Source organism: Cavia porcellus, unplaced genomic scaffold (assembly GCF_034190915.1).
Source record: "Cavia porcellus strain 051 isolate PalLab524CR breed Dunkin Hartley unplaced genomic scaffold, mCavPor4.1 scaffold_5, whole genome shotgun sequence".
Lineage (NCBI taxonomy): Eukaryota > Metazoa > Chordata > Mammalia > Rodentia > Caviidae > Cavia > Cavia porcellus.
In genome coordinates, this window is record NW_026947488.1 from 97692096 (window position 1) to 97977688 (window position 285593).

A 285593-nucleotide genomic window follows, 5' to 3' on the forward strand; every position below is an offset into this window, starting at 1 on the left:
GTTCGCTTTGCCCGGGGGCCACACCGACCGTTTTTGTCTAAGGCACCATCAGTTAACCATCAGGTCACCATCCCGTAAGTCCAGCACCCGGGAGGCCGAGGCGGGAGGGTCGCGGGGAACTCGAAGTCCACTTGGACTACCTAGTGAGCACTTGTGTCAGAACCAAAGGGCCGCAGCCGGGAGGTCAGTGTCTGCCGTGGGATTCCCGCCCCCAATCCCGTCTGCCGCCAGGCAGCTCAGAGCTCAGGGCGCAGTGGGCAGGATGAAGGGCTGCAGGCCCCACCTCTCGGCGAAGCAGGATCTACGTCGGTGCCCAGCCGCTTGCACGGCATCGAGCGGGGCGGAGGGCACCGCACAGCTGCCCGCTCGTGGGGCAGAGTGCACCCAAGTCGGCACCCCAGGGCGTTGGCCCCCCAGCGCCAGCCCCTGGGTCTCCCCGCGGTCCCCTGGCAGCCCTCAGGAGGGGCGTGGCCTGCCCTGCCTGGGCGGGTGGGGTTCTCCCCTGGGGGCGTGGTCTCTGAGGTGGGCGGGGCGGGCGTACCGGGCAGCGTCCTCCGCAGAGGGCGTGGTCACAGGGCCTAGCGGGGGGAGGGGAGGAGATCGTCCCGGGGCGTGTCCTCCGCGACGGGGCGTGACCTAGGGCGTGACCTCAGCGGCGGGGCGTGGTCTTTGGGACTTATGGGCGTGTCCTCCGCGGCGGAGCGGGGCGGGCGTCCCGGGGCGTCCGGCGCTGAGCCCCGCGGCGCGGTCCTGCGCACTCGGCCCGCTGTGCTCCTGACGGAGCCGCTGTCGCCGCCGTCGCCGCTCGGAAGTGCCGGAGGACGGAGTCTCCCCGCCGGGCCGGTGCCAGTGCGTGCGGCCGGTCGACGAGCGCGGCTGAAGGTGAGGACACCGCGCCCGGACCCGGGCCGACCGGGCCGAGTACCGCGGAGCCGTGCGGCCCCTGCCCACCGCGTCTCCGGTCCCGGCCGCGTCACGGGGCCCCCAGAAGTTTCTGGAGGGTAGAAGCGGGGTGCCCGGCAGCGCCGACCCCGGGCGGGCACGGGCGAGGGAACCAGGACTTGGCGCGTTGGGGTCCCGGGTAGCCTTCCCCCCGGTTCAGCGGGACCCGGGACCCCGGCCTGGCCGGGCCCGCCCCCTCCGGGGCGGGCGGTTCCAGCAAGGTCATGCGGGGCGAGGGCCCGAGGCCGGGGCCGGGCTGCGCCGAGGACCCCGGCTCCGCTCGGCGCTCCGCCGCCCAGGCCCAGCCCCCGACTTCCTCGTCGCCCGCAGTTCCTCGGCTTCCCTGGCGGAGGAGGCCGCGCCGGCGATGCTGCGGTGAGCCGCGGTTCTGGATGGTTCTGGCGCTGGCGTCGAGCTGCTGGGTCCCGCCGGTGTCGGAGAGGGCTGTGTTCCACTTTAAACACGGCAGCGGGTTGGGAGGACACGGACTCGGGGTTAGGAGAGAACTCAGGAGCCGTGAGGGGTTAAAACTAGGAGAACTCACTTGTATTCAGCTGTTTTTAAGGAGCGAAAGAATCACGTAAGGTATGTGGGACAGATTTGGTCACTTTGAAGTAAAGAACAACTGAGAGAGGCAGAAAGTTAGTTTAGATATTGGGGACTATATTCATTTTTCAGATACAGTTCTCAGGGACAATAAGCCTGGGACAGGGCCGGCAAATGCGCTGTGAATTCTTTGCTCCCTACTTGCAGGAAGAAAATCAGGTCTTACATGTTAAAGTTGATGTGTCTTAGTGTGACAATTGGGTTTCTGCAGGGGTTATGGCACGCTGTTTGCTTAACTCTTCCACTTTGCAAAAATGGGATTTTGGTGCAAAAATGTGATTCTAATAACGTGCTCAATTAGAATAGAAAAGTCACTCAGGCAGAATAGATGACAGATAAAGTCCAGATTTCCAGTGCTACTCACTTCTGCAGTATGCTGAGTATGCACCCATGTTTTGCCACCAGAAGTCACTGTCACTACGGGTAATCAGGGCCTGTTAAGGTGTCCTAGTTCTTACCTGGTTTTACTGAATTTTGTAGAGAACTGGTTGAACTGGCAGCAGTCACTTTTTAAATAGACTAAGATACTTGTTTAATTGGGTTAGGGGTTACATATGGATGAAACTATTCAATTAAGAGACCTAGGAGTAGCGTTTTGTAGACAAGGGTCTCCCTTTGTAGTGCAGGCTCAGCTCTCTGTGTAGCCCAGGCTGGCCTCAAAATTTGATGGTTAACCTCCTGCCTCAGCCTCCCAAGAGCCAGAGAGTTGTTCAGAATCACTGTAGGAAAGTTGAAAAGATGAGTAAAAAAAAAAAAAAACAAACACAAGAGAAAATCATTTCAATCTTTTTTGAAAAGTGGAAAGTTTCATCCTCAGCTCTGTAATTTGTGCTTTCAAGTAAATTTGCATAATTCCTTAGTTGATTAAATCTTAGGTTTTAAGATTGCCGTATGCTTGTTCTTAGAAGGTAAAGGGAATTTCTGTGCAAATGTTTGGCAGGTGGAAGACCCTGTACCCTAAAGATGAGGAGTTGAAGGTGGCAGCAGACTAGGCTTTTGTCTTCTGCACTCCTGATGCCCTGCCCTGGAAGCGGTCTTCAGTGTATTTGTAACAGCCCAGAGTTCCCCATTTCAAGGCTGTAGACCGTTAGCTAACGTTTTAGATGTTGAGAAAGTGCAGCAGAGAGAGTGCGAATTAAGGAACTGCATTTATCATTATGTGCACAAAGTTGTGTAAACAAATTATATTTTGCTCATTAAATTACGAAGTCAACAGTGGTTTCTCCTCCCAAAGGATATTTAATTGGCAGTGGCTTTCTAGTAGTCTCAGCCAGCAGGAACTTAGTGAGTCTTGTGGGCTTGAATCTCAGATCCTATTAAAATAAATTACATTTAAAAATAAAAAAGAGTCTATAAGCCCTACAATCCATTTGTGAGCATTGTGCCACAGGCGGAAGTCAGTGTGAAACTCGAAATGTGTGTCTGGCGAGGGCGCCAGGTTTTATCACCTATCAGCTGTGCCCACAGATTGAGAGCTTCCGTCTTAGGCTTTAGGATGGGACTCCTTTGGGAGTATCTCGGAAAGAGAATCAGCTGACTTTCTTAAATTATCTGGCCCATTTTAAACATGACTAAGGATTTCTTGTTAGTGACTTTTTACTGTCGGTAGACTGAGATTGTTGGAGAAGGAGAGCCCGAAGGAAGCAATCACTTCATGAGAAAAATATCTCCTGTTCATGCCTGAGCACCTCCCCTGTGCCAGGCTGTGCCATGAGCATTACACTGAGGTGACACCGAGGTCAGGGGAGGCCAGGCCCCTGAGAACTTCAAGGTGTCAGGGGCTTTCTTGTGGCACCATTAAGCCTAATTACAATTCTGAAGTTGGAGCTCATTTTCCATTTTAAAATCAGGAAATTGTGTTGAAGTGCTGGTTCTGACTCAAAGCCTGGTGCCCCTTTCTGCTATGGTACGCTGTGTTGGCTCTGTTGATATGTGGTTTCCTGTTTTTCAAGAATTACAGCTTGACTTTAAAATATAAATAGTTCTTGAGCAAGTGATTCTTTCTGATCATTATGGGTATGAAAATGTAAGTTTTCTCACTTAGCATTCTGGGCGTATCTTTGTGCCTTCAAAAGAAAATGTAATACAAAGCCTATTTAGCATGGCATTTGTTTGCATGAAGAGCCTTATTTTTTCTGCTGGGATACAGTGGCACACATCTATCATCCTGGCTACTTAGGCAGATGCAGGAGGATCACAAGACTGAGACCTGCGTGGGCAACTTAGACCCTGTCTCGCAATAAAAGAAATGCCTGGGGTGCAGCTCAGTGTTAACACTTGCTTGGCTTGCCTATGGTCCTAGGTTCAAACCCCAATACTGAAAAAAAGGCTTTTGCCTTCCTAAAAATTAAATAAAGTCTTACAGATTAACTCTCTTAGCGCAGAAAATCTATTACTCCATTCATACTGCTTTGTAAAGTGGGATGTTCCCATCTCATCTAGTAAATATGCACAGCAGAGCAGTGGAATTCACACTCAGTGTGCACCAATCTCCCGCAAGGCTTCTCAGAACACAGCTGCTCCTCACCACCTGAGTTTCTGGTTCGGTAGGCAGGGTGATGACACGTTTGCAGGTGCTGTCGCTGGTATTTCTGGAGCCGCAAGCTTGTAGCACCATTGCAGTATCGCTGAGGGGTCGAAAGCCTGGCTTCTGAGCTGGGCAGTTTGGGCAGCTTGGGTTTAATCTTCAGTGCACCACCTGCCAGGTGTCAGATCTTAGGCAGGTGACTTACCTTTTGTTAAGGTGCAGAAAGATTGGGATTTCCCCTGCTTTCAAGCTGATGTTTCCCTCCCATATCTCGAGGATTTCTGGTCACCCTACCAGCTGCCGCCAGAATCTGGATGAAGGGGCTGAGGTGTGCACATACAGTTGCACTTGAGTTGAGGCCGGGTATCATGGTGATTTCTGTGCTGCAGGACCCTCCCCTGGGAGCTGGGGTGACTGCATGGCCCTGTGGTTCGGAGGCCTGGAGTACAGGCTGGCAGGAGTGTCTCACATGGACTTGGTCGGTTACTGGGACACTGCTCTTCCTGGAAGGTGTGTGTGACTGAAAGGGGTGGGGTGCTGGGATAACGGAGGCTGGCCAGCCCCAGCTCTCTGGACATAAATTTTCCTCCTGCTCTTCTTGGAGATAGTCACAGTCATGGGACTCCCCGGACCTTCCTAACACTGTCCTGCTGAAGCTTCCCTGTCACATGGTTTCCTGAACTTGGGGTTTTACTGGCCCAAAATAAATGGGAGAACCACCAGAACTGCACAGCGGGGGATTCAGCCTGAGCCAGGGGTGGTGCTGAGCTTCTGTTAGACCAGCAGCCACCCCAGGTGCCCTTAGAGAAGAGTGGTGTGCAAGGATCCTGGCACTGGGTGTAGAGCAGCTGTTACCATCCGACCAGATTCCCCAGGGTGATCCAGGGCTCTGGGAGCAGTTAGCATGGTGGACAGTGTCCTGAACCATTTTCCCAGTGCTCCCCTCTGTCCTCTTTGTGTAGGTGGAGTGTCTATTTCCTTGTTTTACCCCATTTGGGGGAGAAAACAGTTTGATACACCTGACTTTTTTTTTTTTTTTTTAATCTTTTTGAGACGGAGTCTTGCTATGCAGTTCAGGCTGGCCTTGAGCTCACTTTGTAGCCCAGGCTGGTCTCGAACTCGCAACGATCCTCCCACCTCAGCCTCCTGAGTGCTGGGATTACAGACATGAGCCACCATGCCCGGCTCAACACCTGACGTTTGATTTCTGAGTAAATTTGGATTGCAGCGAGGAGAGGACAAGAGAATGGTCACTGGCTTTCTAAATGAAATATAACCTGCATCATTAGATATGGTGAATATTGCTGATTTAAATAGTAAGAGCAGCCAAGGGCCATGGTGCATGATGACTTGAGTCTGAGGCAGCATTGCAACTTGAGTGCAGGCGGGTAGCTTAGCAGGGCCCTGTCTCAAAATAAATAAAAAAGGCTGGGGGTGCAGGAGTTCAGAGCCTTCCTGGGTCTGAGCCTGCAGGGGAGCAGGGGAAGCGGCTGTCCTGAGTGCTGAGTGCTGGTCTTCAGCTGCGTTGATGCGGTGCTGTCTCCTCAGGGGCCAGGCAGGCTGCTTGTCAGTAGATGAGTGCAGAGGCCCCGAGGCTGACTGTCCAGGGGAGCCGTGATCACTGGCTCATTTGAGCTTGGCTCTTCCTGTCATGCAGCACCACTGTCTGAAGAGAGCAGGCAGGGTGGTGGAGCAGCAGCCTAAAGAGCAAGGCAGTGTTTCCTTTTTATTCCCTCAGCCTCCTGCAGTTAGCAAGGGCGCCAGACCTCAAGCCAGGTCCCAGCCTCACTGTCCCTTTTCCCAATCAGGTTTGCAACTACTGTCCCTGAGGTACTCTTGCACGCTTTTGCCTGTGTATTCTAGTAAAATTAATGTAAAGATGTAGCCGAGAGTGGAGGTGCATGTCTGTCATCCCAGCAGTCTTCAGGGCCGAGGCAAGAAGATCGCAAGTTCTTACCCAACTGGGCCACTTAGTCCCTGTCTCAAAATAATCAAGACAAGGCCAGGGATGCAGCTCAGTATGGCAATATGGGTAGAAGGACCTTCTGACCAGTATTGATAGGCCGGCACTCCCCCTTAAAGAAACAGTTTAAGACCTTCTCAATAGATACGTAAGTTATGAGAGTTATAGTGAGTACCTTGCCCTATGTCTGCTCTGGTGTCCCCCAGAGCCACCCCAGAGGCACCCCTTCCTCTCCATGCTGTGCTGTGTTTCTGTGTACGGGGGTGGGGTATGTGGTGTTCTACATAAACACAGGGCATTTTCTGGGTGAACAAACCTTTTGAACAAACCGTTGTACACTGAGTTTACATCTTGCTGAGATCGGCCTGATGTTTTTGGGGTCCCCTTGATCTTGTTACACCATGCCATGTTAGCTGATGAGCTATTTCTGTTGTGTGTTAAACTAACAGTTTTTATGGCACCTACATCCGTATGCACATGACTGTTTTGATGCGTGGACCCTTGAAGGAACTGCTAACATCTCCTTTTTTGGTTTTCCTTGACCTTTCTGTGGTGCTGGGGACCGCCACGTTTCTCTCTTGGTGATGGACTCAAACTGTAACATGCTGACCTCTGTAGCCATCCACCTGCCCTAGCCCCATCTGCGCCCTGTGCGCTGCTCCCCAGGGTGGAGACTGCATCTGTCCATGCGCTGCTTCCAGAGCTTGCACAAGGTCTTGCCCATGAGGGATGACCGTATCCCCAGCCACATGGCGGACAGGTCCCTGGGCGCACAGTCTCCCTCCTTTGGAACCCCTCCTGTGCACCTGTGAGCTTTGGAGCTCCTGAGCAGTTTCCTGTCTGAGACTTCAGGATGGCATCTTCAGATCTGCGTGGTAGGCTGCTGATTCTGCCAGGCATTTGCTTACGTACTCCTTACTCCTTTCTCTCATCGAACGCCCTACATAAAAAGCAGCACCTGCCCCAGTTCCTCTGTCACATGTAGTGCTCCTACTTGGTCGTAGAGCACTTTTCTGCATCGACATCTGTGTGATTTGCTGTGATCTCTATTGCGCTCCCTGCCGTGGTGTATGTGTTGTTCTCAGTAGCAGTGAGTGTCTTGTCTTCACTCTTAGACCTGGCACCTGATTAGAGCAGATATGCAGGAAACGTTTGGTGCAAGAAGTGTTAGGACAAATAATGGTAACGCAGACACTGTACTCTTTTTTTTTTTGGTCTTTTTCATTTTTATCGGTACCGGGGATCGAACTCACGACTGCCTGCTTGCAAGGCAGGCGCTTATGCCGCTGAACTAAACCCCCAGCCCCAGACACTGTACTCTTACTGATCACTTACAGTTTGCCAGAAAGTGAGAGCAGCGTGGGAGGAAGAGGAGAGGAGAAGGAAGTTGTTGGTGAGCAGGGGAAAAGAGACAGGGCCAGGGTGTAAGTCAGTGGTGTAGGGCTGGGCTGGTAAGCACCAAGCCCTGAAGGAAGAGAGGGACAGACAGACAGAGACTGAGAGAGATTGGTGGAAGCTAGAGATGAGCTGAAGATGTGGGATAGTTGCAAGGGCACTGCAGCTGCTTGGATAAAGGACATTAAAACACATCTGACTCCGAAAAAGTTAGACCCTTGCTAGTGTGAGTCTAATGAGAATATTTGTTTTTATTATTTACTTATTTAAAATGTTTTTTGAGACAGGATCTCCTTCTGTAGTTCCAGCTGTCCTTGAACTCACTATGTAGCCCAGGCTGGCCTTGAACTGCTGGAGGTCTTTGCCTCAGCCTCCAGAGTGCTGGGATTACAGGCCTGCACCACCACGCCTGGCTCCAGGGCAAGTATTTGTAACAGCCCATTGCAGTCCTTAGGGAAAAGAGATAAAGTGACAAGAGGGCTGATAGTATGGGAACATTGTAGCTAGCAAGTAGGCAATTTAAGTTTCTTGGAGAGGGAGATAAAGGTCCTTATCAGGACTTAACACAATGTTTCGACCTTTGCCACAATTGCAACTTCTCTCCCTACCCACAGCAGGCAATTTAAAACTGTTAGGAGGGCATGCAGTGTTGGAGATCCTGTAGTGCAGCTATTAGTATCAAATAGTTTGTTACATATGCATTAAGATATTTAGCTATGGGGGGCTGGGGATTTAGCTCAGCGTCATAAGCAGGCAGTCGTGGTTTGATCCCCGGTACCGATAAAAAGGAAAAAGACAAAAAAAAAAAAAAAAAAAAAAAAGATATTTAGCTACGTGTCCTGCATTAAGCATGTTGGGGGAGGGGAAACAAACCCAGGTGAACCAGGCAAAGCAAGTTGAAATGAGACTCTGCTGTGAGCTGGGAACAGTGTGGCTCACTTCCCTCGCACGGATAGATGCACAGACAGCATAAGGACAAAACAGTTTCCTTTCTTCAGAATCTTGTCCCATATTGAGAGAACTGAAGAGTTTTGTGTTTGGTTTTTGTTTTGTTTCATTTTGTTTTGGTTTTGGTCTTTTTTTTTGAAACGAGATCCTATCACGCAATTCAAGGTAGCCTCAAGCTCACTTTGTAGCCTAGGCTGGTCTCAAATTTGCAATGATCCTCCTGCTTCAGCCTCCCAAGTGCAGGGATTATAGGCATGCACCGTCATGCCCGGCAAGAATTTTTTTTTTTTGGATCAAGCACATTTTAGGAAGAAGTAAGGTTTTAGGACTACTGCCTGGGCTGTGGCTGGCTTGTGGAGAGCTGCACTTGGGCTCCCGGTGCCTCTCCCTCTGTTAGGTCTTCTGGTGGCCCCACACGACCCTGGCCTCCTAGCATCGTGCTTATCTTCTGTGGTCTTCACCGTGAACCAGGCACAGTGAACACCAGGCAAGTGTATTGTGACATTCATAGAAATGAGACTTTTACAAGCTGGAGATTTAGCTCAGCAGCATAAGTGCCTGCCCCGTAAGCTTTAGGTAATGAGTTTGATCCCCGTACCAAAAAGAAAAAGAAAAGCCATTTTTAAAAGGCTTAACATGATCACTGGCACAAACTAGACTTTAAGAAAGTGTTCTTTTCTTTCCTTCTCCTGTGCACATTTTTTCTTTCTGAAATAGCTTCGAGAAGTAGCTTTGCTTGCAACAGTATGTCGCCTTGGCATTGGTCTTGGGTTAGTTTGGGGAGCCCTGCTTGTGTGGGCTGGTGTCACCGGTGTCACAGGCTGCCCTTTCTCTTGCAGATGAGCACACCCACAGCTCCGCATTGACTCGAGGCTATGGCTTTCCCTGGAAGACTCAGCGGCAGTGGGGGAGGCAGGTAAGCGGGGGTCTCCCATTCGATCCAGAGATACAGCGATGCTGATACCGAAGTTCAGAATCCGCTTCAGAGAGCAGAAATTTAGTCATCTTCGTCTTTGCAACTTCAGAACCGTGTGGTGCAGGCTTTTTTCCCTTAAGCCACCTGTAATCTCAGCACTTGGAGGCTGAGGCAGGAAAATCACTGAGTTAGATAGAGGCCAGTTGGAGTTTAGCCTGGCCTGTGGTAAATTCAAAGCCAGCCTGGGCTGCATAGCCTGTTTTTTTAAGACACCAAAATAGTATCATTGGTCAGATTTTTTTTTTTTTTTAAAGAGAGGGTCTTGCTAGTAGCCCAGGCTGGCCTCGAGCTCCTGGCAATCCTCCTGCCTCAGCCTCCTGAGTGCTGAGGTTACAGGTACACACCACCATGCCCAACCATTGGTTAGTTTTTATTTGAGAGAGTAGCATTTCAAAAACATTGAGGTATCAGACATGGAGATTCAAACTTGTGTTTTGTTTTGTTGAAGAGATGAAGATTTCATTGTGTTGCCCAGGCTGGCCTTGAACTCTGGGCTCAAGGCATCCTGCTTCAGCCTCCCAACTAAGGAAGCACAGACAGATGCCACTGCACCTAGCATCAGCTAGTGCTTGTGAGCTAGTAGGTGGTGATGCCTGGGATTCTGGAGTGTCCAGATGCCTTCCAACTTGTTTCTCTTTCTGGTGCCTGTAGGACCTCCTTGGGATTCTGGTGGCCCTGGCTGAACTGCTGTTACCACACTCGGTCCCCCGTGCCCCCACCAGGGAGGCGAGCCCAGTCTTCCAGAGGCGAGGCTCCATTTCCTTTGTTCAGTTTCAGGTAGCTTCACATTTTCGTGCATTTAAGTGTCCTGCACTTTCGGAATACCTGTATGGAGCGTCCGTAGAACGCTCTCTCCTCCTCCGAGGTTGTGAGATCATGGCATGAGTTCTTAGCTGGCACACACGTGATTGCGTCTGATACACTGACATCAGCACTTGTAAGCTGGTAGGCTGTGGGCTGGCGGCCTGGTCAGCACCTGGGCTTTGGTTGGATCCTCCCAGCCTTATAAAAGGCATCCTCTGCGGTGTGTTAATGTGACTGTCTGCACTTCAGGCCCTGTTGAAAAATGTTGAAAACCGCCCTGCAGGAGAGCTCAGCAGGACTCAGCAGCGCTGAGGCAGACTGCAGAGAAGAGGTTCATTGAGCGGGTTTCGAACCTGTCCCCTCGCTGCGTGCCCATCCTCCGTGCTGTGGTCCCGGGCTCCCACGGGGCTTTCCTCCTGACGCTGCAGCGCTTTGCCTAGAGACCTGATGGTAAAGCAAGCTAGGAGGCCACCGGCGCAGCCAGCTGGGGGCAGCTTCTGCTCACGGCCAAGAGCTGGGTCCCCCGGACTTGTTAGGGCCTCTCCATGCTGTCACCGCCTGTGATCTAGTCTGAAGTACATCTAAGCTTGCATGTTAAAGAAAAATTAAAATGGAGGCGAAACCAGGAGCTTGCTGTTTTAAAGGAAGAGGCTGGACAGTTGTTCCAATCTAGTATTTATTAAATTATCTGTCTTGTCTTCATTTACTTGGACGCTCATTCTCAGGCTGGTGTTGGAGTCTGACCTGATCCATCAGTTCTTTCTTCTGGCTTGCTTTATATGCCTTCTCAATCAGGCATTGCCTTGTATTCAGTGTTGGGCACCAGGACCCAGGGCTTCCTGGTAATGCTGTTCTGTTGTCTGTCGCTGGGACTCTTTCTCTTTTAGTTTGAGGCAGGATCATGGAAGTTCCTCAGGTGGGGCTCAAACTCACAATCTTCCTGCCTCAGCCTCGCAAGTACCTGTTGTTGAGATGTGCACGGACACACCTGGACTCACAGATTTTTATTAATGCGTTTCATAGCCATTCTTATCTTGTTATGTTTCCAGTAATTTCTGAAGTTCTTAGTCATTTTTTGGAAAATCTCTTTGGCTTGTGTGTGTATGTGTGTGGTGCTGGGCAAGCCCAGTACTCCTGAGCTTGCCGATACCCATTTTGGGTATTTTGATTAAGAAGCAAAGTAGTATTTTCAAGTTTCATTTCTGTGTGTATTGAGTCAACTCCACGACCAAGTGAAAGATAAGGTTTATTTTGGAAAGGGTGAATGGACTCTTGAGACATGTCCCATGCTCCATACTGCTGCGACTTAGAATAGTGTTCTTGCTTTTCCTGGGGTTCCTAATTCCTTTTCTTTTTCCTTTATCGAAAAATAACATGCCTTTTTGCATTTTGGTAACATTTAATTTTTTATTCTTTTGTGTAAATTGCTTGAAATCTCACATTTTTCCTTGGAATTTTAAAATTTAAAGTACTTTTTTTCAGAGCAGATGTTGAATTAGACTATTCTAACTCGGGCCCGGGTAACTGGAACACATTCTGGGAAGTGCTTACTTGGTGGCTTGGGGAAGAGCTTTGTTTTAGGAAGTGCCTCCACGTTGACAGGGCAGGGCTGGGAGTCCTGTGCCGTGAAGGCTGGGCGCTCACAAGTACTTCAGAGGTGCTGGTGGCTTTCTGCGTTTGAGGACTGGACTGGGGTTTGGAGTCCTGAAGCTGATCTTCCTGTGACACTCGAGCAACTCTCTTTGCTCAGAATCCGAAACTAGCTTTAATCTCCTAACTGAGAAGCGTCCACAGTTAGTGCAGGACATGAGTGGGAGGCAGAGGAATGAACACCGTTACCGTATGGATTCTTCCTGGAGGCTTACTGACCAGCTTGAGGGCTGCAGGCAGTGCCGTGAAGAGCAGGTGGCACCCTCCACTCTAGAACAGCAGCAGTGTAGCTGAGGTATAATTTGTGTGCTGCTTCGAGCCGATGACTTGAGTTTCTAGTGAATGCCCTGACTCTGGCAGCCTTTGCTGCAGCTGAGCTGGGAGCATCCCGTCTCCTCTGGCTGAGGAGGCTGTGTGCTCAGTCAGGTCTCCCTGTCCCATGTCCTTTTAGGTGTCAGCCAACTTGCTCCTGCATCTGTTCTGTGCACCTGGTCACAGAAAGTGTGGGGCATGACCAGCCCCTTCACTCAGTGTCCATCTGTGTAACACGGGCCAACGTTTCCTTTTTTTTTTTGTCTTTTTCGTTTTTTATCGGTACCAGAGATTGAACTCACAACTGCCTGCTTGCGAGGCAGGCGCTTATGCCGCTGAGCTAAATCCCCAGCCCCCGTTTCCTTCTTTTTATAATATGCCGATGTGTGACTGTATCTCCTTTTTTTTTTTTTTTTTTTTGGTCCTTTTGAGTCAGGGTCTCACTCTACAGTCCAGGCTGGCCTTGAGCTCACTTTGTAGCCTATGCTGGTCTTGAACTCGCAACAATCCTGCATCAACCTCCTCATTTTTTTGTTCACCAGCTGGTGGGGATTTTGATTGCCTCTGCTTTCTGTGATGACTGATGCTGGACCCCTGTTTTTCTTTGGTGTGTTGTTTTCGGAAGAGCTGTGTCTTAGTTACTTTTCTCTCATTACTGAGACAAAATACCCGACACCCAAAGTTAAAGTAGGAAAGGCTTATTTAGCTTACAGTTTTGGAGGTTTCAGTCCATAATCAGCTGGTTCCAAGGCAGGGTGGTGTGGCACAGGGCAACAGATCATAGAGGTGCAAGATAGCAAAAGGGACGAGAGAGAGAGAGAGAGAGAGAGAGAGAGAGAGAGAGAGAGAGACAGACAGACAGGCAGACAGACAGTCTTCTCGTTCCTTCTGTTGTTTCCAGTCTACTTAAGGCGATGCTGTTTCAGTCAGCAGGCTGGGCCAGCGGTCCCCCACCTTGCATCCCAGCACCCTTGGTCCCAGCAGTGCACTATAAATCAGTCACACTGTAGATTTAACCGTCTCCAGAAAAGCCCCATCTAAAGGTGCCAAAGCTTTGGGGGTACAGCTAGATGCAAACCGTAGTAGCTTGCCTTTGTGGAAGGCAGATTTGTTCAGGGTGGCCTAGATCACAACAAGCTCATCACAGTCACAGTGCCCATGGCCTGTTTCAGACCCGTCTGCCTGTGTTCTCTCTCCTTGCCCTGAGGCTGGCCGATGGGATCCTGAATCCCTATAGGGGTGCTGTTCTGGTTGGTGGCACTTTGTCTTCAAGGGTGCCTCGGTCCAGAGGCTGCAGTGGGTGAGACAGCACAAAGGTGAAGGAATGGTGCAGGGCTGCATCACCTTTGTAGAACTGTGATTGTCTGCCGTCGGCGGGGCAGGAACCTTTCCCCCTTCCAGAGGCTTACATCACGACAGTCCTTTCTCCTGAGCTGGCGTGGTTGGCCTTCTGTGGAGTTTGTGAGACAGGCTAGGAAGAAAGATATTTCTGCTCACATTCCCTGTTTTTCAGAAGTCTGAGAAATGCAGCTTCACACCTAAAAACGCGGCTTTTATTACTGGAGTTCCCATAACAGCTCTGTAAAGCAGTCAGGCAAGTAGCATCACGCAGTTAAAAGCCAAGGCCTGGGGAGCCTCATTGCTGAACCTGAGAACTGTACCTCGGGAGATGCCGTGCACTTAGTGTGGCTGCAGTGAACTTCGAACGCAGCTCTAAGGAAATGAATTAGGATATGATAAGGTTTGGGTGCCACTGGAAACTGAACCGAGGCCTCTGCACTGAGCTATACCTCAGTCTTTTAAATTTTTTCTTAATTTTTGAGAAAAGTTCTCATTAAATTGCTAAATTGTCCTGGCTGGGCTCCAACTTGCAACCCTCCTGCCTCAGCCTCCCAAAGATCTGGAATTACAGGAGTGCACCACTACATCCAGACAAGGTACATTTAAAAAAGTACACAGGACTGGGAAGTAGCTCAGTGATAAATCACCTATCTTAAACACACAGCCCTCAGTTTGCTCCCTCCCCCCCAGGACCACACACACACACACACACACACACACCAGAACAAAATATATCAAAACACAACTGTGTTTTCAAAGCGCCCTGTAACAGCACCCAGATCAGACCGAACACTCAGCACTACTGAGCTGTTTTAAGCAAAAGCACTTTCCCAGAGTGCAGGTGAGCCTCTCCTCAAGAGGCACAGAGAGGGAACTGGAGGGTCCCAGCTCAACACAGGAGGGGCTCCCTGTGGCCTCACACTTCACTCTTCTTCCTCAGGAGAATCACAGCCCCATCACAGTACTCATAGCGTTGGGAACATCGGTCCACCTCGTGACACCCAGCAGTGTCTCATCCAGACTAACAGATACCTGGTACCAACACTTTGCCATCTCTTTACAGAAACAAGGATGGTGTCCTCTGCACTACAGGTTACAGAGGTGACACCACCCGCTGCAGGCATTAGGACTCGATACGAAACTGCACTTTGCAGCATGACTTTCACGCTGTGTACCTTCTGTTTGGCTGCCTCCTCAGAGTTCTTGAGTACTTCAGGAAATCTTTAACTCATCCTCTCTTTTTAACTTCTCTGAGTACTGTGTTCCTGCTCCTGCTCCTGGTAAAGAAGACAAAGATGAGGTGGACTTGGGGGTCTGATGGCACCTCTTGGCCTCAGTGTTGTGATGGTTGAGGGTCTGCAGCGGCCAGTTTGAGGTGCTGCTACCTTGTACACCTGCAAAAGACTGAGGCATTGGTTGAAGGCAGGAATACTGACTATACCACTGGGTTTCTAAAGAGAGACAGAGACAGAGAGGGAGAGACAAGACAGACAGACTGAAGGAGAGGCCCCACGTGAGAGGGTCGGGGGCGGCCCGCAGCCCGCCTCCTGTGCCTGGTGGCTTGGGAAGGGTCGCTCCTAGCAGAAGGGCCAGTGAAGGTGGGGAATGCGCTGGGGCCATGCTGGGAAGCCTTTTTTGAGTGAAGTCTTAAAGCCAGCCTCTCTTCTGCCTGATAAATAATTGGAAGGAGAAGCAATGAATTTTTTCCTGACAGTTGTTGCTTACGAGGGCCAGGGCTTCATTTGCAAATGAAAGGGCTGCGGTTGGAGTAGTTGAAATCACAATGGACTCTGACTCCTTTCACAGAGTAGTGTGAAAGAATCTCCGGGTGATAAATGGGGGCTGCTGGACTGATTACTTGTAAACAAAGCTCCGGGATGACCTCTAAATTTTTTTTAATTAAAAGAAAACAGGGTTTCCTAGTGGCAGGCGTGGGTCTGCTCCTCATTTGAATTTTGACTATGCGCGGTGGAGCAGATCTTTGTTCCCTGGCAGGGAAGCGGTGCTGCCCCCTGGCTACCCTGATTCTCCAGCCTGGAAGAAAGGCTGTGCCCCGGTGCAGGAGCCGGCTGGCCTCAGCTGCAGCAAGGAGGCCTCATGTGTGCCAGGCAGGGGCTGTCTGTATCACCGACCACGCCCCAGCCCCAGGGAATCTGGGGTTGATTGGCACAGTGCCCGCTCTCATGCCAGTGTGGCAGCCCCAGGTGTGGGAAAGTGAACCCAGGCTGTCCCAGGCAGATTGCATGCCCGGCTTCCTCTGTCACTGGGCCCCAGGTCCTTGACCCTCTTCCACGTGGCCCACTTTGAAGCTCCTGGCAGAAGTCCTGTCCCAGCTCTTGCTTGTCCGTCTGCTGTGTGGTCCAGGGCTTCCGCCAGCACTGCTCTTCTCCAGCACTAAGGAAGGTTGTTCTCAGAGGATGCTTGAGCAGCCACAGTGGACAGAACAAGCTGGTCAGGAAGGGGTGGGTGATGAGCCACAGACAGGACAGGGATGCAAAGATTATTCATAAAATGAAGGGAGGAGAGCTGCCCAGGTCACCTCTGCCAGGGCGTTGTGCCCATGGTGCAGTGACAGGTGCCTGCCCCAGGCATGCCGTGGTCTCCGTGCCCTGCATAGCCAACTGGGGTGGCCCTGCTGATACCCCAGCCTCCTGACGGGTGGGAGCTATACGGTCTCCGCTTAGCTTTCAGCATCTGGCAGAACCTTATTGAAATAGTAAATCATTGTTCATTTAAGCATGGAGCTGCTGGTTTCAGATGGAACAGGCTATTTCGTGACTGAGAGTGGACAACATAGTTTTTTGTCTAAAACACATGTCTTATGCTGGGTGTGCGCAGTTTGCAGTAGTCGATCACCAGAAGCCACATCACAGAGGTGCAGTGGGAGAGATATAGAGGTGGCTCAGGTCTGCTGACCCTCCCCCTGCCCCCTGCCTCCTGCCCCCTGCCCTCTGCCCTCTGCCTGTAGGGTTCCTGGCACTCTGCTGGTTCTCCCCTGGGAGTAGCCTGAGTTCGGAAGCGTTGGCTTGGAGTCCTGCTCCCTGCGCTTAGCTGGTGCCCACGTGGGGTCCAGCTCCAAGCCTTCCTCTGAAGCAGAGCAGTGAGGACTTGCCATTTTGTCAGCCAGTAGCTGCACGTGGAGTGGATGTGTGAAGCATAACTTCTCTCCTTTGTTGGCCTGTCTTTTAATTTCATTGTTTAGGGCCTCGGAGGGTTTGGATTTTATGCTGTTCCTAAAATATCTAAGCTCTGCTGAGAAATGGGGGATACTCTGGGCTGTAGCACCCTGAGGTGAAGGGTGTGACCATGCCTTCCTGCAGCTGTGGGTTTAGCTGACCGTTCACTGATTCTTATTTGCTAATCCAGAACTGTGTTGGGGATTTTTCTGGGTCTTGGTCACATAGGCAAATGCTCTTCTGTTGAGCTATGCCACAGCCACCAAATTTGGGTAAATTCTCTTTCTGAGACAATGACTTTTTTTTTGGTACCAGGGATCAAACTCAAGACCTTGCAAGAGGCAGGTGCTTATGCTGCTAAGCTAAATCCCCAGCTTGAGACAATGTCTTGCCATGTAGTTCAGATCAGCCTTGAAGTATGCAGCCCAGACAGGCTTTGAATTCATGGCTATCCTCCTGCCTCAGTCTTTTTTTTTTTTTTTTTTTTTTTTTTAGAAAAACCTAATTTATTTGTTAAGCTGTTACAAAGACAAAACAATTATCATCAGGAATACTTTAAGAACCTCATCCCAGTTCACTTGTTCTGTTACAGAAAACTAACCTAAGATGGTAGAAATTAAAGGCTATAACCTAAGAGGCTATAACAAAACAGACTGGAAAAACAAGATGGAAGGGGCAGAAGCTACCCAGAAGCACTTGTATCAGTGGTAGGATTTGCAACTGGGATGTTTCTCAAGAGACCACTTTGAGAGGTCTGAATTAATCTCAGCCCCAAAATAGTGAGACTCTTGCCTCTGTGGAGAAAAACAGGAGACTGATCCTTCTGAGATCTCTGCCCTTTCTTTTAGGGATAAGGATTTCTTTAAGCCCCAAAGACCTGCAACCCCTCCCCCCCATCTTAAGTTTAGTCTATTTCCTGCCCAATTCCTGTACATTTTTACCACACTGGCCTGCTAGTGTATGAACAATGCATACAGTAAAGGCAGAAATTACAGGCATAGTCAGTGGGTAGCTAGACACAAAATTTGAGGGTAAATCATAAATTATAAATACCCCCTTGGTTAAGCTAATTCACCTTTGTTAATAAAGGTCCTAGTTTCTTCTGCTGGTGACAACTTGCTGTCTCAGTATAGTTTATCTTGAGGAAGAACTGGTTTAAGTGAGTTTTGGAGAAGGAAAAAGACTTTCATCAACCTCTTCAGAGGAAAGAGGCACCAAGTTCTCTCCTACAATTAAGAGCAGAATCTTAAAGCAACATAAATCATTTTCAGTGATCAACATCTGCGTCCTCAAACTGTCCTGCAACTGTTGGTGCAGTATCTACTTCCATGCCATCTTCATAATCTCTTACTGAATCTTCTGTCCGTACCCCAGCCATGTTATACTGGCTGCTCACAGACTGGGAAAGCATTCCTTCTAATCTCTCCAGTGTGGCCTGCCCTTCTGCTGTTAAATGGGATAATCCTTCTTCATAGGTGTAAAATGTGGGGATATCCCCCTGTCCTTGTTCATGAGCTTCCACATCGTACTCTTCTCCATCATAATCATCTGAGTCTTCATCCTCAGGATCTGGATGCAAGGCTTGGCATTCACACATTGCAGTGAACATTGCCTCCAACGCTGATTTATCAGTAGGCACAAATCTAAATTCAGTAATAGGTTCAACATCATCATCACTGTCTTCTTCTTCTTCATCAAGAGAGTCTTTTATTTCTTCTCCAAATTTAGAATTCACCATAACATACAAATGTTCTCGTGGATAGGCATTTAGGTCCCTGGACACAGCATGTAAACTAATGGTGGGGTATTCCAGTGAGAATCCTAATCCGGAACCATCTAACCAAGACAGGCGGCTTTCAGAGATGTAAAGGGTGGCAGTGCCGAGGCCGTTTCCGTTCAGCACAGCCTCGGTATCTGGCTGCTGGTGCCGGAGCCCCTCAGTCGACCCAGGTGGCGGAAAACTTTTGAGGAAGCTCATTGCAGCTGGCAACATCGGAACACAGGATCGGAAAAAGCCGGGCCACCGCAATCCCCTGCCTCAGTCTTTCATGTGCTGGGATTACCAGTGTGTGCCACCACACCCTGTGAATTATTATTTCAATAAAATCATCACTACGTGTTTCTTATTAAAGTTACAATAGGGTATAGTCACGCATGGTGGTGCACACCTGTACCACCAGCACGCGGGAGGCTGAGACAGTTTCACTGTGAGTTCACGGCCGGCCTGGAATGCATAGCAAGACCCTGGCTCAAAATCCTGAAGCATAATAATGGAGACACACATGAATAAAGGCAGAGAGAGTGAACTTTCACTTGATAAAGTGTTTTAGCCTTTTGTTTTAAGCAAGTGTTTCCCTCAGGTTGGTTTGATTTTTTACACGGAAGCTCCTTTTTGGTGGCTGCTGGTATTTTGTACTCAAGAGGATCTACTTAGACTGAACCAGGAGGACTGCAGGTTCAAGCCGAGCCCAGGCGACTTGGTGAGACACAGCCTCAAGACAGAAAATAGGATGGGCTGGGATGTCACTCTGTCACTCTGTGACGGAGTCCTTGGGTTCCATTCCCAGTGCCACAACAAGCAGAAAGAAGAAAAGAAAGAATGAGAGATCTCTCCACTCCATTCACTGGAGAATGCTATGGTGCCTTCTGCAGATGCCACGGGTCTCTGGGGCTTGGGCAGGGTTGAGGCAGAGTCGCTGTGATTCAGGAGCTGGGTGGCATGGGTTAGGTGTGGGCGCTCTCACCAGACCTTGCAGTAGTCAGGGTGCAGTGTTGGCATCGCGTGTCCTTCACCCGCCCTTTGCAGCTGCTCAAAGCTCTACCTAGGCCAGTGTTGCCCAGGAGTCCCCTGGAGCCCTCATAGGGTGGTTCAGATGCATGTTTCCAGCCAGCTCTGGATAGACTGGTAGCTTGCTGGTGGCCTGGGGTTAACAAGAAGACTGTTCTCCCAGCCCCCATCTCCCGACCAGTGCGACTCCATCCCTCCAGCTTTCTCACCCTGGATGGTCCTTGCTTTTGGTGTACTTCCTGCCTGTCTGCTCCAACCTGGCCTCTGTCCTGAGAAAGGTGCAGACAGCAGCAAGGGAGAGCACTGCAGGACAGGACCCAGGGTGCCACCCTCCTGGCTCTGGGTGCCTTGCTGTGTCAGGGCAAGTGTGCATGCTGTGTTTTCACACGCATGTGTTTACATTGGCATGCTCTGTGCTGCAGAGCTATCTGTCACCTGGCAACCTTCAGCACCCAGTGCCTCCTCACTGGGGACACAATGGGGACCATGGCACATTCTGTGGCACTTGCCAGCCAATGGGGATTTGTAAACACAGCACAGTGTTGGGGTGTTTTTGTGGTACTGTGGATTGAATTTAGAGCTCAGTCAAACCTTGTTACTTCCCCAGTCCCTTTTTGGTTTTTGTTTTGAGACTGAGTTGCCAAAGCTGGGCTGGAACTTGCAATCCTCCTACTTCAACCTCCCAGAGTGCTGGATTACAGGTGTGCACCACCACGCCTGGCCAGAACTTCCTGCGATCCTGCTAGATCACACTTGCCATCCCTCAGATCTTAACCCCAACTTCTTCCCTCTCCACTATGGGTTTTCTCTGTGACTGCTGAGTTGCTTCCTCACCCCCACTGCACAGGCCGCACCTCAGGGTCTGTAACCCAGGCTGCTGCCTCCTGCCCTCTGCCTGCAGCACAATCGTATTTCACCCCTCCCCTTCTCCTTTGGCGGGGTGGGGGTGGGGCACCTGGGTGATGTTGAGCCGAGCATTCGCCTTGGTCCTGTTTCCGGAGCTTCCAGCGTCCTCAGCCAGCCAGAGTTCAGTTTGACTCCCTACGAACGATGCTCAAGCCCTTCATTCATGGAGGGGACTGAATGCTCTGTGCAACCTCCAGAAATAGAGGGTGCGGGTTTGTTGGGAGTTGGGAGTTTAAAGGAAAAAGGCCACATTCTCTACTTTTTCTTAATCTGTGTCTGCAGTGCTTCGAGATCACACTCCTTGCGGGAGCTGGTACATGACATGACACGTCTGCGTTCTCTCTCCATCTTCCCCTCCAGCTGTCTGATTTGGTTCGCCCGGTACGGTTTCAGTGTGCTTCCAGACTCCCACAGATGACTCATGCCTGCCCTTCTTACACGGAGCAGTGCTTCACTGTGTGCAAACACCTTGTTTTCCTTGTCCCTCCATCTGCAGATGACACGCAGGCCGCTTCCGAGGTACAGTGTTGTGAGCCGTGCTCTGTGATGTGGATGTGCACGGGCTACTGTAACATGGCATCTTAACGCGTGCAGGGTGACCCCGGGAGGGGAATTCCTGAGTCTGATGGAAGGCCTCCTCTTAGTTTTGAGGAATCTCCTCCATAAGGATTGCCATGGTGGTTGTGCCAGTTTACATGAAAAGTAATTTACTTCTTAGCATTTGGCTGTGACATAGAGGAGTCTCTCACAAAGGTGGGGAAGACCCAGCCAGACGTGTGTGGTGGCACACACCTGTCTTGCTGGATACTCAGGAGGCTGAGGTGGAAGGAGCCAAGCTCAAGGCCAACTTGGGCGAGATGCTGTCCAAAAAATTAAATGGAAGGGGCAGGTGAAGTAGTAGTCTGGTACTCTTTCTTGTTTTCCTCAGTGCTGGGGCTGCAGCCTGCTGTGTTGTCCCCGCCAAGTGCTCTCCGAGCTGCAGTGCAGCCTGTGGTCTGAGTTTGGTGTGCTAGGCGGGCCTGCCGGGCCAGCAGTAGGTGTTAAGGCCCAGTAGACACAGGCATGGGGCGGTGGAGGCTTCCCGAGGGTAGCAGGCAGCAGGAGTGGCCAGGAAGTGTGATTTAGCGGCAACCAAGTAGCAAGAATATGCAAGGAGCAGCTGCCTGCGTGGGAGGCAGCTGAGGGGCTAAGGTAGCTCTGGAGCACCTGCCAGACATGCACGTGGCCCCAGGTCCGGTCCCCAGTCCTGTGCATGAGTGTGTACATGCACACACATGCATGCACACACCCCCAGGTTATTGCCTGTGTCTCTAATGGCTGGCTTTCTGCCTGCAAATGAAGAGATGCAGTACATTTAATAAATTAAACCATTGAAGATCCATGAGCATTGGCCTCTGCCATCAGGAACTGCTTTCCCTTTGTGATCTACCCGCCTGCCGCCCGCCTGCCGGTCCTCTCTTGGGTTTAGGAAGCGTCTTTTTACATGGTCCCGCCCTTGCAGCCACCCAGCTGTCAGCACTCAGCACTCGCCCAGCAGAAGGGTGCCACTTGACCAGGGCCCGCTTCCTGTGGAGGCTGGTGGCTGTGGGCCAGGGGCTGGCATTCTGCTGACCTCTCCTCTGGGCTTGTACCAAGGGAGCATGGGAAGCAGTGGCCCTTGTGAAAATACGCTGACCAGTGGATGGTAGGTGAGCAGAGGGGAGAGATTTATGAGCAACATCCTGTTCTCGAATCACTGCTGGGCCGGAAAAGGGGGAGCAGCTACAGGGTGAGGCAGGAAGGCAGCTTGGGAGCCAGGTCTGTGGCAGGGCTGGAGCCCAAAGCTTTCCTGGCCCTTGGTTTCATCGATGCTTGTGTAATTGTGATGAGAAGAGAGGGAGTGGATGCCTAGGGTAGAGTGCAAGGTGGTGCCCTTGTCCCAGTCTCACAGGCCCCCCAGCTGTGGGGCCTGTGCTCCCCTGGCATTCTGTGCCCAGGTCTATGCCAGAGCAGAGGGTGAGGGTAGATAGCTCATACGAGGACTGGGGACCAGCAGAGACTACTGGGCACCGCTGGACATGGCAGCCTCAGGTCTGTGGTGGTGGAGTGGCCCACCCTGCCCTGCCCTGCAGGGTTGGGGCCAAGGTGGGTGTAGAGGGGAGGATGCTTCCCTGAGCTTGGCTCAGGCAGAGCCATCAGGGTTTGGAGGAGAAACCTGGCGGTCACAGAGGGGTCTCGTGTTGCCGTACAGGGTGAAGACCATCACCTGGGGACACCGAGTCCACATGTTGTGGTGATAGGATGTTGCTCAAGTCAGATGCCACCTCTTCTTGGAGCGCGCCTTGGTGCCATGCAGGAATAGGGTGTTAGGGTTTCGACTTCCTCCGTCCATCTCCCGCTGAAGGTGGTGCTTCTGATCCGGGGTCATCGGGCTGGAGTTCGGGCTGGCCACCCCCCTCCCCCGTGATCACAGCAGAGATCACTCAGGTGCTGCCTGCTTATCATCAGTGTACCACACTCAAGGCACGCTCATTGGCTGAGCTCGGTGATGGCCTGGTCACCGCAGCAGGTGCCACCCCAGGTCTGCAGCTGCAGGGACTGAATCCAGGGACTTCATACTGAGCTATATTCCCAGCATTTTAAGAAAACTGAAAAAAATTTTGTGGGGTAGAGGTTCTCACAAAATTGTTTAGTAGCCTACACTGAGCTTGCGTTTATGAGTCTCCTGTCTCTGCCTTCCAGAATTCCAAAATTACAGGGTGTGCCACACGCCTGACTTCTGGTAGGTTGTTTGAAGAAGAAGAAAATGAGCAGTGTGCGGGCACAGTGGCTGTTGCCTGTAACCCCAGCTCAGGGGAGGCTTAGACAGGACTATCTGACCTGGCCATTGTGCAAGACCCAGTCTCAAATATGAAGGACTGGGGATGTGGCCCAGTGCTGCCTGAGTGCAATTCCCTGTATGGGAAGGATGGTTAGCAATACTGTGTTTCTGAGGTGTCTGCAGCCAGCAGGGGTTTGCCCAGGGTTGCTGAGTGATGCAGAGGAGCTCATTGGAAGTGGAGAGCCATGGTGGTGTCGGGAAAAGGCTTTGAGGCATTTGTGTTAGCAGTGCCCTGGTCGCGAAGTGTGCAGGGTCAGAAACATGGCCCTTCTGTGCCAGGAGGGAGTGGAGAGCACTGTGGCACTTCCTTCCATCCTAGGACCTGGGACAGTGGAGCCAGCTGAGGCACAGGCGTCTTCTGACGGAGGAGGCCAGACTGCAGGGCAGGGGGAGGGGAGCGTAGGGAAGAGAGCAGCAGGGCCTGGGGAACTGTGGCCCACAGGTTCCTGAGACCTCGTCTAGGGGAGATGCGAAGGCCTCCCTCATCCATGCTTTCCTGAAAGTTAGAGGGAAAGACCAGGTGGTGGTTTGTAAATGGAACCTGATTACCGTTCAGTGCACTGACTGCTTTGTTCACAGGGTCTGCTTGCAGGTTGGGGAGTAAGTGGCAGCACCATGGCATTTTGGTGGGTCACCAATGATGGGACAGGGTTGGAGCCCTAGATGAGGGAGTGCAGCAGGGAGAAGGGAGGCCTGAAGGGCAGGCAGAGGCTCTGGGCGCTCTGGTGTGTGGAAGGGGCGGTCAGGGAGGGGCAGGGTCTGGCCAGGCCAAGCAGGCACACGAGGTTCACACAGCCTGCCTGGGAGGGCCTGGGGTGCACTGGGGAAAGAGTCCGTGGATTGCTTTGAGTTGACTTCAACTCCAACCAGGATCGCACTGCGGTCTCCAGCCCCGCCTCACCCACTCACTGGTCTCCATGTAGAGTGCTGTGTTCCTTCTCGACACAGGGTGAGCGTGGATGTGGGTGGTGGGGTGAGACCAGCTATAGCCACCCTGGCCTGGTTTCAGGAAGCAGATGCTTTGTAAGGAGAATGGAGGCAGCTGGGGACCGGAAGGGCCGCACTCTCCTTGGCAGGTCATCCTTTCTGGGCGCTGGTGCCTTCCCTTTTCTTAAATCCGTGTTTATGGCCACAGTGTTAACTTTCTTGAGTGGAGTGGTACCTGTAACAACACATCTTTTTTTTTTTTTTTTTTTTTTGTCTTTTTCTTTTTTATCAGTACCGGGGATTGAACTCATGATTGCCTGCTTGCAAGGCAGGCGCTTATGCCGCTGAGCTAAATCCCCAGCCCCCACATCTTTTGTTTTTAAGCTCTATTTGCCCACTTATTCAGGGATCCCTCCAGCAGCCAGATCTGATCCTCCAAGGTGGGCAGAGTGGTCCCTGTTGCGTTTAACCTGGAAGAGGGGCTGCAGCCTGGGAGACGCTCCCATAGGAGAGAAGAGGCAGCCCTAGGTGCCTGGTGCCAGCTCTTCCTGGGGAGAGCCTCGGCGTTGGCTGAGTTCTAGAGAGCACTGGTGGCTAGTGCACATGGAGGATGTCATCACGTAGGGGTGTGCTGTGGCTCTCCTGTGCCCGGCCCTGCTTCCAGACCTTTGCCTTGGGGTGGTGTCCAGGGCACCGCCACCGTGGCTGGCTTTGTGCCCTGCACCTCCGGGTGACTGTGGCCTTGGCCTCCGCTTGGCTGGATCCTTGCTGCCCGGAGAAACACAGCATGCGCTGTCCCCCCACCCCAATCCAGGTCTTCCCATGCCTGTTTATGACTGTTTGGGTTCCTCCCCATACGCCTCAGTTTTCATGGGGGAATCATATTTATCCCCCTGAGCTTTAATTTCAGCTCAGCAGACATCTCCCGTGGTCTTTGCACTCTGTTGCGCTGGGAGCATGGAATTCGTGAGGGCAGAACTTTACTAATGGAGCCTGTGGGCCCGGACCAGGTGTTGGACACACAGTGACCAATAAAACGGGCTTCTGCTTCCTGCCCCAGCAGTGTGCATGGCGGCAGACAGGACAGGAATCAAACTTAAAACCGATGTGTGAAGCTTGGGTGTGTAGCTGGGTGAAAGAGCACTTTCTTCCCCTTGTGAGGCTCTAGGTTCCATATGCAGTCAGCGTCAGAGATTATTGGAGCTGGGCATGGTGAGGCAGGCCTGTGATCCTTGCATTTGGGAAGCTGAGGCAGGAGGGTTGGGAGTTCACAGCCAGTATGTGTCAACAAAATTAAACTACTGTAAACTAAAGTACAGTAAGGGAAAAAGTGCACTGAAGAGTAATTGTTAGAGGCATGTTGAGAAGACTCAGCAGGGTTGGACATGCAGAGTGGCCAGACAGGGTGCTGAGCTCAGTGCTGGAGGGGGATGAGGAGGGCAGTACCAGGGGCTTGTTGGTTTTGGTTTTATTTTGTGTTATAGTACTGGGGATGGAACCCAGGCCCTTGCCTGTGCTGGGCAAGCACTGGACCACTGAGCTACATGATGGTTTTTTTTTTTTTGTCTTTTTTTTATTAGTACCAGGGATCAAACTCACAACTGCCTGCTTGCAAGGCAGACGCTTATGCCGCTGAGCTAAATCCCCAGCCCCTACAATGCTGTTTTTTAAGACAGGGTCTCAATGAACTATCCAGGTTTGACTCAAGCTCAGGATCCCCCTGCTTCAGCCTCCCACAAAGCTAGGATTAAACCTGTGGGCAGCAGTGAGAAGTGGGCGGCATGAAGGGGCTCTGCAGCCTGCACCTTGTACACTGTGCTTGCTGTTGTTTTGAGTTGCACTGTGCTGTGTCCCCAGTGGCCATGCTGAAATCAGGAGCGCCAGGGCCTTGTCACGCGCGGTGGATTCTCATGTAAACCGATCTTGTGAAAGATATCAGGATATTTCATAACTTCCTTTTCTAATAAGTGGACTAGGTGTTCAAAAAAGGAGCACTGACTCTGTTAGGGTCAACAAGTCAGTTCATGGAGAGCTGAGCAGTGTCCCACCCACAGCTAGTGCCGGTGGTGAGAATCTGGGGTGGTGTGTCGTGGGAATGAGCCCTGGCTTCTTGTGGGCGCACGAAAGATTTACATGGGGGAGCTTGGTGCTGATTTTGTTATTGGCTTTTTTTGGGGAGGGGATCTTTTCGAGATGAGATATCCCTATGCAGTTCAGGCTGGCCTTGGGCTCACTTTGTAGCCCAGGCTGGTCCCAAACTTGCAAATGATTCTCCTGCCTCAGCCTCCCAAGAGCTGGGAGGACAGCAGTATACCACCATGTCCAGCTTTCAAAGACTTTTTTGTTTTGTTTTTTTGATTCCAGGGATCAAACTCAGGATCTTGGGCTTGTCGTAGGTGCTTAGGCCTCTGAGGTAAGCTTCCACCCAGGGCAGCCTTTTTTTTTAGGACAAGATCTGACTGTGTAGTTTAGGCTGTCCTTGAACTCACTGGGTGGCCCAGGCTGGCTTTGAACTCAAGAACCCTCCTTTGTCAGCTTCCCAGGGCTAGGATTGCAGGCGTGTGCCACCACACCTAGCTTGTTTTCTGAGTTTTGAGATGGGGTCTAGATAGGTTCAGTAGTTTAGGCTGGCCTTCGCCTCAGTGGCCTGTTTGCCTCAGCCTTCTGTGCTACCCAGCCTCTTGCTTTCGTTTTGCAAGTTGGATCTGGAGGAAGTATGCCTGTGCCCTGAGCACCTGAAGCCTCTGGCCTTCCCTTAGCCCACTGCCTTCTTCCCACCGTGCCTTCCCACCTCAGTGGCCAGTGCTGTGGGCTGCTGGCCTTAGACATCTCTCTACCCTGTGCCTGGAATAGCGGCTAGGGCCAGGGGCGGGGGCACTGGCCCTGGAGGGAGGGGCCCTGACTCACTGTCAGCAGCGTGGTGGGTGGGGTGTCTGAGTGTCACTGTGGGCGTGGCTCCCTTCTCCCTGTGGCCCAGGCTGGCACTTTCTGGATGCCTGCTCCCAGGAGGAGGCGAGCCCAGTGAGTCAGACACTCTGGGTGGCGTGGTCCGGGACCCCGGAGGCAGACGCTGCCATCTGTGTGAGGAGGAGCTGTGCAGATGTGGAATGCCTTGCACCAGAGACTGCACCCAGTGAGATGGCGCCCAAGTATCTCATCTTGCATCATTAATTTCGCTTCCACACCTGGGTGGGATCTGGGTTGTGGGTGCACAGTGTCATGTTTCCTGCTTCTCTGGGGCCACCCCTGAGTAGAAGGGCTCTGCTGGTGCTGGGCTCCGGCCTGCGGCTGCTCTTGGTGCAGTGCCCACTGGCATCTGTGCCAGGGCGCTGCTCTCAGCCCTGTGCATCTGTTCTCTGCTCTCACCTCACTTTTCTCCACCTGTCACCTCCCACTCTGCCCCTTTCAATGCTGGTTCTGCTTTGAACTTGCCTGGCTCTGCCCTGGCCAGTTTTAAAGCCAGCAAACTCCTTTCCTCCTCATCCACAGTGTCTTGTCCTTGGGGTTTGCATCAGGCCCTCCCTCCGGGGTCCCCACATTGGACCTGCCTTCCTGTCTTTCATGGCTAGTCTCAGTTCACAGCTGGTACCGGTTCACCAGGGCCTTAGTGAGGAGGCCTCATCCCAGGAGCTGCTAGAAGGCAGCCTGAGTGGGGAGGGAGGTTTCTAACATACCCACTTTTTCTTTGTGGGGCGTACTGGGCATAAACCTGGGCCCTCACATTGAGCTACATCTTCAGCCTTTCTGGAGGCAGGGTCTTGATAATTCTTAACTTGCCCAGTTTGGGGTTACACGTGTGATCCTTTTGCCTCAGCCCCCCAGAGTGCTGGGGTCGCAGGTGTGTCACACCTCCGCTGTTTAAAATTGCCCACATTTGAGGGGCTGGGGATTTAGCTCAGTGGCATAAGCACCTGCCTTGCAAGCAGGCAGTCGTGAGTTCGATCCCTGGTACCTATAAAAACGAAAAAGACAAAAAAAAAAAAATTGCCCACATTTTAAAGTAGTGTGTTCAGTGGCTCTTCTTATCTTTATGGAAATTTTATTTGAAAACTTTGATTCTGTAATATCAAACCAGTCCAAAGATACATTTTTAACATGTTCCTTTAATATAGAAAGTTATTCAGGTCAGTGCACTGTGGCATGTTGTGCTCCCACAAGGCTGAGATGGGAGGATACAGGTTTGAATCCAGCCAGAACATATCTTATCAAGACCCTCCCTGTCTCAAAACAGAAAAATAACAAAAAGACTGGAAGTAAAGCTCAGTGCGAAGGCATTGGGTTCAATCCCCATTACCTCAGAAAAAAATTAAATTAAAATAAAAGTTAGCCATGCTTAGTAAGAGGCAAGGTCTTACTAGGTGTGGCAAAATGATGCCACACCTAGCTCTCATGTCTTGTCTGCCAGATTGGCAAAAATCAAGAGTTTGACAGCATGTGTTTAAATTTTCTTTTAACCAAGACTGTAGAGGGAAAGGGCTATATGTAGCTATTGAGAATGCAAACTAACACAGCAATACAGTCATACAACACACTACTGTGAAATGTGCACTTAGCCTCTAGAATCCTGGTAACCCTCCTAGTGACATGTGTCTTTTCCTACGCTAAGAGACTCCTTTGGAAGGGGCCTGGGATTTTTCAGCCCCACCCAAAGAAAACTGCAAGTGATAAAAGAAAAGAACATAGATTATGAAGAAGCCCAGGAAACATACCTACCCTGTAATACAAGTTTCCTGAACACAACCATTAAATTAAAAAAACTAAAAAAAGTTTAAAAAACTGTTCATGGAAATTTTTATTAATAATAAATGATAAATATGAAAACATTTGAGATAATAAACTGTTGCTATGTCTTTTTTTTTGACATAGATAGTTCAGGCTGGCCTTGAACTCACTGTCCTCTGACTCCTGGTGATACTCCTGCCTCAGCCTTTCAAATGGTGGGATCACAGGGGTGCTCCTCCTCCTGGGCTGTTGCTGTGTTTTTTTTGTTTGTTTGTTTGTTTGTTTGTTTTCTTTTTCATTTTTATCAGTACCGGGGATCGAACTCACGCCCGCCTGCTTGCAAGGCAGGTACTTATGCCACTGAGCTAAATCCCCAGCCCCGCTGTGTTATTTTTAAAAGTCTCTTCCTTAAAGTCTATTTAAAGCTGGAAAGCGCTCATCCTGGAATTTTATCTTTAAAAACTCTCCGTGCTGTGCCCAGCTGCATCTCTACAGCGTCCCCTCCTCCCACTGGGAACCTCACGTTGCTGTGGCCAGCAGCGATGTGGCCAGTGGACAGAGCCGCCTGGCACCCATGTTTCCCAGGGCAGGAACGGGCTGCGGCTGTGTGGCCCCATGACCTGGCCAGCTGACCTTGCTCTTTCCTGGCCATTTCCCCGGCTGTTGCTGGGACCTTGGTATATACCATTCTAGGCCTGAGTCCAGGCCAGCCAGCAGCTGGGCTGTCCAACTCTGACTGGGAGAGGAGTTAGGTTTGGTCAGGGCCGCTCTGGGGAGCGGGTTGCCCTGGCTGTTGCTCTGCTGGCCAGGAACAAAGGTCTTGAGACAGTGGCTATCGGTGGACACTGAGAGGCCTGGAGACGCAGACAGTGCCTGCTACTCTGGGAGCTGTGTGTGGAGCTGAGGGGAGCAGCTCCACATGGTGCCTGAGGCCACGGGGTGGTAGGGCCTGCGGTGTGAACACACAGGGTAGCCACACCACTGAGCCCCCTAGAGCCCCGATGGACGCCATGGAGCTTCACTGTTGCCAGTTGTTGCCTGCCAGCAGAGATTTGCCCCAGCCGACTAGTGTGGGAACCTGTTCGGATGTGCAGGTCAGAGAGTGATCTTCTGCTTCTTCACTGCCTTAGCCAGCGCCGTGGCTGCAGCCCACTCCTCTAGGAACTGTGAAAAGGCAGCCTGTGTAGGTGGCTGCTGCGACTCTACATTGTTTTAAGGGGGTGGAGGAGCGAGAGGGCACCGTAGAGCAAAGAAAGAGTGGTCCTGGAGGTCCTCATGTCCCTAACACTGCTGTGGCTGTCCCGCAGCCCTGCAGGCTCTCTGCTGTAGGCTTCTTCTAAAGGACAGGCTGGCATGAAGGTGGACATGCAGACCTCATTTCACAGGATCGGGAGAGGAGTGCTGACCCCAGACAGCAGAAGGAAGGACTTCCAAGGAGTGTGGTCTAGCCTGGCAGGGTGCACATGTATCATTCCAGCTGCTAGGGAGGCTGAGGCAGGAGGAGCAGAAGTTCAAGGTCAGCGACACTAGCTTACTGGAACTTCGTTTCAAAATATAAAATAAGCAAGGGCTGGGACTCAGTGCAAGTCATAGGTTCTGTGACTGTTTCCTTGGGAGGTTGAAAGGGCTCCCCACACAGTGGAGAGGAGGTGTGGTACAGGGCCCTATCTCAGCCACAATGTTTAGCAGCTGCATGACTTGGGGAAAACTGCTGCTCCTGCCTCCTGTCGTTATCTGTAGATGGCAGGGTGTGTGGGGTGTGCTCAGGGCAGAGGCCTGGCTGGGAGCTCCCTCTGGATGGGTGGGTGCTGAGACCAGGGGCGGGGGTGGTGGTGGGGTAGGTGGTGGTGGGGTAGCTGGTGGTGCTCGCTAAGTTTGCATAATGCAGAAAGTTCTGGCAAGTGCCTGGCTCACCTCTGTGCTAGCCCTTGGTACTGATATGGTTACCAATTGTCCGAGTACCCTGGACCAGTCCCGAGGGAGCAGGCTCTCATGCAGGAGGTATCTGCACGAATTTCCAGGGAGCCAGGGCTGGCGCTGGGTGTGGACCTCCAGTCAGGACCCTCACTTTGGAACGGTGGGGAAGTCTCCTTCTTAGTGAGAACATGGGGGCCAGTGAACCCCAAAGCACTCTGTTAGCCAGGCATTGTGGTGCATACCCATAGACCCAGCAACTCAGGAAACTGAGGCAGGTGGCTCACAAGTTCAAGCTCCCCCTGGGCAATTTCACAAGACCCTGTCTCAAGAAAATAAAAAGGACTGGGGATGTAGCTTTACATTTCCTGAGCTCAGTCTCCAGCACTGCAAAGCAATCAGCAAAAGGTCTCTGAGAAAACAATACATATGTAATTCTTTCTCCTTTTTTGTGTGGTGCGGGGTTTGACCCGGCCAGACACACGCAGGACAGGTACTTTACCACTAAGCTTCTTAACCCTGGACCCAGTTCAGAGGCCTTGGCCACAAAAATGTTAAAGTGGTTGTTATCAACTTTTTGTCGATTAGATTTATTCTATTTTGGATTTAGAAAATGGAGTAGCTTTTGCTCTGAGTTAGTAAGTTCTTAGAGGACAAAGATTTAAAAAATCTCTCCTATAGGGTTTCTCAGGACTGCCTTTCTTTTCTTCCTTTTTTTCCTCCCTGTTGTTTGTTTTCTTTGCCCTCCCTTCTTTTCTTTTCTTCTTTCTTTCTTTCTTTCTCTTTCTTTCTTGGAAGATTCTCATTATGCAATTCAGGCTCCAACTGACCTTGAACTTACTATGTAGCTCAGGCTGGTCTTGAACTCACAGTGATCCTCCTGCCTCAGCCTACCCAGTGCTGGGATTACCATGCCCAGCCTATGGGACTTTAGACCTAATAGGTGCTTAATGAATGATGATTTGATTTTCTCTTATTTTGCATGTGATTCTGGTAGGAAGCAGGACCGTGACAAACCCCAAATAAAACACCTATGCCTTTGGAAGAGAGCCTTGGTCCTCAGACAGAATGTGAAACCTGGACCCCAAAGTGGGCTCCAAATTGTTTGGATTCAAACATTTCCTGGGGATGAAAACAGCACACTTGGGCTAGGCTAGCACCCTAGAAAAATGCCCATCAGCCAGATCATAGTATAATTTATAAGCTGTAATCTACTGATCATTGTGGCCTGCCTGCCTGTGTTTTTTTCCCCCACAAGAGGAAAAATCATCCTTTTAGAGACTAGGAAATCATCCTGTCTTACAATTTTTATATCTTTCCCCTTTTCATATTGTGTGTTCAGGAAAATTTGAGGATGAATTGAGATGGAAAAACCCCAAATGCATAGGTTATTGCACCAACATTTTGTTTAGAGATTGATGTGTTATCCCCACATGATGGTGCACACCTGTTATCCCTACCACCCAGGAAGCTGAGGCAGGAGGATTACAAATTCTAGGCCAGTTTGGGCAACTGTGTCCCCATCTCAATACACAAATAAATAAATGAAAACCAGAGGTGTCTCTCAGGGTTAGAGAGCTTGCCTAGTATTCGCAGAGTTCTGAATTCAGTCCCAGTACTGGAAGGAAAGAAGAGCTGGTGGTGGTAGAGAGGCTGTGAGAGTCTGTGAGAGATGCTGGAGCAATGCCTCTTAGCAGAGAACTTGCAGAACCCTCGGCTGTCACGTGTTTCACAGGGCTTTGCTTCTCAGAATGCGGGTGTGAATCCCTGGGAATTGTTCAAATGTGAGGGTGGAGCCCAGGGGTGGCTGCGCCCATGACTGCACTTGGTGGTGGCTCTGAGGCAGAGGCTGCCCCACTGCATGGCTGGAGCCTCAGCCCAGCAGGAATCTGCACGTCTGCACATGGCCTCTGGTGCAGGCAGGACTGTGACCCACTGCTTGGTTCAAGGGTCAAGGGTCAGAGTCGTGCCTGTGAGTTTATAAACCTGCATGGATGTCCCCATCTTCAAAGCGATATGCCTGTTTTCTCTTATTTTCCTGTCTATACTGTGTATTTTTAGAGTCTTTCTACTAAACAAACTGCATTTAAAGAATTCTTCAATTTCTTGTTGCTTGTTTTTAATTTGACTACAAGACTGGCCAGTCATACTTGGCAGGCAGGGTACACTTCAGGGTGTCAGCACCTGAAGTGGCCCCATGCTGGAAAAGGCCAGAGATAAGTCCTTCACCTGTGTGCCCAGAGCAGTATCTGTGGCTGCTGTTACAGTTTTTGGAACATAGAAATGTGTGCACCAGCCCTCACCCGCTGCAGTCATGGATCCTGTCAGAGCCCACTGATTGCATCTTGAGAGAAATCCTAGGGTGGTTGTAGGGGCGCCTCTCAGAGTGCATCTTAGCTCATCCCATGTTCCTCTTGTGGCCTCTGAGCTTAGACCCTGCACCAACCTCATGGGCATGCAGGCTGGGGAGGTGTCTGGGCAGAGCCGCCTGACTGTGTTTGGCCACAGGCCAGACTGCTGCTGAGGGAGAGAGGAGAATGTGCTGGGTGCCAGGGCTGGCTCGGCCCCTCTGCATGCAGAGGGCAGGAGTGGAGAGTGGAGGGTGGAGGGTGGTGAGGATACTCACCAGGTCCAGGGCAGTCTGAGAAGCCAGGGTGCTGTAGCCCCCGGGGAGTTTTGTTTGGGTTTTCCCTCTGGAGGCAGGAGAGAGTGCTTTGGGGGTGGTGACATCTGATGTATATTTTAGGAATTACATGTTCTGTGTTCTGGCCACAGTCTTGAAGACTTGGGGAATGCGTTGAGTTAGCAAGAAAAAATAGTTCTCACTGCGCTGTGTGAAGAGCTGAACTAAGAAAAGTGATGGAGGGCCTGGGAAGGCTGTAATTATTTTTTATTTCACAAAAGAATCAGAGGTCTCAGCCCATCGCTAACCTTAAGCAGTGGTTTGTAAACTTCAGTGCACATGGGTATCACCTGAGAGTGAAGTGAAACTGGCTCTTCCCACTGGGTTTCTAATTCTGCAGGCTTGGGTGGGGCCTGAGAGTTTGCCAAAGAACAGGGAGAGGAGCAGGAGAGAAAAACAAACAAACTTCCTGAAGGGCCGCCTGGAAGACAGAGCAGCAAGTACCGCTGAAGCCCAAGCATGTCAGTACATGTGGACAATAAGCCCTACATGTTCCAGCTCCAAGCCGGGGTCACCGCCTGTGCTTTGGTCCCGCACAGCCATCTGTGCAGTGTAACTAGGGGGAGGCTGCCTTGAGCAGGGCTCCAGAGATAGGCACACCCTGGCCCAGCAGAGAGAGTGCCTCCTGGAGAGGTAGAGACCCCATCTCATCCTGGAGCTTAAGATTTGAGTGGTTTTTTTTTTTTTTTTTTTTTTTTGGTTTTCTGTTTGCAGTAATTGTCATTTCGATTTTTTTTTTTTAAAGGATCACACAGCAGGAATGTGCTCATTGTATGATACTTTAAAAATTTAAAATGCCCAGAAGCAAATAAGTCACCAGATCCTTCTCTCTGGTGATGTCCATGGCTAGCAGTTTGCTAGAGACACCAGTCAGACCTTTTTTTTGAGAGAAGGTTTCCCTGGGTAGCCCAGGTTGGCTTTGAATTTGTGATCCTCATGCCTTGGCCTCCCAAACACTGGGGTGCAAGTATACGCTACAATGCCCGTTCCTAATAGAGCTTATTAACAAACATAGGTAGTTATTTTATGAAACTAGATACTGACAGACTTTATTATGAACATCTTTCTTCATAATTAACTATTTTTTGTAAAATGGGAGTGTGAGAGGATAGTCCTGGAAGTTGGGGGGGGGGTAGGGGAGATGCAGGATTTAGAGGCAGCGAGCCACAAACAGAGTAGTAATGGGTGCACTCCCTGAACCCAGCCCTGTACTCCCACATCCCAGGAGCTGCTCCCGGTGCTCAGTCCCAGCGCAGGAGACAGGAGAGCCATGCCTCCTTGTCAGGGGAGGTGACTGAGGCCTGGGCATCTGCAAGGGGTCAGGGGAGTCAAGTGTTGGGGTTGGGACAGTCATTTTAACTAAGTTGTGGTCTGGCAGAGGGCTTTGGGGTCACCCCCTGGGTTTGGGCCATATCCCCCCCTTTCCTTTGCTAGGTACATCCTCTACTGCTAAGCTACATCTGTGGTCTATTTCATTTATTTTGAGAGGAATCTCACTAAATTACCCAGGCTGCCTTGAATTTACAATCCTCCTGCCTCAGCCTCCCAGAACCTGGGATTACAGATGTTTACTGTGCCTGGTTTTCCTTAAGTGTTTGAGTGGTAGGAACTAGGGAGTGTGCATGGAGTGTGTGGGAGGGTAGTGCCTTTGTAAAGGTAAGGGAGGTGAGGCAGGGTTGGTTATGCCAGGAACCCTTCTATTTACAAGGCTGAAGCAGGTAGATTGCAGGTTTGAGGCCAGCCAGGTGGTTGTGGAAGACCTGGCCCCAGAAAACAAAAAGGCCTAGGGATAAAAGCTCGGTGGTAGAGTGGTTGTCTGGTGTGTGTTAGGTCCTGGGTTCAATCCCTAGTACTGGGGATAAAACAAAACAAACCTCTAAAGAGGCCAGTCTTTCCCTAAAGGGTATTGCTATAGTCTCAACAGTTAAAAAACACGTAAGATATGGATTTGCTAGTTTTGTGTTACCCAGATTGTTTCTGCTCTGGATGCAGGAGCCCCTCTCTGGGATGTTTTTTCTGCCTTCATCCCCATGATGGATGAGGTGCAGCCCTTTCTCCAGTCCGTCCATCTGTCCCAGTCCCTTCCTTGGAGAAGGCAATCCTGTCCTGCTCGGTGGGGAGATTGCCCTTCACAAGCCCAAGGACCCAGGATACTGACAGCTGCCTTATGCCACACCCATAGGGGTGACACTCTGCTGGTCACTTTGGATTACTCCAAGTGTCCACACCGAGGAGGTGTGTGTGCCATGGGGGAAGAAAGGTCTTGGCCTGCAGTGGAGCTGGAGAGCTGTGGGCAGGCATTGCATCTGGCGGGTCCAGTGGGGTCCAGGACCCTGGTTAGCCTGATAGAAGAGACACAGGGACTTGCAGAGTTCGATCCCAGATCCTAGTCTCTGAGGTGAGCAAGAGGAAGGCCCACTCACAGACAGCATGACTCTGAAAGACCCAGAGGGCACGTCTCAATGCAGGCCGCCATTGGCATCAAGGAGGAAGTCGACTTCTCTTGGCCTAGGAGCTGGGGACTGGACTGAGAAGCCTGAGTGCGGGGGAAGTGGCTGGTTGTTGAAGGCTTTCCAGCCTGGACTCTGGTAGACTGGAGAGAGTTGCTGAAAGATGTCAGGAACAGGGCCAACCTGGAAGAAAGTGGAGATCATGTGGTGTTGCTACACCCAGCTTCAAAGCAGATACCCACCAGACCATCACAACAGTGGACTGGAGAAGCACAGCAGTGGAGGAGAGCAAGTTCAGCTTACAGGGACATCCCAGGGAGGGGGGCAGCCACTACCACCCACAGAGTGGAGGCTGGCTTTCCCATGACCAGAGAGGGACATCCAGCCAGAGCGCCTGGCATGGCAGGGACAGAGGACACAAAGCAACACGTGATGCCCTGTTTTGGCTCTTGGAACAGAAAGAGAACATTGATGGAAAAACTGGTGAAGTAAAAATAAAGTCCGGAGTTGAGTTCATAGTAGCAAACCAAAGGCGTTTTCCCAGCTTTGACAAATGGTCACATAGGATGTCAGCAAGGGGGAGGCTGCCCTGGGGTTTTCTGGGAATCTAAGATTATTCTAAAATTAAGTTTAAGTCTCTTTCTCTCTCTCTCTCTCTCTCTCTCTCTCTCTTTCTCTCTCTGTCTCTGTGTGTGTGTGTGTGTGTGTGTGTGTGTGTGTGTGTGGTGGAGGGAGGCAGATAATGGGCAGATGATGTGGGATGTTTTACTGATCCACAAATAGGAGATATGAGGGGCTGGGAATTTAGCTCAGCGGCATAAGCACCTGCCTTCAAGCAGGCGTTCATGAGATCGATCCCTGGTACGGGGCGGGGGGGGGGGGGACAATAGGAGATATGGACAGGTGTAGCTGGAAGTAAACAGAAAGACATTTAGTGAAAACAGAGGTGGTTGAAATCCTTCTAAAAGTGCAAATTCCCATTTGAAAACTCACAAAAAAGTAAGTGTACTTTAAAATGTTTTAAATATATGTATGTATTAAATCTGTCCACATGTTCCATCAAACAGTGGAGCACTTGAGTGGTTATTCTTCTTTCATTCTTGGAATAACATGAGCAAGTGTACATTTGTGATTTTATCTAAGGTATATTGTTGATAGTACATTTCTGCAAGTGTTATACATGAAACTCACTAACTCGGTGAACTAATAAAAAGGTCCTCCTGGAATTCAGGAACCCATTTCAGAGAGCCAAAGTGATATGGGGGGTTGAAACTCCCTACCAACTATGTCCGTGAGTTCATGTTCTCTAAAATCGAAGAATGATTTTAGAGAATATATTGGGCTGGGGATTTGGCTCAACAGCCTAAGCACCTGCCTGGCAAGCACAAATCGCAAGTTTGATCCCTGGTACAAAGAAAAAAAAAGAGTAGAATATATTTATTGAGAGAAAGAAAGCTTCTGTCTGAGAGAGAGAGACAGAAGGATCCCGAGCAGGTTGCCAGGGACTTTTATATAGTAAAATCATGGGATGAGTTCAAGGTGGGGAAAACTGGGAACTCACAAGGCAGATGGGCATAAGGTGGGACAGAACTATGGTTAGCCAATAAGATTAGTAGTTCAGATAAAATTGATTACTGGACAAATGGGAAAGTGAGTCACATAGGAAATGGGCATCCTTAGAGCTGTGATTCTTTCCTTAGAGGGTTGGAATGGTGACTCCTGCCTTCCTCAGGGTGACAGGGAACTATTTAGAATACCAGTCCTTAGGATGTGGGTGCATTTGCTTGATCCTTTGTCTTGAGGCCTGGCCTACAGCAGGAGGTGTCTGTGTGTCCCTCACAGTTGCAAGGTATCTGGGCTTCTGCACTGGCTCCTTTGAGGACCCAGCCCTCTCCCACTGCCTATAGTATTTCTAACTCAGCTGCCTGCAACGAAAGGACCTGCCCACCTGCCACCTGTGGCATCTGCTATTGTGTACCTACCTCACTTACCTTTCTGGCTTCAGCACCTTGGTCCCTGGAGGAGGGGAAGTGAAGTCAGGTGTGCAGGACTCTGGCTCACCGAGGCCTGTGCTCACTGCCCAGGGAAACTTGCCCTTTGTCGTGAGCCTTACTGTTGTCCAGCACGTTTCCACTCCAGTCCTTGCACGAGAAACCCTTTCTCATTGTGGGCAGTCGCTAAGTCAGCTGTAAGTTTCTAATTGTGCAGTGGAGACTGACAAGTGATCTTACCCTCTTCTGCCAGGTGAGCTGGGTCTGCTGGCTGGACCAGGCCTTGCCCCTTGACCACAGAGCTGGGTGCTCCCTAGGTGGGCTGGGGGTGGAGCATCAGGAGCCCTGGAGATCATGGAGAATGTCCTTGCATTTCAGCAACAAGCCAAAGGTGTCTGAGCCCCCAGGAGGTTAAGGGTGCCTACCTGTTCAGCTTCTGAACAGGACTGAGATACCAAGGTAAGAGCGGCAGGGCCTCTGGAGGTACACACAGTGCCGCTTTGGCTACAGCTGCTTTGGCTGCAGCTGCTTGCTGTCCCCTCTCTTGAGGTGTAGGGAATCCTACTTCCCTTCAGGATTACCCTCATTTACATCGCAGATTAATGTGAGCGTTCAGGTGTCATTCTGACCTGGTGTTGACTCTGGGGGAGGTAGGGTTAAATATTTGCTGACTTTTCTTATATTTAAATGGTATCAGAACAGTTCAAGGCTCACTGAGAAAGGATGGAATTTTATTATTATTATTTTTTGGCAGTGGTGGGGATGGAACTCAGAAAGTCTGTACATGTTCAGTGAGAGGGACCCCTCAAATTTTATGTTTAAATGTTTCCTACCCCAAGCATTTTAAAATGGAGGAGCCCACAAATATGGGGGCTGACTGTATTTTAAATACTTATTTTTTTAAAAGCCTCATTATATGTCAACAAAAATCACATTTTTATTTTAAAAACTCATTTTCCAGAACTGGAAGTGAGCAGTGGCATTATTATTATTATTATTATTATTATTATTATTATTATTATTATTATTTTTGGTACTGGGGATTGAACTCACAACCTTGTGTTCACCAGGCAACCACTTGAGCCACTGAGCTAAATTCCCAGCCCAGAAGTGGCATTATTTTGCACTTAGGTAAACCTCCTTACTGGCTGCTACAAGACTGCTTGATTCTCGGTATGTGCTTCTCAGTTCTGTGGGGTGTTTTGAAGTCTGGAAGCAAATCTGTAGCTTAACAAAGAAAGAGGAAGTGTCACTGCAGCATGGCCTTTAATACCATGCCCCAGCCCCAGCCCCAGCCCCGCCGACGTGGTTTTGCAGTGTGTTATAGCACCTGAAGTGAGCTGCTGCATGTTTACTTTGCCCATAAAGCCTCTTGGCCTGCCTTGCACTGTGTGATTCTGTACGTGTGCACGGGTCCCGTGGGAACTGTCCAGCCTTGCAGGACTTCCTCCCTCCCCCAGGCTCTTCAGGAAGATCTTAGGTTTGGGGAAGACCTAACTCTTTTTTTTTTTTTTTGTCTTTTTCCTTTTTATCGGCACCGGGGATCGAACTCACGATTACCTGCTTGCAAGCCAGGCGCTTATGCCACTGAGCTAAATCCCCAGCCCCCCAGAAGACCTCTTACAACGAATGACAAATGTAAAGTTCTCCAGAATGCTTAAAGTCTCACATTTTATCATTAGCAGTAAATGTTAAATGTTTTCCCTGAAGAAACAGGTTCACTTTGTTCAGTTTTTAAAAACTGCCTAGCTGATACACAGGCCCAGTAGCCTTGGGTTTTAAATGCTCCTCACATGGCCCTGGTGGCTGCCAGTCTCCTGGCTCAGCCTGAGGCTCTGGAAACCTAACCTTTGCACTCAGCTGCGAGTGTGGGAGCTAAGGGCCTCACTGCCTAGAACTTCCAAACTGCGGGTGGGCAGGGATCAAGATCAGTGAAATACATAATATTTGGACTGCTACTTCGTTAAAGGCATTTGTACAGGAAACAGCCTTGAAAAAAAAGAGCTGCTCCCTGGTGGGGGTGACCAGTGGGTGACTGTGGGTTTCATTTTACTGTCACTGCCTTGCCTGGTTCTCAGGTGCCTGGAGTCCTCATGACTGCCGCCTCCAGCGTCTGGCACCCTCAGTATAATGTTAGCACAGTGCAAAGCAAATACAGCCCTGTGTCTGTCTAAACATAGTGCTGACCTCTGAAAAGGTCTTGGGGACTCCCGGGCAGCATCCAGCCAGATCGTGGTGCCACCCTCCAGTCCTGCAGCTTTCAGAGGCGGGCACTATCGGTGCGACCCAGCTGGACTGCAGGTTTCCAGCCACTGGGCCCCTCAGTCTACATCTCGCTCCGCTCGGCTGCTCATTCTCAGGCACAGCTTGGGTTCCTTGCCTGACCCTGGGGGGAGGGGAGCCTACTTCCGTTGAACTTCTTTGTGTGCTTGTATTTCGCTGATTTGCATCCTGCTTTTGTTTTTTGGTCAGCCCCCTCATTACTTAAGCACCCAAACCAGTTGTTCTGTCATTTGCATGGTGCCCCAAAAGGAAAAGGTCTTGAAAATGACTATCTACAAGTAGCAGAATTAAAACTGAAAGCGAAGTGGAACAGGCATGCGGGTGGCCGGGTTCCTAGCTACCAACTTTAGTGCGAGTGGGTTGCGCTGCGGTTTTGCTGGCGGCCTTGGGGCTGCAGCTGGTGGCTGCGCCCAGCCTGGCTGGGGAATGGTGCGGTACTCTTGGCTGAGTGGTTGGTGCTCCTTGCAAGCTGCGGGGACCTGGGAGCCCCGCCCCACCCCACACCGCCCTAAAGGGCCGGCTGTACCACCCACTTTCCTGAGGAGGAGCATGGGACTGACCGGACGTAGCCACTACACTGGCCCGGCCAGCTGCTGCAGTGGGGCCACCCCCGCCCTAATGTCCCGCGGGGCTGATGGATGCGGGTCCCTGGCTGCACAGGTGGGCGGCGCTGGATGAGCGCCTGCGGGGGCGTGGCGGGGAATGTGGGGGTCAGGGCGCACGCGGCCTTGGCGGGCGCTGACTCCTGGCGCACCGGCTCGGTCCTGAGCAGGACTCCAGGGGCGCGGTTAGTGCGAGCGCACGGAGGGAAAGGGTGGTGGCCCTGGCCCGGAGCCTGGACTTCCCGCTGCATCTGCCGGTGGGCAGGGGCCGCGGGCCGCTGGGAAGAGCCGCCGGGCTGCTGGCGACGAGCGCGGAGAGTGAGCCCGAGAGACTTGCTGTCCTGTGTGCCGCGACTTACCCGGTGTGACGGCAGCGTTCTAGGGGAACTGAGGAGCCTTGCGTGGACCTAGCCTTGCAACTCCCCTGCGCAAAGGGTGACCTCTCTTGCTGACGATGGGAGGGCGCTCAGGCTGGTGCGTGGTGGGGAGCCTTACTGTGGGGTGTTAGGTCGTGGGGTTAGGGTGTGGGGTGTTTGTGTCGTGGCTTCGTGTCGGAAGACTCCCGCCTAGAGAGAAAGGGATGCTAAAATGTTGAAGTTGGGCTGGGTATGGCTTTTGAATATATACCTGTTTCTTTAAGAAATAGAATTTCTGGGACACATTCTGGCTAGGAACTTCTTTGTACCACCTCCTTCTTATGTTTAATCTCAAATTGGTGGTCTATCCACCATCTCCATTTTATTGAGTGTTCTGAGAAGGGAATTCCTAACCTGGGTAGATGAGAAAAGAATGTGTCGATAATACTGGTATTTTTAAAAAATGAAATCTTCTGTTTCTTTTAGATGAGATATAGACAGAAAACTGTAGTACAAATCGTGATATCACAATTAGAAACCACTTATATTTTCATTACCCCTGTATAATTTATGTAGATGCCTTAAAATAGCTGGTTATATTTATCACTTTTATGAAATTAAGTAGCTGCTTTATCAGGAGCAATCCAGTAATAAAACATACAATATGATAAAAATACAGCAAGTATTTAAATTTTAAAAATTACAGTAAAAAACATTCTCAGTAATCCCCCCTTAAAATTGTCTGTGTGCTTTAAACACAGCTGTTGCATCGTTTTGCCACTTTCTGAAGCAGCTCTGGAGGTTTTTGTGTCTTCCGTTGCACCGTGGCGGCTGTCTTAGTCTCCTGAATTGGTTCCAAGCATTCTCCCTTTGTGATCATTTTGACCCTGGGGAAGAGCCAGATGTTGCCCAGTGTCAGATCCAATAAAGGAGGGGATGAGGACAGGGTCACAGCTCTGTGAGCTGCCTTTCTGTTGGATGGCGCTCAGCAGTGGCATTCACGTGTTTTTGATCATACCTGTAGACACTGAGGAAAGAGGACTCCTAGAACCGCTGCAGAAAGTGGCAAGAATGATGGGATAAGTGTGCTTGAAGCAAGGGGTATTCATGTGTTTTTTACTACAATAAAGTTTTCAAAACACTGTATTTTTTAAAATCAGCCCTTATGTCATTAATTTGTCTTTTAAATACCTTGATAGTTATAGTTCTGTGTAAATTGTTCTCCATATTATGTGTTTCATTTATGTATTTAAAAACATTTTGTTGCAAGTCCCTAACTCTGTGTTTAACCAAGGCACAGGGCACAAAAGCACAGATGAGGGTGGAGCTGCCTTGCTGTCTGAGGTCAGGTCAGACCCACTGCGCTCACTAGGACCAGTGTGGGGTTTTGAACCTGGATGGCAGCCAGTGCCTGCGCTCTCACTGACGATCAAAATCCAATGACATGGGCGGTAAATTGAACATTGTGTGTGCTGCTACCCCTCCCCCCCAACACACACTGAGCAGCTTCAGTTGGATTGCCTCCGGTTCTTCCCAGGCCCTTCAGCGGTATGGGCTGCTATTAAAGCCTGGTACTTGAGGAAACAGGTTGGGGTGGGGGTCTGGCCCAAGCCGCCCCTCCTTTTACGCTGCCTGTTTCTGGCCGAGGTGAGCCGACAGGAGAACCAGATATGGGTAATAGGCCAGAGCCCCCTGCTGCTGTGACACTGGGATGGAGTTACTGGCGTGGTGTGGTGGGCGGCCCTGTGCCAGCAGCGGCAAGCAGGGCTGTGAGTCTTCCCGAGAGGACGCTCTGTCCAGCTCCAGTAGGTCCCTGGGCTAGGGAAGGGCAAGAAGCCGAAGGCTACTGACTGTTACTTGCTTAGCTGCATGTTGAGAGTATATCTTATGAATTGCAAATATCCTTTTCTTTTTCTTTTCTTCCTGTTTCTGGTACCAGGAATGGAACTCACAACTTTGTGCTTGCCCAGCAGGTGCTGTGCCTCTGAGCTGTATCCCTGGCCTGAAAACACCCTTTTCTTAAGTTATACCTACAGTGTAGGCAGGGCTTGTTCCATTATTGTGCTTCATAGGACAGTAGATCTTTTCAATCCAAAGAGAATATATGGAAAAGAGTCAAGGTATTTCTGGGTTTGAGGGAACCCCAAAACTGTGCTAAGGGAAGTTGAGACATGATTTGGGATGTGTCATGCTGGGCAGAAAACCCTCACCGTGGAATAGAATACCTCTTTGCTCTGGACACTATTAGTTCAGACTTGCTGGTCTTAATTCATACTTCAGTATAAGTCACAGTAGCTTCACTGTAGACTGAAGCAGTTTATCCAGCTAGGCAGGACTTAGGGGTTCCGCAGTCATGTTAGTGAATGTGGACACCAACTGCGGCAGTTTCCTGTAGTAACTGGCCTTGCTGCAGGGAGGTGCCCGCGAGTGGCCCGTGGCTGATTTCCCTGCCAAGTGGCTCCTGAGGGTAAAATACTCTCTTTAAGCTAGAAGTACTTTGAGTGAGGGAGCAATTACTTAAGTATTTCTTGGCTTTTGAGCTTTTAGGAATTGAGCTTATATATTTATCCACCTCATCCCAAGACCTAGAAGCAAAACATTATTTTTGTTTTGTTCTTGTATTTGATTATGTTTACTGAATAATATGTGAGTTGTCTAGGTTTTGAAGATTAAAGGTTTTGGTCACTATTTTGGAACAGTTAACCTTTGGCATGTTGAGTTGTCTGTGTTGAGGGGAAAACAGTCACCTGGACAGCAATCTTTTTTTTTTTTTCTACCACTGCTGAGATGAGATGAACAGCAGTCTTGCAGCCCTAGGCATGCAGTTCCCTTGGGACCTTTAGGCCTAACAGACGTTGAGCACATTCCAGAAGGAACTGCTACAGGCTGGTTCTCTAAAGGGAAATAATTGCACATCATAGCTTGTGTCTAGATTCTTCTCCTACTTTTTTTTTTTTTTTTTTGAGACAGGATCTCCCCATGTTGTTCATGGTGGCCTTGAACACAATGTGTAGCTCAGGCTGACCTCAAACTTACAGTAATCCTCCTGCCTCAGCCTCCTGGGTACTGGGATTGCAGGTGTGTGCACCACAGTTAGCAGTTTCCAGATTCTGATCTAGAGTGAGAGGAGATTATTCTTTATGAAAGTATAAAAAAGCTGATCATGATGGCCCAAACAGTTGTGATCTCAGCACTCAGAGAGCTGGGAGGCAGAGGGTTACTGTGGTTTTGAGGCCAGCCTGAGCTACATAGGGAGTTCAAGGCCATCCTGAACGACACAGCAACACCCTGTCTCATTAAAAAAAAAAAAAAGAAAGGAAAGGAACAAGTATAAAAATAGCAGTCCCTCTTCAACCTAACCGATTGCAGATATCTTTTTGTCTGTGGATCAGTTTGCTTCATACCGAAGGGTGGTGGTGGTCTGTCTCCTGGGTTGCAGTGAAGCAGCCCCTGAACTCTAGGAAGGAATATATACATGGCTTCAGTCCTACCAGGGACTACCCTGAACTCTAGAAAGGAATTACTTGCATGCCTTCAGCCACTACCAGGGATTAGCCAGTCTTAAACAGTACCTGGTGCTACTGTGAAGCCCTGGCCCAGCCCCGCTGAGAAGTGGGGGTCCCTGTGGGGTACGGGGTGAGCTTGGGTCTTTGGGAGACTTGCACCTGCTGGCTGGCACAGAGCTTGTTAAAAGCAAGGCTGCAAGAGGAAATCAGGTTTCATCAACTCTCCCACGGGTTATTTTCTTTTGAATTTGACTCATGTTAAGGAAGCTAAAGAAAAAAAAATCAATAAAGTCAAGTCAGATCACTGGTGAGATTAGGTGAGCTAGTCTTTGGTGCATAGCTTTGATTCTGCTTTCAGACTGGTACAGCCCCAGCTTTGCCTTGCCCTGTGCACCCAGCTCTGGCTCAGGAGCCCCCCGATTACCTTGGATTTGGAAATCCTTAGTTGCAGAGCCATGGGCTCAGTGGGCACAATAGCAAAGCAGAATGTCACTGTATTCTGGAAAGTGCAGGTTGGAGAAGAGCTTTTGAGAGGAGATAACGTGTACAGTATTTGGACCGTGTGACTAGCCCGTCCCCTGTATGATGCCACCACACACACGCTGTTGACAGCAGGGAGACCCAGACAGACCTTGTGAGTGACTTGGTTTGGTTTACCCCACACCCAGCTGTGCTTCCTGACTCATGGTCTGGAGCTTCTTCCCGGACACTGTGGCGGGAGCAGTGAGTCACTGTTTCTGAAGGTCACCTGGGTTATGGGGACTTCGCTTGGCAGCAGTTCTGCAGGAGGCCTCAGGGCCAGGGCTTCCCTGCATCCGCATGCAGTATTGCGTCCTGGCTGGGCCTACAGGCTTCTGAAAATGAGGCTTAACGCATGGAGTGTTAACAAATTTTAAGTTTCAGATCTATTCAGGAATGAAATATGTTAACGTGAGTAAGAAGGACATGTCTTTCTTATTTTAGTTGTGTCATTTACATGTTTCGTGCATCCGCATACATGTGTTAACACACAGCTGTAAAACGGGATGTAAAGGTGAGCTTTACTACTGCTCCGAAATACAACAGTTTGACTGCTGAGTATATGAGCTTAGTTTTCCATTTGGCAGACTTCTTCATTTGTTTTAGCGCCTGGCAAATTATTGTAATTCCGTATGTGAGGTACACTGGAAATACAGTTTGTACCTTCAGGAAAGTTTCTTAGACATGTCTCTTGGCTTAGGAGTACAAACGACTCCTTGTTTTTGCTTTAGGTACATTTTATTGGTATATGGTGAGTGCAGAACTTTTAGTGGTGAAATGACTACCTGTCTTTACTTTATGTGGAAAAAGTTAGGGGACTGTCCTGATTCGTTCTGTAACGAATGAAATGCTTAAAATAATGCAGTAGTTAGAATGCACAGTGTCTGCCTCCAGTATCAATATAGCAGAAGTCGTTTAAATTTATACTGAAGAGAAAAAGGAGACTGATGACTTTTGGAGCTGGTGCTGCAGGAGCCAAAGTAAAGATTAACTTTAAAGCTGCCCAACTCAGGCTTTGTGGTTCTGGCAGCAGTGGTCAGTGCTGAGAATCCGCCCCTGCAGGCCTTCCTCTTCCTGTCTGTCCTCCAGGAGTTAAAGCTTAACCCGATGGCCATGGCCTCCCAAGAATTGTTCTCACTGAGGCTCTGTTTTCTCCTATTTGTGTATTGGCTGTTTTAAATTTAACCAGATGAAACTTTCAGATTCTTAAAGGCAGTAATTTGATGTTAGATTTTATTGAGATCCAGGGGAAATGTCAGTGCTGACGTTATTGTGCCCCAAAGTACTGAAGTAGAGTAATATTTATTGATATGCAAGGGGTCTTCCTTTTGGTGTTATGTTGTCAAGGGCACCTACCAGTGAGTGCAGCTGCCTGGTCCTGGGCAGAGTTTCCCTCCACCTCGTCTCCCTGGAGGACCCCTGGACCACAAGGCCCTCGGTAGGTGCTGGGAAGAGGAAAGGCTATGACCTGAGGTGCCCATCGGCCTTATTTTACGCAAAGGGTCTCCACATTTTTGTTCAGTATTATTTACTCACTAGCGTTTGGATTGAGGTCTGAGAGTATTTTAGGGGTAGTGTGCTTCCAGTAGGCCCAAGCTTCTCCAGCTGAAGTTCTGACCCAGGAAAAGCCCTGGAGCGTATTGGTACTCAGGTTCTACCTGCCCCCCTTTCTAACCCCAAGGCCAAGGTGGAGTGGAGTGGGTGGCGGCCTGCTGCGGGAGTGGGGTTGGGGTGTCTTGAACTCTGTCTCCGGGCGGTTACTTTTGATCTAATACATATTTGTATACACACATTCCCCTCTCCCTATTGAAATAGACCAGATGTTAGTGGAGAATGTAGGTACAACTCCCTCCATTAGTTCCATCAGCTCCTCTTCCTGTTACCAAGTGTTGAAATGCCTGGATGTGCCAGTGTAAAAGGGCCAGAAAAGACTCCCAGGGTCTGGCTCTGCACCCCATTCTGAGGACTTGCTTCTTCCCAAGGGCCTGGACCTTCTCCATGCCCCCAGGGTTCCCTTCTCAGACTGAAGAAGGTCACAGTCTGCCCCACACACCCCTCGGCCAGCCCCTGTCTTCACTGAGGGGAGACTTTCAGTTGGGGCCTGCTAGTGGCCAGAGTCCCTGCCTCGTGAAACTAACTAACGGAAGAGCTTTGTGTTGTTATGTAACAAGCACTTCCTTGGTGTACTGTTGTTGAGTACATAGTGTTTAATGAGAAGTTTTAAATGGGACTCCTGTTTGGAAGTAAATGTTAAGATCTTACCAGATGTACTTCCTGTAACAAAATTCAGGAAACACTCTGGTATGTGGGTGTTGTAACTTCAGTTCTTGGACCGTTCCTTCAGGAAACGGCCCTGTCAAAAGCGAAGCAGTCGGTGAAATATGAAGCAGGGCGCAGACTGTAGTGCACAGTGCGATTCAGTCTGGATTTGGTGCTTGCGTTTCTGTGGACCTGGACGACGTTGGGGGCTTTCCGCTTGGGTCTCGATAACCAGCTCGGTTGCCCCCTCCTCTTCCCGGCTCAGTTTCAAACACAGGTGAATCTGATTTACTCTGTAGCTGTGGAAAGTGGTGTAAAATTAACTGGTTCCTATTTCTGGTGCAAAACAAGACCTATTTCCTACCCAGCTTTGCAGAAATTACTTATTTTCGTCTCTCAACTGACCAGACGGTCCACTTGAGCTCTTTCTGAGTAACGAGTGTGGCCTTAGTTGGTAGCTTTGAACAATCAAAATGTTGGTTTAAAAAACTGATGCACAGTATTGTACTTAAAAGTCTTTTTCCTTAAAGGAAAGCACTCACTGAATAAATATGTTGGGTTTCAGAGAGTTCCCCAGCCTAGGGCCATCTATCTGTAAGGGAGTGTTTATTGGTGCAGAGTTAGCTGAAGCTGTCATTGTGTTTGTTCTGGTAACTTTGATTTAGCCATGGCCTTTCTAGGAGTCCCACCTTTCTGTCACTGTGTCTTCCTCTTGACTCTCTTTCATGGGGAGGCCATTCTACTGCTGTTTTTTTTTTTTTTATTTAAAGAATTGATTTTATTATGTGTGATGGTATGAACAGCTACTTTTTTTTTTTTTTTTACCGGTACCAGGGATCGAACTTACGACCACAGACTTGCAAGACAGGCACTTATGCCGCTGAGCTAAATCCCCCAGCCTCTGCTGCTGTTTTTAAAATGCTGTGTAAATATGAGCTTGAGACCACATGGGAAACTTTAGGTTGTAGCAGTAGTACAAGAAGAGTGAAAGGAAACCTAGGGTTTACATTAAATTTGAAATGGTGTTGTGCCGCTTACATATGATGAAAGGAGAGTTAGCTGGGGATACAGCTCAGTGGCACCGTGCCTGCCTGGCAAGTGTGGGGTCGTGAGTTCAATTCCCAGCGCAGAAAATAATAACAACAGTGTTCACATTAATAACAACAGTGTCGTCAGCTTAGATCGCCTGGTTTTGGTCAGAGTGTGCCAGTGACATTTTAGTATTTCTGTATCTGATTGTTTATTGGTGCTGCAGACTGAACTCAAGAGACTCACAGCGTGTACCAGGGAGAGCTCCCGACTCTCCGCTTTTGATTTAAGTGGGAATTACATCCAGAAGACAAAAGGCCTGGACTGGTTGTTGTAAAAGATTGAATTTTATAATTCTCCATGGCAGACAATGTGGACTTTGCTTTTTTGTGTGTGTGAGGTCAGGGGTTTTCTTTGGACGCTCCTGAAGTATTGGTGTTCACCCTTTCCTTAAAGGTGAAGTGGAATCTCCAACGGCCTTTTGGTGGTGATGAACGTGGTCTTTTTTAGGAAAGGCGGGATAATTAGTCCTCTTTTCTTCTTCTTCTTCTTTCTTCCTTTTTGGTACTAGGGCCCTGAACCCAAGTCCTGCACACTGAGCTGCATCCCCAACCCTTTTGAATTTTGAGGTAGAGTCTCATTGAGTCCCTCAGTTGCCCAGGTTGGGCTCAGACTTGCAGTTCCTGCCTCAGCCTCACAGAGTGCTGGGATTATAGGCTCATGGCAGTAGATTTTATGAAGCTACAGTCACTGTCCCCAGGTCTTATATCTCCTATTTTATATCTCATTGAGTGAGTTTCTTCCTTGCCCGAGTTTAGAATCACTCTGTTGAGTTGTATTTTATAAATTGTAAGCAGGGTTTACTAGAGAAAAGATTTAATACAGGACACATAAGTTATGGAACTGTCTTATAATATTCACCTAAAGAGTCAAATGCAAAAAGAGTGCAGAACATCTGTCCATACACTAGAGGCCCAAAGAGTCCAGCTGAGGGTCTTAAACCCACAACAACATCCCATGCAAGTCTGTATCAAAGATCTGCATGGGAAGGCCCAAAGGCCAGTGGTGGAAGCTGAAAACTCTGCACCAGCAGGCTGAGGATTCTGCCCTGGAGCCAGCATACAACCAGGGCTTCCCTGAGGGAGAACCACAGCTATCCTTGATGCAGAACTGACAGAAACCATAGGTCTGCTTTTTGAAGGGAAATATTCGGTGAAGCGCTGTGGAAGTATCGTCAGGTCTGAGTCTGTAGTAGAGAAAGCAGGTCTTTCTAGCCCTGGTAGCTCTGCTTTAGGGTCTGTTGCTACCTTTCTGAGCCTCACAGTTTGGTGCAGGACGTGGACAGAAACGAGTGAACACAGCAGCAAATGAAACAGGTACAGACTGCGCTGGATTGTGTGACACAAATAAACCGGGCCTGGGATGGATGAAGGACAAGGCCAAGCAGTGTACTGTCCCTCCATAGCCTCACGTAAGTGTGTGACGATGGTGGTGTTGGGAAGTGACTGTCAGGTAGCAGCTTGTTGGAATAAACCTTTGATGGTGTGTAGAGCCGGAGCTTTTACAGTAGAGGCTGTAGCTTTAAGAGTTTTAGGCCCATTGGTACACATGGGTTAATTAAATGTTTTCCTTAATTTGAGAGCTGCGGAACCAGGAATATGGTACAGAGAAGCCCTGGACCGCCGCCGTGCCCCTGGCTGGGGTGAGCGCAGTGTGGAGCAGAGGAGTGAGGCGCTCAGAGAGGTGGAGAGGTGGACGCCTCCAGATACCAGGCGGCCCCCGCTCTTCCTCAAGGGCTGGGTGGCTGTGACCATAGCAGCCTCAAGTCCTGCCGTCCTGGGCACTGCACTGCCTGCCCCTTTTTCACACCAGTGTGTGTGGTTGTAGATTTTTTGTGGTGTGATACACGATCATTTCTGTGAATGTCTCATCAGTATAAAAGGCAGATTCTTGCTTCAGGACCCAGACCGTGGGCACATTTATACATCAGACTTGTTAGTCCTGTATTTCGTCTGCCGAGCACTGAGAGCTGGGTGAGGTTCAATCCGTTAGTGGACTTCTCTCTCCTAGAATTCACCTAGTAGTTTTGCTTTACAAGCTTTGATGCAAGGCTTCTGATACGTAGATACTTACATTATTTCTCGTGTGTGTTTGTGCGTATTTTTTTTTTTTTTTTGAGGCAGTCTTACAGTATAGTTTACTCTGGCCTGCAGTTTATCACATGGATCAAGCTGACCTCAAGTTCATGATCCTCCTGTCTCAGCCTCCTGAGCCCTGGAATTACAGCTGTGCATAACAGCTATATGTATATTTTTAAAAATGCTGCTTTTGCTGGGCATGGTGTTTAATCCTAGCACGTGGGAGGCTGAGGCAGGAGAATCACTGCAAGTTGGGAGGCCAGCCTGGACTACTTAGTGAGTTCAAAGTCAGCCTGAACTACACAGCGAGACACTGTACCAAAATAAATAAATTAATTAATTAAAAGCTCTGCTATAGCTGGGCTTGGCAGGAGGATTAACTGAGCCTGAGGCCAGCCTGGGTCCCCTCCCCCTCCAGTTTTGTCAGTACTCATTTGTTATGTGTCTTCTGGAGGTTTCTTTGATCACAGGCTGTGGGGGATTGTGGGGTACTGACATCAACAGTCTTTTTTTTTTTTTTTTTTGGCACTTGGAATCGAACTCAGGACCTTGCACTTGCTAGGCAGGCGCTTATGTCACTGAGCTGTATCCCTGGCCCAATCCCTAGGCTTTTAGCTTTTCTTTTAAATTTTGAGACAGCTTCTTGCTGTGTTACTTAGACTGGTCTGAAATTTGTGATTCTCCTGCCTCATTCCCCTAGTAGCTTGTTTATAGGTGTGTACCTTCATGCCTGGGGTATAGTTTCTGTTTTGTTGTTTAAGATAATGTATCCTTCCAGGGCATGCTGGTACACCCTGTAATCCCTGTAATTCCAGCCTTTGGGAGGCCCAGACAGAAGATTAAGAGTTCAAGGCCAGCCTGGACTCCTTTAGGAGACTGTCTTTAAAAAAAAAAAAAAAAAAAAAGTGCCTTTAAATCTTAAATCTTTTACCCTTGGGGACTGTGTTTTGGGCACGGAGGTAGGAAACATTCTGGAGTGCTTTCTCTAACAGCCCGGGGCCCTCCCCTGCCCCTGTACTGCAGAAATGGCCTCTTCCCTGTCCCCTCCCTGCAGAGCACACAGGGCCCTGGGGGCTTTCACCAGGTTCTTCCAGAAGCCCAGTGTGTCCCACAGCTTCCTCACCAGCCTGTCAAACCTCATCCTGCTTTTCTGAGGAGAGTTGAAACGGGATGGCCGTGTCTTCTGCCAGGTTTCATGGGAGAGTTCCAGTTTCATCTGAGTCACCAGATGGGCTCCAGGCACGCACCACGAGGGCATCTGGGAAGTCCCCTTTGCCTTTGTTTCTCCCGAAAGAATTCAAGTCTCCCTCCAGATTTTTTTTTTTTTTTTGACCAATATATTTTGTGTTCTGTTGTTGTTGTTTTTGAGGTCAGGTATCACTGTGTAGCTCATTCAGGCCTTGAACCTGCATGGCGATTCCCCCGCCTCAGCCTCCCAAGGCTTTCAGTGACTCTGGCTGTGAGTTGGTGTTAACTGTGTCCTTGGAGTCATCCTTCCAGTTTATACCAGCTTCAGGCAGGTGTTCTGCAGTCTGTGGCTGTGGGCACTCTCTCTTCCTAGCAGCCCTTTATTCCAGCCTTTTATCTTGACAATGATAGAGACAGTATGGACTCTTCAGATTCTTTGTAGTTCAGCAACACTAAAGCAGTAATAACATTAATCACATTTTAAATAAAAGAAAAACATTTTCCTTACTCTGAATAATTTGTCCAGTAATTTTTGCTCCCCTTTGTAAGTTTTAGCCCAGTTTCTGCTTGTTTAATTAAATCATTGTATCAGAGGTTAAATTATTGTATCAAATTCAGATGTTCACATTGTTAACTTTTCTATAAAAATTGTGCTTCCAGAGCCAGGGATTTAGCTTGGTGGCATGAACACCTGCCTGGCAAGTTTGAGGTGGTGAATTGGATCCCTAGTATCCAAAAAAAAAAAAAAAAAAAAAAAAAAAAAAAATTATGCTTCCAACTCAAGGACAGAGAGACCCATTGAAATTATTCATTTTATTTAATGGTCCAATGTCTTATAATTAAAAGATTTTGACAATATTTTCAGGACCAGGTTAGCCAGAGTGGGTGATTATTGCAGAAATTATTAGCTGCTTATTTATATTTTTTAATTTTAATGGTAATTTTTCTTGGTATTTTGAGAGTCTCACTGTGTAGTCTAGACTGGTGATTCTTCTGTCTCAGTGTCCCAACTGCTGGGATTATAGGCCTGAGCCACCATGCCTGACTTGTTACTGGAAATTTAAAAGGGAAAAAATGTAGGTGGTTTCCAATATACTGCTAATCTCCCCACCCCCCCAGATGTGTTTGGGCACAGAAAATAGTTCTCAGAGGCAGCAGCAAAAACTCGTGACAGAGGCTGGCCTGGGGCTGGCATAGAGCGTGTCTTAATCTGTGCCCAAATGGCCAGCATTCAGGGCCATGGTGGGGAGTGGAGTTAGTGAAAGCACCTTACCCTAGAGTGTGCACCCTGCATTCCTGTGGTTGGAGGGTGGGAAGAGGTACACTGTATCTTTAGAGTTAATTGGAAGAGTTTGGAAATACAGATTTTGGGGGGCTGACACCCTGAAAACTGTAAGAGCTGGGGTGGTGATGCATTCCTGCAAACCCAGCTCTGAAGCCTGAAGCAGGAGGAGAGCCATAAGTTTGAGGCTGGCCTGGGCTGCATAGTGACACCAAGGCCAGCCTGGACCACACAGTGAAATCTTGTCTCTCAAAAGACAAAAAACCCTGGCATTCTGATCCATTGGTTTCTGTTGTTTGTTTTGAGGTACAGGATTAAACATGGATGTGCTAGGCAAGCGCTTTACCTCTGACTATGCTTCCAGCTCCTTTTATTTTGAGATAGGGTCTTGCTTGACACATTGCCCAGCCAGGCCTTGATCTTGTGAACCTCTTGCCTCAGCTGTTGAGTAGCTGAGATTGCAGGTGTGTGCCTGCCGTGGCTGTCACAGCTGTTTGTCAGGCACTCTTTTTTGGGGTATTCTGTTATGTCCCAAGGGAGACACTATACAGAGTTGGTGTTACTTAATGAACGAAGCAGATCCTAGCACCCCCATTGCACAGATAAACAGGCTCACTTCACTGATACCACATGGTCAGCAGGGAAAACTCATTACTGTTTGTGTCAATCATTTTCCTGTCACTGAGACAAAATGTCTGGCACTGGACACTTAGAGGAGAGGTTGATCCTAGGCTCAGTCTGTGGCTACCCAGCTGCAAGACAGAATCGTGAGTGAAAGGGCCAGGTGGAGAGTGGCTGCTCTGTCGTGAAGAGCAGGGAGAGGGCAGAGACTTGGCCTTCAGCTTGCCCACCACGCCTCTGGACAGCGCGCTTAGCTGCGGATCTAGCTGTGGATGAATCCCACGATGAGCACAGCACCGAGAGCTGCTCACCTTTCACACACGCCCGTGGCTTTGGGGTGTCCAGATCTAAGGCATGAGAGCCTCTGCTCATCTCCCCTGCACTGCATGTGACTGTTCCGTACTTGTGTGCTTGTGCACGTGGCCAGTGGTCCTTGGTCTACCCATGGCAGGGGATGCGGCGGGGATGTGGCTGTCTGTGAATTGGGCCACGCCAGGCCAAGGTGGAAGGTGGAGAGGCCTGGTGAGTGTGACCTTCCCGGGAGCAGCGAGGGTGAGTCTAGGCCAGCCACCCCTAGTGCTGTCCCCACACCGAGGTCCCTGCATAGGACCTTTGGGAAGACCGTGACCTGGTAGTTGGGAGAAGCCCAGAAATAACTCGAGGAGGGGATGTGCCTGGTGAGAGCCACTCCTCCTCCAGGACCCTGCTTCTTTAGGGTGACACTGTTGTCCCCTATCCCTTGCCTCCTTGGCTGAAGTGCACACACTAAAGTGCACATGGACTGGCAGTCCATGCCATCCCTCTGTGCTCCCGTTCCAGTTCCTGTCATCCTGCTCTGTGTGCTGGAGCTGTAGGCAACATTGTGTTGCTTGGTCTTTGGTCACCTTGTTTCCTCCAAGGGGACAGGAGGGCACAGACGGAAAAGGGAATTTGTGCAAGGATGGTGGGCATCCTCATGTGCCTGGTTAGCACTCTGGGAGGTTGGTGGGGGAGGGTATAAAGTTTGAACCTAGCCTGCTAGTTAGTGACTTAAACTCTGGCTCAAGAAATGAACAGGGGACTGGGGACATAGGTACCGTGAGGGAGAGGCCCTGCATTCAGGCTGCAGTATAGCAGACTGAGGTCCCTTTGCCCAGCAGTTGTTCTTCAGTGGTATGTCTCTCCTGATAGCCCAGCTACTGGACACATCGCTGTGTTGGAAAGGCGAGAGCTAAGGCCCCAACAGCCTGAGGCCTCACCGTTGACTGTACCTCGTACACGGAGGCTGGGTCTCGGTAGCTACTGGGCAAGGTCCCGAGCCTCTCTGTCCTGCACTGTGGTGGGGCTGCTGACCCAAGGATGAAAGCAGTGCTGTGACTTTGGGGAGTCCTCCTCTCAGTTGTGGCTCCTGCAGGGGAAGCAGTGATAGCTGCACACTTCAGTGTATGGGGCCACTTTGGTTGTTTCCATGGGGGTGGGGTGCTTGGGATAAAAGTGGCCTGCACAGAGCCACCCAACTGGGCAGTGCTGAGCTGGGGCAGAGAGAGATGTGGAGTGGGGTGACTTCTGACTGTCCCCTACTTGCTGTGTGGTCTGTGTGAGAGCCCTGTGCCTTGCTCCTGTTGTCATCTTCATTCCTCATCTGCCAGGGCAAATGACTTGTGTAAGGGGCCACAGCCAGGAGGTGGCAGAGTGTGACACCACTCTCTGAACCAGCTCGCATCAGTCACTACCTAGTCCTGTCCTGTGCTGAGTTATTCGGTCTCCTGTTGCCTTCGCCAGACCCTACAAAGTTGTGCCTGGTACCTGGAGGACAGTGTCTCCATTTTCGCAGGCTGTGTGTGAAGTTGGTGGCAGCAGCACCGTGACTGAACTCAAGGGAGAATACCCAGGAAGTGGGATTTGCACAGGGGAACCAGTGCCATCACAGTGTTATGTGTGCTTGTGTGATTGCTTTTTATTATAATCTGGGCCTTTTTACAGTGCTCTCAGATGCAGCTAGGTGGGCTGTCTGACTTGCAGGGAAAACATTGAAATAAGAAGAAATGGTGATTCTAGGGGTTCGTTTTTTTTGTGTGTGCTGGGGATTGAACTCACGACCTTGAGTTTGCCAAGTAAGCACTTACACTACTGAGCTAAACCCCTAGTCCTTGAGGGTTCCTTTACAGGCACCAAATCAGCACACGATAGAGGTGAACTAGAAAAGATTAATTTCCTGAAACCTTTCAACTAATCTACATCCCTGGTAGGAAAAGGTAGTGGTTTTGGGAAGGGTAGAAACTGCAGGAGCGTGGGGAAGGTGACTGGAATCTCCTCAGGGACTGCTGAGGAGATGCCCCAGCCGGGCTCTTGCGCTGCAGGGCGGGCCAAAGGACCCAGCTGTGCTTGCTGTGCGTAGGTGCACACGTACCCCCAGCATGCTTTCTGTGCTGCCCACAGACCACTGCAAGGCAGGGTCACTCTGCTGTCTTTCTTCTGCCCTCTGACAGAGCGTTTGCGCTTCCAGACAATTTCAAACTTGGGATTTAACCAGCAGCCCATTAGCCCAGAGAAAAGCCTGCGGAGGCTGTGGAGGTAGTGGGTGTGGTTTTACACACCCATCACGGATCTAGAAGGCTGGGATGGGGAAGATTGCAAGTTCAAGCCCCATCTGGGCAGTGTAGCAACTTGGTGTGTGACCTGGTTTCCAAATAAAAAGTAAGGAGGAGCTGGAGATACAGCTCAGTGTAGAGACCCTATGCTCAATCTCCAGTACTGTCAAACATAAAACACAAAATGAAAAAGCTGCGGAAAAACTGAGGTTGCAGCCTCTTGGCTCCTACCACAGTGTTGTGACCTTGTGGTCATTGTTGCTGCGAGAAACATCTCAAAGCACTTGGAGTCACTGAGCGACAAGCAGAGTGAAAAACTTTATCACAGGTTATAATTACCAGCAGTGTGTTTCTTTGGCCTTCCCCGCTATTTATTCATGTGAAGACAGAAGAGACCTCAGTCTGTTCTTTAAAGCTTTGTCTTTCCAGGTGACAGTAGCACTTGTGGGACAGATCATAGCTCTGCCAGCCCCACTGTCAGGTGAGTGCCGGTGGCTGGCTGTACTCTGCCAGGCTGCCAGAAGACGTGGCAGGAAGGTGGCCCCCAGAGAAGGTAGACTCGGGTTGGTGGGTTGGTCATCGTGTGTTCATGCGGCTGGGCTCTTGAGCTGCTTTTTTTGAGCCAAGATAGGAGAATCTGGTAGTGAGTGATTGGCCCTGCAGTGTGCAGTGGATCAGCAGATAACCTGACTGAGGCCCCAGGCTGAAGAGCTTGATTGCTGTTCCCTTTTCCTTCCAGTCTGCCGCCCTCCAGCTTGGAGCAGAAGGTAATGAAAGCAGGATGGCCCCACTGGTCTCCTCACCTGGTGTGGGGCTCACTAGTGAGGACCTGGCCCTTGGTCCCGGAGGGCAGGAAAGGGGAGGAAGCCCAGCAGAGGGGAGAGTGGGGAGAACACCCCAGCTCACCCGCCTACTCAGGACTGAGCTTTCCTTTCTGAAGGCTGCCAGCCTGTGTCCTCCCTGCGCAGGCAACCAACAGATGGCCTTGTCTTTCAGTCCAGCTGCCGCCGTCCCCACCGCACTCTTGGGAACCGCAGTTGAAGAGCAGTAGCTCCGACCTCTGTTCTCTGGAGCCACACCTCCCGGTGGTGTGGATGCCTGGGGAAGTCGAAGTTGGCTCCCAGGACTTCTAGTGCCTGCTCTGCTCAGCCCACACCTCCAAACCCGGCTCTAGTGTTTATCCATCCTAAATGGACAACACATTTCAGTGCAAGGCGCATCCTTACTTCACTAAGACACAGTGGGGCCGGGCCTGGAGAGGTCACACACCTCACATACCCGCGTTCCCGCACCGCTCCGCACACTTCGCTTTGCACTGATCTGGGCACCAGCCTGGCACGGAGGAGGGCATCTAGTCGTGATGATTTTTATCTTTTCCCCTCTGGTCTGGAAAGTAGATGGGGAAATCATGTAAGAAGAGAGATGGCGTATTCCAGAAGGAATTATTACCAAAGCAGGTCTACTTGTTTGGCATGAAAGCTCTCAAAATGAACTTCAGAAATCACCTTTGGATTTTCTTTTTTAATTTGATGTCAAGTCCAGGGTCCAGTTTCAGGAAAGGGCTGAACTGTGAATATTTTAGACTTTGGTGGTGCGGTGCTTAGCCCTGCTGGGCCTTGCAGCAGCTCCAAACCAGACGCCAGGAGACAGGCAGGACCTCCTAGCATCCAGCTCCCATGGAGCAGGCACGGGCCAGAGGCCCCTGCGGTAGTTCTTGTTTTTGTTTTCTGCTAGCTCTTCACTGTGTGTTTTGAGATTGAAATTTAAGCTTGAACAATGGTAACGTGATTTGTAAAAAGTTTTCTTCTGTGGTAATCCTGTTTCTTTCAGCCAAGTTGGCTTACAAATATGAACTTTCCAGTCTGAGCAGGCCTGGAAGTGAAGGAACAGTTTGAGATGGGAATATTCTACCAAACGTGCATGTAAACTTACTCCTGGGCTGTGTTCTTTCCCGGTCTACAGTTGTGAATGCTGGCTCAGCAAACAGATGAGCCTCGGAGGGAGGTGGGATATTGGGGTGTTGGAACAGCGGAGATCACTTGAGTCAGGAAGCCAGGCCAGAGGCGCGGCAGACTGTGGACTGTGCTCTGTTCTTCCTGAAAGTGAGGAGGAAGCAGCCGTGTAGGTTCCCGATCCTCTGAGACCTCTGTGAACTGCTGTCATTGTGTACTTCCTGACAGGGTTGGTTGCAAGCTCACTAGTGGGAGGTGGGAGAGTGTGGGGTGTATGGTGATGGGTAGGGTTAGGGTGACAGTGAGGATATTTAGAAACATGTAATTGTTGCTCGTGCCATATAAAATACCAGCACATTTCCAGCTATATCTACTATAATGATCTCCCTGTTCGTCCTACTTGGATGTCTGGAATGGCATGGAATAGAAATTGCTTCTAGTTTTTGTTGCATTAAACTTTCTGTGGAAACAAGTATGGCATATGTAATTACCACAAGGAGAGCTGAACAGAAGATGTAAAGAAGAGGCAGGCGATTGTTCTAAAAACCACTTATGAGGATAACTTCTTTGTTTTTGCTGTATGCTTTGTGTAACACAGAGAGGTTTAGTTGTCTCCTCTGTGTTACGCCCTTTTATTTGCTGGCATCCTGAAGAAAAATCCTAGGAAATTTTCCTCTAGGGCTGTGTAGATGGATGTGGTGGCACATATCTCTAATCCCAGCACTCAGGAGGCTGACACAGGATCATCTCAGTGAGTTTGAGGCCACCCTGGGCTGCATGAGACCCTGTCTGCAGAACAAGGGCAGTGTGTGCAGCAGTCTGGTCAGCGAGGTTTGAAATCCACTGGCAGTTGTTTCCAATACCAGAGGCTGCGTGTTGCCTGGAGATGGTGGAGCCTTTGAGATAGACTCTGAGAAGGAAAGAAGCTTCACTAAGTAGAAAGAGGAGGAACCTTATACTTTTTTTTTGTTTGTTGAACAATTGAAAATGTATTGCTGGATTTCTGAGTGCTGGTGTGAAGGATAGGTGTTTCTTAGTGTTTTATTCTTTAGAGAAATAAATTGGATCTTGCCCGTATCCTTCTTACCCACCGCTCCTTCCTGTTCTGTTCTTATCAGCACCCCACATTGCTTTTCCTGTCATTTTCCGTGGGGAAAGCCTTTCCACTGCTGAGCCCTTGTCCTGCCTGGTGCTGTGTCGGGTCCCTTTCTGCATGTAATGCTGGGACTTGGCCCTGATCCATGCTTCTCTGCAGACTTCTCAGCATCATGTGGCAGGGGGGCTTACCTGGTGTTTACACTGTCAAGTGGAAAACACACGCACATGCAGTTTGCTTGATCTCTTATGGACTTGAGAGTTACTTGTTTTTTCTTAAAACAGAAAGAAAACTTTGCCCTAAATTTCTTGAGAGAAGAGCTGCCTTTTCTTTTTAAAATTCTCTTGGGGGATACTGTGGTTTCCCTTTGGGTTGTATAACCTTTTGCCTTTTAAATTCTGTTGGACGTTTCAGCAGTCTCGTGATACACAGGTCAGTTTGGGAAGAATTCGGTGTTCTCTGGCTTTCTCTGTGGTACTGGAGGACTTAGTTCCCCTGGACACAGTGTGAGCGACAGATGATAATTGGGCAGGTAAGTGAGTGCACAGGATGATTTGCTGCAGTGATGGGAGGAGACAAAGCCAGGGGAGCACCACCAACTGCCTGCTGGTACGCCAGCAGGGTAGCCTTGCCTTGGAGTTCTGGCTCCTGGCCGAGGAGCTGGTGCTGGCCTGAAATGTGAGGACAGCCATGCCCTCAGCTCTGGCCCAGAGCAGCATCTAGAGGGGTCAGTGATGCAGAGCCCAGCCTGCTGCAGGCCCAGAAAGGAGGCCACACCTGGGGTCAGCTGGTAGGGAATCAGGCAGGCTTGCATTTTGAGTGCTGTGCTCTGTGAAGCCCAGGGAAGGCATGCAGTAGTGGAAGAGGCCACTTATTCAGGCTGCATTTAGAAACACTTCTCTGCATTGTTTGTTTTCTTGTATGTTTTCCCTGTGGCGTCCCAGGTAGACCTTGTGGGATAGTTCATTTCCACCTGTCTTTTTGGGGTGGACTCCCATGATGTAGTCCAGGCTGGCCTGAACTATGGTGATCCTCCTGCCTGTCTTTGTGGAACTTCGTTGTTAAAGTGTTTGCCTTCTCAGAAGTAACTTTTAAATATTTTGAATCTGTTGATTTTAAATTAAGCATGTGTTTTGCTGTATTTCCCCTTTCCCTCCTCTTGTGCAGTCCAGTGTTTTAGGACTAAGCAGGTTAAGCAGAAAAGGAGAATTGTCACTGTTTCTGTAAACACACGACACTAGCTGGGCTTTTCTCCTGGCTGTTTTGGGAAGGGATGATGTCAACTTTCTTCACAACCTGAATCATTTGAGGCAAACAGCACGGTCAAATTGAGTGTAGGCATCGGACAATGAATCACATTTTTTCCTCAAATAATAAATAGGATGACAGGATTCCACAGAGTCTGGGTCAGCTGAGTAATGCTTGAATAAAATCATTGCAGACAAGGTAGGTGTTAGTGAAGAGGACTCTTCCGTGCTCTAGTAAGGGAAATCAGGGGAACACAGATCCTCTGTTTGGGTGTCCATAAGCACAGACAGCATATGTAGCTCAGCAGTAAAGGGCTGTGGTACTTAGCGGGACCTTGGGAGACAGCTCAGCACTGATTCTGCAGGAGCCAGGGAGCTGGAGATCCAGAGTGGTGCCTCTCTGGGGCTGCCAGCTCCTTGCTGGATGGGGCATTGCTGCTGCCGGGCCCAAGGAGGTGGCAGGAGGGGAACAGCAAGCTCAGACTCGTGATTTTTAAGAAGATCAAGTGCAGCTGTTTAAGAGGAACTGGTTGAGAATAGTCCAAGGGAAAAGTAAGGAAGTCTACAGAACAGTTAATTTCTAATGCTCAAGAAATGCAGTTCCCGATAGGTTACACATTTTATTAGTGCAGCTAGGGAGAGGTATTAAGTAACAAAAAATAACTTCAGCTTGCCTGCCTGCAGTCTTCTTGGTTTGGGCCGGCAGGGTTGGCTCTTGCCAGACTCGGTCCTTCGCAGCTGGGGATATGGTCCTTCTTGGTCAGCTGAGTGCTGTGATGACGAGTCGAGCATGCTGGCCGATCCTGGTACAGACTGAAGAGCCAGCAGCTCCCCGGAGCCTTAGGGCTGCCAGCCACCAAACAAGCAGTGCCAACAGGCGTGCAGTCAGGGGGCTTTAACCAAGGACCTTTATAACTGAGGGGAGATGGAACACCTATCAGGTTGCAGACTTATCTGGGAGCCTGCTGTCTGGGGGCGTGTCGGTTCCTGGCTCACTTGACTGCAGGGAAGAACTCTTTGTATTTCAGGAGCTCTTTTCAGCAACTAAGCTTTCTGAAACTTGTCAGTAGCTTTGATCTCCTCACATTTCATGTCATCTTAAAAACACTTTATTACCCTGAGCTATAGATTGCCAGACCTGTGAGGTCAGCCGTGATATCTTGAGCTGGATGTCACGGTACTTACTTTGCATCCAGCACTCAAGGTTGAGGCAGGAGGATTGTTGGGAGTTCATGGCCATCCTGGGTTACAGAGTGAGCTCAAGGGCAGCCTGACCCTACAAATAGTGAGACTGTGTCTCAAAAAAAAAAAGAAATTATTTCTTGTTGCTGGTGTGGTTTGTGTGATTGCTCTTTTCTTTTCTCCCCTCCCCTCTCCTCTCCTCCCCTCCTCTCCCCTCTCCTCCCCTCCTCTCCCCTCCCTTCCCCTCCTCTCCCCTCCCTCCCCCTCCCCTCCCCTCCCCTCCCCTCCCTCTTTCTGCAGGCTGGCCTTGAACTATCTCATGTAGCCAGGCTGGCCTCACATTCACAGTAACCCTCCTGCCTCAGCCTCCTGAGTGCAGTAGTTCTATTTTTGTGGCAACCTGGTTCAACTGGTACTGTTTTACTTGTAAGTATGTTGGGATGGTAGGAGGCCTGGTGTACAGATAGCACCAGGAGAAAGAACTTCCACATGCATCTCCGGTACATCTGCCCACAGCTTCCTGTACCTTCTGAGTTCAGCGGGAGAGGACAGCTCTTGGCCTCGTCTATCTGTAGTCATTTGTATCATCTCTGAAGAAAAGCAGTGAGTTGCACTGAGGACCCCTGTTCGAAGCTCAGTGCTGGTTTCTAAACTTCGGGCTATATTTCCAAATACAATTTGTGTGGGTCTTTATTTTTCAGTACTGTACTGAACCCAGAGCTTCCCACACATTAGGCAAGCGCTCTACCATGGAGTAAGTACATCTGCAGCTTATTGTATTTTGTCTTATTTAGCTTATTTTGAGACAGGATCTCACTGTATGCAGTTCAGGTTGGCCTTGACCCCACTGTGGAGCCTAGGCTGGCCTTGCACTCAGAGTGGTGGTCCTGCCCCAGCCTGTCAAGGCCTGGGATTACAGGTGTGTACTGACACAGCTGGCTTTTTATTTTGAGACAAGGTCTCACTAATTAGCCTAGGCCATTCTCAACTTTGCAATCCCCCTGCCTCAGCCTCACAGAGTTGCAGGCATGCACCACCATGCCCAGCTCACCAGATCCTGGAGTTTTGTAATGTATCTATTTAGACCTTCAGTGTACATTAACATGCTTGCAGAAGGACCTGGTGGGGTCATTTAGCCAAGTAAATTAATGTGATGTCACTTTAGAATTGATGAGACTTACTTTTTATCCAGGTTTGTCCAGGTAGCTTCTGTCTTGGTTTTAAGTTCCACAGTGTGCATCTAAGATCTGCAGCATACTTTGTAGCTTTGGGTCCTAGAGGGTTTGTGCTGGGAAAGAATGGACGTTTCCCTGTCTCGTGGTCACCTTCTTTCAGAGGAGGAGGGAGGAGTGGAGCAGAGGTCATACGGGTAGGGTTTTCAAGGTTGATTTAATTTTGACAGTTGGGGTCACTCGGGAGCCCAGGAAGCCGACATAGCATGAGGGAGAATGCAGCCCTGTGAGCTGACTGCACTGTGTGGTCACTGCGTTTGGCTGCCGCTGTTACGTAAAATCAGATCATAAAGCCGGGTTGTGGTAAAGTCCCTGCTTTCCCTCTGCTGTTGATTGTGTGCTGGAGGCGAGGCAGTAGGAGGAATGCAGGCTTGGAGGAGACCGCTGCACAGGTCTTACTGTGAGAAGGCCTGCTACACATTCTTCCACACGCTTGATGCCGGAGGGAAAAGTTCCCCCTTGCGGAGGAAAGTTTATCTTGCCTGCAAACCTGGAAGCACTTTGATTTCTTAGGTTTAATCACATTTGGAGAGACACGGTCTAATGGCAAACTAAGACAGCACTTGAAGGACACGGGCAATTTTCCGTGAAGCTGGCATCTCCAACGGGGTAGGGAGTGGGAACATGGAAGGAGAGCCTGAGAGGTGGGCTTGGGTTAAATGGAGGGGTTTCCAGGGTGGCAGTCAGAATGCAGGCCCGTCCTTGGCCCTGTCTTCGCTGCTTGCCTGTACTAGGGTCCTGTGAGCCACCGGCTCTGTGTGGTGCCTTTTCCTTTCCGCCGTCAGATCAGGACAGCATAGCGTTTCTCAGGTGTCTGCAAGACCCAGGCTTCCCAGACTTTGCATACACTGTGGATCTCAGGGTTTCCTTCTAACTGTGTGTCCCTTCCATGCCTATGGAGATAAGTACCTTGGAGAGATTACCTTGAGTTCTCCAAAGGGGAGTTAGAGTTTCACTCGTGAATTCTGGGGAGACTGGGTGGCTTCTCTGAGGAAGGCCCATGTGAAGTGTTATCAGGGTGATGAGCGGGCTGTCAGCTGTGACAGCCAGCTCCAGGCTGGAGTTGCCATGGGAACCAAGCAGCACTCAGAGCCCTGGTGACTAACCCATTTAGCAGTAGGGCCCATGGACTCTGGCCTGGGGAAGGTGTCTCAGCCAAGCCACATCTGGCAAAGTGCTGCCACAGCTGCAGTCCAGCTGGGGCCATTCTGATTGTCTTTCCTCACCCCTACCCTGGGATGGAGGAGAGAGGAAGAGGAGCCACTCACACTGACCCTTGTGGAGCTGTGCCAGGCTGGAAGAGGCAGGATAGTGCCTGGCCCAGCACAGCACAGCTAACTGAGCAGCTGTACCACCTGGGCAGGTGGCTGTGGGTCCTCCCCAAGTGAGGGCATCCTGACCTGTTTCAGGTCTTCACACCTCCCTTTCTTAGGCCTCTGTGTGCATTCCTTCCAGTGTGTCGGTGACCAGGCCATCCAGCCAGCCTGTGCCTTCGGTCTGCAGGTGACCTGCCCTGCTCTGCCCAGGCCTTGGAGACTGGGCCTGTGATTTCCTCCAGGGTCCTTTTCATCGTTCCTTAATCTAACAGGAATGTGTAGTGGAGGGTGTGGTTTGCTGAGTTCTTGTAGAGTCTTTGGGCTGCATCATGGTGACCCCAGAAGACTGCAGGTGGGGGTGTTGATCTGAAGCCCAGACATGGCCACCAAGAGTTGTTTCCTGTCTTAGGGTACCTCAGAACACTTCTAGTAGAACGTCTGGCATCTACAGGAAGCTCAGGCTGTGCACCTCTGGCTTAGTTGCTTTTCTCTCATTGCGGAGACAAAATATCTCATGCCCAATGTTAAAGGGGGCTAGGTTTATTATCATTTAGCTCACAGTTTATAGAGGTTGCACCTCATACCTGGCTGGCTCCAAAGCAGGGTGGCATAGCAGAGAGGTGTTGGAGAGGAGAAAGGGTTCATGGTGGGCAGATGGCTGCAAAGTAAGCACAGGACAAGATATGCCTCTTCCTGTCCCTTCTGTTGTATCCAACGTGCTGGGGTTAGTGCTGTGCCAAACCAATCAGTGGACTGAACAGCAGCCACACACCCTCGATCCTAGCACCCTTCATGCTAGCTCTGTACCGTGAGTCAGTCTCACACTCTACTGAGCTGCTGAGGCACTGGGGGACACTCAGACAGTGCCGAAGCAGCCTTCCACAGGCACCCTGCGATTGGAGGCGGCAGCTTCCCACCCCACCAGGTATTTTCACGGTTTCCCTCCTCAGGGACTGAGCAGAGGCCTGGCATCATGGGTCCAGGCTCAGCCATGGGGGTAGGGGTGGAGGCGGGCATGGGCCCGCGTTAATGGCCTGTCATGGTCACTTTGGTGCAGATTTATTTCCAGCCTTTCTGTGAAGGAAATCCATGTAAAGAGGCTCTCAACACGACAGAGAAAGAGAGAGAGAGAGAGAGAGGTGGCTTCTGAGCCCAGAGGTTATTATGGGGCCAGTGTGCTCAATTCTATAAATTGAAACAAAATTTTAAAAAGCTCTACAGTAAGAACTGTGGCCCAGCGTTTGTGGACTGAGGAGCCCTGTGTGCTGCTGGCCACCCTCCACTCCGAGCATTGTCTGAGGGTCTCAGTCCAGTGAGGCCTGTGAGGGCCGGAGCCCAGCACAGCCAGCGAGCACTGCTCTGCTGTCCCCCCGGCCCTGAGCCTGTGGGTGCGAGTGGCTGTGAGCAAGCCCTCCCCTGCCCCTGCTCCGGGCCAGCAGACTTGCGCTGAGCTTCGCTGCCCCGCTCACCCCGGGGTCAGCCAGTACTGGCACTGTTTTTCCTTGGAGGGCAGGATCTGCCTTTCTGGGTCTGTGGGACGCACATGGAGGGACACATGAGGGGCTGCTGCTCTCCCCAGTGCTGGGCCCCCCGAGAGTACCTTCCTCTCAGCCCAAGCCCAGAGCTTGCTCCCCTGCGCATCCAGGCCTGCCTCATGCCTGTGGCTGGAGCTCTGTGGGCTCTGAGTCCTGTTAGTGACTGCAGCACTCCATGAGGCCCAAGCACTGTTCCCGCACGTGGAGTGCTTCACAGGACCTTGGTCCTCGTGGTCCCAGGAGCACCTCCACCAGGCTCTGCCTGGGTGTGGTGATTGGGTGTGCGAGGGTGAAAAGGGCCTTTTCTCCACGCAGTGAGGAACAATCCGCGTCCTTACAAGTAAGCTGTCATTCAGAGGCAGTTGCAGAGCTTGGGCGTCATGGGGGGCATTGGCCGTTTCTCAGAGCCCTGGGCGCCGGCACCCCGGAGTGAAACAGTGACAGCCCTGGAGGCTGAACAGAGGTCCAGTCATGGTGTAAACGGTGTGCGTGTGTGTTTCATTTACATTTCCCCAATTTCTAAATGAAACCAAGAAAAAGAAGATACTCTGGAAAAGTCTTGTCTGGGAACTTCTGTTAAACTGTCCCTGAGCCGGTGGTGGTGCACCCGTGGCTCTCGTGCGAGGTGGGCTATTTGTACCATTCCCTGCTGCCACCTTCAGCCGGTGCAGACTGGCACCGGACGTTTCCTTGGCACAGCTGGCCGGAGCCTGCTGGCTCCAAGGAGGCGAGCAGAGCCAGGCCTCGCAGGCTTCCCATGTGCTCCTGGCACACAGGAGGGTCTCCCTCTCCTGGGCCCTGCATGACAGGGCAGGTCCCTCAAAGGCTGGGCGTCACTGGCTTTCCCTGGCAGCCACCTTCACACTCATTGTGCCACTTGAAGGATGAGGATGAGGTAAAGAAGAAGAAATCAAAGTTCCTCTGAACGTTAGTAAAGTATTACGTCTTCTGATAGAATATTGGTGTGAGCTTTTAGTATTTTTAAACAAATCAAGCAAGCTGGGCATGGTGGCACTTGGAAGGGTGAGGCAGGAGGATCACTGCAAGTTTGAAACCAATCTGAGCTACAAAGTGAGGTAAAGTCCAGCCTGAACTGCGCAGGGAGACCCTATCTCAAAAAGACAAAAATAAAAACCCAAATTGAGTTAGCAATTAATTAACAAGAATCCTTACAGAGTAGAATTTTTTATGTGGGAGGCCTGGATTCTAGAGTTGCATAGTACTAAGCCACTGTTAGGACTCTTCCTGTGTGGTGTTTGTTGGTCCTTGTTGTGAGACAAGACCTTGCCGTGTAGCCCAGCCTGGCCTTGAACCTGCTGTGCAGCCTAAACTATCTGAAAGTCTCCCTACCTCAGCCTACGGTTAGGGATTTTTTTTTTTTCCCTTTTTATCGGTACTGGGGATTGAACTCACGACCACCTGCTTGCAAGGCAGGCGCTTATGCCGCTGAACTAAATCTCCAGCCCCCGGTTAGGGATTTTTGAACAAATGACTTAATTGCCCCCACTGTGTTATTCCCCTATTGGTTTTTATTATTTGAGAATAAAAATCCACGAGCATGGGAGAGCCTAAGGGAGAGCATGGGAGAGCTGAGGGAGGCTGATACAGGGCTGAGCTGGTCTGTTTAGAAACGTTTCAGTAATTTGCAGTCAGCGTGACTTTGTGTAAGGAAGTGGAGCATGGAATTGATGGAAGAATGCGTTGGTTGAACCCACTTTCCACACCCTGTGAGTCCTGCCTGCAGGAGATGCTTGCTCTTTGGTTTCCTTTTCAGGGACAGAGGCAAGGATTATTCAGAAGTGTCCAGAGTCCTGTTTTAGAACAGGGACCACAGACAGTGGCTGCCGGGAGCAGGGGACACTGTAGGGCCCATGGCTGTGGCTGCAGCGCTGGGGTGGAGAAAGAGCTCCCTGGCTGGGAGGCAGTGGAGCAGTTGCCCTTGGCCAGCCCTCCGCCTGTCCGGCTCCTGCCAGGTGTGCTCGCCTGAGCTCAGGTCAAGCTCAGGTCAACCTCGTGGGAGCTGCAGGCTACGCCCCTCCCTGCTTGCAGATTGCCCAGAAGTGACTAAAAACAAGCTTAAAGGAGAAGCGTCATTTCTTCATGGCTTCTGTGATTGCGTGCTAATAATGGCTTATGGCTTTTTGAATCAATAAGAGGAATAAGCAAAATCACTGGGTGACTGAAAAGAATTCCTGAGTGGTCATTACATACCTTGTGCTCCTGCCAACAGGAAGCTGAGGCCACCCATTAGCAGCACCCAGCACACAGACTCCGTTAGAGAGGACTCTAGCGAGGCTCTGGTCCAGTTCTGCTGTTATAGTATGTTCCCTAACAGAGCATGGTCACACATATGACTGTAATCCCAGCACTTGGGAGGCTGAGGCAGGAGAGTCTCAGTGAGTTCAAGGCCAGCCTGAACTGAACAGAGACACCTTTTCTCAAACCAAAAAGAAAAAAAATACGTTCACTAATATAAATGGCTATTTCTGTGGTTACAATTCTGACGTCTGATGTCTGAGAGGTGCTCTACGCAGATGGTCTTTGATAGAATCCTATCTAAAACTCCACCAGTACCCCTCACACAGCCTACCATTAAGCTGAAAGGCTGTGGAAGAAAAGTCATCTTAAAGATGGTTGTAATTCTTTTAATTTTTTTTTGGTGGGGGTAGACAGAACCTCACTTTGAAATTTAGACTGTCCTTGAACTTACTATATAACCTAGGCTGGCGTTGAACTCACTGAGACTCTCCTGCCTCAGCCTCCCAAGTGCTGGGATTACAGGCATGCATCCCCATGCCTGGCTAAGATGGCTGCATGTGTCTTTCAAAGGCAAATCTACGGTAAGAGTTACTACAACAACTAAGTTTATAAAATATATATTACAGGCATTGTGACTTTTTATTTTAAGGTATACAGAAAAAAAAACCAAAATTATCCAGACACAGCAGAGTACAGTGCCAGGAGAGAGCCCAGTGTGGAAGTGTCTGTGCTGATGGCATTCATACACTGGGGCACAGGGGAAGAGGAGGAGGAGGAAGAGGAGGAAGGTGGTCAGCTGGGTGTGAGGCTTGCACTTGGGCTTGGCTTGGAGGAAGCACTCAGATGGGTGGTGTTGGCTCCAGAGAGCTCTGATGATGGAGTATCCAGAGCTGTGGAGGCGGCAGACGTTTGTGTGACTGGCGTGAAGGCAGGGTTCAGTCCAGTGCAGGAGCGAGAGCAGCCTGAGTGAGCAGGACAGAGGCTTTCGTGGGGCTCCTCTGCCGGGTCAGCTGCATCGGGAGCATGGCTTAGCACTGGCCATGGGTCTGGGTCAGGGCTGGAGGTGCTGTGTCCCTTGCATGAGACCGGCCTGCACGGGCCTTGCAGGGCTATGGGGAGCAGATGTGTGCTGGGTTGGAGGATCTCACTGCCGCATCCACACTCGCTCACTAAGAGGTGTCTGGCGATGTTACAGAGGTGCCGTGCAGGAGGCAGCTTTTCATGGAAAGTCCTGGGGAGCCAGGAGAGGGACAGGGTGAGGGGAGCCGGGAGGGCTCCAGGCTCCCATTAGAGAGCGCCAGGCAGGGCCAGCAGGGACCAGGCCCAGCCTGGGACCGGCAGACATGGCAGTGTGTCTGCGTCACAGTGAAGGAACATCTTCCTGTTGATTCCAGCAGCACCTGTGATGGCAGCGCTGGTGTCCTTCCCACTCTCAGCCCCTGTGAGGGCCTGCAGGGTGCCCACGGGAGCCAGCCCAGCCTGTGTCTCCTCCAAACACATCTCCGTGGCTTTGATGCCATGTTGTCCAGCTCACGGCTGAGGGACGCTTTTCACTGTGTACGTAGGGCAGTTGGCTTGTCAGATACCTCAGCAGGCAGAGCTGCCATCTATCATTGGGTCTTCTCATCCTTGACATTTGAAATGCAAAATGAAAACCATCTTTCTGGTTTATATGCCAAGGCATTCTCAGTAGAGTAGGCTGGGAATGAAGTAAGTGCTGTTTTGGGTGCCTGGTAATCTTTTAATTATGAAATAAGCCTTTTGATACTAATCTTCCAAAATGTGTGATAGTGATCCAGGAAAACAGCCTCCCTAAAGTTCACATCCTGCCATCTTGTACAGGTGAAACCTTCCTTTTGTCTCAGCTCCATGCGGCCTGTAAAAGACAGTTAATTCATCTTGGGTTCAGTCCTAACCTTGTACGGGGCGGAACTGAAGCCCAGAGTGCAGGCCCAGGGCTCCAGGCTGGAAGTTCACAGCCAGGTGACCGAAACCTGGATCTGGTGTGGTCGGGAGCTTGGTCTGTCTGCCGTGTGTGTGTGTGTGTGTGTGTGTGTGTGTGTGTGTGTGTGTGTGTGCGCGCGCGCGCGTGCGCGTGCACGCGGGCACCTGTGTGGGCCTTCAGATGAGGCCCAGGGCCTTGCAGGTGTTAGGCAGTCCTTCCTCCAGGGAGCGATATGCCCAGCTGGGATTACAGGGTTTCGAGTGACATCCCTGCCACTGCTTCTTCCAAAGGTCTTTACCTCTCACTGCACGTGTGCACGCACTCAGCAAACTGGGGCAGTGGTAAATGGTGGTGTTTTGTTTTGTTTTGTGGCATCTGAAACAGCCTGTATAATGAAGACAGAAACCTGCTCCGCGTTAGAGAGAAGGAAAGACGCAACCAGGAGGCCCAGCAGGAGCACTCGGAGTTTCCTGAGGAGATGCCCCTCTTCGGAGAGCCCTACAAGGTGCGCACTGTGCAGTCTCCCTTGGTAGCCAGCTCTGAGGGTGCGAGGAGTACAGGTGGGCGCCCCAGCTGTGGAAAGAACTCACTCTTGGGAGTGCTGCTGAAAGAAATCGGAAAGGAAAGGTCTTTGCATATCAGTAGGGTTACTAACTTGGTGGTTCTTTGTGTCATCAGTCTGTAGTTAGTAAGGGGTCTGTGATAGGCTTCTCAGCAGGGAAGTGAGAAGTGCTGCTGGGCTCTGTAGGTTACTTGTGAAACCCAGCCTCTCCTTCTCAGTGGCATTGCATAACAGCTCGCTAAGTGGTTCTCCTTCTTAGCTGTTTCCTGTTTAGTGCCTGACTCTGTTGCCTGTTTGGTTTTCCAGACAGCAAAAGGCGACGAGCTGTCCAGCCGCTTACAGAGCATGCTGGGGAACTATGAAGATATGAAGGAGCTCCTGAGCATCGCGTCTGGCTCTCAATGCCCAGGCGCTTCGGACCATCGGCTGGGGAAGCCAAGATACCCTCTGCTTCCCGAGCGGGGGAGCAGCGTCCTACCCAGCCCCTTCCAGGCGGGAGTCCACCACCAGCCCCTGCACACTGCAGGCCCCAGGTCCCTGCCCGTGGGCAGTGACAGCCACAACCCAAAGATGGTGCCTCCACGAACAGACCCCCCGCCAGGCTCCCGTGCCAAGGGCTGCGGCCCACCAGACTTACAGCCCCTGACTCAGGACCGTCTTGGGCAGGAGGGCTCTGGCTCTAGCTCTGGCCAGCACAAAAAGGGGGACCACAGGGCGGACAGAGACCCCTGTGTACGTGGGACGGGTGCCGCGCCAGCCAGCGAGCTGTCTCCCTTCCTCTCATCTCTGCCCTCCCCGCTGCCGCCCTTGTCACCCATGCGTTCCTCCCAGATGGCTACTGCCAGGGCACAGGGAGGCAGCAAGGCCCAAAGTGGCAGCAGCAGTGGGAAAGGCTGCTGCCCAGTCAGGTCTCCCAGGGACCCACTGGTGAAGGCTCGCGACAAAGAGGCCGTCCTGGACAGCGTGGCACCAGTGGCTGGACTTGGGGTTGATCCCCCGCCGCCACCCCAGACATTTCCACCTCCCCCACTGCCCTCCAAAAGTGGGGCCCTGCAGCAGAAGCCCACGGCCTACGTGCGGCCCATGGACGGGCTGGATCAGGCCCCCAGCGAGTCTCCGGAGCTGAAGCCACAGAGCTTTGAAAGGGGCGACTCGAAGGTGCCCCCTGAGACCCGGCTTGCTAAGCTAAAGATGCCTCCCCTCCCTGCAGAGGTGAGTGGACTCTCACGGGGCAGCCCCAGTGTCAAGGGGGTGGAAGCTGCGGTCCCTGGAGTGGGGCAGGAGGTAAGTCTGGCTGTAGGGTGGGGTGTTCTTTTGGGTTTAGGAACTTTTGGGGTAGGTTGTTTTTTTTTATTTGTTTGGTTTTTGAAGGGGAGTTGTTTTTTGAGGCAGGGTCTCACTGTATAGTTCAGGCTGCCCTTGAACTCATGAAGAACCTCCTGCCTCAGTCTCCCTAGTGCTGGAATTACTGGCATGCACCACCATGCCGCTTTGGGAATTTGTTAACCCATAATAAACTCAGGCATTATGGGTTAACAAGTGGATTACTGATATTAGAAGTTGAAATGCAATTTGTAGAAAGGTTTAAAATTTTTTTATCAATCCATATTTAACACTTAGTAAAACATAGAGTACAGTTTGTGTGTATACCTTTTGACCATAACCAAATCAAGATAGAGAACATTTCCTAGAGCCACAAAGTTCCAGGAAGAGTTTGGCTTTTTTGTTTATTGGAAGGAACATGGGCTTCTTTATCAATGTGAAAAAAAGCAGTTTTGGTTAATACTTCCTTAGCTTCAGTGAGTCCTAAGCCATAAAAGGTAAAATTAAGATGTCAAAAGGTTGAAGAGAAAGCTTTTGTTTTTTGAAGCATTGTTCCTCATGAATTGTAAAGAACTTTGAAACTAAAGTTCTGTTCTAATATCTTTTTATTTACTACTTAAAAAAGAGTGGGTGTGTGGTGACATCTTGTTTGAGAGTGAGTCACAAGTACTATACAGAATGTTACTCAACTGTGGAGTTGTTTTTTTTAAACTGTGGGGTTTAACAGTAATAAAATACTGTATTTTTTAAACCAAGAAAGGATTCCTTTTCTGTTCTTAGGGGCAGTGTTGTGTTTGAAAGAAGAGAGGCAGAACTCACATTCTAGCAGTGTAATTTTAAAGTGGTCTCAGTTATTCTAAAATTGAGATTAGCAGTGCAAAATGAAATGTTTGAATTTAACTTAATTTAGTTTTTTGATTTTTGAGACAGGCTCACTGTGTAGCCCAGTCTGGTCTTAAACTCACAGCAGTCCTCCTGCCTCAGCCTGCTGAGTGTTGAGATTACAGGTGGATGCTACCAGGCTACCTAAAGTGAACTTTTCGTGTGTCTCTTCATATGAAGTCTGTGGTCTGGTTTGCACAGCCATTGCTCCAGCGTCTGCGTCACCTGGGTTTTACTGAACAGCAGAAGGGAGACCACCTGAAGGTAGAAGAGGTTTCGGAATCTTAGCTGGAAAAAGACCCCGTGTTCAGCAGGGAGCATCCCCCTCCCCTCAGTGTTTCAGTTTGCACCTGGGGGAGGGCTGTGAGCTTCGAGGGTCCCTGAGTGGCCTCACAGTGTGATGGGGCTGACCGTGATGGCAGAGCCAGGCACCCACCCCCGCCTGGTGGGTGACAACGAATGTGGGCCTGAGGGCAGGCGGCTGGCTGGCGTGCCTGGGCTTGGTGCTGGCACAGCGCTCTGCCAAAAAGGGGACTGGAGGGGCTGGGGATGTAGCTCAGCGGCATAAGCGCCTGCCTTGGAAGCAGGCAGTCGTGAGTTCGATCCCCGGTACCGATAAAAAGGAAAAAGACAAAAAAAAAAAAAAAAAAAAAGGGACTGGAAAGACACGGGTGTAACAGCCCACACTGAATTAGAGCATTGCTTTTAAAGGGAGGCACACAGCCCTTTCAACTGTACGTAAAAGGTCTACGAGGAGCACCCTGAATTTTGCCTGAAAGTGGCTTTGTACTTTGAATCCATGTGCCGTGGTGGCACTGGCTCCAGAGGTGGTGGGACCTGCATTTGTCACTGTCCTTGATTTTGCAGTACTTGGGGTCAAACCCTGGCCTGGTGCCAGCCAAGCGCCCTACCCGGAGCAGCACGTGGGCTCCAGCGTGTGCATTTTGGGCTGCAGAGTTGCAGTTTGCCTTCTGGGCTAACCTGAGGTAGAGCCTTGGCTGCGTAGAGTTAGTCTCTCAGTGCCACAGCTTTTCTCTTACGCTTATTACTTCTTTCCCACTGGGGTTAACCCCATGGTTTACCAGCCCCTCTGAAAGGTCTTGGCTGTATAGCTGAAGTCAGGGTAGACAAGGTCCATCTCAGACCTTGTGTTTTGATGAGGGGGTTGATAATTGATCTATAAACCAGTCATGGCTTTGGCGAGAGTGCTGCAGGAAGTAAGCAGAAAGGTGATGAATGGAGAAGCAGAGCAGCCACTTCCAGGGTGGCAGCTTGGTCTTCTCTGGGGTCACCCTCCCGGGGATGTGCACAAACAAGGCCCTCGAGTCAGCTGTGCAGGTAGAGGAGGCCTTCACTTCAGGCCGGGAAACGGAGTGCAAAGGCTGGGCCTGCAGAGGTGGGAACGGAGGAAGTGTGGCTGGACTGGAGCGGAGGGCGGGTGAGGTGAGAGCAGGCGGCAGGGGAGGCCACCAGGGCTCGCAGGTGGACCCAGGTGCAATGGAGGATCTGAGCATGGAAGCGACCTGTCTGTGATCTTTTTGGAAAGTGATCCCTGGCTCTTGGGTGGAGAATGGGTTGGCAGGGCAAGCCCAGAGTTAGGGAGACCAGCTAGGAGTGTGAGACAGGTGCCAGGGCACGGACAGGGCTTTGTGATTGATCAGGGGTGCTGTAGCTGGAGGGTGGCCCAGCGAGGCATCAGGAAGGCTGGCAGCTTGTATTTGAAAGGTAGCATTGGTACCGTGATGCCAGCTGCCAAGATAGAGACCAGCTCGGAAACACCCCAGCTGCTGAGGTAGAGACCAGCTAGGAAAACAGAGCTCTGATGAAGGAAGTTTAGAAGCTGCTGCAGCCGGGTAGTGACGACACTGGCAGTTGCAGACTGGAAACAATACATCTGGGGTTTGTTTTTATATTGTAGGTGTTACAGTGGCACCAGCAGGACCTCACGGTGGGCAGGGGCACTTGCCTCCTGGTACTGTGGTGGTGCCTGGCTGGGCGGTTATTTTGTGGTGGCTCCAGTCGAGCTGTCCACTTACAGTGGCTGCCTACCAGTACTGCATGAACCCCAGTGGGAACCATGTGACAGGGACTCACTTGGTGTCTGTGTGTGCAACACGTTCTCTGCTAGCTCCGGGTTCAACTCTCTTGTTAGTGGAAGCCTCAGGAGGAGGGACTTCCTGTTAAGAAGTGATCTGGTGCTCCCGCCAGAAGCTCTGTTTGGGGACATGGAGACAGTAGTGTCCTGCAATGCCTACTTAGAGTCAGGCCTCTCACCATCGCTGTCCCAGTGTCACTTTAGCAACCTCCAGCCCAGTGCAGCGGGGCCTGCTCCCATTGCGGCTGGTTAACGTGGTGGACCCAGACTCTTGCTGGGCACCAGCACTGTTCAAAGAGCTCCCATCCGTGTGTGCAGAGTCTGAGGAGTGCTCAGTGGGAGCTAGGAACTTTGGCCTGGCACTTAGCTCGGAGCCCAGGGACGGAGCGCGCTCTTTGGGCGGGATGGGTGAGTGGTGTGAAGCTGCTTCATAGCCCAGGTAGAGGAGTCACATGTGCCGGAGGTTGCTCAGAGATGGTGTGAGGTGTCCAGGACTGCAGATCCCAGGTGATTCTCATTCATTCTGAACCTTCCCTGTGCAACAGAATCGCCTGAGGAAGCTGTTAGGAATACATAACTGTTTCTGTTGGTGTTTGTTTTTTTACACAGGTTATTGAGGATTGAACACAGGGCTTTTGTACTGAGCTACAGTACACCCTACCCCAAAGTTCTTGCTAAATTGCTGGATTACCCCATTTGGACTGCAATTTGCAACCCTCCTGATTCAGCCTTCTAGAGTGATGGGATTGCAGGGTACTCCACTATACCTGGCTAGAAATATGTTTTATTAAAAATAACCCAAGGCCCTGTCCTAGGTGGATTGAAGGGTTTGTGCCTGTGATTCTCATGAAGTTTGTTCTCATGACCTAGCAATGCAGACTGTCCCAGGAGAGCAGAGTGGGGAGCAGAGGCTTCCCCACTACGCTCAGTGGGAAGCCTGATCTCTGAGGGTAACTGCGCTTGAGACCTGCAAGTCTCTTAAGTATAGAAGTCCCGAAATAGTAGCAAGTGTCTGGCAGGTGCCTTGGGCAGAGCCCCAGATAGACCACCTGAAGCTGGGTGGATCTGCTAGACCTTTTGTTTTACCTGTGTAATGTGTTTGCTTTTCCCCATTTGCCTTTGAGTTAGCATTTGCAAACTAGTGAATTTAGGTAAACATAAAACAAAACAAAGCAAAACAATCATTTTCCCAGAAACAGTTCATACTAAGTGGAGACTTCCACTTTCAGTTTTGGAACCAAGCAGCTTTCTGAAAAATACCTTAAATGCTGAAGGGAAGGTTTTAATACAAGCAGAAAGTACTTTTGCAGAGCTTTAAAATTGTTGGCAGTGAGTTAGTGTAAAGAGAAGCGCTTACAGCAGCTCAAGAGGAAAGCTTAAAACTCAAACTGAAAGATCTTTCTGGGTAGTATTAATTGGAATTGTTCTCTACTTTCTGTTCCTTCTCAAATATGCCAGAAGTACATTTGGTACTGGGATAAGAAATCCTGTTCCTCCCGTTGTTTTCACACCCGAATCTTTGTGGGTGAGTATCAGCTCCCCCGTGGTGCCGAGCCTGGGCTGTGTGTTCTCCCTGAGACCTGTTAGCTCTTCTCCAGATTAGCTGAGTTTTATACTGAGTGAATGACGGGTGAACTCCAGGGAGAGTCCTGTTGATGGCTGAGTTGGTGGTTTTGATTTTGGCTGTTTGGTGAGGTGACCAGTACTCTGGAGACATTTCAGTGAAGTTCCTCCTAAGAGAGGATCCTGGTTCATGTTATCATAACAAGCTTTGTTTTTTTGGCCTTGGATTTTTCCTTTGCAGTTGCCAGGAGCTACAGTATTTGAAAAATCATTATTTTCAAGGCTGTCATTTGCAGTATGTTCACATTTTCTAAGAACTCTGTAAGCAGCTATTTTTTAAAATGCATTTCTTTAAGAATTATTCTTTTTGATTTTTTGTTGTTTTTGTTTGAGACAGGGTCTCACTCTGTAGTCCAGGCTGGCCTTGAACTCACTTTTGTAGCCTAGGCTGGCCTCAAACTCGGGTGATCCTCTGGTGTCAGCCTCCCCAGTGCTGAGACATGGGTGTGCGCCACTGCGTCTGACTTCTAAGCACCTGTCTTTACACTGATTTTGTTCCCATTTTTAATTTTTAATTTTAAAGAGAATAAAACCAAAATAAAACAAAAAAGCCAATCAAAACAAAACATTGAAAGTGAAACTGGACTTTAAAACAGGATAATTGGAAATCAACCATGGATACCATAATACCTTTCATTGTCTTCAGAATTGCTGCCCATACCATCAGACATAATAAAATCAAAACAATAGAATAAATCCAATCAAAACAAAACATTGAATAAAACAAAACAGTTAAGTGGAGCAAAACAAAACAGTGTGAACATTATTTGATTTCAAAAACAAGGCGGAAGGAGATGCCCCATAGTTGCTGGATTGCTTATTGTTATTCTCTAAATAGATGCTCAGACTGCTGGCTTTAGGCCTGCAGAGTCAGTCAGTCAGGACAGTCTTTCAGTTGTTACCTCGGTTGTTATCAGCTCAGCCTGTGTTCCTCTGAATCAGCCAGTTGCTTTTGAGGGGAGTGGGCCCTGGCTCTTCTTGTCTCCCAGCACCCATGCTGGCTAGTTCAGGGAAGGGCAGGTTGGCTCCCTGTTGCTCCTCCCATCCCACAGTTACTGCTGGCACCTGAGAAGGGCGCATCTCGTTTCTCCTCCTGACCACAGTCCCGCTCTTGTTCTTTTCTTTAATGGTTAAAGGTGAGTTGTGCTTGGGAGGCAGAGGCAAAAGGATTGCCATGAGGGTCAGGCCAGCCTAGACTACATAGTGAGACTCTTGTCTCAAAAAAACCAAACCGAACCAACCGGGAAGCAGAAACACCAAATGTTGAAATCACTATATTGACAACGCCCCCTTTTGCCTTTCGGGTTTAGGGCCCACGCCATTTTCTTCCATGTTCAGCTTGGCCTACTTTCTCTCTGTTTCCCCATGCCCGTGGTAATTTGTCAAGCCACTCAGATCTTCTTAATCCCCAGGGTTGGAGGGCTTTGAGGGTTTCTGTTTTAATTTAGGGGCCTCCGTATTTAAGTAATTAGAGGTCCTGTTTCTAGCTCTATCCTTCAGATAAATCACCTTAGCTTTTTTGGTCTAGTTTACAAATAATAGAATTATGAGAATTCATATTAGGCAAGAATTTGAAGCTTTATTGAACTGCATTAATTAAGAAAAGAAAGCATTCTATATTTATCTTCCTTGTGGCATTCTTATAGCTTTAAGCTTTATGAACTTGCCTTTTCCTTGGAGACCTAGCTTTTAAAATTAGTTTTAGAAGTTATGACTTCACTCTGAGCGTAGTGGCACACACCTGTCAGCCCAGCACCTGGGAGGCTGAGGGAGGAGCATCATGGAGCTTGCCGCCAGCCTGGGCTGTGTGAGCAAGTCCAAGGTCACCTGCGCCACACAGTGAGATCCCATCTCAAAAGAGAACAAGAAAAGTTCCTGCTTCATTTGTGCGTGTTTATAGGGTACAGCGTGATCATTTAAAATGTGCAGAACGTGCAGGAGTGATAAGACCAGGCAGTCAGAATTCCCAGCTCCGTCAGTGTGGTTGTGACGGCTTTTGTTTTCTTCCTGAACTGGTTTCTAAAGTTTCTAAAATGTAAACACTGAATCAAAGCATTAAATTTTGATTAAATTACATGCATATACGTAACATTTCAGTACACGGGTGCAGTGTGAACTTATAAAATCAGAGTAGCTGGGGCTGGGGGTTTAGCTCCATGGCTTAAGTGCTTGCCTGGTAAGTGCAGGGTCGTGAGTTTGATCCTCGGCACCAAAAATAAACAAACCAGAGGAGTTAACCTTCCTGTTTGAAGTCAAGAGAAACCGTGGGATGATTGGATGCTGGATTGATTTCTCATAACACTGGGGCCTCAAGGTGCATCTGTCTTCCTGGTGACTCAGCATTGTCCTTCTTTGAGGCAGAATAGTGCTCCTTTGTGTAAATACGTTTTCTTTATCCGTTCACGTGTTTATGGACCTGTAGGCCGTTTCCAGATTTACATATGGAGAGTTGTGCTACTAGAGACATGGGTCTGCATGGGATACTGTAGTGTGGTGTTTGTCACTCTTTTGAAAAGAGAGCTAGTTTTAGTTTTTTTGAGGACTCCACCCCGATTTCCACAGGGATTGTACCACCAACAAATAAGAACCCCCGCCTCCAGCACTTGTTATTTGGTTTCTTGATGGTGGTCTTGCTTTCTGGTGTACAAGGGGTTTCAGTTTGTCTGATGGCTGGTGACAGGGGACACACTGTCCGTGTTTCTTGCCTTCTGCATGCCGTGGAGGAGTATCTGCTGCTGGCCGTGTGCTGCTGTGTGCAGTGCAGGCAGTGGGAAGGTGGCATAGGGTGAGTCGTGGTGCGTTGCTGGCTTCATTCCTGCCTGCTGCGTGATGGGAGCCGCACTGGTTTCCCATGGGTGCTGACTCCCTTTGTATGCACAGGGTCCCGTGTGGTGGGAGATGTCCTCATCTGTTGTGGGGGTCACTGAGCAACTGCAGGGGCTCCTTTGTCTGAGCTTCCTGCAGCCTCTTCTGTGGCCCTGGAGCTCAGGCTCCAGAGCTGGAACCATCATCTTAGCACCCACTCTGAGGCCTGCGAGTGGGAGAAAGCAGTGGTTTCCCTTTCTAAAGAGTTGCCTCTTGTACCATTTGGGGTACTGGAAAGGCCTTCCTGGGATAAAGTTGAGAGAGAGAAAAGACATAGCCTAGGACAAGGAGAGAAACGGAGCTGGGCAGAGCCCCGACGTGGGGCTCTGTTCTGGCTCACTGTGTGACTTAGGAACAAGTCATGCGTGGGAAGGAGGACTCACCTTGGCTTCTTGGCAGGCAGCGTGTGAGGGGCTGTAACTCAGTGAGACATTGGGCAAGGAGCACAACCTTGCTAGCAGTCTGTCTGGCCACGGTGGCTGTGACGCCACGGTGGCTGTGACGCCCTGCAGGCCCAGGCTGCAGGCTGCTTCCACTCAGGCGGGGCTCTGGAGGTGCTGGTGGAGGTGCTCTGGTTGAAAGTTTGAGGTGGGCTGTACATAGAGGTAGAACTGGGGCTGCGGTGTAAGCGATGTCAGGAGGTGGGAGGGTGGAAGGCACGTTGCCAACTGGGGGTCAGGGGGACCCTGAATTGCCAGTTAAGACATTCGAGATGAATAACTCCTCCAGTTTTCTTTTAAAGATTAAAACCAGTAACCAAATAGAAAGCCCAAGGAGAGCAAGGGTTTGTTTAGAGGCTGCAGGCGTCTGTGTACTGGGCAGCCGCTGGGCTAGTCCTCCCAACTCGGGCCCTTGCCCTGCCCTGCCCTGCCCTGCCCTGCCCTGCCATCCTGGAAGTTCTCTTCTGAGCAGCTGCTCCAGGGATCGCAGACCCTGGGGTAAATGTTTCACTTTATAAAAACATAACCGCTCTGAAATATGTTTCTGTCCCCACCCTTCAGTTTGCAGAGTGCTTGCTTGTCGCTTGACTGTCGGTGACCTTGCGGTGGCGTGGGGCCAGACAAGTCATGCCACACAGCTCAGGGCCTCCCTCTGAGGGTCTCCGCTGCATATGTGCACCCTGCCTCCAGCCCTGCCAGCCCGGCCCTTCTGGAGCGACCTCTGCATAGTGCACCAGGTGCTGTTCTGCATTGGCAGCTACAGAATGACACCACCCGGCTGGACAGAGACAAAGACCCAGAGACCTGGCTGGCTACCCAGGAGATAAGACAGTCTGGGCGTGGCAGCCCTATGGCTTGCGCCTAAGGCCTTTAGCTTCGATTTGTACCTCTCAGAGACAGTGGCCCCCCAAGTGTGCCTTCCCTGTCTCAGTGTCACCTCCCGTGACTCTGAGACAGCAGCCAGTCCCAACGCTTAACTTTGTCCTTCAGGCCACAGGAGGAGGCGTTCTTCTGTCTGGTCTGACCACCAGCCCACCGTGCCTTCCCGCAGCCCCTTGGGGACTTCAAAGCCTTGCCTGTACTCTGTTCTTCCTATACTGTAATCTCTCGCTACAGCAAGTCTTCCCTACTGTGGAGTGAGGCAGAGGCACCTCCTGCTCTGCAGCTCTAGGGACCAAAGCCCATGACCATGCTGCCTCGAGGCTCTTCAGCCCGTCTCTCTGACTGCCTGGCTCCCCCTCCGGGCCTCCTGAAGCTCTGTACTGCTCTTGGATCCCGAGCTGCTCCTGCTCTTGCAGCCCAGCCCTCGCCACGACCCTGTCCCCCCCAGCCTTTCACACTCTGGACCTGAAGCTTCCACTCCTGGGGTGGGATCCCGCTAGCTTGTGGCAGGTCTTGAGCTGTGGATTCCTGTAGCCCCGCCCTGCCTCGCCTTCCCAGCAGTTTGGTTGTTCCGGCTCCCTTTCCATTCTCCACTCCCCTTCCTGCCTCTCCTGCCATCTCCCACTGGATGCCCTGCAGCTTGGGCCTGTGGGTACCATTTTACAAATGCCCTCCCTGCCCGTGTCTAACGTGGACCTTCTGCCACCTACCCTTCTAATCTGTCTTCCTGCTTTTTCCCACCTTTTTCAAGCTACCTTATGCAAGACTGACTTTGTCTTTTTGACACAAATCTCAATATGCAGTTCAGGCTGGCCTTGAGCTCACTTCATAGCCCAGGTTGGTCTCCAACTTGCAACCATCCTCCTGCATGCCTCCTGAGTGCTGGAATTACAGGCGTGAGCCACCACACCCAGCAAGAGTGACTTTATTGAGTGAAAATTGAATAAATTATTCTTAATTTTATTTTATTGATAAATTTTATCTCTCTGTACCTTTCCCTGGCCTTCAGGATACAAACCCACAACCCCCAGCCAAGAGCAGGCGTCCCTCCCTGTTGCCCAGCTTGGCTTCAAAGTTCTGGGCTCAGAGGAGCCTTTTGCTTCAGCCTCCTCAGTTGTTGGAACTGTGAGTATGTGGCACTGTGTCCAGCTCTCCCATTTCCTGCATCTTCTTGCTGCTCGTTTTCCTCTTTTTTCCCTGCTGACGCTGAACCCAGGGACTGTATCACTGAGCTCTAGTCCCAGCCCTGTTTATTTTTTTCTTTTGGGTGAGGGTATTGCAAAGTCTCCCAAGTGGGGCTCCACTTGGACCCTCCTGCCTCAGCCTCCCTCAGTGATGGGATCACAGGTGGGAATCACAGTGTGTCTCTCTCAAGGCTTGTCCTTGTCGCTGAGGGTATGGCCCCTTCCCGAGGTGCCTCTTCTCCCTGCAGCCCATGGGCTGCTTAGAACTGAAGTTCTCCTGGGGCTCCTGCCTGTGTGTGTGCCCAGTGTCACGTTTTCTAGACTCTCCCAGGGGAATCATTTCTAGGGCCCAAATCGGTGGTGTCCCCTTCCTGTTTAGTACAAATGAGAATTGGGCCAAAACTGGAATTTCTGCCATGTGGTGCTTCGCTTAAAAGATAATCTCTGCTGAATAGAGAGGACCCACAGGGCCCGGGACTGAATCTTGTATTTGTGAGGTGCGGGGCACTGAAGCAAAGCCCAGCTAGGGTTTTGAGGAACGGTTGCCATCTTTAACTGTTTCTTAAAGGACTTAAGCTCTCACACTCCTGTGTGCCCTCCACTGGTAGCACTTCCTGGTAGCGCCCCCACTTTGGGGCTGCTGTTTCTCAACGGGGAGCCCAGGGAGCTCATGTATGGTAAAAATTCACAAATGGCAATCTTTGGATGCTTGTTTTCCTCTGTATCAGGGTTTCCTTTGGTGTATATCATATATATGAGGCAGGTAATGTGGAAGAGGATTCATTCTTAATACTTTACCACTGAGCTAGGTGTGGCAGCGCATGCCTGTAGTCTCAGAATTTGGGAGACTGTGAGTTCGAGGCAGCCTGAGGTACATAGTGAGCTCAAGGCCAGCCCGAAGTACACCGTGAGACCCTATCTCAAACAAAGTTTCGCCACTGAGTGACTCGCTGTTCTGTGGATGAGCTGACCACACTGGGTGAGGTACTTGGTCACCTTTGCCACCACCATGTCCATAGGTAGCGCAAGTCTTAGGGATTAGGGATTTCTAACCCTGAAAATGCCTGCCGGCGGCCGAGGCTTTGCTTCACAGTAAGATTAATGGTCTTGCAGTGAAGGACAGAACAGAGCCTGGGGGCCCTTCATCAGCCTTGCATTCTGTTGGAATCCTAGTGAGTGAGTTACAAGGCCTGGGTAAACACTGATGTGTTGTTCTGGACCCCAAGGAGCCCTTTACTGGGTTCCAAGTCAGCTTCAGTTTGCATATGTGCTGCTTGGGTGGGCGTCAGGGGAGTGCTGCACTGTGGCGTGCTGTGGGCGCTTGGCTCGTGGGTCTGGTGACCTGCGAGAGGGGCTTTGTCGTGTGCTCAGGAGGCCCAGGGGACCACAGCAGTGAAGTGAAGGGACTGCCTCCAACTTGGCTCTTCCCGGCGGTGAGGTCTGTGCAGGCTGTTCCAGGGGACTGGAGACACCCAAGTAAGTATGCATGCTGCATACTGTGGGAGGCTGGGGTTTCTCTGACAGAGGAGCCATCCCAGTCCCTTGGTCTCCACCCGCTGCGTGGCTAGTCCTGGAGGGTGGCAGTCCTAATCCCATCCCTGAAGGCAGAGTCCTGAGACCTAACTATGTGCTTTTTAACAGTGTCACCTTGGGATTTAAGCTCCAACACAAAAGTTTTGGAAGGACTCATACATTCAGATTATAACAGTAGTCAGTGATGCTCTTTTCAAATCTAAAACGTGGTTCTTTCAGAGAAGAACTTTTTTTTTTCCCCCCCAGGAAACACATTCTTCCAATGGAAAAGAACTTTTAATTCTAGCAATTGTTCTCCACTTCTGAGTTAGCAGATCCTTTCATATATTTAAGTTACTTGTTTAGACTTTGTAGTCAATAATGGAAAGTTTGTTTTCAGTACTCATTCAGCACACATGAGCTTCTCTTCCTCTTTAGTCTTAGCCACCTTGAGCTTTAGTTTAGATAACCCAGGTGTAAGCACCTGTAGATGACAAGCGGACATTGTTAACAGCAGTGTGACTGCATAATGCCTAAGCTGTCTTTCCTCCCAGGACAGCGCTTTCTTATAGAGTTGATTGCAAACAACTTTGATGTGTTAATATTTATAACTAGGAGTAAGTATGTTATAACATGTAACAAATAAACATGTAACCTATTGGGCACGATAGACCATTTAGATGTTACTGGAGAAAGGAAAGATACTTTTAAGTTGTTCCTGTGTTTTCCCTTGTTGTTTTGAGTAATTAGATGGGACATTGAGGAATTACACATAGGTAATGGTCAAGACCATGGATTTGGGGTTAAGGAAGGTATGGGTTTGAAGCTTTGTCTTTACTAGCTGTTACACGATGTCAGTTTCAGGTTCTTGTCTACAGAATGGAAATCATAGAATACCTTGCTGATAAGGAAGTTGTCAGGTGTGAGTAAGATGATGTATGTGAGCCCCTGGTCAATGTCTCAGTTTGTCACCCTGCTTGTTTTACACTGTCTGAATGTGTAAATATGTAAGTGCAGTGGGCTCAGCTTTTCTCATTAAAATTTGGAGACTTTATAGTTTTAAAAGTTAATATTTTAACAAAATACATGTGGGCAGCAGTGTTTCTGGTGAGTGGAGCCGTGGAGTCAGAAGAATGGGTTCATTTTCCTTCACACTTCGAACATGTAATACAGTACACTGGAGCTGCAGAGTGGCTGTAAAACTTAAACAGGAGACAATGGGAAGATGTCCTTACCTTCCTTTGATGCTCAGAGCATCCTTTACAGTGTGGGAAAAAAATGGTGTATTAATGATCTGCAGTGATCTTCATTGTATAACAGCTATGATCAGAAGTCACCAGAATTGAGGAAGGATTACCAGTTATTTTGGTGAAATAATGAAATTCTATGCCAATGGATTTAATTTTTCAGTCAAGTTTTAAAAGGGGACCCCTTTTTAGTAAAAAACAGATATGTTGTGTCACTAGGGCAGTATTGTGCACCTGCTGTGTGTTCAGGCTTCCAGGATTGTGTGAGTGACAGGGTCACATGGGGCTGGCTCTCACCTGTGAAGGTCTCTGGGCGTGGAGACAGACACGGGAGCAACACGGTCCTGAGCTGTGGGCATAGGGTGTAAGCCCCGGGTCTGCCCTGCAGAGTCACCAAGGGTGGCGTAAGAGCAACATCTGTTCCTGTAACTGCCGGGCCTCCTCAGTGCCATCAGGCTGATGGAGCAGAATGGCCCACAGGGTCAGCAGCTCACTGTAGCCTTACTGTGGAGGTCCACAGGGCCCTAAGTCAGCCACCTGCTTCTGGTACATGTCATACTGGTTACAGCAGGATCTCCCTTAGAGCAAATTGAGGACACCTATCTCTATGTATCTTGATAGGGTTAGGGATCTGTGTGTCTGCAAGCACATACACAGCATATCCACCCTCGCTATTCCCAAGTGGCCATTACCTGGGATGGGTCGGTGAAAAGGCAGGTTGGTCATAGGCAGACTGAGGCAGGAAGCCTTAGGACACAGTGTCACAGTCGACCTAGGCACACACAGACTGCTGCATGTCACAGCCTCACCACCCCCGTGTGGGTCATAAACCATTTGGGGCTGTCTTCCTGTAGCATGGAAGAAAGAAAGACACCCGGTTGGCGATGGGGCAGTGTTACAGAACAAAATAAGCCTGAACCCTGGAGGTGATTTAAAAACACTTCCTTGCCTTCTAAAATGCTGAGATTAGTTCAGAATTAAATTTTGCCTATTATTTTCTTCTTCCTTCCTCTTTTAACATGTTTAATATATGTTCATGGTGGCATTTGCTGCTACTAATACCCATACTGCAGAGATGTTTGAATGAGGAATAATTTTTAGGAAGGTTTTTGTGAAGCAACTGTTGGGTGTTTATTTCTGACGAGGCCAGCTGGTTGCCCTGAAGGTTGTTAGTTCTGCAGAATGCAGAGAAGAAAGAAGCTGTAGTGTGATTGAACACTCTGAAAGGTGAAGGCAATACGAGCCCATAAAGATTTCCTTCTGTATGTCAGGATGGGGTAGAGTTTCAGACACCACTGGTCGTAATGATACAGATGGTTTTGTGAAAGCCGGTTTCGTGTCCCTTGTTTGTAGACCTGGTGATTTTTATTTTTTGATTGGCACTGTGGGATACAGTAATGACATTTATCCTGGCGAGTGGGGTTCATGTCAGAAGTTTCACCGTGGAGAAGTATGTTTGCGTAATGCTCCAGGGGCTGGTACAGCACTTGCTTTCTAGTGGCCGCTGTAGTCCTCTGGAGGGACAGTGGGGGAGAAGGACAGTATTGACTGCTAGATCTTGCTTTCCCCTTCCAGCCCGGAACTCTGCGCAGAAGCTTTACTGTTCTGTAGGTGTCTGTTGTGGGAGGCAGTGGGGAGGGCTTCTCCACTAGACCCTCAGGCTTATCAGCACCTGTCTGCAGGACAGCGCCCCATCCTCTGCCTCCTCCCTCTACCCTCTCTCACCTGAGCCACCCAGGGTCCTGGCCTGCTCAGGGGTGATGTCTCCCTCCATTCGTGAACTCAGGAGGGATCAAGAACACATTGCAGAGTGTCGCATAGTGATGGCTTTTTCAGTGCTATGGGAAAGTAGGAAGATTACCAGAATGGAAAGACAGGAAGCAAAGACAGGCTTTCTCATGGTGGGAAAGTCATAATAAAAGTGATCACATCTCTGTGTGAGCAGGAATGTGCTCTGTGTACAAGTCCTGTGTTTAGGCTGTTTCCATGCAGTGAGCTTAACACCGGTCCATGGCAGAGCCATGGCTGGAGGCCACAGAGTCTGACTCACAGCGCTGGCCCGCACAGCCAGTGCTGCTGCAGATGACCTTGACAAGCACTGCAGAGTTCTAGGTGTCCCCTGATTCTCAAAGTCTGCTCATGTCCTTCCCATAAAGTTCAATAAACCCTTATTTCACACAATTTCTGTCTGCATCTGGTAAGGGGTGAATAATACGTAAGGTGAGAAGAGAATTCTGAAATGGTGAATTCACGTTTGTGTTTGACAGAGATTCTGTATGCATGCATGCTATGGAATTCAGGGACACTTAAATTCATGTGTCTAAGAGCTATGGAGTATGTGTTCAGTACATGAAGCATGGCCCAATCTTTCTGCTTCTGAGTGTTGAGGTAGAGACTCGGTGAGAACAAAAAGATCAGTCCACCCTTTGTATCCAGAACTTAGTTCCTGCAGGATTTCTGGAAAACATGTGTTTCTAATATGTCAAAACTGGTTTGGCTTAAGCTGAAAAGAAAATTGTAGCCTGATTTGTTTAAAGGAACAAAAAATTGTCCACATGCCAAAGTTTGAATGCACATCAAATAGTCAGTTCTTAGTGGATTTTTATGTTTTTTTTATTACTCTGATATTTATTTCTCCATCATTGTGCTAAAAACTAAAATTATATTCAGAACTACAATATTGCCCATACAAGTTTTATTTTTGTGGGTTTTTCCTTATGTATAAAATTATGGTGCTATGAACAGTTTCAGTGTTAATGAGTAACCTCAGTAAAACACTAGGATGACTGTGTGGCATATTATAAATAAAATAAAGCTTAGCAAATTCAGGTTCATTTGTTTTGAAAGCAGTAATATTGGAATCACCTAAATAACTTTTTCTCTCTGGCCTTTTAAAATTCTTGTGTCAGTGAAGTGTGGCCCTGAGCTTGCCTGTGCTACAAGTGTGTGGGCCAGCTGCAGGGGAGGCCAGCTGCGAGAGTGGGAAGGAGGGCAGGTAGGGTGCAAGGCCTGGCTGGGTCCTTGGTGTTGCAAGAAGAAAAAAAAAGACCACACACCTCCTGCACCCACTCCCAACCGCCTTTCATCTTATCTTACCCACAGCATGTGTATCCACATAAAGCCTTGTGCTGGAATCAGTTCTCGGGGATACTGTCAGCCAGCTGGGGCTTTTATTTCAGACCCACGCTCAGGAGTAACCTACAGATGCAGTCCTCGTAGATGCAGTGTAATAGGAACTCCCCGTTGGTGGCTTGGGTGTTTTGCTATAAGCTGCCTTAATCCATAGATTTTCCTACCAGCCTTGAAGTCAGAGCAAAGTGCGAGCCATTTTGGAGTCTCCTGCGCCCAGCTGGGGGAGGGCGGGAGGAGCGGAGGGCTGCTTGTTTCGTGAAGCCAGTGCATTCAAACTATGCACATGGTGCACTGTTCAAGTCAAAATCGCCATAGGGACAGATGTTGCCAATTTCAGGCGTACAGGGGGAAGGCCTATATTGCTAAGCAACGGTGTACTTGAGAGAGTGTTTTTAGGAGCGGAGCCAGGGGAGTTGTGCCTGGGCGCACTCACTGCTCCTTGTGGCTCAGTACCAGGAAAGGCAGGCAAAGTTCTTTCCTGCCAGGGCCGCCATTGCCGCCACCAGCAGACAGCAGTGACCTGGCGGCACCGTGAGCTGGCAAGAGGATGTGTGCAAACAGGAAAGTGTGGCTGCCATGTAGGAGGGCAGCAAGACATGCTCAGGGAGGTAAGTGCCCACCACCCCAGCGCTCTGAGTGGGCTCAGCCCGAGGTGCAGGTGGGGCAGAGGGCAGCGAGCTGACGCCAGGCCGGCAAAGCCCCAGGAGGGAATCTGTGCCTGCCTGTTGCCCTCTCCTTTTCTTGCGCCTCGGTCAGGACCTAACATTGAAGAGGGGAGCCCCAGGGGGCACCTCTGTGGCTGAAGTCTGCTGTGTGCACGGCTTCCCAATGTGGTAAATAAGCTCACAGCCATAGGCATCCTGCCCTCTCAGCCTCTCCCTGTGTGCACACTTGATAGGAGCCAAGTGTGCTGTGCAGCTGTGCTGCTGCCCCTGCCCAAGAGATCTGGAGATCTCTGGAGACCTGTGTGGTTGCTGGTGTGGATTATGTGGCATCTTCCCCTCCCCTCTGCCCTCCTGAACCCGTAATGGGAGGAACACAACAGAAAATACACTTGGTGTTTGTAGAAAAAAGACATGCTGGTGGTGGTGTATTTTACAGAATTGAAAACATAAGCATGTAATAATTTCATAAGACTAAAGATGTTTTTCTTCATCTTTCCAACTGTGGTCCTGAATTTCTGGGTAGCTTGGCAAATGCTGATAGCTGTTCTGAAGAAAAACTACAATTGAAGATACAGTTTAAAATCCCAGAGGTTCACATGCATGCATGCGCATTCACACACGTGCGTGCCTGTAAACCTGCGGGTACACATGCTTTTCCCAAGATTTAAGTGCTTCTTGTTCTCCAGCAGAAAAGTAGAATTTAAGTCTATCTTAAAAAAAGATTGAGAAACCTCCTACCAGTTGTAACAGGTAGGTTTTAAGTTTGTCCACAAATCTAGAAAGATTTCGAAACTATTACTTCACCAGATATGGCACATACCTGTGACCCGTCCCTCGGGAGGCTGAGTGAGGTAAAAGGGTCACAGTGAATTTGGGGCCAGCCTGGGTTACACATTGAGCTCAAGGCCAGTCTGAACTACAGTGTAAGGCTCTATTTCAAAGATTTTTTTAAAAAACCTTTTTTTGTTTTTGGAAGTAACTTTTGGGCTGGCAGGTGTGCTAGAGACGTTTAGTAAACCTTGAGTGCTGTGGGTCTCACTGGTTTACTGGTACAGTTTGTGGTCACATATTTTGGGTCTGAATGGGAGTCAATCGAAGTGCCAAGCGGAGCTGCCAGGGAAAGGTGACAGTGTTCTCATCTCTTCCCTTCAGAAGACAGTTTAAGGTGAAACCGTACTGAAAAGAGCCAAAAAGGTATTGGGAACAGAGCCTCCAAATTATGATGACTTGGATGCTTCCTTAACTGATTTGAAATGAACCCTTTTTGGGTTTGTTTTTGTTTCTGTTTTTTTTGGTAGGAACCCTGTCACAAAATGAGTTGGAAAACCCATGGCCAGCAGATTCAAGAGGCAATGAGAAGTTTAGGGTGTTACATTTCCTCCCCCAATCCCAGTAATTTCTCAAAAAAACCAAAAAAACCCAGAAAAAACCCATAAGGTTCTAGCTGAGTCCAGGGAGAAGTGTTGTTTCATGCCAAAAGCTAAGAATTTTTAAATGAAAGAAACTATTTGATCTTGAAATGTCTTTAAAGATCTACTAAAAGAGCCAATAGACAGGTAAGACCCCCTGCCCACATGCCCACATGAACCCTGAGGACCCATTTTCCCTGGGGCCCAGTTGTGCCGCCCCAGCTCCCTGGCAGCCAGAATCAAATGTTTTTAGGTAGCACATGTGTGTCCTTTGTATCCCTACAGCTGGTGAGTGTATCAAGAAGTGCAGCGGGTTCCACAGCAGTACACACACACACACAGACACACATACACACACACACACAGACACACACACAGACACACACCCCACCCCCCCACCCCCCCCACCCCCCACCCCACCCCCCACCCCCGCTCTGAGGTGTAGTCAGGACCCATAGCTGCTTTGAGTGTAAACAGATGGCTTTCACCTGCTGGCTCAGCCCCTACCTTTGAAAGCTGCTTTTGTTGTCACTGTTAGTGTGGGTGCCGACTTCCTCTTCTCTGCAACCTAGATTCCACATTCTAGAGAAGTGCCAGAGGAACAGGCGTGGAAGGTGGGAGGCAGTGAATTTCGGGAGTGGGACTGCTCTTTGGACCTCAGACGTGGGGTGGAGCTCATGGGAAGCCCAAAGCCACCAGGAAAGGAGAAGAGAAGGCTGGAGAAAGATTGGAGAGGGTCAGTGCTCAAGTTTCCAAGAAGGGGATAAAGTGGTGTTCCCTAGCTTTTAGAATTGTGGCAGTATGTATTAGAAATGTTCAAATGAGGGGCTGAGGATTTAGCTCAGCGGCATAAGCGCCTGCCTTGCAAACAGGCAGTCGTGAGTTCGATCCCCGGTACCGATAAAAAGGAAAAAGACCCCCCCCCCCCAATAAATGTTCAAATGCATTCTCTCCAGAAAGCTTTAGGGCACGTTTTCTCACAAGCAGTTTTTTTATGGTCACATTTTTTTAGGGTCACTTATTATATACCTGCTTAAAAGAAATACAAGAAAAACTCTTGACATGCATTTATCTATTTTCCCTTAAGTATTAAAAAGTTAAATTGTGATGTTGTTGAGTGACTGTTCAAAACTTTGTTGTTTATTACCAGTGCAATCAACTAATACATTAGATGACCTTCCTGGAAGTCTGGTGCGGTTTGTGTGTGCTTTGAGAACCAATTTATCTACAGAGGTCAGGTGGCAGAAGATAATAAACTCTACCTAAGATTCAGTGGAATTAGTTTTTTTTTTTTTATGTCTGACTCTGGTTTTTAATGGGAAAATAAGGTAGTCGTCCCCTACACTTAGCATTTAGGTGCTCTTTGATAGGACTACAGAAATATAACTGTTTGTAATATTCTGATAGTGAATGAGCTGTCTGTTCCCAGGATGGAGTTTTCCTGCGCCCTTGCAGTTAGCCCTGGTTGTCACACAGTGTCCAAGTGGGGACACCATAGGAAAGGAGGATGCGGAGGGCACCGTATTGGCCGCCGTCTCCTTGGTGTTTTGGTATCTGTGGTGATCCCAGGGGAGTTTGGAGTTCAGATTTTTTTCTCAGTATTTCTGCCTGCAGCCAACAGCTTCAGTATTTTTTTTCTCCCCAGTAGATTTGTTTTTTGTTCTCAAAATAATCGATGCCAGGAGACAGAGTGTAACACCTCACCCAGCGGAAATGGTTGTGATTACTGCCGGGCTAAGCCCGGGATAAAATCTTTGCGTCCTTTCAGACAAAGCATGGATTAAAAGGTTTATTTCATTCCTGTGACTTCAGGTTCTTTCAACCCCATCCAGAAACCGATGGAAAGTTTTCTTTTTTTCCTGGTGCTCTGTGGGGTTAGCTTAGACTCGGCAGTGAGGAACAGTGTCCAGGCACCCGTGAAAGGCAGGATGAGCCCGAGATCCAGTGCAGGGTGCTCTTCCCTGCATTGGGTGTGTGAGTTTACAGTGGGCAGCGGGCAGGTTTGTGTACCGCCGTTGTGTCCCATCATCAGTGTGGTTTGTGGGAGAAAGCACACGCTGCAGAGAAAGGCAGGGTGCCTGGGGGTGCAGGGGTGGGAGCCCCACACTTTCCCCGCAGGGACACAGTCCATCCAGCGGAACAGCTGCTCCTGCTGCGCAGAGTTAGTGTTCATAATCAAAAATAAATCCTTCCCCAGATACTCCAAGAGCTGTTTGCATCAGTAGAATTGGTTGTGCAAGGGAAAACAGATCATATAGTTTAGGCCACTTAAAAGAACGTGTTAGTTTATTATTGCTGGAATGGAATGTTATCTCCTCCTCCCTTTCCTCCTCTGGCCGCCTCCTCCTCTTCTTCCTCTCTCTTTAGCTGTTCTTTCAAAATCATTCAAGGTTGCTACGCCCGTCTCCAGTGGGCGGCATTCAGCAGAGGCGTGGTGCTGTAAGGCTTAGACGGCTGAAGACCGAGGATTAGGGTGTTGCATGGCGAGTGGCCGTGATTGGTGGTCCGTGGTGGGGAAGTTGGTAACTGTGATGGGAACTCAGTCTCACACTGGTGAGTTTCTAACCATTTGTTTGGTGCTTTGTTTGAAGTGACTTTAGCCCTGTCCCAAATAGACCCCAGCCTCTTAACTTACACATTAACAAGATAGTAGCCATATTATTACAGATGATACGTACTAGAAACATTATGTCACATGTCAACATTAAACTGGATTGTTCCGTGGGCATTGTTTCATTTGTACAGGAACCTTGTAAACACTTAGAAAATTACAGTTACATAGGATGGCAATAATATTAATGAAACCAGCATGTCTGTGGGGCCTCTCATTTTTTATCAGGTGAGTGTTTACAACAATTCTGTGTGAAGAGCACAGCTACTCCCTGTTTCATTTCTGTTTATTTACACCAAGTCTCAAGAACTATAATTCTAAGTTTCCTAATTATATAAGAAATACTGTCTTTAACTGGAGATCAATACAATGTCTGGCATTTTTCAAGCAATTCAGTTAATACAAAGTGAATTTTTACAAATTTTTTATGTGCTTTAGGACTCTTTATGACACCAGTTAAAGCAAATTAGTTCATTGGTATAATCACAGTGCTTGGAAAAAGAACAGCACATTCCCTAATTATTATTCATACTGAGCCCTAAGGAATCATTTTTCTGAAGACTTCCTTTTGTATAGGTGATGTTTTAGGCCAGTTTTTAGCCTATTTTTGCATCAGCTGATAACAGACAGACAAGGAGGTGGTAGTTTGCCTGTAAAAGAGCAGTTCACAGAAAGGTGTGCTCTCTGTGTGCTTTAAAACGTTAGGGACAGAGTCTCCCATTTATTACAGGAACCAGGTGCGGGACTCCTTCCAGGTGCCCAGGGTTTCCTCCAGTGTTTGTTTAGGAGTCACATCCTTCCTTCATCCCTCTGGAGCTGCTGCCTGAGCACCCCGTCCCTCCACCCGCCAAGAAGGGATGATACTGCTGCCTGTGAATCTGCTTTCTGGAAAAGGCACACCCTGGAATTGCGTTTAGTAAATAACTATGTGCAAACGTGATTGTGTCGAATGATAGGTTGTAGTTAAAACATGGATTACAGTACTTTTTTTTAAATTGAGAATTTTTGAATACTGTTGGAAAATTACATGGGGTTTTAAAATACCTATCAGCAAACAGAAGCCCAGGGGAAAAAATGGGGAATTCACTGTTATGTTCTGCTATGTCATGTTTCGGTAGTTCGTTTCAAGATACATGAGATGGTAAAATTGGGCCCCGTGACACTAACTGCACCTCTGTGTTAGTCCAAAATTGTGCTGAAACTTGGAGGATATGCAGGTGGATCAACCCTGGTTGCTGCACACCAGGGTTCGAAGTTCAGAGTTGAGCTGGTTGGAGAAACAGATGAGAAAGTGACTCCCAGAAAAGGGCCAGCAGTGGCTGTGGTGTCCCTGTGAACTGCTGCCTGCTCTGTCTTAGATTTCCCCTGTGGGAGAACTGCTTGGTCTCCTCACAGTGCATTTTGTTGGGAGGTAACAGTAGGTAACCTGTAAGTGCCTCCTCGTTGTGAGCAATCTTGTTATTGAACTTTTTCCTCTTAGAAGATTTATTTGGAGACTGGAGATTTCTGCAGTTAGCAAATTGTTAAATGTGTTACTCGGTCTGGCAGGTAGTTTGATGTGAGCCAGAGACAGTGGTGTTCAGGGGACAGATTAGCTTCGGCGTGTGTCCGGCAAGAGGGGAGGGATGGCATGTGTCAAGGAAGTGATCCCAGGCCCTGGGTTTGGTCCAAGAACAAAGTAACTACCTAAACCCTTTCTGTTACGTAAAGCTGTTTGGGGGCGAAAGATGAAGGGTGATTAGTAACCTTTAAAGGAAGAAATAGTTAAAGTTGATTTTGCAACTTAAATACTAGCACAATTTTTAAAATCCTGTTTTTGTTGCTGTTGGTTTTTTCCGTTTTTGTACCAGGAATCAAACTCGGGGTCCAGCATTTATTAGGTAGGCGCTGTGCTGCTGAGCTACCTTCGTGGCCCTGCTAGCACAATGTTAAAGAAAAATTCAGGTTGCCTTACTCCTTAGTTCCTAAGTTGTTGTTTTGTTGCCTTCTTGCTTTAATGTGTATCCTCCACATGCCATCCATCTGCCCAGGGCTCTCCAAAGCACTCCCCTGAAATGCTGGGTGTGGAGGTTGGGTTAAACATCACCAAGGGCGCCTAATTGTCCTTGGTACCTCTTCCAGCCGAAATAGGCGCACCCAGGCAGGTGGCGAGTGCCTGGAACAGGTTAGCTTTGTGTCCCCTGAGCAGTTTTACGTCAAAACCATGTTCAGCCTGTCTCCCACTCTAGTCTGTCTCTTACAAGTGACGGTCATGGTGCTGTTACAAGGACGCATGTGTTTACGTCTGTGCCACTAACTTTAACATGCATTATCTCATTTCTTCTTCCTTTGGGGGAAGCATTGGCCACTGAATGCAGAGAACCTTCTGCATCTCCCGTACTGTTTGTTGTTACTATTTCGAGGTAGGGTTGGGCTGGGTTGCTCACGCCGGCATTGGACTTGAGATTTCTCCTGTTCACCTCTTGATAACTAAACTACAGTCATGCACCACTGCACCTGGGTTTTTATCTCTTGTAAGAGTCATCTGAGGATTTGTACATCTCGTTGTGCGCAGTGTATTAACGGAATGGACTAAACAGAGGCAAATGCTCCTCTGTCAAGGTTGCTGCATTCCAGCTTGAAGGGAGCAAGAGTAAGTTATCCACCAGCTGGAGGCCTGGCTGTGCCACCATCCTTGTGGCTCCTGGCTCTGGGCCTCTTGCAGTGAGCAAGGCAAGTGCCTGTGGCGCGTCAGCATACTTCTGTGTGGAGATGTGCATGCCCAGAGCAGGGGCACAGCTGGCTGCTAGCGTGTGCTGGGAAGAAGGAAAGTTATACAAAGGAAGCCTTAGTAGTAGCCAAGGCTGTTCAGCTACACTTTGAGAAAAGGGTTTATTTCTGTAGGTCTCATAGTTGCATTTATGAACAGGTAATGTGTTTAATGGTTCAGAATTTAAAAGTGAAAAGGGACACACGATGGAGATCTTCTAGATTCATTCCCAGCCACCTAGTTCTTCCTATAAGAAATTACTGTTAGGAATTTCTTGTGCATTTTCTCGGTGTGGTGTGTGCACACTCAGCCCCGTATACATAGGCTCTGCTCAGGGACTTTTTCATGGATACCAGTGCTGTCATGCAGGTCACTGTATCGCTTCCCTTTGCACTAATAACAGGTCCTGGACGTCACCCTCAGCACTACCCGGGGCTCCCTTGGACACCTTGCTCCCCAGGGAGTAGAAGGGTTCTTTGCTGTGGTTTTCTCAGTGGGTTACCTGTAGAAAGCTGCGTGTCCTGGTGTTTGCAAGCTGAAAGGATAACCTGGCGCATGCTGTTTTTTTCAGGTAGTGTATAGAAGTCAAACAGCAGCCAGGGGTGGCGCACACCTGTGATTCCAGCACTTGGGAGGCTGAGACAGGAGGATTGATGCAAGTTTGAGGTCAGCCTGGGTTGCCTGGTCAGTTTGAGGCCAGCCTGAACTGTATAGTGAGACCCTGTTTCAAAAAGACAGTCAACAGCAAGTAAATGAGAATTTCATAGCTGTTGCCAAGAAGCTGTCTTTGATGGTAATGTCACATTGGCCTCCTGGTGGCCACTGTATTTGAATGTCTGTGTCACCACTTCTGTCCCATTGATACAGTACTGTCACTCTTTTGGTTGTTTGCCAATCAGACATGGGAAAAATAGCTTCTCACAGTAGTTTCAGTATTTGGAGAAGAAACAGTACAGACTAATTTTCTTTGGTCCCACATATGTTTATGTTCATTTGGTATGTTCTGGTATTGGTTTATAATTCAGAAGGCCTACAGTATCTACTAAATTTCTAAAGCCCTAGAGAAATGCTAGGTTCATTGGTGCACCCAGCTGCTTGGGAGGCTGAAGCAAGAGGATCCTGAGTCCAAGACCAGCCTAGACAACTTCGAGAGACCTCGACTCAAAAGACTAAGGGAAGCAGAAACGCACTTGCACATTCTGAGTCTGTTACTGAAAACCGGCAGACATTTTTTGGTGGCATCGGTGTAGCAGTTGAGTCAGCAAGGTGGAGCCGGCCCCACTTTCAGGGAGCACATACACTAGAAGGAGCAGCCTTGACACAGCACAGGTGCAGCCAGCCCAGGGCACCTGCCAGTTTGGGGTAGGGATGCCCAGGAGTTGTGCCCACAGATAGCCTTGTGTCTGCAGCCTGAAGGCTGAGCAGGAGTCGTCCTCAACATGTTGGCAGAGGAAAGAGGGCTCCTGTGGGGCACAAGCAGTTGCAACTCATCTAGCTTGTTGGGGGCAAGTGAGCATAAAGCAAATACTGATGCCAGGCGTGGCGGTGTATGCCTCTACTCCCAGCACTTGGAAGGCTGAAGCAGAGGGATTGTAAAGAGTTTGAGGCCATCCTGGGCTACAGAGTGGGACCCTGTCTTTAAAAAACAGAATGTCTGGATTGGGAATTTTGCTCAGCCGCATAAGCGCCTGCCTGGCAAGCAGGCAGTCGTGAGTTCAATCCCGGGTCCCGATAAAAAGGAAAAAGACAAAAAAAAAAAAAGTCTGGGTCATTAATGTGGGTGCAGCGTGTTACCGCGTGCATCGACGGCTCTTGGTCATCTTCCAGGTGCTCGTTTCCCATTTGCCCTTCACACCAGCCCTGTGGAGTCCAACCCTTTATCCCAGGGGTGAGTGTGCCCACTTTGTCTAGGACCAGAACCAGAACCGCGCTGTGCACTCGCTCCCTGGTTAGTGATAACTGAGCCTTTTGGAGACCAGCCCTATAGTGAAGATGATGCTCTGCAGACTGGAGAGCTGAGAGCGCAGTGTTGCAAAGCAGTGTTGCGTGGGCCTCCTGGCTCAGGCATGTCTCTTGCGTCTGGCTCCATTCATTTAGCTCAGGGAGGCATGCTTTGCTGTGCTTGCATGGAAGGCATTGCCAGCATCTTTCATTGCATATCTTCCCTTGTGATGAGGCTGTGTCCTCCCCAGAGCCTGGAGAAGTCAGAGCATCACTGCTGCCCTATCTTTTTTCTTTTTATCCGTACCGGGGATCGAACTCACGACTGCCTGCTTGCAAGGCAGGCGCTTATGCTGCTGAGCTAAATCCCGCTGTCCTATCTTTGACAGCTCTGGCAAAGATTTTTTGTGGGGGAAGAAGTGGGAAACTTCGCTCTGAGCTGATAGGTTAATCTCTTGCAGTCCTTTCCAGGGCTCCAGAAAGCCAGTTTGACAGGAATCTAAAACTAGCTGGGCCACCAGCAGAGCTTTTGTGTGGCTGTGGATATCCTGATTCCAGTCTCCTCTGGGTGTGTGTGTGTTTGTGTGTGTTGTTTCAGTTTTGTCTTTATTTTTTGGTAGTACTGGGGATTGAACCCAGGGCCTTCTAACTAACTTGTATCGCCAGCCTTTTTTTAATTTTTATTTTTATTTTGAGACAGTCTCTCACTAAGTTGCCAAGCTATGTTCACATAGCTTGAACACAGTTGAAATCCTCATGCCTCAGCCTCTCAAACTACTGGGGTCCTTCGCAAGTATCATCACACCTGGCTTCTTTGTCTTAAAAATGGGGCTAATGCCTGTTGCAAAGGTTGATACGAATATTAAATAGCCTTACATAGATTTCCCTGAGAAATTTTTATTTCATTTAACAGCCTTTTGTAACAAAGGTTATATGTTACGGTGGAAGGATAATTTAGTATAACTTTCCTCTCTTGTAACCAAATGATTGGCTTCACAGTGAGCGCCGTCACAGTGAGGAGATGCTGATACGCAGAGAGTTAAAGGGCTCGGCAAGTAACCGGGTACAGTTGTGGTCACTGTGAAGGCCCATAGGAGGACCTGGAAGTGTGGTGTGACTGCAGATGGGGGCACTCACCTGTTCCACGGACCAAGAGTGGGACCTTTGTCAGCGCTGAGTGAGAGCAAACTAGATCTCAAGCCATTCAAAAAGAAAGCAAGCAAACCTGGAGCCGCACGTCCATGCAGATGTTGGTTTTTGCTCTTGGTCATCTTCTGTTCTGTAAATGCCAAGTCTGCAGAAAAGCTGTACCAAGACCATGGTGTTAAGGGGGAGCCTGCTCAGGTAGCAGGAGTGGGGTGACAGCACCCAGCTGAGGACTCTGGGAGTGCAGGGCTAAGAAAGGGATTAGGGCTGAGAGTTTGCTCACTCACCTTCTTGCTGCATCCTGCTGCGCTCTGTTAGGTGTCTCCAGTCTGCCTTCTGGCTCTGGGAAGGGAGCAAAGTGGAGTGTGAGGTCAAGTGGGTAGGAGGCATGGGCTGTACTAGGCAGACTGTGTGGGAGCCCCCTTTGGGTATAGGGGCCCACACAATGTTGGTATTGGGGTGGGCTCTTGCTGCTTCATGAGGCAAGTGACTGTGAAGGCAAAGAGGAGAGGGGAAACCAAAGCAGGTACTAGCATTTGGGAATCTAGGTGAAGGATTCACTGAATTTCCTCTTAGGACTGTAGTGCTTCTCCTGTCAGTATGAGTTATTTCTGAGACATGGTGGAGGTCTATGTCTCAGGCATTCTTCTGTGCAGGTGCATAGGTTTATATGCTGACTCTGCATGCATACTGCTGTATGGTTGCCTGCCGTGAGCAGGTGCCTCCTGTCACTGGGCGTTTGGGCATCTCAGTCCTGCTGTGGTAAACTGTTGGTGGGATTCTTAACTATGATCTGTGCTCATGGAGTAAACAGAATCCTTGCTCTCCCCTCTGAAGCACCAGTGCTTCCATGAGGGGACCCAGGAAGATGCACAGTACATCGACCACCCAGCTGGATTCAGTGGTGACTGTAGTATAGCATAAAGTAAATGCTGCTAATCTAAAAGAAGTTCCAGAGAAATGTGTTCAGTTGTCATTCATCCAGTGGAGTAAAACTTTTCCAAAAAGAAAAATAAAGGAGTCCTGGTGATAGGGAAATCTTGGCTCACTTGACTGCATGCAGGTTAGGGAGCGCAGGATAAGAGAGGTCTGTGGGATCTGGGGAGTGCAGCTGCCTGCCCGCTTTCATTCTGTTGAAGCAGGGCTCAGTCTTTCCTGCTCTACCCCTCGGTCATCACTGTTTCCAGGGGTGGTGCATGTTTGCTTGAATTCTTGTTCATGGTCCAGCAGCGTGGAGCAGAGCGCACAGGGACCCTGCCTAGCCTCAGCACTGTTGTGAGCTCCCGTGCTCTGCTGATTCTCCTTCAGCCTCTCATGGGCTTTTTTTTTCTCTCTTTGCTAATGCATGAAAGAAACTGAAACCACAATACATATTTTATCCTTGTCTGTATCCGTTGTTTATGCAGACATAGAGTGCTGGTGTCTGATCCAGCTTTTAGGCACCCTTGGATGTTTTTGAAACATACGGAGTGATACCTCCGAACTTCTGGCCCCACCTCAACAGTGACAAACTGCAAAAAATGTCTGTAGAATCATTTCCAGGGAATTTATATGTTTTAAAAAACACACCTAGGGCTGGGGATTTTAGCTCAGCAGCTTAAGTGCCTGCTTTGCAAGTGGGCGGTCGTGAGTTTGATCCCTGGTACCGATAAAAAACAAAAACCGAAAAAAACCCACAGGTAGGCAGGTCAAGTTGTGTTTGAGGTGAGACGTGTTCATCCCATTCTGTAACAGGACAGGGTGTGTGTTACGTGCTTTTCCCTCCTCCTTAGTCCTTAGAGCTTGTCTTACTTTTCTCATTGCTGGAACAAAATACCTGACACCCCAAGTTAAAGGAGGAAAGTTGCATTTGGCCTATGGTTTGTAGAGGTTTCGGTCAGCAGTCAGCTGGCTCCAAGGCAGAATGGCATGGCAGAGGGGCATCACAGAGGAAAAACTGTCCAGGATGGGCAGAAGGCAGTGAAGCAGCGAAGAAGCAGGCATCCAGGGAGGCATCCTTTCTGTCCTTTATGTTCCGTCCAGGCTGTGCCCCTTGGGTTGGGTGGCACTCACACCAGGGAGGAGCCCATCATCCACACCCAGAACAGTGCAAACCATTGGTGGGCTGATGTAATTGTACACCCTTGACCCCAGAGTCACACACTTAGGCCCAGCCACATCCCAAGAGGCCTGTCTGTGGTTGCAGACTTTCATGGAAGGAAGAATCGTACATTAGTAAGTGCTGCTGTGTGAAGTCATATCCTCAGTGAGAGCCATGAGCAGGGAAGGTCCATATCCGCTGTGTCCCTGCCCTGCAGCGGGCACTGGACGACACGGAAGGACAGCAGCATGCCTTCTGCAGACGTGTGGCAGTGGGAAGGCTGCGTGGTGGGTGCTGGGGGCACTCACCATCCTGTGCCGCTCTGACTGAGTTCGCCCAGAACAGAAGTTGCCACTCTGTTGAGGACACAGACTTGGGGTTATGTTTCATGTCTCTAGGCAGAAAAGCTGTTTCAGATTCAACTTTCCTGTTTCTTTGCTCTTAAAAATGTGCAGACTGCAAATGGCAACTGCTGGGCTCTGTGTGTGGAGGGGGCAGCAGCATGTGTGTAGCTGGGGACAGGAGGGAGACGGACCGCGGGTTCTTCTCCAAGACACTGAGGAATCTCTTCACCCAGTGGGAAAACTGTGTGTGTGCATGCATGTATGCGTGCATGCATATGTATACACCTGTGTGCATGTGAGGTGGCGGATACTTTCAACTTGAAAGTAAATTTTGGAGCTTGGTGTGATAGCACATGCCTGCAGGCCCAGCAATGTGGGAGGCTGAGGCAGGAGGGTTGCAAGTCTGAGTCCAGGTTGGATCAGTTAGTGATTTACTAAGACCCTGAAGTCAACAGACTGAGGAGACAGTCTATGTTCAATCTCCAGTACCACAGAAAAAAAGTTTTGAATGCTGGAAGGTTAAGAACATGAAAGAATAATGAAGAACTGTCTCCCGTACTGGGCCTCTGCTCCGTGGGCCCATTCACACTTCCAGGTGGTCATCGTTGGCACTGTTTACCTGTCTCACCGGTGGGAGGTGGCCCCTGGTCCAATCTCTCTTCTGCTGTGTCTGTGTTCCCTGGGGTGCACCAATGTGCGCTTTATTTCACACGCTGATTTTTACCAGCGACTTCATCTGTGGGTCCCAGCAGGTCTGCCACCCTCTGCAGCTCCTGTTCCTTTGTGTTTCCCCCAAGAGCCAGCCAGGTGTGTTCCTCGTCCAGAATGCAGCGTCCCCGAGCTCAGCCGGAGAAAGGAGGCCAGGTCCTCCTGGAGAGGGAGTCCAGCGCACCGCCTGTGCTGCTCTACATCTGACCCCAGCCTGGCCTAATTCTCCTGTTCTTCCCTTTCAGCAGACCTACCCGAGTGACATCCACTGTGTTGAAGAGATCCTGAAGGTGAGTTGTCCTTACTGCCTGTGGTCTGAAGCACGTGCGAGCCCATGTGCGCCTCCCGATTAAGGCCAGCTGCCACCTCAGCTCTGGGAATGGGCTCCCCCCTCCTCCAGCAGCAGCATGCACCCTGACAGTAACAGAGGAGACTGAATCCTCTGACAGATTTTATTAATTAAAAGGAAGCCCAAAAGCAGCCTGGCAGCTATACCACAGTTTTAGTGTTTCTCTGTGGTTGGCTGTAAGGACCCAGAAGTCCCTTGCATCCTGGAGGAGGTGCCTCTGGCACTGCTGGAGTGGCCGGCGCCTGGATTAGACCTGCTATGTTTGCAGGGCGGGGGCAGCTGGTGTGTCAGCCTCTTCAGTGGCACTGTGCCGTTTTAAGGGGACAAAAAGAAAAAGAATGGAAAGTTACAGCACATCTTAGGCTTAGCCCTGCAGGCTGATTTCCCATGGCTGTTTACTGAGGCCGTTCGTGGCCGCTGGTGCCACTACTCCATGTTACCCACCCCTCCGTGTTTCTTGCACACCACAGATTCCTTCTAGGATTCAGTTCCGGGAGGACATACCCACAAAACCAGACTCTCCTCTTACACTGACGTGCTCTATTTTTATCAGAGAAGAGCCACATCAACTGTCATGTTTCCCATTTTGCCTTTAATTGCTTCAAAATCTGGAGTTTAATGCTCAGATATGGCAAGTGTACCATTGTGTGTTTATTTTTCCTCTTTCCTCTGTGGTTTATAAATTGCTTTCATATCAGTTTTATTGATTCTTCCCTGTAAAGTTTTTGAGTTTAAAGTGGAAGACAGGTATCTGGCCCTGGTCTGTTAATCTTAATGTATACTAATTTTCCCCTCAAAATACATTTTCACAGCCAGGCGTGGTGGCTCACGCCTGTAATCCCAGCACTGGGAGGCAGAGGCAAGAGGATTGTTGTGAGTTTGAGACTAGCCTGGGCTACAAAGTGAGCTCAAGGCCAGCCTGAACTTCATAGCCAGACCTTGTCTCAAAAAGACGGGGAAAAAAAAAAAAAAAAAAAAACATTTTCACAATTTTGTCTTTATTTCCCTCTTGTAAGGTTGTAAGTGATGGTGGTACTTACAGCCAGCAAAGAAGTATGTTGGTTTAGGTGAAATTTATTTTATTTTCTTTTAGTTATTTTTTGAGACAGGGTCTTGCTATGCAAACTCAGTATGTAGCCCAGGCTGGCCTCGAACTTACAGTGACCCTCCTGTCTCAGCCTCCTGAGTGCTGGGATTATAGGCGTGAGCCACTACACCTGACTTGATCTTTGCCTGCCTGCCATTCCCTGTGCTTGGCTTGCAAGAGCCCCACCCGCTCTTGGCTCTCAGTGCCATTATTTATATCCTGTGTGTTGTGTCTGCTACCTTCCTGTTTCTTCAAGCTGATTTGTTTTCTTTTTTGCAAGTTTGTGATCATTAGTTTTTGTAAAGTGACTGACATAAGTTTTCAGTTTTTTGTTTTTTGAGACAGGGTTTCACTATGCAGTTCAGGCTGGCCTTGAACTCATTTTGAGCCCAGGCAAGCCTTGAACTCACAGCAATCTTTTTACCTGCCTCCCAAATGCTGGGATTACAGGCGTATGCCACCACACCTGGCTTAAATTTTCAGATAGTACCTTTCACTTGCCATGAATGCACCTAATGCCCAGTTTAGAGAAATAGCCTAAGCAGCCCTGAGTCTGGTATTAATAATGTTGGTTTTCTGTCCAAATCTCTCTGCAGGAAATGACCCACTCCTGGCCACCGCCTCTGACAGCGATACACACGCCCAGCACAGCAGAACCCTCCAAGTTCCCTTTCCCCACCAAGGTAATCCCTGCAGAGCAGGCCTGGCACTTGGTGGTTCGGTGTGGGGTATTGCTGTGTGCCGGCTTTCTGGAGCACTGCCCGTGAGTCTCTAGCATACATAAACGAGGGCTCTTGGCTCTATGTGTGGAGCGTTACAGCTCATGGTAGCCTTTAGGCTGCACAGTGAAGTCTCTGCCACGGTGCCCCCTGTCGAGATGGGGAACAGGCCCAGGAGAACGGAGCAAGTTGGGTGGCCCATTTGCAGGTTTCACATGTGCCCATACATCTTGTGTGCCTCATATACTTCCTAAATTTTCAAAGGTTAACGTAGTCAGCCATTGCAGGACTGGTTTATATAGTGAGCAATGAATTGCTGAATCATGCCTTTCTGTAACAGCACTGGGGCACAGGAAAGCAGTGGAAAGCAGTGGAAGTGGAAAGCAGTCCTCTTTTCTTGCTGTGTACTTTTGAATGACCTTCAGGATGCAGCCATAGCCCCTAACAGACCCAGTCCTGGCCAGCTGGCCATGCAGGCCCATGTGTCTGTAGCTGCTCCTCTCCGTGATGCTATTTCCAAAAGAAATGATGTCAGTATAAACCCAGATTTACCATGTCACTGTTCTAGCTATCTCATAGTGAGACTTTTGTAAAAGAGCCATTATTACTAGTTTTAAAGTGAAGCCTTAAGCTCTGTAGAAATATCTGTACTCCACCCTAAAGTAAAAATAAGGTCTAGGAAAGCACAGTTGTGTAAAAATTAAGTTAGTGAGTGTTTTAAAACTATTGGTGAAGGTTAATTGAGATCGATGACTGAATAGAAAGATGGTATGAGGGTCTTAGAGTGAAATGCAGAATCTATGTGGTAGGTGATACAGGGATTCTGGTATTTCTTTTTTTCATTATCTTTCAGAGTTCTATAAGAGTATCTTAGTATTAAAATTACAGTTTTGCCTTTAAATTTTTTTTGGTGGGGGGTACTGGGGATTGAATTCATGACCGTGCACTTGCAAGGCAGGTGCTTATGCTGCTAAGCTAAATCCCCAGCCCTTGCCTTTTAATTTGTAAGCCTTAATGTTTTAATTATGGAATGTTTTTTCGCCCTCTAGGATTCTCAGCATATTAGTTCTGCACCCCAAAACCAAAGTAAGTAAAAGTCTGGAGCTGCTTATTGCACTGGAGAAGAAAACGTGCTTCCTATTGATTTATTGTAACAGCATTGGTAACAAAGGCCCCCCAGACATGAAGCTTCTCTAGGTGCAGAGAAGAGGAGGAACAGAAACACCAAGCTGTCTCCTAGAGGGGTTTGAGAGTATCCAGGCAGTTACTACACTGGAGATGCTTTGGTAACACCCTAAACAGCTATGCCCTGGGATTACCTGAGTTGCAATTGTTATCTTGAATGTGATTGGCAAAGTGTTGTGACCAGGAGGGGTGTGCAGTTGAGAGACACTGTTCGATTGGGCTGAGGTGTTCTGTGTGATTCTTGGGTTTTTTAAACAAAACTGAGAGATTGTTATAAGGAATACAGCACGTAGCTTCTCCAGCTCCTTTCTATCTGCTGCCTTGTAGCTCTTTATCAGTTCTTCTTTTTACGGATTGTGAGAACTTGAAAACTAACGAAAGGACATGAGGCTGCCTGGCCACAGGAGTTGTCTTCTCAGTAATTCCCCAGGCTGGTAAACCATTGGCATCTCGGTGGAACCTCTTAAAGAAGGCCGGGCTACTGGCAGCCCTGTGGTGGTCCGAATGCCACCCAAGAGGTGAACAGAATGCTTGCCCTGTGGAGCAGCTCGTAGCTGTTGCCAGGGCAAGGTGCAGGCCCCAGCGAGGTCTCAGGTGCTGTGTACGTGTTATTGGAGGAGGGACCCTCACTAATGTCACTGGTGGACAGGGCTCTTCCTTCTGATCTCTTTCACGTTCTTTTCCCTCACTTCCTTGGCTTTACTTGATGACTTTGTTGTAAGGATGTGAGGATGGGGCCAAAACAGCCAAACAAGGAACAAGAAAGACCTTCCTGCAGAGCAGGGCTGAGCAAGCTCCAGGTGAGAGCCAGCTCTGCCCTGCAGCTGTCGTCTGTATGCAAAGCTCTTCTGAACCCTGGCCAGGCCTGCTGAGTGATTCTGCAAGGCAGAGCATATAACCCAGATCCCATATTTACTCTCTGCCTTTGTAGAAGAGGTCTGCCATTCCATGTTCCAGAGATACTGAATAAAGTCTTGCCAGGAACTGGTAACTAAATCCTCCCCCCACCCCTGAGACTAGAACTAAGTCTGCCTGACCAGTGCTGCATAACCACCAAGGTGGGATGAGCCAAGCCCCACAGCTGCTTGTGGAGCAGGGAGTCTGGCACAGGTGCAGATGCCAGCGTGGGGGAGTTGCAGGGTGAAGACGAGACCAGGCTGGCATGGGCAGGGGGGCTTGCAGTCTCTTCTTAACACTTGCTGCCTCCTCCTCCATCTCCTGGGGCTGCCAGGCAGGCGGGTTTCGTGCCTTCCTCAGGGTGTTCATGCCTGGTGTGATGCTAACTCTCACTGCAGGAAGAATCTTCAGCCCCTCAGACGATTTTGAAGGTGCGCTCATCGGGGATGATCGCCTCCTTGGTCCCATGGGCCGATGCCTGCTTGCTTCCCTGAGGAGCACTTGCAGGTGCTGGCAGGAGCCTGCAGTCCTGGCCCACCTGCTGCTCACTCCAGGCCTCTGGCATCGCTGCCCTGTTAGTTCCTGGTGTTCTGGGAACTGTATCTCTGTGAGAACGTGGCCCTGTGGTCTGCAGAAGAGTTGGGGTGTCTGCTGCTGAAGTGGGGGGTGAGGTGTAAATGATGTGACGTTCAGTGGGGAGGAGAAGATTCGTGTGTGTGCCTTGAGTTTGCCCAGCAAGTAGCCTCTGGTTTCCACCATGGGTCTCTTGGTACAAGTGCCGTGGAGTCTGTGGAGAAGGGACCATGCATGGTGTCATACGTGTGTGCCCCATGCTCGTGTCGTGCTGGCAAAACACAGCTGCTGGGGACCCTGGAGCCCAGCCAAGGGGGCAACCATCAGAGGGTGACTTTGCCTGACATTTGTGGTCATGGCGCCCTGTCAGACAGATGGGAAAGCACTGTCACATACCATCTGAGAGCTGCTGCTGGCATGGAGGTGACACGATTAGCTGCAAGCATGAGAGGGTGTGCTTGTGCCATTTGTGGCAAGAGCACTCGCCTTACCTGTGAGGTGCCTTGTGCTTCATATGTCTGGTCCGTTTCTGTGGCCTCGTGTCTGTACAGCAGGCCTGCTTTAACTGATCGCGTGGCCACTGTGCTTCACACTCCCTGCTTCCTTTGGGCTGCAGCCAGCAGCAGCAGTGTGACTCCAGGCCTCTGTGCTGTGTCCCTGTGCCAGTGATGGGCGGCACCTCATTGCTAGAAGCCAGAGGGGACGTTCCCATCCTGGTGTCAGCCCTGCCCCTCAGTGCTGCCTCCCAGACCCTGCACCCAGCTCTGCCCTTCCCAGCTGCCACTTCTGTCCCTCCCACTTCGTGGGTGCTGTCCGCACTCCTGCCCATGGACCCTGCTGCATCCTTCTGGAAACCTCCTGTCCTTGGAGCATAGTCTGTTTTCTTTCTCTTGCTTGCCTTTGGTACCCGGATTCCTAGGACAGTCAGTGTGCAGTTGATTGCCGACTTTGCCCACACTGCTGGGGGCTGTTGCATGTCACGTGGCCCCTGCGCTCTTGGGCTTTGACGGTGTCTTGTCCCAGGCTCTGCCAGGCAGTCAGTGACAGCTGTTAGTGGGTGAATGGGGCTGTGGTGACAGGAGGGATAGAGAGGACAGTGGGCTAGACAGCCACAGAGAAACCTGGAGGGATGGAGAGGACAGCATGCTAGACAGCCACAGGGAAACCTGGGGCTGCCCAGGTGTGGGGCAAGGGTAGCCCCACCTCAGTCCTTCCTTGGGACCCCTCACCTGTGCCGGGAACAGAAGAGCCTTCCTGGGAGGAGAGCTCCTGGGAGGCCAGGCTGGAGAAGAGTCATTCTGTGTGCAGAGGGTGGGTGCCCTGAGAGGGGCAGGACTGCCCAGGACAGCGGGTGGCTCCAGGGTTGGCAGAGGTGAACTTGAGTGCTGGGCGGGGCGGGCAGGGAGTCACGCATGTCACCATGCAGTTCTGATGCTGTGTCCCTCCCCACAGGACAACATGACCCACCTCCAAAAGCCCAGTCCCGTTCGCAGCAAGGAACTTCGTAAGTAAAGTTCATTCAAAGCCAAGGCATGTGTTTCACGGCAGAGGTGCTACGGCCTTTGCTGAAAAGAGGTAGTTTTGAGCTGTTGTGTACATAGTAACTATGGAAAACAAGCCTTGATTTTTAGATTTTTAATCTTTAATAGCTTTGGCATTGAGGAATAAATTTGGGGGGAATGTGTACAATACGAGGTGTGGTTTCTGGCCTGCTTTTTCTAAGAAGGAATGGCCCAGTTGCCCAGCTGTTCTTTATTAAGGCCAAGCAAGTCCAGCTATATTTTTGTTTTTTGGGAACATTTTATGCTTTGTGGTATAGATTTCTAATTCAGCCCTGATCATTTCTTGAAGGTGTTGAACTGGTGTTTTCTCCTCCTTTCTGCCTGTACAGCGGCCCTGCTGGACTGAGCGGGGAGCGTGCCTCCCTCTCTTCAGCCCAGGCAGCTGCTGGCTGGAGGGGTGGTCGGTGCACCCACCAGGTACTCGGCCTCCAGCCTCCTGTGTCAGGCACAGTGTGTCCCGGGCATTTTGGAAGGTACACTGGGGCTCAGTTTTGAAACTAGTTGAGCCAAAGAGGTCATTTTATCTAAAGGCCACGGCAGAGTGCGGGGCCAGGTTAAATCACTGTTCCGTGCCCGGGTGCCAGCTCCTTCATGCAGTTCGTTTGAAAAGAACAGTGCAGGCGGCTGGTTCTTGTTTCGTTTCGTTTTGTTTGTGGTGCTGGTGATCTAACTCAGGATTTGTGTACACTAGGCAAGCGCTCTGCCAACAGAGCTACACCTCTAACCACCTTTTAATTAAAATGAGTTATTGCAGGCTGAAGGGTGTTCTTTCCTGGTGGTACTGGGACCCAACACAGGACCTTCCCCCTGGGCTGCATTTTTAGTCCTTTATTTTTATTTTGTGACCATAGCCTGTGCTTTGCAGAGAAGTTGCCTAGACTGGGCCTCCTCTTCTCCCCTCCCATGGGTCACAGCTATGCTGGGAAGACCCTGGGCATGGCCCAGGTGCAGGGCCACCTTCCTAAAGCTGCTTGTCAGTGTCACCCCAGACAGTCCAGGAGAGTATGGTGATGATCCCCGTGCTGTGAGGGAAGGGTCTCTGAGCACCCTGCGGCTGGGAAGACAGGAGGTGCCTGAGGAGAGGAATTAGTGTAATGAGCTCATTGTCAGAGCCTGGGTGACAGTGGTGTCCCACTTAATTTGTAAAGTGGTTGTTAAGTCTTCTATAGCCCTCAGGTTAATTTGCCCTAGGGTCTGTTCTGGTTTCTTGTGTAGCTCAGCTGCTTCAGGGACAGCTGCATGCCAGGGAGGTGCCTGGTGCAGTCAGGACTTCAGTTTATAGAATTAGTCTATGTCTTCATGGCTTTTTGTTCTATTATTTTGTTGGTTTGTGTTTTGAGATGAAGTCTCCCTCTGTGGTTCAGGAGAGCCTTGGACTTAGCTGACTTCAAACCTACAGCAGTCCTCTTGCCTCACCTGCATGTGTACCACTGTGCCAACTTACTTTCCATTATTAATACTGCGTAGAAATTCCTAGAACGTGAAATAATAGGCATCGAAAGAATAAAGAGGGGCCCAGCAGTAAGGAAAAAGCTGCAGAAGGTCTGTATTAACTCTGAATCTGTCCAAGCTGAGCAACGGGGACAGCAGCAGTGCAGGGTGCTGGTGTGGATGCCTACTGGGTCCACTGCTTTTCTCTCTGTGTTGTAAGTAAGTGGTAATTGTCCCCCAGGCTCCTGCTGCAGGTCTGACCAGCTGGGATGTCAGTGCTGCTGGCCACCAAGTCCAGGAGTGGTGTACCAAGAAGGGCAGGGCTCCTGGATTCGGAACCCCCTTCCTGCCAACGTGGGGCACTGTGACTCTCAGGGGCATGCAGTGTCCTTCCCATCCACACCATGACCCGTCTGTAATTGTGAGGTGCACCTTCTGTGTGTCGGGACCAGAGAGCAGTTTGTTAATACCTTACAAACAACAATGCAGCTTATCTGCACTGTCAGTGTCAGTAGTCTTCTGCCCCTCTCCTTCAAAGTCACTAAATCCTTGTGGAAAACTACTCATCTGTTTTTGGGGTTTGCCTCTGAAACTAGGTGCTTACTCAGAATAAGAAAGAGAAATGAGTTTTGATAGCAATCTGAAATCTTCCTAGTGTGGAAAGTTGCTTTGGGAATGCAATGTGTGGATGTGCAGGCTGGGCTGTTCCTAGAGTTGGAGGAGAAAGAACACAACATTAACAAAGCCCTTGGCATCCAGTGTAGAGTTCTTAATGACAGGATGAGTCTGGTACTTTTGAAAATGAACCTGGGTTTTCAGTGTTCTCGGAATGCCACGGGTTTGAGGTACGTTGGTGAAGAGGGAAGAGGGAAGGTCGACCCTCTTGTGCCACTGCTGTGGTGTGAAGACTCACATCGAGCGTAGTGTCAGCCGGGTTGTGCTAAACACTGGTTGGAATTCAGTCTGTAAACGAGGCTCACTCGTGCCAGTTAGTGTAAATCATGCTAAGCCCATGGAAATGATTTTCTTCCCTTATTTTTAAATGATAACTTACGCCAATTGAAGATGTTTTACCTTGAGTTTTAGAATTTCACTGACAGCTCTAATTGAAAGTGCTGTTTTCTGACTGATACTGTCAAAAAGAAATAGTAGGAAGTTAATACAGAAAAAAACCCTAAAAATTGATAGTGAAAATTGCTTTGCATGTAAGCTCACAGCCTGTCCCTGCGGTGTAAGCCTGTGCCTTGGCCCTAAGAGCAGCGCGTGTGCTGGGCACTTCCGCCCCTGCAGGTCCACACGCAGCCAGCCGTCAGAGCGCGCTTGACGATTCTCAGTGCTCGGTGCTTGGCTTTTCAGGAAGAGGATGCAGTTTGTGAGTGATTGAGACTCCAGGCTTATTGGGTGTGCTTAATTATATTGGTAGCCTGCATCTAGAAAGAGGACTTTCAATTATTTTTAAGAAGAAAAGTACAAAATGAAAGACAAAAAGTGATCTGCCTGCCTTCCCTCTTGCCTGCCTTTCTTGAGTTGATACTCAGGCTAAGGAGAACTGAAAATTTTTAAGATTGGACATGGAGAAATGTTTATTCTTTAACAAAAGTATGGAACCATTCTGTGAAGGGTTCAGAGATCCTGAGTTAGGATTCCAGTCGCCAGAGTCTGTGAGATTGGTGTTCACGGAGGTTGGAAGTCCCAGGCGGGCACAGAAGGGCTGCGTTTCCTTATTTGCACTGTGGGATCCGAGGCGGAGCCTGCTGACTCCAGGATTAGTGTTCTCCAGCTTCAGCAGACAGTGCGCTTAAGATCCCTGCACCCATACCCAAGGATATTCTGTGAGGCCTCTGCAGAGGCAGACTTCAGTTGCAGCGCAGTGCTGCAGGGGTGGAGGGAGAATCCTCTCAACGTGGCCTTGGGCACTCCCAGCTTGACTGGCAAGGCCCTGTGAGCTCCCTGTAGGGCAGTCATGCTTCTCTGTTTGACCTCAGGCCAGCTGGAGGCCAATTAAATGGAGAAGAAACATCTATCAAGTGCTTTTTACATAATAGTAAGTGATAAATAAGTTTTAGCTATGGTAGAAGAAAAAAAATAGTCTCCTTGTTCTTAAACACACTGTTTCCCGCATGGTGCAGATAAATGGTGTTCTCAGCCCTTACCCTGTCCTGAGGTTCCCTGCTCCTCCATGGAGGCATTCACCCTGGAGTTACTGAGTGGCTGGCTATGGGCCCCACGGTGCTTCTGCTGCTGCAGCCAAGCAGTGGCCCATCAGATAAAGCGCTCTGGAGAGCTGCATAAAAGGTGATGGCACTGATGGGGCGCAGTTGGGTTTGGTGATGCTCAAGGAGTAAGATCAGGGAGGCCTCAGGAGGTGACTTTTGATCTGAAGGACACCCTACTTGTCACAGCGCTGAAGGCATGCGGCCCTCAGGGAGGAGTTCCTTGGTCTGAGGACTTTCCAGTTGATTTGCTTAGGAAAATCTGATTGCAGGGATGAGTTGTCACCCTCTAAGACCAGTTAGCCTTCGGGCATTTTGCTGTCTGGGCAGTTGAGCTCACAGGGCGTGCTACTTTCCCAAAATATCCCTAGGTTAGCCACTGTTTTATCAGTGTGTCCTCCAGAGGAACACAGCTTCCTCTCCTGCCCGGATGAGGGACCCACCATTGTCTGGGGTGAGCCCTTAGCAGTGTGCCCCGCATAACCGCCTGCTGCTCAGCCTTCGATCCGCCCCGCCCGTAGGTTGGTGAGTGCCTCAGAACAGGAATCTTTCTGTGAAGACTTGACCCCTGCTCTGTGGGGGCTTCAGAGTCAGCACGGAAGGAGAGATTCTGCACACAGCCTTGGTGGAGCCTTGGTAGACCTTAGGATCAGACGTGGCTTTAATAATCTTTCTCGGTCCAGGGAAACGGCACAGTGGCACAGTGTCTGCCTGGCAAGCACAAGGTCATGAGTTTGATTCCTGAATTTTTTTCCTAGATTTTGTTTCTGGTGAAAGTGTGTCATTAGAATATTATTTTTTTAATGATTAACTTCAAGTTTTCCTTTATTCATAGTCTTGTGTTTTGTTTTATTTTCGCATTTTCTCATTTGACCCCAAGATCTTCTTTTCACTATGGGATTTAAATAATCTTTCACATCTCCAGCAGCAGCTCTGTCTTTGCTCTCCATCCAGCTCTCTGACTTCTTTGATTTTTTAATTTAATTTAATTTTTTTGTCTTTTCACTATTTTCTCTGTTTTTGTTTTTCTTTGGTACCGGGAATCGAACCCAGGACCTTCCACTTTCCAGAAAGCCTCTTTATGCTGCTGAGCTATCTTCCTGGCCTTATTTTTTGTCTTTCTGAGGCAGCATTTCCCTATGCAGTGCAGTCTGATATTGAGTTTACTTTGTGGCCCATGCTGGCCTCAAACTCGCAGGGATCCTCCTCTCTCAGCCTCCCTAGTGCTGGGATTATAGGCGTGCACCACCACGCCCGGCTTCCTGACCACCGCTGCTGCAGGCAGCGGCAACTGGTGTTGGATTTGCCTTCTTTCTGCTGCCCCGGTGAATGTTCGCACGGCCTCTGGCTTTCTTGTGCTCAGCACAGTCCTCTCCCCAGTGTGTAAATTTGTGTCGCTGCCCGTGAGGACTTGCTGTCCTTAGTGCTGCCCCACATCCAGGAGGAGTTGGAGCCTGGGAAGTACAGCACGCTCCCTGCTACCACCAGGTTGGTCCCAGCCCAGGGCTGCAGGTTTATTCACTGGCTTGTGCATGTTCAAGGTAGGGCTCTCCCGTGTGAGCACTGCTTTCCTTGCCGTTTAGTGCAGCTAACACAGCACGATGGCTGTGACTGACTGGCTGCTAGTGTCTCCTGGGACCTTGCCCTCTGCTCATCTCAAATAAAACAACTGTAAGCAGTGTGAAGCCGCAGAGTCAGTCCCCCTATCTCCTGGCCTGCGCATTGAGGTGTTGGGAACTCCCCAGTGTGCTAGGCAGTGTGCTCCCTGGGTGGGCCCAGCCTGGGAACAGGCGGCCGTAAGGGCTGGTCTCGATGCCTCTGCTGCAACCTGCGGGTCTGCCTGTGGAGACCTGCAACCGCTCTTGGCCACCTGGAGCAGGAATCTGGGTGAAGTGGGAGGGTTGTTTGGTGACTTCCACCAGCCAGCTATGTCAGCAACAGCCTGCCCTCCACGGTGGTTCACTTCCTTCCCCGAGCCACTTGGCTTTTCTGAGCAGGGCCAGTGTGGGCTGCATTGTGCCATATGTTTTGAAATGACTGTCTGGCTTAGGAAGTGGATTAGTTTCTTGACCAGTTATTGTATAAGCTTGAAAGTTAAGTCATTCTTACAAGGGAAAACATAATATTTACTTTATACCATCATGCACTGGTGCTGTGTTTCGAGTCAGCTCTTCTTCCAGGTGGATCCTGGAATCCGATGATCTGCGTGGGGCTGGTACAGATGGAATGGGCTCTGCCTCCCTGCCTGGCCTGTGCTGATGTCACCAGCTCAGACATACCAAGTGCTGTTCCCTGCGCTGGGTCAGGGATGCTCACAGCCTGAGGCATGTGAGTGTGGCAGGGTCCACATTGCAGGCTCCCCCCTCCTCCCAAGGAGACTGCCCCTGCACAGTGGCCCCCAGCGTGGACTGAGCCTCGATGAGAGGTATGCAGTCTCGTGACTGCACTGGCCTGATGTGCGTGCTGCCCTGCCAGGGTTAAGCCCGGGGACAGACAGGGCCTTCAGCAGCTGGTTTCAAGCCATTCCTGATCTCCAAGTCCTGCACCTGTGCTGGGGCTCCATTGTCCACGTCGGTGTCAACTCTTATCCAAAACTTGGAAGGCTTTCTGTCTCTTTCCCACTCCGTGGCAGGCCAGTTCATGTGGAGTGGCTGCCACTGGTGACATCACTAGAGCTGATTTCTGGGCGATTTTGTGGTTATTGTTGGCTGTGTCAGCAGCAACACAGCACCTGTGTTGATAATTGTCATACAAGATCTGTTTGTTCTTTATCAAGTGAGTAATGCAAATGGTGACTAAATGAAATGTTCAGTGTATACATCCTAGGTATGTCTTCGATAAGGACTAGATTTCATTTGACCATGTTGGTTTAACCGGTTTTGTTTTCTGTGAGGCAGGGTCTTGCTCTGTAGCCCAGACTGGCCTTGAATTTATGATGATCCTGTCTCAGTCTCCCCAGGGCTGGGATTATAGGTGTGCACCACCACACCTGGCCAGAATCCTTGGGGATAGCCATTCCTAAATTTGAGGAAGTCTTTTTTCATTGAAGCAGTAGCAATAAATTTAAAACATGCTCTCTCCACACCAAATACCGAGTTACCAAATACCCTTGCCAGTGATTAGTGTTCACGCAGGAAAAATAGAGAATAATTTTTTCCATTTGAAAACTGGATCTCAAACTGGGTGTGGTGGCACATGCCTAAAATCCCAGCCCTGGGGAGGCTGAGGCAGGAGGGTTTCGAAAGTCCAAGGCCAGCCTGGGCTACTTACTGAGTGAATTCAAGAACAGCCTGACCTACAAAGCAAGACCCTGGCTCTAAGAAAGAAAGACAGACAGAAAGATAGATCTCAGTATCAGTGATGTCCTTCGGTCAGAAATGGAACATGGCTGGTGAGAGTCGCACGGGTCCATGCGTCTTTCCCACCGTTCTGTTTCTGTGTGATGCTTTCCTGTGCCTGGTGCTGTTGCAAGTGGTTTGCTCGGTGACTGCAGTTCACTCAGAGGCGGTGGACAGCAGCAACCTGAGGCTGTGGGCTGCCGGGCTTTTCTCTGTCCTCCTGTAGTCCTCACTGCCCAGGGTTCTCTCTTCCTTTTCAAAACGTGTGGAGGGAGCGGGTTTAAGGTGGTGAGGGGCTGGGACTCGGCTGGCCTGTGATCAGAACTGCAAAGCGTCTCCAGGAAAGCAAGGCGTTCAGGGACGAGAATCAGCTTCCTGCCCATGTCCCCTCAGTTCCTATCCCAGCACGGCCTCTGACGTCCTCCCCCTGCCATTGCAGCATGCTGGAGCACGACCTGCAGCTCAGTGACAGTGAAGACAGCGACGGGGAGCAGGTGAGTCCACCTTTGGGGGGCCCAAGTCCTGCTGGAGCCACCTCGGGTCTGAGTTGTGTCCTAACCTGTCCTTTGTTCTTTCCTGGCCCTCCTGCCCTTACTGTGAACGGCTAGACCCCAGAGAAGCCTCCCTCCTCAGCGGCACCTCCCAGGTACGGTCTGGGGCTCTCCCTCTGCCACCTGGGGAAAAGCCTTCCTCTGGGAAGGAGGGGGAGATCCCAGTGCAGAGACAGCGCGCACGCCCAGGGCAGCTCAGGAGGCCAGGGCCATACCGCGCGCCCCTCGCCTCCACGGCGTGGTTTGAGGATTTAGATACTAAAACACAGTCTTTGGCGTTACTGCGAAACAGCATTTGAAAAATCAGGCTGAGGGGCCCAGTGCTGTTTTAAAACTGTGTTTTCAACATTTTATAGACCTGAACTTCTTGGTAGGACTGATTTCAGCTGTGCTGGTTTTCTTAGTTACATGAGTTTTCAAATTGTTCTAGCTGCTTTAAAATAGGACCTGCAGTTCATTTTAATGTACAGGAAAATTACACTGTTCTTTTTTTTTTTAAGAAACCAGCCATGTTTTAAAAACGTGATGCTTTTAAAAATTTTGAAAATGGGGATGATCTGACATTTCCTTGTAATAAACTTACTGATTTAAGATGACAAATACATGCCTTTCATGGCTAAAGGATCAAGTTATTCTGCTACTCTGAGATGTGTTCATCATCTCAGAATTTGGAGCTGAGACAGCAATAAAACTGGCCACCACAGGAGCGACATAGGGGAGGGCACCCGCAGTGCTATGGTCTGAACTGTTCTGTTTAGTCCTAATTTGTTAGACTTTCTAATAGGTCATGCCAGCTCATAAAATGACAAATTACTCTAATTTTTATTTATTTATTTTGTTGGTGTTTTTCTTTTCTTTTTTTGGTACCAGGGATTGAACTCATGACCTCAAGCTTGCCAGGCAGGCACTTACATGTTGTTATTTTTGAGACAGGGTCTCACTATGCGGTTCAGGCTGACCTTGAGCTTACTTTGTAGCTCAGGCTGGTTCTGAACTCAGAGCAGTCCTTCTGCCACAGCCTCCTAAGTGTTGGAATTACAGGCATGAACCACCACACCCGGCTAATTAGTCTAGTTTAAAAGTAAAGGAAAAGCTGGGTGTGGTGGTACAGGCTGTAATCTCAGCACTGAGGAGGATTGCTGAGAGTTCAAGGCCAGCCTGGACTACATAGTGAGACCCTGCCTCCCAACTAAGGGGAAAAAAACCAACAAACAAAACAGAAAGGAAAACAAACTAAGGACAGAGAGAAGTTGGAAGCAGGAAGCCAGTTGAAAGTGTCTGCCTCTTTTACCCTGACTTGGGCTGCAGTGTCCAGGTGGACAGGGCCACAGAATTGACACCACATGTTATATGTGAACCCTAGACATTGATTTTTATTCAAATGCTGCAAGCTAGTTAATAAGAATTTAATTTGAAATCGGTTTGGTTTCAGGACTGTAGTTAATGCCTGGAATGGTGGTGCATGCCTGTAATCGCAACAGTCACAGGCTGAGGCAGGAGGATTGCTGTGAGTTTCAAGGCCAGTGTAGGCCACAGTGCGTTCAAAGCTAGCCTGAATTACACAGCGAGTCCTTGTCTCAAAACAACAAACAAACACTCACAACTTGCTGTTTTAGCTGGCAGCACCCAAGGCAAGGTTTTAAGATTGTTTTGAAATGCTCTTTGTGCCTAGTGGTGACTTCCCTATGCTTTCTATGCTTTCCCTATGGACCTAGAGTTCCTGGCCTGTTCTTAAAACCTAGTACAGTCATAATTCCACTCAGTGAGGAGAGATGGGTTGATTTTTAGCTCACTTTCCAGAGGAACAGGGTCTGTTGGCGGTTTGCAGACAGAAAATACAGGAAGAATGATGTACTGTTGTCTCTTTGCTTATAGGTGTGGGGGCTGCAGATGTAAGGGCCCAGCCATAAATGCGCTGTCCTTTGAGGGCCACTGCAGCCTCCTGTGGCCATTCATCGCTGCTCCAGGACTGTGCGGGGCTGGGGATGGGTGCTATTCCAATAAAATTGTATTTAGAGAAACAGCCCAGGCCCTGGTTAGCAGGTCTCTCACATGCTCAGGAGCCACGTCCTGCAGGTGGCTCCCGTGAGCAGCTGGGGATTGGTCTAGGGTCTCACTGCTGTAGAGGCCGCAGTGGGCCCCTCTGCCCCGCTGATTAGGTGTTGCTGAGGCCCGCCCTTCTGGGAGCAGAAGGGGCAGGGAGCAGAGTGCAGAACTTGCCTTTGCTGGTCTTCTAACTTTATTCCCGCTTGTTTTGCAGCGCCCTGCCAGGGCCGGCAGCCTCAGCACATTCCAGCAGTGCGGAGTCCGAGAGCACCACTGACTCCGACAGCTCCTCCGACTCGGAGAGTGAGAGCAGCTCCAGTGACAGTGAGGACAACGAGCCCCGGGACGTGCCGGCTGCAGAGGTACCGAGTCCCGGAACAACCCAGGCCCAGGCACTGTCTGCCCTGGGCCCTCCATTTACCTCTCACCAGACTTCTCTGGCTGCTTAAAGTGAGAGCCCTTTGCCACCGCTGCTGCTGGTGCTGGTGCTCTTGGAAGAACAGCTCGAGAATGTGTGCATTCCCTTTCTTTCCCCTCTTTTGAAAAAGAAAACTTATTTTCCCTAGGCTGCCATTTGAATATTTATGAGAATGCACTTTGAAACTTCAGGGTTGTGTGAACTAAGGGCAGCAGAGGAGACAAGACACATGTCACCAGGAATCTAGCTGTGAATTCCTCCAAAGCCCAGCATGAGATAATGCACAGTGACGTTTTCCAGGGCACTCTCCTTGCTCCCTTCTGTGCATGTGAAACAGGTACTTTCCCGGCCCTTGGGAGGCTCTGCAGAGAGGGGCAGACAGCATGCTGGCTGAGCTCTGTGGGGTGACACCGAGGCAGACTGCAGGTCCTCAGCAATGAGTTCTCTGGACAGTTGTGCCACGTACACTACTGTGTTCTTCAGAACTCGAGTAGCAGTGTAAGGCTCTGCTGGGAGCGGCGCTGCAGAGGGCTGTCCGTGTGCAGAAGCAGCCCCGAGAAAAGCTAGCAGAGCAGGCAAGAGCAGGCAAGAGCAGGCAAGAGCAGGCAAGAGCAGGCCAGGCACTTAGGCTCCCGGATCAGGCGTGCAGCAAGTGTCCTGAGTTCCTCTGTGCTGCGCGGGAAGGAGACGGATTCCCTTCATCCTGTGCAGAGGAGGCCGGGAGAGGAGCTGCTGTCCCTCCGGGCTGGCTGTGCTCTGCTGTCCACAGGGGCCTAGATCAATGGGAGCCACACCCCAAGGCTGCCTCAGAGCTCACAGGCTGCCCCACTTTCTGGGACTCTCCTTGTGTGATGCTAACCGTGTTATGCTGACGAGCTGTAACGGTCACTGTGAGGGTTACAAGAGCTTTGCTCTGTTTTACCTTTCTCAGTAAGAAAAATGGGCATGCTTCTTATTAGTATCAATACAAAAAGATACCTCAGGTAAACAACACAGTTCAGCCAGGATTTAGCTCAGGGGCACAAGCGCCTGCAGATGTGAGTTTAGTCCCTGGGACTAAAACATAAATAAATAAAGACATAAAAGTTAAAAAACTTTAAACAATATGGCTCAAGTAAAATCAGAATAGTGCAAATTAGGCTGAATAATTGAAAATGGAAACCCAATCTGCTGCTTGTAGTAAAGAGACAGTTACGTCTCCTCCTTCAAGAAATCACTAGAATAGATTCAGACTTCTTAAGTATAAAATAAAGCTCTATCCTACTCCATTTTTTACACTCTTTTTTTCCGGGGATCAAACCCACAACTTCATGCTTTCCAGGCAGGTACTTATGCTGCTGAGCTAAAGCCTCGGCCCTTAAACTCTTACCTTTTCTAGAATAGCTGGGATTTGAGTAGATATGTTGATGTGGAAATCCAGGCTTATGGAGGAGGGGTCATCTGTTATATCGTTTACCTTCAAGATACCCTTTTAAAATACCTATCTGCATTTATAAAGGGTACTGTGAATTTCATAGGAAGCTCAGGTATTAAGTTCTCACCCATTTCTCTTTTCCACACTGGGAAATTTCTGTGACAGCACCCTGCCTGACTCATTGTGCAGGTGCAGTAGGCCTGGACTCCCAGAAACCCAAACGTGATACACCCTGGCCCCTGGGCTGCAGCTGAGCAGAGACAGCCCTGTGGATTTTGTTTCTATGTTTGTGCTATCCTGTCAATCAGAATGTCACTCAGCTTTTCAAAACTGGGACATGTAAGATTTCTGCTACCTAAAAGTTTAGGAGTATTCAGATCCATGATTCATTCTAAAATAAACTAACTTTTGCCAATTTAAATGGTTAGGAGGTAAAGGGACATGTGTCAGACACCTACTAAAACACTTAGCAGATGACAAAACCTATGTCCCCAAGTGGAAGCTGCAGGATCTGGATCCTAGCTACTCCAGGAGTGGGGAGGGGAGGAGAGGGAGAGCAGAGACTAAAGGAGGCAGTGACGCAGCAGCCTTCAGTCCTGTCCAGTCCCTCATGGCCAGTCCAGAGCTTAGCTACTTGAAGAGTATCCCTATCGTTTAACCCAGCCCTATGCAAACACTCTCCCCATCTCAGTACCCAATGAGTAATCTCTGGCCCTCCCTATGCATACCACCCACCTCACCCCGCCACCCAGCCCAGTCTTAGTCTGACCCTGAAATTGGGCTGCAGTCCCTCCTCGGCACATTTCACCCGCCCGCCGTGGAAGTGTTATTTCTGTAATCAGGACATTCCTTTAGGGACTGCTAAATGTGTTTCCTGTGTAGGCACCCTTCTCAAGGAAGGAGGAGCACCCTGACTCACTGAAAGGGCTTTGCCTTGGGACTCACCCTGGCTGCTCTTCTGAGGGCTGCAGCTCTGAGCTCGGTAGCAGCTGTAGCCGAGACCCCTGCCACCTTGCCTGAGGAAGGGTGGGACAAGTCTGGCTCCTGACAGAGGGATATGCCCTGTGTCCTCCTGTCGGCTCTGCAGGAGATGCTGAAACCCGAGGGTGCAGGGCTGGCCTTCTCCACCCTTAGTAATTCTGTCCTATAAGAATAGTGAATACATTTCAGACCAATGCATGACAAAATGCCTGGCACAGTAGAATGGTTTTCTTTCTGCTTCTCCTGCTCTGAATTCAAGAGGACATGGTAGAGGGTGGGGGAAGTACAGGAAGCCGTAAGGCAGATACATAATAAGCAACAGAATGGAGTAAGTCAGAAAAGGCCACTGGTGCAGTTTCCTGTCCAAAGGGTGATCCTACCTGGTTTCTTTAAATTCCTTTTAGTTCTGTTCCATTTTGAACACACTAAGATCAAACTCCCTACCTGGTCACTTTGTTACTTAATCTTTCACTGATCCCCAAAAACCCTTTTACATAATGTTTGCCTGTTTTGCGTAATTAGGTCAGCAAGGTTTTACAGATTGAAATTACTTGGTGTATTTCTCAGGAAAATTGTCAGCATTCTTTCCCTTAAAATCTGTACACCTTGGGGCTGCAGCTGTCATTCACTGATGGAGCGCCTGTTTAGCATCCTGGGTGCCCTGGGCTGAGCCACAGCCCAGCAAAACAACTCTGTATTGGGGCTGGGGATTTAGCTCAGCGGCACAAGCGCCTGTCTTGCAAGCAGGCAGTGGTGAGTTCGATCCCTGGTACCGATAAAAAGGAAAAAGACAAAAAAAAACAAAACAAAACCCAACTCCGTGTCTGTGGCTCCTTATCTGTAATCAGTAGTTAAATTCCACAGGAAAGTTTTTCAGTTGTCTTCCTTGTGCTTTGTGTAAGTTAGCCATTCATACAGACCTGGGTATTAGTTAGTCATTCATAAAAACCACCTGTCAGAGTGGGTCTGAGAAAAATGGGGCGAGCCATCACTCAGCTGTATCTTTCTACATGACACAGTGCCTGGGCACTGATGTGTCCAAATGTCCTGTCTCCGCTGCTGTGCACAAGCCCCACAGTGCATGGCTAGGAGACAGAGCAGCAGGTGATGGATATAATTACTGCTGTCCCCTGTGTGTTCTGGGGCCTGCTTTTGTGTCTTAGCAACAAAGTGCTGTTTCAGACCAGGATGCCTGGAGCAAGAAGCTTTTGTTTTGTTTTGTTTTTGAGAGTGTCTCACTTTGTGGTGCAGGCTGGCCTTGAGCTCACTCTGTAGCCAGGCTGTCTGTAATCCTCCTGCCTCAGCCTCCTTTACTGCTGGAATGACGGGTGGGCAGCCATACTGAGGGGGAAATTTAATGACTGACTTTATAGAATCCAAGTGAGACAAATGCTTGGCTGTGTGACTTGACTTCACTTGGGTGAAATGTGAAATCAGTACGCGCTTCTGGCACAGTGATAATCTTGTCACATATGAATGTTTGTTTTTAAGTCTTTTATTCCCCCTTCTCCTGCAGCCCTGAGATTGAACCCCGTACGTTGTGTGTGCCAGGCAGTTGTACACCACTGGGCCACACCCAGCCCCACCCCAGTTCCTTATTTTATTTAGAGACAATGTCTCCATATGTTGCCCAAACTGACCTTGAACTTGTGAGCCTCCTGTCCTAGTCTCACAAGTAGCTGAGCTTGTAGGAATGGGCTGCCAGCCCCAATGAATTCCCCTTACTTTCTGCCAGGGTCCTTTACAAGTCAGAATGTATCAGTTCTGTTAGTTTCGTACCGTAATTTCCATTGGAAGTGAGGATTCTCTTTTAGAATCTTTGTGGTCACGCGTTTTCCAGTATACAGTGCGGACTCTGATCAGCACTCTGATACAGTGCTCCTTCTGATTGAGGGAGCTGGTACATACATCTTCACCCTTTTTACTCCCGAGAGAATTTGTGCTATGAGACTTCCCAGCAGCTGTCCATGACTGATTAGTGCATCCCATGGCAAACCCGCAAGGCAGAAACGCAGACCACCGCGTTTGAAAAGCCAGTAGATACACTCAACTTGAGGAAGGTGGGCTGAAAGGAGCACTTCTCTGGGGACAGACCTGTGTCGCTGACCTGTGTCCCTCAGATAACACCCCTTCTGTTCCCTGCTTTCAGCCCGAGCCTCCAACCACCAACAAATGGCAGCTGGACAACTGGCTGAGCAAGGTGGGCCAGCCGGCCCTGGCGCCCGAGGGCCCAGACAGCACAGCAGAGTCTGCGCAGCGCAGGGCCCAGCAGGGGCAGGATGACGACGTTGACAGCGCCACCGGGCAGGCATCTGCCGAGCCCAAATCCCCACCCCCAAGGAGCTGCAGCAGGGTGCCCCGGGCCCCTGCCGAGGCCCCCCACATCAGCAGGAGAGGCGATCACAAGTCCCCAGCACAGCAGGAGCTGCCATCCCGGCAGACGGTGGGCACCAAGCACCCCAGGAGGCCTGCCAAGGCCTCAGCTCCAGCCCCAGCAGCAGATTCCACGGCCAGCTCACAGGGGGACAAGGAGCTGGGCTGTGGCCTGAAGGACCCAACCAGCAAAGACAAGCCCCGGGTAAAGACGAAAGGCAGGCTGCGTTCTGGGGGCAGTAGGGAGCCTGGGACCACACCTCCAGCCCCCAGGGAAAAACAGCAGCCAGGGAGCTGCGCTCTGGTGCCCACCAAGGACAGTGCGGGGCCCCCGAGCCCCGAGCCCTTTGCACTCTTCCCCCTGGCGCAGGTGCAGGCCCCCGCCCAGGGCAGTGGCAGGACTAGTGGCTGCCGGCAGGCTGTGGTTGTCCAGGAGGACGGCTGTAAGGACACGCTACCACTACCCCTGAGGAACAGCAGGGTGCTCTCGCCGCTGAGGGACACGCCTGCCCCCCAAAGCCTGGTGGTTAAGATAGCCCTCGACCTCATCGCCAGGGTACCCCGGCTGCCTGGGAAGGGGGGCCGCCCCAGGAAGCTAGAGGAGAAGCCACCGTCTGCAGGGAAAACGCAGGAGCCAGAGAAGAGGAGCTCAGACACCTCCGGCAAGGTGACCCGAAAGAGGAAGGTATGTTTGGTGGCCGGGGGTGGAGGTGAGGTGGGGTGGGGTGGGACCTCAGCTCAGAGGTAGCCGGGAACGGCTGGCGCCCTCTGTGCCCTCTCCTCAGTCACATGTCAGGTTTCTGTCCCAATGGAGCCCACTCTGAGAATTTCTCTGTGTGCTGGGGATGGAGCCCAGGGCCCCCCCATTCTGCCTGGGGCTGCTCCCGCTACCCCAAGGACACAGTGCTGTGTGGGAGATAACTGGTGTTTACCCTCTGATCATTAGGTTCGCCTGCAGCCTAAGATCTGCATGAGGTTCAGTGTGTTTGTATTCAAATTACTGAAAGGGCTGTTGTGTATGGTTTTATTCCTAGAGCATGTGCTACTTGCACTGTACCACCGAGCTCCAGCTGCTTTTCAAGGTTGATTTTGAGACAGGGCCTCTGTTTAACCCCCTGGCCTGAGCTTGGCAGTCCTCCTGCCAAGGGGCACTGCAGCCTCTCGCTGAGCCTGAGTCTTGTAAATTTTATCCAAGGATTGGTCATAGTTTTGTTTGTTTTTGCTTGTTTTGTTTTTAACTGAAAGGGGAAGTCCCTGCATTCTTTAAGACTTTCAGACTTAGATAAATCAGTTTTCTGTAGACTCTCCTCTCCTTTATTCTGACTCATTGGACTCTGAGTCTGCCCCCGCCTCTTTATGACGATGAAACATTGGTGTCTCAAGTGGCCTTCTTTCCCAAGCCTTCCTGCCCAGTTCCCAGTGAAGCCTTAAAAAGGCCAGGTCTTTCCTGTGTGGCCAGGGTGACGCTTCTGACGTTTCTGTGTATACATGAGAAGCACCATGCTCATCTGTGGAAGCTGGCACAGAGTTACAGGCAGAATCGTCACGGGGCCGCTGTCACGTCCAAGACCAGCCACTTGATCTGCTGGGTTAAAAATACCACACAGCCTCAGTATGTGGTCCTTGCAGAACCCTGCCACAGAGGCAGGCTGAGTAGGCTGAGTGGGAGCCACCAGTGGTGCAGTTCCATCTGGAAGAGTGCATGGTTCGCACCAGGAAACTTCTAAGGCGTTAGAACATGGAACATGTGTGTGTGTATGTGTGTGTGTAAACTATGGAAATTTCATGGAGGAAATTACGATGAACCTGCTTGTTGCTGACAGCCCTCTGTATTCTGTCCTGAGGGGCCCTTGAGGCCTCGTGTTTACCCATCCTTCCAGGAAGCCTCCTCTCACCCTGTGTGTGTTCGCCACACCATCCTGCACTCACTGGAGTCAGGCACAATCCCTTTCTGCACACAGACTTCCCAGCAGAAGCATCTCCAGGAGTGGGAAGAGCCTCAGGGCTCTGCCGGCCTGGCACAACACAAGGGGCTCAGCTCCTGTGGTTATAACGAGTGTGGTTTGCATTCTTCTGCTTTGAGTGAGGGGAGAGTATAATGGCCCCCTTGTCTTGAGCCATGTGGACCCCCACCCCCCGCACTGAGAGTTGAACCCAGGGCTTTCACACTAAGCTATATCCCCAGCCTTTTAAACAGTTTTTGATCTAGTGTCTCACTGAATTGCCTGGCTGGGCTAGTTTGGACCTGGCTGGAACTTTAATCCTCCTGCCTCAGCTTCCCTGAGTATTGGATTGTAGGCCTGCACCACTGTGCCTGGCTAAACACATGATTTGTTTGAAGCTGTGGCAAGCAGCCAAGAGATCTGGCTCAGAACAGGCTGCCTTCCAAAGCTGCAGTGTGGTGCAGTTTCCAGACCCTGGTCCCGAGGGAGGGGCGCACATCCAAGGGCAGTTTTGAAAGTCTTCAGTGATCCTGAATCCTCCAGGGCTGGGGACCCCGCCCCCAGGATGAGCCTTACTGCAGTACCCCAGGCCTTGCACCGCTGCTGCTCCAACTGGAGAGATGCTGGGACGCTTGCATCCTCACAGCTGGGCTCAGGCCGCCAGGCTTCTCACCTGGAGTTTGCCGTGCATGATGGTGCGGTGCTCCGCCACTCTGAGATGAGTGAGCTGGAACGGAGCCTGCGGCACACCTGGACACCAGCAGAGAACTCCAGGCCCCGTGGTTTCCTTCTTCCTGGTCCCCAGGCCGTGGCACTGAACACTGCCATCTGCAGGCCTGGTTCTCTTGTCAAGACCCTGAGCCCTGTTTCTGGGCAGGCTGAAGCCCTTTCCTCAAGACCCCAGCCAGTGTCCAATGGAGGGCCTGGCTGCAGTACTGAGGAAGGGCTGTCTTCTCCGAGCTTTTGGCCCTTGCCTGAATTTGGGCTGGGAATTTTTTTTTAAGTGTGAACACTGGACAAAGCACTCTGAAGGTGCTTTGCAAAATCCAAGCTGCTAGACGTCTGTCTGGCTGGTGTTACAGAAAGTCCCCTCCTGGCGTGAGGTTCAGCAGAGGTTTCCAGGGGTCACAGGCCCTTCGAGCCATTTCAGGCTCAACCGCATACACACATGAAGAACGATGGGGCTGGGTGCTGCCCCAGCACAGAACAGAAGGCAGGTTCGGAGGCCACCAAGTCCAGCGCTTGCAGAAAGAGTTCGGACTTTTCCCACTGGGTGAAGAGGGCTGGCAAGTTCACAAGGTACAGTGAGGAGAGTGTGAGGGCCCCAGGTGTGAGCTCACACCATGCTCCTTACCCAGACCACTGAAACGGATCACTCTGAGTGCAGTGTAGACTTTTAAATACCAATGGATATTTTCATATATAATATTTATTTTTTTCCTTATATATGTATGCCCGTGTTGGGTTTGAACCCTGAGCCTTTGCACTGAACTTCATTCTTAGCCATTTTTAGATTTACAGTGAACTGCTGAAATTTATGGGGGTTATGTTCTTAGAGCGCCTAAGGATTGTGAAAAACCACATATTTCACATTTGGTTAGCAAAATGCCTAGTTTTATAGTTAAAACCCTAAATTTGCAGTGTCTCCATAGTTGTGTAATTTAATTTAATAAAACACTGTATTGATAGAGCTCTGGAAAGTGCAGGGCATGTTGGTGGCATCCTGGGGCTTTAAGAACAAACCACAGGGCGCTGGTGCTAGCTACCTGTCAGGATGCCAGGGATGCTGCATCCACCTGTCCGGTTACAGGGCGGCAGCCAGGCAGCAGCAAGGCCAACTGCGTAACACTCTCGGACTGGCTACTTGCAACACCCCACCCCCACCACCTAAAAGACAATCGAGGATGTTTGCAGTTTCTAAGATTGCAGGGATTTTCAGGAACAATTACTCATAAGGTCCTGAGGAAAAATCCGTACATAACAGGGCAGCAAACTCTGAACCATAGTTTCCCAGGGGTATACTGCATGTTTTCATTTTGAGATAGGGTCTTACTAAGTTGTACCATGTGGGGTTTGTATTTGCTCAGCCCCCCAGAGTGCTGGGGTTATAGGAATGTCACCACAGGCATCTCTTTCTTTGTATTATTTTTAAAGTTGAGAGTCATGGTAAATAACACAGTCAGGCAGTGCTGCTGGAAGTGTGGCAAGATGCTCCCCGTGGAGACAAGCGCCCTCTGTGAACCCAGCGCTGTGTGAGACTCCTGGACTCCTCTCTCTAACACATGCCCTTTCAAATGGGTGATCTGTCCTAGTGGTCATGGCCCAGCAGCTGCAAGGGAAGACATCTGTGCATGGCTTTTTCGCCATGCTAGCTGTATTAACCAAGGTAGTTTTTGGAAGACACTTCTAGTGTGTGTGTGTGTGTCTGTGTGTGTATGCACGTGCACACGCGCTGTAATGTGGAAGTTGTATGTGGCAGAAAAGATACATTTTTATATCTGGGGGTGGTTGCTTCTCTCTACCCCTTCACTGTAGGATCCAGATCAGCACCCATAGATGGGTCACTGGAAGCACAGGCTGGAGCTTTTCTCTCTCCGGCCCACCCTTGGCTGTGGGGCAAGCACTCCTGCATGCAGCCGTGGTGCAGGCTGTTACCCCAGGCCTTGTGGACACCTTGGACCGCAGTGACCTTCCTTCTCCCTAGTGCTCTCTCTGGGCAGCATGACCTGGCTCAGCATGGCCCTGGCTCTGGCCTTGGCCCTGGCACAAGCTTAAGCTAGCTGTCCTGCATCTCTTTCTCTCTGAGCCTCCTTTAGGAATGGCCTGGACGTCCCCAAGTGTCCCGCACATCTCCACTTCCCTGGCACTGCACACCTGCTAGGCTCAGCTGCTGCTTGGTGGGAGGTTGTAGGGTCCTGACCCTGAGGAGCCTGGGTGTCCGTCTGCCTCCTGTGGTCAGGCCCCTGTGAGCAGCTGAGTGCAACAGGCTGTGTTGTGTCCAGCCTGGCTGGTGTTTGCTCCCCCTCTTCACACGTGTCACTGCACAAGTGTGTGCTGGGAGGTATAGCAGTCTGGATCAGGGTGTTGGCTGTTGGGTACAGCTACCTGGGTGGTCATTACCATGCTCCCTGTCTTGGCTCCTGATCTCCTGCCCCTTCCTGGGCTCCTTTTTACACCCTCCACGCTCCCCTGTGGCGGCTGTGCTCCCAGCAGGCCATGGCCCACATCCGTCCACCAGTTAGAAGTACTATCAGTTCTGGGCGGGGGCGCCACCCTCTCCTGCCGCCAGGAAGTGCCTACGTGCTGAGCCAGGTACAGGCAGGCAGGTGGGCAGGCGCTGGTGCCCGGTGGCATCCCTGCAGCTCTGGAGGTGGGGCAGCCCTTGGCAGATCAACAGGCTGCCTGTCCCGACAGGTCATGGAAAGCAAACAAGTGACCTAGAAGCCAGCCAGCAGCCTCCTCACTCCCAAGCAGAAGGAATTGTAAATCCCAGACCTTTGACCAGGTCCCCTGAAATGGGGTGATGTGGAGTAAGTGCCAAGCAGGGCATACCTTTGTTGCTCCCTAGGGGAGAGAGAGCCCTGTGCTGCGCTCCTCCAAGGAGGACGTGGACTCAGGTCTCAGTTTCCCGATGCCTACAGTGGCTGGGCCCTTCCTCGGTGCATCTTCCTGGGGGGTGGCAGAGTCCTGCTTCTGAGGATCTCTGAAGCTGTGAGCAACACTGAGCGATGCTGGGATGCCTCGGGCAGGGAGGGACCGAGCTCCACGTGCAGTGCAGATGTGCAGGGCTGTGCTGCCTGCAGTGAGCCCCGTCAGAGGGGCATCACTGTTGTGTAACTGGGTGGCTTCCTTTCTGCTCGCTTATTGGACATTACCACCAGCTTCTGCGTGGGATCAGTGGAAAGCGAGTTTTTGCATGGTTAACTGCTTGTGTGGGAGGCGGGGTCTGGTATCGACTGACTTGGCTCTTACTTTCATGTGTGCTTTGCACGGTCTGCTGCTTCGGGTTAAGGCATAGCCAGTGTGTTCTAAGCAACGTGAAAACACAAACAGCCATTACTCTCAGTCCACCTCCGGGCCAAGGTGTTCTTTTGAGGATGTCGTTTGGTGAGTGACATTTATTAATTAGTGACTTGGGGACCTTTGCATGTCCTTAACTGCTGGAAAGGCCTCCCATTTAAAAACCTGTTTTACTGCTGTGCGTAAGCGCATAGCTGCCTGAACATTTTAGCACATTCTCACTTTCCCAGGGATAAATGTCCATCTTCCTCACGGTTCACTGGGCCAGCCTTAGAATTTTTCAGACCCCACAGTTTCCTGGCTCCTTTCCGGACAGGGTGCCAGCACAGGTGGGTGCCTAACTGGCAAGGGGCACTCCATGCCTGGGGCAGGGTTGCTAGGCAGCCCCGTCCACCACGAGAGACTCTTTCCTGTTCCTCGGACGCATCACCACACAGACTCACAGCTGTGCAAGGCCCGCCATGAGGCCCTGGTGGCTTCTCCTGGCATGAGCCAGGCTTCTCACATCCTCAGCTGGCTGGTGGCATTTCAGGGGTGAGTTAGGATGTTGGAGGACCTCGGAGAGGGGCTGCCCCAGCCTCCCACAGTGACTGGTACAGCTCTAAGTCCCTGGTTGGTTTTCTGCTTGTCCGAGCTAGTGTGTAACTCTCTCTGTGCTGATGGACTGGCAAGATCCCAGTGTGTAGAGTGTCTTTGGCAGAGTGTGTAAAAGTGCTTCCTACAGACCTACAGGGTGAGCCACAAATTCCAGGAGCCACATGGAAAAGCCAGTGGCAGTCATGCTCATGACTTTTAATCTAGTGGCTCAAACACCACATAAACATTCAGTCAGTAAAAAAGCCATTACACTCTGTTTTTTCCCCTTACATTCTCTTCAAGTCTCTCCTCTGTAGGAGCTGCTTTCAGGACACAGTGCTCCCCGGATGCTGGCCTGGCCTGCACCCCTGTGGCCAGAGCTCTCTGCAGTCCAGCCCCTCTCAACATTCTCATGTCAGCACATATAATGCAAAAGCAGGCACTCCTGGGAGCCCCTGAACAAATCTGCTTTAAAGCAAACCACATATGTATAAACAAGTGTTCTGCTGTTTCCCATTCTTTTGAGTAGGGCCAGGTTGTTCATTAGAATCTGGGCAGGCCTTGAACCAACCTTTCTTCATTTTCCTGTGAGAGATTCTGGGGTAACACACCTTGGTGAAAACTCAGACCTCCTACGAACAGCCATTCAAAGACCACCTTTTCCCTGTGGCTTCAGAGGCTGGGGTTGATGGAGGGTTGTCCTGGGCTGATAGACTGGGGCCCAGATTCCTAACTGGGGAACACACAGAGGGGAGCCAGCTCATACCTCATTCTTCATTGCTCTCAGCTGGGGAGAAGGGGCTCCTTCCTGAGCTGGGCCGTACAAGCTGTCCCCAGCAGGCCTGGGCAGATTACTGGGGTCAAACCTCAGTGACGCGTGCAATGTGGAAGTGGTTTTTGTCACGAAGACCTCTTTGTTCTCTCAGTGATGAGAACTCAGTGGAGTTGGGTTCACAAACTTAATTCTTTCCACAGTTCTGGTCATGGAATTTGTTCCACGATTCTGGTGGCAGCCACAGTCATGGGGAGAATTAAGTTTGTGAAGTGGGTATTTGTATAACACTTTAGTTGTGTAACTGAGTTACTTAAATCTTAGATTCCCCTCTTCTCCTGACTCCCACTAATATCGTACTTTGAGAATGTGAGAGCACAGGTCCCTTTCTTTTGAATAACACCCTTGTTTTCATTAGGAGGGAGATGAGCTCTAAGTGTGCCAGTCTGGACTCTGCGTGCAGTAAAGTTAGTGGGTGCACATGGCGGGGTTGTTAGAAGTGGGCACAGTGAATGCTGTAGTGACTGCTGGGCGGGAGCCCTGCACCTGCGGGGTACTGATGCTTAGTATTCAGAAAGACACTGGCGGCTTCCCGTTCACTTCCTCTTGCTGGGAACTGTTGCCTTAGACCTTGTCCCTTTCTGGGGTTATGAGGATTCATCTTTTTTCACTAAAATTTGTCTCAGTCCCGGCAGCATGGACTTCAGATTGTCCTCTGAGAGCTCACGAGGCTGCTGTATGTGTGGATGTCACAGAAGTCAGGTCACCCCCTCGGCCTTTTCTGCGGACTCCGTTTCCTGTGTACAAGTGTTTGTAATGTTGTGCCTTGTAACACGATGACAGGGGGAAGCGGAGAAAGACTATGAAAATAAGAAAATCAGACTACAGAAAGAAGTCAAATCACAGCCCTCTTTGTCTTCATCCTCTCACAAAGAATCTTCTAGAACAAAGTGAGTATGGCCTAAGGGGATTCCGAGTCGTCTTGATTCCTGACAGGACAGAGTTGATGCGGCAGAGCTGACAGGTCCTGAGCACACTCCTGATGCCTCAGGCCAGTGTGTTAAGTTTGTCCTGTGTTCCTGTCACCCCTTAAGCACTCCCGGGGACTGACCGTTCATTTGGTGGCCAGTTTAGATTTTATCAGGCTTTTCAGACATTGGCAGTTATTTAAGAAAGGCACCGGCATTGTCCCTTCTGTGCAGAATGGGAAGTGCAAGCCCAGCCAGGAGCTGGCACCCACGCTGCCCCTCAGAGTAGGAGAGGCTGAGGCTTTGCAGCGCTGCCAGTGTTAGCAGAGGGCCACAGCAGGGAAAAGCTTCTGATTTATTCAAGAGGTGCCTTCACATGCAGCTCAGCCTAAGCTGTCCTCTCGTGGGAGCTATGGATGAGTCAGAGCCCAGTCAGGAGTGGTGGAGGTGGGGGAGAGGGCCAGCCCGAGAGTGTCAGCACCTTCAGCACACTGCTGCTGCTGATGGGGCTCGAGGCCGCGCAGGCCTCCAGCAGCCCTGGAATCTGGCCGCTCCGTAGCAGGAGAGCGCGCACCATGGCGGCATCGCGCTCTCCCCGCCAGCCTGCATTTTGTCCTGTAAAACTGAGTGGTTTGATTGTGTTCTGCCTCACTTGAACTTTGTCTAATGTTTCACTCCAGGACCCACAAGCCCTCCTCAGAGCCCTCGAAAAAAGAAATGCTTGCCCCTGCACCTGTGTCCTCCTCCTCTACATCCTCCTCCTCGTCCTCCCAGAAGCCAGCCAAGTTTGCACATAAGCGGTCACAGCGGGAAGCAGACCTCTGCCAGGACCCTCCCCACAGTGCCAGTGCTACCAAGAGCAGCCACAAAGAGCCCTCTGCTCCCAAGCACAGGAAAGGCCAGCGCAGGGGCTCTGGGAGCTCCTCGGAACACAGAGTAAGTGGCCCTTAGAGCCCTTGGTCTGAGTTAACTGGCGATAACAATGCTGTGTTTGAAGTTGTGCTTCCTGGAGGGAGAATCCAAGACACTACAATACAATACCCAACACTTAGGGTCAGCCCACTGCCCTAAATACGGATTCTGGTAGAAAAATCGGAATAATACTCTCAGTGAGATGTCTTGCAGAAAGAAAACTATTACTCCAGTGCATGCTCTGGATGTTTGAACGCAAATACTTCATTTGCTGTAATGGGAAATTACACCACTTTCTCCAGTGGACCAGATAGCCCCTCTTGCTGTTAGTGTAGGTGTGTGGGGACCAGTGGAAATACTGCGCTTGCCCGCTGTCTTGAGTGTTCTGCGTCCCCAGGAAGCCAGAAGCTGCAGGTACAGCTGCGCCCATGGTGGGAGGTCCACGACCTAGCAGGGTGTAGCTGCTGTTTGGGCACTGTTTGGGGTTTCTTGAGAGAGACTGCTTTTAAAACAGTGATCTTAGCTGGGGATGTAGCTCAGTGGTGCAGCACCTGCCTGGCAAGGTCAAGGGCCCGCGTTCAATTCCTCGTACAGAAGAGGGGCACTGACCCTGAGGGTTGAAGCATAATCTGTGTGTGATTTTTTTTTTTTAAACAGGGATCTGGAGATAGTACAAATCCTTTTCCGGTGCCTTCTTTGCCAAATGGTAACTCTAAACCAGGGAAGCCTCAAGTGAAGTTTGACAAGTAAGGGTCAGATGTTTGCTGCATGTTCTTCCTCCCTCCCCTCGCCTCCTCGCCCCTTTCTCATTTCCTTCTTTCTTCTGCCTGTACTTTCTCGGCCTCCTGGCCTCCTCCACTTGTCTCATCCCTAACAAGTACTCACTTCCGCTTCCTAGGACCCACTTTTCCACTTTTCTCTTTTTCAGACAGCAAGCTGATTTTCACATGAAGGAGGCCAAAAAGTTGAAGAGCAAAGCAGAGTCAATGGTCAGTTTTGGCTTTTTATTCCATTAATGGAATGTTTTCCGATTAAAAAAAGAAATAGTCACTCTTGATCTGCAGTATTCTGCATCAGCAGACATGTGTCCTGAGAGTCTTGGGCTGGAGGGAGAAGGAGGAGGAGCCAGGGCCGGGGCTGCTTGCCCTGCCGCTGGCTGCGAGTGAGCAGGATAATCAGGGCCAAAGGTGTTTTAGTTGGATTCTGTCCTTCAGTTCCAGTGATGCAGTCTGATCATGAACAGATTCCTACAGAGACTCTGTACAACTTCTAGTGGAAGTTGATGTACTTGTGGTGAGGTAGTAGGTGATGCTTCTTGTCTCACTGAATCAGCTCTTTGGATATGCAAAAGCCCTGCTAATGAAGGTCAGTTTGTGACCCCACAGGAAGGTCTGATAAAGAGAGAAGTCTGTTTGCACCCCAGTACCTAGAGTCCTGAAGGGAGAATTGGCTGAGCCTGCTAGAGGACATTTCAGACATAGGTGCTGATGATACTGTTGCAAACGTCGCTGCAGGCGTGGCCTCCCTGAGTTGCTGGCCTGTGGACTTACTGAAAGGTGGAGGCTTGTTATTAATTGACATGTAATTAAACAGACTTGTGTGTCACTGCTGCAGTGTGCCGTGATAATGTGTCTCTTTCACCGTGGGTGAGCATCTCCCCAGACCTAAATACCCACAGATGCGAGCCCTTTCCTGGAGAGGTGTGTGCTGCCCCAGGGGAGGGCAGGGCTGCCAGGGACCCAGGTCACAGCCTTTGTGGTCACAGGGACTTTGGCCTGACACACAGTGTTCCACATCTGTCCTCTGCCCCTCCAAGAGATATGCTACAGCCCCTGAGAAGCTCCCCATTCTTTAGGCAAACTATCCCTTGATTCCTTCCCATACCAGATAGATGTTCCTGGGGAGCTCAGGAGGTCCCTACCTCTGCCCCATGCCAGGGTCGCCTGAGTTGGGCCATAGCTGTGCCAAGTGGTGGTCCACCTTCCCACTTGCTAACAGCATCACAGCAGCTGGGTGACTCCTGAGTGTTAGGGAAGAGTGAACAGTTAGCACTGCCAGTCAGGGATGTGCAGCTGCCGTGGCGTGGGATGGTTCAGAGCTAGGTTCCCCGCTATTCACATAATTAAGATAAGTGCTCCAGAGAGGTGGTTTTTTTTGTTTTACTCTGTAGGAAGGCACATCTTCTCTCTCCACGTCTTCTTTCTGTGTACCTCCCAGCGTGCCAGGACAGGTCTGGTTATATCTGTTGGAGCCCAGTGTAATAAATAGTACATACCTACTTTGCTTGCAGGGCCTGCCGGTTTGGACAGTTGCATAATGACTCAGGCATGTGTTTGACATTGTGACTGAGTAGACAAGTGTGTCACTGCCTAGTGTAGGGATTGGGGTGCTACCATTTAAACCAGTCCCCACAGGGGTAATGCTTCCAAGCACTGCCATCCCTGCAAAATAATTAAGAAAGGGGATGTTAGCTAATGGCTCTATTACACTGTGGTTTTTTGCTCCCATGAAAGAAATGGTTTTGAATCAACAGATTTTGAGTACTAGAGTCCCATCAGCAAAGCAAACCAATCATGTCCTACACTGCTAAAGAATCAAGGGTTGCATATTTGAATTTATTCTTTTTGTCACTAATATTCTGAGCCTCTATTATCTAGGAGAAATCCTTTTTATTTTTATTTATTTATTTTTTTTTGTCTTTTTCCTTTTTATTGGTACTGGGGATCAAACTCACGACTGCCTGCTTGCAAGGCAGGCGCTTATGCCGCTGAGCTAAATCCCCAGCCCCGAGAAATCCTTTTTAAAGTCATGTTATGTCTAAGATGTGAAACCCTGGAGTAGTGGTGTTGAGGTTCTGGACTGTATGTACACACAGGTGTGTGCATGTGCCAGCCTGGCTTGCTCCCTTTCTGGGACAGCACAAGGACGGCGTGCACCTGGGTACCACTCAGCCTCGGAGTGGGTCCCTGTGAGCGCCCTGGCAGTAGCTGCAGCCTGCAGTGCTAACCTGTGGTGTTCGGGCCAGCTGCAGAGGAAGGATGTCCCTCCCGTAATCTGATTGGTCGGATTGGCTGTGTGCCACACTGTGAAAAGAGGATTAGTGCCAGCGTGAGTACTGAGGTGGCCACCGTAGTATCTGATTGCACAGTGTCGCTAAGGCACAGTGAAGTTTTGTCCCGGTTGCCTGAGGTCACACAGCCTTGTACACTAAACCAAGGCACCATAGGGGATTAATCGGTTGGGCTTCAAGGAGCATAAGAAGATGACTGTTAGATGAGAAACTAAAATGAGTGCTCTCTGCTCGCAAGATAAACCTCAGCGCCTGCAGAGGAGCCTGTGTCCGTGCTGGCCTACATGTGCCGCAGTCTGGTTCTTGGGGAAGTTACAACACAAGGGACCGTATATGGGCCTCCGAAGGGGCAAGCAGCTCCGTCCAGGGCTGCTGCTCCTGAGGGGTTTCTGCTCCCTCTTCCAGAAGGTGGTGGCTGTCGCTTTCACTTGTTCTGCGCGTCTTCCTTCCTGAGTGTGGTTGAGCACAGACAAGGGGGTGGAGCCCCCCCCCCCAAGGATGTGGGTGAGAAGCTGTGAGGAGCAGGCTGCGCTGGCCTCACAGTGACCGTTCCCTACAGACCGACAAGGTGGGCAAGGCCTTTAAGTACTTGGACGCTGTGCTGTCCCTTATCGAGTGTGGGATCGCGATGGAGTTGGAGGGTCCGGCAACCAGGTCGGTGTACTCTGTGTACTCGGAAGCGGTGGATCTTGTCAAGTAAGTTCCGAGTCCGGTGCCCTATTCCGGCCCACTGCGCCTCCCTTCCTGTTGCTTCATCTGCTTGATGAGTGGCGTAGGGACAGCTCTATATAGGGAGCGTTAAGAGGTCCGGCTGATGCAGCTCAGCGGCAAGGCGCATGCCTGGCATGCCAGCGGCCGAGGGCTCCACGTCCAGTAGCTCAAAAAAGCAATGGGCCCAAGCACGGTTTTTGCCCTAAGCTGAAATTACGTTCTAGCTTTAGCGCTGGCCTAAAGTAACCAGGCTGTCACTGTGCCACGTGCACTGAGCAGTCTGGGCCCCTGATTCACCCTTGCAGTGGCTCCCGTTTCCCTGACTGGGATGGGGGGCTCTTTGGGGGATGCAGCCACACCTGCGTGCACAGACCTGGGGCACCCCAGATCCTGGCTTTCCTCTGTGTCACTCTTGTATCTATACATCCAGGGCCACGGTAGGGCTGCCTGTGGCCAGGGCATCTGGTCCGCTCCCCCTTCCCCCCTTAACCTGCTGTTGGCTCCTGTCTCCGCAGGTTCACGATGTCACTGAAATCTCCTGATGGCACCACACAAGAGAAAATATTCGCTGTTCTATGGTGTGTACCCTTTAGGTAGTCTGAACTGCCTGAGTTTGTTTTTGTTCTTTTGATATTTTAAAATTCTTTGGAATTTCGTTTAATCTGAGAATTATAGTGAAAGCCACGTAGATGCCTTGGCAAGTGGAGGGTCCCACTGTTCATTACGAAAATGGCATCTCATGCTGGCGGCTTGCCAGTGGCTTCCGAGTGCTTCAGTCTTGCTATTTAAATTATATTCCTGTGTATTGGGGTTGGGGCCAGTATTTACTTTTGCTCACAGTCTGCGTGGTGTGGAAGCGTCTGAGGTGGGCCTCCAGGCACAGGCCGGTCTCCAGGCAGCAGGACAGGGCTCACGTGGCCCCTGTGTGTCCACAGCATGCGGTGCCAGTCCCTCCTGAACATGGCAATGTTTCGCTGTAAGAAGGACATAGCAGTGAAGTATTCCCGCACCCTGAATGAACACTTCAGGACCTCTTCCAGAGTGGCGCAGGCTCCTTCTCCGTGCATTGCCAGGTACACGTGGCCGAGTGACGTCCTTCACAGAGCGAAGCTGGTGTTTTCTTTGTGTCTTGCTCTGCAACTGTTTGTGTATGTAGTAGGGGGAGGACTTTGGCTTTTCAAAACTCGTGTGCATCTGTGTGCTGCTTTGCTCTTAAAAGTAAATAACTAGCACTTTCCTGCTTTTCTGAGAAGTAGTTATAAGCCAGGGTTCAGATTGAGTGGATAACACAACAGTACAGTGGTCCCACATTCAGCCTCCCAGTGGGCATCTGAACCCACTGCTCCCCAACCCATCTGAGGCTCCCTGTGTAGACCTGGAGAGGTTAATTTTTATGCTGCGTGCAGTCTGGGCTGACCACCTCTGGCTTCATTGACTGGAGGTGTGGCTCGCTGGTAGAACACGTGCCTGGCATGCATGAGGCCCTAGGGTCCACCTGGTCATTGGGGGAAAGCCCAGAACAAAAACACAGCACTGTCACACAGCTATATAAGCATGACCTCTGAGGCAAGACACATGCTGACATTCGTGGACAGTGCTGATGGTGAGGAGCCCACACCATGGGAGTGAAAGCAAGGATTGCAGGCCTCTCCTGGAATCCCCGGGAGATGCTGGGGGAAGTGCAACCTTGGGGCCCTGGGCTCCCTGAGAACAGAGTGCCTGGAGGCTGAGCCAGCATGTCCCACCCACGTCTTCTTGGCATTCAGTAACTGGGGACTTTGCAGAGCCTTCGCCATTCCCAGGACCTACACTGGGCAGTGGGAACAGCATGGTCACACCCTGCAGCTGTGTCCCCTGCTGTGCAGACAGAAGTGCCCACCTTGGTGCAGGAGGCAGGAGAGCAGGGTGCCCACACAGTGGCTTGTGTGAAGGGGCAGAGTGCTCCTCTGTGCTGTCTCTGCCTAGCAGTTGTTTGGAATTTTGGTCAGACTTTGTGGGAATTTCCAGTGCTGGTAGGAATTTCCAACATTCAACACAAGTGTACCTGAGTCCTCTTCAGCAAGGAAAGTCCTGACAGGGAGGTCACTTTTTCCTTCTGAAAATGTCACCACCCGTGTGCTGACTACTCTGACCTAAGCTCTGAGATACACCGGGTCCCATCACCAGGCACAGTTCCTTCAGCTGCTGCCCACTGGAGCAGCTAGAGCGCGGCAGGAAACAGGTGGAGAGGGAAACTTGGTCCTGCCAGACTGCTGCTGCTGCCCCCTCCTTCTTAGTCCAATAGGGTTTACTCTGATTGCATCCCACCCTTCTCATGGAGTCCACTCTGAGATGAGCAGGTCCTCAGCCAAGGAGGAGGGAAGCTCATGCCCGGTTTCCCGGTCCCATCCCTCCTGGGGTTGCCCTGCTCCCAGCCCCAGACCCCAGTGCCTCCCCATCTTGGGCTAAAGTGCACAGGTCGTCAAGATCTGCCTCTGCCCTCTTGGTGGTGGGACCCAGGAAAAGGGAGGCAAATGCACAGAAAGAGACTGAAGTGGTGACAGAAAGGAAGCTGTGCTGTGCCATGGTGTCCACACGAGTGCAGGGGCAGAGGGGGTAGGGGTCCTGTTAGTGAAAGCAGTCTTCCCAGCATGCCTTGGAGATGAGAAGGCAGTGCAGGAAGGGAAAGTGTGTCTAGGACATGGCTGAGCCCACCTGGTGTCCCTGACCATGTAGGAGTGACCGTAGCAGTTGACTGCTGCTTGGGATGGACACAGTAGCTGCCGAGCCAACAGGCTGATCCCCTTCTCACCCTGCAGGAGCACGGGCGCACCATCCCCGCTTTCCCCAGTGCCTTCTCCAGCCGGCTCTGCCGGGGCCCCGCCGAGCACTGGCAGTCTGGGGAGCAGTGGGACGCCTGCCATGGTCAGCACCCCCGTCACCATCCAGAACATGACCTCTTCCTACATCACCATCACATCCCACGTCCTCACTGCCTTTGATCTCTGGGAGCAGGCGGAAGCCCTCGCAAGGAAGAGCAAAGGTGTGGCCCTGGCGATGATGCCCGGGGTGTGGGGGGGGTAGCATTGCTTGGGTCTTGTGTGCAGTTCCTCACAGAACAGGGACGGCAGAGCTGGGGATTCCTTGGATTCCTCATCTCCATTCTGCCTGGAACCCAGCTGCAGCTCTTCCGTGAGCCTGGGCGTGGGGCCGGGTCCCCGTGGGTGGATCTTTGAGAAGCCAAGGTAGAAGTGGTGTTGGCAGCTCGGCCTTCATAGGCCCTCATCATCCTCTCAGCCTGCGCAGAAGTGCTACAAAGTGCTACAGCAGAGCAAGTGGGGAGGTTCACTGGCTGTCCCTAGGTTCCGGCGTCCGCGATAGGGGGTGACATGACCCAGGGCTGAGTGCGTGTATCCTCACTGTGTGCTTAGAGTCAGTTAGCTCAGATGCCAAGGGTGGCCTGGTAAGCACTGTTGTCGAGAGGAATGCCCCTGAGAACCCAAGGTGAAGAACAGCAGAGCGTGCCGTCAGAGACTGCTGAGCTCACTGCTGGTCCCCACTGAGCAGACACTGACATAGATGGCTGCCTGAGCTGCAGGAGCACGGCCGCCAGCTGGCTGTACCTTCCACATGTCCCCCAGCCACCTAGTGCTTTCTGTCTCTCTCAGCAAACTAGTGGTACCTGTAACACGACTGGGTTTTCTCATGGTTGTTGTCCATCCATCCGTCTGTGATGGATGTGTGTAAAAGTGCCAGGCACTGTGCTAGGCAGAGTTTTTGGATTCTACTATGAAGCAAACCTGGTCCCTGCCTGTCTAGCCTACTGAAGGGAAGTCGAATTAGTGTGTGGTCACCCTATTGTGCATGCGTGTGTGTTTGCATGTGGAGGGGGGTTGTTTGATTTTTGGCTTTGATAAATGAAATGCAGGATGTTGGGGGGTAGCTTCTAGAAACTTGACGTTTTCTGCTTCCATTCCAACATTTGTGTTCATGCACATTTACTTGGTTTGTTTTGCAGAATTCTTTGCTCAGCTCAGCACAAAGACGTGCACCTTGGCCCTCAACAGCAGCCTGGCAGACCTGGTGCAGTACGCACGGCAGGGTTTTCAGCGGCTAAAACAAGTAACCAAGACACCTTAACAGACTCCCAGCTGGACCCAACGCCTTGGGAACTGTCTTTGCACATTGGAAGCTCAGAACCAGTCTGAACATTTGTCTTAAAAGTTGCTTTGGGAGATGACCTGAAGCGTGTCCACTTACACTCTGGAGAGCTGCATGGCCACCGCTGAGCACTGTGGCTGTGCAGAAGTGGGGCTGGGGTCAGCCCAGACCCCAGCTTTTCCCAGCTGTGGGTAGAAGTGCGGCATCGCTTCCCCCAGCCGTGCAGCTAGTCTGGGATCCTGTCCCTGGGCTTTTGTTTTGTTCTGTTCTGAACCAATGGGGTGCAACTCTGAAAGCAAATGCACATCATCTCCGCAGTCACCCTGGCCCACCCCCAGAAGGAAATGTTGTAAAAATAATGTTTGGTGAAGGGTTTTGTGATTGATTTCTTTTCTAAGTTTTGGGGAGGATCTGTTTAATGGATTCTGATGGCCATCGTGAAAGACTGTACTGTAGCCTTTTGTCAGGAAGCAGTGGCTCTGATAATAGCAAGTATTATCCTAATTTATAAAATCAAAGCAAAGCCCGTTCCCTAAAGGACTGCACTCTCATCCTGGTGCAGAGGCCTCTGACTGTGCTGGAAGGCAGTGTGTAGAGCCCCTGGTCCTCAGGGGACTTAGCATCACCACCATCCCCACCCCACTTCCGGGAAGAGGACTTGGTGGCAGGCAATTGCCCTGGACCACCTTATGCATTTCCTGTCTCGGGGAAGCAGGGAATCAGCGTTTATGCCTGGCCAGGTGGCTGATGTGCTTTCTGAGTTTCATTCAAGCGCCCCTGGGATCTGAGGGGCTGGTGAGTGGCCTGCAGTTGTGGTGTGCCTTGTGTGTGACCCACTCTTGAGTTTCGTCAGTGAACAAAGGAAAATGAAATCTACTTCTTAGAGAGGCTCTATTTTTCTGCTACAAATTATTTTATATTTATAGCAAAACTAAACTTTCTGAGCTTTGATTGACTAGAGGAAGTTAACTCCTCAAGACGAGGTGGAGATTTGGGGGACTGATGAGACTTTTTAAGAATCGTCACCACATGCCTTCACTCCATCGTGTTCTGGCGAGGCTGAGGAGGAACAGTGGCCTTCCCAAGTTCTCGCCATGCTGAGCAGGCTGGACCGGTTCCTTCAGAATGACCGGGAGGAAGGGGCACATCAGGATTCCCACAGGCCTGTCACCCAGGTCCTCCGTCATGGAGGCTCATATTGGAAATACTCTTCTGAGTGCAGTGTTTTTTAAAGCCAACTCTTTTTTGCCCCTTTTAGAAAATACAATTTGCACATGAATTACACTTGAGGGGTGTTAGCTCTGATTAATTCCTCCCCCTCCACCCATTCTGCGCTGCTGCGCATTTCCTTCCACGCATGTTTCATGGGTCGGTATTTGTTACTCATGGAGAAAAGAGAAGCACCTTTGTAAACAAGGGCTCCCGTGCCCTCTGGTGACTTCGGAGGTCTCTGTCGTGTGCTGCCTGTGTACAGAGCCAGGTGGACGGCGGGAGGGGCGTGTTGGTTTCACACGGAGCTGTCCTGTGATGCTGTCTGTGAGCCTCGCTTCCACCTGTCCTGTCCCCTCGCCAGGTTACAGCAGTAGCTGTCTGAGCAGAGAACCTTGATGTGCAATCTTGACAAAGCAGCTTCTTCGCGGTTCCTCTGATGCAAACTCGTGGTCTTTCTAAGCTCCTAGTTGAGAGAGCTTTTGTTACTCAACAGTAACTGCTCCGCAGGTTGAGTGCTTGGTGCTGTGTGTCTTGTGTGGCGGGGACACGGCGCCCAGCTCCGGCCTGTGCAGTCTGCTGCCGCTCTGTCCCTGCCCCTTGGCTGTCCCCTCCCTGCTGCAGATGCAGCTGCCTGTCACTCATGCAGAGCATTTGCCCTCCTGGTGAGGCGCCTTTGTGCTGGACCCAGGTGTTTCTCAGCAGTTCTCAAAGAACTTCTTCCATGGCCTGATTCTTTGTAGGATTTTTTGCTAATCTCTATTAAATTTTATTTGTCCCTTGACAAACTCAGCAGGTTTGGATAAATCATTGTGTGCTGCTTCAGTCACCAGGTTTTTGATTCTGATGACAGCACTCACTGCACCTGAAAGGGGGAGGTGGGGGCTCCCCCGTGCTCTGCAGTGTCCGCTTACGGTGCAGGGATGTCCACGCAGAGTTCTCTAAACCATTTGCACTTTCCCACTGCAAGGTTCCGATCCCCAGTACCAGAATTTACACGGAAGGAAGGAGTTTGAGGCAACTGCATTATGAAATTAAGTCTTGGAATATGTGATGTTATCCTGACAGCAACAATCCCCACTTCACATCAAGACAAAGAAAAGCATCCCATGGAGTAAACACAGCGTGAATGCTGCCAGTGCTATGGGGGGTGTGCATACGCATTCACAGTAGAAGATGGAAAAGCTTTCACTTTAAAAAGTGTTGAATGACCCTGAATCAGTGAACTTAAGGACCCTGCTAAATAATGAAAAATGCTATGAAAGTCCACCAGATCGTACCCCAGGAAGGTTGTGAAGACACAGGCCCCTTGGTCCTCGGCTGCAGAGGGGAGGGCAGCGGGCAGTTGGCAGGACATCCGAATTGTCTGACTGTCTGATCTGTCCCGTGTTATGATTGGTCACAGTCCTGAACGGGAAGAGCACCTGATTTTTTAAACTGTTGTTTTATAGATCTGTTTTGGCCAAAACGTGTAGCTATTACCCCCAACAAACTGGACATTTACCTCTCCTGCTCTGCATCCTTTGCTTCCAGATCTCAGGGTGTTCAGAAGCTAAGAAAATGTGACCCCTTTCCGGGCGAAACCTTGCCTTCACTGGTCCTTATGCATTAATGTTGGTAGGCTTGGGAACTCCTGGGCTGTCCTCCACGCTGTTAGCTCTGCTGTACTGAAGAAGCCAGTTACACCAGAGCGCATGTTGTGCTTCGTTGACCAAACCTGGTTTTAAAACAATGTCACCCTCTGTTCAGCCACAGCGTCGGGGATGTTATAAGAGGCTTACATCTTTCACCCTTCTGCTCTGCAGGGTTTGAAGAATGATTGCACCCCTTGAGGTGAATGAGTTGGGCTTTTATAAATGTATTTCCAAGAATTTCCATGCCTCCTGCCCAATTTCTTTTTCGAATGATTTATAATCCCCAGTACAACAAAATGTTTCAAAAACTTTATCACTTCTTGATAACCAGTATTTCAACCTTGTGAGAATTTCCCAGGAGTGTCTGGGTGCGCAGGGGGAGGCCCCTCGCTGAGTGGAACATTGCCGCGGTGGACGCCACTGGGGCCCAGGCGGTGGCTCGTCCCCGTGGGTCTGGGCTTTCGTGTTTGGAAATGACAGAAGTAAGATGTGTTCCTGTGCCTGGGCTTTGTGTCTCCCCACTGCGGGGAGGGCAGCCGGGCGCTGGAGGCGCTCCTTCAGGCGAGCCCTGGCATTCCCCTAGGTTGTCTTCCCGAAGCATTGACAAGCACCGTTTACCACTTACCCTTGGGTGGCTGTCCGTTCCTTGCGGTCTCGGGGAACGCAGTGCGTCCTGTCCCGTTCCGTGGGACACCAGGTACTGCGTCCGGTAGCATGTGGCCACCCCGTCCACTCAGGGCGCACCGAGCAGGGAAGGACAGCTCGCTGGGCGACTCCGCAGCGCCGAGCTCCCTTTGCTCAGGCCGGGCGGTGCACTGTTAGGAGGCTGCCCTGCGGCCTGAATCTCCCCCTCCTGAATGTGATCACGTTTCGATAATACCTGCGCAGGGTTGCCTTTCTTATTTATTATCATTGTGTATTATATATTTTTTGCTTTCTTATACTGTAGAGGAAAATAAAATCCTGCTATTATTGAGACGATTTTAAGAGGAGTGGATCGTCTAGCTGATAAGTGAAAATCACTGGGCGTCTTTAAAAGGACGAGCTCTTCAGCAGCAGTGGGTCGGTGCGCGCCGCCGTCATGGTCATGGTCATGGTCACAGTCACAGTGTGCCTGCGCGAGCGGGCGGGCGGGGGCGCCGGTTACAGGCACACCTGCCACTCACACCTGCGGCAGCGCGACCTGCGGCTCTTGAGCCACACAGAGCTGCCTGGTGTCATCCTTGGAAAGAGTCGTGCGTGGTTTGTGAGAGGATCATAATTTTGTTTTTTGGAAGAAAATTTTGCAAAAGATCTTTCCAAAGAGAATGTGCCACAGATATTTTGTTCTCTATAATGAGGATTAAATGCTGGTTTTTTAAAAAATGTAATTGATTTGTTCATCTTCAAATTCTTTTCACGAGAGAATCGAGCTGTTACAATAAAATTAATAAAAATTCAGAAAAAACACCGGGGTCAAAGCTGTGCTTTTATTTATTTGCCTGCATAAATTAATTCTTGGGCCGCTGTGCAAATTGTTGTCCACGGTCAGCGAGGGCTTCAGGTGGAGCAAAGCACTTGTGCATTGAAGTGGGGCGGGGAACGTGCTGGGGACGTGCCCCTCCGCGGGGTTCCCCGAGGCCGATCCGCTGGGGCACATGTTGGTGTCTGCGGGTAGCTGCGACTGCGGGAAGTTTCACCCGCCACCTCTACCGGCAGAATGGCTCCGGAGTTCGTGAGATCAGGCGGGGCCTCGGCCCTGAAATTCAACGTCCTGCATTTGAATCTTGGCTCCTGAATATCTCTGGACCAGTGGCATAACCTCTGAGTTTGTCCCCTCATTTAGAACCCGTATATCTACCCTGACATCACACAACCAGGAGCTGGTGGCCACTTTCCTGAATAGCTCACTTCCTGATGGGCATGGTGTAATCGCAGCACAAGGGGAGGCTGATGCAGGAGGATCGCCATGAGTTCCTGGTCAGCCGAGGCTACAGTGCAGTCAAGGCCAGTCTGAATGACACAGCAAGACCTTATGTCCAAAAAAAAAAAAAAAAAAAAAAATCAATTCCTTCCCACCTGGTCTTATCCATGTCCATGTCCATGTCCTCAGGAATAAACATGAGTTTGCACTTGAGAAGCCTATAGGAGTCTACCGTAGGTTAGCACTAGGCATGCAGTGTGTGGATGTGTAAGGAGCGTGCCCCCACTGCATGAATCTGGAGGGACAGGGCTTCAGAGGTGCGCACTGTGCCTGTCTTTGAGAACTCGGAGGTCAGTGGGTGATGTCCAGCTATGGCTGTCCCAGGTGACCTAACCGACCACCTTGCTGCATGCTGAGATTCTTTCTAATCTGGGGGTGTGGAGACAGAAAGGAAGTTTCCATAACAATTCCTGAAAAGATTTGAGCAAATTTCAAACTATTTCCTGGGAATACATTTCTAGAAGTGTTTATAGGTTGAAAAGATACAAGTCCTACTTTTCTGTTCCTATTTTCTGAGACAGCGACTTGATATGTAGTCCACACTAGTCTCAAACTCTCGGTGATCCCCCTGCCTCAGCTTCCTGAGGGCTGGGACCACAGGCATACACCACCACATCCAGCTCCACATGCTTTTTTGGAAAATTTCAAACATATAGAAAATATGCACCAGTAGCACAGTGATCACGTACAAGTTGTGACTAAAACATGTGGTATTTAATTTTATTACACTCAAGGACATTGCTGTGCAGCCCCTTCATAACACCCTGGCTTCTGACACCCGTGGTTCCTGCCACCTTCCTGTCCTGAGTGTCCCCACTTGCTCCACTGGGCTGCCTTTGTGTCCTCTCAGGGCCATTCTGCTCGGAGGGAGAGCCAGAAGGCGCACGGCCAAGGAGTGAGGGCCGTGGGAGGCTCTGCTGCCCTCACACGCCTGTCCTTCTGCCGGGCGGTGCCTCGGACAGCAGGTTCCTCACTCGTATTCTGGTTTTTCTTAGTTTGGTTTTACTTGGTTTCATTATTTTTATTGGTTTTGTTTGGATACACAGTAATCACAGTCATTGTGGGGAGTTTGCACTTCTTTTACCTTTGCTGTGTTTTTATCATGGCCATAAAGACATGAAAAGAGACTTCAAAGAACATGCTTCAAATAGCGGCAAGAACAGGGGCTGGGACTTAGCTCCACAGCGTAAGCGCCTGTCTGGTAATCGTGAGGTCGTGAGTTAGATCCCCAGTACCAAAACAAAAGCAAAGTGGCAAGCACTAGGGTAAGCACTCAGGAGGCTGAGGCAGGAGGATGAACTACATAGTGAAACTGTCACAAGAAGACCAAAAAAAATCAGTTTGAAGGAAATTAATGAAGTTAATGGCAGTGTGTCTTTAGTAAATTTTAAAATTTAAATACACTTTTAATCAGTCTGTATATACCTACCACCTAGATTCCACAGCTGTACATACTTCCATTAAAATATGAAAGGTGTATATATCTCCCCTAAAAGTATCAGCACGTATCTCTCCAGACACAATAGTAGCCAGACAGCATTTTAGCATCTGAGAATATTCCTCAGGGGCCGGTCCTTGGTGACGTCCAACGTCCTGCATTTTCCCACAGACCACTGCAGCCGCTTTCTGAGCATGGGTTCAGCCAGGTTCCCGCACAGGACGTCCAGTCCTGGTGTCTTTCCTGAGCAAGACCCAGTCATTGCCTTCCGAACTCGTCCTCGTAATGCACTGTTCCCAGTGTCATCTCTCCTCCTGGGAATGGTGGCAGCACTGCCCTGGTCTGTGCAGATGGTGACAAGCCCTTCCCTGTCAGCAGCCCTACCTGTCAGCATGGTCAGAGGACCCAGTGGGTCCACAGCTGTCACCACCAGCTCCCTTTGCGATGCAGGCTTTACCTGCAACTTGGCGCTGACTTTCTAGCAGGTAGTTGAGGACCCTCGCCTGGATCATTTCCTTCACTGAGAGGTGAGACCTGAGTGGTATTTTACAGGCTTTTACGGTCATGCTGCCATGGGAAAACTTCCATGCTTTACAGACAACCCATTTTCCCACTGCCTCGCGTTTTGGGATACTGGGCCTGGAAAGTGGTGATCTCCATCTTCCCCTCATGTTGTCGGATGCCCACACTCAGAGCCCATCTCTGAGACGGGAGGGCGCTTCTGCCTGGATCTGCAGGCTGAGTCTCCCCCAGGAAGAGCTCTGTGAATGCAGGAGCACGTGTGCTGAACAGTGAAAAGGCACAGGCAGTCTTAAGGGCAGAGGCGACCTTGTCTTCTGGGTTTATATATTCGGGATGTGCCTCTTTTATTAGCTTATGTATTTCTCTCCAAATCAACTTCTGCATTTCAGCTTTTATCACGGTATTTGAGTTTGCTAAGTAAGCAGATTTCCACAACGCCCCTGGGTTTCTGCTGTCAGTCTTGGCGAGGTGAAGGACTTCCCAGCTTTGGGTCAGGCAGACTCTGCCACTGAATGCTGGCAGCAGGCTGTGTGGTAGGTGGCATCTCCTGTGTCCTCCTCCGCCTTTCATTAGCAAGAACTTAGGCACTCTGGGGCCTGGAGTCCTTGGCAGGGCTGCTGGGAAAGCGTATTGTCACATCTAGGCTACTTTTGAAAAGAATCATCAAGGAGGTCCTTAGAATCCTCAACCCATCCCCAGCAGCTCCGGAGCCCCATGCTCTTTACCAAAGTGTAACCGGGTCCATCTGCGCTCCCTGTGGCTGTGATTAGGTGATTGAGCTGTCTGGCCTGTCCCGTCTTAACAACAGGACTCTCTCAGCAGTTGGTTTCCAAGTAGACCACGCTCAGCCCAAAGTCAGACTTAAGTGAGACACTGGGGCTTAGATAATGGAGCCTTCGCCCCTCTAGCAGTCTGCAAGGCGTCCTTGAAACGCTTCCCACACACACGGTTCCACTTTAGCTTTCAAAACCTCCTTCCCACTCTGGGTAAGTGCTCCAACCCGCCCTGTTCTGATCTGGGCCCCATCCTGCCATCTCCGCCTTATTTCATGTGTACAGGGAACAAACAGTTTTGTCTTCCTGCTTCCCATCTTTGAACTGCAGGCCCAGAAGGAGCGGCAGCTGTGACCTGGGGCTGTGGGCTGCCCCTGAGCTCTTCTTGAGACCCTTTGCGGCTGATCTGCTGGAGTGGCCTTGCAGAGCTTCCCTAGATAGTGCTGTAGAGGACTCTGGCGTGTACCCAAAGCCGTGCTCGGCCAGCACTGCCTGCCGAGCTCCGTCCTGGCTCTGTGGTTGCCCCTTCCTGGTCTCGGCTCTTTTTCTACGAGATGCGCTGTTTTCCTTGCACTGTGTACATCATGAAGCTTGGACCGGGTTGGCTGGCTGTCGGCTGCTGCATGGTTCTCCACACGTTTGTCCTGCTGCCCGCACCCCAAAGTCACACACGCCTGTCACCGAGTCGGAGTCAGATCACAGTCAGCACAGCGCTGGGTGGCGCACGTCTCGGTTAGCCAGGCACGGCTGGTTAACTGCCAGCAGAGCAGCTGCTGCCTCGGCTTCCTGCCGGGCTGCTAACACTGGCTCGCTCCCGTGCTGTGGCGATCGGAGGCCGATTCTGCAGGACAGCCCTCCTCCCGGGGCCTCTGTGTCCACTGTCAACTCCCTGACCTGCAGTACACGGGTGTCCACAGCAAAGGGGTCAGGATTATGCTTTCTCCAGCTTCTGTTTTTAAAATCTTCTGCCCATTTCCGTGTTTCATAAGAGGATGAAATTTCAGCCCAAGACAAGCCATTTCTTTATTCAGTGTTTGATACGATTAGGCCCTGGACATTGTATCACAGACACTGCACAACCCGACTGGCACCTTTGCAGAGGTGACTGTCACATTCCTCGGGGAGGGGGACGCACGTGCAATGCATCTGGATTTTTTGCTGTTGTTTGGCCCCCTCCCCGCTCCCCCTCCATGCTTCTGTCTCTTGGTCCCGTTCCCAGCTGCAAAGGGCTGATCTCACCACTTCCTGTCCCTTCTCCACGGCTCTTCCGTTTCTTCATATAGGAGACACCGCAAGCTCCTTCAGCCGTGCGTCTGGTTTATTTCAGCGAACACCAGTCTCACAGTGCAACCATTTTCCCCAGACACACACAGCTCCTCCTCCCGGCACAGCAGTGCACCACTGTGTATAAACGCCACTGTGTCTTTTTTAAAATTTCCAAATCCATTTTAAGGAGAAAAAGCAAGAAATTTCAAAACATGGCAATCAGGATAACAATGGTGCATACAGTGCACATTGTCATGCCCGAATCATTCACCCAGAGCACAAGACATCTGTATTCAGTTGTCTGGACAATTCCAGCATGAATCTTTGTCTTCAGTGAACTCAGAAAAATCAGCACTATAACTACCTTAACTATTTTTATACGAATATACATGTTTCTTTCAGCGTCTCACACTAATGTTTACACCTCTTGGTTATTTCACTAATGAGTATAGCCTCAAGTTCACCCATTTACCTATCAAAGTGTCCAGTTTATCCTTCTTTATGGCTGAGAAGTACTCTATTATATAAAAAGGTCACAACTTTTTTTATCCATTCCTCAATCAATGGGCATTTTGGTTGTTCTTTCCTAGATCTGGTTGTTACAAAATATTCTGCTGTTATAAACATGGGTGCACACACATCACTGTTGCGTTTCTTTACCCTCCCGTCTGTTGAGGGACAGACAGGCGGCTTCCAAGGCTCAGCTATTGTGACTTGTGCTGCTATAAACAGGAGGAAGACAATGGAAATGAAGGAATGGAGTTTCAGTATCAGTGTGTTTAGAATCTCCGTACTGATTCCCACCGACAGTGAGCGTCCTCCTCCTCTGCAGCCTCGCAGCATTTGTAACTTCTCAGTGACAGCCGTTCTTTCTTAAGATGGGATCTGGGTTAATTTCATTTCTCCGCAGCCAGAGCATTGTTTATTGGCCGTTTACATTTCTTTTGCCGAGAAGCGTCTACTAGGTTGCCCGTTTTCGGATTGGGACTTTTGGGGGGGCTCTAATTTTTTTCCTTCATGTGCTCTGTCGGTGTTGGTTCTCTGAGGAGGGCGAAGCTGGCAAAATGTTTCCCACTCCATAGGCCGCCTCTTCACTCTTGGTTTCCTTCGTGTGCAGCACTTGTTAATTTATGATCCTTTGATTGACTTTTGGCGTTATGTCTCGTATAATCAGGGTTGTGTTCAGAAAATCCTTGCTTATGTCTGTGTCTTCAAGAGTTTTACCTTCTCTGCAGAGTAATATCTAAACCTCTGAGGCTGTGTGTAGTAGTGCATGCCTGTAATCCAAGCACTTTGAAGGCTGAGGCAGGAGGATCACCATGAATTCAAGGTCAGCCTGGGCTACATAATGAGTTTGAAACCGGCCTGAGACCCAGCATCAAAAAAACAAAAAAAGGGAGAAGGGAAATATGGAGACAAAACTTGAGTAAATAAGGAGGGCAAGAGGGGTTGAAGTGGGGACAGGGGAGTCATTACATTCGTTATGAATGTGATGGTTATATATACCTACCACATAGCAATAAACTTACACTTTAAACATCTTTGAGCCATTTTAATTTAGTACATGGTGAGAGGTGGTCTAGATTTAATCTTAAGTACAGAGAGAGCATCTTTAACAAAGGGTGCTAGGAAAAGTGGCTCTCTTTCCTCGGCATAAGTTTCAAAGGTCAGGTAGCTAAACGTGCTTGGGTCATTCCTGCATCTCTTTCTTCCCCACTGATCCTCGTCTATTCTGGTTTTTTAAACTTTGCTTTTTGTGCTAATACCTTGATGTTTTTAGCACTAGCTTCGTAGTACAACTCTAAGCCCAGAACTATGGTTCCTCCTCCACCTAGCTCTTGCCACCCAGGACTGTTCTCGCTATTCTAGGTCTCATTGATTCCATATAAATTACAGGATTGTTTCTCCAGCTCAGTGAACGCTGCTATTCTACTCTGGCTGGGACTGAGTTACGTCTGTGTGTCGGCTTGGGAAGTACAGGCGTTTTGATTGTTTTGGTCTGCCTATCCCGGACCACAGGAAGCCGTCCTGTGGTTCCCTCTTTGATCGTCTTTACGGAGTAATTCAGCTTTCACTGCAGAGGGCTTTCACATCCTTGGCTAGTTAATCCCTAGGTATTTTTCTTGATGCCATTGTGAATGGTATTGTTTCCCTAATTTCTTTTTGGTGAGTTTATTACTGGTGTGCAGGAATGCAACTGATTTTTGTGTTGCCCTTGTATCTTGCTAAAGTACTGAATTTAGTTATTAATTCTAAGTACCTTTTGGTCATTATTCTAATTGGCTATTGATTCTAAGTACTATGGAGTTTTGGGTCTTCAGTGTAGAGGACCATGTCATCTGTAAATGATAATTTAACTTTTTCCTTTCTATACGTATCCCTTTTCTCCTGCCTGATTGCTGTGGCTAGTGTTTCTAGAATTCTATTGAACAGTATTGGTGAGAGCAGACATCCTTGTAATTTTCCTTTTTTTTTTTTTTTTTTTGAGATAGGGTTTCACTAGGTAGCCCAGGCTGGTCTTGAACTCAAGATGATCTTCCTGCCTCAGGCTCCTGAGTGCTGGGTTTACAGGCGTGTGACACCACATCCAGTTTGTATTCCTGATTTTAGAGGGAAAGTTCTCCATTTTCCCCCATTTAATATGATGTTGACCGTTGGTTTGTCATAATTGGTTTCCATCACAATTAGATAAGGTCCTTCTGTATCTGTTTTCAGAGGTTTTATTTGTAAATGTTGGACTTTGTCAAAGGCTTTTTCAGTGTCAGTTAAGATGATCATGTGATTTTTGTTATTGCTTACTTACTGATCTGTGTGAGGCAAACCGTTCCCGCCTCCCTGGGATGAGCCCTGCGTGGTTTGATGTGGTCTTTGCGATGGTTTGCTGCACGATGTTTGCCAGTGTCTTGTTCAGGATATCTGTGTCCACATTTATTAAACAGACTGGACTGTACTTTCCTCTTAGTTGGCTCCTTTTCAGGTTTTGGAATCAAGATAATGCTAAGTTTCAGGGATGACTTTGGAAGTTCTCCCTCCTTTCATTAAAGAATTTGAGAAGTACTTGTGTTAGATCTTCCCCAAAGGTCTTGTAGAATTTAGCATTGAATCCATCAGGGCCCGTGGTTTTCTTCATTGGTAGTAGTTTGTTGTTGTTGCTGGTTTCTTATTATTTCTTCATTCTTGTTGTCTGATATCAATTACTCGGGGATTTTGTCTTTTTGGTCCAGTTTTGGTAGCTCATATGTACCGTATATGTGTACAATTCAGCTGAGATAAGTCTTGTGGAAAATATCAAGTTTATGAACTGAGGTACCACTGTATCTAGGAATCTACCCATGCCTTCTGAATTTTCCATTTAGTAGGGTATACGTTCCCAAAGTGTTTCAGCAGAATTATGATTCTGTTTCATTTCTCACTGCATGGATTTTTTTTGTGTCAGATTGGATAGTGGTGTGTCTAGTTTGCTTACTCTCTCAAAGAACCAGTTCCTCAATTCATTGATTCTTTGTTAATTTTTTCCTCTCGATTTCACTGATCTCTGCTCTGACCTTTGTAATTTCTGTGGTTGTGCTAGCTTGGACTGGTCCTGTCTTCCAGGTCCTTGAGATCCATCGCTTGGTTAGCTGGGCTGTTTCTCCGATGCAGCCGTTCACATCTACAGACTTTCCTCTCGGGACCGTCTCACTGTGTTCCGCAGGTTCTGCTGTGTTGTACTGGTGCTACCATTTAATTTTAGGAACTAATTTTTTTCATGACCCATTGATTATTCAAGAGGACAGTTTAATTTCCATGTGTTTGCACAATTCCTGTGGTTTCTTTTACCACTGACCTCTAGTTTCATTGTCCTGTAATCTGACAATACTATGGGATCACACTGCTTTCGTATTTGAGCATGCTTTATTAGACACCAGAAGGTCTGCTCAGAAAAAGTCCTGCATGTTTCCAAGAAGAACCTGTATTCTGTCATTGGGTGGCTATCTATTGTCTATCTGTTCAAAGGTTTGACTCAGGTTTTGTCCAACTGATTTACCCTGACAGAGGCTCCCCATTGTAACTGCGCTGATCCCTTATGTCCACTAGCGTCTTATTAAGCTGGGCACTCTGGTGTCTGGTATGTTTGTAACTCACCTCTTGACTTTTCCCTTAACTCAAATGTTCTTTGCCTCTTCTGACCTGTTTTGGCTTGAAATCCATTTTAAAATTAGGAAATTCCTTGAATCCTTTGAAATACTTTTTTTCTGGGTTCCTTTTAAGTGGAATATTATCTTCCAATTTTTAAATTTTAATCTGTGTATTTTTTTGAGGATTAAATGTTCCTTGTATGTTGCATAATGTTGGAGTTTTTCCTTGATCCATTCTGCCCATCTGTCTTTCGACTGGGGAATGGAAACCATTCACATTCAGCTCACTTGCTCACCCAGCCCAGCTTATTTATTCTATTAGATTTTTTGGTACTTGTTGGCTTGTCTTTTTCTAGGATAGCCTCAAAAATTTTTGTAGCACTGGTTTGGTGGTCATAAATCTCTTAAGTATTCTTTACCATAGAAATACCTTATTTCTCCATCAGATTTGAGAGACAGCTTTGCAGGATATATACATCTGGGCTGGGAGTTATTTTGGAACGCTTCACCCTAAGGTCTCCTGACTTCCACGGCTTGTGTTGAGAAGACTGTAATTTCAGGGCTGTACCTTTCTCACCGATTCACCGCCTCTAATGGCCCTTACGGTTTGTCCCTGTGTCGGACTTCTGGGATTCTGACTGGATGTGGAACGGTGAGATTCTCTTCTGATCACGGCTATTGGGTTTATGTGCCTTACATTTCTGTATGTCTAATCCTTTCCCAATGTTTGGGAAGTTTTCTGCTACTATTTCTGTAAACAGGTTTTCTACACCTGTTTGTCCACCTGATTTTCCCCGAATCCCAGTTACTCGTGGTCACGTATCACCAGCAGCTGCCGAATCCGTTTTTCCTGCTCTGGTTCTCATGGTATCTCTGAGTGTTCAGGCTCTGAAAGTGTCCCTGTCTTCTAACTCCGCTCTCTGGCTCTCACACCACTCACTAGTGCATTCCTTCACTGTAACCTTTGGTATCCTGGGTTTCTGTTTGGAACCTTTTCCTGGACTCAGTTTCTTTGCTAACCTGGTCATTCATGTTTGTATCACTGCATTTGTTAGTATCTTCTCTAAGTTCCCTGTTTTGTTACTTCCATTATCTAATATTTTATTTATCTCATCTAATACTTTCTTGAGCGCGCCAAGCATGTCCATGGTCTGTCTTCGGTCTGTCTTGAAACCTATCAGCCTTACAAGTAACAGCTGCCTGGCTGTGGTTTCCTTCCTGTCAGGGTTCACTGATCAGCTCTGGGGGAGCAGGGAGGCAGTCTGCGGCCTTGCCTTGGTTGGTTAACAGCAGCCACTAGGTGATCCTAGCAATAACTGGCAACAGTAACATTGTCAAAGACAAACTGGGTACTGACACACCTGTAAGAAACAATACTGTACCTTAGGGTAGAAAATAAACCCACCACTATAGTGTGAACCCTAAGACAAACCAGTAAGTATCTCCTAAGTGCAACAATTAGACCTCCACTAATGAAAGAAAAGAATCCAACAGCAGTAATATACTTAACTAACAAGATTACACTACATGGTTACACTACTGGCCTACGGGGGTTGGGACGGGAGAAGGCAGAAAGAAAACCGCGCAGGAGTGCTCGGTGGGGGATAAAGGGAGAGAGCAAAGTGAGAAAAATACCCTCTTACAGAGTAAAAGGATAATTATAAAATTAGGTGAAGGTAACAAGGAAAACCAGTATGAAATAAAAGATAGCATGTACAGTGGAAAGGAAAACATTTAAAGGAAAATAGGAAAAACAGAACGAATCCAAAAGCTGAGAAGAGCCTGCTGTGTCACACCAGTAGGCTCCTGGGAGCCAGTTCTGGAGTCCTGCAGTCTGGGTTTCTCCATCCAGCCTCGTGGCCTGGGGGCGTGTGAGGGTCCCCCTCACCTGCTCCCCAAGGTGACGGCATCCCCCATGCTGCCCTCGATCCTGCCTCACTGTGGCGAAGGACAGCAGGCAGGGAGGGCCACGCTGGACAAGGCAGCTGGGCAAGGCTTCAGGTCCCCCCAGGGGCAGCACTTTCAGACCCGGTTACTTCTGAGCACAGCTCAGACCAGCCCGGCTCCCCGGCACAGGTGGCCGAGGCCCGCCCTGCTGGGCCCGGGTTCACGCTGCTCTGGGGACCTCTAACCTGCACACGGTTACATGGGAGGGTGACACAGGGGACTCCCACACCGAGTTCTGAGTCCCCGATTTAAACACTTTAATCAACCCCTGCCCCAAATGGCACCTGACAGGAAACAGCGAGCACCCCCACTCAACTCCCTCCTTTCCTGTTTGCTGCCAGTTCCGTCTTAATGCCCGGGATCTGCTCCTGCTGTTCTTTGCCAGGGTGCTACTCTCCAGGGTCTAACTCCAGATCTCAGGGAGGCTCCATGTTGCTAATGATCAGCACTTAGCATTCTCCATTTCTGGAAGCCGGAGCATTATCAGCTGCTTTAAGGTCAGCTGCAGTCGGTGTTCTGTGGACCATACCAGACATCGGTAGGACCGGTTCGTAAAGGCGGATTGGAAGCTGGGGTTTGAGAAGCTGGAGTTTGGAATCCCTGAGGACCCAGTGACCCAAAATCCTCGAGGAAGCTGCAGACCCTCACAACCCCCCACCCCCACCGTGACCCTGAGTCATCAGGAGATGGTAAGGACAGCAGGCAGCACAGAAGCTCTTGCGTGCTTTTGGGTGTAAGGCAGGGGAACGGAGGGATACCCTGAGGCCTGCAGCTGGAGGCAGTGAATGTCTAGTCGCTGCACCACACGGTGTCCCACACCAAGCCAACAGCCTGAACCCCAGGTCAGCGAGCACCCGAGCCTTCTGCGGTTTAGCTAAAGGCGGGAACAGAAGTGCGTGGAGACTGAAATACATCCAGAGTCCATGCATGGAGGTGTTCACAACTGTTTCCCCAGTAGATACCGCACAGTAAAATCCAAAGAGAGCACAGAGCTTCCTACTGCCATTCAGAGTAACTGCTGGTATTTCCTACATTTGTCATGATGATGCAAGACACATGTAAATGACTTTACCCTTGGAACTAGAGGACAATCATACATCCCTTAGGGCCATTTTGCTGGGAAGTTAAGCAGTATTCCCTCAACTAAAAAAAGGCTGGGGGCAGAGTTCAGGGGGGCAGCACCCCAACCTCCATCCCCCGTACAAGGGCGGCACCAGGCACTATTGAGTGATTTCTGAGTCGGCTACTTACCTAAGCTACTCTGTTTCAAGGCAGAAACAGTTCAAAGATTCTAGCAAGCAACTTAACACTTTAACCCAAGGCCACTGGCATTTTTCTGCCTTCCAGCCAGCACCTCACCCGCGGCTGCAGGAATGCCCTCCGCCCAGCTCTGTCTCTGTGGTCCCTTCACCCACTGTCAGAGTGAGTGGAGTCAGGTACCTCGGGGTCACCCTCCCACCTCCACTGGACTGCAGCGGTAACCACGGCAGACCACGATCAGGCACTGCCCTCCTGTGCACACGTGGCTGGACCTCACAACACATCTGTGGACGACTTCAGAGATGCTCCAGGACAGTAAAACGCTGTTAGGGATTTAGAACTTGGAAAACTGTGCAGTAAGAGCTTACAAACTTCATATCTATCCTTTCTCCCCACTATTTTTTAAAACAGGTGATGTCACCTGCCATTCCATTGAGGCAGAGGCTTGTAGGGTCCTGCACTGACAGCCTCAAACCTCCAGGTCCCCTTCCCCTGTCGTTTAACAGGCAGCATGGCCTTCCAGACAGCGCCCAGGAGCCTGGGGACAGCTGAGACCCCTCTGCTGACCTTCCACAGCTCTCCACAGATGCATCTCCAAAGCCCACCGAAAACACCAAGCAGCTGCCTGACACGGCCCAGTGACTACATTCACTCCCTGGTAAAGGCCGCCCCTCCCTCCGGCTCTAGTAAGTCCGAGTTGGAGTCCGAGTCCACAGGACCATCTCCTCCCGGACCTCCTCACAGCCCAGGGCCACTCCACCGTGTGGCCCCAGACCTCAGCACACAGGTAGGCGGGGTGGAAGGTCCCTCTACCTCCTGGGAGTAAGTGAAAGCCACAACCAGCCGGCCAGCTGCGGAGGGTGAGCGACAGTGCCATGAAATAACTGTCTGAAAATGGCTCACGAGGAGCTCTGTGTGCTAACGAGGCGAGCACCCGCCAAATGAAAGTGAATCTGGACAAGCCAGCGTGGAGCTTCGGGCTTCTCATCAGCACCCCTTCCACAAGTGTACTGTACAGAACTGTCCACGAGAGGGCAACCGTCTCCCCTTCAATGAAAAGATGCTGCAGCTTGGAAGTCCTGCACACACGGATTAACCGCAGCGACACCACTGTTCACACACCAGCAGGACGACGTGAGTTCTACAAAGACAGTGCCAGATGTTGGAGGGAATGAAGAGAAACTGGCGAGCGTTTTACTGGTGGACAGATAAAGCAGTATAACCACTCTGCATAAGGTAGAACCAAGTCACCAGAAGCCAGCAACTCCACTCGCATGAACCAAAGTAACTGAAAATATGTTCACATTAAGAAACGTTCCCAAATACTGCAGCGTTACACACAGTGGCTACAAACAGCACCAATCTAAACGACCAGTGTTGATGAAAAGATAAATACAACATGGTATGAACTCCTGAAAGGGCACATTTACAGCCTGGTCACCCGGGAGGGAGGTCAGTGCTCAGAGCAGGAGCTCGCCACACAAGTGGGGGAGGGAAAGTGCTCCGAATCTGGATTATGTGAACGCTGGTGACTCCTGTACCACCCACATATGTTTATAGGGGTGAGCTTTATATAAATTACAATTCAGTAAAGCCAACCTCAAAACCACACTGACTGCATGTGGCTACAGACTGGGAAGCAGCGTGGTGAGTGTAGGGAGCAAATGGCTGCTGCGTCAGGCAGCCTGAGCTCCGCTTTCCAGAGGGGAGGAAAGGTCCCTGTTTGCAAACCAACCAGGGGAATCTTACGGTCAGGTAAGAATCTTCCTACTTTTGGCAAACAGCCATTCCATTTGTGACCTTAAGTAGAGATATTCGTTTTAAAAAGCAAAGCTGTAAAGTTTTAGGCTCTATGTAGTTATTTTCTGAATCTGCGTCAATATGTAAGAGCCATGTGTATGACAGATTTAAAACATCAGTGTACTATGGGACTGGTGTCACCTACTAGCCTTTAGGGACTTTTAACTATTTCAGCTTTCAGATGAAAAATAAATTTCAGCTATCCGAGATATTCAGGACAAAGACACAAAGTGACAGGCATATCTATCTATCCCAAGTAATCCCATTTGTTGAGTTACCCTTTTATAACTTGCCAGTTTAAATTCACACCAGCAATCTTAGATGTGATAATAAATGTACCAAAAAGCCCATCCACCTAACTTCACAGAGGGATTCAGTGGCACACACGTAATCATTAGTTAAAGCAGAAGTGCCTTTGACTTCTGTGGTGATGAGACAGCTTGAAGAGATCCACAATCTCGGTTCCTAACCTATAAACAACATACTTTTAAGTGCTTTTGGGGGTACCAGAAAAACAGGGCCATCTGTAAGTGCCCGTGTTTGAGCGGGCGCCCCAACAGAAGTGGAGGCTAACAGGAAAATCAAGGCACCCTAAAGGCACAGCCATGACCAACACAGCAAGAGCTTGGGAAGCCAAACTCTGAACTAGAGCACTGGGGCAGCCCCAAGTGAGCGGCCAGCCGTCCGCTCCCAGCACAGCAGTGAGAGCACAGCTCCTCTGATGGGGTCCCCACTCAGAACCTGCTGGGTGGGCTCACGCTCGGGCAGGCGCACAGCTGTGCACAGAAATCTCCAAACACACGAGAGTGACACGTACTACGTTTAGCAGAGACAGACTCAGACCCCCAAAGACTTGAGACACTGGAATTATCAACTATAGGATATAAAGATAACTATGTATGAAATGTCTAAAGAAAAAGGCAGAAACCAATAAAAATTCACCAGAAATGGCCAACCACACCTAAGAGAATAAAACAGGACTTTTATATAAGTGACAAATACGATAACTGAAATAGATGGTTAGCAGCAGACTGTACCTGGCTGAAAATACGATTAGTAAATAAAAGTTTCCATGGCTGAAATTTTCAGAAGATAAATTAGAAGCAGAATTGTAATGTATACTAGAACAAATACACAGAATGCCATACTTAGACACAGTGATACTACGGGTCAGAACAGAGGGAAGAGAGGCCCTAAAGGAAGGAGGCTGAGCAGGTGGGTCCGCAGGCTCCCGCCACAGTGCTGTACCCACAACTGGCCCAGCGGGCGGCCCACACCGCTCTCAGCACAGCTGCCACGGTAAGGGTGCCACTGCCCAGTACCCAGGAACAAATCGTGGTCCTGCTATGAACATGTTAACAAAGAGAACAAAATTTCTTAGGACACAAAAAGTTATTTTGAAATATTAAGTCATTTACAGAAAACCCAAGGTGAAAGGGCAGGCCAGAAACAGAAGGGGTGCGTGGGAACAGCAAAGCAATCAGCACCCAGAAAGCTGTCGACAAGTCCTCGGTGAATTAGGGGAAAACTGGCCAGAGCGTCTGCAGCGTGGGGCACACAGCTGAGCAGCGGTCACCTGGCTCACGTGCTCCAGGCCTCGGGCTCACGTCCAACGACTGCCCCCAAAACGTGTTTCACAGAGGTGGCAGGAACGATGAAACAACATGTATTCAATGGTCAGGAAAAATATAAAATAAAATCACCATATCATCTAATGTCTACTATATTGGCAAAAATCAGGTCTCACAATACCAAGGGAGAAGTCACGTTGTGAACTGGTGCAACCATTCTGGAAAACAGCTTCATTTTATCTCTAAAATTCATAAGCTGGGTGTGGCGACACATGTCTGTAATCCTAGCACTCAAGAGGCTGAGGCAGGGGGGCTCGCCACAAATTTGAGCTGGGCTACATAATTTTGTAGCTGGGCTACATAATTCAAGGCCAGTCTGAAGTACACAGCGAGACTGTCTCAAAATAAAAACTCATGAAGCTGATCAAACACATATCTTAAAAAGAAAAAAAAACCAAACTTTGTTTCTAGGTATATTTTGAAGAAAACTGTTGCATAGGCACAAAAGAAACTGTATATGAAATTCATTTCATCACTGAAAACTCAGAGTGAAAAACCACCCATTATAAACTGTAGCACTGAGCTGTGGATCTTGTTTTAGCTGCTGTTTTGAGACAGGGTCTTGCTATGTAATGTAGGCCAGCCTCAGAGCCGTGGATCTTGAACAAGGCAATCATCTCTGAACCTGTAACTGTAAAATGCAGAATCAAAGATCAGAACCTTTATAAAGCTATTGGTATTTAAATAATGAGTTAATACTCCCCACTACTTAGTACTGAAATTCAGAAATTCTTGGGTGTGGAGGTGTTGTTAGACCTGCAATGCCCTCCAAGTCTCCTGTCTAGTGGTGGGACTAGGGTGCGACACGGACACCGCCGTGTTCCAGTCCAGGATGGACAGCCTTTCTGAGCTTTCGTGGCTAATACACAGCCTGCTGCCGTCTGCCATAGCTGCCCACCACTGCACGCCGTCCCTAGCTCCTCCCTGCTGCTTCCTGGCAGTCCTGGGCTGACCTGCATCCCTCCATCAGGCTCTTCCCCACGCTCCTTCTGCCTGAGGGCCGGCAGACTGTGGAATGACTCCCCTGATCACTCCTCCTGTGGTACTCTGCTCCAGCAAAGGGGAAGCTGACACCAACGGTGGCAGAGCGTGGAGTTACAATCCGCCCCATCCCCAGGACCCCTCCCCACAAAAAACTAGAACTGGTCCACTCCCCAGGGGACTCAAGATACAATTTGGTAAGAAAAGCAGGTCCAAGCCCATGAGACTCCAGAGAACCCGAGGAGCTGTAAGAAGCTGTACCTGGAGTGGCACGAGCACTGACGTGAGCCAAGGCCATTGTCTTGCCACACAGAGCCGGAAATGCTACTCTGCCGGACAGCAGACGCGTTTCCCAGTTCTGTGCTCTGCAGTCCTGGGGTGGCTCGGTAACACAGCAGCTGCAGGAGAACAGCAAGACCCCAAAGCTCCACATGCAGACAAGGGGCCCCCAGAGAGGCTTCACACATTGGCCTGCTCGGGATGATTTTTACATCTCGTTTTGTTGTTTACTTTTGAAAACATTTTGCCATGGAGGAAAACTTCCATTCTTTGAGGGTGGATTTCATTCCCAGGCTACAAACACTTTCAGCCTCGTCTGATGAAGAGCACACAGATCCACAATGGAGAGACTCCGGTCGAAGGTAACGTGTGACTGCGGTAAGCCTGAGTCTTACTGGTGACTTAGTGGAGACAAGCGTCAGGGGGCTTTCGGCAACAACGACGCTGTGTTAGGAGAAAGCCACAGCCTCGGAAGGACAGCACTCACCCAGTGTGACCACGGACACCATCTCCAGACAGTGCAAATTCAACATTAACGAAGACACTACTGCTTAGGGGTAGGCAAACTACTTGGATCAGTTGCCTTTAACCTGTAATTTCTGTAACAGTAACTAAACACTTTATTTTTAGCTAAACATAAATATCTTTCTTTTTTTGGTTTTTTGAGATAGGGTCTTGCTGAATTCACTCTGTAACACAAATTGGTCTCAGGCTCACAGCCACCCTCCTGCCTCAGCCTCCCAGTGCTGGATCACAGGTGTGCACCTCCACAGCCAGCATAAACACTCTTTATACGAGGGAAAAAACGTTACATGCAAACTGCTAGATCACATTTGTATCTGAAGGACACACAATGATTACATCGTTTTGATAGGCTTCCAGGACAGCAATCAAGTGATGTGACCTTACACAGTCCCTGTTAGATCCGCAAGTGTACCCTGAGATACCTCATTATACATGTAGTACATGGATCCCACTTACTGGAAGTTAGTATTTGGTAGTATATATGATTATTCATTATTTTGATGTGCTGGAGTATTATGACACTACTTTATATATCGCTTTAAGAAAGTACTATACAGAATTTCATTGTCACTTCTGATCTCACATAGAGGGAACAAAGACATAGCCAAGGGGAGCCCAGTAATAACTTTCTAAAAGTCTGGTTTGAGAAACCACAGAAACACTCTTAACGGATAAAACATGATTTAGATTCCAATGTATTTTGTCTTACAAAAAACACCGAAGAAGAAAATTCTCCAGTTTACCATTTTAAAAAGTACTTTATACAATGTCAACAATCTCTTATCTAGGCCTCGGACAGCATAATACAAAGTTCACTTGGGAACTGATGGTCCTTAAAAGGAGCACAAAGTTTATTCAAATGTTTTAAATATAACCAAGGAGTTACATAGGAATACAGTGAAATCACTTTAAAGTGACAGTGCAATACAATAAAGCGGGAGCTTTTAGGACTAAACAAGAGAATCACACGAAGAATCTGGAAATATTTCTTGAAGAACAGAAGACACAAGGCCAGGTGCACTGGCCCAGAGGGTGAGGCAAGAGGATCACCTGAGTCCAGGAGTTTGGGGACTACCTGGTGACAGACCAGGACCCAGCTCAAAAAAGAAAAAAAACGAGACGGAAGATACAAATTTACACATCTCCCTTTCTTCCGAGTTTCTAATCTCAGTGCTTCAGCCCTCCCTTCCATGCGTTTCTGGTAGGTGCTGTCAGGACTCACTGCCCCGGCATCTCACAGCCTCCGCTCCGGAGCACCAGCCCGATCCTCACTTTCTGTCCCTGAGGAGGTCCTCCCGTCCAACCCAGACTGCACGAGAAACCCGGCTGTTACAGTCCAAACAGCTACGCCTTCCCTTGGGTTCATTTTATTTATCTATGTCACACTTTGTGGGTGGCGAGCACAGAGGTGCAGATGTCAGCTGACTCCTGTATCATAAGCCAGAGAGAGAAACATAATCACCCATCTGTACACACAAGCAGGGGACGAGGAAAACATTTTAAGTGATCACAGCAAACAATAAGGTCCTGACCCCTGAAGATGAAGATAAGACACTCCGGTAAGCACGGTTCGATACCCACTGTAACAGGGACACAGCAGGCATGGGAATCGATGGCGGAAGCCAGGACATGCAGCTCCCCTCCACCTGCAGCCAGTGGACACTTTGGCTAGTGCTCTGGGAGGACCTCAAACCCGGCTATTTATCCTAGTGAGCCCTGGCACAGACAGTACGGACTCAGGATCTGCCCACAGGCCAAGAGAAAAAAGCAGCTCGGTTCGCATGTGCTTCACGATGTGCATGTGTGTTTGAGCCCTCTTGAATTTTCCTCTCTTTCCAGGGGGCACGCCTGACGGCCGGCTTTGGGATACGGTGCTTTGTCCTCCTGCACTGACAAGTCTGGTCCCTGTGGAATCTGCCAAGGACTGTCAGGACTGGCCAGGTGGGGCTAATGGCCAGCACTGCACCGATCAGACCCACTATGTGAATGTGGCCTGGAAGAGGGAGGCCAAACTGCATTGCAAATATAAAATAAGATACTTTAATGTTCTCAACAGCATTTATAAAAGAATACACAAGTAATGAATAGGTCATCTTATAATGCTAGTTAAAACAATGAAAGGCTGTAACATCAGTTGGTTTATCAATACCTTGGAGTTCAAATTAATTTATACAAATATTTTCAATTACACTGCAATAAATACACTGAAGAGTATTAAACAAAGAGAGAGCGGTTTCCATCTTCCAATATACAAAGGTGTTTGTACCAACACCTTTCATTAACAATGGACTGGAACGAATCAGTATACTAGTCAACAAGGAGTTTTGGTAAAAATGCACTCATTTTCTAATAAATAAATCTAGATCGGTGTAAGACAAAAGTAACAAAAAGTCCTAGATTCACAAAAAACAAGTCAAAAAAAAGGGTGAGGACAGGGTCGGCCCTCCCTTGGCAGGCAGCAGGTAACTGTGCCCCCCGGGGCCTCCCACTTGGCGCTGGAGGCTGGCAGTTAAGTTTCTCTAGTATCCTCAGGGTTACTTTTTGCATGAGATAGGAAAAAAACCCCAAAATCAAAACTGTAGATCGGTTCAGGCTATTAGTGCTGCCAAGCTTTTTGGTGCCCTAGCAACTCAAACTGAAATCAAGGCCTGCACCAGCTTCCAAGGATGCAGCCAACTGGCGCTCCAGCAAAAACAGGTTTTCTGCTTCTGCAAATACCCAAGGAAGTGAAAATCAGCACTGAGCATACAAGCAAGACGTAACCTAAGCAGCACCAGTAGAACTGACTTCCAGGAGGAGCAAGTCTCGGTGTCAGACGCACACACCAAGTTCTATTTCTGCTCCGGAAAAATCTGCTACCCGAGGCTACTATTTTCAGGCAGAGGAAAAGGAAAACTCAACACATTTCATTTGGATTCATCCCAATAAACAGACTTCAAGGTTTGGGCGCTACAGAAACGTTTTTCCAGAGCAGTATGGTTTCCAGTTAAGCTCTCTTTCTCCCCACACCAGATCTAACAGCATAACTGAAAGTTCTTCAGCTGTTCAGAAAGCTGTACCCGGTCATAGTCCTACGGTAGCCTTTGAGTAAGTCTCTGGCTGTCATTAAAATTCAGAGTGGGTCTTATCGAGATCCTGGCCACCTGAGACCACTGCGGAGGCCGTGCTGCTGGGTGCTCGGTCACATGCAGTCCACCACGGTGCTGGACCCATGGCCCACATCCCGAATCTGGCTTGTCAGACAGGCACACACGGCCACACCGGCGCCAGCTCTGCAGTGAGACACAGAGCCCACGAGCTCCCACCTGGAAGACAGAGGACAGAGAGCGTCTATGCACAGCCAAGCATCATGTCCTCCCTATGAGTACCAACCACAGCTGGAGGCCCTCAGTGGGACTGCATAGGCTTCCAGAGGGAGACACACCAACTTCCGGGGTCTCTATCAGCACGAGGACTGCAAAGCAGTATCCCTGCCATCTGGGGTTCTGCTCCCCATGTCTCAGTTACCTGTAGTCGGCTCTAACGCCAAAATATGAAATGGAAAATCCCAGAAACAAACGATTTGGAAGCTTTAACTTGTATGCTGCTCTGGGTAGGGTGATGAAATCTCACATGTCCCCTGTGTCCTGCCCATCTGGCCAGTATACCCACACTGGGGGCATTGCTACCTCGTGCTCCTTGGTGACCACCTCAGCGACCACACTGGCCAGGGTGCTGTCGCACTGGTGTTCACGCGACCTTTATAGGGTAACATCCCGCAGTGCAGACGGTGATGCCAGTGACCCCACTGTAGAGCAGAGGGGCTGTAAGTGCTCTATTTTATTCCCAGGTGTGCCCAACTGAGGAGTGAAGCGTCTCGAGGAGAGATGAGGATTCAGGTCCCCAGTGAGGCGTCTGAACACAAACACACCCGCGCCCTCTCTGGAGTCTTCTATCACAGGAACCCACCACTGATAAGTGCAGATACCACATGCAAATCACCTGTTGAGCACCGGATCGAAGGCTTCCACTGTGTTCAAGTAGGTGTTGCCATTGTGACCTCCAACTGCGAAGATCTTGCCCATCACCGTGGCAATGCCCACCCCGCCCCTGGGCGTGGTGAGCGAGGCCACATAATCCCACTTGTTGCTTCGAGGGTCGTACCGCTCGACGGAGCTCAGGGGAGAGTTATCATCAAAACCTCCTGCAGAAGGAAAGTCCAGATACAGTGACGCTGCACAGAAACCCCCCTTTAAAACCATTGCAGAGTGGCTCAGAGAAAATTAGAAAGCAAAGGTTCACCCAGAAACCGTCCACAGCTCCCACCACCTGCTCTGAGAACTTTTCCACAACCTAACTTACCATCACTTAATTGCTAGTTTACCTGATACTAGGATTAAAGATCTGACAGTAAATCTCTGTATCTAAGCAGATGCTCTAGAGGAAAAGATAAAAGCAGCCATTCACAGGATTTGCCCTCAGCTCCCAGGAACAAGTAAGACTGATGTTTTCCTTCACGCGTTGTTTTTACACGGTAAGAGGCTTAGGAAGGTCGGTCTCCAGGTCTCCCTCTGACATTGCCCTTGCAGTGTAACCAGAGATGGTGGACCCCAGCTGAAATCCTGCAATGTTCGGCCCAGATCCCATTGCTCCCCTGCACTCTCCTCTCTTGCCTCCTAACAAGGGGGCTAATCCGCTCCCAGGTCCGGACCTGTGCCGCCGTTCCCTCAGGCCCCCTTCCCTGGGCTTCCCAGACACCAGGTGAAGGACGGCTGTCTCTGTGAACAGTTTGCCCTTGAGAGAAAGCACAGTGCTGGTGGGATGACCAGCTTCTTTAAACACAGGGCAGTAAAACAAAGATGTGGAAGTGTCTGATGGGCCTAACTGTATCTAATCAACTGAACTGAAAGAAAGTTTACCAGTTTCTACTGGGACCCTGGTGAGCTGTGACAAGTGTACACCGCAGCATCAGCATCATCTCAGCCACGCTTTCTCTTTAGCCGTGGTTTCCAAGACAGGGTCTTGCTAAATACACAGTTGAGGCCAGGCTTCAACTTGCTACGTAGCCTGGACTGGCCCTGAGAATGTGATCCTCCTGCCTCCAAAAGGTACAAACCGGGTACAAAGCAATGGGACTAAAGCAAGTCCAAACCCATAGGGTAAATATTAAGCCCTGTAGTTTCACGTGTAGTGTTCAATGAAAGCTGTGGCAGATGTGAGCTCTGAAGAGGGGCTCTGCCCCTGGCTGCATGTCCACGGCTTCTCTCTTGGGCTTGCTTTGCTCCCGCCTGGCAGTTTTTATCAGAGGATCCACAATTCCGGCTTCTCTAAACTTCTGGGGTCTCCACTGCACCTCTGGCTTCTCCTTCGCAGTTTCACACACTGCCCTCTCAGGGGCACACCGCCTGGCGCCCAGGCCTTCTTTTGAAATCTGGGTGGAAGCTTTTTTAACCTCAGAGCTCTCACATTCCGCATGCACTACGTGCACATGAATGATGTCAAGGCCTGCTGCCGGCTGGAGCAGAAGCCAGGCATCCTTCTCTCTTGGCTGTAGGAGTCAAGTGCCTGAGCACCCTGAATCTAAATTCAAGGAACAAATTCACCAGGCTGCCACCCATCTGGAGCCCAGTGCGGCAGCTGCTGCCATTCTGGAACATGGTGTAGCCACTGCCACCATCATTCTGGAACCTGGTGCTCTGGGACTTTCTTCTCAGGCAAAGTCTTTTACTTTTGCAATTCTGAGGTTGCAAAGGGTGGAGTTCTGCTGCTTCCTGTGATGCCCACAGGTTTTCTTTTCCACTCTCCTGTTTGTTCTTGGCAATCAAGTTTCCTTATTTTTGCAGTCCACATCTTTGCGGGAGCTTCCCTTGTGGTGAAATTCACAACATTTTAAATCATCCTACTGCGCTCTGTGCTCTCAATTCATAACATTAATCTGGCTAAAACTCCCCAACCATAGCCATGCCACCATCTCAACATTAGACTGTCTTGAAATTTCTTCTGCCAGTTTAATCAGTCCACTGCTCTTAATCTCAGCCTCAGGCAGTGTCTTTGGACAATAGCAAAATGCCGACAAACTTTCTGCTATAACACACATCATCTGGAACCCAGCAACCAATGCAGTCCTTCTTCTCAGCAGAAACCTGAATCTGGTCTTTACTGGCAGGGTTTCTATCAGCCTTGTGGTCGGTCTCCTGAGCTCTGACCAGAATCTCCCATACAGAACAGCCTACAGAACAGCATTCCAGCTCTGCTCTTTCAGGCAACATCTCTGACCCTTTCCAAACTCTTTCCACGAGCCATTCCCAAAGGTTCTTGAACCACATGGTCAGGTACAGTCACGGCAATGACTCTATTCCTGATACAAAATTCTGTCAGTTACTTTTCTATTGCTGCTGAGACAAAATACCCAATGCCCAAAGCTAAGAAAGAAAGGAAAGGCTTATTTAGCTTACAGTTTGTGGAAGTTTCAGTCTATAATCTGCTGGGTCCAATACAGGGTGGTTCATGGCAGAAGGCAACAGTTCATGGTGATGAAAAACAGCAAAAGCAACCATAGCAAAAGGGGTGGAAAGGCAGCGAGTCTCTTTTCCTCCCTTGTATTATATGCAAGCTACCAGGGCAGTCGAGCTCTCACCCATAATCCCAGGATTGGATCATGAATCAATCACAAACTCTAAGAGCCCATGACCATATGAGGCTTTGGGAGACATCTAGATACGAACCATAACATGAAGTGTCCCTTGGGTTCTGTGTCTGGTGTCTGGTCCTTTCCTCTGTGCACAGCTCCCATTGTCTGCTTCCTCACTGCTTTGCTCCACCAGGTCCTTTCACCAAATTCCCTCGTAGCCACTGACCAGGTACTGAATCCCCTCAAACCAGGAAGCAAACTAAACCTTTTTTCCTCTAAATTGCAGGTGTCAGATACTCTGTCTCAGCAATAATAAAGCCAACACTCTTCAACGTAATTTTCTTTGAAATGAGCAAGTTTTAGACCTTTAAAGAGCTATTTTAGCAAAGCACGTTTAGTTTTCCTTAAATACATTTCATTTAAATGCAATTCCATTTTAGATGTATTTGCTATTCTTAGAAAAACACAGGGGCAGCAATTCTGAATGTAAACTTTGAGAATGCAAAGTACCAGTTGGGCACAGTGCACACCTGTGATCCCAGCCGCTCACAGGAGGCTGATGAAGAGGACTGAATATTTTAAGCCAGCCTGGGAACCTTAGCAAGAGCCCATCTTAAAGTTTTTAAAAAGGCTACAAGTACAGGTCAGTGAAGCCTGGGTTTACTCTGTAGTACTGACAAAAGAAAACAGAAGAAAGAAGGTTTCACAAGCCTATCTCAGGACTGAACCCACTAAAGGTCACTACAGGTTAAGTGTAACACACTAACGTAATTTTTGGAGGTATGCTGTTTCATAACACTTGCCAGCCCGGATCCTGACACAGCAAACTAATCCCCGTCCACTCACCGACAACATACAGGCAGCCGTGGAGCTCACTGACCCCATTGCCTGCTCGCCGCTGACCCATTTCTTTGACTTCTATCCACTTGTCGAGATGGGGATCGTACCTCTCCACACTAGACAGAGAGGCCACTCCATCATTGCCCCCGACTGCATAAACATGGCTCTAACCGGAGAAAACAAACACGGAGTGTTAGGGTTTGAGTTGCTTCATACACGGGGCCAGTGATCTGCCTGCTTAGTGCAGTGGCTGCGTCTCCGGAGTAACACAACACCCAGGGTGCAGTGGACCACGCCCAACAGTGGACACGGCAGGTCGCCTGGCACTCACCACCAGGGCGACGGAGCCAACGCCCCCGCGGGGTGTGTTCATCGGGGCGACCGCGCTCCACTGGTCGGACCCAATGTCATATCTCTCCACGTCACTGAAGCAGGTGTTGTCGTCGAGCCCTCCAATGGCATATATAGGGCCTCCTAAGGAGGCCAAGGCGATCCCTCGCCTGCAAAGGCAGTGAGACACATGTTAGCATTGGGGTGCATTTCCAGGAGCAAGCACCGAAGAAAAGCCATCCATTGTGTTAACCTGCAGAAGGTGAAGCATTCGAATTATTCTTAGATTCACCGAGGTGTCTGAACACAGACTCGAGGGATGCCACACTGTGGAACTCCAAGTGAACAGAATTCCTTAAAGTTGCACAGTGCGCAGCCTTCACTGGCTACTTTCAGTTGAGATCAAACAATGAAGTAAAAATCCAACAAAGTAGCATGAAGAAATCTAAAATAATAAGCTGCAAATTTCGAGGTTAATGAGTTGACAAAGGGGAGATCACTTGAGGCCTAATCTGGTCCTCTACAAGCCCTTTGCAAGCAGAGAGCGCCCATCAGCTTGCAGTTGGGAGCACAAAACATAAGTGGCTTCAGCACGCTCGTGCCTGTCTGCAGAGGGCGGGCCAAGTGCACAAAAGACCTGGCGGTGCCCTCCCTGTAGCCCTGCACCACGAGGGGCTGGATTCCAAGTGAACCACCTGGAAGCAGCTCCATCCTCAGGACCTCCGGGCAGGGGCCCAGCACATCCAGTATGCAGAGGATCTCTGAACACAGATACCGATCCCCTTCTAATTAGAACATAGCCTGGACTACACAGTGAGACCCTTCTAGTAAATAAACAAATAAGGAATTAAGCCAACCAATACCAAATGTTGACAGGGCTGTGTGGCAAAAGGAGCCCTCCTCATTGGTGGGAGTATAGATTGGCGCAACCACTGTGGCAATCAGTGTGGACATTCCTCAAAAAAATAACATTGGAGGTCTCATCTGAGCCAGCTAAAAGCATCATATCACAGTGATATATGTGCACCCATGTTTGTAGCAGCACAGTTCATAACAGCCAGATCTTGGGAACAACTCAAATGCACATCAACCAATGAATAAATAAAAAAAGCTGTGTTTAAAAAAGTAATTTTTTTACAATGGACTACTATTCAGCCATAAAGAAGGATAAACATGAGACATTTATAGGTAAATGATACACCTTGAGGCCATGCTCTTACATAAATAAGACACACATAGGGCCTGGGGGTTTAGCTCAGCAGCATAAGCGCCTGCCTTGCAAGCAGGCAGTCGTGAATTCAATCCCCGGTACTGATAAAAAGGAAAAAGACAAAAAAAAAAAAAAAAAAAAAAAAAAGACACACATATGTAAATATTTCACTGTCTGGTATGAGACACTAAAAGTATAAAAACTAACATTTGTAAAAGAAATGGTGATATAAAACCATTCAAAACGTAAAGGAAAGGGGGGAAGGAAGGAAAAAAAATGAGAAAAAGGTAAATGTAAACACAGCTTTGTAAATTAGGAGGAGCAGAGGGGTTGACGGGAGGGGAGGGGAATGGGAAAAAGAGAAGTCAGAGCTATCACAGACAGGTCCCGTCCCCCAGGATGGATGTTATCACCGTGTGCATCTACACTGTACTAATAAACTTCAAAAAAAGACAATTTGGAGGAAAACAAATTATAAGCAAACAATGTGGCCAAATAATTGTAGCTGTATTATTTTTATACTATTATATACAAATTGTATTTAAAAGATGAAAAAAATTCAACCACTATTTTGCTAGGGAAGTTGCATTCAGTCACTGAATAATAAAAAGGTAAGAGTATAAAGATTAAAAATGTACTTTGAGACTTCCTCCCTCCTTCCTTTAATCTATTAAAAGTGAAAGTCTTTTGTATAAAGCAAGCCCTATTAAAGTATTATAATGTCATTTGTAGATACTGAGAGGCAATGGTATTTTTAGGGCTAACTTTCCCCCCAAGCGTCTTTCACATGAGGAGAAAACAAGAAGCCAGCAAGCAGTCTTTCTAGCAAAGCGCTCTTTTTAATTTCTATCTGATCTTTCACACTTTAATATAAAAACAAAATCCAGTAAAGAAACAAAGCAAAACAAAAAACCACTCTGTTAATCAAGAACAGAAAATCAGCAGGCAGGGCCAGGGGTTTAGTTCAGCAGTATAAGTGCCTGCTTGGAAAACATGAGTTCGATCCCCAGTACCAAAAACAAAACAAAATAAAACAAAGAATTGTTATTTCCTTTGCTGGGGATTTAGCTCAGCAGCATAAGTATCTGTCTGGCAAGTGCAAGGTTGTGGGTTCAATCAAAGGTACAAAAGAAAGAAAGAAAGAAAGAAACAGAGAGAGAGAGAGAGAGAGAGAGAGAGAGAGAGAGAGAGAGAGAGAGAGAAAGAAAGAAAGAAAGAAAGAAAGAAAGAAAGAAAGAAAAAAATCAGTAGGCAACGTACCCTGAGGCAGCTGTTAAAACTGCTTTCTGTGTGGGGATAATTACTGGGGATCAAACTAAAGGCATCCCACCACTGAGCTACAACCCAGTCCTAAAAACTGCTCATTTGAATGACAAATCACTTTTAACTTCTGCAGAATGGTGCTTAAGTTTGCAAATCTTACAAGCTGCCATGCTGGGGCTTAGGGTTTGTCAGTTTTGGTTTTATTTTAGCAGAGCTGGGGCTGTCTGTCTACTCTGGTACTTCAATTATTGTTCTCAGCCTTTTGAATCTTTGCTGTCTCTGCTGAATTTTAGATTTGAAAAGGGAAAGTAAGAGATAATTTATCTATTATTACCTAAAGTAATAGGTAATTTTCTCCCATCTAGGAGAAAATGCGTATGTGATGTTTCTAACACACAATTCTAGGCAGTAGGTGGAATTACAATATATTTCAATGCTATTTATTAGTGGTCTTGAAATAAACATTTACTCCTGCTGACTAACACAACACACACCCCTTAAAGTGCCAGTTACTCCTTCAAGTCCTCTTGTTTGGGTCCAAAGCCCGCAGCGATCTGTGTAAGATGTGGCTTTCAGCTCTTCTGCTAACCTGGTCTTCCATGCACTGCACTCACCACTCTCAGGTTTGCACTATTCAGTGTTTGTGCATCCCTCGTACAACTTATTTGCACTTAAAAACATGTATGACTGTTCTAGCAGATTAAATGCATGGTAAAATATCTGCTCAAAACAAATCATCTAAAATGTAGAGTCCAATCTTTGGTTCCCACACCCAGATCTCATGCTAACCCGTCCTACCGGGGACCACGGCAGCAGACGTGGAAAGATGGGCAGAAAGACGACTATGGCCACAGCCCCTCCCTGTTAGCAGCTCAGCTGCTCTTCTCCACGGGAAACACGGCAAACCTGGCTTCTCACCACACCATGCTGTATAATCGATTTCTGAAGAAATCTAAAAGTAGGTTTTAACATACTTCTCTAACTTTGACTAACCCTTCTTAGGGTCTGCCTGTTGTGTGTTTGGCCTAGTTTTTCACTGCTGTTTGATGGAATCCTAGCCAAGTCCTCTGCTTCTGAGCTATGCCTCCTTCAGTCTGCTTCTGAATCCCGATTTGGTTCATGTTATTACTTCCACCTTTAAATCTGACATCCTATCATTAATAAAAATTGTGGACAGGTTAGAGTACCAACTCACGTAACTAAAAATCTTCTCCCCTTTTGATTGATCTAGTTATCAACACACATTTCAATTTACTATATATAATTTGAGATATTAATGTTGATGCCAAGGTCATTCAAAAAACAGAACTAGTGAGACATTTTCATAACATGATAAAACATATGTGCCTTCGTCCGAAAGTTAGTGTCATATTTAACAGAGAAACTGTAAGAACATTGCACTAAGACTGGAAACAAGTGAACACCTACTGCTTCTTCAATGAGTTCACACTGTTCCCAGCTAATGTGATTAGACAAGAGAGCAAGCAGAGCAGAGGGACGTGTCGGAGGCGGCAGAGCCAGGGACTGTCTGTGGAGTCCTCAGCAATGTTACTGCACCAGCGCTAAGGTTAGCCATCATGCAGGGGCTGCAGGAGAGGTCCACACACAGGAAGCTGGCCAGGTAGAGGCCTCGTGCGGTCTGCCCTCTGCCCCACGTGGGCTCTTGAGGCCAGCAAAGGCTTTGCAGCGTCCTCTGCAGCACCCTGACCTCTGTCCCTGCTGCCAGATGCCAGCCGCAACTTGTCCACCCTCAAGCTGTGACAGTCAAAGACTGTCTAGACCCTACCCACATTAGAGGGCAAAATCACCCTCACCTGAAAACCACGGGGACCAAGGAATGCAACTATTTCAGTGACCCTTTTTAAACCGTCCTTTTAGAATTATCCCAAACAAGAAGTGAAAAACAAAAAAAGCAACGCTGAAGTGGAAGTGGAAGCTGCAGTGACCACTATGTGATTCCATTCCTAAAAAACATAAAAAGTTGTAGCAAACCTGCACTCGGACACTTTACCAAGTGCTGGAGAAGGTAACGTTCCTAACGCTAGCACAGTTTCCAAGGGAGGCCTTTAGATTTCTAGCGCCCCGCCCGGGGTCAGCTCAGAAGCTGCCCGCGCAGCCTACCTTTTCGTGTTCATCGAGGCCTTCATCATCCACTTGTTGGTGAGGGGATCAAACATCTCCATGCTGCCCAGGTGCTCACTGCCGTCATGTCCTCCCACTGCGTACACCTTACCTGCAAACCGACAGCACCTTAGCTGCACCGCAGCTGTGCCCACATCGCTCGCCCAGAAAGCACGAGACTAGCACGCCGGAAAGGCCCTCCAAGACTGCCACTCTGTGCCAGGCACAAACTGTGCTGCTCTGCCAGTCACTCGAGAAGCAGTGCAAGCGTTCACTCGTCGCCACCCGAGGATTCTACAGACTCGGAAGCACTTTACAGTTTCCTGAATTTCTCAGGAAATAAGTCTCAGAGTGCAAATATGTAAAAAGGGCGCCGTAACCACATGATGTGACCCACCTTCCACAGAGATTACACCCACATGTCGCCGCCTGCTGTTCATTTCTGGTCCAAAAAACCAGCTGTTCTTGTTGACGGAGTAGCACTCGATACTGCGGAAGGGGTCCCCGGAGCCACCTCGACCCCCTACACAGAACAGCACGCCTAGAGAGAGCCACAAGATCCAAATCAGAATCAAGCTTTAGTGCTCGCTTCGGCAGCACATATACTAAAATTGGAACGATATAGAGAAGATTAGCATGGCCCCTGCGCAAGGATGACACGCAAATTCGTGAAGCATTCCATATTTTTTATGGAAATATTTGAAGCTACAGTATATGAAGTTTTATCCAAATATTTCAAGGAAAAAGACAGACACTATGGTAACTACTATTAAGTCGGGTTATTTGGTGGTGAAGTACTAGGTTGCTGAAACAGTCATGCTTTGACCTCTATTGTTATATTGTTATGTCCTGTTTTATCTCAATCTCCCCCTTATTTTTTAAAAAAATTATTTAGTTATTTCTTATGTTTGTTTTAATTAAGGGGAAAAATTAAAAAAATTAGGATATATAATAGTAACTCTTTTTGATTTCCTATTAACTTGTTTTGAAGTCCTGTAATACTCCCACGATCTTGTTTTGACTGATTAGACTCTGTTCCATTCTGTATGATAGTATCAAGTTTGAGGGTATAGGCAACTACTTTGAAGGCAATAAGATTCACTAAGATGCCCATTCTGGTTTGACTATTGTCTCCTTTGGAAGTCCTGTAATGTTTGCAATGCCTAAGTTTTATTGGTCTTGTTCTCTACTGTTTTGTCCAACTTTATCTAATGAGATAGACAATTCTTTTTAAGGAAACAAGAGACAACGTTGATAACCATTGTTGATAACCTTGTACTCTGTTCTACACCATGTGCTATCTCTATCCTTGGTTTTGACTGACAGCTTTGTTTTGCCATATTTGACTGTATTCTCTCCCCCCCCAAAAAGTAATAAGAACTAAGGAGCAATAAAATCCAAAATGTGTAAATTTTGTTGTAAAAAAGAGAGGGGAAAAAAAAAAGAGCTCTAACAGATATAACAGCAAGTGTATTTAGGGGTGTTAAATAGCTGACTATATTAATGTTTTTGGATCACTGAACACAGCTGTTTGCAGTCTCTCTGTTTGAATGTCCACTTTGTATTCTTTGATACTGTGATTTGAGCAACTATTTTCAAGATGATAATATGTAATCTATTAACAGGTGATTTCTTACTGTTATGTTTTTTTTTTTTTGTAGTTCTGTATTACGTGTACCCTTACACTGCTTTGTTTTGTTTTGTGTTTTTCTCTTTTTCCTCTTAAATAAAATTAAAAAAAAAAATCAAGTTTCACTTTTTTAAATTCATGTGCAAAGGATTGAGGAAGTCTGGTTTTTTTTTAAAAATCTTTTTGAGACAGGGTCTCACAGTGTAGCCCAGGCTGGCCTTGAATTCACAGTGATCCTTCTGCCTCAGCCTCTTGAGTGCTGAGATTACAGGTGTGTGTCACACAACCAGATAAGAAGGCTGAATTTTGAGTAATGGTTTAAGAAAAAAAAAGTTACAGGACATTTGACATGGTGTTACTAAAATCTAACCCAGCTGCCCTTACGAGGTCTATCAGCTTTCTTACATCCCACCACAGAAGATTTATACACTCACCCGCTCTGTAGAACTGCTCTTGCTCAGGTCCTAACAAAACCTTCAACTAATGGAACTCAGGGCTTTCGCACTGAGCTATACTGCCAGCCCTGTTTATTTTGAGACTGACCTTTTTGGGTTTTTTGTTTTCAATTTGGTTTGGTTTAGTTTTCTGAGATAGGGTTTCATGGAGAACAGCAGGGCCTCAACACTCGCATGGATACTCTTGATTCAGCCTCCGAGGGCTGGGACTACAGGAGGATCCTGTCCTCACTGAACCCAGACGTAACGCTGATCACCCTGTAGTTTTAGAAAATCTTTACTTTCTTGATGTCTACAGTATCAAACTCTTCTTGGGGCTACAGATAGTTCTTCTGGTTTCTCTGTCCCATTCTTGGCCCATTCTGCACAGGATTCATTAAGCTAAAACCACAGGTAAAGGTCATCCCTTTGTTTTGTGTTTTTTTGTTTTTGGATCTAACTCACCATCCTGAGCTTGCCAGGCAGGTGCTTATGCCGCTAAGCTAAATCCCCATCCCCATTCCTATCCATATTTCCATTTGCAAGCTACTTGACCTGGCAGGCACCTCCCTCAAGGTCCCTCTCTGCTCTCTGCTCAGCCTCCAAGATGCCAGGTCCCTGGAGGTGCTACGCTGCTCTCTCCCACTGCATCTTCTCAGTCCTGGGCCACCCGTCACCCAAGCAAAGCACCGCACACCCTCCCACTCCCACTCGGAAGTCACTGCTGTCCGCTGAGTAACATAATTAAAGACTCTCAACAACTTGCCATTACCTTCACTAAAAATTCTGGAGAATGTCACTGAATTGTACATGACAATCATTACAATGTAACTTTTATGCTACATGTTTCTACCACAATTTAAAGGAAAAAATCCAACTTTTCATCTGAAGCTTTCAGAATCACCTGTAGGACCTAAGAGACATAGCTGGGCCTGATTCAAAATCAACACTGAGGTTAACTTTGTAAAATCTTTTCTGACCTTTCCAAAGTAAAAACAACCACTCTTTACTCTGTGCACCCCTTGCTGGATACAATGCCCTGATGACAGTGTAGCAAGGCACCTGCAACGCTTTATTCAAATGCCTGTTTTCTTAGACAAGATGGCAAGGTTGGTCACATTCTGTTTGTGTCTGCATTTTCAGTGCCTCAGCCAGATGTTTAGTGTTTGCTGAGCCACTGAGCAAATGAATGACAGTACCTACCCAATCTTTTTCAACTAATCCAGTATTTTAGGTCAGAGTGTAACAAGGAAGGGCTAGGATAATCAGTTAAATACAAAGAAAACAGCCACACGCTGAGTTAAGAGCTAATTCAAAACAAAGAACTAGTTGAGCTTAGAAGAATGAAAGTAAAAACAAGAAGGATCTGAGTTAAAGAGAGGAGATAAGATCTTTCCTCCCAAGAAGGCAGCATACTAAATCAGCTGAGGGCGGCTCCCTAACCTCCCAGCTGGACTTGGAGAAACAGAAATCCCAAGGAACCGGTTTCCTTTCTTTTGGACTTGGCTTTCTAGCTAAATAATTTTTTAGTCCCTAAATTGAGTCACTTGTTTCAAACAACTCTGCTTTTATATACAAGCCCAAAACAAGGAGGCCACGTTGGTAACTCCACTTCCAGAATCCCCTCAGGTTAGGCAGGCAGCAACAGCGTTAGGTCTCATCTCCAAGAATCGCTTTCCTAGCTTCTTCTTTCTGCCTGTGATTTCTCCTCCATGGAGGAAGACAAAGAGCAAAGGGTAGTGTAACTGTGCACTATCTGTTTCAGGAACAATTTACATTTAGAAAGGATTTTAAAGATGATGTAGTATAATTGTTTTTATCAAACTAAGGCCTTGAAAATTTCAGAAATTTGTTTTGAATTACAGGTATTACACAGACAACCTTGAAATACATCAAGGATCCCCCAGGAGAACTGACTGAAATGAGGCGTTGGTTACCAGCCGTGTGCTTCCTCGGGGTAGTCCGGATGGAGTACTCGAAGTCAGGGACGGCTCGGTTACTGAGGTGAAGGTGGTAATTCCTTGCTTCATCCAATAAATCTCTGCATTTCAGATTTTGCTTGACAATCTGTTCTTTTGCCACTACACCCATAAGAAAATCAACTGGCAACAATGGCAGGCGAACCTAAGATTAGGAACAGGAGCAGTATAAACCATAACAGTAACAGATTAGTCTGCTCCTCATTATCACCGCAGCAGTTCTTATAAAAAGTCCTCCAGGAGAGGTGGAGACGGGTGCACTGCACTCCACACCCAACACTCACTGCAAAATCAAACAAAAACGTTGCTCTGTACGCTTTGGAGACCTCAGTTTAACTGTACTCACACTCTGAATAGTTACCTCTCCATCTAGAAATATTTAATGTGAGACAGTAACTATAAGCAAGTTTGTTTTTTGAATTTTCAAAATTTTATATTGCTACCGAGACATTAAAAACGCGTAATTATCAAGTTCTAAGTTTTAACAAAGCATTTAATTTTTTTAAAAAACAAGTAAATAATAATCGTCTTTTCTAAGTAGCATCGTTTTCTCAGAATAAATCAAGGGAGGGAAGGGAATGGGGAGGGACAGAGCAGAGAAGGGAAGTAGAGGAAAAGAAACTAAAGGGAAAGAGAGACACAGACTTGAAAGGCTTCTCTGTTAGCTCCCTGTTCAAATCACTAATAATTAAAAATAATAAAAAATACATTTCTGAGGCTAAACAAAGCCCACTGACAGGGAATAACAGTATCTCAGAAAGTGAAGCCTGATGTCTTATGGATCTTTCCAGAATAAGTCTATACCCATTATAACTATATTTTCATGCACAAGATAATTCATTAAATTTATAAACTTCATTATAAATGTTATAAATTACATCACTTTGGATTATTCTCTCAGAACCATTTTCGTTAGCATAAAAATAATATCCATTCCTACACTCTCAAGGGACTGCTTTAGATCTCCAGGTTACAGCTCACTTGGCTGTGACAAATCCAGTCAATGGCACAGGAGGTGAACGGGCATGAGCTGTGTGGAGTCCTTCATCACACACCGCTTCCCCTCCCCATCAATAACCCGTACTTCCCACAGGGCCAGAGCAAGCCACTGCCCCGCCTGCCTCCCACAGCCTACCTGTGCCAGTGTTTCGTCCAGCCACTTGGGGTGGTGCTGTGGGTTGGCGAGCAGCCACTTGATGGCCGCGCTGTAGACCTGCTTTTCATTCTCAATGTGCAGGTCACTGGAGGACAGCAGCTTGTGCAGGTGCTGGGGCGACACACTCACGAAGTCCTCGCACTCCACGACCTCGGTGAAGTGCTCACAGGCATACTGGTCCGCCATGTCCATGAGGTCCATCCGGTTGTGGCTTTCGGCGAAGGCCCGCACTGCCAGGCAGTTGGAGGGGTGGAAATGCAGCTTCATGTACTCACAGCAAGCCCGGGCCACCAGTTCAACCTGCAGGATGCAGGCCGCGTACAAGAGAGGCTGGACATTGTCCACTGTCAGGGTGAGCCGTGAAGAGTACACAAACCTCACCAGGTCCTCTATGGCATCACCATCGAAGTCTCTAATCTCGATCAGCGTTTGCTTGGCTTCTGCCATTTCAGAGAGGAACATGGCCCTGAAGTAGGGAATGACACAAGCCAGAGCCAGCTTGTGACAGGAGATGAGCTTTGACCCAACCTGTGCAAAACAAGCCGAGAACTGTATTTCAGTAACACAAGAGTGGCTTCAGATCAGCAGAGAGCTTACACTGCAGACAAATAGTCCAGAGCATTGTTTTAATAGTGCAATCCTTTAAAAAAGTAATAATGCAATCCTCTGGTCACTTACTTTTAATCTGGGCCAGTTTCTTCAACTCTGGTGACTTTCTTCTTCCAATTAGCCACCTGCCTGTATCTCTAATGTTTCCACAATGAACTATGTTATTCCACTCTACCTCACTTCTCAGGAGCCTGTTGTGAATTAATGCAAACAATGGCCCCATCACTTGGTATTTGTTACACGCCAGACATTTTTTTTTTTTTTGGCCTTTTACTTTTTATCGGTACCGGGAATCGAACTCACGACGGCCTGCTTGCAAGGCAGGCGCTTATGCCGCTGAGCTAAATCCCCAGCCCCGACGCCAGGCATTTTAAAGTGTTTTCCATATACTCACTCACTTGGCCCAGCACTCTGTGAGCAGGTGCTACATACTACGATTCACAATTTCCCATCAGAAAATGGAAACAAGGTAAATAATATTCAGCTGTATTTACCAAGAGCCCAGCTGAGGCTTTTCAGTCTGTTTAAAGTTTTTGAGATGATATATTTCACATAAAAGCTGTAAAAATAAAACACCGAGCCCTCACACCATAACTGTGGAATCATTAGATTGTGTCTAACAGTTGCCACTGCAAACAACACAGCAGTGAACTTCTGGTGACTGAATCTTATTCCAGTCTTTACTTTCCACAGACAAACTCTCATAAATAAAAATTCTGCCATAAAGAATAGGGTCAACATGGCCATGAGGTCCAAGCTGGCCATTTCTGAACTACTTTCTGCATTTGTGCCATACACAAGCACAAGGTGTTAAGAAACAGTTGCCAATTTGATTAATAAAAATATCATTTTACTGCATAGCTTTAAGATTAAATCATTAGTATATTCTGAGTGGGTATATTTCTTTTATGTACTATGTATTATTTCTTGGTTATTTGTAAAGATGTATACATTAAGAGTATTAGGCATTTGTCATGTATATGTCAAGCTCATTTCCTCTTTATACTTGTAAATATTCTCTTCCTATTGATTTTTACATAATCAAATCAGTCTTATTTATGATCACTTCCTTAGGTATCACGTCACTATTTGAAATGGGAATGTTAGTATTACGTATTATTTCATGTATTTCTGTTGGGCGCAGGCGCTCAACATACCATACCCCAGCCGGGACTAAGGACCACGCCAGCTTCCGCAATGCGCTACGTTCCTCTTTAAATTAGCCAACCCGTGCGCACCCCGCGCTCACTCTGTACTCTGTGGCAACTCCTGATTGGCCACAGCTGGATATAATAGCCAGAGCCTACATACCATTCCCGCCCTGCTTCCTTGTGGCAGCCTGTGATTGGTCACGGCCAAATATATAAACCAGAGCCCGCGTAAATAAACTAGCAGTTAACTGTCGCCCACAAAAGCGTCTCCTGTCTCCTGTTTCATTGGAGCTGCGCCGGTCATATTTCTATTACTTTTATGCCCCCTGTCCCTTCTTCTTGGGGCTAAGGACTGAAGCCAAGGTCCCCTGAATGTCAGGCATGTGGCCCCAGCTATGTCCCCAGCCTTTCCTTTTTAGCACAATTGCTATCCAGTCTTCTTAGCACACTGTCATAAATCATGAGAAAGAGGTAAGTACAGCACTACTTTAACAACTGTCTAGTTAGGGTTTTATGTAACAAGACTATGACGTGACAACTTTAGAATAAAATCTAAAGAGGCTTGAGAAGTATTTGAACATACAAAAGGTTTTGCTTGTAAATGTCTCTCATCACTTATTTCAGCAAGTATAAGAGGATCACCTCTTTCAATTTAATTTTTAAACAATTCACCAGACAGGAATCAGACTTTATTGAGACCAAGCTGTAACAGACCACAACATAATGCTTCACGTGGTTTCAAATTCATATCATCCCCAAAATGGGATCTGAAGCGTGATACTTAGCAATTTTAAATCAATAAAATGTTCTTTTAAAATTACCCAAACATGCCACCAATGGAATTCATTTTCAAGGAAAATATCAGTTACTCTCATATGACATAAACCTATTTAGTTACATAACTTGCTGAAACTCTGTTACACACTAGCAGTATACAACAGGGCTCTTGCAGTCTCCAGAGAACCACTCTTTTAACACCGACTTCACATCTAAAGTATACAAGTCGATGGCAACTTATTTTCACGTGGACTTGCACAGTACTTTGTCCAACTACAACTCTAATTTCCTGATTCAAATAAACTGAAATGTGGCTATTTTTCAGATACACACACAGCTTCCCATGTATTCTTTTAGAATAAATACCCATCTTCTAGAATATCTGAACTGTGCGCATGAAATATGAACATCCAAACAACTGACTTTTTAACACACCAATTCTTCCTACATGTTACATAATCTCATCACATTCTTTAAAAGTTTATTTATATATGTTTTCGTTGGCATATAAAAATAATTATCAATTACCAAGAACAGTTCATCAGAAAAGAATCAAAAGTCTAAAGATAAAATATACACAACTTTGGCGTTTAAAACTGAGTGAAAAATAGACAAAGTATTATGTATTACTATGTGATCTAAATCGTAAGTACTATATTATATGTGTTCTTGCTATTAATGAATTTTCTGATTTTTTATTAGATCAGTGAACAAGAATAAGATACTAAAGAAAATCATGTCTTAAACTTAAGTAGTACAACATGGAGAATACCAACTTTAATAGAATGATTCTACTTTAAAGAAAAAAAAAAAAAGCTCAAAATACCAACTATGAACCAAAACCTTGAGTACTGTGTCATATCTTGGCCACCATGGATCAAAATACAACACCACTGAGGTTTTTAGGTCAGGCATGTGCTTCGCTTTTACCAGAGGAGCTGTGGGGAGAAGCAGGGAACAGGACAAGCAGAGAAATCTCATAACCAACTGGTGGAGCTCTGTTTGCAAATAGTAAGTGATTGGCTGAATAATCAGGTGAAATGGACTACAGATGACATAAAGAGAATGCAAGTTAACCAGAAAATCTGTCAGTTCTTACAGAATGGACGTGTCTATTCACCCCCTATAAGGCAACTTCCCTCCTCAAGGTGTTTACCGGACCTACACACAGGCTCCACACATTAAATCCAGAAAGCACAGAGAGAGGAAAACACACCAGCACACTCAGCAACGGCTGGGCTGTTGGTGCGCTTGCTTCCACACTTTCTCTGTGGAATCTGAAAAGTAACTGAGGTGCTCCTGAGTGTGTGATCTTTCTTCCACCTTCCACGACCTTCCATATTGCCCCTCTTACTGACGATGGGATATTCTAAGCACGGATCCCACTGACCAGCTGTGTTAGCCATTAGGTTGTTTTTCGATTTTCCATGCTTTAAGTATAAAAAGTACCTTAGGGGGGAGTATCTTTGGCATTTCAGAGTATCTCCTAGAGGTAAGAGCTGAGAAGCAAAATTAATGAGCCAAAAAATAAGTTTTCTACTGCTGGACACATACAAAGCCACTCTGCCTGCCAAAACACTGAACCGACTTATACACCTACTAACAATGATTGGGAATACGCCATCAGAATTTCAAAAGCAATAGACCCATGTTTTAAGTAACCAACATGCTGACAAGGGGACAATCCTAATTGATCTCATTTTACTTCTTATCTAGTACTTTTCAAAAGTGGGGTCACTCTGTGCCTATTTTTTGTTTTTAGTACCAGGGACTGAACTCACAACTGCATAGTCGCAAGGCAGACACTCATGCACTGAGCTAAGCCCCAGCAAGTGAGCTAGTTTTTAGGCACTGGTTGTTTTTAGACTGGTTACTTCATCTAAGTAATAATTCTACAGCCTGACGAAGACTGTTAAAATCACGTGTGAACACAGTAAAAAATTTTAAATCACTGGACAAATAAAAACTAAAGTAATATAGGTTAAAATGTTCCAGCTATCCCACTTAACAGGGATGCAAAGAGTCTAAGAACTATATTGAAATAAAGCTCAGAAATACCACAGTCTGACAAGACATAAACAAAAAACAAACTTTTACCCAAATTTCCTTTCGTAAACCTTTTAAACTGTATTCCAACTGTTCAATTTAATCCCCTATAAATTTGTCTTTTAACTCAATTAGCCATTTTTGAAAATAATCCACTAAGGGGGCTGGAGGTTTAGCTCAGCGGCATAAGCGCCTGCCTTGGAAGCAGGCAGTTGTGAGTTCGATCCCCAGTACTGATAAAAAGGAAAAAGACAAAAAAAAAAAAAAAAGAAAATAATCCATTAACATTAATTGTTTTGGTCAAAAAAGTGTGTTACTGCCCAGGCCTAAACCAGAAGGAGGGCGAGACAGAGGGACCGTTCTGGACTCATCATATCGTCTCAATTCGTACTAAATGACCACCTGAACAGGGACGATCTTCACTAACCTTACACATCATCGCTTAAAATCCTAAGCCACAGAAAAGAACTGCTTACAGAGCACTGGCATGGTCAAATAGACAAGGACCTAGGAATGAATATATATTGAATGTATATATAACCTTCTAAGCAACATGAAAAAGACCAAGAGACTAACTTAACAGGCAAAAAGTAAAGGCGATTATCATTCAACATAGAATAGTAAAGAATTCTTAACACGTAAGGCTTGCTAAATACAGGATCACTTTCTCCATGATCAATTTTATTTTGTTATGCCTGTGCCAAGGTCTCAAAGCTCCTCTGAATTCATGTTAAAACTTAACCCCGTGGTGGTGACACATGCAGGGTGCCCCTGGGGAAGTGATGTTTTCCTGAGCGCTCTGGCCTCAGGAATGGATAATGTCACTTCCTGGGGCTGGGTGCCAGGGCCAAGACCCTCCCCACCTGCCAGCCTGCTGCCCTGTAATAAGTGTCCTTTCCATCTGAGGACACAGCAAGCGAGGTGCCACCTCAGAGTCACAGCAGTCCTCATCAGGCACCAGAGCTCGCCGGTGCCTGGGTCCGAGCATCCCAGGCTTCTTGACGGTGCTTTACAGCAGCAGCGTGACCAGGGCTGTCTCTGCCCCCCAGGGGCCGCCATCACCACTGGATAATCTGGTCACTTCAACCTCCCAGGGCAGTACCCTCTCTTAATGCAGGTCACATATTTTGTGTTCCTGTGATCCTTCGGAGCACTTACTCTTATTTGGAAATTTTTGCAGCAAATAGTTATGCCAATGAAAGCATTTTAAAGATGTAGTAGGTCCTATAAATACCTGCTTTTGAAAAATCACAGAAACAAACCTCAAAACAAGGGGCCAAACAGCATAAATGAGACCCGTGGGCATGTCAAGAGCCGGCACAGGTGTGGTGTCCCTGTTCTTCAAGTAAATTTAACTGTGATTTGATAAGGAGAATGTCACTTCCTCAAAGCACCGAGCACGTGAGGAAAGCCCCCTGAGAACGCTCTTTCACTGGCCTAGAATGTGCAAGCCAAGCAATGAGTGCCATGCAAAACCCCTTCAGGACAAGTCCCCCTACCGTTTCTCCTAAAACACTGTCTCAAATTTCCCCCCCAGGCTGGAGTACAGCTCAATGGTACAGTGTGTGCTTAACAAACACCTGTTCAAGCTCCACTAAGCAAATAATAAAAAGCTTAAAACAGAAGCTTTTCTCTATATAATTTTGGAGCTGCTGTTGGATATATAACTTTAAAATATTTTCACTCTCCCACTGACAGCACACTTAGTACCTCTAGCCCCTCAGGGGGCCAAGGCAGGACAATGGCTTTAGCCCAAGACTCAAAACCCATTAACACAACACTGAGATCTCATCTCACCCCAGAAAGAACTGCTATCATCAAGGAATCAACTGATACCAAATGCTGGCGGGGTGTGGGGAAAAAAGAAGCCCTTCTCCAATGTTGGGAGTACAGCCGGGTACAAACCACTATGGAAATCAGTGTGGAGATTGCTCAAAAAACTAGGATTGGAGGTCCCATTTGACCCCATTATTTTCTGTCTGGGTACTTTTCCAGAAGAATTGAAAACATCACATCATAGCAATACATGTGTATATCATACCATAGCAATATATGTTCACAGCAGCTCAGTTTGTAATAGCTAAATCTTGGAAACAACCCAAATGCTATCAACCAAGGAATGGGTAAAAAGGTGTGGTATTTTTATACGATGCAGTACTTACTCACCTATAAAGGATAAACTCGAGATTTGCATAGGTAAATGGATGCAACTAGAGACCATACTCATAAGTGAAATAAATCAGACTTTCATGTGTAAACATCGTATTGTCTCCCTAATGTAAGAAACTGAAAGAGTAACTAAGATCCAAAATGTACAATAGATACTGTGACAAGGAAAGAAATTGTTCAAAAGGAAAGAATAACTGGAATGGGGAAAATGGGAAAAGAAGAAAGGGAAAAATACATATATACCTACACATAAGATAGCTAATTGTACAACTCACTGAAAGGAACAGTTAGTGCTCAGATTATTTAATCAACTTTGCATGCCTATATCTGGTAATCTGAGCAGCTATTTTGCAGACAACAATATGTAATATAATAACCATTGTTAATTTCCTACCATCTTGTTTTGAAATTCTGTAGTTGTTTTTTATTCTCTTTGAAATAAAAAATAGAAAATTTTTTGACTAATGAGCATAATATCTAACAAGTTTTGCCTCTCTCTGAAATGACCTAAAAGTAATATATTATCTTCTGGGACAGTCTTCCCAATCACCTTTCAGATATAAATAGACCTTTTTCTATGCTCCTGTAAAAATACCTCAAAAATGACTAATCACCAAATTGTGTTAATGGGCCTACCTCTAACTTTCAAATTCCCAAAGCAAATGCAGTATGCACATTCATACGTGCTCACCAGCTACTAGATAATACCTTACCTTACTGAATATTTCCTAGAGGAGCTTGCTATTTCCAAAACTAAGGGCACTGGATATGAAAAATATAGCAAATTTTGTGATAACTGTGTTTCTAAAATGTTCTAATAGCAATAATAACCAAAAGAAACATACTAATAAAAGAAGATGAGTTTAAATTAAGAGATAATTTCCCATGTAGTATGAATCTAAAAAGTACTAAACAAAACATTACAAAGTATTCCCATTCCTATTTGGTTTAGTTTTTCTGTAATGACTGAATTCTGAAAGTGGAGGAAATATTAAATTAGAACTCAGAAACAAAGCCGATAACAGACTTGCTAAAAGGCTGAAATGCAATTCTTTCTTACTAAACAGGAACAGAATACAGCACAGCAGAATTATCTGCTACTCCTAGAGTAATTACCAGACTATATAATAATTTTAATAGCTGATATCGTATAATAAGTGCCAAGCAGTTTTAAGGGCTTCACATTGAACAATTCATTCATACTTCATGAAAAATTAACCACCACCCTAGTTTTACAGTTTAAGAAATGAAAGCAATCAGTCCTTAGTGGAGTGTTTCTCGTTCCTAAATGGCTTCTGTTACTCCTTCAAATATGTAAGTCAGTCTCCACCAGATCAAGTTTTTCTTTTCTTTTCTTTTTTTTTTGTCTTTTTCCTTTTTATCGGTACTGGGGATCAAACTCACGACTGCCTGCTTGCAAGACAGGCACTTATGCCGCTGGATCCTCAAGTTTTTCATTTCAACTGACTGTTGACATTGTCAAACTTCCCCTAAAATAGCTACATCCCTATCTTTCACTTAGAGTTTATACACTTTTTAAGACTATTCTGAAATCCAACTTTAAAATTTATAAAATTAACAATATTCTAAGTGTTTTCCATATAATCACATATTTTCCATATAATCACCTAATAATTTAAGTTCAGATTATCTATTTTATATTTCTTTTGTTTTTGCCAAATCAGTATGGTTTACTGAATTCCACACTAAGACTGAAAAATCAGAAAAATACCGTTTAAACATCATAAAGTACTACCTGGACTGAAGAGCTGAAATGTCACTGAAATACATACCTGGCTAAACTTCACACGGAAGTAGAATTACATATGGTTTCCCTCTCAATACTTTGGGGGCCTATAAATACTTAAGAATGCCATAAATTTCAGGAGGGGGACTACAGATCAGTTATCCACAGCAGAATGCTACATTCCTGAATATTCTGGTCCTGAAACTCAAAACCTGCGTTTTTAGTTTACAGTTTTGTTCAAAGTCTGATGACACTGTGTGTCATCAGAAGCAGACTGCAAAATCGAAGATCCCAAAGTGGCAAATTGCATGTGGAGAGTAATGCACAGATGCACAAGAATCCCAACACAAAAATTAGTAGCACGCAGAGCACATTAATGTGCGGGAAACTCTCAGAACACAGGCTGCCCACACTGCTTTGGTACTTTCCCAGCGTCACCAAGACTCCAGTAAAGCCTTGTGACCCCAGAGACACAGAGCAGGCTCACTGAGATTTTGCGCTCCAGGTTATCCCTTGTTTACCGACCCACAGGCTTAAAGACTGTTCCACTCAGGACCCAGATGCACCCCTCAGACCTACAACCCACCACTCGGACTTAAGCCGCCAGTTCACACGGTTCTGTAGATCTTGCTTGGAGAGCCTCAAGGTTTTTTTTGTACCTCATGCTTGCTTATGCAGTACTGCGAGTTTTGCTGACTGCACTACACAATACAGTACTGCAGTTCTATGCTATTATACATTACAGTTCCGCATGTGAGGGGCAGGCAATAAAAGCAAACTCATCAGGTTTCTTTGATGGCTTTGGCCGTTCCTTTGCTCAGAATATTGCAGTACACGTACTACACACAATTTCTCACCTACAGACCAACTGGTTTATCAGCCTAGGTGCAGGTCATTAAGGAAGAATGCCTGCATTTCATTATCAAATACAGATTTTTTAAAATTTCACTTAACAGACAATAACAATGAAGTAAATGTTGAAGTGATGTTCAATAAAACAGTACAATAGCTGTAACCAAAAAATTTCACTTTTAATCAAAACAACCCCCAAGATTATTTCAATTCACAAGTTGGAAGATTGTATGATAAATATTATAATGATAATTGTATGATAAATATTAATTGATAACAAGCTGTTGCCTTAGGGTTCTAGAATACTCAGAAACCAAATGAACTAAAATTAATGAAGTCAGTATCAAATTAGCACATTATCTCCTGTTAACTGTTCTCCATTTACCCCCTTCCATACCTTCCCTGTCCATAAAACGGGACTGAGATTCAGATCACCCCAACCTCGAGGGGCAGCACCAAGGTGCTGGCGGGTGCCGCAGAGCCGAGTTTAGCCACCAAGCAGAGGGGGCCCACCTTGAGCGTGACATCGCAGAGTTCTCCATTCTCGTAAAATCGCAGGAGGGAGCTGTGGAAATCCTTCCAGGCTTCGTTGGCCTCAAAGACAAAGGAGTCTTCTCTGTCACAGTCGCTTGCTGCAGACCTGGTCTTCGTGGGCTGCAGCTGCTGCCGCTTCCCCTTCGGGAAGTGGTTCCGAGCTGGCTTCCCAGTCACTGGTTCTGAAGCCATCTGTAGAACTTCTTTAATTCAGCTTCCTTCTCCAACACCCCATTAGTCTTTGTTAAAAAGGGAGGAGACACGAGGAGGCAGCAGCTAATCTTCAGTCTCCAGAACCCAGAGCCGCTACTGTCCAGTTCCCTGAGACTGAAAAGCACAAAGCACACATAAAGACAACCAGAAGAAAAAAATCACCGTTAGTAACTAGACTTTACCAGTGTTATTAATTAAAACAACCACGTCAACAGTATTGGAAAACAATTAATTTGTATGCTGTTTATGTCACACAACTCACTACTTCATATCAGAAAAGGATTTCTTTAAAATCCAACCTGAGAACAATTCAGAAGCACATGACCAGGCCACCACGACTGCTGACACACATCTGCAGCCCCTGCGCTCCAGGGACCGAGGCACAGGACTCCTGGAGTTTGAGGCCAGCTAGGCAACTTAAAGAGGACTCTGACCCAAGAAGCGCATGACTGTGAGGTATGGAATGCACTGTCTGCACAAAGACAGGCCACGAACTAAAACTTTAAGGTTGGTGCCTCTCTTAGAATACTCCTCTAGGTGGTGTCCCCACTTCACTGCACAGAGAACTGAGATTTAGGCGGCTGTTGTTTAGCCAGGGTCACATGGCAAACAGTGGAACCGTGCTCTGACTTTATAATCTAGCATGAGCCTAATTCAATCAAAAGAACCTTTGTGTTTTTCCTCTGCATCACTAAATAATCAGTGACATTCGACAACCAGGTATAGGGGCTGTGGCACTGTAATACGGAGACCTCATTTCATTTGCATGCTTACATAAAACTTATTAGTATTTACATGTAAAGCCAAACTTTTGTTATTATCAAGGCAAATTTGATAAATATCCACACCATCTGAATCCTATGCTGCAATTCTACTTTGGTGAGAGGACCGAAAGATTTTAAGGCAAAGCAGCTATTCTGCCACTGTTGCTGTCTGACCTTTCTAGAAGGCTTTACTAGCTCTCATTTTCTTCCTCTAGGAACAAGAATACCTGTCCTCTTACAGGACCAGCCTGAGAATTACGTGAAATACTGCAGAGCGTTTGTAAGTGCTCAGGAAACTCTGAACCATGTTGCAAATACTGACGCTTCCCAAGTAGGAAACTGTGCAGTTTTAGAGATTGAAACTTTAGTCCCTTTGCTTTTCTTTTGCTAATCTCAGCTTCTCCAGCTTTTGAAGTGGCCGCTAGGTTATGCATGTCGTTATTAATAGCTTCTTGAGGTTTCCGTGGCAGACACACGGCATGGGCAGCTCAGCCGCCCTGTGAACACACAATGGCTCACCTTCCCATGGCTGGATAGCCCAAGCAAGGGGCCCGAAGGAGCCAGGCCAGCTTCCAACTTGGGAACCGTGAGGTGACAAACGTGTGGTGGGCTGCTGCACACAGTAGAAACAGACCGCAGGCTCTGGCATAGCCTGCCCAGGCTGCCCAAGGCCCCCAAGGCGGGCTGGTCATCCCACCACACTTCTGGGGGCTGCAGGGATCTTCCAGAGGGGATCCTGGGAGGCTGCAGATCAGGGCAGGCGCCCTGGAGGGGACAGGGGACTCGCTCTCCCTCCTTCCTCTGTCCCTCTGCTCTGCAGGCCCACAGGCACTGCAGCCAAGTCGTCGTCCTAGGCCGAAACCTCTGAGCCACGAGCCAAAGTAACTATCTACCCTCATAAGCTGATCATCTCAAATTCTCTGCTCTAGTGACAGAAGGCTGACAGATTCATCTGCAGTCGGGTCTAAAATTTTGATGAGGGAAAGCATTTACAAATAACGTAACAGGCATCAGCTACCATAGCAATTCCTTAAGTTCACGTTTCTGCTTCAAAATCAACAAAGAATAAACAAATACAACACACAAACAAACAAACAAAAAAACCCCAGCACAGCAAGGGATCAAATTTTTTTTTCCTGTAAAGCAGCAAAGAGTAAACTCTCTTAGCTTTGTGGCCCATATATAGCTATTCAGCATAGTCATTGTAGCATAAAAGTTGCCATAAACAAGAATAAATGAATATGCACAGCTGTGTCTCAATAAAATTGTATTTTTAGAAATAAAACATTTGGTGAGCATAAGTTAGTCCTTTAGTCACAGTGTGCTGCCTCCTGAACAAGATGGCTGATTTAAACCCAGCTCTACCAATAATCACGTTAACTATAAATGGACTAAACACGCTCAGTGAAAGACAGACTCCGACTACTACTCAGCAATAAAAAGGAACCAGTTACAGGGACATGTAACAACCCAGGAGGAGGTTTCTAAGAGATGATGGTGAATGCAAAGGGCTGCACTTGAGGATTTCATTTGGGTTGGGGTTAGGGTTGGTACAAGCAAGGCCCTGAGCGTGGTCCTCAGCATCCTAAAAAAGTTAAGAGGGCAAAATTTCTGTGATTTTTACCGCAATTAAAACAAAAAGACACTGCAGAGCTGGGAATACAGCTCAGTGATGGAGCAAGTGCCTTGTGTGCCTGAGGCCCTGGGTCTGATCACCAACACAAGAAGAAAACAAAAGTGACTGCATATAACAAAAGGGTCAATTTATCAAAAAGATGTAGTTCTACACACAATATCAAAGGTGCAAAAAGACACAAAAGAAAATAAGATGATGCTCAAGGAAAACACAGACCATTCCACAATTACAATGAAGACTTCAACATTCCTTCTCAGGTAATAAAAGTAGTTGACAGAGAATCAGCGATGATATAAAAGAACAGAGCACTATTAACTGGGGTGTTCGCAGAACACTCTGCTCAGCAACAGCAGAATACACATGTTTTTCTAGTGTGGAGAGCATGGAGCAGATAAACTACATCCTAAGTTCATACATGACACTTTACAAATTAGAAGACATCACGCAATGCAAAGAATGGTCTCTAACCATAACGCTGCTAAGTTAGAAGTAATAAAAGGTACCAGAAGTGCAGCGGCATGTGCTTACAGCCCTAAAAAAGCAAGCAGGATCTGTCAATTACACAGGGCCAGTTTTCCCCTCATCCCTTCACCCCTCATTTTTCAAGTAAACTTTATTTATTTATTTTTGTCTTTTTGAGACAGGGTCTCAGTATGCAGTTCAGGTTGGCCTTGAGCTCACTTTGTAGCCCAGGTTGGTCTCGAATTCGCAATGATCCTCCCACCTCAGCCTCCCGAGTACTGGGACTACAGACGTGAGCCACCATGCCTGGCTCTCAAGTAAACTTTTGGCACAGTTCTTGGCTTATCTTGACCAGTTCCTCATTCAAGGCAGAAGGATCTGGACTAAGTTTGATTGCCGAGTTATCTCTAAGGGAACTACTCAACAACACCAGCAGTCAGTGGTGGCAGACCCAAGGCAAGCATGCCACAGAGAGCTGTGGGCATCACTGAAAGCTCTGAAAGGGTTCGCCACCTCTCGATGGGAAACCGAGGTGAGAGGACGTGAGTTCAAGGCCAGCTTGGGCTACAAAGTGAGTTCAAGGCCAGCCACAACTGCGCGCGCGCATACACACACACACACACACACACACACACACACACACCCCTCTAGCAAAGTAATACTTGAAAGACTGACTTTGTTATCTGTGAAATGTAACAGTAAAGAGCTGGTCTGTATTACATGACTTTAAAAATTTAATGTTTGGTATCTCTTGTGAAAAGTATTATTGCCTAAGTGGTCTCTCACCAGAGAAAGCTCAAGGCACGCTGCTCTGTGGAACTCAAGGAAGGCGGATGCCAGAATAGACAAGGCACATCCTGCAATACACATGCAGACACACGCAAAACATACACCTCGGGAGAACACTGACTTCCACAGCAGAAGATGGGGCGGATGATTAGAGGAAAGTCACTCAGAACAGCGTACACTTGGCAGTGGCTCATCATGGCCCTGCAGGCAGACCAATGGCATGCTATGTGGAAAATAAATGACCCTGATAAAGTCTGTCTCCAAAGGGTCAGGCTCTAACGTGAAGAAATTCTAGGAGTGCCTTACCCAATCCAGCTCATCTTTTACTTTGGAATAAATGAACACACTAAAGTAATTCTATTTTTTAAAAAAGTATCCTAAGTAAGTCTAAGCTAGGCATAGAGACAGAAGCCCATCATCCCAGCACTCTGGGCAGTTGAGGCAGGAGACGCTCAAATTCAAGACCTGTCTCAAAAACTGAAAAAGAGCTGGGGATGTGGATTAGCGTGAAGGCCCTGACTTCATTCTTTAGTGCTGCAAAAGATTAAAAGTGTGCCATTAAGAATCCTGAATCACGTAGCTGGACACAGCAGGAAACAGCAATGAGATCAAGGTAATGTTAGAGATGCTATGTTAGGATACTATGAGAATCTGAACTCACTTGGGTGGTCAATAAACCTCTGAAGATGTTAGCGCATGCAGACTCTGACCTTGCATTCTGTGAAGTCTCAGCCACGTACAAGATGAAAATCACACACGGCTTATTCTGGAGACTATTGGCAACTGTCACTGACCTCTGCTTTCTTCTTCAGGCCCTCTGCAGGAAAGGTCCCTGCATGTGCTTCCAGGACGTTCCAAGTGCACTGTGGATCCTTGCTCAGTCCACATAGGAGTCACAAACTGGCAACGTGTAGCTCCTCAATGTCGCAGCCTCCTTGTCACTCAGGGCGAGCTGCTACCAGGCCGGAAAACTGGAGAACTCTCCACCACCAGAGGCACTGCTCTAGGCTCTTGCCTGCCGCTCCCCCCATCGCGCTCTGCCTGCCTGCTGTCTTCAGTGTTACCAGTGCCGGCCCCTCACACACTAGTGGTCCTTGTGTAACCAGCTCTGCACATACTACTGAAGACAGGAATCACGAACTGGCAGGAACTCTCTACCCAGAATGCATGCTCCAGCACTGCAGCACATGGAGGGACAGTGCCCGCCTGACCTACACTGTACCCAGGCACTTATTTGGGTGGGAGGGTTGTCATGGGAAGAGTGCCTCATGGACCTAGGGAGGGCTGCTGGGCAGTCGTCTGGGACAGGTCTGTGACTGAACCTGCCACAGCTGAGGCACACACGTCTAGGAGCGGCCACAGGGCCCTGACACGCCCACCTGACAGAAAGGCCCCTTGTCTCCTAACTCCCTTCTACTCCGCCCCACTATAGCTGCATCTCACAGACCCCACATCCGTATCTCCCTCGCGGCCAGCTTTGCTCCTGCAGTCTTGGCCACCACTCTGCAGCAGCCTCTTCCCTCACCATAGCCTCTCACCACTCCCTGCCATTCTGATTTAGATTTGATCACATGGCTCCAGGGCTTTAAAGGCTCACAGGTAACATAAGGTAGGTAGTGAAAACCAGACACAGGGGGTATGCTGCTTTTATAGATGATTTTATTTATTTATTTTTTGGTACTGTGGATCAAACTCACGACCTCACGGTTGCCTGGCAGGTGCTTATGCCTCTGAGCTAAATCTCTGGCCCTGATAGCAGCTTTTTTTTTTTGGTATTGGGGATCGAACTCACAACCTTCTGCTTGCTAGGCAGGTGCTTGTGCCACTGAGCTAAAGCCCTAGCCCCAGATTCCTGCTTTTAAAATGTTGTATACATGAGAGCTTTCCAGCTACCAGACAGCACAAATGCTGTTGTGGGCTTAAGTAACATGATTCCTAAAGCCTCTATTAGGAAATTCAGAAAGGGCTACAGAACGTTAAGGCATAGATCATATACAATATGAAGCTCTTTAAATTTTAAATAGAAAGTTTATTATTGTAGTTAGCAAGCCTGCTTTAAGCAGGTTAAATACTTGTAAATGTCATACACATTTCACAGCACTTTAAAATCTCTGTAATTATCATACAATGCATTTCCTCACTTTACAAGACTTAGAAAGAGGTAGCGTGCTACAGAAGAAATGAACTGGACTACCACCCAAGCCTACCCTCTACCCTGAGTCTCAGCTCCTCATTAGGACAGGACTGCTCCAGGTTAGGAGTCCGCAGTCTTTTCTAGTGAAAGGCCAGAAAGTAAGTATTTCAGGCTTTGCAGGGTGTACAGTCTTAGCTACCCTATGCACGACAGCAGTCACAGATGACGCATAAATGAACCGGCAAGGCTACGCTCCAAACTTTACAAAACAGCTAAAAAGCTGGGTTGGCCTCTAGTTTGGATTGACTAACCTGGGTTTAAGTTGCTATTTCTTTCTAGTTCTTAACTCTAAGAATACTTTCATTCCTGTTTAAAGTATGAAATTGTTACTGTGTTTGTTTTTGTTGAGCAGTACTAGGGACTGAACCCAGGGGTTCACCACCACAGAACTACACCTCTGGCCCTCTTTCTGTTTTGAGACAGAGTCTTGCTAAATCATGAGGCTGACCTGGAATGTGCAATCCTTCTGCTTCAGCCTCCCAAGCAGCTGAGATTACAGGCAGTGTGCCACTGAGGCCAGGTGTTACCTTATTTGTCTATTTTCTTAAATAGCAAAGATTTCACAGTCAGTTTGTGACTTTCTATTAGCTACACAGGCACAAATAAGTCACCTAAAATTACCGAGACTCAGTTTACTTTTAAGGTTGTTTTGAAGATTAAATGAAGCAATACAAGTAGAGTATTTGCCTTGCATTTAGTGCACAGTAAGCGTTTAGTTAAGTGGATGTTACTGCTTTTATAAATTATGTAATTCTGAGTTCTTGGTCAGGAACACATGCAATTATCAAGAATAATTTTCAGCAAAAGGTTTCTTTTTCTTTTAACTATTATAACCCTGCCAGTATTAACAGAACTACTATCTGTTTATGGGCTGTATGACTTTGATTAAAGTATATAAACTCTCATTTAGTTTCACTTTGATTTCTGTATCTGTAAAAATGAAAATGACTACCAACTTCATAGGCTTCTTATAACTCTCAGATGAGTTGGTAAATTGGCATATAAGCCATCTATGCATCTATCTATCCACTTATCTAGTTGCTATCGTGACTTATACACTTGTCATGGGTCCATTTCAATCTTCAGGACAATCTGAAAAAAGTACAGTGATACCTTGGGGGTCCAGGGGCCCCACGCTCCAACTCTCCAATACTCGACAGCGAAGTTTAGAAAAAATCTCGGTGCTGGTAACTTGCTCAACAGTCAACTGAAAATCAGACTTGGAAAACACCTGTGCAGGCAAAGAGTGAGTCACACGTGTGTCACCTCGGAGACAAAAGGGGTGATGGCACATCATATAGTGCTTGTGCCAGTGCCTTAAGCCATTTGCCCCTGTGCTTTTTCAGCAAATGTCACAACCATGGCTCCAAAGAAAGGTAGTGATTGCAGCAGTAAAGGTAAGAGGAAAAATTGAAGAAAGAAATTGTTGCAAAATGTGTTAAAGTCCTGGAAAAATGAACTTAAAAGTATCAATTATTTGGTTTTCCATTATTTCTAATGGGAAAAATATATTCAGTTCTCAAAACTTTTGGTGTTTGAGCATGAATTTGGAATGAACTGAGTTTGACAACAATTATCACTGTATTCCTTTTTTTTTTTTTTTTTAACAACTGTAGATACCCAGGCTGGGGAAAGGCAAGAAACAGTCTCAAAGTCTCCCAGCCTCTAAATGTCAATGTACATCATCCAACACACGCACAGCTGACTGAGGAAGCTCAAGTCCTACAACTAGGCCAAAGGAAAATGCGTCAGCCCCAACTCTGTGTGTAGGCACCTCAGGGGGACTTCCCCAGAACTCTTGTCTTTCACCAAATGTAGAATGTTTTAGGTTCAAGAGGAGGATACCATCCCCTCCAAAAAAATAAAGGAGAAAATCCATAAAAAATCACTGATCTCACCGTAAGGTTTTGTGTTTTTTTTGCTGAAATGATTACTGTTTCCCATCCAGAACTAACTGACCTCATTCGTTACTGAAGTTAAACAAACCTCTGCACTGTGACTGAGGATGCAGTGTAATGGTAACCTTCCCTATGAAAATGCAAGCATTCATCTCTAATCCATCTTTGAGGTCTAGCTAAATCCTTTGACCATTTTTACAAAGAACAAGTCTGAAGAGCCAGAGTAGTGCTAATACAGTCTATAAATTCCCAAATATTGATTTAGAACTTTAAAAAGCATTTAGATTTCAAACAAAAAATAATGAACAACAAAGAGAAGAAAAAGATCTCAGGGAAAAGACAGTATTCCTCCCACTGAGATCCTTCATGGGTTTGCACAGAATCATTTGCACACCTCACACCTGAGCCTGTCAATGCTACTGGTAACTGAGGCTAGAAAGCTGCTCCACAGCCCAACCACCACGGGCTGTACACGGCACACAGGGAAGTCAGACTTCCGAACGCTAAAGGAGAATGAATTCAAACTTAGTGTTCATCCTAATTCTGAACCTCCAAAAATGCAAATATGATGTTATAAATTATAATACAGTCCATTGTTATGGTTTGTGTCTAGGTGGCCCCCTAAGCCTCATGCAGTCACGGAGGCAGTTGAATCTAGTGTTTCTGATTGTTTCTTTGTCTAGCACTGGGACTGGAAGTGTGAGTGTTGCACCCGCCCAGGGGTGGAGCCAGCACACTATATAAGGGAGGGGAAAAGGCATGCTTTCCTCTCTTGCCCTTTCAGTTAGGATTTAATATGGTATAACGTAACACTCTTTGATATACAACAATTATTATACAGACATATCATCTCACCAAATGCTTTGATGAGGGGAAAAAATAGACCACATTTCAGAATAATCCAAATTAGCCCAGTGTGGTGGCTGAGGCAGAAGGATCACCATGAGTCCTAGGCTACCCTAGGCTACACAGCAAGACCCTGTCTCAAAAAAAAAAAAAAAAAAAGCTTTTAGTACTGTTATGGTTTATATCAAGATGTTCCTCCGAAGCCAGATGCAATCACAAGTGGAGCTTTTGCAGAAAGAATATATAACGGGTGTGACAGGGGATTAACACAGACTGGTTTAGCATGGTTCTTGGTGTGGATGAGGGGTTTACAAACAAAACTGAGCTAATAAACCTTTCGGCTTTTAACTGTAGATGTTGAGTAATTTGTCCCAGCAACAAGAAAGTAACTAGTACAAGCATTTTACCAGTGTACCAGGGCTCACAGACCTTAGAAGACCACGTTTAAGCATAGCTGCTGCCACAGGTTAAAAAATCCGTAGAAATCTGTAGAAGCAGTAAAAATATTCCTACCGCCTGTGTCCAAAACCATCTATTTTTTTCTCCCTCACCCCTTTTAAATGCTATAATAAAAACATCTCAATGAAGTAAATTTTGTACTTTGCTATATTAACTACATTAGATACTTTTCTGTTTGGTCCAACACAATTCCTCTTTATAAATAAATGGCGAGGAGGCAGAAAAAAAGGCCACAGGTGGACCTAACAATGCACAGGTGTCTCTAATCCTGTTCCATAATTCTACCTCTGACTTAAGAGCCAATCAGATCATTGATAACTGTACTCTTGTACAACCAATCCTTAAAAAATGGTAAGCAGTATTTACATAAGCATCAGTCACCAGATAAGAGACCATACCCACAGCATTCTTAAAATAGTGGCTAACCACTGGTAAGAATATATATTACGGTGAATATGGCATACGAAATTCATATACACACAGGAATGATTAATCCTTACAATTCTGGGAAAACAGAAGTTATTTTTATCCCCCTGTCATAGCTAAGGAAACCAGTTCAGATAACATCTGGCTGTGGTCAAGCAGCCAAGTGAGGAAGCTGGTACTAACCCAGGACTGAGCTGAGCGCAGTATTTCACCCTGCTCCCTCCACAAAAGCCCTTCGGAACAGAAAGGATGTAATGAGTCATGTTTTATTAGACACAGCTTCATACCAGTATACAAAAGTTAGTGTACAGTACTTAAAATACTTGATTTCCTCTTGTTTCACTGGTTAACACACAATAATTCAGAAAACATATGGTTATGCCAGGAAGTTTTAGCACTGAAAAAAATGTTATTCTACAAAACTTTTCTTTTATCTTTCCTTTTTTTTTCTGTTTGAGACAGGGTTTCACTATCTAGTCCAGACTGGGCTTGAATTCATTTTGCAGCCCAAACTGGCCTCTAATTCACAGCAACCCTCCTGCCTCTGCCTCCCAAGTGCTAGGATTACAGGCGTTCGAGACCACATCCCACCTATCTTCTCATAATGAAGAAAAACAAACTGTTCTTTGCTGAGAATTCGAGAATAAGAAGCTGAGAACATAAACACTCACTTTTAAAACAGGAAACCTATTTAAAAATTAATTCTTTAAGATATTCAAAATATTTACTGTCAACCTTGTGATGCTGGGGTTCAAGCCCAGGGCTTCAGGCTTCCTCTGCTCCGGGGCTACACCCACAGGCCTCTAAGCTTCTTTATTTTTTTTAATGACAACATCCATTTTAGTTCCCTGCAACTCTCAAAAGTTCTTGCTGAAACAAAGGGTCATTTATTAAACCCAAAGATTGTACAATGGCTAGGATGAAACTTGGAGTAAACCACCAACTTAGGGTACTAAAGGTGTCAAAGGTTCATAAAGTGTAACAAATGAACAGCTCTGGGGAGGGGTTTTGACAGTTTCTAGAAGGGCTGAAAATACGGGAAACTATACCTCTGCTCCATTCGGTCCTGCTCTAAAAATAAAATCTATTTTTAAAATACGGGGGCGGGGTCAAAATTCACCTACCCAACTTTTTTTCTTGTTTTTTTCCCCCTCGGTGGTGTGCAGGATTAAACTCCAGGCCAGATGGGCTTTAAGCATGCACCCCACTCCTGGATCTCTAGATCCTCTGTTCCTCATCCTCTTCTTAAAGAGAAAATGTTGTTATTTACAAGGAGTTACTTTTTTTTTGTTTTGTTTTGTTTTGGTTTTTATCGGTACCAGGGATCGAACTCACGACTGCCTGCTTGAAGGCAGGCGCTTATGCCGCTGAGCTAAATCCCCATCCCCAGTAACAAGGAGTTACTCTTGGATCTTGGCAGAGGGGCACATATCTGTAAGACCAGCAATTCGGAAGCTGAGGCAGGAGAACTGCAAATTCGTGGCCAGCCTAAATCATTAAGCCAGATACAGTCTCACAATGGATTTCAAAGGGCTGAGACGCAGCTGTGGGGCAGAGCGCGGGTTGAGCCGGCACAAGGCCCTGGGTCCGTTCCCAGCACCAAGGGGAAAAAGACCAGCGATGCAGAAGCTAAATGCACACAGCTGAGCCCCTACCTGAGGTCGTTTCCGTTACTACGCTGGTGCCACCGGGTACCCTGCAGGCAGCGTGCGGCGCGGCTAGGTTCTAAGCGGGTCCGGAGTTTGACTGGCCAAGAGGTGCGGGAGGAAGTCGGAGCCGCAGCGCCGGCCGCAGCCCCGCAGGTCCGAGCTCCGTCGCGGTGCCCACCCTGCGGATCTCGGGGGACGCCCCCGCGGAAGACAGGCGCGCCCCGGAGCGCAGGTGGCGGTCCCCGCGCAGGTCCGCGCCGCTCCCGGGCGTCGCAGCGCACAAAGGAAGCGATGCCCCCCGACGGGAGGAAGACGGCGAACGAGGACGCGCGGAGGGACCGGGGCAGTGCGGGGAGCAGCGAGGACCGCGTTTGTCACCCGAGACGGAGGCCCACCGCGCGGGCGCCCGACGCTGCAGGACTCGGGCGTAGTCCTCACCGTGCCGCCGCGGGGCTGAGCGCAGGCTCGGCGCCCACATAGGGAGCCGGGCGAGAGGGTGGCGCGAGAGCGTGGTTACCTGGGCCTCGGCTTGCGCGCGTCCTCTGCCTGCAGAGACGGCGGCCGAGCCCGGCGCATAGCCCGGCGGCGTCGCTCCGGCAGCGCACGCCGCCAGGCCACGCCCCCGCCAGGCCACGCCCCCGACGGCGTACTGCGTCCCCCGGGCTGCGCGCTGCTCAGCGCGCAGGAGCCGCGCTGGGGGCGGGGCCGGGGCTGGGGCGCGCGCGGCACCCTGGGAAGTGTGGTCCCTGCAGTCCGCCTGCGGGCTCCGGGGAGGTGGGCGCGGGAGAGTTTAGCGGGGCGAGGGCCGAGGGCAGGGGGCAGGGGGCAGGGGGCAGGGGGCAGGGGGCTGGGGGCAGGGGGCAGGGGGCAGACCCCCTGGGTTGGTGCCGCTTCGTCCACAAGGGTGACCCGCGCGATGTGTATGAAGAAGAAAGCGGGCTGTTGCTCTTCCCTCACATGATGTGCGGCTTCTAAACCGCGGGAGGCGGGTGCCTGGACGGGGGCTGGGGCCCACAAAACGGTTGTTTAGGAAAACCAGGCGTGGCGACGCACACCGGTAATCCCAGCACCCTGAGGGGCTGAGGCAGAAGGATCACTACGAGTTTGAGGCCAGCCTCATTGCAGAGTGAGACCCTGCAGCTCAAAAAGAAAAAAATTACGAAAAAGTGAGATTGAAATAAATCAATTATCCAGTAAAGCCTGTAAAGTGGAGTATGGGAGGAGAAAGATCAAGAGCATGGAAACAATGTTTTTTGGTACCAGGGATCAAACTCATGACCTCGTGCTTGCCAGGCAGGCGCTTATGCTGCTGAGCTAAATCCCCGGCCCAAGAAACAACTTTTTAAAAATATTCCCCCAAAACTGTTTTGCTCGAACCAACCCGAACTTTTCACAATCCTAGAAATCTATTTCATGAGAAACTTAACCTAAGTGTAGATAATAGGTTATTTAGTTAACTCACAAGTGAGGCAGTTAGCTAGAGCAAGGGCGTGAGGCAGGGTGGGCTGACACCCTTTTACACTGGTAAAAACTAAGTGTGGTCAGTGAACAGGACAAAGAACGTGCTTCCTCGGGCAGCATGGGACAGCCCACTCCCTCCTAAGCTTCTGAGTTCTGGGGCACTTAAAATGAGAAATAACCAGTTTTATTCCCTCTAAAGTCCCAGTTTTCTTTAAAGCCTACATGTTGCCGAACTAGGTTACAGATCCTGGGTTCCAGTTGGTCGCTTTGAATTCACAGAGCCCACTGTGGCCAACAAACAACTGAACAGTTCTGAGCTCTCCTCTGGACAAAGGGACCACGGGACCACCCACGCTGGACCCCTCTTGGAAACACAGGAGCTGTTCTCATTTCAAATAAAAGTCTCCTAACCTCCTCCTTTGGTTTGCAATGCCTTCTTCAATGCTGTGAGACCACAACAAACAGGTTGGGAGTAATATTCTGTTAACACTAGGGCATTTAGGAGTACAACAATGATATCTTTTTATAAATACGTATTTATATCTTATGCATATACAGGCATCTTACCTTAAAAAAAACCAAAAAGGCAGTTTGAATTTGAAATTTTGTTTCCCCCAAAATTTGCTACTCTTTTTATGTAGAAATCATTTTTTAATTTAAGTTTTAAATTTTCTTATGTATTTTTATTAGTCCATGTTTGCATTGCATAGTGATTACATGTACCGTCAGCATACAGAACACACCTCCATTCTTCTTTTGGCTCCCTTTCCTTCCATTCCTCCGTGCTCACTCAGACTCTTGAACCTCTTTCCATCTGGAAAAACTGTATTTCCATCCTCTTCAGTGCACAAGTATTCTGCAAATTTAATGCAAAAACCCTTAGAAAAATAGAACAAGATCGCTTTCGAAGAAGTATGCCCTGCAGGAACTTCGAAGCATAATACTATACATTCAATAAGACCACATTTTAACAGAAAATTCTTTACAGTTTAAACTTTTTAATTAAATGTGATTGTCTCCTTTAAAAATGGTTGTAGAACAGAAATACTTTTTTTCCTCTGCTAACAGGCATAAAACCAACTACTTGTAGTTACTAACAAATTAAATATGTATATAGAATATTTCAATATTCCGATTTATTTTCTCAAGAATATTCGTTGAGCTTCTACTCCATGCCTGACACTGAGCTAGAAATTAGGAAGTATGCAATGACCAAAGCTGAGCAGGTTCGCCCTGTGCGGATGACAACTAGCAGAGAGACCAGGGAGTGAGTAAGACAGACAGGAGGGGCCAGCCAGGGCTGCAGGCCAAGGTACCCCCAACCTGGAGCTTTCTGCTGCTGTGGAAGCCAAGCAAAAAAAGTCTGAAAATTATCTCACCAAATGGCCATAGAGAGGGGGAAAACCCTGCCCTGAAAGCAATGTGTATGTAACAATGTTCTCCCCTAATTACTTTTAAAATACACATCTTACAAAGCAGGTTGTACCTCAACTGAAAAAGAGGAGCGCACATCTTCTAACCCTGACAAAGCATCGTCTTCCTAAAATTAATATTCTGCCCTACTTCATTTAGGACACACAAAGTGAGGCCATGGTAGAGAAAGGATCTTAGAGACGCCTCCTTTCTGCCAGATTCCATAAACTAAATCCAGAAAGGCTCTGATACTATTTGTTGCCCTCCTGTAGGGCTGTATTTTAATTGGGATAAATTACAATGTTTTCATCTCCATCAGCGTTGACATTTGCATTTCATATTTTACATGTTTTTCTCTAATTGTGGGGAAAAGGCTCAATAACCTCTAGAATGCTGGATGCTGCCTGCAAGGAAATTGGGAAATATTTGCCAGGAATTTGGTTTTATATTCATTTGCTCTGGAGGTGCTGCTTGCAGAAAGGCTTGGTCCTAACAGAGCTGCAGGGCTCTCTGGCTATAAAAGGGGATGCTCAGAGCATGATGGGCACCCGCACTTTATACTAAGATGCTAAAAAATTAAAATAATTGATTAAAAGATAATTAACAAAAATAGTTACTTAAAAAGATAGTTATTAGCAATATTGTCATTCTGTACTGAGCTCATTACCCTAGTAACCAAGCACCAACCACATAGTTATAAATTAACTGACCGTGCCATTATGCTGTTCTGTAATGGGTCATCCCTCCCCACCTTAGTAACCTGTGTGCTATGTCAACTTTTGTTCCCCTTGTAAGAGACAAATGATGCTGTGTCAACCACTGTTCCCTTTATGAGACAAATGTTCCTGGAATTGGCAGACCAAGGGCTATGAATTGGCTAACTACCCACTGTGAAGTGCCTCTTACCTCAAGCAAAGGGGAACAAAGGGCCACCTTATTTCTGTTTCTCATCATTATGTATTTGATGATCAATGAGCTAATGATAAATGAACTATAAAAATCAGTCAAAACTCTAACTCAGTTGCACAGCTTTGCAAATTCCCTCTGCACTGTGTCGCTGGGCCAGCTGAAATAAAAGTGCTTCTTCCTAAAAATGACGTCGTTCTGCCCCATCTTTTCCATCTCAGGGGTTTTGCTCCATTTTTCATCTCAGGGGCTTTTTTGGGGAAGTACAACACGCACTGGCTTGGCACATCCCCTGGGCTGCACCTGGTGCCCCCAACCTTCCCAAGCCGTTCCTCTTGCCCCCTGCCAGGTGTCCATCTGATGCTGTCTTTCCACAGCTCTTTGATGCCCCACCCACACTATCAATCTGACCAAAGTGCCTGGCCTTGCTTCCCTCTCTTCTGTGAAACGTTTGTAGCCTCCTCAAGGTGTGTGTGTGTCTTTCTGAGACAGGGTCCTGCTATGCAGTTCAGGCTGGCCTTGAGCTCACTTCATAGCCCAGGCTAGTCTTGAACTTGAAACAATCCTCCTGCCTCAGCCTCCCAGGTGCTGGGATTATAAGTGTGAGCCACCATGCCAGGCTTGGCTCTTTTTACAATATAACGTCATAAATATAGGAGGTGATCCAAATATAAGATGAATGTTTAAATTATAAAAGTTATTATAGTGAGAGACACATTGCCACAGTGCCCCAGACACACTGTTCCGGCCACTTTCGGAAGCAGCTCTGGATGTTGTCTTCCGTGAGTATCTTTATGAGGTGTGATAAGAGCAGTGAAAGCTGCTGTCTGGTGCCACACAACAGAAAGACAGGCTCTGAAAACACCACAAGGTGTCGTCACCCCTCAGTCACCAAGTCTGGCAGCATCCAACGCCTGGCCAATTCCCAAAGCCAAAATGACCGTGAAAGACAAACATTTTGAGTGGGTTCTCAGGACATCACAGTAGCTACATCGGGCCACCAAAGTTAGTCACAAATGAGGAGATTGGAACTATGGCAGAAAGCAGCTCGAATGACGAAGTAAGTGTATTCCAAGTGAGGAGGAGGGCTTTGCGGGGGCTCATGTCTCTTGCTGTAGGAACAGTTTGTGGTCACCCTTTGTGCAGCCCTCACAGGGAAACGGGACATCACAAGACTGCTACACTTCTGTTCTGCTGAACGTTAGTCCAAATCAGCAAACTTTCAGTGCAAGTGCACCTGTGGTGTTGGTGTAAATAACGGATATAACAGAATTCCCAAGTCTCAAGTGAATGTCCCTGCTCTGAAGCACTGCAGGACAGCCAGCCCTGTCCAAGTTCCGTCAGTCATTCTGCAAATCATTGAACGGGAGAGGCTGTGGGGCCCTCTTGCAGCCAGCTGGCCAGAGGGGCTGGTGGCTGGAGGACCCCTCAGCTTGCTGCTGGCATCTGAGGATGCCAGCTTGGGGACCGTCCCCTTGACTTGTGGGTTCTGCTTTGGGTCCTCGGACTCTGGATGCTGCACCTGAGTGGTGGCTTCCTCCCAGTCTTACTGAAGGCCTCAGCGGCCTGGAGGTTGGGTGGGATAGGGTAACATTTACATCTGACAACCTAAATCTCAGAGCTTCTGGATTTCCAAGTGGCCTGAAGGCTTTGAGCTCCCTTTCCTTTTTAATTCTCTGTTGAGGATTTCCCACTTACAGCTCAGTGGGGAAACAAGGCACGCAGTAGAGCCACGAGGAGATCAAGTGTTGCAAACTGTGCTGGCTAAGAGAGAAATGGGAACCCGGTGAGCGGACAGGTGAGTTTACTTCACCGGATTCCGGGCTGTCTGCACTGGAAATTCTCAGCTGCGGTAAGGTTTGAGGTTCTCCTGCTGCGGCCTCTCTAGATGATGTGATTCTTACCCCTGAACTGTCACTAGCTGCCTTGAAGCCAAGTTCTAGCAGTCAGGCACACGCGATCCTTGCATGGATGCCACAGAAAGCAGCTTGAATTCTCTGATCCCCTTGCCAGGACTCCTGTGGGACTTTGTAGGCCAACACTGTTGTCATCAGGTTTGTTTTTCAAGAAAACAGACCCAATGAAAACCTTTTAGCTGTTTCCTCGGAGGTGAAACTGGACCATTAGAATAAAGCGGTCTGGTGTCCAGCCTGTTTGGAAGGTTCGCTTGTCCCTTCTATCATCAGGAAAGCTTTAATGATCAAAGCCCAAGGGTCACTGGATGTGCATCTGTGTGCTGAGACACCAAGTCTCTCTTCGTGCTTGGTTCTCCTCAGAGCACAGGACTAACTTTGTCAGCATGGTGCATATCAGGAGTGTGATAGACCCACATTTATTCTTTAGAATATTTCTATTGATCAATTATTAATTATAATTATAGGAGTCTTTAATAAGACTTTAATAAGACGATATTTAACAGAAAAAAATCACAAAAATAAAGTATTGAGCTTTTAATATTTATTGGGTATTTATAAAAAGCATCGAATTTTTCAAAGTCTAAAAAAGAACATCATGGGGATTTAGCTCAGCAGCATAAGCGCCTGCCTTGCAAGCAGGCAGTCGTGAGTTTGATCCCCGGTACCGATAAAAAAAAGGAAAAAGATAAAAAAAAAATAAAAAAGAACATCAGAGGCAAGTTCCTCCATAAGCTACAATGAAAATACAAATAGCACCCTACAAAAATATAATCTTCAATGCTCACACCTGAGGCCATCTTCACACATGACACTGCACACTCCACACAAGCGTGGCTTACACTGATAGCACCTATGTTCTGTTTTCCTGTCCCTTGCTACTGCAGGGCACAGCTGACATCTTCTTGTTTCCCTGTTGCTGTGGTAGTCTCTGTGGTGCTGGTCCTGCCTGTTCACCCGTCAGCTCACTAGGATGTTCCACCATTGTTTGCATAGGTCCCTGGGCAGAAACAGAAATGTTTTGTTTTCCCTCCTGTGTAAATGATCTCTTATGAGCTCCAGTCCCGATCCTCTAAGAAGGATTCCCCATATTCCACACTTGTTATTTTCTTCGTAAACTATCAAACTATTTATACCACACATGTTTAGGATCGAGTAAAACACAGCCCTGGCCAATGCTTTGTGATTCGAGGGACACCACAGCTGGGCATAGTTCCTCTACGACGTCTCCTCTACACTTGGTTTAGTGGTTGAATGTTTCCACTCAGGCTTGCTCTTTGTCTAGACTACCCTGTCAATATGTCCATCATGGGGGAATGTTGACATCAGCAGGACCAGCTTGTTTTTCTTTGTCATATGCCAGGCCAGTGCTAAATCTTTCTGAAACTGAAAGGTCATAGTATGCAATTTTCTGTTTTGAAATTGTAGCATTTCATTTGGAATTTCTGCTTTGGTCCTGGGTTCAGTTCCTGTGCTGGTCATGTTGTGCTCTGTTCGCAACTGTAACATCAGCTGGAAACCAGTAAACTAACTGTCCAATGTCACATTCTGATCAGTTTGGGAGATAGAGCAACAAGTCTTTCATAACATCATTTGGTTTATTACTGTATGAACAAGGACCTGATGGCTGAGTTCTACAATAAATGTCTAAATTGAAAGCATAATAAATCTTCACATCTACAAGGGTGTAAATTTTTATGCCATATTTTGATCCATCGCTTTTCCATGTCATTTTATTTTTTTGTCTTTTTTTCATTTTTTACGGTACCAGGGATCGAACTCACGACTGCCTGCTTGCAAGGCAGGCGCTTATGCCACTGAGCTAAATCCCCAGCCCCTTGTCTTGTTTTTTGAGATAGGATAGTTCAGGCTGCCCCTGAACTCACTATGTAGCCCACGCTGGCCTGAAACTTGCGGCAATCCTCCTGCCTCAGCTTCTGGAGTGCTGGGATTATAGGCGTGCACCACCACACCAGAGCATAAGTCTTTTACATTCCTGATCACCATGAGGAATTTTTGCTAACAATATCAGATCTATGAATGATTTCAGTTCAACTAGTGAGGCATAATGAATACGTGATTTAACATGGCCATTGGTGCACCAGAAAGTTTCACTTGCATTTCAGCCACTGTGTATTCACAGCACCTTGCACCATTTCATCTTTTGCAATTTCCAACATGGAACAGCAGTGCTGGGATTCTGTCCAATACCTCTCACCCTTGCCAAGGACCCCCACTATATTGTAGGCCTCATTCTAACACAGGATTGCTCCGTTTGGTTGCATGGTCATTTTGCAGCATCTCAGCTCGTCAAGCAACTCCCATTGCTGTTTTCTTTGCCATCTGAATCAAGGAGGTCTGCATTCCCTGTGTCGGTATCAGTCAATTCTTGCTCCATTTCATCGTCACGGAACTTTGGCTCACATGGACAGTATCAAAGCCATCATCATCCTAATCATCATCCTCTTCTCACACCACTCTTTTGTTGTGAAAACATGTATTTTACCATCATGGATCATCTCCCTCATCCATGCATGAGTAATTTGCTGATTCACTTTTGACCTCCTCCAAAGCTTGCAAATCTGGTTCTTCATGTGCCATTACACTAAACTGGGCTTTACTTCTAGTAGGAAAATTTAAAAAACAACAACAACAAAAAATAAATTCTGAAGGCTGGGAAGTTCAGCAGCACAAATCCCTGCCTGGCAGATGCCAGGTCCTAAGTTCAAGTCCCACTAGTCCTTTTCCCTCCCAAAATAGAATAAAATAAGAGATGAAAATAAATCCTGCAGGGGTGTGGGTCTATTGGACCCCCTGTGATGCTTGCATATGCAGATGAAAAAGCTATTCCACAGAGCATACGGGTGGCTGTCTTGCCACTTTTGCACACATGCATGCTCCTTGCTATTCATCGTACCACGCAGATAAACACATAGTTTGCTTCCTGCATCTCTGGGGGAAAGGTACGGAGCTGCATAGCCAGCTACTATAATGCCAATGTACAACTTTTCAGCAGAAAAGTACTATTCCGCGGGTCACAGGGGCCTGGGCTTATGCCCTGGGGTTTAAGTGTGGAGCAGAGACTGGATGAGGCTGGGGACAGCTCAGAAGGAAGATGACCTTTGCCACACACTCATCCCAGTAGCCATTTATACATCAGGCAAGTGTGCGTGCAAGTGCGTGTGTGTGTGGTTGCTGGGGATCAAACCCAGCACCTCATGTGTGCGGGCAAGCCATGTGCCCAGGCCGTACTACTCAGGACTCTTCAATCTTCACCCAAGGGTCCTGTCTGTCAATGTGGAATGCCATTTTTCTTTAGGAAAAAAAAAAGATTAAAAGAAGTTGTCCAAAAACAGAATAATCCTACAGGAACTACTACCCAAAATTCCTGGCTTATGTGAAGCTTCAGAAACGAAGAACTGAAACAAGAATTTTATATCACAGGGCACACACACAAAGGAGTTGTCCACTGTGCTGGCCTCTACTTCTCACTGTGATCCCTTTCTGCTAGACAAGTATTTCACACTCCTCTCGTGGGGTCCAGTGGGGCCCTCAGGGCACACACAGGGGATACATGCAGTTTACTAAAAGTGTGGACAGAATCCAGGGAAGGCCGCAATGCGCCGCTCAGAACCCCTGGGCTGGGAAGAGAGCAGTTGCCAGGACCAGAAGAGAAGAAGCAGTGTGTGGGTGCCCTCGACTGCAGCCTCAGGGGGAGGGCAGCCGTCTCATGGGGACCTGGTGCAGGAAGCAGGTGGAGAGGAATGCCCCATTCTTTTCCCTCTTCCCCTTGACCTCCCAAGTGACACTCGCACCCCCAAGTACATCCCCCAGAAGCCGGGACACAGAAAGCAGTTACTGCCCTGCGTAGAGACCAGCTTTCCTCAACCCTCAGTGGAGAGAGTTGAGGAGGGTCTCAAGGGCCTAGTGGCCCATCTGCAGCCCCTCACATCTGCCTGTCACACCATCGAGTCTGCCCGAGTGTGGTGGGGCACCCCATAATCGAGCACTTGGGAGGCTGAGGCAGGAGGATCGTCACGAGTTCAAGGCCAGTCAGGACTACACAGTGAGACCTTGTCTCAAAAAACCAAAAACAGACTGTCTAAGTCCTGACCTGAGTGTGATGGGGCGGGGGTGGGGTGGGGTGTTGCGGTGGCCCCTCCTCCTTCTCCAAAGATCACTTCATGGAAGAGCGGAGCTGCGATGGCCCTGAAGTTCAATCCCTAACTGAGAGTAAATGTTAATGATGTTTCCTTTGGTTACACAGAAGCAACACATTTGTGATTGAAAAACTGTCTGGGCACGGTGGCCCTCCCCTCTGATCCTGCACTCAGGAGGCTGGAGCAGGAGGATTGTGAGTCTGAGGCTGGCTTGGGCTACCCTGGGAAACCCTGGGGGTGGGGTGGGGGTGGAGAGAAACAATAGAAAAATAATGATGTTGTTCCAAAACAACCATCAAGCCAGGAATGATAGCATACCCGTAGGCCCAGCTACTCAGGAGCAGTAGCAGGAATATTGCTTGAGCACAAGAATTCAAGGCCAGTTTGGGCAGTTTGCTATGACACACATACACCCAAACCAGAATGAAGACAGTCCACAGCTTAGCAGCTACTACTATTCTGTTGGGTATCCTTGTAGATCATTTTCTTTGCATATACTGATTTTTCCCATATGTATTAAAACCAAGGAAAATATTTAAATGTATATACGGTTCTGGGGACCAAACTCAGGGCTTACAGATGCTGTGTAAGCACCTACTGATTTTTAAAAGATGCTGTTTCCTCATTTAAGCACTTATGCTGAGTAACTTGCCAAGTCAAAAGTGCCGTTTTTATATTTAACAGCATTTTAAATGGCCACAGAGTACCTCTCTGTGTGTGTTTATGAGTATGCCTTTTGCCAAGTTCTCAATTTCAAATAGGTGATTTTTCAAATTTTTAAGTTTTCAAAAATGTTCACTAGACTGTATAACTTGTCGCTGAATCATTAAGATATTTCCTAAAAAGTTAAAGAGCTGCCTTGGAAGGCACAGACACACAGGCGTCAGTGATACCAAGGGTGATACCAGGCCTCCTGAGGCCGCCCAGCACCCTGCACTGACCTGCACCCTCCTCACCGCGAGGTTCCTGATACCTTGAACTAGAAATCTGCATAGATTCTTTTTTTCTTTTAACAGTAATAGGTATCATAGTATATTTCGTTATAATATATATCTTTACAATAGTTCTTTCAATCACATATATCAAAATAAAATGAAATACAGAACATTATAGAACTTATCAAAACAGAATATTGAATAGAGCAGTACCATTAATCAGAATAGAGCAAAACAGTAATAAAAATATTTGCCTTCAAAGAGATGGTAGAAGGAAATCCCCCTTATTTGTTATGGTCAGTCTCCCAGGAGATGCTCAGATTTCTGGTTCCCATTTGCTAACGGGGGGTGGGGGGGGGAGTGGGAGGTGGGTAGGCGGGGGGGGGGGGGACGGGACAGGAGAAGTGGGTAGGGGAACTGGGATGTTTGACTCTAGGCTGTGCACCAGTAGGTTCGCTATTGCTTAGCAGGGAGGCAGGCTGGTTGGTTGGTTTCCCAGGGTCCTAAGTTCCAACATGGCACGGGTCTCAGGAGACACTGGTGGTTCTCCCCCTGCAGGGGCTGCTCACCAGGAGGGAAGCTGCTTGCTTGGTTTCCCAGCATCCTAAGAATCCGAACAGATTCTACTAACAGCACTGTATGAGGTTGCTTCCTCCATCCCTGTTGATTCTGACTCTATTTTTATCCTTGCCAAAGTTTTATTTCTTTAAGAAGGATAGGATTTATTTTTTATTTTTATTTTTTGTCTTTTTGAGACAGGGTCTCACTATGCAGTCCAGGCTGACCTTAAACTCACTTTGCAGCCCAGGCTGGCCTCAAACTTGCAGTAATCCTCCTGCCTCAGTCTTCTGGGTGCTAGGATTAGAGGCATGCACCATCACATCTTGGCTGATTAAGAAGGTTGGATTTTTAAACATTCTCCTTGATCTTTTTTCCTACTTTGGGAAATTGGCTTCTTCCCATTCACAGTGAGTTTCAGCACAGTTGACTTCAAATCAGAAGTTACTTGGCTCAACTTCTGTTGTGCTGCCTGAATTTTCTTGACTTCCAAAATGTGAGTAGTGGGCCAGGCAGGGTAGTGCATGCTTATAGTGTCAGCATTAGAGAGGCCGAGGCAGGAGGATCGCTGCAAATTTCAGGCCAAACTGGGCCATAAGTGAGTTCAGGGCTAGCCTGAACTACATAGCAAGACCCTGTCTCAAAAAAGCCCAAGCAGTCCTCCTAACTTTCTACGATGGCCACTCACATTTCCCAAACAGTAGGAGCTTTTCCTCTGTACTGACCTGAGCTCTCACTGCTGGGCCGGTTTTCTCTCCCATTCTTCGCTTCTACTTTCTTGAATAAACTTTGCCACTGCTAAAAAGCAAAAAGTAAAACTAAGACCAACAAAAGTCAACCAACCACACACACACAAAAACCTAGAATGCAAACAGTGGAACTTCTAATCTTTTTCTTTTTGTTTCCAAACCCAACCAAGCTTGACAATGTGGTTTCGTTTCCAGAACTCACAGGCTTTCTTGAAGTGTTTTATCTCCACAACCAGGACTGCAGGGTAAACCCGTCACATTCCGCCAGAGTGACTTCTCCCTCCCCAGAGCTAACCGGGGTCTAAGCATTCAAATTTTATTATTCAAAAATAAGGGCAGTTTGTATATAACTAAGTTCGGCACTCACTAGCCTATGTGTATATAGAGGCTGATCTCCATTTTATATATACATACATGACAGATAATAAAGAATAAAGGTTAATCAAGACAGGCACGGTGCTCATGCCTACAATTCCAGCACTCTGGGAGGCTGAGGCAGGAAGACCGTGAGTGCAGCCTGGGTCACATAAAGAGTTCAAGTCCAGCCTGGGCTGCAGAGCAAGATCTTTCTCAAAAATACACAAGCAAATAAATAGAGTTAAAAATAAGTACAAAGGGCTGGGAATATAGTTCAGTGATAGAGCCCTGGCCTAACATGTATAGTCCCCAGCTCCTGAAAAATAAAGAAGACTAAATAAAATCTAATATCCTCTAAGACACACCCCTGCCTTCCACAGAGAAAACAGTACCCTGAATATAAATATCATTTGCATTTAGTTTGCTTTTTTTTTTTTTTTTTTTTTTTTTTGTCTTTTTGAGCCAGGGTCTTGCTATGCAGTTCAGGCTGGCCTTGAGCTCACTTTGTAGCCAGGCTGGTCTCGAACTTGCAACCAATGCTCCTGCCTCAGCCTCCAGGGTGCTGGGATTACAGGCATGCACCACCACAACCAGCTATGATTTTGAAATTTAAATAAATGGTGTTATATATGCTTTGCTGCAACTTACCTTTGTGAGATTTGTCCCTTGTCAGTCGGTGAACATGGCACGGCGCAAAGGATGACACAAAGGTTCAATCACTGTCAGCGTCCAGGTCAAACTCCAAGCAAGCCCAGAGGGCGTGGCCTTGCCCGAGAGCCCGCAGCCTGAGACAGCTGCACACCGCAGCCCCAGCGCAGCCTCTGTGGCCTTTTACTACTAGCGGCGGGAAGCAAGCTTAAGAGGAAGAGAAAGGGTGCCTAGGTGAGGACTCGCAGCGGGCAGCAGGAGGGCAGGGAGCTCGGCCTGGTCTGTTACACAGCTGACCTTGGGACCAAGCTGCAGGAGGAATCAGAGTACAGTCAGGACAAGGCCAGGCCTTCACTCCTGCAGGCCTTTGAAGCCGCTGAGACTTGTGGCTCTCTGCTTTCAGTCTCTCACTTTGCATTCCGGAAGCTTTGGACCTGCGGCTCCCAAAGTCCTTTATTCCTGCATAGGCCTCTCGTACACTTCTCCGGCCAACACCTCCAGCCTTCGATGTCCTGTTGACATACGAGACCGTGACACAGGAGTTTTGCTGCTGCATGGGACTGCACAGGGAAGGGTGGCGTTCGATGCTCACGGGCCCCCTGTGCAGCACTGGCCATTTGTGGTTTCCCAGCTTCAGGGACCATGTGCTGTGCACACAGGGCACTTTCCCCAGGAGCACAACTGCTGCGCGCCCTCGATGTCCCTGGGTGATGTCAGATTGTCTTCCAATATGGTTACATCAATTTCTGCATTTAAGAAAAACCTCCAGTGATTCCATTTCGCCTAGATTCTGGGCACCACTTGGTTTTGCCAAATTTCTTAATTTATACCAATCTGACAGATACGGTATAGTTTCAGGTAAGGTTTTAATGTATTGCTTACCAGTTCAGATTTCCTTTTCTACAACTTCTTAGGTTTAGGACCTATTTTGTCCATTGAGGTTTTTTTTTATTTTTGGTACCGGGGATGGAACTGATGACCTTGCCAGGCAATCGCTTACATGGCTGAGCTAAAGCCCCAGCCCTGAGTTTTTTTTATCTGTCTGATTTTTTTACCCTATGATGCTGAACACTGAAACTAGGGCTTTTTAGCCCAGACACCAGCTCCTCGCTGAGCTACACCCTGGTTTTTTCAGAGTAGATTTTTAATATTCTGAATATTAGTTCAGTGTAATTCATTATGTAAGGGTTAAATACTTTCTCCCAGTTTATGGCTTATTGTATTTAAAACATCTCTTGATTGGTTTTTATCATGGTATCTGTTGATTAGAAGGTAATCAGATTGATCAATCTCTATTTTATGATTTGTTTGTTTTTTGAGACTGGGTCTCACTATGTAGTTCAGGCTGATGCTGAACTCACTATGTCATCAGGCTGGTCTCAAACTCGTGGCCATCCTCCTGCCTCAGCCTCTTGAGTGGAGGGATTCTAGGTGTGCGGGCCACCATGCCTGGCTGATCAATCTTTAAAGGTTGAGATTTTTGTATCTTCTTTTAGAACGGCCAGGATGGCTGTACACATCTGCGATCTCAGCCTTCTCGAGGACTGGCTGAGCCCAGAAGACTGAGAGCAGTCTGGACAACACATGAGACCTGGCCTTAAAACAGAAAAGAAACATTATTATAACCCTGGAGCAGAAAAGTATTTTGTTCTAAAACTTCTAGTTTCACAGTTCATAGTTAAATCTCAGGATACATTCTTATAAATAGAATTATTACATTACCACTTACACCTACCTGACAGCCAGCCCATGAGAGAGTCAGTATTTTTCAACCCTCTTATTTCTTTTCCTTCTCTCTTTCTCTCTCTCTCTCTCTTTTTTTTTTTTTTTTTTTGTTGAGGATTGAACCAGGGAGGGCCTTGTACATCCTAGGCAAGTGCTCTACTAGAGGAGGTACACACCGGCCCCTTTTACCTCTTTTGATTTATTATCTGCTGTTTGGTTTGGTTTGGTACCAGGGATCCAACTCACAACCTTGTGCTTTCCAGGCAGGTGCTTTTGCTGCTGAGCTAAACCCCAGCCTTGCCTTGTTGTTTCGAGACACGGCCTTTCTATGAAGTTCAGGCTGGTCTTGAACTCATTATGTAGCCCCGGCTGGCCTTGATTTATTATTTTAAATAAACATTTCTAAACCCAGTGTGATAGCACATGCCTGTAATCCTAGCTCAGGAGGCTGAGGCAGGAGAATCGCCATGAATTCTAGCCTAGCCTCGGCTATATAGTGAGATTGTCTCATACAAGAAGGAAACGTAAAGAAATAAGTAAATAAATAAATAAAAGTTTCTAAAAACACCAATTTCGTGTTAACGCCTTTTGTAAAGCATCCTCAGAGTAACGCCGGGTTATTATGCACGTTGCCTACAATCAGCGCCTGAGGCCCCCCTCCCCGTGGGGAGAGACCCCTGCGGTGAAGCGCCCGCAGCGCCCTCTCCTGGGCGCACGGGGAAAGCGGAGCTTCCGCGTCTCCATCGGAGGTGCCTGGAAGGCTGGACCACTGCACCGGGGAGCTCTGGGGCCAGCGCAGCCCCGGGAACCACAGCGTAGGCAGGGCACAGCACAGCAAGAGAGGCCACCCACGGGCTGAGGAGAGAGCCCGCAGGATGAGAAAAGACTTTCCTCAGCTGCTTCTCAGAAAAGGACTAGTTCCCAGAATATGTAAAGAACTCAGAAGCCAGATTCCCCCTAGTTAAAGACAGTCCAAAAATAGGCATCTGAGATGGACACACACGTCTCAGAGGACGAAGCAGAAACAGCAAATAAATATGTGAAATAATGTTCAACATCACTAGTCACTCAAGAGATGCAGATTACATGGGCCGGGAATTTAGCTCAGTAGCGTAAGTGCCTTCCTGGCAAGTGCGAGGTTGTGAGTTTGATCCCTGGTACAAAAAAATAAAATAGAAAAGGGCTTGGATGGAGCTCAGCAGAAAAAGATGCAGATTACAACCCTGAGATTCCACCTCACCCCAGAAAGAATGGCTGCCATCAAGAAATCAATTGGTAACAAATGCTGGAGGCATTGTGGGAAAACGAACCCTTCTCCACTGTTGGTGGGAGTGCAGACTGGTGCAACCACTGTGGAAATCAGTGTGGAGATTGCTCAGAAAACCAGGATTAGATTAACACAGCTATTCCCCTTCTGGGTATCTTCCCGAAAGAATTAAAGACACCGTACCACAGTGATATATGTCCACCCATGTTTAGCAGCACAGATCTTGGAAACAGCCCCAATGCCCATCACTGGATGGATGGACAAAGAAAGTGTGGGTCTCATATACAGTGGAGGACCACTCTGCCATAAACAAGGGTCACCTTCAGGCATTTTTGGGTAAATGGATGCACCTGAGAACATAATTTTAAGTGACGTAGGGCTGGGGATTTAGCTTTAGCGGTGTACGCGTCTGCCTGGCAAACACGAAGTCCTGAGTTCGATCCCTGGCACCAAAAGAAAAACAATGGGAACGTGAAATAAAGCGGGCACACATGTTTAAATTGTGCATCATTTCTTCTGTGTGAGAAACCCAAAGGACAAATTAGGAGCAAAATGGGGGGTAGCTACTGGGGAGTAGGAATAAAATGTTCAAATGGGGAGAGAAATGAGGGAGGAGGGAACAGGGACATAAAAAACAAAACCAGTGGGGAAAACAATAGCAACCCAGTTTTGGAAGGGAAAGGGGAAGAAGGATTGAAGGGGAGCGAGGGGAATGGGAAAAAGAATTGAGATATATAAGGTACAAATTCCCTATGAAGAATCTGATTCTTACGCATGTCAAAAGTGTGCCAACAAAATTAACTGTTTAAAAAGTGAGCTTTGATGGTTGTGACGCCAGCATCTGGGAGGCTGAGGCAGGGGGATCACCACGAGTTGGAGGCCAGCCTGGGCTGCATAGTGGTGAGTTCAGAGTGAACTGCACAGGGAGATTCTGTCTGAAAAAACAAAAGTTAGTTTTTGACAGTAGGTTAAAGGGAATTTTTAAAACAACAGTCTCCCACTCGGGGTTTTATGTAAGACCTGCTGTTTTTCCTTCTACTTTAGGGAATCCAGTATTTGCCTGACACTAGGGACAAGTGTGGATTTTTTTCCTTAATTCCCACCTTAGCGGCCGCTTCAGGAAAGGGAGGAAGAGCATCAAATCACTGAGCCCTGACTCACCTGTGCAAAGGCTTTTAACTCCCCTCCGCTGGGCCTGTTTTGTTGCTGTTTTGAGAGAGGGTCTCGCTCTACAGCCCAGGCTGGCTTTGAACTTGTGGCAATCCTGCCTCAGCCTCCTGAGTGCATGTGCCTGGTTTTATAGTAAAGATGAAAGGAACTGCCCTGAAGTCTCCATAATGGGAATGTAAGCACAAGGCCAGTGCCATGGTCCCAGTTTGTACTGGCCCCACGGGGAGTGTGGTACTGAACCCCCTGGTCCCTTGCCACAGCCCGCAGCCCAGCACCTGCCGGGAGAGATGCGGTGCCCATGTGCAAGCACACAGCAAGAGGCAGGACACGCAGGAGGGGACCAAGGCCGGAAGGCCCTGCATGCTCAGGTCAGTGCTCCAGGAAAGCCACATCGAGCTGGGTCCTGGAGGCCCAGGTGCTGGCCAGGGCAGCCGTCTTCATGCGAATTATTTACCTTTCCTCAGCGGGAACTGTCTTCCCCAAACTCTCCTCCAAACACATCCTAATTAGCAGAATGGTGAGCCTGCCCCGGTCCGTCTCGCTGCAGGCCTCCCTGCTGATGTGTGAGGACAGGACGTGGGGACACGGGTGCTGTGTGTGTCTCACGGTGAGACCAGTGTTTGGCTTGATAATGTGCGGCTGGTCCATCGAATAGTCATGCAGATGTAACTGGTGTGATGTGAAGTTCTCCTTCTGCTCTTTCCAGAAGAAAATTCCTTGAGATCTGTGCTCTCTGCACTAAGTATTACATCTTTTCCTTCACGTGCATAGCCCTGGCAAACATTTTCTGTAACTGACACCTAAAAATATACACATCACATATACTGGTTGGATACCGTCAGGTGTTTTTATATCGGTACACATTGTGTGCTGTCTAAATCAGGTTAAACCCATCCATTCCTTCACTCCCTTGTCATTTCTTGCTGTGGTGTCCAAACTGGTCTCTTAGGCTCAAATGATTTTTCTGCCTCAGCCTCCTGAGCAGCTGAGACTGTAGGTTCATGCCACAACACGGGTCACAATTTCTAGATTCCATGCATGAGTAAGGTACTTGTCTTTCTATACCTGGACTATTTCATTTCACACGCAGATCTTACATTCCACCCATGTTGCCCCAAATGACAGAATTTCATTATTTCTCATGGCTGAATAGTATGCCACTGTGCCATATTTTCTTTATCCATTTATCAGTCGATAGACATTTCAGTTGAATCTGTATCTTGACAGTTGTGAATAGTTCATCAAGTATGTTCTTAGAGCAAGAAAAAAACAGAAAATAGTTTTTTAAAAAATGTATTACCCCCCCCCCCAGTACTAGAGTGTGAACCGAGAGCCTCACACAGAGTTACATCCTTAGCCCTTTAAATTTTTTTGTTTTTTTGGAAACAAGTCCTTGCTAAGTTGTGCAGACTGACCTCAAACTTGTGATCCTCCTGCCTCAGCCTCCCATGCAGCTAGATTACAAGTGTGTGCCACCACACCTGGTGACCTGATCTGTGTCATAAGGTAGACGGTGGCCACATGTCACTGCCGAATGCTTAAAACGAGGCTGCGGGAAAAGGAGAAAGTACTTTCTTAATTTTAGTGAAAACTCCACGGAGACTAGTAGCTACCAGAAATGGACAAAATGGAAATAAAATTATCAGTGGGAAAGATCATACCAGTGTTGGGTTTCTTTATACAGTTTTAGTGAGATTTGATCTTACTTGGATCTGAGAGCACATCTTTCGGGAGGGCCCTGATTTGTTCAGTGCGCAGCCTGCGCAGCGCTGGGAGCTCCGTGGAACATCGCGGTCCGCACGCTGTCTGCTTCTGTCCTATCACAGGAGCTCGGCAGACCCCGACGAGGAACTCGGAGATCGGCGGCGGGGGGCTGTGGAAACATCGCTGAAGGCCCTGAGTGAAGTCCAGGGCGTTCTCATATGTCACAGAATTGTTCCTGCTTCTTTTAAATTAGGATAACAGCGGGGTATGGTTGGGCGGAGAGCTTGCTGGAAGAAGTGTTTTCCCGGCTTCAATCCCAGCACCGCAAAAAACAGAACAAAAATGAGAGGAAAAAAGAAAAAGAAGGTGGGGCTGGCAGCGTACACCTGTAATCCAGCACTCAGGAGGCTGAGGCAGGAGGATCGCTGTGAGTTTGAGGCCAGACTGGGCTACAAAGTGAATTAAAGGCCAGCCTGAACTGCACAGTGACAGCCTGTCTGAAAAAGACCACACACACACACACACACACACACACACACACACAAAAAAAAAAAAACCCCAAAACCCCAAAATCAAAAGACAGACAGACAGAGAGAGAATTTGCCCCCTCCAAAAGCCTAATAAAAATTCTTCCCTACACACACTCTTTGGAGTATGTCTGTGTTTGTGTCTCTGCATGTATGTGTGTGTGTGTGTGTGTGGTCCTGAGAGCAGAGCAGGCCCAAGCAGGAGAGGCCGGGCCTCACACTGAACTTCACTGCCTGGACGCTCTGTTCATAGCTCTGCAGAAGCGAACGTGCTCACTGTTCATAGGACCCAGGCGTGTGATCTGCAGCCTCTCCTCCTCCCGTCCCCCACACCGAGGCTCAAGCTGTCTTAAATGCAGGTGTGACTTCCACCCCCTGTTAAAATCTGCACTGGTTTTCCACTGCTCACAGGACCAGCCTAAGTTACTTGATTTGCTCTAACTAAGAGGTGAATGGCCTGATGTTATGGGACCTGGCCACCTGGTTCTGGTCCCACACAGTCCGTGGACTGACTTCTCCGAAGTCGGGAGCCACATGGCCCTTCTCTTTGCAAGCTGTCCTCTGAGGTGTTCATTATGGTGCAGCTGCCTACGCTCACCCTTTCCAAAATGACAGTGAATGCTGCTGCTGAGCGCCCATCCGATGGAGAGGCAGGCTTGCGAGAACATGACTTTGTGTCTTCCTCTACCTTGCTCTCTGGATTTGGAACTGTGCAGCTTCCAGCTCTTCCCTAAGGCCGAGATGACCATGAAAGGGACATGCTTTGAGTCAGTTCTGGACATTGGGGCAGCCATAACCGTGCAACTAAAGATTCTAAAGCAGACTTCCAGACCTGTTTCCTACAGTGGCAAGAACAATAAAGTAAATGTATTTAAGACGAAGGCGAGTATTTTGAGAGGAATTAATGTCAATGTGTCTTTTCCTGTAATACATCTGTAAAAAAATTTAAATATTCACCATATTTCCATCACACCTCATGCTATTAGGCTATTTATTAAAATATGTGTTAATCCATTTAAAACTATTAAAATTTTACAAACCGTGTTTTCTTACTACAGTGGAATAAAATTTGAAATTTGTAAAAGTAGGGAAGTTAAGAAATCACAAATGAGTGGCTGTTCCCTTTTCTGATGTCCTCTTTGATTTCTTTTTTCAGAGTCCTAGCATTTTTATTGTAGAGGCTTTCACTTCTTTGTTAGGTATTTTTTTTAAGCTATCATGGATAGGACTATGTTCCTGATCTCTTTCCAGTGAGTTCATTGTTGGTGCACAGGAACGCTATTAACCTGTGTATGGTGACTTTGTATTCTGCCACTTTACTGAATTTATTAGTTCTAAGAGTTCTCTGATGGTTTTTGGGTCTTCTGTCTATAGGAGCACATCATTTGCAATATGGATAATTTGCTTCTTTCTCTCCCATTTGTATTTCTTGCCTTTCTCTCTCCTGCCTGCTTGCTCTGGCCAAGTTGGAGGACTGCCTTGAGCACTATGCTGAGCGTGGGTGCCTGTGCCTTGCTTCTGATTTTGCAAGGAACAGTTCCCATGTTTGCCATGTCATATGATGTTGGCAGTGGGTTTGGGATTATACAAATTGTTGTACCTTCTAGAGGGCACTTGAAAACACAATTATTTTTTGTCTTTTTTTGAGACAGGGTTTTGCTATTCAGTTCAGTCTGGACTTGAGCTCACTTTGTAGCTCAGACTGGTCTCAAATTTGCAATAATCCTCCTGCCTCAGCTTCCTGAATGCTGGAATTATAGGCATTGGGCACTATGCTAACACAATCTTTCTTAGTAGGAGAATAAAACAATTTATTATTAATTATCTTGGGTTTTTTCTTTTTCCTTTTTGAGACAGAGTCTCACTATGTAGTCCAGACTAGCCTTTCAGCTCACTTATAGCCCAGGCTAGCCTTGAGTTCATGATGATCCTCCTGCCTCAGCCTTCTGAGTGCTGTGATTATAGTTATGTACCACCATGCCTGGCATTCTTATCTCAGGTTTTAAAGGTCCTTTTCTGACACTAACTTTTTGTGCAAACCCAGAAAGTTCTACATCCCAGAAACTTTTTGTGCAAATCCAGAAAGTTCTAAAACCCCTTGAAGCTGGGTTTTACTAAACCTTTGGGCTCTGCTCACAGCACTGAACAGAGCTAGGAATACTCACTTCAGTTTGAAGTGGAAGCTGCAGTGAGCCTAGGCTGGGGCTCCTGGCTCTCATGATGAGCAGGGCCTTTCTGCAAATGCTGCCAGCCCAGAGCCACACTTCAGCCTGTGCTGCAGGCTGCACCCACAGCAGGTGTTGGAACCCAACCCGGCCAGCACCAGCTTGGTCTGGTGTGGAGAGGAGCTGGAGGGCAGGCACCTAGCTCGTCCTGGCGCAGGGCCTGAACACAGCCTTGTACAGAATGCCCTCCTTCCAGGGCAGTGACAGTTTGCTCTGAGAACAGAAGAATCTTGGTGTGGCGTCAACACGCATGGTTACAGGCTTTGGGGTGGTGCTGATGTGGCCGGATGGAGGTCCTGGTGGATTCTTTCCAGGTTTTTGCTGTCTGAATAAAGAATCAGACAAGACCCAGAAGAGGCAGTGAGGGCATCCATTTGCTGAAGCAGAAAAAAAAAAAAAACCTGCTCTGCAGTGGGGCAGTGGTATGGCCATACCATCTATTGTAGTCAAGGGTTGTGCAGAGAACAATTAGAATCAGGACATGGAAGTTATAATATTGTTTTATGATGGTCACCCAGAGTTAACACAAGAAAGTGCAGGAAATCTGTCCACAACACTAAAGACCCAGAATATTCTGCTAAGGGCCTGAATCCCACAGCAGTGTCCCACATGAGTCTAGATGAAGACCCAGAGCTCATGACAATGCCTCCCTCGAGTCCAAGTGGAGGTCTAGAGCCCACAAGAAGGACTCATGCCAATCTCTTCTACAGATCTGTGCTGGGAAGGCCCAAAGGTCAGCTGTGGGAGCCAGAAAGTCCATGCCAGTGGGGTGAAGGAGTTGTGCTGGTAGGTTGAGGGTTCTATGCTGGAGTTGAGAAGTCATGCTGAAAACAAAGACCAGGGCTGTCCTGAAAGGCACCATAGCATCCTCAGCGACACAGAGACCCAGAGCTCATCCGATATGGGAGACAACTCCAGTGATCCCTTTGAATGCAAAACAATTGCTGTGACTTTGATTACTTGGAGACTCATTTCCTTATACTGATATGTAAAAGGCTGGCTAGGGTATTTCCTTCTCTCTTCAATTGGCTCTGAGCATTGCAAATGAGGTTAGCCATCAGACAGTCCTGTTTCTTCGCATGGTGCTCTCCACAATACAGGATTGAGCTTTTGAGATGTTAGAGCAAATAGCTCCAGGAATGTCAACTGGGTAGGAGCCTCAAGATAAGAGTCTATGACTCCCCAGGGCACAAGAGTTTGCATATCAGACTGCTACCTTAATTGGTTATGTAAGTTGATCCTTCTGCATGTCTTTATCTCTGCAAGTTATAGGGATGCCATTCTTGCACCTGGCCAGCCAGCTCAAGTTACTCAGTAATCCCCGCCATCCTCACTGTCACTCATCCCTGAGCCACCCCCCTTATTCACAAAATACTAAATGCTGGGAGAGGCCTAGGATCGAGGCCTTTGTTCCCATGTCCACAGGAGGATTGGACTTAGGACCCCTTGGCTGCCTGTAACTTGGAACATGTCTTGGTGTCTTTACTCTTGCCATGGGTTGCACTGGTGGTGGTAGATTGGAATTAACTTGGTAGGATTCCAATAACGTCTCAATGGGATTACAATTATAACTTTTTGGATTGCAAGGAAAACTAGAAAGTGGATTACAATACTTGGATGATTGAACTCAATATTTGAGTTTACAATACTTGAGTTTACAATAAGAACAGTCGAGTACATGCCAGGAAGCCAGCATGACAAGTTCCTTCCAGAGAACAAGCAGCACCCATCTTCCTCTCTGGAGCCAGGAAGCAATGTTCAATGTGAGGACCAGAGCTTCTCGAGGAGAACTAACAGCTGAAACGGCAACTCAGGGGAGAACCCACAATGCCTCAGCACCTCTCTTCTCCTTCTCCACATCTCTTTTTATGCTGGCAACCTTCCTCAGGTGGAGCACCTACATTCAGCACCATGGTGATTTAATTCTGCTGGTGTTAAGTTGACCACCAGTTTTTCATCTATGACACCATCAGACGTAGTAAAATCAAACAAAACAGAACAAGAATAGAACCAACAAAAACAAAACCATGAATGCAATATAGGACTTCAAAACAAGATAAGAATAAATCCAAAATGGCTACCATACTATATCTTGTTATCCTCAAAATAGCTGCCCATGGCATCAGGTACAACAAAATCAAACAAGATAAAACAGAGTAGCATCCAACCAAACAAAACAATGAGAATGATTCAGGATTTCAAACAAGATAATAGGGAATTAACAGTGGCCACCACCTTCAGAAGGAGATTCCCATAGATGTTACATTGCATATTGCATTGCATATCGTTATCCTCTGAATAGGTTTTAGGCCTTGTCATGGTTTATGTCTGTGTCCCCCAGGCCTCATGAGTTTGCATTGTGCATTTGTGATGGTCCATTGTCTAGTGCTTGGATTGACAGTGTCAGTGCTCCACCCACATAGGGGTGGAGCCAGGATGTGATGTAATGGCAGGAAGAAGGTTTGTCTTGCTCTTTGCTGGTTCCTGCTTGCTATTTGCAGCCGCCATGAACTTCGGCCCAGCCATGCCTGCCTGTCTTGGAGCCAACTGAGTGTGGACAGAAACCTCCAAAAACTGTAAGAAATAAACCTTTCCTTCCCGAATTGGGCTTCAGGTATTTTGTCTCAGCGATTAGTAAAAAGTAACTAAGATAGGCCTGCAGAGTCAGTGAAACCCTAAACACTGCCAGCATTAGGTTGCACTCACCTCATTAGCCATCATTACAGCCTGTGTTTCTCTGGACCAGCCTGTCGCTTATGGGGCAGAGGGGACATTGGCTCCTCTTGTCTCCCTGCCTGTGCACCAGAAGGGGCTGGCATCTGCCTCTCCCCCACTCAGCCCACACCTGGCGCCAACTCACAGGAGGTCTCAACTTCTTGTTGACTTCTTGTTCTCCCCCGACCCCGCAGTCAGCAAATAGCCCCAAATGAGGGTCTTTTGACCGACTGCGCCTACAGGCAAATGAAGGACTGAAAAGAACATCTCCCAGTTGGTTCTGGGAACAGCCCCAGTTCAAATGTGGGCACCTATACTTACAGCTGCATAACTCTGCTAGCTGAGTCTTGGAGCCGGCCTGTGTGCCCATCGACAGGTGGATGGATAAAGAAAATGTGGTTTGCACCTGCACTGGTCTAGTACTCTGTCATAAAGAAGGAGACACTCCAGTCATTTGTTGAAAACTGAATGCACCTTGAGATCATCATGTTAAATGAAAGAAATCAGACACATGAGCTTAAATACTGCAAGGGTTCTTTAATACGAGAAGTCCAGATTGTAAATAGAGCAAGATAAAAGCAGACGATAGAAGCACAGAGATGGATCTTTTTCAGATGGATAAAGGACCAAGAGATGAAGGTGTGGGAGAGGGGAGAAGGGATGGAAACAGGACTTTACGTTAACGTACCAGCTCCACGCAGGAATGTAATTATCACTACTGCAAATGGGGGTAAAAAAATTAAAAAAGGAAAGAGCATGTTTCGGGTTGACCCGAAGTAGCACTCTTCTGATTGGCTCTGTGCAGTGCCAGTGGTGCTGACGTCACTGCCGCGGGGTCTCCCTCCCCCAAGAGCGCCCCTCCCCCATTGCTCTGATTTATGTGTCGGAGACAGCACTGATTCTGCCTGTTCCTCTCTTCCCTTTATATTCACCATCTGCACAGTAGCCAGGGTAAGAAAGAGGCTCAAAAAATTTGGGATCATAATGTTTTATTCATAGTGCTTTTCTATGGCACATAAAGGCATTGACCTTCCGGGGCTTGCAAAGCCCTCCACAGTCCAGCCCCTGGCTGCCTCCGCCCCAGCTTTACTTCACATTTCTTTTTTTTTTTTTTTTTAAGACTAGTCAAGTGCAGTAGTGAGAAGGGGGGAAAGAGTAGAACAAGGAGTTCAATCTGTACTGACTGTGAACAATCAATTGAGATAACTCACTACCTTCGGACCAGCCTACTTCACATTTCTTCAATAACAGGTTTAGAGGGAAAAGAATTGGAGAGAACTGCAGGGTTTAAGAGACTGAGGAGACCTATGAACCAGTGCGCTGTGTGGATTCTGGTTGGTTTTTGAATTGAGCAAAACAACTATACAGAAGTATGAGGCAGCTGGAATAACTTGGATGTGGATTGGGTATTTGCACTGAGAATTGTTTTCATGGGCCGGGATATAGCTCAGCAGCACAGCACTTGCATGGCAAGCACGGTACAGAAGAAGGAGAAGGGGAGAAGGGGAAAAGGAGGGGGAGGAGGAGGAGGGGGAGGAGGAGGGAGAGGAGAAGGGGGGGAGGGAGAGGGGGGGAGGAGGGGGAGGAGGAGGAGGGGGAGGAGGAGAAGGAGGAGGGGGAGGAGGAGAAGGAGGGGAAGGGGGAGGAGCAGAGGAAGAGGAAGAAAAAAGAAGCAGCAGCAGCAGCAGCACAAGAAGGATTATTTTCATGAGGTTGAGCATCACTGGGAGTTCCAGGCCAGCTTGGAACCACACAGAGAGACCCTGTCTCAATTTTTTTCTAATTTATAGGTGTAATAATTGTATTATGAGAGAGAGAGAGAAAAGAGAGAGAGAGAGATAGAGAGAGAACCCTTGTATTTTAAAGCCATGTATTAAAATACAAATGAAATAACATGGTATCTGGGATTTCCCTTAAAACAATCTAAGGCAGGTAGTGTTGAAGATGGGTGGCAACATTATTGTGCTTTAGCTGGGAGTTTATTGTATTATCTATTCTCTTTTCTTTCCCTTGGGTCCGTGAAAGGATTTTTTAAGAAGAAAACTTGGGGAAAATTGCATCTGGAAAAAATGAGACGGAGAGCAAAAGCAATTTGCACCAGTGGGGAAAGCTCTTTGAATTTGAATTTAAGCTTTATTGTTAATTTGTTTCCATATTGATTTAGTTTTTGATTTAGCAATTCTGTTTCCATTTAGGTGGAGTACTAAACAGCTCTGTAAGCAGTTGTAAAACCACCGTCCTTTTTCTAGTGGAAGGGAAAAGTCTGGCTGTCATTGTCTTATGTTCCCTTTCCTATTACAATAAAAAACATTAGCTGAGTTAGTACATGACCAGCAGAAGGATTTACTGCCTTCACCCTTTATTCATTGTTTTAAAACACCCATGAACACTCTCCTGTGAGCTATGGCGAGACTGTCATGTGACCTCCTAGGGAAAAGTACCCACGGGAACCCACGGGAACCCACGGGAAAGGCCGGGTGCTGGAAGAAACTTGGCGAGTTGAGACCCAGAAGGAGGCAGTTGGCATGGCAGAGAGGCGTCCAGGACTGGAGTCCATGGGCCCTCCGGGCCTCGCTAAGTGACTTGGGCGCCCATGTGACAGGCCGACTGCCTGTGTCTTCCCCCAGCCTTGCTCGGGTTTTTAGTTCTGGGTAGACAAGGGGTTGAGGGGGCCAAGGGTGCCAAGACCCAGTGCTGATGCTGCCCGTGAGGCCTAAGTCTTGTCATTTCTTTTTTCACCTGGGAATTCTCCTTGCAGATAAAGGTGATTACTACAGACCACGGAGGTAAGAATGCGAAGCCCCATGTAACATAAGTGTCAGGGATGAAAGAAAACCCAGGGAAGACCAAAAATAAATAAAAATTCAAAAAATGCTGTATCTCGTCCTAGTAGCCTTGAATCTGACCGCGGCTTCTTTGAACAATCTCGTAGCTCTTTTTGAATAAGCTTTAGGAGCATTCCCAAATACTACAGCACCCAACGCTCCCTGCTCACTGGTGTTTGTGTAAATTCTCCCTCCTTGGGTCTGAACCCTGCTAGATTTAAGCTACTGATTGTACTTTGTGTTTTTAAGAAATTCTGCTTCTTTTCTTTCTTTCTTTCTTTCTTTCTTTCTTTCTTTCTTTCTTTCTTTCTTTCTTTCTTTCTTTTTTCCTTCTTTTCTCAGATAGGGTCTCAAACTGGAGGCTACCCTCCTGCCTCAGTCTCCTGGGATTATTTCCTGGCTGCTGATTTTCTTTTCTGGGTCATAACCCAGGTTGTTGAAAAAACTGCCAAGGTCCTTGACAAAACGACGCAGGGGCTGTCAGAATTAACTGAAAGTCTTAAGTTAAAGTAGCATGCTTATGGTTTATATAGGCCAAGAGAAAATTAAGCTTCTAGGAGTTTGAAAAGTCAGCAGTTTTAAGTGAGTGGTGCACCAGGAGGACTTATTTAATTTCGTGATGATATTTCTGTTACTGTTAATTAACACTCAACATGCTACAGGCCCAAACTCAGCTTTCTGGGCGTTGATCTTATCTTCAGCTTTTAGCTGCTTGGGTTTGGGTAAATGAGGAAGAACCACAATTATGCAAAAAATCACCCCTGGAAAACTTTCCTAAGACCGCAATAGAGGCCGTCAAGCAGGCTGCAAAGCCTGAGTCATGTCTGTCTTACTGTTTGCTTAGCTATTAATCTTGTGTCTAAGGAGGGTCTGCTGGGAGACAAAGGAAGCACCGAGATGGAGCAGCCTGGGAAGAGGCCTGCAGTCAGCTGTGCTAATTAATGGCTTGCTCTGTTCACGCTTTTGGAAACTCTTTGTGCTGGGGATAACTGTGGAAAGATCACAGTTATAACTGAGTTCCAGCCACAAGAAGTGTAGCTGCTTCCGGAAATAAAACTCTCTTCTCTCCCAGACATTCTGCCTCGGCTGACTGGCTTTGAGGGAGGCTGAGCAGCCTACTGGTGACAAGAGCACAGGTACAGAAGTTAGTGATAGAATTAAGTATTTGGTAGATACACAATCAGATTGCTTTGTGAATGAAATGAAATACGTTTTGATGGCATTTGTTTTTGCAATTTTGAATCAATTAACAATAAATGTATGACACAGTAATCAGGATATTGCTAATATCTTGCAAGAAATTTAAAAACCAAACTATTGGTGAAGATTTAAAGAATGATAATCCTAGTGCTCTTGAAGGTGTAAGAAAAAAAGGCACACGCTTTATTTTATTTTATTTTTTGAGACAGGGTCTTGCTATGCAACTCAGATTGGCCTTGAACACTCCCTAAGTAACGCAGGCTGGCTTTGAACTCATGGTGATCTTCCTGTTACAGCCTCCCAAGTGCTGGGATTACAAACATGTGTCACAAGGCCCAGAGAAGGCATGCACTTTTAAACACAGCTGATGAGGGTATAGACAGGTACTCCCTTAACTTTATCCTCCAAACATTTAATGTCCCATCCTTTGGTATAGCAGTTCTATATAGTGGTATAGAGGCTAGGGTCGGCAGCTCTTGATGATACACAAAGAAACATAGAAACATGGTCAATGTAGCATCATTTGTAACAGAGAAATTTGAAACAGATGAACACTTTCCAGAGGAGCTTAGTTAAATAAACTATACTACACAAATACAGCGGAAGGCCGCACAGTGACTAATAGAACAAAACAGATGTGTATAAAAAGGCGTGGAATCATGACTGTGCTCTATTTTTGAACTGAAAAAAATAGTATCAGAACTACTGATTTCTCTGAGTTTGCTGAAGAGAAAGATTTGTGCTGGTGTAGTTCAGACAGTTGAATGCAGATGTCTTGTGCTCTGGGGGAGTGATTTGGGGTTGACAATGCCCAATGTGTGTACCATTGTTACCCCTGATTGACATGCTTTAACACTGTGTTGTAATTTTTCTTTTTCTTTTTCTTTTTATCTATGAATAGAGTAGATTTGAAAAAAAATTAAACCATAAAAAGATCGCATCAGTGTTCTGCCGTGCTTTTAAAAACTAACAATGAGTAAGCAGATGTTTGGGTTCACACAGCAAGCCCTGCTTCTGGCTGGGCCTCCCTGGGTTCCCTTTTAAAGCCTGTACCATGCCCTGCTCACACTGCCAACCTCTGCAGCCTGCCTTGGCTTCATCTCCCAAGGCTCACAGCGCTTTCTTACCCACCACGTAAATTACATGGTGAATGTAAACCACAGGGCAAAGAGCCTGCTGTTTGCTCAGAGATGGTCCAAGAGTCCAGTGAGGACTCGCCCAGCAGGCAGCGCTCAGTGTTTGTTGAGTAATGAAGGAGTGGACAGATCCTCGGGGAAGAGAATGAACAGCAGGGGTCTTCCTTTATGCTTGGCACATTTCTTATGGATAATGTCACTTGCTGAAGGTCTTACCTCTGGATGTGTATAGGCAGTTGGGTGTCCTCTCTCTTCATACCTTAGCACATGACTTTGAGATTAAAGTTCTGCATGAGTTCAGGGGGACAGGCTGTGTCTAAGTCCCTGCAGTTTCAGCAGCCCTGAGAAGGGTCACAAACATACGTGATGGGTTTCGAAGCAGGAGGCAGCATTAGATCATAGACACAGTATAGTCTTTGAAATCAGACATTTGGCTTTCTAACTCTGTCCTTCACTTAATGGGTTACCTTGACAACTCTGGAGAACTAGTAGGCTCTAAAAGTTAATCTGAAACAAAGTCGCGAGAACTAAATGAAATGTGTACATAATACAGGATCGGGCACATAGAAAATGTCTAATAAATGGATTTTTCCCCTATTAGTCAAGAAGCAATAATAGAGGCATCATAGAGGTGTTGTGTATATGTGACGGGATATTACACAGCTATTAAAAAGTCATTCAGTCATTTGTAGCAACAGGGATGGAACTGCAAGTCATTAAAAGATAAAATAACTCAGGTGCAAAAAAGATAAAATCACACGTTTCACTCATTTGTAGAGTCTAAAATGTTGACCCCATTAAAGTAGAATAGACTAGAAGTCTCGAGGAAGAGTAGGGGGAACCAAAATAACCAAAATACATTGCAAGGAGAGGGGATTTTGTTCTAATGTTTTGTAGTGCAGTCAAGTAACTATGGTCTACCACTGCTAACTGTACTTTTCAAACTAACAACAGAACAAGAGTTTGAAGCTTCTCAATGCACAGAAAGGATAATATCTGGAGAAATTAAAGTCAGATAATAGATCATAGATTTGACCACAATACATCATATACGTGCAATGGATTATAATACTGTGCCTCATAAGTAATTACAAATATTATATCAATTATAAAGACATTTTAAAAAATTGTTGCGTTGGCCACTTTCCTGTTGCTGGTGCAGAATACTTGACACCTGCAATTTAAAGGACCGGCTTATTCGGCTCATGGCTCAGAGGGTTCAGTCCATGGTTGGCTGCTCCAAGGCAGAAATGGCATGGCAGGAGGGCCTGCCAGGGGGCAGCTGCCCAGCTATGGCAGCCAGGGGGCAGAGACAGGGGAGCAGCTGGGGCAGGTCTTGCTCCCAGGAACCGGTCTCTTTCTGGCAGCTCCCAACAGCGCATGGAGCAGGAACACATCAGTGGATGAGACTAGTGGTCAGTGCTGTGGCCAAAGATCCGGGAATTTCCCAAAGCCCACCTCTGACCATGTGAGAATCTGGGAGGACACTCAGGTCTCATCACAGTTAAATACCTATAAAAAAGTTTATTCATACAGCGATGCCAACAGACAACAACAAAAATCAGTTTGCTGTTATTTCTCATTCTATTCTTACTTCTCTGGTTAACTTTTTGTATCTGTGCACTTTTTCCCACAGACCAGATTTTAAGTAGGTCAGGGGAGATTTAAAAAATATTTTTTAGGCCGAGGGTATGGCTCAGTGGTGCAACATCTGCCTGGCAAGCACAAGGTTCTGAGTTCAATTCCTGGTATCAAAAATAAATTTTTTTTTACCATATTTGGAACTGCAACAGGCATACTACATGGTTTTTGATTGAATTCAACCAAAGGAACTGTTTTGCCTCTGAGTTCAGGCATTGAATCTCCAATGAACAGTGGCGGCACAAGTCGCAGGTGGAGTTGACAAGTGTGGTTACTGAGTGCAGTCATGTGATGAGCTCTGGTCTGGGTACGAGAAGGTGGCCGAACTGGGCAGGAGGGAGTGTCCCCAAGCTGCTCACCTCCGTGAGGCTCGTTATTCAGACTCCCCTGCTGTTTCTGTGAGTGTGAGCCATAGCGTTTCATTGTTTCCACAGCTCTGCCGTGCTTTGCAGGGGGAACAATTTATTCCACACTGTATGTGCTTGGCGTCAGAAACAGGCCGGCCGGGAATTCTGCTTTCAAAGGCGCACAGCACAGTTAGCCGCTGGCCTCTCTGCCAAAGCAGTCTCCTCCCCTCCCTTAACCTCCCGAGGGGACAATCGGCTGCATTCGGAGTGGACGCTTGCTTGGGGAGTGGGCAGCAAGCTGTGGGCAGCCTGCTTGGCGCAGTTCAGGCCAGGCTTCTGTGTTTTTTATTATATTAATTAGTGTCTTGGCAAGGGGTGAATGGGATTTTTAAGCCAGCAGGGGTTTTGCTGATCCCTTCATTTGTAGCTTGTGATAGTGCTTTTGTTTTTGTTTCTGTTTGATTCTTCCACTCATTAAACACTGGAGTTTAGCATGAGCTGTAGCTCCCAGCTGTGCTGGGTCTTTTGGGAGTGATACACAGAGACAGAGGACATTAGCCACTGTGCCAAGCAGGGCAGAAGGACTGTGCCTTTGCCGCTAGCCCGGAGGTGGCCACTAACCTTATTTCATGCAGAGACAGACGTTCGATTTAGGAATGAGGTCTAAGTAAAGGACGCCACATGCCTGGTACTTTGGAGTGATGCATGGAAAGATTCTCTAGTCTTTCTTTTCTCCCGCTTCTGATCATGCGTGTAACACACCTGCTGTGGGTGTGGTGGGCCAGCAAGGAGAACACAGGAAGGAGATGCACAGAACTGAAGGTCAAGAGTTCCCTGCTGGCTCTGAATGAGCTTCTGCTTTTCTTAGATTCTGGGGGACAAAGGTGCTCCCACAGTTGCCTCCTCTGACCCCCACTGCAGGATTCTGGTTACTGAAGCTCAGCCTGGGTGGTCAAAGGGGCTTCTTTCCTAGCAGGGAGCCTTTGCTTTCTCTGCCTCCAGACGACCCTTGACCCATGGCTTTCACGGAGAACTATGTGGGCAGGTCTTGCCCTGCACTGTCCAGCATCTACTCCCCAAAAGGAGATAGCTTATTACTTAAAAATAGATTATTTTAGAGCATTCAAAGATTTTCAGAAGACGAGACCTGGAAGTGAGAAGGGAGCAGGAGATCCAACCTTCCCATTTCCCCTCCAAAAAGGAGAGTACGGGAGCTCCCTGGCAGGGGCCAGTTCCCCCTCATCCCCTGAGGTGACCTCGATGGCCAGCTCCAGCAGAGGACTGTGCCGGAAGAAAGGCAGAAAGGCAGAGATAGCCGGTCTGGGGCCTTACCCCTGTTATCCTTGAACTCCCCAATCCCCCAAAGCCATGAAAGACTCCACTGCCCAACCTGGAAACAGCTAGCAAGCAGTGGCAGCACAGTGGTTTCCATGGGAACTGTGGCAGCTGCCAATCAAGCAGCTGCTTCCAGTGGGACTGTCTGTGCCCGCTCCCCAGGGCCATGCCAGGCGATGGTATGTTGGCTGCAGAAGGCTTCAGGCATGGACCTGTCACAGATGACTCTGCCCCTCTGTCACTACTCCGAAAGCCCCCAGATAGGCCCATGAGATGCAGGACTGGGCCTTGCAGCCCTGCTCTCTGGGTCAGCGGTGCCCCTCACTCTCTGATCAGTCTTGGACCCCTCCTCTGTGCTGCCTACCCATCTGTAGCACAGAGCATGGAAGTGCCTCCTCCTGTTGTCCACTGGTGACTTTCTTCTTGGGTGGGGCAGAGCTGTTGCTCCAGGAGAGAGCTGGCACCTCCGAGGGCCGTTAGCGATGTGCAGGACTGGCAGAAAGGGTGCTGGAGCCCTGCAGGGCTCTACAGCACAGCCGGAGAGCTCCAGCACCTGCTGGCGATGAGGTGGGAGCAGAGCCAGTGGGGTGCAGTGCTCTGCAGTGTAACACCAGGGCCACTGGTACCCACGGCTGGGCTGCCAGCATGAAGGGAGCCAACCAGCCAGGCATGGGGTGCATCCAAACTGAGCAGGGACCCTCGGCTGCTGGGACGTGCTGGGAGCAGGGACAGGGATGGTTGTCCCCTTTAGAGGCCTCTGAAGAAGTCAGCAGCTGATTCAGTGACATCAGCTGGCCCACATTTAGTGGCTGGGCACCCACCCTAGCTGTGACCAGATGGAGGTGGCAAATAGGGTGAACTCTTGCTGAGGATGCTGGGGAATTTAGGGGAGATACCTAGTTGATAGATACTGTGTGGCTGATTTGGTAGTATACTGAAACATCCTCTCTCTCCCCCACTTTCTCTTTTGCTCGTGTGTGTGTGTGTGTGTGTGTGTGTGTGTGTGTGAGAGAGAGAGAGAGAGAGAGAGAGAGTGTGTGTGTGTGTGTGTGTGTATGTGTGGTGTATGGTAATTAGGGTTGAACCCACAGAGTTCTTAACTACATCACTAGACTTATTAAATTTTATTTTGAGTCCAAGTCTTGCTAAGCCTTGGCTGACTTCAAACTAGTAATCCTCCTGCTTCAGCCTCTCGAGTAGCTGGGATTATAAGTATGCACCCCCACACCTGGAAGGTTTTTTTGTTTTGTTTTGTTTTCATTGCTGCATTGAATGCAGGCCTTGTACATTCTGGACAAGCATCCTAGCACAAGTAATACTCACAGCCCTTTATTTACATATTCTTAAACATGTTTTGACTAAGTCCCATAGGACAGATGTGTTAGTCGGCTTCGTCACTATGACAAAATACCTGAAAAAATCAACTTAAAAGGAGGAAAGGTATATTTTGGGTCCTTGTTTCAGAGGACCTGTTTTCAGTCTATGGCCTGTTGGTCTTTTGTTCTGAGCCTGTCACAGCACAGGAGGTCATGGTAGGGACACTTAGGGGGGTCAGGGGCAGAGAGCTCTCAGTGCCCCACTACGGTCTTCTCCAGAGTCCTTGCTTCCCCCTGCAGGGCACCCAGGCCAGTGTCCAAGCTTTTTCCATGGGGAGGGGGCTTGCCTCCCAGTTTGGGAGGCATTTCAGACCCAAAGTGTAGGAATAGGAAAAGTCCGTGTTAAAAGGTGATAATCAAACAAACTCTTCCTAAATGAGTGGAGCTTCTACTTTTCAAAAGTTGTGGATCCATTTGTAACTGCTGAGGGACAATCCCATTTGGTCCTGAACCGTGAAATGAGGTGGGTTGCTTGGGAGCCACTGCGGGGGGTGGTGGTGATGGCTAAAACATAGATCTGTAAGCCAGCCCGTTCTTACGGAAAGAAAGACATGAATGTGATTTCCCAGCTTCAATCGTTTACTGTAAGCTGCCAAAAGGCACAACTGCATGTAGAGTAACCACGTCCTGAGGCTTGAGCTGTCTTCTAGAAGTCAGGAAGATTAACTGACTATATTCTGTTTCTTTTTGCCCTCTTTTTCAAATGAAACTCCCCTTGGAAGGCGATGTTGCTGTTATGGCTTGTGTCTCAGGCGGCCAGAGGTGGGGTATTTTCAGAGGTGGCTGGATCTAGATTGTGTGATGCTGGGATTGATTTGGGCTGCGCTGCTAGGATCCAGGGCACCGAGGATACGGGTGTGAGTGCTGCCCGCCCCAGGAACCCTGGATAAAGCATGAGGAGGAGAGAAAGCTGTGGTCATCCCTGTTGCTTTGCTGTCTTCTGCCCACCATGAACTGTTCCTCCTCTGTGATGCCGCCCTGCTGTGCCGCCAGCTGAGTTTGGACTGAAATCTCTATCGTATGTGAGCTACGTACTCTTTCCTCTTTTAACTTTGGGTGTCAGCTATTTGTTCCCAGTAAAAAGAACACTATAACGGCGGTATATTTTTAAAGTATCTCTCTCTTTTTTGGTACCGGGAATTGAATTCATGACCTTGCGCTTGCCAGGCAGGTGCTTGTGCTGCTGAGCTGTATCCCTGGCCTGAAGTAGTCTCTCTTCTTACACTGATAGCAAGAAATAGAGGAAAACAGTACTGTATGGCAAAATCTGGTAGAAACAAACATTCTGGGTCTGTAAAATGCTATTATTCAGTTTATTACTTAAATTCAAAGTGGATAAGTATCATTGTATAATGTCACCGTGTAGGTTCTGGGGATCAGACCCAGGGCCCTGCACATGCTAAGCACATACTCTGCCATGAAGCCCCGTCTCCAGGCCCACTCTGAGTACTTCTATCCTGTACCTGATGGTTTGATTATATATATATATATATATATATATATATATATATATATATATATATATATCAGGGAGTGGTTGACTATAGCTAATTAACAAAAGCGTTACCAGAACATTGCTTTTGTTATGAGAACATACAACCCTCTACACTTTTCAAGAACCCAGTATATTGTCGTGAACTGCATCACCTTGTTGTGTGACGGAACTGTCATGAATTTTCTTTTGTAAGATCAGGTTGTGTTTGTCTTTCTGTACCTCGCTGATTTCACTCAATATCTCCCAGCTTTATTCACACTGTGAATGGCAGGACTTCATTTTTAAGATTGTATAGGATTCTATTGCATGTACACACCACATTTTCCTTACCCACTAATCTGTTGATGGACACAGGTTGATTCCACATCTTGGCAACTGTGAGCAATACGATAATGAATGTGCAGGGACAAATGTCTGACACACTGAAGTTCATTTCTTGCAGAAATAAACCCCACAGTGGAACTGCTAGACCACATAATAGCTCTGGTTTTCACTTTGTGAGGAATCTTCACACTGCTTTGCATAAAGATTGTGCTAATTTTCATTTTTTAAACCAGCAATGTGTAAGAGCTCCTTTTCCTTCACAACCTCACCAAAGTGTAATTCTTTTGGAAAATGGCAAAGCCAGTGCATTTTGAAGAAGATTCATGTGAAGTATTTGTAAAGTGTCTGAATATGGTTTTTTCCCCCCCGAGAAAGGGTCTGAAGTAGGTAAGAAATGTTGATCATTTGTCCCTCAGAAGAGATATTTGCATTTTTGGTTGTTTTTAAAACTTTTATTTGAATTTATTATGTACTCTGGAGGCTGAGACAAGAGAATTGCTAGGAATTTAATGCCAGCCTGGGCTACATACTGAGTTCAAGGCCAACCTGAACTACATAGTAAGAGCCTGTCTCCAAAACCCCCTAAATTTATTATGTATTCTTAAATTTTCTCTGGTTGCCACAAAATGACTCTCTAATTATGGCAGGCCTTGGGAATCTGTGTGGCTTCTCACCTTTCGGAGGAGGACTTCCATCCGTGAGGCGGCACGGACTGTCTACTCTTCCCCAAACTCTGCCTTGGAGCATCGCTGAAGGCAGTAACTGTCCTGGGAAGTAGTGTGCAGTGGCAGGGAAGGGGCACAAGAGGACAACTCTCGGAGTCAGGTGAACCTGGCTGGGAGTCCTGATCCACACCCGAATGGCTGTGCGGGGCGAGTGAGCCACTTCATCTCATTTAACCTTAGCTCTTTATCATGTCGCTGTGGCAGACAGAAGACGTGGCATGGATGCAACCTCAGCTCATGGCTTGGGGCACAGTGACCCAGAAGTGGGCAGACACGGCCAGCTCACTGAAGGCCGTCCCGTTAGAGAAACAGCGCAGCCCTGTGCTGTGTACGTTGTCATCTAGCTGGGAATTCGCAGACCATTAAACTGCAAACCATAAATTAGGGGACAGACCTAAGGCTTAATAGAGGAGCAGCAGGGATAGCATTTAACTTAAAATCAGTGGGAGAGATCTGAAAAGAAAGTCACACGGTGTGAACTGCTGAGGAAAGAGGATCTGTCACATGGCACAGCAACAGAGGGAGCTCAGTACCTGGTGTGCTTGGAGTCAAATTCCAGCTTGACTCTCTGCCAGCTGTGCTATCAGGCAGGTTGTACAACCTCTCAGAGTCTTAGTTTGTTTGTCTATAAAATGGGATGAATAAAAGCACCCAAAAAAATTGTCATGATGATTCCTCAAGCTAGTGTTCATAAAATGCTTAGAATAGTGGTTGGCAGGCAGCAAAAATTACAAAGTATCTGTCCAGGAAATAAATGTAACACCTTTCCTATTATTTTAAAACAAATTTACATTTAGAGTAAAAGTGAAATTAGAATTCCCCAGTACTTCTGGAGGACAATGTAGAGCATGAGAAAGTAATAGAAGAATTGGCCTGTGAGATTTTTCCCCCCTTTCTCCTGCTCACATGACAAGATGGACAAATAGTGAACAGAGCATGCTCTGAGGGTGGCAGCGAGCCTGACTTCACACACTGGCAGGCTCTTAAAACTGGAAACTTCATTTTGGGTGGGGCTGTCATGGGTTTGACTCGGGAGCGGATAGCCTTGGATGGTAGAGTGTCTCCCCACGCTGCGGCTGGCTTCGTGCTCTTTCCAAATTTGGATCAGTTGGGACTATTTTACCTTCACACTTTCCATGCTGTGAATTCTCTTAGCATGTCTTTGAAGTTTTCCACTAGTGTCTCTTCGTCTGAGACAGTTTCTTTCCTTATTTTATTTTAAAGAGAATGAAACAAAACAACATGGTGAGAATGACCTTGGAGTTGAAGAACAAGGCAGTAGGAAATCAGCAACATTCCTCTACTGCACACTGTTGTCCTGCAGATGATTTCTCAGACTACTAGGTACAGGCACGCAGAGTTAATCAGGCAGCATAAGCCCTAGGTTGTTTCTTTACTTCGTTTGCTATCATTTCGGAAATCTCACATGTGTGGTTTCTAATTTTTCTGTGTCTGTGTCTCCTGGACTTGTGCTGGGTGAAATACAGGCATGTAAAATTAATCAGTGTAAGTACTAAGTTATTTCCTTACTTCAGTTTCTATTATTTCAGAAATTTCAAGTGTGTGACTTCCAATTTCTTTTGGGTCTACATCTCCCGGACTTGTTTTGGGTGGGGCTCACCAGGGGACATGGCTTCCTCTCTGGTCCTGCAGGGGCTGGCTTGCCGGGGTGCGTGGCTTTCTCCCCCACAGGCAGGCTTTTTCCTCATTTTTAATGGATTCCTAGGTTCTCTCTCTCCACGGGCTTCAGTTCTCACTGCAGATCCTTCCTGGGCCCAGGGGACCCACTGCCCTCCTTTTTCTCTTCCTCATGTCTCTATATTCCAGTGTCTGGGCACCAAACCTTGGAGAGTCTCTTTCTCTGCTGTTCACCACCCCACCATCTTTCCAGAAGTCTCTCTGGAAGTTTTCAACCTGTTTGTAGACCTACTTTCCTCATTTTTTAAAATTTTTTTTGTTTTTTTTAAACCGGTACCAGGGATCGAACTCACGACCGCCTGCTTGCAAGGCAGGCGCTTATGCCGCTGAGCTAAATCCCCAGCCCCTACTTTCCTCATTTATGCCAAAAGTTTGTCGTATAGTTGCAAATCTTTGTGTAGCACTGACTATGGTTGAAAGCTATTTATTTAAAATGACTGAAATCTGTTACTCTGAAATTCTAGGATGAGGCCTAGTTTTACTCTTTAGGACTCAGCAGAGCAATCAAAAACCCTTTTCTGCATGATGCCTTTCAGATATTTCAAGGAGGCAGTTGTGTGCATCACGAGTCCTTGCTTCTCCCCACTGAACATCCAACCTTAATGGACAAGCAGTCCCCACAGTCCTGGTAACATAATTTTTATTTTCATGTCACCAGCAGATTCCTTGTCCATGGTCTGTTTTCCCCTTGGGACTGCTACATAAACCATCAGGCAAATCAGGAAAATCTGAGCCCTGCTCTCTTTAGCTGATTCAAGAATAGCAGTTTTGTAATTTTCTTAGGATGGCAGCTTCTGTCTCTCCTCCATCTGGCCAGGCATGATGGGGTTCCTTTGGAAATGACCCAGAAAATGTTTTAAGGCCTCAAACGAAATTTAAAAAGACTAGAATTCAAGTGAATACATTTACAAGACCCAATTTGAACCATCTGAGCATCTTTAACCAGTGCTCTGGCTTCAGGAATAGTTCTTGGATCTTTAGGGCTTCATGTTGGAGTCTTGCAGAAAGAGTTATTAAACTTCACATAGTGTTTGTTTTTATTTAATGTTGCTATTTAGGTTTCTAAGGCCATAAACAACAACTGCGTGCTTTCTCTTCTTATCTTGGCAAGTGATGCCAGGTGTCGTGAGTATCTAGGGTACTGTGAACTCCGGGAAAGGCAAACACGCAAACACGCCTGATCGGGACACGGGGGGTGCAGCGCTCGGAAAGGAAGACAGGAGAGACACGGCACCTTTGCTGTCTGCACCGCGTTACACTGCACTGCACGCACAATCTTTATTTTAAGATTCATATATAGTAAACCGGATCAGTTCACAGAGCCCAGACAATTTAGTGAAAAGGCATTCTTTGTGACAAGCTACAACGTGACAGACTACAATGTTTATTCTAAACTATCTAAGTGAAGTAAGTAATCACAAACAGTTCTCCTAACTTCTCTAGCCCAGGAAGAAATTCATTAGCTCAAGAATGTTGTTAATTTGTCTGCTGTTAGTGTCACAAAGGGTGGCCAGCCACTTCCTCAAGACTTCTGCAAAACAAAGCCAGCTCACAGTATGGTTTCCAGAGGGTGAGGGATCTCACTGAGAACAGGCATTCCTGTCCTACCTCTGTCTGGCATACCGGGGGCTATTGTATATTGCAGGTTAGAGGGTTGGGGCCTACAAAGTGACACCTCATCCCCCACAGCCAGGGACATAGTGGAGACTGGAAGCAGGGACCAGACTGTGGAGTACACACAGAGAGCCAAGTATCAGACCTGGGGAGGTGTGGGATCCTCAGGTAAGCTGGCTGTATGTTGGAATACCCTAGGGAATTTGGGACATTATCACACATGGCCTGGTCACCTCCTGTGCCTCTGTGCAGGAAGTTTTCACTCTGGAGGAGGGAGGGTGGCCGGGGAGGCCCTTGGACTTGACTTTTTGCTGTCGTTTGTTGCTTAGGTGGCTATCATGCAGTGCCTGTCCTTCAGCGGATCCTGTTTTCCCAACTGTGCTCCCCACCACCTGCTGCACTGCTCTCCGCAGAGGACCTGTGAGTGCTCAGGCTTCCCCTGTGGAAGTCTTTACAAATCCTCACATGTGAGTTGCTGTGACGCTGGAGTGGAGTGGTGGTACTTTCCCCTGCCTGCCTTTCTGCATGTCAGTGCTATCTCCTATCCACAGCTCCAGTCTGCCTCTCCCATCTCTACCCTCTTCGCATGCATCTCTATGGTCAGGCCGAAAACTACACAAATGAAATTCAGCAGAGTTTATTTGAGTGAAAATCGATGCTTGGTTTTGGCAGCCTGCAGAACCAGAAGGAATTCAGAGTGCTCAAGCCAGCTATTGGGCCTCTGGTATTTATAGACAGAATAGGGAAGTGACGTGTGGAAAGACTTCTCCACCTGATGGCTTCCTGGGAGTTTTAGGAAGTCTATCTTCCATCTCCACGCAGGGCTTTCTATCCAGACTCAGATGCTTGGGGTTTCCCAGCTCCGCCCCAAAGGTGGACCCAGCCTGTCCTCTGCCTGGTCCAGGAGTGCTGGCAAACTCTATACACTGACTTCGTTACACTAGAAAATCAGATTAGAAAAGGCCCTGCTGTGGCAGTTCCTGGGAAGAAGTGATATTTTATCTTTAGTTCTGTAGTCTAGTTCACTGTAAGCTGATTTCACCAAACAGCTTCCGATCCAAGCTATAATAAATGATACAGGCTCCTGAGACAGAGGCTTCAGCCTTGACTCAAACATTGCCAACTTGTCAATGTTTTCTGTGTGCCCCTCCTGTTTTTTCAGGACTTTGATTTGATGAAGGGCTCTGCTAGGGCCAATTAAAAAATCAGTGACTTTTTAATTGCAGCATAAATCAGAGCTGGCTGATGCCCGGCCCCTCTCCTTGGCCATTCTCCTTACTTTTGCTTATTCCTGTTGAAGCAGATTGAAGAGAGGAGGCTGGAGAGGCTGAAGGGGAAGGTTCTAGAATGCTGATTTCGTCTGAGAAGAAGAGGAAAGACACATGGAGAAGGCAGTGCCCTGCTGCAAGCTGCCCCGTGCCGTGTGGAACAGCGGCTCCCAGGCTGTGCCTGCCCCCGAGAGACCTCATCTTAAAGAGCAGCAGATTCTCCATTCTGAGCACAAAGCTGAGGCAGAGGGCCTTGTCTTGTCTGTGCACATGGCACCACCAGATGCTGGGCACGGCAAGGGCTGAAAAACAACTCAGCCCCACAGTGCAATCCACAGGCATGAACTGCTAAGTGAATCTTGCTAAGAAAAACACACCACCTGTGGTTTACCAGGTTAGATAGGTACGGGATGCATCTAAGCTTCAGCAAGGAAACCCAGGCCTGTGAGCTTAGTGGAGGCTCTGGGCCAACACATGGTGCAGCCTTGTGTCTGGGTCACACGAGGTGGGATGCCAGGGCCGGTGTGTGGGATGTCACCAGCCTGCTGTCTCTTGGGACCACCTGGGGATGGGGATGCATCATGAGGTCCCCAGGCCACCAACTCCAGCTCCGTCCCCTGGTATTTATTTATTTATTTATTTATTGTTACCCAGACTGTCCTCAAACTCACACAGGTCCTCCTGCCTAGGGCTCTCAAGCACTGGGATCACAGGCCTGTGTCACCACACTGACCCCTGACTTTACCTCAGCTCAGTCTCCCTGCTTGACTCTGTCCACTTGAACCAGCTGCAGACCTGAGGGCAATGTGGAGGCCTGGAGCTCGCAGTCCAGGGGAGGTCAGTGCCTGTCTCCTAGAAGCAGAAACCCAGTCGTGCGTGTTATAGAGCAAAGTGTGGAAAGAAGACAGATCACGAACGGACTATGCGTTTGAGGAAACACATCTTTCATTTTCATTCTTGTACTAGGTTTTGAGAAAAGTCAGGATGGGTTGGTCCTTTTGTTTATACCATTATTTCTTTCTTGAAGGATCATTCTGTTTTATGTATGTGGTCAAAATTTAAAGACAGGTTTTCATTTGTAATCCTTGAGGACGTCCTGAGCTATTTTCCTGGCCTGGTATTAAATCCATCGCAGATGGGACTTCAAAGAGTCATTTGCTCAAAATTTTGGAAATAACACAGCGTGAATTACTATGCCAAAAAATTCTGTTGAGCTCTGATTCTCTTTGAATATTTTATAAATGGTTAGCACGGCTTCCTTTCCCTGCTGTGCCTCTGGACCGGTTCCCTTTAGGAAAGAAGGAAGGGGAACAGGAGCACAAATCCTTCTGCAGCAAGGAGCAGAGTGCCCCATACACATGGCCTCTGTGAACATTAGAAAAAGCCCCGGAGACTGCAGAGCCCAGGCCAGTTCTGTGAGTCACTGTAGACCCTGCGTAAAGCCCTCAAGGCCCTCCCTGGTTTCTTTGTTCTAGGGTCATGAACTGTACATATTTTCCCTGGTGACTTACTCCTTTGTGTTTCCTTGAGAGCCACAAGAGTGCCTAAATTAGCCCGGGTCCATCCTATCTTCCTCCTCCTCTTTCATAAAATAGATACAGCCAATTAGTTTCCATTTTATTAATAATGCTTGACACATGTACCATTTTCTGACCAATTACCTTTCATAACTTAATTTTCATCAGAGATATTTTGTTTTTTGGTTTTTCTTGAGACAGGGTCTTGCTATGTAGTTCAGGCTGGACTTGAACTCACTAGGTACCCCAAGGAGGTCTTGATCTCATGGGGTCCTCCTGCCTCAGCCTCCCAAGTGCTGGGATTACAGGCATGCACCACCACATCTGGCTGAAATATAAAGTTTTAGACTGAAAATGTTGTAACAAAAAGCAATGTCTTTGTAGCATTCCTCCACCATGATCCTTATCCCCAGAAGAAACATTTATTTGCTCCAAGTTTCTAAATAACCTGTTCATTCCCAGTGTGCTTGTTTTGATTTTGCATATTTCAAATTATTTCCTACAATGTAGCCATTCTATGCTTCTAACAGCTTCTCTCCCAACTCAGTTTTCCACCTTGCACTGTTCCAGTATAGTTATGATTCTCTTTTCTTACATAAACACAATTTACATCATTATGCCTATGTAAGTGTTAGGGTTGTGTCCCCCAAAGCCTCGTGAGCTTAGAAGTGGGACTTTTTGGGAATGCTTAGGTCACTGATGTGATAGTGCTTTGGTGCACTGACTGGTTTAGCATAAGTTGAAAGGACTTTGCCCTAGATAGGACACTACAGCAGTGAGAGGCAGGACCAAGGGACGTTTACCTTGAGGTCATGTTCCCCACCCCTAGGCAATTTACCTGTGGCATGAAATGAATTCCAATTGGCTGCCTGGGCATCATCGATGCCCTTTACGTACCACCCCAGACCAAAGCTATATGTATGCCCCCTCACCATGTGTCCGGCAGAGAAAGCCAGACCCCCATGGTCATGGGATTCGCTCCAAGTTTTTAGAATAAAGGCCACTTTGCTTTATATTTTCTGTCTTCTAATTTCACCAAAAATCCTATCAGTTGGTTCCCTGACTGGGAACAGCAACTTGAGTGACTCCTGGAGTCCTCCCAGTTTTAGTCCCCGGCCGATTCACGGACTGAACAGAATCCTGGATTAATTCCTCATTTGTCAGCACGCGGGACCTGTTCAACTTGTCGAAGCTGGTCTGCAAACAACACCAGCCTAATTCATTTACCGCAGGTGAGCCAAACCCGGACTGAGGGTTACTCTGTGATTGTGGGCTGGGGCCCACGCGGATCTTCCTTTTCCTTCCCTGGCAGTTCTCACCTTCCTCGGGCAGTCCGAGGCAGGGCCGTTACTGTAGTCCGCCGGAACCCCATCCATGCCTTTTGGTAATGGCTAAAAGGCAAGAGCTGGAACTGATTAACGGTATGTCCAAAAGATTAGGTGACAACCTGCTTCTGGATTTGCCACAGTCCAGTTTGGCTCATTTTAATTTAATTGGATCATGGGAAATACTTTTTCCTCACCCCAAGAAAACACACCTTTGGGGTGCCTCTTTCGTAAACTTGGTACCCTTGGCCTAAAGAAAACCATAAGAATTAAACAATTAACCTTTTACTGCTAGGAGGCTTGGCTGACCTATGAACTAAACGGCAGCCTGTGACCTAAAGAAGGGATGTTTGACCCCTGTATTCTCAAAAATTTATGTGACTTTTGTTACACTGGTGATAAGTTAGCAGAAATTCCATGTGTACTGGTCTTCCTTACCCTAAGAATGTGCTCTTCTCTCATTAAATCATGTACACCTGCTCAAATATTTTTAGCTAGTTCTACTGCACCACAAACTTTCCCCTCCTGCCCCCAAGACCCCTTAGACGATGTGTCCCCTTCTTTAACCCACCCTCTCCCTATCCCCGAGATCAAACCCCACAGCCTTCTCAATCAAAGATTTCTGCTCCCATGGATTATGATTTACGTTTTAAGGATATTTATGTGATTCTGAACTCCACCCTCAGCTCACAAGAGCGAGCTCAGCTGTGGCAAGCAGCTCGAGAAGAAGCCAATCACAGACATAAGGCAAGCACTGCTGAAAATGATCCTGGGCCTACTGTGGTGCCTGAACAGGATCCTAACCGGAATTACCAAAATGGAGAAGGTTCTCAAAAGATGCATAAGATGACTGAATCTCTAATTGTGGGCCTTAATAAAATTGCTTACAAATATACTAACTATAACAAACTTTTAGAACAGGTCCAGGAGGCTAATGAAAATCCAGCTGTGTTCCTGAATCAGCTTAGGGACACCTTAATTAAGTTTACTAATGTAAACCCAGACTCTCCTGAAGGGATGATTGTTGTTAACTCTTATTTTATTTCTTAGTCTGCTCCTGATATTCATGCAAAGTTACAAAAGGCTGAACATGGCCCTGATACCCCACAAGGATACCTCCTTAATTTAGCTTTCTATGTCTCCAACAATGGAGAAAAAACTCAAAAAGAGAAGAAAGAGGCTCAAAAGAAAAGTATTGCTAAATATCAATCTGATCTCTTAGCAGTGGCACTTGGGGCTCCCAAGACAGGAAAGCCAAAACAAGGTGGAGCTGCCAGAGCCCCTCCTGGACTATGCTTCAAATGCAACAAAGAAGGACATTGGGCAAGAGAGTATCCCAATACTGGCATTCCTTTGGGCCTTCCCCCTATTGCAACTTCAAGGGCCCTGGAAGAGTGACTGTCCTAACGGCCAGAGGGAAGGTAAGCTATGCTCTAACTTCTCGCCCTCACAGTAAATGCCATCACCGCAGGATTCATTGTTGACTGATCTTCTAAGACTTGATGCTGAAGATTGACGGGGCTTGGGGCACACAGCCCTCATTAAGGTATGCTTCTCGGAGCCCTGAATCTTGCTGGAGGTCTCAGGTAAAACACTATCTGTACTTGTGGACACGGGGACAACTTATAGCATACTTTCTGAGTTTTCAGGCCCTTGTATTAAGTCCTCAATCTCTGTCGTGGGTGTTGATGGCCAGCCTACACAGCCTTTGCAGACTGGGCCTGTCCCATGCAGGTTCCGGACTATTTTCTTTACCCATAGCTTCCTAGTAACTCCAACATGCCCCACACCCCTTTTACATAGAGACCTCCTTCAAAAGCTTAACTTCTCCTTTGCTTTACCTTTACTTTTCTCTCATTGCTGAGACAAAAGACCTGACTCCCAAAATGAAGGAAGGAAAGGTTTTTTAGCTTACAGTTTTTAGAGGTTTCAACCCATAATCAGCTGGCTGCAAGGCAAGGTAGCATGGCACTGGGACAACACTTCAAGGGCCAGAGCAAAATATGGGGAAACTAGGCTCTTTTCCTTCTAGGGGGGATGTACACTCACAAAATCTCTGTGCTCTCATCTTGCACAGGATGAGGATTTTTTACAAAGTAACAGCCCTGGCTCCCTGCTGAGTCTCTCAATTAAACTTCTAAACCTCTCAAGTTGACACAGTGTATCAACTGTAACATAATTCTGGGTATGGATGATGGACTTGCTGAAGAGGGAAGACCCAGCCTGACTCAGAGCCTGGATGGAGTAAAAATGGAAAGAAGGAAGTCTCAAGGCTTCTGGCCTGCCATGCCATGAGCTCTTTGTCCTGTGCCAGGCCCCTCTGCCATGCCACTCTGCCTTGGAGTCAGCCACTGTGAGCTGAAATCTCTACAAACTGGGAGCCAAAATAAACTTCTCCTCCTTTAATTTGTAGGGGATGGGTATTATGTAACAGAGACAAGAAAGTAATCAAGACAGTGAGCATATTTGACCTGGCCTGCGGGTCAATCCAGATCCATGGGGCAGTTTCCTGGAGAAGGAACAGGGATTAACACAGACAGGGCTGGAGACAGAGAGATGGAGACAAGTTGAGAGAATCTGATCAAGCCTCATTTATTAATAAAGTGATTGCTGCTTTTATAGGGCAGGGGCGGGCCGGTGGGACAGGAAGAGGCTGTGGGGTGATCTCGATGGGTCATCGTCACATCCGTGTACATGACGTAAGTAGGAGAGGATTATGTTAATGTAGGCAGGTGCATTATGTGCCCATAGGAGGGAGAGGCGGGGAGACAGCAGTGGGGTGGTCGCGCCACTCCCTACACATATTCACAAGTGAACCATTTATTGTACTATGATTATATTTTCTTTCTTGAACAGTTTCTCCCAAATTAATTATTGAATTTTTCTTTTCTTGTTATTTTTCTTACTCAGGCTTTGTTTATGATTCTTGATAGCTGGATAAATTTCTTCTTGTTTTGCATATGTATCAGATACGTTTTTTTCTCTCTCTCTTCTGTGCTCATGTTCTTTCTGTAAACTCTACTCCTTCGATCCCCTATCTTCTGTTTCATCTGGGATTGGTTGGTTTCTAGCTCTCATGCCCAGTTCTCACCCTGGAATTTCCTCAAGTTGGATTTTTTTCCCTAGACCTTGCATTGTTTATAGTTCACTATAAACAATGATTTCTGATTATCTCTGATTGAGTATTTTTGACACTCAGTCTGAGGCAGCACAGAGAAAATGAGAGAGAAGACAAAGATTAGGAGCAGACTTTAATGTGGGCACAGGAGAGACTGCAGAAAAGAGGGATGCAGGGGCACTAATGAGAACAAAGAAGTGGAAATATTTATCAGTTCTGGCTGGGGGAGGGGTTTGGAGGTGGGCAAAATGACACCAACAGCTGATTTGAAGGAGCATCTGCCTGTTCAAAGCAAGAAACAGAAAGGCTTCCTGGGAGCTGGGGTGGGGGCTTGGGTGGTTGTAGAGTCTTGGGGTTGGAGAGGGCTTAGTCATGTGCAAAAAGGGACTGGGATGTTTATCTCTGGAATGAGAAGGAGAACATAAGAGTTACTCTTGGAAGATAAATTGCTCCTCTGGGCGCAGTACCAAGTTGGACAGATGTCATGTTAGAGATAGCTGAGCCCCAGGCTAGCAGAATCTATCATTCCCATCTTTTTGATTTCTGGGTGAACAGGGGTGGTGTTCACTGCTTCCTGCTGGAGAGGGACATCGTGGTGGGGCTGTTGCACTTGGTGGGATGATGGGTTAGGCCCATACAGAAGCTGGTGCCAGGGGTCTCAGCCAGGACAAGGAGCTCTCTGATAGCTGTATCCTGGATTGAAGAAATCTTGGGGGAAAAAAGTTTTAAAAGACAGAGAGTAAAAATGTAGTGAGTAGTATGAGAGGTCCTATAAAGGGGAAGAGACAGGGGGATTGGAAGACTGGATGAAAATCTTGTCAGTGATATTAATGTGGCTGGAGAGTCTTGAATGTTTGCTTAAGGAGAAAAATGGGGAGCTGTGGTGTGGGGGTTCAGGCACGAACATCAGCAAGAGTACTTCGGCGTGGGGCTCTAACGGACATCGAGTGAAATATCATACCTGATGAGGGGCCCACTCTGTCATAAAAGGCATAGAAAAGCTTTTTTTTTTTGTACCAGGGATCAAATTCATAATCTCATGCTTGCTATGCCACTGAGCTAAACCCCCAGCTAAAGCTTGTTTTTAAAGACATGGTCTTGCTGTATGTAGTGCAGGCTGTCCTTGAACTCACTAAATATATCAAGCTGGCCTCAGACTCACAGCGATTCTCTTGCCTTGGCCTCTTGAGCACTGGGATTACAGGCATCACCGCACCCAGTCAAAGCTTTTTGACAAAGGATGTATGATAGGTAAAAAGTTTAACTGTAAAACACCTGCCAGTGACTATAGTCCCCCTCACATCTGTTGATAGTTTGGCTGGAAATTCCAAGCGACTAACAAAATAATTTCCCACGGGACTGGCAGGAGACCCTACCTTGTGTTCTGCCTTCCAGGGTGAATATCGAGACATTTATTTTTTAGGAGCTTTTCATCATTGCTGATATTCTGAAAATTTATTAAAATGTACTTTACTGTCAACCCTTTTCCTTTATCACAGCTGATAGTCAATGAATTCTTTCTATCTAAAAGTTAGAGCCTTCATTGTAGACTCAGCCGTGACAATTCTGTTGTTTACTGCTGCTGTCTCATTACCTGGCCTCGCACGGTGAGTGCCCCACAAACAGCTGCTTCACAGCTAGACAAACGTGCTTTCATAGGAATGTTACATGGCTGGTTTCCTCCCTGTTTTCTTTTACTTCTTAAAATCCCTCTAGTTTTATCTTTCTCTCCTTTCATTGTAAACCTTTCTGTCGTACTTTCTGTGAAGTTTACTGGCTTTACTGTATAAGCCTTTTAGTGCACTTCTAATGTCTGTAATGCCATGTCTGAACTTCCCGTGTTTCCTCGTTTTCTTTTGCTCTCAGTTCTTTTTCCAAAATAGCGCATACCAGGAAGGCAATGTGGTGAAACGAGCTGCTTGGAGCCTTCTCAAGCTTTTCTACTGACTTGTTTCTACCAAATTGATTCCTTCTAATTCATATATGGTTGAGATTGAAACAGTTTTCTAGAAAAAAACATAGTGGAATTTATTAAATATTTTCTACATTAAAAAAATAAAATAGCACATATAGTGTGATCAAAATGTATGGTGAGTGTCTACATTTAAAAAATTTATTGTCATAGAAGACACATTGCTATTAATTCCCCTCCACACCCTCCCTTCTCCCCTTGGATACACTGATCCCACCATTCTTGCCAAATATATCCGCATTCTGCAAGTCTTCCTTTGTGAGTGTCTTCATATGGAACATAAAAAAATACGCTGAATGCTGCGGCCAAAAAAGCAGGCTGGTGAAAACACGATGGTCTGTCCCACCACCTCTGGTACGGGGTCTGTCACGGAGACTTCTGGATCTTCCCCAGAGTCACAATGGTCATGAAAGGAAGATGTTTTAACTGATTCAAGACATCTCAGTGGCCACAACAGTACAACTAGACCCTCAAGAAAGAGGACTCCAGAGCTGCTTTGGAAAGTGGCAGGAAGGTGGGATGAGTGCATTCAAAGTAAAGGGAAGGATTTTGAGAAGGAGGATTCATGACAATGTTTAAAAACTTTTAATGCTGACAGTATTGTTTTTTATCATACCTCATTGTTTACCTTGTTTTAAGGATGTCTTTTTGTATGTGTGTGTCTTTTTGAGACAGGGACTTGCTATGCAGTTCACACTGCTCTTTTTAAAAATTTTATTTAAAGAAAGACTAAGAAAAACAGAAAATAGGTAGAAATAATACATATGTTCAGAGAAAAAAATAAACAGTAAGAAATCACTAGTTGATGTTTATATATTGTTGTTTTACAAATAGTTGTTCAAGGTACAAGTGCAGAATATGTAAAGTGGGCATTCAAACAGTGAGACTGGAAAAGTTCTGTTCAACTGTCCAACAAAAACTTGGTAACATGGTTGTCAGTTCTATACACTTAAACATACATGCAGTTATCCATATGTTCATTTTGTTTAGATTAAACAAACTAAAGCAGGTTAAAATCATTCCGAATAAAGAATAGTAGTATTGCTGGATTTCACATCATGATACTCTGTGATCAGCATTGGGTACTGTAGAGCCTTTTTTAAAAATTTAATTTAAAGAAAGACTAAACAAAAGAGAAAATGGGTAGAAATAATACATAATTTCAAAGAAAAAATAAACAGTAAGAAATCACTAGTTGATGATTACAGATTGTCTTCTTACAAATAGTTATTCAAGTGGAGCATATAAAGTGGGGATTCAAACAGTGAGACTGCAACAAGTTCTGTTCAACTATCCGACAAAAACTTAGAAATATGGTAATCATCATATACACTTAAACATACATGCAGTTCTCCATATGTTCAGTTATGTTGAGATTGAATAAACACAAGCAGGCTAATATCACTCTGAACAAAGAATAATACTGTTGCTGGGTTTCACATTATGACACTCCAGGATCAGCACTGGGTATTTCAGAGTCTCTTTTTCTTCAAAGTATCTGTTCATTTCATCATGTGTCATAAGATCTGTTCTCATAAACTGTTTATAGATGCTACACATGCATGAGTCTTAACATGTATTTCTATCCTTTCTATATTAGAGGGAGAAACAAAACAAAGCATGGCAAAACATACATAGTCCTATAAACACAAGAAATGAAATAAACATATAAGACCATTGTACAAAGAGTTCTACCATGATTCCTGTGTTGTCTCTTGTTATCTCCAATAGAATTGGCTATATCATCAGACATGGTATAATTGAATATATCAGTACATAACAGTATTAATAACAACTTTTTATATAGTATAAAACTTCAAAAACAGGTAATAATCAAACCAGAATGTGTATCGCAGTGAGTCTTGTCATCTTCAGTGTAGTTGCCTATACTCTCAGACTTGATACTATCAATCACATCAGTTCTGAATAAAATCTTTTCTGCCTCATTTCTGTTATGCTCTTTTTTTTTTGCCATCAGTTGTCTGCTTATCTTCTTCATTCTGTTTTCTGCTCCATTCATTGAGGCTTCTCTGCCACTGTTCCTGGAATTCTAGTACTTTTCTCTCTCTCTAGAATGCCCTGCAGTATTCTCTTTAGAGTTGGATTGCTGGTTGTGAATTTCCCAAGTTCCTCTTTGTCTTGGAAGCATCTTGTTTCTCCATTAATTTCTAGAGAGAGTTTAGCAGGATATATCAATCTGGGATGGAAGTGACTTTCTTTCAGGGCCTGGAATATTTCACTCCAGGCTCTTCTTGACTTGATGGTTTGGGTCGAGAAGTCTGCCATTATTCTGATGGGCCTTCCTCTGTAGGTTATCTATTTCTTGTCTCTAACAGCTTTTAATATTTTGTTCTTATATTGAATTTCTGGGATCTTGATTATTATATGCCTGGGTATATCTCTGTTTTGGTTGTAGGTGGCTGGAGTTCTGTATGCCTCATACATCTGAGTATCTTTTCCTTTTCCTATGCTTGGGAAGTTTTCCTTAATTATTTCTGTGAATAACCTTTTCAGTTCCTTTGTTTGTACCCCCACTTCTTCATTCACATTCTTTATTCTCGAGTTATAGATCCTCTTGTCATCTTCTAGCCTTTGTATTGTTACTGTTTGTTTTCCTGTTATTTTTTAAAAAATTTTATTTAAGGAGAAAAAGAAAAAAAGCAGAGAAAGGGTACAAGTTATACAGATTTACAGAAAAAAATAAACAGTAGGAAATCACTAGTTAATGGATTACATATTGTCATCTTAGAAATAATTGTTCAAGCCACAAAACTAAAGCTCACAAAGTGGACATTTCAACAGTGAGACTGCAAACAGTTCTGTTCAATGATCCAACAAAACTCAGTAATATCATTATCTATCTTATACACTTAAATATACATGCAGTTATATCATGTAGAGCACTTTCTTTTCCTCTCTTTTGTACAATGACAATTACATATTTTGGGTTTTGTTGCTCCGACAGTTCTTATTACTTTTTTGGAAGAGAGTAGAACCAAATGTGACATAACAGAACAGAGTCAGTCAAATCAAAAGGGTGGACATAATAGATAATGTAAAAACATAATACAAGGTGATCAACAATGGTTGCCATAATGCCTCCCGCTATCTCAAAAAGAATTGCCTATATCATCAGTTATAATAAAATTGAACAAAACAGTAAAGAACAAAACCAACAAAACCAAAACATTGGAGACATTACAGGTTTTCAAAAGTAGATAATAGTCAACCAGAATGGGCGTCATAGTGAATCCCACTATCTTCACAGCTGTTGCCTAAACTTTCGAACCTGGAACTATCAAGCAAAACAGAATAGAGGGACATCAGTCAAAACAAGATGATGAGAGCAATACAGGGCTTTAAATCAAGATAATGGAAAGTCAAAGTGGGTTACTATAATATATCCTATTTTTTATTTATTTTTCCCTTAATTAAAAGGATAAAAATTAAAAAGTAAATAATAAAATGGAGATTGAGATAAAAGAGGGCATAACAGCAAAACAGCACAGATCAAAACATAACCATTTAAGCAAAATAGTGTTTCATCACAAGATAATCCTGACATAAAAGTAGTTACCATATTGTCTCTTTCCTTGAAATCTTTGAGTATAACTTTGTATACTGTAGCATCAAATATATCAAAACAATGTAAAACCATTTAAGAGAATGACAGTATTACAGGGTATTTAGAATCAACTAACAGAAAATGAACAATGGTTTCTGTATAATCTCCTTGTTTACAAAAGTTTTTGCTTATACTATCATATATAATAACATCCAATAAGATACAACCTGTTTAGACCAATGGAGACAGAAGAACAAAAGCTTGATGAGACTTCAAAACAAGATGATACTAAATCAGTATTACCTATTAAGACATCATTTTCTCCAAAATAGCTGTTCCTATCATCCAATCTTCTCTGCCTCATTTCTGTTGAGCTCTTTTTCTGTCATCAGTTGTCAGTTTGTCTTCTTCATTTTGTTTTCCGCTCCATTCATTGTGGCCTCTCTGCCACTATTTCTAGATTCTTCATATTTTTCTTTTTTAGAATATCCTGCAATATTCTCTGTAGAGTTGAATTGATGGTTGCATATTCCCCTAGTTCCTCTTTATCCTGGAAGCACCTTGTTTTTCCATCAATTTCCAGGGATAGCTGTGCAGGATATATCAATCTTGGCTGGACATTATTATCTTTCAAAGCTTGAATTATTTCCCCCCACGCTCTTCGTGATTTGATGGTTTGTGCCGAGAAATCTGCTGTAATTCTGATAGGTGTTCCCTTGTAAGTGATCTGTTTCTTGCCTCTAATGGCTTTTAATATTCTGTTCTTGTATTGGATTTCTGGAATTTTAATTATTATATGCCTGGGTGTAGCTCTGGGTTGTAGATGGCTGGGGTCCTGTATGCTTCATACAACTGAGTATCTTTACCTTTTGCTAAATTAGGAAAATTCTCCTGGATTATTTCTGTGAGTAGCTTTTGTAGTTCATTTGTTGTCCCTACTTCTTCTTTTATGTTCTTAATTCTTAAGTTATAGATCTTCTTATCATCTTCTAGTCTTTGTATTATTGCTGTTTGTTTCTTTGTTATTTTTAAGAAGTTTTTCATTTCATGCTCCCATATTACAAATCTGCCCTCCAGTTCAGATAATCTGTCCTTAGTTTCTTTCAAGCTGTTATGCCAGTTTTTGATAGAGTTTTTAGTTTCCTGGTAATCTCTTTGAACCTGCTTCACATATTCTATGCTTTCTCTATTTTCTCCATCAAACAATTCTCCCCTCTTTTTCTGTTCTTCCATTCCACCATCTGTTTTTTCTTGGGTGGTGCTTAGCATTTCTCTAACTATTCTGCTTATGTCTAGCTTCAGGTCATTAATAACTTCATTCCTGAACTTGTCTATGAGGCTCTGGAGATAGCGCTTTATGTCTATTGTTGCTGTGTCTGCTGTTGCCTCTTTCTCAGGATTAGGGGCCGAGGACCCTTTCTTTTTGCTGCCTCTTCCCATATTCTTTGTTCCTTATATATGCAAGTGTATATAGGAGGCCCAGCTTCCTTCCCTGTTGGCCACAGTCTGATTGAATTGCGGCGGCTAGGTGTTCCTGTCCACCGCAGCACACCGGGAAGTTGCAGACCAGGCAGCCTATGTGGGGCCTGCCCCTCCAGGTCAATCTACTTTCAGGCCCTGGGACCTGGGTTGTGCTAGCCTACTCAGTCTCAGCCAGCAGCGTTATGTGGGCTAGGCACTGCTCACAAATCCCGCTTGAGAGGGGGATACGTGACTGAAGTCACTGCAGCGCCCTGTTCCCGCAAGTCTCCCCTGTCCCAGAATGTCCTCTGTTGGAGTCTTCTAGACCGTGGAAGAGTCCCAGTTTCTCCCATTCACCGCAGGTCGATGCACAGTTCCCTGCCCGTCCTTTTTTCAACTCTGTTCACTGATTCCCGTTCTCAGCTTTCGTGCGTCTCTCCCTGCCGAGCCAATTCAGACGCAGCAGCGGTGGTGGGAAACCCAAATTGTGGCTTCCAATGGCACGGACTCCAGCTTCCACAATGAGGCTTTTCTGTTCCTGTGACAGCACCAGGATTGCATTCCCAGTTGGTTTCTCTCAGCCCAGTTCGTTCTTGGGTCAGTGGGGCATATCTCCACTTGCTTATGATTCCTCACTCAGCACCATTCCTGAATTCTAAGCTGGGTCTTTCAGAGAGCCTCCGTAGCTGCTGCTATCTGTCCGCCTTGTTCTCCCAGAACTTTCCTGTTATTTTTAAAAAGTTTTCCTTTTCATACTCTCACATTGCAAAGTTGTCCTCCAGTTTGGATCATCTATCCTTAGTTTCTTTCAAGCTGATTTGCCATCTTTCCTTAGAGTTTTTAATTTCCTGGTGATCTCTTTGAATCTGCTTTATGTATTCTATATTTTTTATATTCTTCATCAAATGGTTCTCTCCTGTGTTTGAGTTCCTCCTTTCTTCCATCTGTGTCTGCTTGAGGGGAGCTTAGTATCTCTTTAATTAATTTTCTTATATCTTGCTTTATTTGGCTAAATAATTCACTTTTGAACTTGTCTATGAGGTCCAGAATATATCTCTTTATGTCCACTGGTGCTGTGTCTGATATTGCTTATTTGCTGTTCTCATTCTCCTTAGTATTTACCTGTCCTGGGTCAATGTTCTCAGGGTTGGGACCTGAGGACTTTTTGTCGTTGCTTCCTCTTCCCATCTTTTTTGCTTCTTCCAGGAGGCCCCAGTTTCTTTCTTTGTTGGTTACAATTCTTCTGAAGCACGCTGGCTAGGTGACCCTTCCCACTGCAGTGTGCTAGGGAGTTGCAGACAGGGGCAGCGTATGCTGGCCCCTCCCCTCCGGATCAGTCAAGCACTGTGGCCTGCACTGTATTTACTTTGTATCACCTCCCCTCTGGGTGGTGGCGGCAGCGGCAGTGGCGGCAGTGGAGTTTGTGCTGCCTCCCCTCCAGGTCAGCAGCTGCAGCAGGGTCATGGGTGGGAGCAGCTGGTGGGTGCCCAGTCACTCCTGGGCCCACGGCAAGAGTCTCACCAGTGGCCTGGAGGTGCCACAGGTGGCAGCTGGTGTGCAGCCCCACGGAGATCAGTCAAGTTGCTGTGACATGCACTGCATTTCTTTGCGCTGCCTCCCCTCTGGGTCAGTCAAGGTGCTGTGGCCTGCACTGTCAGTCAAACTTCTGCGATTACACTGGGTTAGTGTGGTTAGTGTGTGCTCCCACTGTAGGGACTTGATTTCGGATAACCTATTGGGTCTCACCAGGTCACGTGACCCAGGCCTAGCTCACTCCACCAATCCTGTTTGGGAAGGGAGCAATTGACTGAAGTCGCTGCTGCACCTTGTACTTGCCAGTCCTGCCCAGTCCTGGAATGTCGTCCGCCGGAGCCCCCCTGTTTATGGGATGGCTCCACTCCTGTCACTTACCACAGATCGATGTAGGCACCCTGCCAACTCAGTTCTCCCTTTGGCTCGCTGGCCCCCGAATTCACTGTTGAAGCAGCGGGACCTTGGACAGCTTGCCAAGGTCCCGCTGTGGCAAGTCACAACCTCATCAAGCCGTGGCAGGACCTCGGCAAGCTGCAGCAGGACTTTGGATGGTCGACAAGTCGCCTTAATATCTTCTTGGGACGAGAGAATTCATCTCCCTCTGTTTGGGGCTCCTCACTCTATATTTACACTTTTTTTTTCTTTTTTCTTTTTATCAGTACTGAGGATTGAACTCACGACAGCCTGCTTGCAAGGCAGGTGCTTATGTCGCTGAGCTAAATCCCCACCCCCCACTCTATATTATGTTGAATTCTAAGTTGACTATCTCAGAGAGCCTCTGTAGTCAGTTGTTATCTGTTTGCCATCTTGCTCCTCTCCCAACCCTTCAGACTGCTCTTGAACTCACTTTGTAGTCCAGGCTAGCCTGGAACTCACAGCAATGCTCCTGCCTCAGCCTTCTGAGTGCTGGGATTACAGGTGTGTGCCACCACACCTGACATTTTTAAAGCTATCTTATACAGCATCATTTTCTTTGAGGATATTAACGTATTTGTTTGTTTGCTTTGTTTTGATTTGCTCTAGTGTTAGGTGCAGTGAGCTCAATTTACTCCTGTTTGTGCCCCTCTCTTCTGCTGAGAGGAGTACTCATGTGTTTTACGGATTCTCTTCTCTGCTCTAGTCTTTGATTTTTTATACCATGACTTTATATTGTTTAAGTAGGGAATAGTCATAAATATATGTTTCAGTCTTTAAATTTAACACGAATTTCCTACTATATTTTAAGGCGATAATAATTAAAAGGGCTTAAAGTTTGGTAGCTTTCCCGAAAGATTTGAACATAGCATGGGAAAACAGTCTTCAATGCTCATGAATTAAGCAAATAGTGTTTTTATTTAGATGACCACATATAATGCCTCAGTACACTTCCCAAGCACAGAAAACACTTTTTTTAAGTGTCAAGAGACTCATCCTGGATTTTGTTTAAAAATTCTAATGAAACCTTTGAGGATTTAGACCACTTAGGAGGCAACATTTGTGCAAATTCCCCAAGGCAAGGTCATGGTAAGGGCTTGTCTCCCCGAAATGAGAAGAGCAATAAAAAAAGGTCTTTAGACTATTCTCCCCTAAATACTAATTATAGAAACAGCTCACAGAGGTCATCCACAGCATCTTCATTTCAAACTGAGCGTCAAGGTGGCAATTGGTTCTGCTGCCTTCTGGTGGAGCTGCCTGCAAGCAGTTTGGTGAGTCAGACTGTCGCCAGGAGGAGCCAACAAGCCAGCACACCACTGAAATAACCCTCCTGAGCCCTTCCTCCTCCTGCCCACTACGGGCTTGTTCTCTAGGCCTGCCGCTTCTCTCCTATATTTGTTTCTTTTTTTAGGCTTGTGACCAGAATTATCTTAGTTTACCCTCTCATTCTGATAAAATAAAACCTCCAGATACTTCCTAAGAAAGGGTTTGCAGGAAGTCAAGAAACTTTCTCTTGTGCTTATATTGCATGGTTGCATCTTCTAAGTTACATGACTTTCTCTAATCTCTGTTTCTTTGATAATTCTCTTGGAGTTCTAGTTGAAAAATTATGTCTCCCAAGAATTCAGCAGGCATTGCTTTCTAGTCTTCAGGCTTCCTGATGCTGCTGCTGTTGAGAGATTTGATACCATTGTTTCCCAAATCCTTTGCATGTGGCATCATTTCTTCTTTCTAGAAGATTTTGAGGTCATCCTCTTTGTATAAGTGTCACATTTGCTTTACCTATCGATCCACTGATGTGTGTTTAGGTTAAAAAAATCCTCTTTAATGCCTTTTAAAAATAATCCCTTCAAACATGGAAGTAGTTAATAGTTCAGCTGTTCTTGGGATGGATTCCTCTGGCCAGGAAAAAGCAACACTCTCTGGAGCCCTACCTTTGCAGGCTGCTTCTGGAATCCCTGGGTGCCACTTGATTAAATAAGGGTGAGGACAGCAAGAGACAAAGTCACAGTTAACAAAAGGCCAGATTACAAGTGGTTTCACTAAACCTGAGACAACCAAGGAGAGCCCTGAACATGATCTGTCTCGTATTTTAAAGATTGTCATGGGTCAGAGTCCCGGGAGGTGTCCACCAGGATGAGGAGCCTAAACCCACTCTGTCCATAAAATCAAACCGAAGCTTTCTTGAGTCCTGTTGCAGAAGATTGTTTAGGATGCATGAGGCATAAAGCAGAAATTTTAAAATAAATCGCATAGATAGTACAGCTAGAGGCTATGGGACCCCTCTCCTCCACTCACTGAACATGGGCCATGCTCCATGGCCAGACCCCTGACCTCTGTCCCAAGACCCACAACCTAGGAGCAGAAATGAGAATAACCAAGACCCTTGAAAAGATCCAAAACTCTTAGCTAGGATGCATGCTTGTTTAGACCTGCTGGCATGAGCTACAGCAACCCGGAGCTCATTAGTAGTTCATACATGTAGACTGCATCTATGCATCCAGTTCTAACGACTTAGGGGAGAGGACTTGGGCAGTGGACTCAGCACCTTGTCAGTCATGCCCAGTGGGAGGTGCTGTAGGTGTGGCGCATGTTTTCAAGTCTTTGAGCCCAATGTTTTCCGCACCCCAGCCCTTTTCCTTTCTGCTAGCATGCGCCCACTCGCCCCTAGTGTTAAACTTTTACCCTTGCATGCCACATCCAAGCAGAAGAATCTGGAAACCCATCACCTGGTAACACAAACACTCAAAGAAATAGAATGAGGGCCCTCAAGAGAAACAGGAGCTTTATTAGCCGGGTTGGGGTATATTTATGGGGCTTGGGGTGACTTCAGGCTGGGTGATCCAGGATATATGTCCTTATCATCTGTCCACTGCCCATCTGACAGCTGTGGGAAGCAAACCAGTTACTTGTGTTGGAAGGTGAGATCCTTGCTCGCTAATATCACTGCTATCTTGAGAATGAAGTCTGCAACAGGAAACTCAATTTACACAAGAAAACACAGAGGCCAATTTGCAGGTTTATTGTCTTGAAGACTGGTTTTTTTTTTTCTGGAGTGATTTTCCTGGAAGGGAAAGAAGCTTGAGGGACTTAGCTGCAATTTTTCTGAAAAGAATTATTTTATTTTATTTTATTTTATTTTAAAGATAGTAAAATCCAGTACACCAAAGCACAACAAAGCCAATCAAAACAAAGCAGCAAAACTGACACAGAACTTTAAAGCAGGATATTAGGAAAATAATAACAGCTACCATAGTATATCTTGTTGTTATCTTCACAATGATTGTCCCAAAATCAAACCAAAAATAAAGCATAATAAACCAATCAAAACAGAATATTGAGTAAAGCAAAAACAATTAATCAGAACAAAGCAAAACAGAACAATATTGGATTTCAAAGACAAGACAGAAGGAAATCCCCATATTTGCTATATTGTATACTGTCATCCTCCCAAGAGACGCTTGGACCACTGGCCCCAGGTAAATGATATTACATGAGAAGCTTCCATTTTCAGATACATATTTACTCTGAAACTTACTAAAGTATCAGATGTCTTTTGATCCTGTATAAATGTTATATAATACCTTCATCAACATACATTTAATAGGCTCGCATGCATTATCATTTACCAGTTTTAAAATGTAAAGAATACATGAGTTTATATGTGGGAAATGTCTTAGTATTTTTATTTAATTATAAATAAGACATTTTGTTTACATATTCATTTAGTTTAATTTTTAACCATTACCTCTGTAGCCAGATGTGGTGGTGCATGCCTATAATTCCAGCACCAGGGAGGCTGACACAGAAGTATTGCTACTAGTGCAAGGCCAGTTTGGGCTACAATAATGAATTCAAAGTCAGCCTGGATTACATAATGAGACCCTGTCTCAAAAAACAAAACCCCCTAAAAAATACACAACCCCCCAAACAATCAATTCTACGTTATCCTCATAATGTAAAACATTTGATAAACACAAAGCAATATATTAATTAGTTAATAGTTAAATTAATTAACTATTTAATTTTTGCTGAGGAAACATCTCAAAATTTGTAGTTTAATACCTGGAAATTGAATCTATATGTGCTACAACAGAATGCTATTTTAAATCCTTGAAAGGTTTTCTGGGGTGGCTTAGTCATTTTTCTCATAGTTGAGACAAAATACTGAACACCCAAAGTTAAAGGAGGAAAGGTTTATCTCGCTCACAGTTTGTAGAAGTTTTAGTCTATAATCAGCTGGCTCCAAGGCAGGGTGACATGGCAGAAGAGCAACAGTTCGAGGAGGTACAAGACAGCAAAACCAACGAGAGAGTAGGTACAGGCCTCTTTCAACCTCATAGTGTATGCAGGCTGCCTGCCCTAGGGCAGGTGTAGCACTCACACCCTTAATCCCAGCTCTGGACCATGAGTCAATCACAAATCTAGATCTGCCCACCTCTGCAGAGCTTGCCCCCCATGACTACATGAGGCTTTGGAGGGACATCTAGACACAACCATAACAGGGGCTTTTGCACTTGAATATTTACCCTGATCCCGATGAATTATTTTCTAACTAAATTTTTATGTCACCAAAAGCAAACTGTCCTGAATGATAAGGATGCCCCTAACTAATCCATTTGGAGGACTTTTTTTTTATTTTGAAGGGAATAAAACCAAGGAAATTAAAATAGAATAAAACCAATCAAAATAAACTAGTGTAAGTGATACAGGTCTTTAAAACCTTATGAAATCAACTATAGTTACCATAATACCTTTTGTTGTCTTCAAAATAGCTGCAGATGTCTTTGGATATAGTAAAAATCAAACAGAACAGAATAGAATAAAAACAAAACAATGAATACAATAAAAGACTTCAAAACAAGCCAATAGTAACTCCCAAATGGCTGCCATAATATATCTTCCTATCTTTGAAGTAGCTGCTCCTGCCATCAGATTTAACATAATCAAACAAAACAAGAAAGAATAAAATTCAACCCAACAAAACAATGAAAATGATATGGTTTCAGGCAGGGATGGCTTCCTGGTGAGGCCTGGTTCTCTCTCTCCACAGTCTGCGAACCCATTTGGAAGACTTTAAGAAGAATTTTACTAATCACTAGCATTGAAAGCATTGAGGCTAGAAAGATCCACGAACTATCGTGTGTGTGTGTGTGTGTGTGTGTGTGTGTGTGTGTGTGTGTATGTGTGTAGGGGGGGGAGGGGGAGATGTCTGAGCCTACCTCAGTGCTTCCCGGCTTATTCAAGAGTTGAGGACGTTATTGCCTATGTAAAGATGGGCCCTGCTTTAGCAGGAAATTCAGAAGACGCACAGCATGTCTGGACCATGTTTACTCAGACACAAGTTAGTGCCTAAGACAAAACTGTTTCTTCTCATAGGCTTAGTATGGAAGCTCTTAAGAGCTATAAACTGTACTTCTTTTAATTTTTTTTGGTACCAGGAATTGAACTCAGGACCTTGCGCTTGCCAGGCAGGTGCTTATGCTGCTCAGCTATATCTGTGGCCCTAACTGTACTTTTTCTAACCAATGTAGTAAAATACTGCATCCTAGGACTCCTGCTACTAATCCTAGAAGCAGACTTCATACTGACTATTGCTCCGTACCTTTTTCTGAGAAGCTAAACAATTTAAACTTTTAACTAAAGGAATGTGTACATTTCCTTTATGCTCACCAGTCTTTCTTTTAACTTTTGTGAAACTAAAAATACCCTTCCGAAAGTCAAACAACTAAAATACAATTCTGATTGACTAACACCAGCAAAATGCATGTGAACAGTTTTGAGGACACCCTTGTTATGTCTTAAAACCTTTCCTTAAATCATGTGAACAAAAAGGTATTTGGGTTTATGCTTTCTTTTAATTATTGCACACTATTATTTTTAGATTAATCTGGTACCACCTAAGTAATTTACAAACACAAGCATACACATAGACATTACATATAATACAAACATGCTGACACATATAACAGAGACTTAAATTTATCATTTACAAGCTTTTAAAATGTTCCTCCTTTGGCATTATTTTCCTTTTTACATTCCTAAGCAATACTTAATCCTAAATTTGCATATCTGAAGATAGGATTCCTGGTTGTAGCAAAGTGAAAAATACATAGCTAGCAGGAGATTGCTTGCCCAGTTAACCTGAGCTTGAAGAAAAAGGTTTCTCTTTTTTCCACTTTAACTTCTGGGTCTTAGCTAATTTAAAAGCTCTGAAGTTTTAGTATCGGGTTCTGTCCTAGATCCCCGATCTCCCAAATGAGTATACGGTGGAGGTTAAATAAAAAGAGACAAGTTGTATGATTTTTAGGGCTCCAGGAGGGTCAAAACTCTTTAATTAAGCTCGAGACTTCGAGGGTAAAGACAAAGGATTCTCTGGATCAGTCCACTTACATTAGGACCAAGGACAAAGGGCGGAGAGACTGAGGAAAGTGCAGGCAATGAGCAGGACGTTGGGAGTCACCTCAAGGATGTGTCCAAGTCATGAATGAAGTCAATTCAGCAGCACTGTCTTATCACGAACACATGGTAGAAGTGAGACTAGGAGTAATCTCTGCAGCTGCAGTCTCTACCTTGTTAAATTGGGGTTGGAGCCAAAGTGTCCTCAGCTGTGGCCTTATCTTGCCCTTTGAGGTATCTCCTGCCTCACAGGCCACTGCAGGCCTCAGCCAGGACCAGTGATTCATAGAGGTTCACTTACTATGAATCAGCTCCCGTCACCAGGCAAGGGGCTGAGGCCTAGGACAGACTCACAGATAAACATAGAAAGCCAGTTAGTAAAATTTAAATCCTGCTCAGAGCCACTTCGTAGTTGTCTCCAACATTTTAGGACATTTTCTATTGTGCTAAAATTTAGGCATAGTTGTCAGAAGTTTACATATCTTACCCAGGCTCAATTGCTTAAGGCCTCTAGTTCAGAAAAAAGAAAGAAAGAATAAATAAATAAATAAATAAACCAGTCTACCCACCACTGAGAAAAACATAACAACAAACCATCTGTAGTCAAACTTTATTCCTCTAGTTAAGGAACATCGGTAGCAGGAGACAAAAATCAACTTGTAACAAATAGAAGTTTTGACAAATACATCCGAGGCAGGAGATTTGGGCACAGCCAGCCAGCTGGGCCAGTGGGCATGATCTGTCAATCACAGAGATTCAGGACATTTGTAGAAAAACAGGCCAACCCTGCTCCTGGGACCAACCAGAAAATGCTGTCTTCTGCTCCTCTCGTGAGAAATCAGATTTCTGATAGGACCACGAGGACCTGACTTCAGCCTGAAGAGGGAGAGAGACACGTGACAGCCACCACTGAGCTCGTAGTCACCGTGTGACTCCTTTCACAGGGGTCCACCCAAATCCTGTTGAGTGTGCTTTCCCTGGCTTTTAATTGGCCTGTGCAGAGTGTGCTTCTTTTCTTGTTTTTAATAAATGGAAAACCTCACTCCTTGGATGCTTTGTTCAATTCTTTATTCAGGACAGTAAGAGCCAGAAAGAATCCCTGGAGGAAGTCTCCAGACCCTCAGTGCCCAGTATTCCTTTGAGATACTGGTTTAGAATGACTGAGGGCCGCTCACCAAAAAGGGGGAAATTTAAACCCTACTAAGAAGCTCACTGACATTAGTAGAGCAGCTAGCTGCCCACTCAGCCACGCAGAAGCCTTTGCCTGTACTTGCCTCTGCTCCAGAAGAGGGCAGGGAGGACAGCTCTGGTGTCATCCACCCAGAGTCACTGCAGAACAGCTTCCTAGGGTTAGTGCCAGCCAGGGATGGTGGTGCACGCCCGTAACCCCAGTCCTTAGGAGGCTAAGGCAGAAGCATTGCTATGAGTTCTAGCTAGCTTGGCTACTGGTGAGATTCTGTCTTAAAAGCTAAAAACCTGTGCGGCTTCCTGGGTGCCAGCGGAGGCCCTGTCGGCCGGGGAGAAGCAGCAAGGAAACTGCCTTCGCCTCCCACCCCTCAGCCTCTTCCATAAGCAACTGGACGCAACACAGGCCGAGATGATAAAACCTGAAGTGAAGGAAGCAACCTGACCTTTGTGCTGTTTGATTGACTTTATGGTCTTGGGGTCAGTGAACTGAGTAGCTATTTAGGGGATAACAGCATGCAATATAATAACGATTGTGGATTTCCTACTGTGCCGTCACTGTTGTGTTTTGTTTTACTTCCTTTAAAATAAAAAAACACAAAAACCAAAAACTACCATCACCATCACCAACAACAAAACCAATTGCAATTAAAGAATGCATTTTCCTTTACATAGGCCATGTTATCGCACAAAAATATCTCCTTTTTAAAAGCCACAGGTAATCAGAACTTCTGTAGGGGGAAGCTGCTCAGGTTTATACGCAGGTCTGTTTTCTCTCACTGATCAAATCACCGGAAGCTGCGTGAGCTTCAGCAATGCTAACATGCACTCTGCGTGAGTCACACCCAGCTCTGCCAATTTCCTTTTGCAAATGAAAACCAAGTTGCAAGCAGTTAAATAAATTGCTCCAGATCACACACTGGTGGATAGCAGAGCCAAATCAGAATCTGAGTCTTCTAGTGCCCAAAATAGGTGCTCCTCTCACCGCCAGGCTGTGCTCATCATTGCTGAGGGTATTTTTGCCTTATGCTCTATGACCCAGATATGTTCTAAGTGGCTTTCCCTACAAATCCTTTCTAATAACGCTGCATCTCTGGTGCCCTGCTGCTGTCTGATGATTAAGCACGTAATGATTCAGTGTTGCTCATGCAGGGCAGAGACTGCTTTACCAAATCTCCTCTGAGTTTCGGGTGTGTCTGTGGCTGCCTTGCTGAACGCTGCATTCCGATTTCCCTGACATTCTTGGGTCCCCCAGGCCATGGTGCAGTTGCTTTCTATCAGTGATAAAAGAGAATTCTGGTTAAAGACACCTTGCTCTTGGTGGGTGACCAGAAGACAGCAACGCATCTTTTGACATCAGGCCCGTTTGGTCAATCTGATGAGTTCTGTCCCAGCTTCACTGGAGGTCAGATGTATATAGACCTCTTTACCTAAAGCTGAAAGGCTTCCGTGAGCCAGAGGAAATGTTCAATGAGCCAGGAAACGATATCCTTAAAATAAGCTCATTTGTCGCCCAGGTGCTTTTCCACATCCTCATACTCCTACAAGGGCTCCAGTCTCTCACACTGAGTGTATAATTCCCCCTTGGAAACTCACCTGCAATTAGGCACACGAATTCTAGAACTGGACCTTGGGTTCAATCCTGGCTGTGCCGGGCAGTTGCTTATGTCTTGGCGTAGTTCTGCAATCTTTCTGTGCCTTGAGTTTTATCTTAAAATAGGATAATAAGAACATCTCCCTCAGAGAGTTCAATACTGTTACATGCTATGTGTAGAGCGTTCTCAACCCTGGCTGAGGCACAGTAAGGGCTTAGTAAACGTTAGTGACATGGACAACACATTCAGGCAGCACAGGGTAGGCTGCTAACATTGACATCTGGTACTGATTCACTAAGACTCCACTCAGGCCCTTCCCCACAGCCTTCCTGCTGTGGCACCAAAGACTAGATGCCCACCAATGCTTTGTGCTCCCTCTCCTACAGTGCGGCTTTATAACTGGGAAACATCACCCTCACAAGGATTCTTCTTCTTCTTTTTTGTCGGAGACCAACTCTCACTGTGTAGCCCAGGCTTGCTTCAAACTCCCAGTGTTAACCCCGGCTGGCTTTGAACTCCTGCTGTGCCTGCCTCAGCCTCAGAAGTGCTGGGATTTCTGCCATGCACCACTAGAGTCAGCTGAGAAACTCTCTGGATTAGTTCTGGGTGGAAGGGTTTTTCTTCTTCTAAAAAAGTTTTTGGATAGCATAAAATTTATCCTTTTAGCCATGTTTAAGTGCTCAGTTCAGCAGGATGAAGTACATTCACAGGGTCACAGTACATTCACATGTCATAGCTATGAGTCTCCAGGGTTTTGTGTCAAACCAAACAGAAACTTTGCACCTATAAACAATAACCTTCCACGCTGTCCTCTTGAACAAGTCCTTCACACCAAAACTGCTGAATCTCTGCACAGCAGGAGCCAGGAGCAGAGACCACACTGGCTTGCTTTGTTTTGGTCTGAGTTTTACCTGCCAGGATTTGTAATCTTCACCTTTCTCTTGTTTTAGTAAGGTTCTGAAAGATGTAAAGAGTGTAGAGACCAATTAGCTAAGGACCTCGACCAGGAAAGGACTCAGCATGATGTAAACGCTGCTGGTTTCCTAATACTCAATAAGTATTTGGCAGCATTTAAGCAAAATGGTTTATTAAATTTTCCCCTGGCCAGTGGTTTGCCTTGGGCCATATTGATTTTTTTTTAATTTTGAAGAGAATAACACCAAATGAGACAAAACAAAATAGAGTCAAAGCAAAAGGATCAACATCATACATGACTTAAAAACAAAATACAAGGAGATCAATAATGGCTACCATAATGCCTCCTGTTATCTTCAACAGAATTGCCCATATCATCAGGCATAATGAAAACTGAAAAAAAAGTACAGAACAAATCCAAAAAACCTAAAACATTCGAGACCTTACAGGACTTCAAAAGAAGATAATAGACTAGCCAGAATGGGTATCATAGTGAATCTTATTGTCTTCAAAGTAGTTGCCTATATTCTCAGACTTGATACTATCAAACAAAATAGAATAGAATAAAATCAGTCAAAATAAAATAGTGAAAGTAATACAGGGTGTCACATCAAGCTAATAAAAAATAAAAAATGATTACCATAATATACCCTGCGATCTATCAGAATAGCTGTCCATGCCATCAAATCTAATACAAGTAGACAAACTGGACAGAATAAAACCAAACTAAACAGAATGATGAAAACAATATGGGTTTCAAATCATGATAATAGATTAACAATGGCCACTGCCTTCCCTTTTGAGACAATTCTTCCCCTTTCACTTTCATGAGCTGTATTGTACATTTTGTATCTCACTAACTCCTTTAGTTTTTAGATTAGGGAGGCAATCCACTATTTACTTAAGTGGTTCTGAACCTTTTTACCTCTGAGCATGATCTCAAGATGTATCCATTTGTCTACAAGAGCCTCAAGGTTTTCTTTCTCTATAGCTGAGTAGTTTTCCATTGTGTAAAAGTGTCATGGCTTTCTAACCAATCTGCAGCTCATGAGTGAGCTACCCCTACTTTGTTTCTGGTTCCATTTCACCTAGAGATTGTTTTCTCATCATTGACTCTCAGTCTACAAACCCTCTTCCAGGGTAATCATATTTCTTATGTAGAGCATATTGATGGACCCTATCTCCTGATCTACTCTGCCTGTGTTTCTTTTTATTAGTATATCAAAGCCATCTATATTAGTGATTATGGCCAACATTCTCTGCCTCATCTCTGCCGTGCTATTTTTCTGCCATTGGTTGTCTACTTTTCCCCTTCATTCCACTGTATGCTCCATTCAGTGAGCCTCCTCTGCCACTGTTCTTGAAGCCATGGCCTTTTATTTTTCTCTCTCTAGAATGTCCTTTGGTATTTTTTGTAGGGTTGAATTGTTGGTCATGAACTTCACCACTTCCTCTTTGTCATGGAAACATCTTGTTTCTCCATTAATTTTGAGGGATAGTTTTTCAGGGTACCTCAGTCTGGGTTGGAGGTTCTTTTCTTTCAGGACTTGGAATACTTCACACCAAGCTCTTCTTGATTTGATGGTTTGTGTTGAGAAGTCTTGTGATTCTGGTGGATTTTCCTTTATAGGTGATCTGTTTCTTCTCTCTGGCAGCTTTTAATATTCTGTTCTTGTGTTGAATTTCTGGGATTCTGATTATTATATGTCTGGGGTGTAGATCTATTTTGGTTATAGCTGGCTAGAGTTCTGTATACCTCATATATCTAGATATCATTTCCTTTTCTTTTGCTTGGGAAGTTTTCTTTAATTATTTATGTAAATAGCCTTTGTATTTCATTTGTGTTTACCTCTGCTTCTTCACTCACATTCTTTATTCTTAAGTTATGGATCCTCTGGTCATCTTCTAGCCTTTGTATTGTTTCTTCCTGGTTCCTTGTTATTTTTAAGAGATCTTTCCTTTCACAATCACATGTTGCAAACCTGCCTTCAAGGTTTGATAATCTATCTTTAGTTTCTTTCAAGGAGTTTTGCCACCTTTCAATGGAGTTTTAATTTCCTGGTAATTTCTTTGAATCTGTTTTATATATTCTAAATTTTTAAAATATTCTTCATTGAAGGTTTCCCTCCTTTTTTGTGCTCCTCTATTCTTCCCTCTGTGTCTTCTTTAGAGGTGCTTAGTATTTCTTTTATTATGTTTCTTATATCCTCCTTTATTTGTAATAGTATTTCTGTTTTAAGTTCTTTTATAGTTTCACAGTTTTTTTCTTTATGTAAGTTGCCGTGGCTTCAGAAACTGCAGGTGTGTGAATCCTGAGCTCATCTGTGTTTCTATCTCCTGGACTAGCACTGCTTGGGTTGGAGGCCAGAGACTGCCTTTTGCTTCTTCCTCTTGTCATGTTCCTGGTTTCTTCAAGACAAGTGGGTAGTGGGGTTCCTGGAACTTCCTGTATTGGTTATAATTACTCTGAAACACTATGGCTAGGTATTTCTACTGTTTACTGCTTTTCCCAGCCTGCTGGTGGCTACTGGTGTGCAAGCAGGGGTGGGTCAGGCTAGTGGCTCCCTCCTGAGCTGACTGACGGGGGGAGGCCTCACCATGTTAGTATGCACCAGGTGGGCAGGGTTGGTTGGGGATAGCTTTAGGGAAACCTCAGAGGGGGCTGTTGGCCCCCTCAGTCCAAGCAATTTCCACCAGTCTGCTCCAATTTAGGAGTGGCTGAATGAAGCCGGCTACAGCTCTGGCTCCAGTCTTATCCTGCCCAACTCCAAAATGGCACCCAGGCAATCGCCCACTCCTGAGGGAGGACTGAGTCCCCCACACTCACCACCAACCAGTACAGTTCTCCAATCCGCTGCTCCCCACTGCCACTGCGTCTCCCCCAGAGGCCTTCAGATTTGCAAACATCCAGCTTTGCTGTGCCCATGCGTCCCCATGTTCCAACAGTGTGTTTTGCACAGTGGTTCTGGCTCCAGTTAAAAGCACCACCAACTCCTGCCTTCTCCTAAGGTTTTCTCTTTTTTTATTCTCTCTGTGAGCTTCAGTTCTCACTTTAGTTTCTCCCTGGGTTGAGGGGACCCACTTCCTTCCTTCTTCTTCTGCAGAATGCTATATTCTGGCATCTGGACTGTTTCTCCCAAAGAGGCTGTTTACTCTGCTGCTTACTGTTCTGCCATCTTCCCAGAATCTCTCAGGCCATATAGATTTAATGCCATGCTTTTCTCTTGTACTTGCACAGATGGCTGAGAGCTTTATCTATTTATTTAAGTTTTGGCTTTTTGAAGCAAGGTCTCACTTTGTAGTGCAGGCTGGCTTTGAACACACTACATAGTCTAGGTTGACCTCAAACCTGTGGTGACCCTCCTGCCTCAGCCTCCCAAGTATTAGAATTACAGGGGTGTGCCACCATCCCTGGTTCTCTTTGCTTTTAAAATGAGACCTGTACTGCCCTCCTGGATGACAACCACTGTGAAATGGACAGCCACTCTGTTTTGGTGTTAGGCTCAAAGATGATATTAATTGTACAATAAAGAATCAGGTACTATCTCAAATGAGAGCTTCTAGGAGAGCTAATGATAAGCTCAGGTAGGCATACCAAAATAAACATCAGAAAGAAATTCATGAAATCTCTTTGTGTCCAGTTATTAGGAAGGCTAAGGAAGTTTACTTAGCATGTATATTTTGGTCTAATAATAAAAGTTTGCAATGACACTCAGTCCCATTTCTTCCCTATTCTATATGGCTCCAGGTTGTGTATTTAGTTTGGATTTTTACAAATAAAAGTCCATTCTTATGAAACATTACAGCTGAGCAGGCTGGCAGGCTTCTGTGGGTGTTGGCACCTCGCTGTCCTATGTGTGTCACAGAGCTGGCTGTGTTCCTGGCAGGGAGCTCTCAGCATTTCCTGTTTCTCCTGCTCCAGCACAAGGTGACCAAGAGCGTGCTCTTCTATTTCCATCCTTCCTAGAGTATGTGACTTCCTGACTTTTTTTTTTGGTACCAGGGATCGAACTTACGACCTTGCACTTGCCAGGCATGCCGCTGAGCTAAATCCCCAGCCCCTAACTTCCTGACTTTTAATCCATCAGGCCTGGGGCCCCACAGGGCCAGTCTGAGTCTGACTTGGAGTGCTACGATTCAGTGCATGGAAATTAGCACTCAAATCATAATATTTTAGTTTAAAAATTTTTTATTTTAAAATGATTTCATACCTGTAATCCCAGCACTTGGGAGGCTGAAGTCGGAGGATCATGGTGAATTCAAGACCAGCCTGGGCTGCAAAGTGAGTTCAAGGCCAACCTGAACTACATAAGTGAGACCCTGCCTCAAAAAAACCAAAATATATAAATAAATTCAGACTTATAAAACTGAGGCAAAAAGAGCACAAGCATAGTCTTCAGTCAGTTTCTTCAAATGGAAATATTTAATATAAACTACCGTGCAATGATTAAAACTGCTATTCTGTAACAAGCCTAAAGATCTTACTTATTTAAATCTTTCCAATTGTTCCACTGATTTTAAAATATCAAAGCTGGTTTTGTAGTAAGATATCACCAATAATATATGGTTTTTGATTTAAGGAAATTTTCCCTAAGATGTGCTGACTGTCTGTTTTAAGACAGAAAATTGGTACCAAAAACTGGGGCTGCTACTTTGACAAATCCTGAAAATGTAGGTGCAGCTTTGGAATGGTAATGGGTAGAGGCTGGAGGGTTGGAGGAATGTTCTAGAAAAAGCCAGCAGTGCCACAGAGGAGGTCAGGGTGAGTTTGGCGAGTGATCAAAAAGCAGAGAATTGCAGGGCAGGCAGAGAACTCTCAGAGATCACATCAGTGGTTGGGAGCAGAGTGTCAGTGGATACGTAGGGTGAAGGCCATTCTGATTAGCCTTAGATGGAAATGAGGGACGAGGTACTGGGGACCAGAATAAAGGCCATCCTGGTTACAGCGTGGCAAAGAACTCAGCTGACTTGTTTCCATGCCCAGGGGCTTTAAGAGACAGAAATTAAGAATAATGAACCACACTCTCTGGTAAGAGAAATTTCTAAGCAAAATATTGAAGGAGCTGAGTGGTCATTTTGAAATGTGTACAGTAAGATGTGAGAGGAGAGACATTTAAAGACAGAACCTACAGTGAACAGGAAAGCAGAGCGAAAACATTTGGAAAATTCATTGCCTGGTCAAGTGAAGAATGAAAAGGGATCTTTAGAAAAGCAAAAGATGGGCACATCCAAGTGACAGTTTGGTAAAGAGCTTGGAGAACAGTGCTGAAAATCAACAAGCAACACGCTCATGTAGAGAGCTTTTGCACAGCAGAGAGACAACCAATGGAGTGAAAGGAAAACCTGTGGAGTGGGCACCAACCTTCGCCAGCTATCCCTTAGACGGAGGACTAGTATCTAGGATACACAAAGAACTCAGAAAACTAGGCCTCACCCAAATTAAAAGACTCGATCAAGAAATGGGCAAGTGAAATGAACGGACACTTCACAGAAGTACAGATGGCCAGTAAACACATGAAGGAATGCTCACATTACCTGTCATGAAAGAAAGCAGGGTGAAAACAACACAAAGATACATCTTATTCTTGAAAGAACGGCCATCGTTGAGAAATCAAGTAAATGCTGGTGAGATGGCGGGGAGGTTAGGGCAGCGATCCTTTTTAATCACTGGTGGGAATGGAAACCAGTACAACTACTACAGAGATTCCTCAAAAACTAAAACTAGGAATTCCATTTGGCCCAGCTCTTCCCCTTCTAGGTATCTTCCCAAAAGAGTTAAAGACATCACGTTACAGGGATACACACATACCCTTGTGTTATGGTTTGTGTGTAGGTGGCCCCCAAAGCCTCATGCAGTCATGGAAGCAGCTAGGTCTAGCGTTTGTGACTGATTTGTTGTCTAACGCAGGGATTGGCCATGTGAGTGCTGCGCCCACCCAGGGGTGGAGCCAGCATACAACATAAGGAAGGGAAGGAGGCATCCGTTTCTCTCTTTTGTCCTGTTCATGGCTACTGTGAATGGCTACCCCTGAGCCACATCACCCTGCCTTGGAGTCAGCTGAGTGTGGACTGAAACCTCCAAAAACTGTAATAAATAAACTTTTCTTTCCTAATTTTGGGCATCAGGTATTTTGTCTCAGAAATGAGAAAAAAGTAACCAAGAAATTGTGTTTATAGCAGCACAATTCAGAAGGGCTGAATCTTTGAAGCAGGCTATGTTTATCAACAGATGAAAGGATAAAGGAAATGTGACATTTCCACACGGTGGAGTACTACTCTGCCATAAAGATAGCTAAACTTTCATTTGTAGGGAATTGGATGTACTTTAAGATTAAAATGTTAAGTGAAATAAATTAGGCATGCAAGTTTAAATATTTCATGTTTTCTCTTATGTGAGAAACACAAAGTATAAGTAAATAGCGAAGTAAAAGATAGATAATAAGTACTAGGCAGATTTTTTTTCAAATGGGAAGATCAAGGATTGAAGGAAAGAGAGAGACAAATGAGGGGAGAAACAGGGGATGAGAAAAGAAAATAAGGCATGTTATGTGTACGTACCAACTCCCTACAAGGAATGTAAACATGATGTACTATAGACATGCGCTAATAAGAATATTTTTACTTTAGATTTTATTGGTATAACTTAGACACACACACAATCACATTCATCATAGAGAATTTGTATGTGTACATGATATACCTTGTTTCCCCCCATGCTCCTACCCTCCCGACACCCTCCTCCCTTCCCCATTTACAATGCTTCATTTCCATGTCTTTCTTATCTTTTTTTAACTTTTCTCTTCTTTCCTTTGCCCTTTTCTCTCTCTTGTTCTCCTCCCTATTTGAACATTTTCCTCCTATTTCAAAATATATTTTGGTCTTTAATAAAAATATTTTTAAAAGGCAAAAAAAGAAAGAGAAGGAAGGAGACAGAGAGAGAGAAAAAGAGAAAGGGAGGGAAGAAGGCAGGGAGGGAGGGGGAGAGAGCGTTATTTCTCACTGCCCTGGAGGCTGGCAATCCCACATCATGGTGCCAGAACCCGGTGAGCGTCTTTGCTGTGTGTGCCACAGCGGAAGGACTGAACGTATCCGCTCGTCAGGAGCTGTAAGGGCTCCTATCCAGCCGCCCTCCCAAAGCCTCCTGTGCTCTTGGGTGGGGCTTTTCAGCGGTGGCTGGCTCTAGGGTATATGAATATGAATAAGGGTGTGTGACAACTTGTGCACGGATTCGTTCAGTGTAGTTCTAGATGTGGGTAAGGGGAGGCCCACCCAATAGGCCTGCAGCCTGAATGGGATGAAAGGGGAAGGGAGGCTCGCTGGCCCTTGCTCTTTTCTGCCTGCCCTGCCATGGGACTGTTTCTTCCCGACCACGTCCCTTTATTATGCTGCCCTGCCTTGAAGCCGGCCAATTGTGGCCTGAAACCTCTATAAACTGAGCCAAAATAAATTTAAAAACTTGTCAGTGTCGAGTATTGTGGCTCAGTAATGAAAAACTCACTAAAACAGGTGCCCACTCCTTGATATTTACCTTCTCTCCCAATAATGGCACTCAATCAATCATGAAAGCAGAAACCTCATGAGCAAATTACCTCATACATGTTCCATTTCTTAGCACCATAATTTCAACATGAGTTTCATAAGGGGCAAACTATAGCAGGTACAGTACTGTCACCTACGTGGGTTCACAGTCACCATTTCAGACAATGTGTTCCATGCACACAATTTCCTGTTGTTGACCATAGGACTTTTATTATTATTTTAATTCAGCTTTTAAATTAATAGATTTATTAAATTATAGACTTTGTTTGTTTTATTACCAAACTTTTCTTCCCCTTCATGCTTTTAAGCATGGTTAAAAGTTTTATTAAGAATAACTTCTATCCAGGCATGATGGTACATGCCTGTAATCCTAGTACTCAGGCTGAGGCAGGATTACCATGAGTTCAAAACCAGCCTGCACACCTAACAAGACCATATCTCAAATAAATAAAAATAAATAAATAGAATGACATATATTCTATACAAACTTGCTTACTTTTATATTTTCCCCAAAACTACGTTTTTATTGGTTTGTCTGTTTTAAGTAATTATCGTAATATTTCATAAAACGTTTTAGGTAGTATTGAGTTAAATGCATTCAATTAAAAATTATCTTTCTGAAATCATTTTCAAGCAACAAACCTTAGAGTTAAATTCTGTTCTCTTAGTAAAAAACTATAACCTCAGTGAAATATGGTTTATTAGTACATGGAATTATAATAATGGCATGTGGCGATTTTTTAAAATTATTACATAATAATAACTCTTCCATTCAGTTTACCATTCATTCACCATATCAAAGGAGGCAAAATAGGCAGGGAAAATTTTCTTAGCTCCTGCAGCTTTGCTTCAAATATTGGGGTTGAAATGCTGTCATGCTTTATGTGGTGGCTCCCAGGCCTCATGCATTTGCATTGTGCGTTTGTGATTGGTTCATTGTCTAGCGCTTGAGTTGGGATGTGAGTGCTACACTGGCCTAGGGGTGGAGCTAGCATGCAATGTAATGGCAGGAAGAAGGTGTGTCTCTCTCTCTTGTGGGTTCCGCCTTGCAGCCGCCATGAACTGTGGCCCTGCCATGCCACCCTGTCTTGGAGCCAACTGAGTATGGACTGAAACCTCCAAAAACTGTAAGAAATAAACACTTCCTTTCCCAACTTTGCGCTTCAGGTATTTTGTCTCAGCAACGAGTAAAAAGTAACTAAGACAAATGCCATTAAGCCCAGCCTTGGTATAAGGCTCCTTTTCCTGAAGTTAATAAAATCCAAGCTAGGCGTGGTGGCTTACGCCTGGAATCCCAGCACTTGGGAGGCTGAGGCAGGAGGATCATTGCAAGTTCAAGACCAGCCTGGGCTACAAAGTGAGCTCAAGTCCATCTTGAACTGCACAGTGAGACCCTGTCTCAAAAACACCACATAAATAAATAAATAATAAAATTCAGCATGCCTTAACTTAAAACAAGTCAGTTGGCCCACTTTGATCATTCCGCTGTGTTTTCTGTCGCTGTACAAAATACCTGACGCTGGAGGCTGAATAAATAATAGAGGTTTATTTAGTTCGTAGCCTGGACATTCAAGAGCACTTCTGTCAGCTCTGGGGAGGCCTCGTGTTTGAAAACATCACAATCACAGAAATGTGCATAAGCAATCACATGGCAAGACAGGAAGCCAGAGAGATTAGGGCCAGGCTTGCTCTTGTTTTTAAACAACTCATTCTGAGGTTGCAGAGGAACTGTGGAAGCCCTCCTGAGGGCAGAGCTCCCAGGGGTGTAATTACCTCGCACTGGGCTCTTACCTCCAAAAGGTTCCAAAGCAGAGGAGCACACACAAGCCAGATCCCGCCAAGGTCTCAGCCGTGACTTACGGAGAAGAGGAACCAGAGAGCCGTCCATGTGATCACCTTGACAGGCAACTTGAACGGCCTGACAAAAGCCTGGGAAACTAGAAAGGCACACGTCTGGCTGTGTCTGTGATGGCGTCTCCAGACACAGTGGCATGTTGGACAGTGAAGCCCAGTGTCAAGAGACCCCTGAAAGGGGGCAGCGTCATCCAGTAAGGTGGGGGCCGGGTGGAGCAAAACTGGAAGGAGAAGGAAGCCACAGGCACGGGCTCTTTTCTTCTCATCTTGCTTCCAGGCCACCAGGAGGGGAGCAGCTGTCCTGCTCCATGGCCCTCTACAGTGATGTTTGGCCTTATTTCGGGCCTAAAAGCAACGAGCCAGCTGACCATGAACCATGAGCCAAAAAATTATCTTTCCTCCCTGAAGTTGTTTTTCTCAGATATTTGGTCAGTCACAGCAATGAACAGAGGTGATGAGTCAATCAGCAACCACGATTTTACGCTGATAAGTGAGGGACTTTGGGGAGGACAGGCAGGGAGGCCCCCTTGCTGAGTGGCCTCTGGGCTCCAAACCTCAGCTACCTCCTTCACACTGGATCGAGCTGTTGATGTAGGCAAGACCCATGTTTAGAAGCCTGAATCCACAAACTTGATAACAGTAACCCCTTTGGCTTAGTCCCTGAGGTTACTAAGACAGTCAGCTCTTAAATTTAACATTTCACACGAGTACATTTTAGGTTGCATTTCATACTCAGCAAAAGGCTGCCCTCCAAGGTTCCAGGAGAGGAGGGAAGGAGGGAAAGGAGAGGTCCTCAAGCCCAGTAGCACTGAGACTTCAGTGATGACCAAGGAGTCCAGCAGTGCAAGTATCCCCAAGGGGCTGGCAGAGGCCCCAGGGGTGGAGGGACCAGCAGCTTGGCTTCTCTGTTGTGCTCTCTGCAAAGGGAAGGGATGGTTTGGGAAGATCTCTTAGAACTAGCTCAGTCAAGCGTAAAGCAAAACAAAACAGAAACACACTCCGGGCCACCTGCAATCTTGTCTTTAGATTTCAGCCTCTTTGGGACCAGTCATAAGACATCACATTTTTCCCACAAAGAAATACACCTGGAGGGATGAATAGTCCCCCAAACAATATAAAAGTCTGATGAAAACATTTGCACAGAAAAACAGGAAAAAGACACAACTGTCTCATATACTTTGTGTGCAAAAAATATGATTTTATTTCTTAAATATTTTATGTATTTTGGAAAGAGAGAGTGAAAATTACACGGTATTTTCTCACTCAGGAAAATAGATTTCGCCACTGTGAAAATCTTGTTTTCAGCTTTGCAAACAAAACATCACCAATTCTGTGGCTCAAACAACAGTCAACAGTTCAGCGACATCTGTGCAGGAACCGCATGACTGGACTCTGTCCCGGGTCTCAGGGCAGAAACCCAGGTGTCAGCCAGCGCTGTGACCTGCTGTGGCAGAGTGTGCCTCCTCGCCATTGCAGGACTGACCTCCTGCTTGTGCCAGAGATGAGGGAAGGACAGCTTCCCAGGCCTCAGGCCACGGTCTCTATACGCAGTGCACAAAGAAACGCTTCCCCTCTCCTGGGCCATCAGGCTTTTAAAAATCCTCTGTGATTTGGTTAGGCTTGGAAAGATAGCGCTTTCTCCCCGCATTGGCAGCACTAGATTTGAACCCAAGAAGTTCTGAGCTGCCTTTCTATCTGTGTCTGTCTGTCTGTCTGTCTGTCTGTCTATCTATTCTTTCTCTCACTATGTAGCCTGGACTAGTCTTGAACTCGTTATGTAGCCCACCCACTCTGGCATCGCACTCATAGCGGTCCTCCTGCCTCAACCTCTCACCTGCTGGGATTACAGAGTGCCCCACCACACCCAGCTGTATTTATTATTTTTGTTGTGCTGGGGATTTAACCTAGAGCCTTTGCACTGAGCTGTATTCCTTCGTCCTTTATATTTTTTTAATTTTTGAGGGAAGGTATTGCTAAATTGCTAAGTTACCCAGGCTGAATTTGAATTTGTTTAACCTGCCACTATACCTAACTTTATTTTTAAAATTTTAATTATAATTTTTTATGGTACTTGAGATTGACTCCAGGGTCTTTGAACTGAACTATATTCCAATAATTTTTAAAAATTATTTTCATTTTGAGATAGAGTTTTATTAAGTTACTAAGTTTCCCAGAGTGAGCCAAATCTGTAATCCTCCTGCCTCAGCCTCCAGAGTAGCGGGGATTACAGGCATGGACTGTGACTCAGATCTATTGTCTATTCTTAATGAAGGAATGCAGCTGGCTGATAATCTTCTTTCCTTACAGTAAACCGTGTTACATGACATAATCTCATCACAAGGAAGCATTTATAACATTCATAGCCATGGGCATTATGTAGGGTGTGTAACGAAAAGGAAAATCTTGGGCACCAGCCGTTTTGTAATTGTTCTCACCACATTCTCTCCACGTTCTCTCATTAAAGCCATTGTTAGAGGAACAGCAGTGTCTTAGTTACATTTTGTGGTTGAGACAGAATATCCAACACCCAAAGCTAAAGGAGAAAGGTTTGTTTGATTCACAGTTTGTAGAGTTGGCTGGCTACACGGTGGGGTGGCATGGCAGAGGACAAACAGTCCATGGCATGGCAGGCAGATGGCCCTCTTTCTGCCCTTCTATTCCATCCATGGTGCCCTCGAGGGCAGGTAGTGCTCACACCCAGGGAGGACCTTCCCACCATCCACACCCAGAACTATGCAGACCAGTCGTGGGCTAAGTCAGTAATCATACGCCCTTAATCCCAGCACTGCACACTTGGATGCCTGCATGAGGCTTTGGGGGACATCTAGACATAGCCATAACAAGTAGTGTCCATGTTTTAAGAGGTAGGGCTACTTGGAGGAACTAGGTCATTGAACCTGTGCCCTTGGGCAGAATTGGAGCTCTGCCTCTCCCTCCCCGCTTCCTCTTCCTCTCTCCCTCTGCCTCTTCCTCTTTCTCTCTCTCTCCCCTTTCCTTCTTGTCCTTCTTGGCACCATGAGGTGCCAAGCCAGCACAAGGTTCTGCTTTACCACAGGCCCAGAAACAACAGGACCAACGAACCAAGAACTGAAACTTCTGAAACTGTGACCCAAAGGCCATCACTTCTCCGTGAGGTTGCTTTTCTCAAGCATGCGGTCACAGTGGTAGGAAGCTGACACGTGATCCCTGTTCACCCTGGAGGACGTACCACACCACAGTTCTACAGCAAACTTCCTAAGCACACACTCTGCAGACACTTTTACTCCATGGTCCACCCCCCTGACCTGGGAGGGTATGGAACCCCGGGCTCAGACTTGCTGGGCAAGTGTCCTTGACAAGTACAGCCTTGTCCTGTGCTCTTCTCCTGTAGGAGGTTCTTGCTTGTTCTCTTCTCTAGGACCTCAAATTGTATCTCCTCAGCAAAGGAGGAATTAGTCCTCAAAATTACACATACTCCATTCACAAAGCACTTTGTTAGTGCTTATTATTATATTATTTATTTATTTTAAAGGAAATAAAACAGAATAATAAAATGGAACTAAATAAAACAGGAAGAAAAATACTGGATTTCCAAAACAAGGCAGAAGGCTAGTTGTTTTGGCCTTCATAGTTGCTAGATTGCATATTGTTATCCTCTAAACTAAAGCTCAGACTACCAGCTTTAGGCCTGCAAAGTCAACCAAACAATACAAGTATTAGTGTTTTTGTTTTTGTTTACTTCAGTAGCTATCACCTCAGCCTGTGTTCCTCTGAATCAGCTGGTTGCTCACGGGAGTGAGGGATAGGGGGTGGCTTGGCTCTTGGCTTCCAGCCTGCACGCCACCTGGCTCATAAGAGAGAGTTGGCTCCTTGGTTCTCCTCCTCCCAGTCCTTCGTGGTTGCCTCTGGCTCATGGCAAGGGGTCAGCTCCTTGGTTCTCATTCTCACCTGCGTGGCTAATATCATTATTACTATCTTTAGGTGTTTTAAGGCAGGGTCTCACTATGTCATTCAGACTACCTTTGAACTCGCTGTGTAGCCCAGGCTGGCCTTGTACTCACTATGGTCTTCCTGCTTCAGCCTCCCAAATGCTAGGATTGCAGGCATGTGCCATCATGCCTGGCTCCTATTTTTATTTTTAATGAGCACTGATATGCTGTAAAATTCTTTTAGGCAAGGCTCACATGTTTGTCTCTCTGGGGCTTTGTGTCTATTGGGCCCATTTCCAGGAGGGTGGCCTGGTGAGCAGATTGCTTCTTCTGGTTGGTGTGGTATTTCTTTTGCAGGATAATGTGTAACTGGGCTTTCCGAACGATGGTGCCATGCTGATTTTGAATGATTCTCACAAACGTTGGACAAAGGTCTAATTTGGGGACTTAGGCTGGTTAAGGTGCTGCTAATGCACGTGGGTGTATCGCTTCACCTACTCTCATTATCTGTGTTCTGAGGATGTTGCCACCTTCGATACAGAACATCCAAGAGCTACGGGGAGGCATCAGATGTGCTTGTGCCCATTCCCACCGGAGCTGAGGGCAGTCACACATCCTCCTACAAGCTCTGCACCACAGGCCAGCAGTCCCTTGTGCACCAATACGCTGTGAAGGCTTTGGAGATTATCCCTGTACCACACACCAGATCATTCTGGCTGATTATGCACCCTGGAGGAGGGCAAGACATTCCCTGACAAACAGGACTCTCACTTGCTTCTGCCTGGAATCCTTTCCTTGTGGTGGGTGAACCTGGAAGACATCGATTCCACGAATGTGATGATGAGGCCTACAGAGTTCAAGTCAAGGCACAGCTGCAAGGTGTGTGCTGTGTTAAAGCACTGCAAATTGACGAATTTAACATGAGTAGGTATCAGAAGTGTCCCTGTTTCCCGTAGTTACCTGTGGTTATCTTCAAAACATGCAGTGACATTCTGAGTGACCAAGCACAAGTGGGTGACTCGGGGTCCAAATCTTTGTTATGGTGTAACAAAGATTAAAGACATGGGAGCAAGGTATAGCAACGGGAACATACACATCACTTCCACATGAACACATCAGAGAGCCATAGCGTTATGACTAACGCCAGCACTGCTCTTTCTTATGCTGAAAGGTATGAAACTGGCAAAAAATAATTCGTCTAATAGTAAAACAAAAGAACTTATTCCTGGACCTGACACGAAGAGCTGTCACCTGGCTACCACAGAGAACCTTTACATACACTGATTAGACAATAAACAAACAATCTCATTCTTCTAAGTCATCATGAAAAAATCACAATGTGCACATCTTCTCGTGGGTTTTATGCTACACTTGAATTCAAAATGTCTATACAGACAGAAGCCCTGCAAAAAACCATTTGTCTAAGGTCTGCATACTGTGGTGGAGGCCCAGCCTGGTATTTTGGCAGGAGCAAGGATCCTTGGGCGAATTATAAGATGGAGATTGTCATTAAGACACTCATCTAGAACTTGTAAGAGATAAGTTTACACATGGAAAAAATGTGAGAGAACTGGGCAAAAGAACTAATTATTGCCAGGCATGGTGATACAAGCCTGTAATCCCAGAACTCGGGAGGCTGAGGCAGCAGGATCATTGCGAGTTTAAGACCAATGTGGGCTACAAAGTGAGCTCCAGGCCAACCTGAACTGCATAGAGAAACCCTGTTTCAAAGAGACAAAAAACCAAAACCAAACTGAACAACAACAAAATAACATTTATTGTGTTTGCAGGCGTGGCTGTGAACTTCCCTCATAAAAGAATAAAATAAAAATGGAATTAAGACAGGAAGTTTGGGGTTGAGAATGAGGTTTAGTGCTACAGAACTTGCTTATTACAATGTTCAAGGTGCTGGATTCAATCTCCAGAAACTAAACAGACAAATAAGAACAATAACCACAAAGAGCAGGAAGATTTTTTCCTCTGCACACAGTCTTGTGTTTACTCTGAGAGGACTGTGTGTAGCTAATACGTCTGTAATTGGATTTTTTAGTTGCCATGTTTCAGCAGAGTAAAATGAAAACCAAATGCGTTGAAGGACCTCTAAAGTAAAAAACAAGGTGGTGAGATTTCACAACTTGAAAGCTGTATAAATATTTGGCTCACCCAGTTAAGTAAGCAAAATGGCTTAATTATTTACTTCCATGCTATGCAGAAAAATTCAGCTCTGAGGAAGAATTGTGAGGGAAAAATTTCTAATTTATAAATCAAGGAAGCAAGACCAAATTTTCATGTTTGTCCATGAAGAACCAATTTAGAGCAACATCAGAATCTTCCAAAAAATAGAAATCATTACACATGTCTTTTGGAGATAACTTGTTCGTATGTGTCCAAAATTTTAATGATCTTACCTGCTAACCTAACATTTCCAGATTTAGTAATTTATTTTATAAAATATTTGCACAAATCTTCAAATGTGTGTAAAAATGTTTATTACTTTTCTGCTTGGCTGTCTGATAGACACTGTGTTAGTCTATTCCTGATGTTATAACAAAACACCACACACTGTTGTTTATAAACGGTAGAGATTCATTCCTCATAGTAGTATTTCTGGAAAAAGGAAGACAGTCATGTCGAGATTGCTGCTAATGCCAAAGTGTTTTAATATGAAAACATGGGAAAGTATGAGAAGAAGAATTAGCATTGACTCTACACTTAGATGTAAATCATGGATGTTTCTGTATCTCTGGAATGTATCATTTCATCTTGGTTTTGTGGCCAACCACCGCTTCAAACTGAATGTTCTGTATACGACTTATAGCTGCCAAGGCGCGTTCAGGAAGAAACCTACATCAAGAAAAAAAGCAGAAAAAATTCAATTTAAAACCTTTGATAACATGATCCCTGTTTGTTGTCAGCCTTTAAATACCCCAAGATTTGTTTGTATTGTTTCTCTCCCTGTCTCCCTTAATATTAATAGTTCATATTGTATGCATAGAGCAAAAAGAAAGACTGATCCATAACACTTTTCTTTTTTTATTTTTTAAGCTTGGTTTTTTTTTTTTTTTATCGGTACTGAGGATTGAACTCATGACCGCCTGCTTGCAAGGCAGGTGCTCATGCCGCTGAGCTAAATCCTCAGCCCCCATAACACTTTTCTTATTCTTGCGTCTTATTTTAGTAAAATTATATAAAATCTATGTCATCAATGATTGAAAACTGGAGTTCTGAACTTATTGCTGGAACCGTCAATTAATCTTCACGCCAAGAGCTCACAAGCACAAGAATCCATCCGTGCATCTCTGTACCTCTCTTAGGTACGCACTGAATATCTATTCTGCATTATGTAAAAAGATAAACTGAAGTGGTAAAAATAGCTACAGTCTCCAAAAGGCCTATTATTTAGCTGACTGGCTGGCTTTAGGCAGATACTGAAAAATATCAGGCTGAAACAGTGAGGAGGATTAACATGAGCTGGAAAAGCAGTGGAGTGCTTGAAAAGGACAACTTGATGTTTGAGGATGGATAAGGTGAAAGAATATGAGTGAACAGAAGGAGGCAGAAATAATGTGTCTTGCAAGAAAGTCATGGTGAAAATCACTTTGCAAGATTTGGTTCTGTGTCTCTTGGTGAGGGGTTGGAAGATTGGTGGGTGAGCAAAGTGGTGAGGAAGATCTGGCTGAGAGACACATAGGGAGGAAGAAAGCTTGTGCAGGACTTTCTACTACTCCCGCAAAGGAACCCCCGCAAAGTAACTGCTTCTACTCATAAAACTGTATCTCTCTGTAACAGGAGTTAAGTGTAAAACACTTGGTTTTCCCAGTAACACCTGCTTTTGAGACTCCTGTTATTTATACAGGGGTTCTGTTCCCCAACGCTCATCAGCATAAATATGTTTATGATGATGGTTATACGCAATGTCTTCTGTGATTGTAGGATTTCTCCACATTAACATGGCCAGTTTGAGTTCTGTAGAAAATGAAATTCATGGGATTCTTTCTGTCTTGTGAGTCTTGGGAGTTGGGGTCTAGGAGAGTAAAGCAGGAGGTTTTTCATTGTGAGATTCTTGGACTACAGAAGAAATAGTATAATATCATAGAAACTTTATTGTGATAGGTTAAAATGCATAATATAAACTCTGAGACAAACAGGTGACAAACAGCAAGACCATACCTTTAAATCCAACCGTGTCATAATCACATTAAATATACATGGTCTAACTACTTCAGTTAAAAGGCAGAGCTTGTCAAATGGATTTAAACCCCCTGCAAATCCAACTATATACTGCCTACAAGAAAACACAGCATCTGGGAACAAATGAGCTAAAAGTGAAAGGATGGATCAAAACATAAGATAAAATTAACCTGAGGAAGCTGATCGGCTTTGTTAACATGAGACAGAAGAGATTTGAAAAGAAAAAGAATTTTTTTAGTTATAAGAAACAAATTTTGAAAGACTCTACCAAAGTATAAAGAACATGTTTACCATCAGGGCATTATTGCTTTTTTTTTTTTTTAAAGTAAAGAATGTTGCTAGGAATCAACAAAATAATTTAAAAATGACAAAGCAGTCAATTAATCTAAGGGATATAAACCTGTATTTGTTTATATATTGACAGTGCTTTTAAGTATAGGAAGCACGGACTGACAGACTGCAAAGACCAACAGACAAATTTATAATTGTAGTTGGATGTTTCAAAGAGTTGCTCTCAATAATTGATAGAACAAGTAGACAAAAAATAGTAACGATATTGAATAGCTAAGCCACTCTGTCAGCTAATTTGACCTAATTAATATTTTTAGAACACTCAAAAGCAGTAGAATATTCATACTTTCCAGGTGCCCATGGAACACTTACCAAAACACACCATGCTCTGGGCCCTAAAGCGTATCTCAATAAACTTAAAATATTCAGGTCATCTAATGACTCACATTAGAACCTAATAATGGAAAGATCTCTAGGAAATACCCAAATATAGAAACAAAAAGATATGCCTCTACATAGTCCATCATACACAAAAGAAATTAGAAAATATTTAGAACAGACTGTAAATGAAAACAATATGAGATGTGTGGAACAAATAAAGCAGTACCCAGGAGGGAGTTACCAGAAAGAGAGGCCTGTTTCTGAAAAAATTTGATATATAGACCGTGGGATATTATTCAGGCCCATAAAAGAAGGAAATTCTGCAACTTGGGTTACAGAAGGATGACGGGTGATTTTACCCTACGAGGTATCCAAAATAGATTCACAGAATCAAAGGGTGGAACAGGGGTTTGCAGAGGCTGAAGGCAGGAGAACCGGAGAAACACTGATCAGTAGGTGTAGGGGACCCACAAGGCAAGGTCAGGACAAACGCCAGACACGGCCGGATTCGCAGGGCAACACCGCGTAGTGGTAAGTTTGAGGCCCCGCAGAGGCCAGGGCAGTGCACAGGGCACCTGGCAGGGGGCTCTGCCAGGGTGGCCAGGCAGCCTTTCACCCTGGCCCTTTAGTTCTCTAAACTTCTCACCACCTTCCAGGTCCCGTAAGCATGCGCAGCTAGCCAGCAGAAGTACCCTAGGCTGGGCACCCCCTGGTTATGCTCTCTCCCTGTATCGCTGTGTCAAACAGGCCTGATCTTTATGACCGTCAGTTCGCTTCCTCTTGCGTGCTTGGAGCACGACCCGACTGGATTAAGATGCCTGTAAAATCCAAGCGCAAACTTTACACAGGCCCATGTGATACATAAAGAAACCACAATGTGTCTTACATCAGGGCTGTGCGTCTGCTTTGAAATGATCTGATGCTGATCGATTTGTTCTACGCAGGGCCCAACTCTGTATATTTATATTTTTGAGAGGCAGAAAATTAAAAAGCTCTCTCCCAAATGCAACAATTTCCTTCCTCCAGACATCTTGGACAGCTGACAGACACCTGCCATGGTCATTTGGGATGGGTGGCACAGGAGGGAGTAACAGATAAACTTTCGGTTTTTTGCTTAAACAGTTAGAAAAATGCAATGTTGGGCTTAACACCTGACTAATAACCAATTGTGTAGTATTTACATGTAAGTGATAACATGGGTTTGTAACAGTTTTTTTGGTTGTTGT

The 285593-nt window shown here is 47.3% G+C and overlaps 4 protein-coding genes, 1 long non-coding RNA gene and 1 other non-coding gene across 11 annotated transcripts in view; 3 read left to right on the forward strand and 3 right to left on the reverse strand.

Annotated features, from left to right (window-relative positions):
* Positions 1 to 707: 707 nt before the first annotated feature.
* Positions 708 to 143939, forward strand: Aff1 (ALF transcription elongation factor 1). 4 transcript variants are annotated; one of them, XM_013151914.3, is made up of 22 exons: positions 708 to 882; positions 9221 to 9297; positions 10009 to 10134; positions 70383 to 70503; positions 70867 to 71772; positions 101644 to 101688; positions 103431 to 103517; positions 104603 to 104639; positions 107661 to 107712; positions 115192 to 115246; positions 115361 to 115398; positions 117564 to 117711; positions 122312 to 123220; positions 130690 to 130796; positions 131495 to 131750; positions 132384 to 132472; positions 132655 to 132715; positions 135356 to 135492; positions 136023 to 136085; positions 136443 to 136580; positions 138306 to 138529; positions 139505 to 143939. In XM_013151914.3, exons 2-22 carry the CDS (start codon positions 9257 to 9259, stop codon positions 139624 to 139626), a joined length of 3762 nt encoding a protein of 1253 aa, XP_013007368.1. In that variant the 5' UTR covers positions 708 to 882; positions 9221 to 9256; the 3' UTR covers positions 139627 to 143939. The 4 variants fall into 4 exon arrangements, with proteins under 4 accessions (XP_013007368.1, XP_013007369.1, XP_063105467.1 ...); XM_013151915.3 differs by having other exon boundaries at positions 101647 to 101688; XM_063249397.1 differs by lacking the exons at positions 708 to 882; positions 9221 to 9297; positions 10009 to 10134; positions 70383 to 70503; positions 70867 to 71772 and adding an exon at positions 71824 to 71844.
* LOC100714394 (methylosome subunit pICln-like) lies at positions 17805 to 18668 on the reverse strand. Its single transcript, XM_063249398.1, has one exon. It carries the CDS (start codon positions 18631 to 18633, stop codon positions 17908 to 17910), a length of 726 nt encoding a protein of 241 aa, XP_063105468.1. The 5' UTR covers positions 18634 to 18668; the 3' UTR covers positions 17805 to 17907.
* A 17883-nt stretch (positions 143940 to 161822) lies between the features above and the next one.
* On the reverse strand, positions 161823 to 200441 carry Klhl8 (kelch like family member 8). Of its 2 annotated transcripts, none has more exons than XM_003469379.5 (10): positions 200305 to 200441; positions 188431 to 188778; positions 178546 to 179094; positions 177369 to 177555; positions 173765 to 173908; positions 173368 to 173479; positions 168775 to 168943; positions 168450 to 168609; positions 164975 to 165176; positions 161823 to 164298 (listed from the first exon to the last, which is right to left on the reverse strand). In XM_003469379.5, exons 2-10 carry the CDS (start codon positions 188641 to 188643, stop codon positions 164175 to 164177), a joined length of 1860 nt encoding a protein of 619 aa, XP_003469427.1. In that variant the 5' UTR covers positions 188644 to 188778; positions 200305 to 200441; the 3' UTR covers positions 161823 to 164174. The 2 variants fall into 2 exon arrangements, with proteins under 2 accessions (XP_003469427.1, XP_005003506.1); XM_005003449.4 differs by having other exon boundaries at positions 199794 to 200317.
* On the forward strand, positions 173949 to 174055 carry LOC111756716 (U6 spliceosomal RNA). Its single transcript, XR_002791130.1, has one exon. It is a non-coding gene; the product is annotated as a U6 spliceosomal RNA (small nuclear RNA).
* Positions 200442 to 223938: 23497 nt separating the features above from the next.
* On the forward strand, positions 223939 to 243182 carry LOC134475909 (uncharacterized). Of its 2 annotated transcripts, none has more exons than XR_010047235.1 (4): positions 223939 to 224081; positions 240012 to 240104; positions 240266 to 240403; positions 241240 to 243182. It is a non-coding gene; the product is annotated as an uncharacterized LOC134475909 (long non-coding RNA). The 2 variants fall into 2 exon arrangements; XR_010047234.1 differs by having other exon boundaries at positions 240266 to 240356.
* A 38076-nt stretch (positions 243183 to 281258) lies between these two features.
* The window catches only part of Hsd17b13 (hydroxysteroid 17-beta dehydrogenase 13), a 16097-nt gene continuing 11762 nt past the window's right edge, over positions 281259 to 285593 (reverse strand). Inside the window, exon 7 of the mRNA XM_003469378.4 lies at positions 281259 to 282348. Within this exon, the coding sequence (XP_003469426.1) occupies positions 282258 to 282348 (91 nt within the window). The 3' untranslated portion in view covers positions 281259 to 282257. The remainder of the gene's footprint in view (positions 282349 to 285593) is intronic.

Bases quoted from the DNA above. Each gene is read 5' to 3' on its own strand.
- Aff1 (XM_013151914.3), top strand. From the start codon at position 9,257: ATGGCTTTCCCTGGAAGACTCAGCGGCAGTGGGGGAGGCAG. The intron at 107,713-115,191 runs GTAAGTAAAGTT...CTGCCATTGCAG, and splicing joins CGTTCGCAGCAAGGAACTTC to CATGCTGGAGCACGACCTGC. The intron at 136,086-136,442 runs GTGTGTACCCTT...GTGTGTCCACAG, and splicing joins AAAATATTCGCTGTTCTATG to CATGCGGTGCCAGTCCCTCC.
- LOC100714394 (XM_063249398.1), bottom strand. From the start codon at position 18,633: ATGTTGCCAGCTGCAATGAGCTTCCTCAAAAGTTTTCCGCCACCTGGG.
- Klhl8 (XM_003469379.5), bottom strand. From the start codon at position 188,643: ATGGCTTCAGAACCAGTGACTGGGAAGCCAGCTCGGAACCACTTCCCG. The intron at 168,610-168,774 runs GTGAGTGCCAGG...TTCTCCGGTTAG, and splicing joins TTGGCTCCGTCGCCCTGGTG to AGCCATGTTTATGCAGTCGG. The intron at 165,177-168,449 runs GTGAGTGGACGG...TTCCTTCTGCAG, and splicing joins CGGCTGCCTGTATGTTGTCG to GAGGTTTTGATGATAACTCT.